A 288,358-nucleotide genomic window follows, 5' to 3' on the forward strand; every position below is an offset into this window, starting at 1 on the left:
CGAATCCCTATGTCTGCTTGGGTTTCGTCTGAGTGCCCCAGTTTCCTCCCACAGTCCAGAGATGTGTGGGTTAGATAGGTTGACTTGGCAAATGTGGAATTACACGGATAGGTTAGGGGTCTGGGCGGGGTTTTTATTTTTAAAAATATACTTTGTTCATAGAAATCCATGGTACATATACAGTTGATGATGCTATTCAGATGTTTCCGGTCTTTACATTCAGAGAACACATTGAGTCATGAGCAGGGGGAGTGTTCCCCTCGGGATTCTGGGGGGGTGAGGATAGTGACAGTGGGGTCTGTGGGGGGCATGTCAGCAGACTGCAGGTGAGTGGCGCTGGTGGGGGCGGAAGTGGTGGTTCCACCTATCCACTCCACCCTTGCCTCCCTGACCTATCACCTTCATCCCCTCCCCTACTCACCCATTGTACTCTATGCTACTTTCTCCCCACCCCCACCCTCCTCTAGCTTATCTCTCCATGCTTCAGGCTCACTGCCTTTATTCCTGATGAAGGACTTTTGCCCGAAACACGATTTCGCTGCTCCTTGGATGCTGCCTGAACTGCTGTGCTCTTCCAGCACCACTAATCCAGAATGTTATTGTAGAGCAGTTGGATCCAACTGCAGATTCCCTCCCCAAAGCCCATTTTGGAGAGGACATCTCACATGCACATTTGCGATATCCTGTCAAAAGCTTTCTCCTGATCCAGGCTGATGAGGCAAGTCTCCACGGCCGGCCACCACCCTCCTCAGCGATCTTCCTGCCCAGTACAGCACAGGTTTGGTCGGGAAGAATTACCAATTTCAGAGTACACCTGACCCGGTTGGCAGTGGCCCTCAACAAGATTTTGTAGTCCACATTTAGCAGTGAGATTGGTCTCCAATTTCTAATTTCCTCCTCCCCCTTCAGCTTGTAGTTGAGGGTGATGATAGCTTTCCTCAAGGATTCGCCCATGGTTCCTGCCAGAATCATACTGTCACACACCTCCAGCAGGTCCTGAGCAAAAAAGAACTGTACATGAAAAACGGGCACAAATATCCCTGGATGGGAGATTTGCTCGTGTATTCGAGAGGGTTTAACTAGTTTGGCAGGGAGGATGGGAATCAGAGACACATATCTGAGAGGGGGACAGTTGCAGATGGGGCAGTGACAGGATATAGTGAATCTATCGGGAAGGTTTCTCACGCGATGAAACAAAGGGATCGGTTAAAGTGTGCCTACTTTAACGCAAGGAGTGTCAGAAATAAGAACGACAAACTTAGAGCATGGATCAGTACTTGGGGCTACAATGTTGTGGCCATAACGGAAGCATGCATTTCACAGGGGCAGGAGTGGTTGCTTGATGTTCCAAGGTTTAGAACGTTTAAAAAGAACAGGGAGGGTGGAAAAAGAGGAGGGGGTGTAGCATTGCTAATCAGAGAGTGCATCACAGCTACAGAAACGAAGGTTGTTGAAGACGGTTTGTCTACTGAGTCAGTATGGGTGGAAGTTAGGAGCAGCCACTGCATTGGGGGTTTTCTACAGACCACCTAATAGCAGTAGATCGATGAAGAACTCATAGGCGGGCAGATTCTGGAAAAATGCAAATGTAGCAGGGTTGTCGCTATGGGTGATTTCAACTTTCCCAATATCGACTGGAACGTCCTAAGTGCAGATGGTTTGGATGGAACCATTTTTTTCAGGAGGGTTTCCTTAGTCACTCTGTAGACAGACCAACGAGGGGAGAGGCCATTTTGGATTTAGTGCTCGGCAATGAGCCAGGACAGGTGTCAGAACTTGCAGTGGGAGAACACTTTGGTGACAGTAATCACAATTGCCCCACATTTACCATACCCTTGGAGAGGGAATGGAGCAGTTACCGAAGGAAGATATTTAATTGGGGAAAAGGAAATTATGACACTACCAGACAGGAGTTGGGAAGTGCAGACAGGGAGAAATTGTTCCACAGAAAGGGGACAGCAGACATGTGGAGACTATTTAAGAAGCAGTTGTTGTGAGTGATGCATGAATTTGTTCCTCTGAGACTGGTAAGATTAAGGAACCTTGGATGACGAGAACAGAGGACCTTCTCATCAAAAGAAAGAAGGTAGCTTACGTAAGGTGGAGGAAGCAAGGATCTAGCACAGCTTTAAAGGATTACGCTTGCTAGAAAGAAGCTCAGAAATGGACTGAGGAGAGCCAGGAGGGGACACGAAAGGCTTAGCAAGAAAGATTAGGGAGAACCCAAAGGCATTTTACTCATATGTGAGGAATATGAGAATGATCAGGGAGAAGGTAGGGTCAATCAGGGATAGCGGAGGGAACTTGTGCGTGGAGTCTCAGCAGATAGGGGAAGCCCTAAATGAGTTTTTTGCTTCGGTTTTCACAAAGGAAAGGGAGCTGTTGTGAATGAAAACTTTGAGGAGCTGGGATACAGGCTTGACCAGCTCATGATTGATGGTTGTTGTGCTGGAAATTTTGGAAAACATTAAGATTGATAAGTCCCCAGGGCCAGACCAGATTTATCCTGGGCTGCTCTGGGAAGCGAGAAAGGAGGTTGCTAAGCTGCTGGTGAGGATCTTTGCCTCCTCATTTTCCACAGGGGTCGTACAGGAGGATTACAAGGAGGCGAATGTTATTCCTCTTTTCATGAAGGGTAATAGGGAAATCCCTGGCAATTACAGACCAGTCAGTCTTACATCTGTGGTCAGCAAAGTTTTGGAAAAAAATTCTGAGGGATAGGATTTATGACTATTTGGCAAAGCCTAGAGTGATTAAAGGCAGTCAGCATGGCTTTGTGAGGGGAGGGTCATGCCTCACAAATCTTATTGAGTTCTTTGAGGAGGTGACAAGACAGGTCGACGAAGGTTGAGCAGTGGATGTGGTGTACATGGACTTCAGCAAGGCATTTGATAAGGTTCCCCATGGCAGGCTCATTCATAAAATCAGGAAGTATGAGATACAGGAAGATTTAGCTATCTGGATTCAGAATTGGTTGGCTGACAGAAGGCAGAGAGTGGTTGTAGATGGAAAGTATTCTACCTGGAGGTCAGTGTTGAGTGAGGTCCTGCAGGGTTTTGTTCTTGGTCTCTGCTCTTTAAATGACTTGAATGAGGAGGTTGAGGGGTGGGTTAGTAAATTTACAGACGCAAAGGTTGGAGGTGCCATTGATAGTATCAAGGGCTACTGCAGGCTGCAGCGCAACATAGACAGGATGCAGAGCTGGGCTGAGAAATGGCAGATGGAGTTCAACCTAGATAAATGCGAAGTGATGCATTTTGGAAGGTCAAACTCAAATGCTGAATATAGGATTAAAGACAGGATTCTTGGCAGTGTGGAGGAACAGAGGAATCTGGGTGTGCAAGTACATATATCCTTCAAAGTTGCCACCCAAGTGGATAGCGTTGTTAAGAAAGCATATAGTGTTTTGGCTTTCATTAATAGGGGGATCGTGTTAAGAGCAGCAAGGTTTTGCTATAACTCTACAAGTCCCTGGTGAGACCACACTTGGAATATTGTGTCCAGTTATGGTCACCCTACTGTAGGAAAGATACAGAGGCTTTGGAGAGGATGCAAAGAAGGTTTACCAGGATGCTGCTTGGACAGGAGGGCATGCTTTATGAAGAAAGGTTGAACAAGCTCGGACTTTTCTCTCTGGAGAGAAGGAGGAAGAGAGGAGACCTGATTGAGGTATTTAAGATAATGAGAGGAATAGATAGAGTCACTAGCCAGAGACGTTTCCCCAAGGCAGGATTGAATGGTATGAGGAGTCATAGTTTTAAGATGTTAGGAGAAAGGTATAGAGGAGACGTCAAAGACAGGTTCTTTACGCAGAGAGTGTGAATGCATGGAATGTGTTGCCAGCGGTGGTGGTGGAAGCAGAGTCATGAGGGACATTTAAGCGACTGCTGGACATGCACATGGATAGTAGTGAGTTGAGGGATGTGTAGGGCCTGTTCTGTGCTGTACTTTTCTATGTTCTATCTGCCCATGGCCAGATGAATCTACACTGCCCTCCATCTGCAGGGGTACTGAAGACATCGTGCAGCTTGGCATCTTTGACCATTTCCATCAGAACTCTGGCCGCGGTGTCCAGTTTACTGTCCCACCCACCGAATTCTCCGTTTGCATCAATGATACAGTTGAAGCCTCTGGCTAGAATGACCAGCCTGGACATAGCCAGCAACAGTAGAAACTACTACAGGATGGCCAACTGCTTACTCTTTCCCACTAGGGTATACACGTTAATTAGTCTCAGGGGAGCATTTTTGTACGTAAAGTTAGCGATGAGGAGGCGCCCGCCCTCCACCACCTTAACCTGTGAGATGAAGTTGCCTCCTCGCAGCAGGATACCCAGGCCAGAGGAGCTGTTATCATTGCTAAATTGATGTCCCATGGGCCCACAAGCTCAGCCATCTCCCGTAGCTGCTGAGGTGTGGTATCCCACACTCCGACAGAAACGATATATTTGCTTTAACATCGGCAAGGAAAGTTAATGCTGACAATTTTAACACCCATTTAAAGTTTGAGGTTACCAGTGTCCATTCACCAATGGTCCTGTCCCTGGGGCAGCTGTCTGCATCCCTGTGATGTGGGCGAACTGTTGGACCCTCGCACGGCTGAGGTAACCAGGGGGTACCCACTGCCGGGATCATTTCCCAACTCTGATGTCATCAAAGTAAGCCCAGGGTCCGCAGAGTTCAGTTCTGTGTCTGACAGAGGGATTGTCAGAGGATTACGACTCCCAGTTACCTGGAGTTGTGGGGCAGTGGGTACCCCCTGATTCTCACCAAGTGGGGGCTGGGCTTTACCAGTCCTCTCGGGGGGTCCATTATTTTTGGCGTGGGGGGGGTACTCCTCTCCTTTTCCCCTGTGGCGTTCTGCCTCTTCTTTTGGTGATGACCGTCCTTCCGCCTCACTTTGTCATCTGAATAGCTGCTAGTTGTCATTTCCCACTTTGCTGTGAGGCTTTGGGGGCCTGGCGGGTTTTCCTCTTCCTGTGTTTACTGCTAACCACTCCCCGACCTCTTCGGTTTCCTCCTCCTCCATTGCCTCTGTCTGTACAGCTGGAGCTTGGGTCAGTTTTTGTGCCTCCACACTGGCTGCCGTCTGTTCCACTCCAGCTTGTCCTTCTTTCTGGGTGCTATTTGACTCAGTTCTGGATAGTGGTGCCTTGTTGATCTTTGGGGGTCCACGGCTGACATTGCCACCTCCAGCCAACTGACCGTACGTTATGCCCCCTCCCCCCCCCCCCCTTCCTGGGCACGCCTAATACATGTGGCCTGCCTCCCCACACAGGTTACATCTTTTGGACTCCTTGCAGTCCTTGGTCAGGTGACCTTCCTGTTTGCAGTTCCTACAGATCGTTACCTTACAGTCTGCTGCCATGTGTCTTGCCCTCCTGCAGGTTTGGCACATTCTAGGCTGCCCTGCGTACATCAGGTAGCCTCTGCTCCCTCCAGTCGTGAAGCTGTTGGGTGGGTGGAAGATGTTCCCACTGGCATCCACCTTCAGGGTCACCTTGACCTGCTGCTTACTGGTCCAGATTCTGAATGGGTCCACAACATCAGTGGTGTCTCCTTCCAGCTGCACACACCTTCCCAGGAAGGTCAAGACATCTGCTGCTGGAATGTGTGGGTTGTACATATGGATTGCAATGTAAAATGAGATAATTTGGCTCATTGTGCCAGCTCTTTGAGAAAAAGTTATTCAGTCACTTGCATTCCCTGTCACTTCCCACAGCAACAGTAGGGGGAGCACCTCTTGCACATTTCAGTATCAGATCCTCTCTTTAATATAGGCCCAATTATATTATGGAATCGCGACATTCTACATGATAATTCAGGTGCCAATCTTCCAGGATTGTCCTGAATTCTCGAAAAATAAATGAAATCTCCTGGGCACTGCGAGGCACAGACCTAGAGAATTCCTGGAGGAAGACATGTGCCGAAGAAAAAAATGTGTGTACTGTACCTTATTATGATTGTAACAAATGGTAATTAATACTGGACAAGGCATTGGGCACAAAAAGTTAACTGTTTTCTCTCCGCAGATGCTGCCAAACCTGCAATATTTCCAGCAATTTCTGTTCTTGTGCATTTCAGATCTTCAGCATCCACAATTCTTGATTTATCCCAAACTAAGGTATGGTTGACAAACTGTAAGTTTTATACTTCTTTTGTTTCCTTTGGAGTTCCGTCAGTGAACATATTCAGAGGAGGTTACCGATGTACTTATAACAACAGGGCACAAAGATTATTACACAAAATAAATGAACTATATTACATTGTAACAATGAAGTGGAAGTGCCAGTGTTGGATTGGGGTGTACAAAGTTAAAAATCACACACCAGGTTATAGTCCAACAGGTTTATTTGGAAGTACTAGCTTTCAGAGCATTACTCCTCCATCAGGTAGCTGTGGAGCTGTTATCTAGGTTTGTTCAATAGACCGTTTCAGTTGCATGACACTGTGATCTTTTTCTATAAGTTCTGTGTCTTACGATCTTGCTCCACAGTTACAATAGACAATAGGTGCAGGAGTAGGCCATTCTGCCCTTCGAGCCTGCGCCACCATTCAATATGATCATCGCTGATCAACCTTAATCAGTATCCTGTTCCTGCCTTATCTCCATAACCCTTGATTCCACTATCCTTGAGAGCTCTATTCAACTCTTTCTTAAATGAATCCAGAGACTGGGCCTGCTATTAGCCTTCTTCACTAACTGCTGTACCTGCATGCTTACCTTCATTGACTGGTGCACAAGAACACCCAGATCTCTTTGTACTGTCCCTTTACCTAAATTGATTCCATTTAGGTAGTAATCTGCATTTCTGTTCTTGCCACCAAAGTGATAACCGTACATTTATCCACCTTAAACTGCATCTGCCATGCATCTGACCACTCATCTAACCTGTCCAGGTCACCCTGTAATCTCCTAACATCCTCCTCACATTTCACCCTGCCACCCAGCTTAGTATCATCAGCAAATTTGCTAATGTTATTACTAATACCATCTTCTATATCATTAACATATATTGTAAAAAACTGCGGTCCCAGCACTGATCCCTGCGGTACCCCACTGGTCACTGCTTGCCATTCCGAAATGGAGCCGTTTATCACTACTCTTTGTTTCCTATCAGCCAACCAACTTTCAATCCAAATTAGTACTTTGCCCCAATACCATGTGCCCTAATTTGGCTCACTAACCTCCTATGTGGGACTTTATCAAAAGCTTTCTGAAAGCTTACCTGATGAAGGAGCAACTGTAAAAGCAGTTTTTACAGTCTCATTATGTATATCAGAAAGATTATTTCAATCCTTATACCCCAATCCTATTGATAGACTACCCTCATTGAGGGCCATCCCTATTTCCATGCTGAAGCTCCTTGTTCAGCTGACATGTCTTATAATTGGTTCAACCATGATCATGTTGAATGGTAGAGTATGCTTGAAGCAGGTAAAAACAATGACTGCAGATGCTGGAAAGCAAATACTGGATTAGTGGTGCTGGAAGAGCACAGCAGTTCAGGCAGCATCCAATGAGTAGCGAAATCGACGTTTCGGGCAAAAGCCCTTCATCAGGATGAAGGGCTTTTGCCCGAAACGTCGATTTTGCTGCTCGTTGGATGCTGCCTGAACTGCTATGCTTGAAGCATATTGAGTACTGTTTAATGGGATAGTCTCTCAGAGGAAAATAGAAGTGGCAGTCAGATTTTGGGTACTGAGAATGAATCTTACAGTAAACAGGATTTGTCAAGATTTAAAAGAATAATTGTCATAGGGGACCCTCCTGTCAGGAACAGAGACAGGAGATTCTGCAGCCATGAGAATGATCCTAGTATAGTATGTTGCCTTCCAGGTGCCAGGGGTAAGGATGTCTGAAAACGGTTGAAGGGGAGAGTCAGAGCTGGAAGTTGTTGTACACATTGGTAGGAATGACGTAGTTAGGAAAAGGGTTAAGGCTTTGCAGAGTGTATAAAAGATTAGGTAGAAGGCTAAAGAGCAGAATCTCAGGTAGTATTCTCTGGTTTACTCCCAGTGCCATGTTCTAATGAAAGTAGGAATAAAAAGATAGGACAGATAAATCAATGCTTGCTAAGATAAATCAATGACTGAAGAGATAGTGTAATGAGCAAAAGTTTAGATTTTAGGATACTTGGGATCTCTTCTGGGCAGAAAAAGATCTTTTCAAAAGGGATGGATTTCACCTGAACTGGAAAGGGACTAATATCCTGGCAGGGAGATATTTCGGGAGCCTTTAAACTAGTAGAGAGAGGTGGTGGAGGGTTTCCTAAGTAGCAGTAAAAATAGAAAGAAAGATGAGAACGGTTCTGAATCAGAAAAGAGTAATTTAAATAGAAAAGGCAGACAAAAGCAAGTCAGAGAGTGAGGTGACTCTGAAGAATTAGACTGCATTTATTTCCATGCAAGGGGTCTTACAGATAAGGCAGATAAACTCAGGCTGTGTATACGAACATGGGACTGGGATGTCATAGCCATTACAGAAACATGGCTAAGGAAAGAACAGGACTGGCAGTTCAATATTCTGGGTTTTAGATATGAAAGGAAGGATAGAAAGGGAGGCAAGAGAGGGGGGGCAGTGGCATTTTGATTTAGGTAAACATTACCACTGTAAGTAGAATATTTCTGAGGAATCATCCAGTAAAAATGAAATGGGTAGAAATAAGAAAAGGATGATCACTTGATGAGATTGATTTGATTTATTATTGTCACATGCCTAGGTATGGTGAAGAGTTTTGTTTTGTGTGCAGAACAGGCAGATCATTCCATATAAAAATCATAAAGTGATTGCACAGAGCAAGGAATACACAGCTACGGTTGCATAGAAGGTGCAGAAAAGCAAGATCAACATGAGAAGTCCATTCAGAAGTTAATACAGCAGGGAAGAAGGTGTTCTTGAACCTGTTGGAATATGTGTTTAAGCTTTTTTATCTTCTGCCTGATGGAAGAGGTTGGAAGAGATTATAACTGGGGTGGGAAAAATCTTGGAAGATGTTGGCTGCCTTTCTGAAGCAGCGAGAAGTGTAGATGGAGTCAATGGATGGAAGGTTGAACTGTGTAATGGACTGGGCTGTGTTCATACCTCTCTGTAGTTTCTTACAGACCTGGGCAGAGCAGTTGCTGTTTCAAGCCGTGATGCATCCATATAGAATGCTTTCTATGGTGCATCTATGAAAGTTGATGAGAGTTTTTATGGACAGGCCAAATGTCCTTAATCTCCTGAGGAAGAAGAGACATTGTTGTGCCTTCTTGACCATCACATCAACTTGGGTGGGTCCAGGACAGATTATTGATGATGGTCATTACTAGGAACTTGATGTTCTCGACTATTTCAACCTCAGTTCCATTGATGTAGATAGTGGTATGCCCTCCCCCTTGCTTCCTGAGGTTGATGATCAGCTCTTTATTTTTTTAGACAGAGTGTGGGTCGTGTGTGGAATGAACTGCCAGAGGAAGTGGTGGCTGCAGGTACAGTTATAGCATTTAAAAGACATTTGGATAAGTACCTGAATAGAAAAGGTTTGGAGGGATATGGGTCAGTTGCAGGCAAGTGGGAATAATTTAGTTTGGAACATGGTTGGCATGGATGAGTTGGACAGAAGGGATTGTTTTCATGTTGAATGACTATAAGATTGAATGGCCTACTCCTGCTCTTATTTTCAATGTCTTCTATGTTTTATTTTCAGCAAAGTTCTGTACATACACTCAGTGCTTTATTCTCAGTTGCTATTCCTTCCAGAGACCCTAAAGCAGCCTTTAACAGCCTTCTGTTTCTGGAGATTGTTCCAAGCAACTGAGGACATTCCCTTTTTTTAGAGACTACTAAAATAAGAGCACCTCTGCTGTTTGTACCTTTTCTCTTTGAATTAATCTGTGTATGGACCTCTCTCTCCCTGATTCAAACTCAAGTCAACAAACAGTTTAACAAATATCTGTCAGGATCTTGCTGCACTAGCCAGAACTGCATGTTTTTTTCTTGTAAATGCTGTCTTTAGCTCTCCGTTTAAATTGTTCTTCTAATCTTTTAAAAAACACATCAAACCTCAGTAGAATTGTAAGCTAAAATTAATTTTTCTTCTACCTTAACCTAAGATTCAAAATAATATTATACGAACTTTCTTCACAAAACTTTTTATCAACGACTATATTTATTAATTCTGAAAATATTAGGGATGTGGAAAAAGGTAGGTTGACCAGGCCGTGGTCAGAGGTAGAACATCTTACGTTTAGACTTCCAGGAGTATGGTCACTGAGAGTTGACAACCCTTGGCAATACCTTCACAAAAGTACTGTTGCCAACCATTTTGCAGCACCTTTGTGTATACATTGTTGGTCCCTTTAAAATTTAACAGTTTGTATCTATTCTGATGAATACAAGATGAAAAATGTCAAGAAGTATATAATCTTAACTTGGAATACTCAAATTCTGTACTTTCAAGTAGCTTTTCGTCGTTTCATTTTTAGACAAGAAATGATTGCAGCTGGCTAGTTTAGTTTGATTTATTGTTACCATATATATCAATATACAGTGAGAAGTTTTACTTTGCATGCTATATAGGCAGATCACACCATATAAAATGCAGAAGAGTAGCAGGATCCCTGGACAGAGGTGAGGGGAGTGGTGTGGGTGGAGGTTTTGAACTTCCTGCGGTGGCAGGGAAAGGTACCAGGAGTGGGGTGTGGGCTGGTGGGGAGGGGGTGGACCTGACGATGGAGTTGCGGAGGGAATGTTGTATATATTGCATCATCCTTCACCACTTCCACCATAAGACCATAAGACCATAAGACATAGGAGTGGAAGTAAGGCCATTCGGCCCATCGAGTCCACTCCGCCATTCAATCATGGCTGATGCGCATTTCAGCTCCACTTGCCAGCGTTCTCCCCGTAGCCCTTAATTCCTCTAGACAACAAGAACCTATCAATCTCGGCCTTGAAGACATTTAGCGTCCCGGCTTCCACTGCACTCCGTGGCAATGAATTCCACAGGCCCACCACTCTCTGGCTGAAGAAATGTCTCCGCATTTCCGTTCTGAAATGACCCCCTCTAATTCTAAGTCTGTGTCCACGGGTCCTAGTCTCCTCGCCTAACAGAAACAATTTTCTAGCATCCACCTTTTCAAAGCCATGTATTATTTTGTACGTTTCTATTAGATCTCCCCTTAATCTTCTAAACTCCAACAAATACAATCCCAGTATCCTCAGCCGTTCCTCATATGCTAGACCTGTCATTCCAGGGATCATCCGTGTGAATCTCCGCTGGACACGTTCCAGTGCCAGTATGTCCTTCCTGAGGTGTGGGGACCAAAACTGGACACAGTACTCCAAATGGGGCCTAACCAGAGCTTTATAAAGTCTTAGTAGTACATCTCTGCTTTTATATTCCAACCCTCTTGAGATAAGAGACAACATTGCATTCGCTTTCTTAATCACAGACTCAACCTGCATGTTTACCTTTAGAGAATCCTCGACTAGCACTCCCAGATCCCTTTGTGCTTTGGCTTTATTAAGTTTCTCACCATTTAGAAAGTAGTCCATTCCTATATTCTTTTTGCCAAAGTGCAAGACCTCGCACTTGCTCACGTTAAATTCCATCAGCCAGACCTCGCACTTGCTCACGTTAAATTCCATCAGCCATCTCCAAACTGACCTCACCACCAGCGTTCCGGAGAGATCATTCTCTCTGCAAAACCCTTGTCAGGTCCAACCCCACCCACCAGCCCACACCCACTCCTGGCACCTTTCCCTGCCACTGCAGGAAGCGCAAAACCGTGTCAACACCACTCCCCTCACCTCCGTCCAAGGCCCCAAGGGATCCTTCCACATCCAACAGAAATTTACCTGTACCTCTACCAATGTTATCTACTGCACCCGTTGCACCCGATATAGTCTCCTCTACATTGGGGAGACAGGATGTCTTCTTGCGGATCGTTTCAGAGAACATCTCTGGGACTCACACACCCACCAACCCCACCACGCCGTGCCTGAACACTTCAACTCCCCCTCCCACTCCATCAAGGACATGCAGGTCCTGGGCCTCCTCCACCCCAAACCATTACCACCCGTTGCCTGGAGGAAGAACGCCTCATATTCTGCCTTGCGACGCTGCAACCACATGGGATAAATGTGGATTTCAATGGCTTCCTCATTTCCCCTCCCCCTACATTATCCCAGTTCCAAGCTTCCAACTTGGTACTGCCCTGCTGACCTGTCCATCATTCTCCCCTCCGACCTATCACCTTCTCCCTCACCTTCATCTACCTATCGCTTTCTCAGCTACCTTTCCCCCCCCAACTTCATCCCCCCCTCCCATTTATCTCTCAGTCCTCGGCCCACAAGCCTCATTCCTGATGAAGGGCTTATGCCCGAAACATCGATTCTCCGGCTCCTCGGTTGCTGCCTGACCTGCTGTACTTTTCCAGCACCACACTCTCAACTCTGATCAGCATCTGCAGTCCTCACTTTCTCCTAACATTTAAAAGGCATCTGGATGGTTATATGAATAGGAAGGGTTTGGAGGGATAGGGGCCAAATGCTGGCAAATTTGACTAGATTCATTGACTCAGCATGGATGACTTGGACCAAAGGTTCTGATTCCATGCTGTACATACCAAAGACACTATAACCCAAACTTCTTTGTCAGAAAATAAATGAAATTTTCCCATAGAGCCAAATTTCACAAAATTTTAGACATGCCCATGGCACAAATACCAATATGTACACAAAAATTCAACCAACTAAAGAATTGAGGGTGAAGCGTCTAAAGGGAAGATGGTGCCACAGTAGACTCGTAAAACAACTGAAGGTTAATGTTCTGTGGACACTGGTTTAAATCCCACCATGGCAGATGATTAAGTAATTCAAATTCAGTTCGTGATTAGGGACAACAGGGTGTGATTGTAAGTGAGGCAGATAGGGGGATCCTGAGTTCAAGAATGCAGGAGACTTAGCTTTTGACCTTAACTAACAAGTTGTGTGGATGAGGAAAAGGGCTGCAGGGAGGATTAACAATGGTACCATGGTGCAGAAGGCCATTCAGGAGGAGGGAACACCAAGCCAAGTGGGTAGTTCTAGCTGGATTCTATAATTAAGGGATTGATAGTATCATTTGCAAGCCGGATCAGGAGTCCTGCATGGTGTATTGTCTGACTGGTGCCAGGGTGCAGGACATCTCTAACTGACTTGAAAGGATATTGGAGCGGTTGGAGAAGGATGTCATTGTTGTGGTCCACGTTGGGACAAACAACATAGGCAAGGCTAGGATGGGGACTATCAAAATCTAGGAATGAAATTAAGGGCCAGTTCCTCAAGAGTTATAAAATCTCCGGATTACTGCCCAAGCAAATTGGGTTCGGGATAAGAAAATAAGAAAACATGTGCCTCAGGGACTGGTATGGGGGGTGGGGGGGGGGGGGGGGGGGGGGGGGGGGGGGGGGTGGGGGTGGGTAGTGGGTTCCATTTCATGGGGCATTGGCATCAGTTTTGGAACTGGGGGGAATCTGTACCGATGGGATGGTCTCCACCTGAACCAATTTGGAACCAGTGTTCTAGCGAAAATGATAAATAGGCTGATTACTAGGACTTTAAACTAGTGAGTTGAGGATAAGGGAGAGGGAAAACAACAGGAAGTATGATGGTAAATAAAAAGGTAAGCATGTGTGCAGCAGGGTTTAAGTTCAAGGCAGACTATGACAGAAGTAAAAAGGAAGAATAACTCAGGAGATATTATTAGAGATGTTGGAAATCATATGTAAGAAAGTTAGCTGAACGCTTGTAGCATTTGTAACAAGGTTGAATATGATTTAGCAGCCATTATGAAGACATGGTTACAGGATGGTCACGACTGGGAGTTATATATCCAGCGGTATCAGACTATTCAGAAGGACAGACTGGAAGGTAAGGGAGGTGGTGTAGCTCTGATATTCAAGGATGACATCAGGGCAGTGCTGAGAAATGATATCGGTTCTGTGGAGAATAAGCTTGAATCCATCTGGGTGGAAATTAGAAATTCTAAGAAGAAAATGTCACTGATAGGCATAGGCTATAGGCCAGCAAATAACATTGGGGTGAGCAATAGACAAAGAAATAACTAATTCCTGTAAAAATGGTCTGGCAATTATCATGGGGGATTTTAATCCACGTGTCAATTGGTTGAACCAGCTTGGTCAGGGTAGCCTTGAGGAGGTGTTTGTTGATTGTATCCGTGATAGTTTTCTTGAACAGTATGTAATAGAACTAACGAGGGAGCAAGCTATCCTAGATCTGGTCCTGTGTAATGAGACACAAATAATTAATAACCTCATATTCAGGGATCCTCTTTGAAGGAGCAATCAGTTTGGTTGAATTTAGAATACAAATAGAGAGTGTGAAGATAAAATCTAATTCCAGGGTCCATTGCTTAAACAAGGGAGACCAAAATAGAATGGTTGAGGACTTCGCTAAAGCACACTGGAAACGAAGATTTTATGATGGGACAATTGATGAGCAGTGGAGGACTTTCAAAGCCATTTTTCAAAGTACTCAGCAAAATTATATTCCAGTGAAAAGAAAGGACTGTAGGAAAAGGAGTAATCTGCCATGGGTGTCTAAGGAAATAAGGGAGGCTATCAAATTGAAAGAGAAGGAATACAAAGTGGCCAAAAACAGCATGAAACTAGAAGATTGGGAAAACCCCAAAGGTCAACACAAAGCCACAAAAAAGAAAAGTAAGATAGAACATGAGAAAAAACAAGCACAGAATATACAGACAGATAGCAAAAGTTTCTATAAATATATAAAATGAAAAAGAGTGGCTAAAGTAAACATTGGTCCTTTCAAGGATGAGAAAGGGCATTTATGGGATGTGATGAAATGGCCGAGGCATTGAACAGGTGTTTTGTGTTGGTCTTCACAGTGGAGGACACTAATAACATGCCAGTAATTGTCCAAAGAGACAAAGGTAGGTGAGGACCTGGAAACAATCATTATTATGGAAGAGGTAGTGTTGGGCAAACTAATGGAGCTAAGGGTAGACAAGTCTCCTGGCCCTGATGGAATGCATCCTAGGGTACTAAAAGAGATGGCAGGAGAAATAGCAAGTGCACTGGTGATAATTTTCCAAAATTCGCTGGACTCTGGGGCAGTCCCAACAGATTTGAAAACAGCAAATGTGACGTCTCTGTTTAAAAAGTGAGGTAGACAAACGAAGGGGAATTATAGACAGGTTAGCTTAATCTCTGTAGTGGGGAAATACTTGAGTTTATTATCATGAAAGAAATAGCAAGGCATCCCGATAGATATTGTCCCATTGGGCAGACGCATCATAGGTTCATGAAGGATAGGTCATGCTTAACAAATCTTTTGGAATTCCTCGAAGGCATTATGAGCAAGGTGGACAACAGGAACCCATTGGATGTGGTGTACCTAGATTTCCAAAAGGCCTTTGACAAGGTGCTGCACAAGAGGCTGCTACATAAGAGAAGGATGCATGGCGTTATGGACAAAGTATTAGCATGCATAGAAGATTGGTTGACTAACAGGAAGCAAAGAGTGGGGATAAATGAGTGCTATTCTGGCTGGCAATCGTGGACTAGTCAAAAGTGAGGACTGCAGACGCTGGAGATTAGAGTTGAGAGTGTGGTGCTGGAAAAGCACTGCAAATCAGGCCGCATCCGAGGAGCAGGAGAATCGACATTTCGGGCAAAAACCTGATTCTTGATGAAGGGCTTTTGCCTGAAATGTCAATCAGTGACTAGTGGTGTGCCTCAGGATCGGTGTTGGGACCGCAATTATTCCCAATTTATATAGATGATTTGGAGTTGGGGACCATGAATAGCGTGTCAAAGTTTGCAGATGACACTAAGATGAGTGGCAGAGCAAAGTGTGCCAGAGGACTGTGAAACTTTGCAGAGGAACATAGACACTTGAGTGAGTGGGCAAAAGGTCTGACAGATGGAATACATGTTAATAAATGTGAAGTCATCCATATTGGTAGGAGTAACAGTAAAAAGGATTATTACTTGAATGGTAAAGAAATTGCTGTGCAGAGGGACCTGGATGTCCTTGTGCATGAATCACAGAGGGTTGGTCTGCAGGTACAACAGGTTATTAAGAAGGCAAATGGAATTTTGTCCTTCATTGCTAAAAGGATTGAGTTTAAAAGCAGGGAGGTTATGTTGCAGCTATACAGGGTGCTGGTGAGGCCACAGCTGGAATACTGCGTGCAGTTTTGGTCTCCTTATTTGAAAAGGCGGGGGGGGGGGGGGGGGGGTGTGCAAAGGAGTTTGACTAGGTTGATTCCAGAATTGAGGGGGTTGGTTTATGAAGAGAGACTGAGATTATATTCATTGGAATTCAGCAGAATGAGGGAGGATCTTATAGAAACATATAAAATTATGAAGCGAATAGGTAAGATAGACGTAGAGAGGATGTTTCCACTGGCAGGTGAAACCAGGGCTAGAGGGCATAGCCTCAAGATTAGAGGGAGCAGATTTAGGACTGAATTGAGGAGGAACTTCTTCACCCAGAGGGTTGTAATTCTATGGAATTCCTTACCCAGTGAAGTAGTTGACACTACTTCAGTAAAAGTTTTAAAAGCTAAGGTAGATTTTTTTTTGAACAATAATGGAATTAAAGGATATGCTGAGAGTGCGTGTAAGTGGTTCTGAGACAATGAAAAGATCAGCCATGAGCTTATTGATTGGCAAAGCAGACTCAAAGAGTGAGTCGGCCTACTCCTGCTCCTAGTTCTTATGGTGTAATCTGAAATCAGTTTAAAAAAAAATTAGCCTAATGATAACCATGTCATAAAATCTCATCTGGTTCACTAGTTCACTTAAAGGAGGGAAATCTGCTGTCCTTACCTGGTCTGACTAAGATGTGACTGCAGACCCACAGTAAAGTGGTCAATTTAAATTGGCCTCTGGCACTCTCGCCTATGACACCCACATCACACAAACGAATTAAAAAAATGTTCCCATTAAAGAAGCTTCCAGCACTTACCCCACATTAGTGTGACTTTTATCACCAAATCATATTTTTCTACATTCTTCTGACACCCTTCCTCTCAGAATCTTGTTCTATTCATTTTGCCTTTCACCTACAACCCTAATTGCCTACTATAAATATACCATGCTAACTTTCTTAGCGAGAGATCTGTGCTTTTCTCAGCTTCTGCATGTGTAACTGGTTTTTCATAATTGGTTAACGTCAACCTCCATCTTAACTAATCACACTCTTTACACTTTTGAGTTCACTATGTTCCTCAATCCTTTGAGTGCGACAGATTGTCACATCGGTGAATCGCCTTTAGACATGTTACTGTGTGAAAAGCATTTTGTAAATGCAGGTTGCTGTTGAGTAAGTGGTGAAGTGCACTGGCAAAAAGTGAAAAATTTGGAACGCGACTGATAATTTGATCCGCGGTAAGAACAATGACTGCAGATGCTAGGAACCAGATCCTGGATTAGTGGTGCTGGAAGAGCACAGCAGTTCAGGCAGCATCTGAGGAGCAGGAAAATCGACGTTTCGGGCAAAAGCCCTGCCTTTCTTCCTGATGAAGGGCTTTTACCCGAAACGTTGATTTTACTGCTCCTTCCAACTTCATTAATTTTCTATCAGGAACTCATCTGCCTAGTACTTAAGTTATATCTGTTCGAGAATTACGCAGATGGGTGTGAATGGGTTGCGACACCACACTTTTCATTCACAATTCAATTGGACGTGCGTCCAGCAGAAGGGTGAGCATCTGTAATGGTTTTCCAGGGAGGTTCATCATGACTACGCGATAACATATACATTCAATTTCCCCCTAGAATCCTCGACTGTGACCACTTGCTCGCTTTATAGTACGTGCATGCAGACACGATCCAATATCTTGTCAATCATTGTCTGGTCTGACCCGCCTTCGCAGCATCATATGTAGATAAGCACGTGACGCATTATGACGCAGCCTATAAATAGAGGCTGTCAGGGGTAGGAGTGGCCTACAGCAGATCTTGGTGAGAGGAGACATTAACGAAGTGGTAAGTTGTAGCGAGACATGTAGCAATTTAGAATTACAGCCATTGAGCAATTATATTTGATCAACCACTATGTTTCCGACATAGTAAATGTTGCATCCCTATTTAATACAAAATGTTATACTTGCATTACATTTAATGTTATGCACAAAGTGCTGTATCACGTCATGTATAAAATTGAATGTGTGTGTATTGGTATTGTGATACAAAGGGATACATTTTACTCTGTTACATTACTGCTAAAGTGATTGTGTCACTCTTTTAGCAGCATTCTAAGTCTTATCCAATTGCATTTGTCTATTGGTAGTGCAGCTTCTTAAAATGCTAAATTGATGTAATTATTGTGTAGAGTGTTGTTCTTGGTGAGATGGCGGAGCCGGGGCTGTCCTTTCCTGTAAATCGAAACAGCGCTGATAATCTCCACCGCAATTTGGAAGTCGCGTTGGGAGGAAGGGTTCAGAAATAGATGCGATTGAGTCCTCTCCGTGACCTTGCTGCTGACAGGCGATGGTCGCGTTTTTCTCTCGCCTCGGGTCCTGCCTTTCTTGCGCCTGGCAGCATCTGCGGAATGCGAACGCTGCCCTCTGCTGTGAAACGCGGGACACGTGCATGTTGTAAGATGCTGCGGCACATGCAGCCGAGGTGGCTTTCCTGCCTGGGTTGGATACCTACCTACCTACTGTAGTTCGAAATCATACAGTTGATGGTGAATTCCCATGTTTGAGCTCTGACGAAGAGTCATGTAGACTCGAAACATTAGGCTGCTGTCTCTCCATGGATGTTGCCTGACCCGCTGTGATGTAGATTCATACAGCACGAAAATAGATCCTTCTGTCCAACCAGTCCATGCTGAGAATAAATCTCAAACTGGACTAGTCCCACGTGCCTGCTGCTGGCCCATATCTCTCCAAGCTTTTCCTATTTATGTACTTATCAAATGTTACTTGTCCAAATGTCTTTTAAACATTATATTTGTATCCACATCCACCACTTCCTCAGGAAGTTCATTCCACGTGCAAACCACCCTCTGTTTTAAAAAAAAGCCCCTCATGTCGTTTTAAAATTTTTTGCCTCTCACCTTTAAAAATATGCCCTCTTGTCTCAAAATCCCCCATCAAGAACATCTACCATTAACTCTACCTATACCCCTCGTTACTTTATAAACTTCTGTAAGGTCTCCTCTCAACCTCCTACGCTTCAGTGGGAAAAAGTTCTAGCCTTTCTTTAAAACTCCAGTCTTCCAAGCCCAATGACATCCTTTTTGTTTTCAGTGCAGATTCTAGCATCTGCAGTAGTTTGCTCTTCCAGTGCTCAAATTTGTTTCCAAAACTGTGAATTAGCAAGTTTTGAGAAAATTTGTAGCTCAGGTTGAGGTTCTGAATGTAGGTTTTGCTCACTGAGCTGGAAGGTTTGTTTTCAAATGTTTCGTGACCATACTAGGTAGCATCATCAGTAAGCCTCTGGATGAAGCACTGGTTTTATGGCTTGCTTTCTATTTCGGTTTAGGTTTCCTTGGGTTGGTGACATTATTTCCTGTTTTTTCCGAGGGGATGGGAAATGGGATCCAAGTCAATGTGTTGACCTGATCAATGCCCAAAGAGCCCTACTCCTAATGAATTACACTGGCACTCATTTTGTAAGATTCCACAAACACAAGTGAGATGAATAAACAGCTGTACTTTATTTGGTGACACAAAACAAAATCAATAAACACATTGACTTGGATCCCATTTACCACCCCCTAAGAAAAAACAGGAAATGACACCACCAACTCAAGGAAACCTAAACACATAAATAGAAAGCAGGCCATACCATCAGTGTTTCATCCGGAGGCACGCTGCTGATGTTACCTAGTATGGTGACGAAATGTCTGAAAATGAACCTTCCAGCTCAGTGAGCAAACCTACATCCAGAACTCTGTGAAGTAATTTGATATTATCCCAGGAGACACAATGAAATGAGGAAAATGGTTTTGTGCAGTTTTGACCATTTTCAGGCAACTAATGAGGACTACAGACATCTGTCTAGATTGAATATGAGTGACTAAACATTTTTTTAAAAGCTAAGCATAACTAGCATTTACTGCTGTATCCTTATTTTCATGAGGAATTCAAAATAACTGAACTGATAGAAATCAGAAGTCTTTTACTTTGAGGAATTTAGTAGATTTTTTTGGTTTTTAACTTCCAAGGCATTAGCCTTGGTGGTGATCAAGGCAACAATTAACACACATAGTAAATTTTTATTTCTACACAATAGTGATGGTGGATTTATATTTCTGAAAACTCAGGATTAATGCAAAGTTTCCCTCAAGTGAAATGATTATGGAGTGGAATTTTGAGACAAAAGCTTGAAGCAAAAAGTGAACTTGGTTAACTACTATTATGACTTCTTTATGAATACAAACACTGCTGTCTATTGGATATTTTTTTTAACTGCCCTGTGAATCACTGACTTGAAAACTTTCCATTGTCAAATCTTGGGATTCTTCCTGCTTCTGCTTGCTGTCTCACTGGGCCTGGTTTTCAAAGTAAAAGTTTGAATCGACAATTTTATTGTATGTTTGTACTCCTAATTAAATAGAGCCAAAGTTTCTGTGATTTTCTTTTGAATAAATGAAAGCCTGCTGAGTCAAGATCTTCGGTTAGAGTTGCCCAATGGGGTCAGGTAACTCTTATGGCAAGAAAATTATATCAGAGAAAGGAACTTGTTGGCCCACTGAAGGTATTCATGCTGTAAGCTTATTTCCTTTCATTTGCATGAATTCTTTTTATATAGGCTTTGTCTTCAAATATTCATGCAATTGTATTATTTTAAGAAAAATTAAAAATACAATAGATGTCCAAAAGAAATTTAATCCAACATTTTTAAATTACATTTTCTTTTTCAATCTCATTCATTTGTCATGCTGCATGGAGCATTCTACAAAAGCAGGGTATACAAGAAAATTTAAGATATGATCAAAATTGCCTTCCTGTTTAGTTACATCAAACTGCCCTTTTAAATCTTGTTGTACACTTAAGTAAGCAAAATGTTGCAGAATCTGGAAACCTGCAATAAGTCAGTGCTGGTAATACACAGTGGATCTGCCTGCATCTTTGGAACAAGAAACAATTATTTCCAGTTGTGTATATCCAGTTTTCAAAAACCTTGTGTCACCTGTTAGTTTATTGAAGCTGTTAATTACAGCAGGATGCAAGGCTACATTTTGAGCCCTAATCATTTGCTGACGAAATAAAATTCAGGATTCTGTTGATGTGCAATTCACCCTTTAAAGTTAAGATTGGTGATAATATCAATGTAAAACTATCACAAGATTTATTACAAGGTGTTGATGAGTCACCTTCCACTGTTCTTTACAGCTTTCCCCGCCAATGTGCCAATGACAATGGCAGAATGTTAATTATTTTAAGTATAACAGTTAGATTTTAACTGGGAATTCATGTTAGTGCTTAACTTCATGTATTGCTGTCTTGGGAACAGGAAAATTGCAGAATGGACATTTAAATGAAATCTTTGATTATTCCTGGCCATCTGGTTCACTGCTTATTTCAGAAGACTGTAGGTGACACCTCAGCCAATTTATCTGTTAACTGTGTTTGCAAAAGCAATTTAGTTGAGTGAAATGGTGTTTATGCAATAATGACTGTGCTTTTTTTGGTTTTGTGTAACTGCCTGCTGAAATTTCTTCTTCCTTTCTCATTGGACTGATGTCAATTGGCAATTGTGCAATGTTACCAAATTATGTAGATTCCAGAACCACCACCCTCCAGAAATGATTCAGTTTAGCTGGCTTACATTTTTTTTTCTCACATTTCCTTCCTATTTTATCTCTCCACTCCCTCCCTTCCCTGCCATGCAAGTACAACTAACCTCGAGTTAGACATGCATCATCAAAATTTGCACTTTGCTACTGCTTATCCCATAGTTATTTTTTGAGTGAAGATAATAAAGGAGTTTTCATGAAAGTTATTGTTCATTGTATTTTTTATGATACGGTATTTCCAACAGTTTAATGGAGGTGGGCATTAACTACAGAGGTACTGTTTCTTATTTAATAATTTATATAAATCGTGAGATTCCAGAGTTTCTGAACAGTTACAACTTGTCTCTGTGTTGCAAAGTGGTTGGTTGGTTAGTTTAGTTGAATGGATGGCTGATTGACAATGTAGGGAAAAGATGAGAAGAACTAGATACCAGGTCTGGGTTGGAAGATCCGTGTGCTTGTAAAATGGTGGTTGGGTGGTTTCTTGGGTACCTAACAGTGAAGGATATGTAGGGTAGGCTGATTTTTAAAACCAAGTGGAGGGTTACAATATCCAAAATGGATGATGGATAAAAGGAGCTAAAGTGCCAGTTTTTGATACAGTTATATAATTTAAACATTAGCATTTATCAATGGAACATTAGGGAAGTTGTACCTGGAAATGGTCAAGGCATAATCATGGGGTATGGGATTGCTGGGGATAGAGATGAGAGATGGAATTGGACAGTCTTGGAAATCTGTTAATTCTGAAATTTGAAACCCAAATTGGAGCAAAATACCATTTCCACTGAGTATTGCTAAGCAGTTGGGAAGAACAATGTCACTATGGTTGGGGGTGTGGAAATGTTGGAGTGGGGAAGTAGTTTGAAGTGGTTGGCATAGTGGAAAATAATTTGACTATTGAGCTGGAGAAAGCTTTGCATCTATAAATTGATATTATTTAACGTTGCAAACCACTGAATTCAGTGTGGTGATAGAAGTACAGCTGAATATCGGCTGACATACGAAACCTGATTTTCATCCAGTGGATGGTATGTGCAAAAGCATCATAAAGAGGAGGACCGTTTTGAATTGGACTAAATATTGTAGGGCAACCAAGCTGTAGTTGTATGCTGGTTATGTTGGGTTATGAGAATAGAACTGTTACAGTGAGGGTTGGTGCATAAATGACAAGGCTCGAGTGGTCTCCCTAACTGATCCTTCAGGCATCTGGAATGTACTATTCAAAGCTGCACTTTCCCTACTGTAACCTTCATACGTACTCTGGTTCTGGAGTCTGTGGCAATTGAACAGTAATTAGAGCACAGATTTAAGATCATTGACAAAAATTTGGAGAGGAGCTAAGGAAAGAAAATGTAACTATTGCTCCCAAATAAATATAATCTACCCCATGAAGTCACAGACACCTGGAAATGATGAATTGTGAACAGCTTCAATTCGCTAAATCCATATATAACATAAAACACTGGAGATGTAAGCATGTGCAGGGTGGCTGCCAGGAACATAAAACATTCTACCCGTAATAACAGGTTTAGGCTTTGGATAGGCTGAGGTGAATGTCTGGAGTTTCAGAATGTGACGTGAGAAGCCAAAAATAAAATGGATCTAAATAGATTGGGAAAATAGTTGCAAATAATAATCAATGTGGACAAATGCAATTTAATGAGATGAGGTAAGTGGAATGAGCAGTATAATATAAATTACATTACCCTAACCTGCAGAATATCATTGGAGAGGGATTGAATGCTGTTGATGGAAAGCTTATTGAAACCAGCAGTACTGTGTAGCAGTAGCAGTGAAGGTGAGTCAGATTTTGGAATGCATTACCAGCCAGAGATAAAACGAATCTTAAGTGGCAAGTCTATAGGGGAAAAAAAACTTGTACTGCCACACCTGAACTCTGCAAATAATTTAGGTCAGTGATTGTAAAGAGATCCAGGTACTGAATAAATATCTGATTTAAGAGACCAGAGTTATAGTATAGAGAAGCTAAGAGTTATTTACTGTGAAGAAGGTTCAGAAAATATTGTTCAAGAAGTGAACAGATGGCTGGAACGCTAGTGTTTGTAGAAGCAATTGAAACCCTCCTCATAGAAATTCAAGGACAACCACCTTTGGCAAACTTTCTGTTCATTTTGGGAGCCCCTTTTCCTATTTTGGGAGCTAATAGCTTTTGACGTAATTTCAAAGCCTTGCTGAAAGTATTATTGTGAGGAATGCTGGAAAGATGAAGTGTAATTTGAGCTTGGTATTCTTTCTAAAAGCAATTTCTAAGGCAACCATATCAAGATCTATACAAATCAAATAGAGTAAATTAATTAATTGAATCATTCAGACTGTGATGTTTCAGCAAGCCAATCTGGACAGACGTACCAGAGAGTGTATCTTTTAAATTGAAGTTTTCAGCTTGTTACAAACTTGTTTTATCTAATTTGTTATATAATTAAATAAAATAATGGTGTGTTCATACACATTGCAGAGATCGTTGGACTTCAATATTTAACAATTCTCCTTCCTGATTTTATAATAGTGTGCTTCTTGGAATGTATATAAAGTGTATGTTAGACTGATGTGAATATCTTTTCTCCTTTAGCAGCAAAAATGGCATCCCTCAAGGAGAAGCTGATTGGGCATTTGGCGACAACACAGCCCAGTCAGTCACACAACAAAATAACAATAGTTGGTGTGGGTGCAGTAGGAATGGCATGTGCTATAAGCATCTTGTTAAAGGTAAGATGGATTTTGGATGTGGTAGATCATTTGGAGTTGCTAGTTTTTCTTATTTAGATGGGATTACCCTTCAGGGACTGCTCTTGGAAAGCAATGTGAGATTTCTGCAGTTCTGAGATCCTCCAAGGATGGATGATCTTGTGTGCCATGGAGTATTATCACATAGTCATACAGTATGGAAACAGACTCTTTGGATCAACCATGCTGAATATAATCCCAAAGTAAACTAATCCCCCCTGCCTGCTGTTGGCACATATCCCTCCGAACCTTTCCTATTCATTTACTTATTCAAATGCCTTTTAAACATTGTAATTGCACCCATATCTACCACTTGCTCAGGAAGTTGATTCCACATATTGAACCACTGTTTTTGTTTAAAAAAAAATCACCCCTCATGTTTTTATTAAATCTCTCTCCTCTCACCTTTAAAAAATTATGCCCCTTACTGGATGTACTCTTGAAATGGATGTATCCACTACTCTTGAAATCCCCCATACTGGGCAAAAGCCAACTAGCATGAACTCTATCTATGGCCCTCATTATTTTATAAACTTCTATAAGGTCACCTCTGTACTTCCTATGCTCCAGTGAAAAAAGTCACAACCTGTCCAGTCTTTCTTTACAACTCAAATGTGCCATACCCAACAACATCATGGTAAAGCTCTTCAGAACCCTTTCTAGCTTAATATTGTTTCTGTAACTGGCTGACTAGAACTGGACACAGTATTCCAAAAGGGGCCTCACCAATGTTCTGTACAACCTCAACATGACTTCCCAACTCTTATACTCAATGAAGGCAAGCATGCTAAGTGCCTTTAACTATCCTGTCTATATGGTTGAATGGTTTTGAGTACTTTGATTTTCCATAAATATCACCTTGTGTTGACTAAAGATGTAGTCCAGCCTCTTCCCTTGCCTCAGTGGTCATATTGAGGCCTTTGAGTATGGAGTATTTTGCTAGTTTATAGAGTCATAGAGATGAACAGCACAGAAACAGATCCTTCCGTCCAACTCATCCATGCTGATCAGATATCCTAATATAATCTAGTCCCATTTGCTAGCACTTGGCCCATTTCTCCCCCAACTCTTCCAATTCATAAATCTAAATGCCTTTTAAATGTTGTAATTGTACAAGCCTCCATCACTTCCTCTGGTAGCTCATTCCATACATGCACCACCCTTTGTATGAAAAAGTTGCCTCTTAGATCCCTTTTAAATCTTTCCCCCCTCACCCTAAATCTATGCCCTCTAGGTCTGGACTCGTCCCCCCACCTCAGGGAAAAGACCTTGTCTATTTACCCTATCCATGCTCCTCATGATTTTATAAATCTCTGTAAGGTCACCCCTCCACTTCTGATGTTCCAGGGAAAATAGCCCCAGCCTACTCAGCCTCTCCCTATAGCCCAAATCCTCTAACCCTGGCAACATCCTTGTAAATCTTTTCTGAACCCTTTCAAGTTTCACAAAATCCATCCTATAAGTGACCAGAATTGCACACACTATTTCAAAAGTGGCCTAACCAGTGTCCTGCATGGCCACAATGTGACTTCCCAACTCCTCTACTCAATGCTCTGTCCAATAACGGAAAGCATACCAAACGCCACCTTCACCATCCTGTCTACCTGTGACTCCACTTAAAAGTACTTCCCTGACCAGAAATTGAACCCAGGCCATGGCAGGGAGAGTGCCGAATCCTAACAGTGAACGTAATAATCACTACACTACAGAAACAATTGTGTAACCTCATGTTTTTGCTGAGAGAATTTGCAGAAGCATCAATTTCAGCTAACATATCCCACTTTAATTTGCAGGGAAACTGCGACATGTTGTAGTGCTTATGCTACTCCTTTGCATTTATATAGTATCTTTCACACCTCAGAGATCCCAAGTGCCTTACTGAGAACAAGTACTCTTGAAGCACAAGCACTGTAATAGTATAGGAAATTCAGTAGTCACTTTGGACACAGCTGCCAGAATATCAATATGCTAAAAGGTGCATAGTCTGTTTTTTGATGTTGACTTGAGGGATAAATATTGACTAGGACCCCCACTGTTAACTCTCTGGAGTTTCTTTGAAATGATAGCAAAGGATTTTCATGTGCATGAGAGCCGGCAGGACCTTGGTGTAATATCTCCTGTACAAGAATGAATCTCTAACAGTGAAATACTCAGAATATGGGCCCAGACTTCTGTGTTCCATTCTGTACAATAAAACTTAAATCTGCAATCTTCTGAGTTTGAGACATGGGTGTAACCTGACAGACAGCTTAAACCCCTAGCTTTCTGCAAGAGTACTAGTTGGCTAGGATTCACCTACTTGAGATCTAATCTGCCATTTTTTTCAAGAATATTAAACTTTGCAGTTTATGGAATTAGATATTGCCTTCAAGATAGCTGTAACCAATATTGTTGTTTGCTTCAGGACCTAGCAGATGAGGTGGCTCTGGTGGATGTAATGGAGGACAAATTAAAGGGTGAGATGATGGATTTGCAACATGGTAGCCTCTTCCTTCGCACTCACAAGATTGTGTCTGGCAAGGGTGAGTACAAGATCAGTGGGAAGACAAAGTACATAATTATTGAGTGCACACGGAAGTAATGGGTTAACATGTAACCAGGCTTTGCGTTGTGCCAACAATAAATAGCAGTGCATGCACAAACATCCGAGGTGGGAAGGTGGAGAAATGGGTTAGAGGAAGGAGTAATGATGCTCATTTGAAGAGCGTGTGCAGGCATGAAGGGCTGAGTGGCTACCTCTTGAGTCTTCACAATTATGATTGAGTGAGTGGTAGAAGACTCCAACTGTGAAGTATAGACTGGTCTGTTTCTTTTCTGTGGTTTGTGTAAAGGCTTTAAAGTCTGTCAGCCTTCTAATGATGAAATAGGAACTTTGTTTATGGGCCTAAGGCCTGGGGTTTAGGGCCAGAATGTTGATGCATGTGCAAATATTGTGTAATAGGGAACTCAAATATGGTGCTGTTGTTTACCTTGATAGTTTGCAACAATGAGGTGTGTAACACCACTAAATGTTAATGTAACTGTTATTAATTTGGCAGATTACAGCGTGTCCGCTGGATCCAAGCTGGTTGTGGTCACAGCTGGTGCTCGGCAGCAGGAGGGTGAGAGCCGCTTGAATCTTGTTCAACGTAATGTGAATATCTTCAAACATATAATTCCTGACATCGTCAAGAACAGCCCAGATTGCATCATACTGGTTGTATCCAATCCAGGTGAGCATTTTGTAACAGGACACAAAGTTTGACCATAATTGTGCTTAATCACAGTTAGAAAAAGGATTGCATTTTCTCCATCTTGGGGTTGGATAATTGTTTAAGTTCTACTTTGCTGTGATATAATTTCCTTTCTGAAGTTGCCTCCTATATCTTAAGGACCAATTACTTTTATGATCTACTATGAAATGGTTTGCATAAAATTGAATTTTTAAAGTTAATAACTATAAGGCATTAACAGCTTCAGTTGGAGCCATCCTTGACCCAGTAATCCTCACTATTCCAGATTTAATCTCTTTGGTTTGTTAATATTTCACTGCCAGCTAATTCCACATTTACTTTCATTGGTTTTAAAATCCTTCAGTCAGCTTTGGCTTGGTTTACATCATTGACATACTTTGTGACAAAACTACACCACTGTCTTTATTTGTCTTCCTTTATTTGTTATGACAGCCCAACTCTACTTTGACATGCCTCTAGTAGTTTTTTTAAAGTTTCACTCCTCCATGTTTTAATGTCTGCACTTCTCCTGTAATGGCTTTTCCTTGCATGGTAACTCAAAGCTTCACCCTATTAGTAATGGCATCTATTAGTAAAGTTATTATTTTTCAAGCCCAATCTAATTGACCATCTCTACACCCTTGCCATTGTTATATATGTTAGTGTTTGTTCTGATATGTAAAAAGTCCTGCCTGTCCACAATTTTGCAAGTTAGTATCGACAGACAAAGCTACCTTCATCAAAACACAAGTGTTCTATCTTTGCTTCCCTGACTACTTTGTTAGATTGAATCTGATGATTTTTGGACACTGCCTGAGTTTGAAGAGTTTCATTTCTGTCTGTAGTGTACTTGATTCAAGATTTTGTCTATAGGCGCTGCCTTGCATATACACCACCTTCAGGTTTACTTGCTACAGGTGCTTTTTCAATTTTGGCCTTTCAATTTTACTTACACTTTGACTTCAGGAGCAGTCTCTTCAGCCTGCAATATGTATTATAGCCCAACATGGACAGTACAGGGATGTCAAGCTGCTGGTTGGCAATTTGGAGACTAAGAAAATAGGGTGGCTCAATCTGGATGTGGGTATTTACTTTCATTTTTAAATGGGCTCTCACTGAGGAATCTGAATGAAGAGATTGTGAGTAAAAATGAGCTGGTGGGGTACAGGAGAAGACTGAAAAATAACTTCCCTGATGGAATGTGCAGAGCCAGCTTTTCACAGTAAAGAGCACTACCACTGGAAACTGCAAACTATTCATGGTAAAGCTGCCTCCACAACAAAAGCTACTCCAGGTTCAGCTTACTGTTCAGTCATGTGCTAAAATGAGATTAAAGGGATCAATCTCTAATGGAGGCAAATGAGCCTTTTCAGTAATCCCATGAAATAGTTCAGCTGTTAACTGTTTATGTGCTGGAATTAACAGGAAGTTTAGTGGCAGTGAGAAATGGGAGTAGTAGACCATTGGCCTTTTGAGTTGCACCATTATTGAGTCAGAGTGCTCGTATCTTGTATTTCTCCTTCAGACAACCTAGGTGAAACGAATGGGAGAATTTATCCCAATGTCATTTGCTAGCATTGTTTTATCAAAGTTATCCATTTTCTAGAGAAATGCAGACTGCTTATTTAGCTACAGACTGAGTACATGTTTCTCTGTATGGTTTGGGATAGGGCTAGGGTAAGAAGTTGCTTTTGAGGGTTATTCTATGTAATTACAAGTTTCTTTCTTTTCCACTAGTGGACATTCTGACCTATGTGGCGTGGAAGCTGAGTGGTCTTCCCATGCATCGTGTTATTGGCAGTGGCTGTAACCTGGACTCAGCTCGGTTCCGATACCTAATGGGAGAGAGATTAGGAATCCACAGCTCCAGCTGTCATGGCTGGGTTATTGGTGAACATGGAGACTCAAGTGGTATGTGTGTAAGAGGCAGTCCAATTTATACTTAAGGTTACAGTTGAAATTGAAGTAGGTCAAATGTCATTTGGCTGTTTAACATGGAAACAAATAGCTCTATCACTGATTCACTTAGTTTGTTTCCAAAAATGTCTGCAGCCTGATATGCGGTCACTTTGAATAATACTAGCAAACATTTTTGGCAGCTTTCACTAATGAGCATAACTTGTGAACAACATTTATTTGGCTGACAAACTACTTGGCTTTACTCTCAGGACAAGGGGTTGCTCTGTCCCATCCCATGAACCAGTGGACAATTCTATTGTAATTTTTTTCAACTGCAATAAGTGGAAAGGTTGAAGTAATATAATCTAGTTGTTTTATCTGGAATTTAAACTAGGAGATCTCAGCCAAGATAAAATTAGAAATCCTGTATGAGATTACAAATCTGGTAGAGGATAATCTTTTAGAAGTACAGGATTGATTGCAGTCAGTTTAAAAAAAAATATATACAATGTCTACTTTAGAACACGTTTGTAGTTCCATATTGCTGAGGGTCATCAGATCACTGTTTTAGACCACATTGTTAAATTGCTTCGGGAGCTGAAGGTTATTTTGCAGAGCTCTGTAAACCATATAACAAAAAGACCAGATCGCCTATCAAGTCAGTTCTGTTTGGTTATGTTAGCGAAGCATCATGACTCCTAGTGCTCCTCTCCTACCAGTTATGTAATCTCAAAAGTAAATGCTACAACTACTCAGTTGCTCTGGTACCATGTTGAGATAGAAAAACTCAGTTTCAGGTCAGTGATGTTTCATCAGACTCCCACAGATCCTACTAACCTGCACTTTGTTTGAGGGGGGGGGGGGGTGTTTTTTCATTGAAAATAAATTAATATCTAAGCCAATTCAAAAGGACATATTTCTTTGTTGAAACTGAACCAAATTGAATTTCAGGTGATGATGGGGATCATGAGTACTCCAACAACTCGTCTGTCCTTTCCATGCAGTAATATTTTTTATATGGTGAAATCATAATGGTACTTCAAATGCCCTTGAAAAGACTTTGGATAATGATGTAACACAGCTGGAAGAAGGAGCAGGCATGTTTGGTCATTTTATCCTTTCAAATGAGTTGAACAGTGTAAATTCCATTCCATCTCAAAAGAACAGTTTTCCAAACTTCATTTAGACTTGTCAAGAGTATTTTTTGTTGCATAACAATATGACGACTGGCAGATTATATTGGTGCTGTTACTTATTCACCTTGATGTTTTGTTTTATCACAGTGCCTGTGTGGAGTGGTATGAATGTTGCAGGTGTGAACTTGAAGGAACTCCATCCTGAGCTAGGAACTGACAAAGACAAAGAGAATTGGAAGAAGGTGCACAGGGATGTGGTGGACAGGTAAGAGTTGGAGAGATCTGACAAACTTGTATTGTGGCCATTAACTGGAATGTTAATGAAGTCTCCAAATAGCATGCGCACACACAACTTCTTAGTGCAACTTTTTTGACAGGTTCCACTTCTGCCCTGTACAGGATATTGTTGGAGAGGTTCTGGGTAAAGGCAGTTTAGGGTACACTCCAGGGAAAGTGTGTGTGGGGGGAGAGAGAGAGAGAGAGAGCGTGGGAGGTCAGTCATTTGGAGATGGTACCTGGGTTCCATCAGTCCAGGACTGTTGTTGGCAGCATTTCAGTAAGCAGAGTTCACTTTTAATCACTAAACAAAAGATGCGATCAGTGTTGGAAACATGTCATTGATGTAATGTTTCTATCGGGACCGTGAGATCTCCTTCAGATAATCTATATTCCTCACCAATATCACAAACAAAGCTCACATCCTGTGAAAGAAGAGAGAGTGAGAGGAGGATGACCTTCCAAAAATGAATTAGTTGGAATACAATTGAACTGAACTGGAAAATATTGCTGCAATGCCCTTTGCTAGATTGTTAAATGATTGGAAACTTACATTTCTCAGCAGGAAATTGCACAAACAAAACAGTCCATTTTGTGTGTACTTCAACTTGGTAAATACACTTTACAAAGGGTATTCCTCCAGCTTGGCAAATCATCTTAGTTAAAGCATCCAGCTCTGAGTTTATATACAGTATGCATATTTAAGTTGGGATATTCCTTTCATTTAAAATATACAATGTTAGTTGGGTCTGAAGCAGTACCTGTTGGATACAGGAGGAAGTGGTGGGGGGGAAGAAAACTTTCTCCTGTAACTTCCAGCTATTAATGAAAACCACTGAACTGTTTATTGGGGAGTTCACTTTTTATTGCTTTTTCCACAGTGCTTATGAGGTGATAAAATTGAAAGGATACACTTCCTGGGCTATTGGGATGTCTGTGGCAGACATGGTAGGCACTATTATGAAAAACCTGAATAAAGTGCACCCTGTATCCACAATGGTTAAGGTAAGAAGCATGCTTTGAATTTGGCGAGCAATATGACTATCAACTGAACTGTTTGTGTCAATTGTGCCTGCCTTTGTAGGAAGAAGGCATGAGATCCTGGAAGAGGAAAGTTGAAATGACCTTAACTGAGTAGCACAATATTCTGATCATCCTATTCTTTCTCTAGAATTTACATGGTATCAAAAATGAAGTTTTCCTGAGCCTTCCATGTATTCTGGGTAACCATGGAATTTCTAATATTGTGAAGATGGTGCTGAAACCAGATGAAGAAGCACAGCTGCAAAAGAGTGCTACAACCTTGTGGGATATTCAGAAAGATCTGAAATTCTGAACGTCTCCCCTCTAGCCTTCCTCGACAGCAGTAACTAAAGCAAACTTGCTGCATGTAGCCCCTTGTAGGAAATGGGCAGTATCCTTGTCTACTGTCTTGTGATCACTTCTGCCCATGAATTGCCAGACTTGCAGAGAACCTTTCATGTAATGACTGTCTTCCTCACCTCCACTGCTGTTAATGTCTTAAGTATTTATGTAGAGCAGGCAGCTATGTATTGAATAAAACCATCAGATTTAAAAAAAAGTTTGATCAACTATCTTTGTCATGAGTTTAATGCTGCAAACTTAATCCTCCCTGTTCCCTTCAAAGAATTTTATATAGATGGATGGAAGGCTTTGGCAATAGCTTGGCATAAATAAATGTTGGGACAGAGTGAAGGTCTGAATTTTTCTTTAACTCAAGATTGTGGATCCAAGATTTGGACATAAGCAAAATAATTTCAGGCCTTTGCTATAAATGCAACTGGAAAACATTTCAACTTTTCTACAACAATGGGGCCTGCCTCTGTAGAGGGATCAACAGAAAAGCTGTTGCCAATGCATAGTTCAAGCATGTATCTTGGTCCTGGAACTGTAAAAACCTGAAGGGACACTCTAGTTTTCTATTGTCTTGGATAAGCAGTTTAAAAAATGTTATTGAATCAGTTAAGTAGACCATTTCTCCAACCCATCTGTCAATAAGTTTGGAATTTAAAGCTTTATTCAAATTTAAGGTTACAGGTAAATACAAACTAAATAATTTAGTGGAATATGTTCTATGAAACTGGTTAATTGCAGACAAACTAATAAGTTGTTAGATCTGACGAGTCAAAGAAAGAATTGCTTAGTACAAGTCACTAAGACCTGCTGTTTTCCTTGCTTTCTGCATCAATGCTCGAAGCTGGAACTGTTTACGAGACAACAGCCTGACATGCTGCAGAGAGAGAACAAAACATTAACTTTTGCGGTGACCACAAAATACAAATTTACAAGCAGTACTGTTTCAAAAGCAGGGTTTTTGCTTTTTAAAAAAATTCCCAGAATAGTAACAACTCAAAATGACACTTGTGCCTGAGATGAATGTTTATCCTAGTTCCAATGCGAACTTTAATAAGATTTCACAATAGATATCATAGGCCACTCTTTCTCAACATTCCCTCTTAAGACAACCCTTGAAATCAATCTAGTTACCTTCTCTAAATGGTTTTCAATGCAAGCATATTCCTACTGAAGGCAGCAAAACAGCATCACATCAATGCCCTATATGGTTTACCAATTCCCAACAATACATATCATTTGCTTTACATTAAACAAACATTCTCTGCCTTCCTTGCATCAGACCTGGAAACATTACAGAGGGAGTTTGAGTTAGAAAGATGGCGAAGAGAAGATTGTAACAAAGCAAAATGGGGACAAATAAAGAAACAAAAGACTGGTCATCAACACCTGCTGTACAACAGTATAACTTAATGTGGAGACTAGAAGTTTGTTAAGTAACAAATGAAAAATGAGATGTGGTTCCTCGGTGGAAACCAAAGAGAGATCAGAGGGGGAAACAGGTAGCCTGAGCTCTAGGTCATACTTGCAGAATGAATGGATATGTTTAACAAAACGATTATCCAATCCAACTTTGACCTCTTCAATATGTCCACCTCTCTCTCTTCTGTGCTTGCCTAAGTTACAGCTCTAACTTGATTTCAAGTTCTGACATGCCAGCATTTTCTGTTTCATATAAATAATGAGAGTGAGTAAGAAGCTCCAATCTCAACCTCCCCCTGAAAACCAGAGGAGCAGTCTGCAATTAAGCAATCCCACAACCAACACACCAGAGTTCTGCAGTCCTGCCACACAGCTGAGATTGGTGAAGGACAGTTAAACAATTAACCAGAGGTGAAAAATCACAATCGTCCCAGAGGACTATAAGGCTCCACTCTGATTAGCGAGGGACACTGGTGTTGGTTAAACCGGAGGGTCACCATGCTTCAGAAAGGGGTAAGAGTTTGGACTTTCATGGTAACCTCATCTTGAGTGGAAATTGAACCTGCGTTGCTGGCATCGCTCCATAATCAAACCAGCCAATTGAGCTAATTGACCTTCAAAGCAGCTCAAGTGATGGGGGAACCCAACATATCAATGCAAAAGATAAGACTGGAGCATTGGTAACTATCCTTAGCCAGATTGCCAAGTTAACTATCCATCTTGGCCCCTCTGTGAGGTACCCATCACTACAGGACAGTCTTCAACCAATCTGGTTCACTTCATGTGATATCAAGACAGGTCTGAAGACATTGCATATTGCAAAAGGTTTGGACCCTGACAACAGTAGTACTGAAGACCTCTGTTCCACTGCATCTGGCATCTTTGTAACAATGTGGAAAGTTGCTCAGGAATGTCCCAAATTTTTTTTTTAAAAAAGGACAAATTCACTCCGGCTAGTAACAGCCCCAGGCTACTCTCAAATCATCAGCAAAGCCATGGAAAGTATAGTTGACAGTACCATTAAACAACATTTACACAGCAATAAACTACTCACTGATGCTCAACGAAGGTTCCACTAGGGTACTTCAACTCCTAACCTCAACAATCTTGGACCAAGAAAGGTTAAACTTTAAAACAGAGGTGAGAATGATTGCCTTTGACATCAAGACAGTATTTAACTAAATGTGGCATCAGGCCACTCTGGCAAAGCTGAAACCAATGGGAATCAGGAGAGGAGAGGAGCAGCTCCTTGCTGTTTGGAGTTGTAACGTGATGTTTGTGGTGATTGGAGGTCAATCATGCCAGACCCAGGACATTCCTCCAAGGAGCTTCTACAGCAATGTCCTCAGCCAAAGCAGCTTCAGCAGTTCAATGGCTCTCCTTCACTCAAGATTAGAAGTGGGAACATTTGCTAATGATGATTTCACACTGTTTTGTGCCTCCAGCAGCTCCTCAGATATGAACATACTCTACATCCATATGCAGCAAGATTGTACAGTATGTTTGGAGGAAGAGGGGGTTGATGAGTGGCAAATAACATGTACATTGCACAAGTGCCAGACAATGACCATTTCAAACAAGACAGAATCAAGCTATTGTCCCTTGATGTTCAATGGCATTATTATTCCTGACTTCCCTACCAACATCCTAGGGGCTTATCATTGACCAGAAGTTGAATTGGGCCAGCTGTTTCATCAGTTGCTGACACTCTTCATTCAAAACAGAATTTAATTATTTCAATCGGAAAATTGCAAAGATGTGGAGAAAGAGCAAAGAGTAGGACACATTGAATAATTCAACTAAACTGTCAATGCAGACACAATAGGCCAAATGTTATCTGCGATTAGTCGATTCAGCCAATATCATTTGCCATTCCATTTGCTTTGGAACAAATATAACTTAATAACAACTTCAACCAAATGTAGTTATATAGTTTCCCCTAATGTAATTTAAAGAAAACCTACAAAAGCTTGGTTAAAAATACAGCCAGAGAGGCAGAGGTATCTTGGGATGGAATTATAAAGCTTAGACAACGGCAGGTGAAGTTACAGTAACCCATTGTGACCCCAAATGGGTGCTCATAGGGACAATATTTGATTTATTGAATTAAAAGAGATTGCAGTAATGAAGTGATTTGAAAACAAAATAGGTATTTTAACAATTGCGTAGCATTGCCTAACCAAAATCTAAATATAGATCAGTAATGTCAGGTAGGTCATCTGTCAATTTGAAAAGAAAAAGGACAAGAGAGGTGTTGGTGAGGTAAAGCTTGATGCCAGAGTGCATGCAGAAACGGATATCACATTTAGCAGGTACTGTTAGGAGGCAGTATGCACCTGCTCTGTAGTTTCAGATTCAAGCTAAATTTATTGAGAACAACAAGAACCACATCATTTTAACAATCATGGTCAGGACTCTGCATAATTTTCTTATGTTAAACACGGTCAGATGCAGTAAAAAGATGAAGAAAAAAATAATTCCCAAGTCAGTATGGTTTTAGTTACCTTCAAAAAGACCTCCAGATCAATGACATCACGTCGCAGTGCTTCACCTAGGTAGAAAATGGTGTCCTCAATGGCATTCTCCTCAGCATAAAGATTAAGGATCTGTTTGTAGAGGGGAGCTGTTGGTACAACCACCTCATCAATGTCGTTATTTTCAGACTGGCTTTCCATTTTCTCCAGTGCAATGCTTAGCTCATCATCCTTTTTCCTCAGTACTTCAATATTCTTCTCTACATCAGCCTAGGAAAGTGACAGTTTTGAGTCACTGAAACCTCAAACGGTATAAACAGTTACAGCAATCAGACTTTTATAAAATATTGCAGAGATGACATGATAAAAACCAGGAATAAAAACTGAATCCAGGTGGCAATTTACTGAATGGATTTCAAAAATATGTGAATAAAAAGTCAGAACTGCGCTTGGACACTGTTCATGTTAGTCCAACTGAAAAAAAACTTCTTAAGACTAGGCATGTCGAATGAAAAAAAAAAGGTCATTAGACTGCCTTACACCTCTGGAAAAGGAATGAAAAGGGAAAGAAATTTGCTGGTTCTATAGTCAAGATATTTTGCTGGTGCCAGCATCAGCAAACATGTATACAAATTAGCTGAGATAATTGATATGTGCTAAATGGTAGGTCATATTGCAGCCATTAAGTATTGTACATGCTAAATCCAAGATCTATGTGGTATCTTTGTTCAAAGGAGAAGGTTCATCATTCACATTCACTGATAAAACCCAAATATTAAACTGGGCTATGTTTTACTGTGTTAGTATGAGACCTACCATATTAAATTACTGGTTTGGAAAAACAGTAATCCTCTTCTGGACTCACCATTTCTTGGTCCAAATTACTGACCATCATCTCCAGCTTCTGATGGCCTTTTTTCAAGTCTTCTTCTGTTCGTTTAAGTGCATCAAGTTCAGCCTGAGCACGATCCATTTCTTCTTTCATCCTCCAGCGCAGTTTATCACTAACTGCAGAGATCAATGATGCACGAATCATGTCTTCAGTGATGGTTCCATCTCTGGCAGGACCTGTAACAACGACATGTGGTTCCAAATACCATAGCATCTGAAAATTATTCAAGGAACTATCTATAAAAACAGACATTACTGCAAACTTAAGGATTCTGGGTAATCCTAGATGGAGGATGGGAAAATGTTGTGGCTGTAGGGGCTATTCCTTTTTTTGAGGTATTATCAGTGTTGGAGCTGATTTCCTCAAATTCTAGAATCACTAATTACGGTTTTATAAGCCATTGCATTATTTTGGAACTTTGGAGGAAAAAGGATCAAAACAACAGCACTTGAAAGAGGAGAGACACACAAAGGCAGTGACCACATGGGAAGTGAATCAAACAGAAATAAACCTGCACTACTGTCTGACCCAGCAAAGAATTTGCACACCTGACTGTTCTGTTTGATTTCAAGTGTCTCTGGACATCAGAGCTTGTTCTAAGAAAAATTAACAAACAGACACATTCACAGCTGACCTCGGAGAGGCTATGTGGGAGAGCTCACAACACGGGGCAATTAAGTGGCTTTTTAAAGTGCAATCTTATTGTTTTTAGAAATCTACAATCGTGAGTAGAGTGGGTTCCTTTTTGATTATATGTTTTATTGAGATCTGTCTCTTGATTAAACTTCAAAACCATATAAAATAGGTACTAAGTTAGCCTGGAGCAGTTTTTTTTAAAAAGAGCATAGTCATAGAAATGTACAGCATGGAAACAGACCCTTCGGTCCAACCCATCCATGCCGACCAGATATCCCAACCCAATCTAGTCCCACCTGCCAACACCCGGCCCATATCCCTCCAAACCCTTCCTATTCATATACCCATCAAAATGCCTCTTAAATGTTGCAATTGTACCAGCCTCTACCACTTCCTCTGGCAGCTCACTCTATACACATACCACCCTCTGCTTGAAAAGGTTGTCCCTTAGGTCTCTTTTATATCTTTCCCCTCTCACCCTAAACCTATGCCCTCTAGTTCTGGATTCCTTGACCCCAGGGAAAAGACTTTGCCTATTTACTCTATCCATGCCCCTCAATTTTGTAAACCTCTATAAGGCCACCCCTCAGCCTCCGACATTCTAGGGAACAGCCCGAGCCTGTTCAGCCTCTCCCAATAGCTCAAATCCACCAACCCTGGCAACATCCTTGTAAATCTTTTCTGAACCCTTTCAAGTTTCACAACATCTTTCCGATAGGAAGGAGACCAGAACTGCACACAATATTCCAACAGTGGCCTAACCAATGTCCTGTACAGCCACATGATCTCCCAACTCCTGTACTCAATACTCTGACCAATAAAGGAAAGCATACCAAACGCCACCTTCACTATCCTACCTACCTGCGACTCCACTTTCAAGGAGCTATGAACCTGGACTCCAAGGTCTCTTTGTTCAGCAACACTCCCGAGGACCTTACCATTAAGTGTATAAGTCCTGCTAAGATTTGCTTTCCCAAAATGCAGCACCTTGCATTTATCTGAAATAAACCCCATCTGCCACTTCTCAGCCCATTGGCCCATCTAGTCAAGATCCTGTTGTAATTGGAGGAAACCCTCTTTGCTGTCCACTACACATCCAATTTTGGTGTCATCTGCAAACTTACTAACTGTACCTCTTATGCTCATATCCAAATCATTTATGTAAATGACAAAGTAGAGGACCCAACGCCAATCCTTGTGACACTCCACTGGTCACAGGTCTCCAGTTTGAAAAACAACCCTCCACCACCACCCTCTTCTACCTTTGAGCCAGTTCTGTATCCAAGTGGCTAGTTCTCCCTGTATTCCGTGAGATCTAACCTTGCTAATCAGTCTCTCATAGGGAACCTTATCGAATGCCTTACTGAAGTCCATATAGATCACATCTACCACTCTGCCTTCATCAATCCTCTTTGTTACTTGTTCAAAAAACTCAATCAAGTTTGAGAGACATGATTTCCCATGTGCACAAAGCCATGTTGACTATCCCTAATCAGTCCTTGCCTTTGCAAAAACATGTACATCCAGTCCCTCAGGATTCCCTCCAACAACTTGCCCACCATCGACATCAGGCTCACTGGTCTTTAGTTCCCTGGCTTATCCTTATCGCCCTTCTTAAACAGTGGCACCACATTTGCAAACCTCCAGTCTTCCAGCACCTCACCTGTGACTATCGATGATACAAATATCTCAGCAAGAGCAGTAAGACAGTTATTTTCTGGATCCGTGGAATGTTAAGGAGCAAAGATGGCCTTTAGTAGAGCGATGTGCTGTTCCTGTAGGATGTGGGAGGTAGGGGGTTTCCATGTTACTGACTACTATTTCTGCAGGAAGTGCATTTGGTTACGAATCCTATCGGATCGCATGGATCAGTTGGAGTGGCAATTAGAGGCAATGAGGAATTTACAGGAGCTGGGGGTGCAATGGATAATAGTTGCAGAAAGGGAGATAAACTTAAGATACAATTCCAGGTAGATGGGTTACCTCCAGGAAAGGTAGGAGGGGGAGGCAGGTCGTGCAGAATCTCTTGTGGCTATCCTCATCTCAAACAATATACTACTTTGGGAAATGTAGGGAGTGATGGTTTCTCAAGGGAATGTAGCACTGGTTTCTGGTACCGAGACTAGCTGTAAATGTAATGAAGGGTCTGTCAGGTACCAAGCGATGGATTGGGATAGGGGACTCTCTTGTCGGAGGCAGAGACAGACATTTCTGCAGCCAACGAGACATAAGAATGGTGTGTTTTCTCCCTGGTGCCAGAATCAAGGTAATCTCTGAGAGGGTGTAGAATACTCTCAAAGGGGAGTGGGTCCAGGAGGACATTATACACATTGAAACTATTGACACAGGACAAGAAAACGATGAGATTCTGCAGAGAGAATATAGGGAGTTGGACAGGAATTTAAAATAGAGATCCTTGAGGGTAGTCATATCAGGAGGTGGTGGTGGTGTAGGAGGTGGAGGACGAAGGTGGTGTGTGCGCAAGAGAGGAGGGCAGTGGCATGTTTGGTTATGAATAACATTACAACTTAGGGAGGATATTCCTGAGGATTGTCCAGGGAAATTTGGCGGAACCGAGATATAGACAAAAGATTATCACCTTATTGGGATTGTACTATAAACCCATGCCAATAGTCAGTGGGAAATTGAGAAACAAGTTTGTAAGGAGATGTCAGTCATCTGTAAGAATAATAGGGTGGTTATAGCAAAAGATTTTAACTTTACAAATACAGACTGGGACTGCTAGTGTTAAGGGCTTAGATGGAGAAGGATTTGTAAAGTGCGTACAAGAAAATTTTCTGATTCAGTATGTGGATGTACCTACTAGAGAAGGTGCAAAACTTGAGCTGCGCTTGGGAAATAAAGCAGGGCAGGTGACTGAGGTGTTAATGGGGGCACACTAAGGCCAGTGACTGTAGTACTAATAGTTTTAAAATAATGATGGAAAAGGATAGATTGGGTTTAAAATTTAAAGTTCTAAATTGGAGTAAGGCCAACTTTATAGATGGTTTTAGACAAAAACTTTCAAATGTTGATTGGAGCAGATGTTTGCAGGAAAAGGGACAGCTGGAAAATGTAAGTCTTCAAACATGAAATAACAAGAGTCCAGAGACAGTATGCTCTTGTTTGGATGAGGGGCAAGACTGATAGGTTTAGGGAATGCTGGATGACTGGAGAGAGGGGTTTTGGTCAAGAAAAAGGAGGAAGCGTATGTCAGATCGAGAGAGCAGAGATCGACTAAAACCCTAGAACAGTATAAAGGCAGTAGGAATATACTTAAAGAGGGAATTCAGAAGGGCAAAAAGGTAACATGAGATAACTTTGGCAAATTTGGTTAAGGAGAATCCAAAGGAATTCTACAAATACATTAAGGACACAAGACAGAATAGGGCCCCTTAAAGATCAACAAGACTGCCTGTGTGTGGAACCACAGGAGATGGGGGGAGATACTAAATGAGTATTTTGCATCAGTGTTTACTGTGGAGAAGGACATGGAAGATATAGAAGATGGGAAAATAAATAGCGACATCTTGAAAAATGTCCATATTAGAGGTGGTGGTGCTGGACAGCTTAAGATGCACAAAGATGGATAAATCCCCAGAACTTGATCCAGCATACCCTGGAATTCTGTGGGAAACTAGGGAAGATACTGCTGGGCCCCTTGCTGAGATATCTGTATCAATGAAAGCCACAGGTGAGGGGCTAGAAGACTGAAGATTGGCTAAGGAAAAGCCAGGGTGCGAAAGACCAGTGAGCCTGACATTGGTGGTGGGCAAGTTATTGGAGGGAATCCTGAGGGACAGGATTGACATGTAGTTGGAAAGGCAAGGACTGATTAGGGATAGTCAACATGACTATGTACTTGGGAAATCATGTCTCATTAACGTGATTAAATTTTTTTGGAAGTAACAGAGGATTGATGAGGGCAGATGGACCTCAGTTAGTCATTCAAAAGTTTCCACGTGGTAGACTTGTCAGCAAGATTAGATCAGCTGGAATACAGGGAGAACCAGTGATTTGGATACAAAAGGTGGTTGAAGAGGGTTGCTGTTCAGACTGGAGGCCTGTGACCAGTGTGCCACAAAGCTTGATGCTCGATCCAGTGCTTTTTATCATTTATATAAATGATTTGGATGTGAACATAAAGTGGTATGGTTAATAAGTTTGCAGTGGACAGCGAGGGAAGTTACATCAGAGTACAACAGGATCTTGATCAGATGGGCCCATGGGCCGAGGAGTGGCAGATGGAGTTCGATTTAGATAAACATGAGGTGTTGCATTTTGGAAAGGCAAATTAGGGCAGGACTTATATACTTAATGGTAAGAACCGCAGGAGTGTTGCTCAACAAAGAGACCTTGGAGTGTAGGTTCATAGCTTCTTGAAAGTAGAACTGCAGGTAGATAGGATAGTGAAGGTTGCGTTTGGTATGCTTGCCTTTATTGGTCAATGCATTGAGTATAGGAGTTGAGAGGTCATGTTGTAGCTGTACAGGACATTCGTTAGGTGACTTTTGGAATACCGCAAGCAATTTTGGCCTCCCTGATATCAGAAGGACATTGTGAAGCTTGAAAGGGTTCAGAAAAGATTTACAAGCATGTTGCCAAGCTTGGAGGGTTTGAGCTATAGGGAAAGGCTAAATAGGCTGGGGCTATTTTCCCTGGAGAATTAGAGGCTGAGGGGTGACCTTATAAAAACCATGAGAGGCATGGATAGGATAAATAGACATTTTCCCTGGGGTGGGGAGAGACAATAGTCCAGAACTAGATGGCACAGGTTTAAGGTGAGAGGGGAAAGATTTAAAAAGGACCTCAGGGTCAACTCTTCCACGCAGAGGGTAGTGTGTTTATGGAAATGAGCTGCCAGAGAAAGTGGTGGAGGCTGGTACAATTACAACATTTAAAAGGCATCTGGATGAGTATATGAATAGGAAAGGTTTAGAGGGATATGGGCCAAATGCTAGCAAATGGGACTTGATTTAGAGTCATAGAGATGTACAGCACGGAAACAGACCCTTCGGTCCAACTTATCCGTGCTGACCAGATACCCCAATCAATCTAGTCCCACCTGCCAGCACCTGGCCCATATCCCTCCAAACCCTTCTTCTGAATTTATTTAGAATATCTCGTTGGCATGGATGAGGTAGGCCAAAGGGTCTGTTTTCATGCTGTACATATCAACTTTTCTGTGACTCTATTGTCTGTTAGAATCTGCTCCAATTCTCAAATGATCATTTGGACACCTTTTCCCTGGTCATTTCAAGAGTGAAGAGACAGGTAGATATAAAGCTCATTATTTATTCCAAATTACATTCATTCTCAATAAACACTTCAGAGAAGCAAAGAATCAAACATTTTAAGGCAAGGACTCTATGAAAAGCAATGCAGTCACTTTGAAAGACCACCTGCTGTTAAAAACAGCAGGAACTTACAACTTCAACAAATATCAATACACATTGACCAGGTTCAAGTTACAGGATAAAAATTAAAATTAAATTTAATAATAAAATTCATACTTCTCACCTTATGACTGAGGCAAGGTCATTGATAAAGCAGCTGAAGGTGGTTTGGCTGAGGAACACTACCCCAAAGGAACATCTGCAGAAACGTCCTGGAGCTGAAATTACTGACCTCTAACCACCAAAATCAATTTTTCCTAGTCAGGTATGACTGCAGTCAGTGGAGAGCTCCTCTGCCACTCAGATTTTCATTGACCCCAGTTTGGCTGGGCTTATTGATGCCACTCTGTCAAATGCAGTTTTGCACACCAAGGGCTGCTACTCACACCACACCTCTGGAATTCAGTACTTTTGTCTATTTTTGAACTGAGGCTGTAATGAGGTCTAGAGCTGAGTGGCCATGGCAGAACCCAAAATGGCCATCAATAAGCAGACTAATGCTAAGCAAATGCTGATTAATAGCATTGTTAATAACCCCTTCTACCACTTAGAATCACAGCCATAGAGATGTAAAGCACAGAAACAGACCCTTCAGTCCAACTTGTCCATGCCAACCAGATATCCCAACCTAATCCAGTCTTATTTACCAGCACTTGGCCCAGATTCCTCTAAACCCTTTCTATTCATATACCCATCCAGATGACTTTTAAATAATGTAATTTACCAGCCTCCACCATATTCTCTGCCAGCTCATTCCATACACACACCACCCTCTGCATGAAAACATTGCCCCTTAGGTCTCTTTTATATCTTTCCCCTCTCACCCTAAACCTCTAGTTCTGGACTCCCCCACCTCAAGGAAAAGACCTTGTCGATTTATCCTATCCAAGCCCCTCATGATTTTATAAACCTTTATAAGGTCACCCCCCTCAGCCTCTGACGCTCCAGGGAAAACAGCCCCAGCCTGAAGCCAGGGGCAGCACTGCCTTGTCCTCTTTAAGTAGACCCAGTTGTGAACTATTACTATAAATTTACATTGTAAGATGTATTGGTGGAACTTTCTGACTCCAAATTTGACTGCTAAACCTTCCTAGTCTATCTGGGCATATTCACACTCCACATTAGCCAATGTCCTGAATGCATACACTACTGGGTATTTCTCTCTATTGGGCCTCCTATGAACCAATTCTACCCAGATGCCATATGATCTCGCTAGGGATCACAGTGTGCCAACACCTTAGAGCACGATAGCTGTTTCTTCACTTTTCTGAAAGCTACGGCTTGGCTATGAAAGCATTTCCAAGGCTGACCACATTTAAAAAAAAAAAGAGTTGATGCAAAAGGTGCCAGGATGGAGGCTAGGGCACCTTCGACTGCCCTTGCTTTGTCTTCCAATGAGTGTAACCTGGTCTTGTCAGCTCTGTAGCCCAAGCAGGTCATTTGAGGTGCCTGGAACAAACATTTTTCCCTATAGGTGTACACTGTCTGAGAGAAACATCTATGTCCAAATTCTCTAAATGCTCCTTATTATTAGTACATCATTGAGATAAATGACAACCTAGGATAGACAGTGTACAATGTTCTCAGTCATCACCTGAAAAATCGCAAACAACAGTCTCGTATACCACTACAAACCCTTATGGGTATTAATTGTAGCATACTTCTGGGAATCCTCACTTAACTGCAATCGTATGGCTCACGTCCAGCTTTCTGAAGGACAGCCTCCCAGCCAGCTTTCTGTGTAAATCCTCATTGAGAGGGATTGAATATTTATCCAGCTGCAAAAGCAGTTTGTTTAAAATCTCTACAAAGGTGAACTGACTTATTGAGAATCCCAATAGGTACAACTGGTGCTGCCCATTCCATAAACTGGAGTAGTTTGATAAGTCCTTTGCTTTCCAGCGTTCTAATTTCTGCCTCTACTTTTGCCCATAAGGCAAGTGGTAATGGGTGGGCCTTGCACTATTGTGGAATTGCTTCCTGGTCAACATGCAAAGTGACTGTGGCTGCTTTGATAGCCCCCAGACCTTCCTGAAAAATATCTGGTTATTTAATTGGGACTTCACTCAGACAGCCATTTTCTAAGTGAAAAATGTTGAGCTAATCTAGATTAAACTTTCTCAACTAATTTCACCCCACCAAGCTTGGGCCCATACCTTTTACTAAATTCAGTGGGAACTGAACCAGCTGCTTTTCGTAAGAGACCAGAAACAAAGTTGTACCCTTAATGTGTAACGGTTCCCTGGGACAGGTTTTAGGTCTAGCCAAGATCTTGTGCAAACTTAAGGGTTGGAGTACAGTGAATTTTGTTAAAGACTTGTTCTGCGATTACTGATACAGCTACGCCAGTATTGAACTCAATCAGAACCAGGTGACCACTTCACCAGATGTTTATTTTGATTGGTTCTGATTTGGACATTGCTAAGCAATTTAATGTTCCAAACCAGCTGTAGGTGGACTTCCTAAGGTTTGCACTGTCCTGGATACAACTCTAGGAGTTCTCTTACTCAATTTAGGTCTGGTGGGAATTTTTTGCTGACTCGACACCACATACCAGCAGCAACTACAATGGCTTGCCAGCTCAGATCCAAGAAAACAACCCATTCGGCTGAGGTTTTGGGGCTTTGCTGTGGACTGACCTAGAGTCAGTCTGTTCAGGACATGCCCTGAGTGACACTATGCAATTGCCTTCCCCCAAGCTCAACTGGACTGCTGAGGGTCCATTTCCACTGGAATACACTGCAACTCATTTGCTCCACTCACCGATGATCAAGAGTAGACTGACAGAACAGTAATTGGATGGGTTGGATTTATCCTGGTTACTGTGTATATAACATACTTGGGTAATTTTCTAAATTGGTGGGTCAATGTCAGTGTTGTGGCTGTACTGGAACAGCTTGGCTAGGTGTGCAGCAAATTCTACAGCATGTCTTCAGTACTAGTGCCAGAATGTTGTCAGGGCTCAGAGCCTTTTCAGAATCTAATAGCTCCAGCTGTTTAATATGACATGGGAGTGAATTGAGTTGGATGAAGACTGCTGCAAATGCATCAGCCTCATCCCTTGCACTAGTGCTGGGCTCTCCAATCATTGAGGATGGGGTTATTTGTGAAGCCTCCTCTTCTAATGAGTTGTTTAATTGCTCTCCATCATTCATGGCTGGATGCGGCAGGACTAGGTCTGATCCAGTGGTTGTGGGATCACTTAGCTCTATCACTTGTGGCTTGTGCTAATTAGCATGCGAGTAGCCCTGTCCTGTAAATCCATCATGCTTACAGCTCATTTTTAAGTCTGCCTGGTGCTGCTCCTGACATGCTCTCTTGCATTCCTCATTGACAGAGGGTTGATCCTTGGGCTTAATGGCAATGATAGAGTGGGGGAATATGCTGGGCCATGTGGTTGCAGATTATGGAGTACAATTCAGCTACTGATGGCCCATAGTGTCTCAGATGCCCAATATCAAGTGGCTAGATCTGATTAAAGTCTTTCCCATACAGTAGGGTGATAGTGTCACATAAACAAGGGAGAGTATCCTCAATGTGAAGATGGGACTCCATCACTACAAGAACAGTATGGTGTTCAGTTTCACCCATCCTATCATGGATGATGCATTTGGAGGCAGCAGATTGGTGAGGATGAGGTCAAGTATGTTTTCCCCATATTTATTGTTTTTTCCCCAATTACCACAGACCCAGTCGAGCAGCTATGTTCTTTAGGACCCAACTAGCTTGGTCATTGGTGGTGCTGTGCCACTGTTGATGATGGACATTAAAGTCACCCACCCAGAGTATATTCTGTGCCTTTGAAATCATCACTTTCATCCACTTGGTGATCAAAGCAGAGAAATACTGATTCAGCAGCTGAGAGAGGACAGTACATGGTAATCAGCAGGTGGTTTCCTTGCCCATGTTTGGCCTGATGCAGTGAGACTTTATGGGATCCAGATTCAAAATTGAGAAATCCCAGAACACTTCCCTCCTGAATGTCTACCAGCATGCAGCCACCTCAGATGGGTCTGTCCTATCGGTGAGACAGGATGTTCCTGGAAATGACAACCGAGTTTGGAACACTGTCTGCAAGAAATTATTTCAGGGGTATGAATGGGTTAGGCTGTGACTGTTTAAAAAAAAAATCCATCACAAGATGTGGGCATCACTGGCTAGGCTTGACTAGTCCAAGACATCTCTCCATATTTTTGCATTAATTCCCAGATATTGATAAAGACGACATTGCAGGACTGACAGGGTTGTTTGTGCTGCTGTGTTTACTGGAGCTTTGATGCTGGTGGTCTGTTTGGTTTAACGTATTTTTTTGCAGTTGATATGATTAACTGGTTCAACAGAGTGCTTCAGATGACAGTTAACAGTCAATCACATTGCTTGGGTTTGAAGTCACACGTACACAAGAACAGGTAAGGATGGCAATTTTTTGTTTCCTAAAGGACCAGCTGGATGTTTGTAACGATCAACAATAGTTTCACTTGGCTTTTAGTTTCAGATATCTTTGAATTCAAATTATACATCACCCCAGAGCATGGATGGCAAAAGGAGGGTAGGAATAAGAATGTATTTATAAAATTAGTTTTTAATATAAAAAGATCTTTCCATTACTATTTTCTATTTGAAAAAATAACTCATACTAACAAATACACGCACAATAAAAAGTAATTTAGACATGCTGGTTTTATAACCCAAGAAATCTCTATTTCTTAATACAAGAATGAGAGACAGGTTTTCAATGCAGAACTGTTGCTGGTGGCTGACTGAAGTATCAAGTTGTTTTTAAAGAGTCAGCAAATTTAGAAGATTCCTCGCTGTTAAACTTAATAAGGCTTGCTGTGCAAATCTGTTAGATGCCAGAGGTCAGCTAAGGTTTCTGTTCCTGATATAGCAGAGTGACATTAAGAAGTGGTCTCAATAGTCTCATGTTCAAATGCTGCACCATATAAATCAGTACATGTGGACTCGATCCCTAGTCTGTACCGAGATGGATGAGTTTCAGTCAGTGTACTAATTAGAATATTACAATAGATCTTTGCACCTTGCACTCAGAGGGTGATTAAGTTGAATCAAACAGGGTTCTTGCTCTTGATGACTTATGTTTATTGGAAAATACATACAAGGCCATCAAGCAGTGCACAGGAACACATTTTGCTGTGATGCTTCAGTTTGGACTCATGAATGTAAAATGCCCACTTGCCAAGATACTCAAAGGTATTGTGTCAATGGACGCCCAATGAACGTGTTCAAGTGAGAAAGTTGGTGGAAAAACTGGCACCCGACAGCACGACTGTCTTGACTGTGTTCAGTGCCAGCATTTACCAAGGCAGAATGCAGCTGCAGACCCTTCCCTCTGCACAATGATCAACAGTACCAAGCCAACCTTTGCATGAGCATCTTTTTAAAAGAACTAAACCACAAACCAAAAACTAAGATTTAATCACATTTTTTGCTATGTTATAACAATTATTTTTAGGTAACTAAAATGCAAAATGAATGGTTCCCTTACCGACAGCTGCAGCAGGTGGCTGGCTGGGATATGGAGTATGTTGTGCAGTGCCTGTAGTTGGAGGATAGGAGGTTGAATGCGGATAAGGATACCCAGGAAAACCACTGGAAACAGGTAGGAGAAAAGGAAAGTATGAAGTTATCATTGCACCATATAAAACTGACAAAAGACGATGACAGTACCAGTAAAGTGCACAAGCAACACGCTGACAGTGACTATCAAAAAAAATCCAAGATTTTGTTAGAAATAAGGAAACATACTAATAGGCTGAATAATAAAACAGACTGTTTTTATTGCAGCTTCCAACTATATAATCAGAATGAGTATTTAGTAAACAGAAAATAACAGGCACAGATTTCAGTTATTATAAATAAATTTATTTGATAAGCTGGCTATCACCACAAGTAATACCCACATCTCAAACTATTAATTTAATTGCAGCAGCTACAGAACCTGCCCGCAAAAAGCATCTGTGTACCATCAAAATTAAAATGCATCAACGCATTACAGTTGCAAATTCAGTCAAACTGCAAACTTGCCCTCCTCTCAAGTCTCAACTATGGACATAATGCTTACATCTTGGTTCAGATGGTTTCCAACCAACCTGTTCAGAGATGTTATTACATACTTCTGGAGCAGGTGGGTTTTGAACCAGGCCTCTTGACTCAGAGGTAGAGACACTTGAGCCCTCAGAGTTTCACATAAGAGCCAGCAGGAAGCAATTCCTCACTAAAACAAAACAATGATCGTCATAACCATGAGCAGCATACCTTGAAATTCATTGCATTATCTTTTAGAAACTACTCAATTAAACTTCTATACTTCAAGAGACCTGTGTCACTTTTCAAGGGCATTGCTTGAGGTGAATGCAATTCTTGCTGGGCCAATCCTCATGCTTTTCAATTGTTTATTTTTACACTGTTTATTGACACTAACGATCCACTGATAATTTCTAAGTACACATACTCATCGCTAATTTATTGTGCAATAAAAAGCTGACTTAATAACTAAAACTACTTTAAAGCTTTTTAAAAATGTAGTAAAAATAATTTTATTCAATTCTTTACATGTATTTGCTAGCTTTTAATCACTTTTAGAAATATGCTTGACCCATTTTGCCTTTCACTGTCATCCTTTGAAGGAATTTTTATCTCTCCTTCCAGGCTATCATGGATAAAAAATGGACTGCTCTTTCCCCTCTTCCACCTCTGGACTTGGTGAGATTTCATATCTTTATCTTTTCAGTTCTATCAAAAAGGACACTGACCTGAAACAGTAACTGTTTCCCTCTCCACAGATACTACCAAAGTTCAGTATACCAAGTGTTTTCAGATTTAATTGGGCCTGAAGCTAAGCCTAAATGAGTTGTAATCATAACTTTTCTAGAGTCTGATTTACATAGTTCCCAATGTTACCTTATACAGCTATTCTATCAATCAACCTTCTGAAAAAATTACAAAAGCTCACAACATTTAAGTGATACAAGTCTTAAGCAATAACCATTTTTAAAAATAACGACTAAGTACGTTCCTATGACATTACCAAATCCCCAGCATCTGGAGGCTCACCTTGATTAGAAATACAACTAGGTCAGCCATAGAAGCTGCTCGACTACAACAGCAGCTCGGTGGGTATTCTGCAAATCACCTCTGACGCCCCAAAGAGTCATTCTCACATACAAGACACACCAAAGCTACATTAGAATATTTCCAGCTTGCCTTTGTTAGGCATGGTTTACACACTAAATGATTAAGAAAAATACAGTAAAATATTCAGGACAATAATATCGACATGACTGACATCTCATCTGCTAGCTGAAACATTTACTCCTTGCACAACCAGTGTCCCACAGCTTCACTGTATATCTTCACCACGATGCATGACAGAAAATCATAAAGCCTTCGTCTGCACCTCTCAACATCATCTTGAAGGACAAGAGCTACAACTATATGGAAGCAGCTTTACTCCAAGTTCCCCAAAGTTGCACACACCAACTTTACTTTGATGTACATCTGTTTCTTTGCTCTCTCTGGGTCAAAATCCTGCAGCAGTCAATGTTACAGTCTTGTTAAAGCACCTTCAGCACAGAAGATGCACAGGTAGTGGCAAGGATTAGGAGGAGTGATCACCATCCAGTTGGTGTGGAGCTGAAGCTCCGTCTTCATACAGGTCGTGGTAGTAACACTGTGCTCAAATGGTAAAGACAAACTGATTTAGTGACTTGGAAACTGAGCATCCATGATGCACTGTGGGTCATCACAGGAGCAGAACTGTGTTCAACCCTGTAACCTCATGACCATTTACATATCCCACTGTACCATTACCATCAAGTTGAGAGATCAGCCCAGCTCAAGGGCATACCAGGAGACACACCCAGTATAGCTAAAAATGAGATATCAACATGGTGAAGCCACAACTTGGAACTACTTCCACGTTAAACAGCAGAAGCAGCATGCAATAGATAGTGTTTAAAAAAATCCCACCACTAACAAATCAAATCTGAGCTCTGCAAGTCCTACCATTTCAAGTTGTGGATTTTGGTGAAAGCGAGACAATTAATAGAAGGTAGAAAGTATCACAAATATGGAGAAAGTGAGGACTGCAGATGCTGGAGATCAGAGTAGAGTGTGTGGTGCTGGAAAAACACAGCAGGTCAGGCAGCATCCAAGGAGGAGAATCGATGTTTCGGGCATAAGCCCTTCATCAGGAATGAGGTTTGTGGGCTGTGGGCTGAGAGATAAATGGCGAGGGGGGGGGGGTAGCTGAAAATATGATAGGTAGATGAAGGTGAGGGAGAATATGATAGGTCAGAGAGGAGGGTGAAGCGGATAAATGGGAAAGGTGATGGACAGGTCATGGAGGTGGTGCCGAGTTGGAGGCTTGGACTGGGATAATGTAGGGAGAGGAGAAATGAGGAAACTTTTGAAATCCACTTGAATTTCATATGGTTGCAGGGTCCCAAGACGGAATATGAAGCGTTCTTCCTCCAAGTGTCAGGTGGTAGGGTTTGGCAACGGAGGCGGCCCAGGACCTGCATGTCCTTGACAGAGTGGGAGGGGGAGTTGAAATGTACAGCTACAGGGCGGTGGGGTTGGTTGATGCGGGTGTCCCAAAGATGTCCTCTGAAACGATCCACAAATAGGCGCCCTGTCTCTCCAATGTAGAGGAGACAACATCGGGTGCAACGGATATAGATGACATTAATGGAGATACAGTTAAATTTCTGTACCACAAATGTCTCCATTTTCAATAATAGGGAAATTCAGATGTAAAAAACAAAGTTGAGTTATTTACATCCATCTTCTCCTGGAACTGTTACATAGGTGATTAACTTCAGGCTCCAACATCCTCAGCATCACAGATGCCAGTCTTCAACCAGTGTGATTCATTTCGTGTGATGCCAAGAAATGGCTGAGAGCACTGAATACTGTAAAACCTATGGGATCTGACAGCATTCTGGCCAAAATGCTGAAGACCTGCGCTCCAGACTGCTGAACCCCTAGCCAAGCTATTCCAGAACACTTAAAACATCTACCCAACAATGTGGAAATTGTCCAGGTGTATCTTGTACACAAAGTAGTAAAACAAACCTGATCAGCAAGTGTTGAAAAGGGATCGTCAACAGTGCTATCAAGCAGCACTCCCAAACTGACTCAGTTTAGATTCTGCCACGGTAGTCTACTCCTGATCTCGTTATGGCTCTGATACATACATGGAAAAAACAGCTGAATTCCATGATGAGATGAGTGTGATTGACCTTCATATCAAGGCATTATTCAACTGAATATGATATCAAGATGCCCTACCAATGACAATGATAGGGATACTCCCCACTGGTGTGATTCACACACAAAAAAAAAGAGGATATGGTTGTTGTTGGTCAATCATCCAATGACCTTCTCTCCATCATAGGGTCAGAAGTAGGGATGTTCACCAATAATTGCACAATTTTCAGCACAATTGATGACTCCTCAGATACTGAAGCAGTTTATGCTCAAATGTAAGATCTGGACAATATCCAAGCTTGAGCTGAAAAGTGGCAAGTAACATTCACACCACACAATTTGAGGCCACGATCTATCTCCAATGAATGGCAATCTAACCACCAAGCCTTGACATTCAATGAATGATTTTTATCATGTGTATTTTATAGTGAGAAAAACAGTAAAATACAGTGAAAAGCTCTTCAAGCAGAAACTGTTTCCATAGAATCCCTACAGTGTGGAAACAGTCCCTTCAGCCCACTAGTCCACAATGACCCTCCAAATAATAACCCATCCAGACTCATTCCCCTACCCTATTTACTCTAAATTTACCCCTGACTAATGCAGCTAATCTCCACATCCCTGGACACAATGGGCAATTTAACATGGCCAATTCACCTAGCCTGCATATGTTTAGACTGTGGGAGAAAACCAGAGCACCCAGAAACCCACGCAGACACAGGGAGAATGTGCAAACTCCACACAGTCACCCAAGGTTGGAATTGAACTCTGGTCCCTGGAGCTGTGAGGCAGAAGTGATAACCACTGAACCACCGTGCCACCCTTCCATTATTACCACAAACCAGTGCCATTTTGAATAGTGTTAAGAATAAGACAAAATAGAAAGAGATAGCTTTGAAAGAGTCCATCTGTCCTGAACCAGCTCATCAATTATCATCTCACCATCTACACTGGACTCAACCAAAGCCACCACGCTTTAGGCGCCATCTTTCACTGCTGGGTCAATTCTCCACTGCCACCTGCGTGGACCTGCCAATATTAGAGTCGCATTTCTTGCCAACAGGCCCACCTTGATGGTGCTGTGATGCCCGTCTGTGGATGGAGCAGCCAGCAATTCAGTTGCTCACCCTGCAAAAGTAGAGGCTCGTGCTGGGCCCACTCACCACGAGTTTATGCTGGGCTTATGGTGCTACCAGCACTAACTCCCACACTAACAACATCCTGGAGGTTACCAGTGACCAGAAACACAACTACATTATCCACATAGGCAGTGGCTACAACAGTATGCTAGGAATGCCAGAGCAAATACCATACCTCCTGACACCCCAGAGCCTGTCCATCATCTACAATACAAGTCTGAAGTTTGATGGAATACTCCCCACTTGCATGGATGGGTTCAGCTCTAATAGCACAAGAAGCTGGACATCATCGAGGACAAGTTAGCCTGCTTGATTGGGACCACATTCACAAGCATCCACTCCCTCCACCACCCACGCTCAAAAAGAGCAGTGTGTACTATCAAGAAGATGCATTGCAGAAATTTACCAAAGATCTTTAGACCGCACCTGACAAACCCACATCCATATTCAATTAAAAGGACAAGGACACATATGTGGGAACACTACCAACAGCAATTTCCCCATCAAGCTGCTCAGCAGCCTGACTTGGAAATATGTCACACTACTTCAGTGTCACTAGGTCAAAGTCCTGAAATTCTTTCCCTCAAAGCATTGAGTGTTAACCTACAGCACGTTAACTTCAGCAGCTCACCACTACCTTGTACTAACTCTTCTAGGGATGGACCACAAATCCTGGCATGCCAGTGAAGCCCATGTTCCAAGAGTGAATTAAAGGAAAAAATGTCACCATTCATGCTTGATAGTAGCAACATATATCATTGATGAGATGCACTCCAGTAGCTCACCAAGACTCCTCCAAATGAACGTTTCAAATTCCCCCTTCAAGGGCAAGGACAGCAAACGAATGTAAACACTAGAATCTGCCAGAGTTGCCCTTGAAACCACAGACTATTCTAACTACATCACTGTTGTTAGAATTTCTTTGTAGCATATGGAGGGTGTCCCTATGCAGCCTATGGACTGCAAAGGTTCGTGAATGCAACTCACCACGACCATCTCCAGAAAAGTTAGTGTTGAATATTAACTGCTGGTCTAGCCAGCAATGCCACGTCAAATAAATAAATTGAGTGGTAGCAGCAACCATGCAACTCCATCTTGGTGTTGGTCAGAGGATATAATATTTTGAATTTGTTTTCATTTATCCTGGTTTCAAAACACAACATGCTGTTAAAATTTGCTCATATAATCAGGTTGAATTATTTGAGACACAAATACTGTTTGGGTTTTACACTGGTTTATTAATCATCTTGCCCAAAGCATGGTGGATCAAGCATTCATTGGAGGATAAACTGCTTAATCCTTGATCCATCAGTGTGATGAATCTTTCATACCCACTCAATCAGGTAGAAGGGACTTCAGTTTACCAGCTAACAATGTCATAGCCTGGAGTATGCTGCTGAAGAGTATCAGCCAGAATTATGTGACCAAATATAGCATACAAATAAATATCTAAATAGCTTTTGAATGCAAATCTCTTTTGAAGCTCTTGCAAATATAAATCATACCCAGCATTGGTGTGGCCAGATGGATATGGTGTAACTCCAGCTGGCATTCCAGGCATATAAGAAGCTGAAACAAAGAAAAAGAAAAATCAGAACACATTAATACAGAATACTTCAGAACACAGTCATGCTAAAACAGCACATAATAGTTTGCATATCTATGTCTTTCCAATGGTTACTTTGTAAAAATGGCACGTGCTTTACATTAAACATTTACCCAGTGTGTATAATTCACACCATGAAATTACATCAAATTTGACCCAGTTATATAATCTACCCCATCTAATTGCAAACATAGAATGGCTACAGTGCAGATGGTCTTTCAGCTTATGGCTATACCAGTTCACAGCAAGAGCTCCTCAGCTAATCCTACATCTCTGCCTTTTCCCAACAGCCTTGTAACAAATCTGATTTGAATGATTGGACAATAATTTATTTATTTTGGACCAGCACGAAATTCAATTTGAAACAACTTCCTTTCTTATATCCTTTTGCAGGTTTCCTTCACATTACATATTTCATTACAGGTCTCCATCAGAAAAGAATAATTCCTCAGGTACACTGTTTCATTCCTACTTACGTATAGGAAATGCTTAGTTTCTGCAAATATCTTTCTGTGGATACTGAGCTACAAACATGCGCATTACTCCATAGCACACAACATTACAAACACTTGTCTAGGTGCTATCAGAAATACAGGCAACTTATTTATCTTCAAATTAAATGCCTTTAAGCATTTCTGAGTACTGTTAAAGAACCAAAAACCTGTTCCAACCAAAAAAAGCAACGTAACCAGGGCTTACAGAAATCAATAAAAGCAGGTTCAACTGGACTATTATATTGATGCTGTGATTCCGTATTTAATTGTACTATTTCTTAATTTTAAAAGGCTCTCAGAAATATTAAAACTAAACAGAACTTTTCATGGATTAAGTATGTTGCCTCGAGTACAAATTACTATAGAAACTAAAACTAAAGAGCAGCTAATGAATTAATATTTTGATTGTGACAAACTACATCCACTTAGACTAATGGAGATAAATATATACTTCAAACTCAAACAATTACCAAATGAAAACCCACTTGGTTGCAGTTGGTTTCTCTACAGTTTAAAAAAAAATCTGAGTGGGACTAAGTGACTTTAATGAGACTAACTGTACTATCCTTTTATTCACACCGAAGTCACCAGAATTCAATACACCAAAGATGCTGCTTATTAACAATCCTGACAGAACACTGCAGACAGCCATTTTGGAATTATTTTCCTTTGCAATTGGTCAATGTAGTGGAAATTGGGCAGGCATTGCTTCTGGCTTGCACACCGAATTACAATCTCACTCTTTAGAAATCAGAGAACTGCACGTTGATACAAATGGACAAATATAATAAAACAAAACATTTCATCTTCACCTAGCTGTGCCAGATCCAGAACCGAAAAGATATCCAAGGAAGGGACACTTATGAAACTAAATCATGCAAAGAGTAACTAGTATGGATTAAATATTTGTGAGGAGCAGCATTTGTTCAATACACTTGTTCGAATTTGTTTTAATATAACTAATTTATCAGGTTAAATGCCAGTTACATGGCAAGGACAGATTTATTACCTAGCCCTAATTTCTCTTGAAAAAAACTGATAATGAACTGTCTTCTTGAACTGCTACAGTCTACTTGCTGTAGCTACCACCACAGCACTTTCAGGTAAGGCGTTCCAGGATTTTGAGCCAGAGAAAATGAAGGGTTCAAGTCAGAATTGTGCGCAAGATCGTAAGGAACAGAAGTAGACCAAATGACCCCTTGAGACTATTCTGCCATTTAAATACAATCATGGGTAACTTGCTGCCTCAATTTCACTTATCCACCTGCATCAAAGCATTTCTGTTGTTGCCTTGAACATACATCCATAAGCCAAATATTTCCAAACATTTTTTGAAGAAACTTCTCAATTCAGTCCTAAATACTCAACCTCTGTGCCTTGATTCCAGACTTGCCCCCTCAGCGCACAGTAAGTCAAACCCTTCAGCACTTAAGTTTCAATTAGACCTCTTCACATTCTTCTGATCAGACAGGATAGACCCAAATTACTCAGCTGCTCATCACAGGGCACATGATGCAAGATGTGAGATTAACTTTTTTTTAAAATCAATTATTTTATTGGTCAGACTTTTGAATTTGAACTGGTGACATACAAGTTTTCTGTCTGTCTGAAGGAATTTAATGGTTAACTTGTATTTCTGTACCCATGGTGATTTACTTTAAAATGGAGTGAGAAAGAGCTCCCAGAGTGCAATGGGTTTTTGTTTACAATGGGAGAATTTTATGAACACATCAGGGAAACAGTTGCGCATTAGGCTCTAGTTTAGAATGTTAGGGATTGATTCTTTTCCACTGTTTAAGGGAAGATACCCATAGCTTGAAAAAAGTTTATGGGCTTTAATTTTTCAGGAATGCAGGAGTCAGTTGTGCCATACGAAAGCAGACCCTTCCTTCCAACTCGTCCAAGCCAACCAGAGATCAGAAATTGATCTAGCCCCATACACCTGCATTTGACCCATATCCCTCTAAACCTTTCCTATTCATGTACCTATCCAGATGTTTTTTAAATGTTGAAATTGTACCAGCCTCCACTACTTCCTCTGGCAACTTATTACATACACGCCCACCATCCTCTCTGCAAAAAAGTTGCCCCTCAGGTCCCTTTAGTATTTTTCCCCTTACACCTTAAACATAGGCCCTCTAGTTTTGGGCTCACCTGTGACAAAAAGACCTGGCTATTCACCCTACACATACCCTTCATGATTATAAAAACTAAGGTCATCCCTCTGCCTTCAACACACCAGGGAAAACAATTAGTTTGGTTTATTATATTTTATCGCATTTTAATTTGTGTAATAAACTTGCTTTTATGTTAAATTCAAATCTGCAACATTGTGTACTTACATTTCAGTAAGAGATCATGAGGTAAAACAAAAAAAAAGTCAGATTTCAATCTGAAGTCCAATAACATCAGCTGGTATCATAACAGACATTGCTGTCATTCGAAGAACAAATGTAGTGAAATTTCTACTTTCCACCTCCAAAGCAAGTATATCCTTCTTTTAATGTGAAGGCCAAAAACTGTGCATAGAACTCAAAGGTTCCAAGAAAAAGTCCAAATAATTATAGCAAGACTCCCTTAGTCTACAGTCCAGTCCCCTTGTAATAACGATCAACATACAATTACCCTTCCGAAATTTCAATCCCAAACGCCGCAGCCTAGTTATAGAATTGTAGTCTAGCTGTAAACTCACGATAAATATTGAGGAGAAAGGTCAGTAAAATGACTAAATAATCAAGGAATTGTTATCAATAGCCTACACAATTAACTGAATGCGTCTTTACTGATAATTCATTATCTATTACTCTGAATTATGCAATTTTCAAACATAATTATAAACATGCTGTAAAGAAATAAGCCACCTTTGCCCAGCCTTGAGTTATCTTGTTATTCCTGTCCTGTTATGAAGTGAATCTCATTCTTTCAATAAATTGCTCTTTTAAAAACAAAACATATAAAAGGTGCCTATTTTGGACATGAGCCAGATCATATTACAGGAAGCAGCAAACAGAAAAATTGAGGGTATTGCTAATATGGCCAATGTGTTATCCAATCCAAAGTGTACTTTGATCTGAGGCCATTTCAATGTGCAGTTAAGAATTGACAGCAAGAGTCTACAGTTTATGTAACAGGCAGATTTCCTTCCCTAAAGCTCATTACAAAACCAGATGGGAAATATAGAGCTGCAGAGCACAATGGGGACATCAAACAAAGAAGCTGACAGCAGAATCAGAGTGCAGGAGTTGCCTCATTTGAATATTACCCAGGCTTAGGGACATCAAATGCAGGTTCATAAGACCCATGCTGCCATTAACTGAAGAATGCACCCAGATTTGGGGGATCAAACATGCAAACCCCAAACTCAGTCAACGAGGACCTTCAACATTTAGCAACCATATAATTTGTGGCATGCGTGTTGTATAAACAGAAATGGTAAACCAAGAACTACAGTAAAACAGCAGCATCAAACAAATATTGCCTCGACAGGTTGGAAAGCAGGCATAACTTTGGCCAAAACAACCAAGATGTGTGTAATCTTGACAACATGACGGAAGTCACAATCTCAACTTTCACTGAAGTAGGCAGTCGAGACAGTCACTTTCACAGAAACAATCCCATCAGATTTTAACCAAAGTAGATCTTGCCACGAAGCGAGTACATTACGCAAATCAAAATCAAAAAAAGGTTAAAGAAATTTTATTCCTGTCTTTTCACCTCATCTCACCTCAAAGGCAACATTAAACAAGTCCTCAGTCAACATAAAGAAAAAAATACATCTGCCACAGTTTCAAATCATGTGGGCCTGCTCTCTGAAATAATAAGACCAACATACAATCCTTGTATTCAGAAGTGTCCTCAAAGAAAACATCCTGAAGTCTCGAAAATGGAGCCAGCACTCAGACCAAATGTTATGAATGAACATACAGGTTAGGAATAGGCTACTCATTCTCTTCAGCCTGCTTCAGCTTTCAAGGTGACCATGGCTGATCTGATTACTTCACTTACCTACCTACCCGAGTAACCTTTTCATCCCTTGCTTAGCAACAATCTACCAACTTGAAAATATTTGAAGATTCCACTTTCACTGGCTTTCAAAGAGAATGCTTTGAAACTATTTACATATTTCCATAAATATGGAGAGCAATACAGTACACAGTTCTCTAGATGTGGTCTCACCAGTGTTCTGTATAACAAATGCATAACCTCTCTACTTGCATGTTCAATTTCCTTCTCAATAACTGATAAAACATCTATTAGCTTTCCTAACTACTTGCTTTACCTTCATATAAACTCTTTACTAGGTCACCCAGATTCCTGTGCAACTCGGAGCTTTGTAAACTCTCATCATTTTTATAACATGCTTGATTTTTATTCTTCCTGCCAAATTGAACAATTTCACATTTCCCCACATTATACTCCACATGCCAGATTTTTGCTCACTCAACTTATATCCCTTTGTAGCCTCTATGTCTTCTTCACAACTTACTTTCTGACCAATTCCTGTATCATTAGCAAATTTGATAACCGTACCTTTTGCACCGAGAATACTGTATGCAGTTCTGGTCTCATCTAAGCAAAGATATTCTTGCCATAATAGGCATTGCAACAAAGGTTCACCAGACTTGCTCTGGGATGGTAGATCATACAATGAAGAAAGGTTGCGCAAACTGGGTCTGTAATCTGCAGAGCTTCAAGAAATGAACAGCAATCTCATTCAACTCAAAATTCTTAAAAGGGATAGATAGGGTAGATGGAGATAAGATGCTTCATCTGGCTTGGTAGACTAGAGCTAGGGGTTCAAGAACATTTCTGATGAAGGGCTTATGCCCGAAACGTCGACTCTCCTGCTCCTTGGATACTGCCTGACCAGCTGCGCTTTTCTCGTGCCACACTCTGACTACAACTGGGAGGGGGGGCACTATTTAAACCGAAGTGGAATGCCACTCAGATCCAAGATGGGGAGAAGGTTTTCAGAGGATTATGGACTTTAGCAATTCTCCACCACAGAGGGCTACAGAAGCGCAGTCTTTGAGACAGAGATTGATAGAAAGGGACAGAATGTTTGAATGTTTCACACTGGAGCAAGGAATCTAAAATTGTGGGGAAATTTGATCATGAAACAAACTTTAAGGATTTGTATCTTAATGCACAAAATATTTGGAAAATAGATGAACTAATGGCACAATTCAAATTTAATGGATATGATCTTATAGCCATTATGGAAACACAGTCACAAGGGGGACAAAATTGGGAACTCAACACTTGGACATTTGACCTTTTCTGAAAGACAGGAGAAATGGCAAAATTGGTGGAGTAATACTGACAGTAGGAGATAAAATGAAGACATTTGAGGCTGAGATAATGTAGTCCAATTGGAGAGAGGTAAAAAAGAAACAGCAAGGGAAAGATGATACCAGTAGCATACCAGAAGTTCAAGACTGTCATCAGGGGACAGAGGTAAGTGTAATGGCCATCTTTGAGGAAAAGGTGCTGGAGCAGCTGAGAGGTGTGAAGATGGATAAATCACATGGACCAGATGGACTACACCCAGAGTTCTGAAGGAGCTAGCTGAGAAGATTGTAGAGGCATTGGCAATGATCTTTCAGGAATCACTTAATTCAAGGAGGGTGCCAGAGGACTGGAAAATGGCTAATTTAATGCCCTTGTTGAAGAAGGAAGGCAGGCAGAAGACATGACATGACACCTAAATCGTGGATAAGATTTTAGACTCAAAGTGTGATGCTGGAAAAGCACAGCAAACAGGCAGCATCTGAGGAGCGGGAGAATCGATGTTTTGAGCATATGCTCTCCATCAGGAATTATTTTAGAGTCCATTATTAAGGATTAGATTGCAGAGTATTTGGAAGTGCATGGTAAAATTACTGAGACAGCACGGCTTTGTAAATGGGTGGTCATACCTGACAAGTCTGTTACAATTCTTTGAGGAGGTAACAAGCAAATTAAACAAAGGAGAACCAGTCGACATGATCTATTTGGATTTCCATAAGGCCTTTGACAAGTGCTGCACAGGAGGCTGCTAAATAAGATAAGAGCTCATGTTACTGGGACAAAGTACTTTGGGATTAGCTGACGGGCAAAAAGCAGAGTAGGGATGAAAGGGTCTTTTTCAGGAAGGCAGTGCAGTAACTAGTGGAGTTCGAGGTCACCCATGTTGGGACCACAACTATTCATATTATACATTCATGATATGGACGAAGGAACTGAGGGCGTTGTTGCTAAATTTGCAGATTACAAAATAAAAATCAAAAGAACTGCAGATGCTGTAAATCAGAAACAAAAACAGAAGTTTCAATGGGCGGCACGGTGGCTCAGTGGTTAGCACTGCTGCCTCACAGCACCAGGGTTCCAGGTTCAATCCCAGCCTTGGGCGACTGTCTGTGTGGAGTTTGCACATCCTCCCCGTGTCTGCGTGGATTTTCTCCGGGTGCTCCGGTTCCCTCCCACAGTCCAAAGATGTGCAGGTCAGGTGAATTGGCCATTCTAAATTGCCCATAGGGTAAGGTGCATTAGTCAGAGGGAAATGGGTCTGGGTGGGCTACTCTTTGGAGGGTCGCAAAAGGATTAGAACATGGGAAAGTGTAAAGTTATGCACTTTGGTCGGAAGAAAAGAGGAAAAACTATTTTCTCAAGAGGAAAAGGTTTTGGAAATCGGAAGTACAAAGGGACTAGGAGTCCTAGGTCTGGACTCTTAAATGTTAGGATGCAAGTTCAGTTGGCAGTTAGGAAGGCAAATACAACTTTAGCATCCATTTCAAGATGGATGGAGTACAAGAGCAGAGACGTACTATCGAGGTTGTTTAGGACTCTTGTCAGAACGCATTTGGAATACTGGGTGCAGTTTTGGGCCCTGTATCTAAGGAAAGATGTGCTTGCCTTGGAGAGGATCCACAGGAGGTTCACAGAATGATCCCTAGAATGAAGGGCTTGTTATACGAGGAACAGTTGAGGACTCCTGGTCTATACTCAAATGGAGTTGAGAAGGATGATGGGAGATCTCATTGAAACATACAGACAGAGGGGGCCTGAATAGTGTGGATGTGGAGGTGATGTTTCCATTAATAGGCCTCAAAGTGAAGGGATAACCCTTCAGAACTGAGGGGAGAAGGAATTTCTTCAGCCAGACAGTGGTGAACCTGTGAATGCATTGCCACAACTAGCTATGGAGGCCATGTCATTGAGTGTATTTAAGACTTTAAGAACTTGAATAGGTTCTTGATTAGTAAGGGGATCAAGGATTACGGGAAGACAGCAAGAATTATGAGCATGTAAACAGAATAGGGAAACATTGTGAATGACCTTGATCGTGATGGTGATAGGGTCAATCAAATTTGAAAGGGTAGCTACGACACTTCGTCTGGGATAGTTTCCTAGAACAATATGCCATAGAGCTAACCAGGAAGCAGGCTATCTTAGATCTGGTAATAGGTAATGAAGCTGATTTAAATGACTTCAGTTTAAAAGATTTCTTCGGAAGTAGTGATCAGAATATACTAGAATTTAATATTCAGTGTGAGAGAGAAACTATTTAACTTAAATAAAGGGAATTACAATGAGATGAGGATACAGTTAGCTAAAGTGAACTGGCTAGACAGTTTAGCAGGAACGACTAAGTAAACAATGGCAGACATTTAATGATACAATTCATGGCTCTCAGGAAAAACATATCTCAATGAAAAGGAAAGATTCAACGAGGGAGGGAAACTATAGCTAACCAAGGATGTTACGGAGAGTATCAAGTTCAAAGAATAAGCATATAAAAGAGGCAAAAGTCAACGATAGTCCTGAAGACTGGGAAAGATCAGAATTCAGCAAAGGAGGACTAAAAAAAATTAAAGGCAGTGAAAATAAACTCTGAAGGTTAACTACTGAGGAATATAAAAAACTGACAGTAAGAGCTTCTTTAAATACATAAAAAGGAAGAGAGAGGTCAAAGTGAACAAATGCCCCTTTGAAGGTAAATAAGACACAGTCATGGGAAAGGAGGAAATGGCAGAGGTGTTAAACAGATATCTTGCAACAGTTTTTACGGTGAAAGATACTCCGAACATCCCATCAATACTAAAGAGTACAGGAAGGAATTAAGTATCATCACCAACACTGGAGAAGTATTATTAGGTAAACTAACGGGCTAAAGGCAGATACATTGCCTGGCCCTGACTGTTGCATCTTAGGATCCAAAAAGAGGTAGCTACAGAGGTAGTGGATGCATTGGTAGTAATTTTCTAAAAATGCTTGGATTCTGGAGAAGTACCAGGGGACTGGAAAGTTGCCAATGTGACAGCTCTATTCAAAAAGGAAGGGAGACAAAACAAGAGCAACTATAGGCCAATTAGCCTAACGTCAATTGTTGAAAAAATATTGGAATAAATTATTAAGGAAGCAATAGAAGAATATTTGGAAATCCATAATCTAATCAAGTAGAGAAAACATAGCTTCATGAAAGGGAAAGAGTGTCTAATTTATTAGTTTTGAGGAAGTATCAACTAGATTGGATAGAAAGAAACCAGTAGATATATTTGAGCTTTCAGAAGGCATTCGATAATATACCTCACAAAAAGTTACATCATACAAGAGCCCACGGTGTCGGAGGTAGTGTTTTGCATAGCTAGAGAACTGACTCATTGGAAGGAAACAGCAAGTGGGGATAAGGGGTTCTTTTTCAGGTTGGTGACCCGTGACCAGTGGGGTTCCACAGGGATCATGTTGGGACTGCAACTGTTTAAAATATATAAATTAATGACTGAGAGGAAGGAAGTGAATGCAGTGTGGCCACGTTTGCAGACGACAAAAACTGCTGGAAAGGCAGGTTGCAAGAGGGATATAAACAGTTTACAGAGATATCGCTAGGTTAAGCGTGCAAAAAGTTGGTAAATGGAGCATAGTGTGAGAAAACGTGAAGTTGTGTGTTTTGGAAGGTAGAACAATTGAACACAGCATTGTTTAAATTGAGAAAAACTGCAGAAAGTTGCAGGGAAAAAGGGCCTTGGGGATTAATAGTAATGTGTTCATGAAAAATTGTGCAGTAAAAAATTACTTTCTCAAACAAACATATTGTAAGTGAGAATTACATTGATCTAAACTTTATAGATAATCAAACAGTGAACTAACTGACACTTGGTGGAAACTGACTGCAGCTTAGACACAGGTTTTCCTTTCTCTTTGCGTGCCATTAGAAACCCAGACATGACACCTCTTAGCCTCTACCTCATCCTGGTAATGTGCTGCTGGCTAGTGGCAACACAGTAACACAGATGCAGAAAAAGTGGATTGAGTATCGGACCAGAAGTCCAGTATTACCACCATCTGGGGTCATAACACTAAACAAGCAGATTTTAATTTTTTTTCAGAATGTGGGAGAAGTCCAAACACATACCAACAGGAACCATAGCACAAAATTGTGTAGAAGTAAAGTTTAATCATGAGCAATTTCACAAGGATTATCCAAAGTTAGGAAGAAATCTTGAGGAGTCAATGCAAACGGATATTGAATATACAAGGAAATTCTATCTCCTAATTCAGACTTACTAAAACTTCACTCATCTGCCTCCATGCATTCAGCTGATAAGAAGATACATTGCAAATTGTTAGTCATCAGCAGATGGCAGCTCTGTAATAAAACAGAACTGAAGCGCTTAAAGGGCAATACATGTAATCTAAGACATTCAAATAGAGATAGTCTATTTGAACTATATAAAAACTGAGAGCTAGGTTTATTACATCCATAAAGTCAGATAAAGCTATGTCTATGTCCCTTTAATCAGGTTTCTGCCCGACACTGCACTAAACCCATTCTTATCAAAGCCATGAATGCCATCTGTGTAATTGTGACAAAAGCAAACTATCCTTCAGTAATCCTGACTGATCTGAAGCCTTTCAGACAGTTGACCAAATTATAGATTTCCTACACCTCCCAAGTCTGTTAATCAGCTGGGTGGGGTTGTACTCACCTGGTTCCATTGTATTTTAAATTCACTTGTGAAACGTGGGTGACAAAGGTTGGCCAGCATTTATTGTCCTTCTCTAGTTGCCCTTGAGAAGATGGTGGTGGTTAGATTGTCTCTCACCGGAGATAATCATTGCCTGGCATTTGAGTGGCACAAATGTTACTTCCACTTGACAGCCCAAGCTTGGATATTGAGATTTTGAACATGAACGGCTTCAGTATCTGCAAATGGCACTGAACATTGTGCAATCATCAACAAACATCCCCACTGCTAACATTATGATGGAAAGGTTATTGGTGAAGCAAACAAAGATGGTTGTGCCTAAGACATCACCCTGAGGAACTCCTGCAGAGATGTTCTGGAGCTGAGATGACTGACCTTGAACAACCTCACAACAATCATCTTATTTGCCAGATATAACTCCAAACAATGGAGAATTTGCACCGTAATACCGATTGATTCGAGATTTGCTAAGACTCCTTGATGCTACATTCAGCTGAATGCAGCCTTGTTGCCAAGGGTTGTAACCTCATCTCTGCAATTCAGGTCTTTTGCCCATGCTTGAAGCAAGGCTGTGGTGAGGTCAAGAGTAGAGTAGCCCTGGTGGAACCCAAAATGGGCAGTGAGCAAGTTATTGCTGACCACGTGCTGCTTGATAACACCGCGGATGACACCTTCCATCACTTTACTGATGATTGGGAATAGACTGATGAGATAGTAATTGACTGGGTTGGATTTGCCCTGCATTTAGTGTACAGGACACATTTGGGCAATTTTCTACATTGTTGAGTAGATGCCAGTGCTGTAACCATATAGGAAGAGCTTGGCTGAGGTGTGGCAAATCTAGAGCATAAGCCTTCAGTACTACTGCCAGAATGCTGCTACTGCTCATAGCTTTTGAAATATTATCCAATGCCTCTAACCACTTCTTGATATCATGTGGAATGAACTGAATTTACTGAAGACTGGTATGTGATGCTGGGGACCCTTGGAGGAGACTGATTATCCTCTGGGCAATTCTGGTTGAAGACTGCCATAAATGTATCAGTCTTATCTCTTGCACTGATACACTGGGCCCTTCCATCATCGAGATTGGGGATATTTGTGGAGCTAAAAGGTAAAAACAATAACTGCAGATGCTGGAAACCAAATACTGGATTAGTGGTGCTGGAAGAGCACAGCAGTTCAGGCAGCATCCAACGAGCAGCGAAATCGACGTTGTGGGCAAAAGCCCTTTATATTTGTGGAGCTACCTTATCAATGGGCTGTTTAACTGCCCAGTACGTGTTCAGTGTGGTAGGAGTGCAGAGTTTAGATCTGATCATTCATTGATGGGCTCGCTTAGCTCTATCACTGTCATTTATGCAAAGTAGTCCTGCTTGGTAACTTCACTGGGGTGACACCATTTTTAGGTATACCTGCTGCTGCTCCTGGCATGCCCATTCAACCAAGGTTGGATCTTAATTCTAACCAACGTATCAACTGCAAATGGCTTCCCTTCCCACTTCTGCACCATTAATGTTTGTGTCCTCCAAAGAAATATTCTTGGCTCCCTTGTAAATCTCATTTGCATGTTGCCTCTCAGCAACATTATTTGGAAACTGTTTTCACATACAGATTGGTGTCTTCAGCAGTGTTCTCCCTCTCTGGATTCCTACACTGTTAAATTATCAAACTGGATCAGTAGAAATTTGCTCTGATTAAATATTGGGAAGACTGAATGTGTCCTTGAATCTAGTTACAAACTCTATTCCATAACCATCTCACCCCTCTCCCTTGCAACTTTGTCACAGACTACCTCAAGACGAGTTTCCAATCACATAAGACCACAAGTCATCGGAGTAGAAATTAGGCTATTCAGCCCATTGAATGGCAGAACAGACTCGAATATGGCTGATAGATTTTTTAACCCCATTTTCCCATTTTCTCCCCGTAACTTTTGATCCACTTGGCAATCAAGAACTTATCCATCTCTGTTTTAAACATACTCAATGAACTGGCCACTCAGCCTTCTGTGGTAATGAATTCCACAGATTCACCACACTCCGGGCAAAGAAATTTCTCCTTATCTCTGTTCTAAAAGGTCTTTCCTTTACTCTAAGGTTTTGCCCTTGGGTCCTTGTCTCTCCTGCCAATGGAAACATCTTCCCAATGTCCACTTTGTCCAGGCTGTTCAGTATTCTGACAGTTTCAATCCCCTCCCCACCATTTTCACTTTGCACTTAGTCACCTAAACGTGTAGGTTTTTCTAAAACACACCACCATTTCCTTTCCTTACCATCCTGCTCGACAGAGCTCCCACTCTCAGATCTTCTCACTAGCTTCCACTCACCACCCCTCACCTGAACCCTCACGCACATCAAGTAAAGACCCAGAGCAAGAATTGGTGAGTATGATACTCGATGAGTAGGGAGGGTCTGAAAGTGAAGCAGACAGTCAGAAGACAAGTGAGTTGTGACTGATAGTGAGTCAAGAAGGGGGGGGGGCGTGGAGAGTCAGAGTTATGGGAATTGGTGATCTAAATACAGAAAGCAACAGACAGGTAAAAGGTGAAAGTTAGGAGGAGTTAAGAAGAGCATTTGGGCCAGTCTGTTCAAGGGAAAGGGTTGAGAGAATTAAAAGTCAGAAACATAACACATCTGCTTTTCACATTTCTTATGGGAAACTGATTTTCATTTGGAATATTTTCATTTAGCATGCTATTTTTAAGAACACACAAGGGGATAGCTGTATTGTAATGCATTCCCATCCAGATTCCATATTGTACACTCCTCAAATTTGAGATCATTCAAAACTCTGCTGCCTATCTCTTTACTTGCAGCAAATCCTATACAGTTATTACCCCTCTGCTCACCGACCTACCCTGACTTCTGGTTAAACACTGTCTTGACTTAAAATTTTCACTCTTGTTTTCAGATCCCTCCTTGATCTTGTGCCTTTCTGATGTTTGTAATATCCTCCAGTCACACATCCCTCCAAGACCTCTGCACTGCTTTAATTCTCACCTCTTGAGAGTCCCACATTTTAATTGTGCTGCCATTAGTGGCATAATTTCATCTGCCTAGCATCCTAGTTCAGATATTTTCTCTCCAAATTTCTTTCTCTTTTAATTTAAGAGATTCTTTCAAGCCCACCTCTTGAGGTTTTACTCATCTCTCTTAATACCTGCTTCCTGTAAAGTGCCTTGGGGGAATATCTTATTAGCTTATAGGCACTTTACAGGTTCTTGTTCTTGTTAATGTAGCACTGAGTCATTATTGCAAGAGAGACAACAATCAATCAAGGTTTCTCCTGTCCATAGATTCCACTGACTATGTTGCAAGTGGCATATTGAAGTCAGCTAAAGATGAATTAGATTTAGTTACAAATATCCCTGTGAAAGTCCCTGCTGTCAAATAGTCTAATATTTACTGTCTAGGCAATACAACAAGATTTTGACAGAGTTTTGAAAGATAATTGTGGAATCACAACCGATTTTTTTTTGGGGGGGGGGGTGGTGGGGGAGGGAAGAGGAAGCGAATTAAACAAACAAGATGATGCTATCAAGGGACATAGGAGAAGGTTAAGACTGCAGATGCTGGAGATCAGAGCTGAAAAATGTGTTGCTGGAAAAGCGCAGCAGGTCAGGCAGCATCCAAGGTTTTTGAGGACTGCAGATGCTGGAGATCATTCCTGAAGAAGGGCTTATGCCCAAAACGTCGATTCTCCTGCTCCTTGGATGCTGCCTGACCTGCTGTGCTTTTCCAGCAACACATTTTATGCTATGAAGAGACAGTCTTAAGTACTCATGGCTTCAACTGAATAAAAGTTAAGGTCCCTGGTTTAATCACATTTTACTCAGAAAACAACTTACTGGTTGGAGGTCCTGTGGCTTGGTATTGTGGATACTGTGGAGTTGCAGCTGGTCTTGAAAAGACTGGAGGCTCCTCTCCAAACATGACTATCATCACCTGAATCAGCCCATACAGGTCAGAATGTGGCTAGAGGAAGGAAGAAAATGCATTGAAATAGTTTCATTAAGTTTCCATTTAAACATTTCACATTTCAACAATGGTACACAGCGTGAGCTATATTTCCATATCATTTGATTTATTATTGTCACGTACCTAGTTAGAGTGAAAGGGTTTGCTTCGCATGCAGTACAGGCAGATCATACCATATAAAATGCAACAAAGAGTAATTGAACAGAGCAAGGAATACAACGTTCCAGCTGCACAGAAGAGCTCAACACCAAATTTAAAATTTGAGAGGTCCATTCAGAAGTCTAATAACAGTGGGAAATAAACTGTTCTTGAAAGTGTCAGTAAGAGTCTTTCAGTTTTTACATCTTCTGCCTGGTGGAAGAGGTTGGAAGAGATTATAACTGGGGTGGGAGTGGTCTTTAATTATGTTGGATGCCATTCAGAGGCAGTGAGAAGTGTAGATGGAGTCATGGAAGGAAGGTTGGCCAATTTGACTGATGGATTGAGCTGTGTTCACAACTCTCTAGTCAAAGGAACAGAGAATTGCACCCTGGATTTAGGTCAATTGTGACAGTTGAAAGGAATGCTAAAAATAAGAACTGCTCATCAAGTGTAGAACATACCATAAAAGCAATGAAATTCAATTAGCAGTTCAAAGGAGTTGAAAATAATGCTCAATGTCTTATGTGGGTTTTAACCAATGAATAAATGCTTAAATATATAGTCACTACAGGGAGAAAAAGGTACCTGGCATTATTCTGGGACTGGACACCACAATATTCAAGGTATCATATTGTAGCATGGAGATCAGAACCATACATTGAAACAAAAAGCATCATTTTCATAACTGATACAGGCATAGCTTCCACACTTGCTCTTAAACAAGTCATAAGATTGCCAATAAAAATGCTAATTGGTTCCTCAAATGAGAATCAGGCAAAATTTCTGAGATCTCTTCTCCTTGATCCTCAGAACCCTGTGTTCTCAGCTGAAATGCAGCTCTGATTTCAGCCATATCACCAGGCCAGGTTCATCTATTTCCAGATGTGAGAGCCAGCTACTTCTGCTTTGTAAACCATCGTAATCTGAGACTGACAATCTGATCTTCGGAGCCTGAGCATTTTAGAGGGCTTTCATATACTCTGGATGCATTGAAATACAGCTGCACTATAGCAGAGCTGATACAGTATAGAGGTATGATTTAGTGAGTCATAAACAGGTCAGGTGGCACCTGCTTTCTCACTATGGAAAAATTGCCTTGGCTGTATTCAGCAGGCCATCCTGGTCTTGCTACTATCCAACATACTCACTCCATCCCAAAGCACATGACCTATCAGTATCTGCATATGAGCACTGACTGCCAAATGCAATCTCTTCCCAACTTTACAGGTGCCAGTATTTGCATGGAACAAGGAAGAACATACCAGTGTCTTGTTTAAAACAGCACAATACTTACATGTTTCCACTCATGCAGGTAGGGGAGATAGATCTTCCCATTAGCATCAACATGTTTTCCTGTTTTAATCATCATGGTGCTTGTGGGTTTTACAAAGCAGATAGGAGGGTTGTAAGGATAACTGTCCAATAACCAGAGGCACACAGGAATGTTATACATATTGCCTGCAAAGAAATGAAAAAAAAAATTGAAACAAAAGCAGAGTTATAAAATCACTTAAACAAATTTGTGGGGAAAGGGAATCAATCATTCCAAATACTCCCACATTTTGTAGTGAAAACTAATTAAATTAAAATCAAATCAAATTTCTTACCAATTTCAAGAAGTGGCATGCTGCTGGGTCAGAATGGTGACAATAAGCCCATGGTCAGTGAAGACAGAGACGCTGAGCTTATTTATCTCCTTTGTTGACCTCTAGGATGCATGCAGCTTTCCCCTTCAGTAGTTAGAGCCCATGAGTTTATTGGTGTTGGCAAATTATATTTTGAAAGGAACTTTAATTTGTTAGACATGCTGCAGTTACCCAATCTCTCAGTCTTTTGATTGCTTTCTTTTCCCCAGACTTTCTGAAACCCTCCCTTAAGAACATCTCTTACATAAAGCTTGCCCCTTTCATTACACATGCATCACTCACATATGCCCATCCACTTATCACTCCCAGAAGACCTTTTGCACTGCCAATCCTACCAACCTCTTCCAGAAGGACTCATATGATGCAAAATCCAACAAATTACTCTTTACATCCAATTTGACACTTGTTTTGTAGTCATTCAGTTCTTACCTCTGTAGCTGACCGGGATAGTCCCAGTGAGACTCATCAGCTCTTGAGATGAACCATTGTTAAACACTGAAATCAGACAGGGAAAACAAATCAGCAATTTAGGCATATTGAAAAAGATCTATGGAAAACTATGAACGATTCTGAAAGGGTTAAGCTTCACCAACACCTTGTAGGTTAAACACATCACCTAGTGTAGCATCTTAGAATATCATAGGATGTGATGAAAACTCAACAAATGGTTCAGCACACTCTGAGTAATGTCGAATTGTAGTTGGGTAAGGAGGTAGTGGTTATTTCAGAGCTTTGAATAAATTCTTACTCTGTAAACACATGTAAGCACTGGGAGCTGCACTGCTATCCCTCTGGTCCAACAGTCACTAATGCTCAATGCATGGATGCACTAATGTCAAAAGGTAATTTTGGAAGAGGAAGAAGATATCCTCAAGTAGCATAATTAGATTAGATTAGATTAGATTAGATTAGATTAGATTACTTACAGTGTGGAAACAGGCCCTTCGGCCCAACAAGTCCACACCGCCCCGCCGAAGCGCAACCCACCCATACCCCTACATCTACCCCTTCCCTAACACTACGGGCAATTTTAGCATGGCCAATTCACCTGACCTGCACATCTTTGGACTGTGGGAGGAAACCGGAGCACCCGGAGGAAACCCACGCAGACACGGGGAGAATGTGCAAACTCCACACAGTTAGTCGCCTGAGGCGGGAATTCCATTTCTCAGTCATAGCCTGCCACTTAGAGCATCTCTTATAAGCCCAGATGGAAGCCAAGCACAAGCAGTGGAAGGTGCATGTGAAAACCTCAGCAATCAGAGCTCTGTATTCAAACCTCAGCATTCCAACAGCACCTGCAGCAAGCTGCACAGATTGAGCACGAGACTATTTAGCCACCTCAAGACCCATAATTCCAGAGCAGAATAAAGTCTGCTTTGGTCTTATCAATCTTTTGACCCTCAGCAATTGACTCTTATTCTTTAAGTGGAGAAATATCTAGTTACTTGGCAAGTGACTAGTATTTATTACATTTCCAAGGTTCAATATATCATAATAACTGGTGGCAAGGGTAAGAAAATATTATCAGTTTTGGTCAGTGTCAGGAACAGAAATGAGACTGCTAATGAGGCAGTAAGGGGACCCAGAAGTCAATAGCCTCAGCATTTACAACAGTCCAGCAGGTTTGAGGTTCTTTCAGCTTGTCGAGATGAGGTGAGAGCTGCAGAATTTGTCAGTTAACTAACCATTGCACCGTGAAAAAGGAAATCGTTCAATAGGGGAAGACAGACTGATGTGGTGGCAGTACGGGATAATGCCAGAGTGGTTGACATTGTTCTTTTCAGCAAAGAGTAAGTGTCTAGTTGGCTATTCTGCTGAGACTCAGAACATCTGCTAGGGTTGAAGAGAACCTGCAATGGGAGGGTGAGGACCTAATCATTGTTGTCCATTTAGTTAGCCAACAACATATGGAGGTCAAAGGAGGAGGTTCTGCACGGTCAGTTTAAGCAGCTCAGCCCTTAATGCAGAACATCAAAACATCTGCATTATAAGCTGAGCCACGTGCACCCGGCACAGAAAAATCAGACGAGAGAGATGAATGCATGGCTCAGACTAGTGGGGGGTTGGTAGTACGGCTCTGGTCCTTGCGGCACTGGCACAAGTCTGGGGAAAGTGGGATCTTAGTATTAGGATGATCTCCACCTGAAATGTGCGCTCATGTTTTTGTGGACCACATAGCTAGTGAAATAGGGCGGATTTTACATCAACTAGTGAGGAAAAGGGATTAAATTCAACAAGATTTGTAAATAAAGAGTAAAGTCAAGGCCAAAAAGAAAGGTATTTGTGCAGAAAATGATAAATGTATTGTGTCAGGATGAATCCAAGAACCAACCAATACAAGATTAGAAATTACAACAAGAGTAAAATAACAAATTAAAGCTCTGTATCTGAATGTATGTAGCATTCCAAAAAAAAGATGAACTGAGCGCGCAAACAGAAATAATTAAGTACAATCTGGGAGCAATTAGAGAGATATGGCTGAAGAGGAACATAGATTGGGACCTGAATTTGAAGGACACTTAGGAAAGGTGGGAAACTAGCAAATGCTCTAGTAGTGGCTCTGCTCGTTTATGATGATATTAGCAATAAAGAGAGGCGGAAGTGACAAGTTCAGGAAATCAAATACTAAAGCAGTTTGGATAGAAATGAGAAATGATAAAGAGCCTGTACTCCAACAGCTTTCTTAATAGGAACCACACAGTAGGTGGAACATGAAGGAAGAAATAAGAGCTTTTCAGAAAGGCACAATTATATGGAAAATCTTAATCTACATGCAGACTGTAAACGTCAGATGGACAAAAAGTAGTTTAAACATGCTCATTAAATGTTTTGCAGATAGATTGTCAGAACAACAGGGTATGGAGCTGACCAGAAAGCAGGCTGTCCGAGACCTGGTATTAGTCAGAGATGTAACAGACCCTTCGGTCCAACCCGTCCATGTTGACCAAATATCTTAAATTAATCTAGTCTCATTTGTCAGCACTTATACAGACAGAGATATGCAACACAGAAACAGACCCTTCGGTCCAACCCGTCCATGCCGACCAGATATCCCAACCCAATCTAATCCCACCTGCCAGCACTGGGCCCATATCCCTCCAAACCCTTTGTATTCATATACCCATCCAGATGCCTTTTACATGTTGCAATTGTACCAGCCTCCACCACATCCTCTGGCAGCTCACTTCATACATGCACCACCCTCTGAGTGAAATTGTTGCTTCTTAGGTCTCTAATATCTTTTCCCTCTCACCCTAAACCTATGCCCTCTAGTTCTGGACTCTCCCACCCCAGGGAAAAGACTTTGTCTATTTATCCTATCCATGCCCTTCATGATTTTATAAACCTCCGATGCTCTAGGGAAAACAACCACAGCCTATTCAACCTCTCCCTCTAGCTCAAATCCTCCAACCCTGGCAACATCCTTGAAATTCTTTTCTGAACCATTTCAAGTTTCACAACATCTTTCCAATAGGAAAGGCACACAATATTCCAACAGTGGCCTAACCAATGTCCTGTACAGCCGCAACATGACCTCCCAATTCCTGTACTCAATACGCTGACCAATAAAGGAACGTATACCAAACACCTTCTTCACTATCCTATCTACCTGCAACTCTACTTTCAAGGAGCAATGAACCTGCACGCCAAGGTCTCTTTGTTCTTACGACCTTACCATTAAGTGTTTACGTCTTGCTCAGATTTGCTTTCCCAAAATGCAACACCTCACATTGACCTAAATTAAACTCCATGTGCCATTTCTCAGCCCATTGGCCCATCTGATCAAGATCCTGTTGTCATCTGAGGTAACTTTCTTCGCTATCCACTATATCTCCAATTTTGATATCATCTGCAAACTTACTAACTATACCTATGTTCACATCCAAATCATTTGTATAAATGACGAAAAGCAGTGGACCTTGAACATCGTTGTGGCACTCAATTGGTCACAAGCTTCCAGTCTGAAAAGCAACCTCTACAGCCACCCTCTGTCTTGTACCTTTAAGCCAGTTCTGTATCCAAATGGATAGTTCTCCCTGTATTCCATGAGATCTAACCTTGCTAACCCATGGGGAACTTTGTCAAACACATTACTGAAGTCCATATGGATCACGTCTACTGCTCTGCCCTCAGCAATCCTCTTTGTTGCTTCTTCAAAAAACTCAATCAAGTTGAGACATGATTTCCCATGCATGAAGCCATGCTGACTATATCTCCAATTTTGATATCATCTGCAAACTTACTAACTATACCTATGTTCACATCCAAATCATTTGTATAAATGACGAAAAGCAGTGGACCTTGAACATCGTTGTGGCACTCAATTGGTCACAAGCTTCCAGTCTGAAAAGCAACCTCTACAGCCACCCTCTGTCTTGTACCTTTAAGCCAGTTCTGTATCCAAATGGATAGTTCTCCCTGTATTCCATGAGATCTAACCTTGCTAACCCATGGGGAACTTTGTCAAACACATTACTGAAGTCCATATGGATCACGTCTACTGCTCTGCCCTCAGCAATCCTCTTTGTTGCTTCTTCAAAAAACTCAATCAAGTTGAGACATGATTTCCCATGCATGAAGCCATGCTGACTATCCCTAATCAGTCCTTGCCTTTCCAAATACATGTACATCCTATCCCTCAGGATTCCCTCCAACAACTTGGCCACCACCGACATCAGGCTCACTGGTCTATAGTTCCCTGGCTTGTCCTTCCCACTTTTCTTAAACAGTGGCACCACGTTAGCCAACCTCCAGTCTTCCAGCACCTCACTTGTGACTATCAATGATACAAATGTCTCAGCAAGAGGCCCAGCAATCACTTCCCTAGCTTCCCACAGAATTCTAGGGTACACTTGATCAGGTTTTGGGGATTTATCTACTTTTATGTGTTTCACGACATCCAGCACTTCCTCCTCTGTAATATGGACATTTTTCAAGATGTCACCATCTATTTCCCTACATTCTATATCTCCCATGTCCTTTTCTACAGTAAATACTGATGCAACATACTTGTTTAGTATCGCCCCCATCTCCTACGGCTCCACACAAAGGCCGCCTTGTTGATCCTCGAGGGGTGCAATTCTCTCCCCAATTACCCTTTTGGCCTTAGTGTATTTGTAAAACCCCTTTTGATTCTCCTTAATTCTATTTGTCAAAAGCTATGTCATGCACCCTTTTTTCCCCTCCTGATTTCCCTCTTATGTATACTCCTACTGCCTTTATAACAGACTAAGGATTCACTTAATCTGTCCTGTCTACACCTGACATATGCTTCCTTCTATTTCTTAACCAAACCCTCAATTTCTTTAGTCATCCAACGTTCCCTATACCTACCTGCCTTTCCTTTCACCCTAACAGGAATATACTATCGCTGGACTCTCGTTATCTAATTTCTGAAGGCTTCCCATTTTCCAACCTTCCCTTTACCTGCAAACATCTGCTCTCAATCAGCTTTTGAGAGTTCTTGCTTAATACCATCAAAATTAGCCTTTCTCCAATTTAGAACTTCAACTTTTAGATCTGGCATATCCTTTTCTATCACTATTTTAAAACTAATAGAATTATGGTCGCCGGCCCCAAAGTGCTCCACCATTGAGACCTCAGTCATCTGCCCTGCCTTCTTTCCCAAGAGTAGTTCCCGAGTTTCCCACAGAGCTCCAGGGTACACCTGATCAGGTCCTGCCGAATTATCCATTTTTATGCATTTTAAGACATACAGTACCATTTCCTCTGTATAGTGGAGATTTTTCAAGAAGTTACCATCTATTTCCCCACATTCTGTATCTTCCATGTCTTTCTCCACAGTAAACAGGTGATTGCAATCAATAGGATTTACTATTAATCTCATCATGATGGTATCCCTAGGTAGTAGGCACCATAACAAGACAGAATTTTACACAATAGGGAATGGGTCTGAGACGATGGTTAAAAATTTAACAAAGGGGAATTATACAGGACATGAAAGCACAGCTGACTAAATTGATTTGACAAATTGGATTGAAGGATAAGTTATTAAAGGTACTGGGCAGACATTTAATGGGATATTTGAGAATATCTAAATGAGATACATTTCAACAAGTAAGAAAGATTCCAACAAACAGACTCACTGTTTGTGGTTAACTATGGCTATTAAAGGCAGCATCAAACCACAGGGAAAAAAAAACACATAATTGGGCAAAGATAGATGACATGTCAGAAGATAAGGAAAAATATTAGTATGAGTGAAAGCTAACCAGAAATGTTAAGCTAATTAGAGTTTCTCCGAATATTTAACAAATGAAAGTTAACACAGTGACTACTGGTCCTATAAAAAATGAGACTGAAGAATTAATAATCAAAAATAAGGAAATGACATATGAACTGAAAAGCTATTTTGCCTTCGTCTTCACTATGACTGATGTTCCCCTCCAAACCATTAGCATAAATGACGAAAAGCAGTGGAACCAGCATCGACTCTTGTGGCACAATGCTCCTTACAGACCTCCAGTCTGAAAAGCAACCCTCCAACCCCACTCTCTGTCTTCTACCTTTGAGCCAGTTCTGTATCCAAATGGTGAGTTCTCCCTGAATTCCACATGAGGATACAGAAACAGTAACAAATGAAGAAATGAAATGGAGTGCAGGATTCAGGAAATTTATAATCACAAGAGAAGTAGTACTGACTAAATTTTCAGAGCTGCAGGCTGTCTAGGCCCTGATGGACATTATCCTAGACTCTTTAAACAATTGGCTCGTGAGGTAGTGATGCACTAGTTTTAATTTTCAAAATTTAAATAAAACTAAAATTTCCAAATGTCTATTCGGGCTCAATCCTATTGGACTGGAGGTTAGCAAACCCAACACATGTTCAAAAAGATGACAGACCAATATACGGAAAATGTTAGAAACAATTAGTAAAGAAATTATACAGGGCACTGGTTAGACGGTAACTGTAATGTACAGAGTTTCTGGTCACCTTATTTAAGGAAGCATGTAAATACATTGGAGGCAGTTTGGAGAATATTTAGACTAATATTTTGATTGTGGGAGTTGACTTATGAGAAAAGACAAGCTAGGCTTGCATCTGAAGTTTAGAAAAGCAGAGATGATCAGTGAAACATATAACATGCTGAGGGGTTTTGAGAGGATGCTTCCTCATATGCAAAAACCTAAAACAGAGAATCACTGTTTAAAAATTAAGCATTACCTATTTCAAGTGGAGATTAAGGGAATATTTTCTCCAAAGACCATAAATCTTTTAAACACTTTTCCTAAAAAGGTTGGATGAATTAGAGCCCTTGAATATTTTTAAAGCAGAGTGGGAGAGATTCTCATCAAGCAAGGGGTTAAAAGTTTATCGGGGTAAATCAGGGAATGCGGATTTGAGGTTACTAGCAAATCAGCCATGATTTTACTAAATGATGCAGCAAGTTGATGGGCTGAATGGCCTACTTCTGCCCTCATTCACGTTTGCATGCAGAATTTAGTTAGGTTGATGCCCAGGAACACCAGTTTTGCTTTTGGTCCCCGTTACTCTGACCAGCAAAGGAAGCCACACTGGAAGCAGAACGATTTTCAAAAACATTGGATAATGCAATGACAGACACACAATGTACATATGATCAGTCACCTTGGTCAGCTGCTACACCAAAACATTTTAGCACTAGCTTGGGAGGAACTTTCAATAATTGGCACCTCTATGGACTAGTAGATAATGCTTGTTTATGGAATATGAGTATCACTGGCAAGAACAGTATTTATTGTCCATCCTTAATTATCTTTTACTCAATGGTTTGCTGGGCCTTTCAGAGGACAGTTAAGAATCAGATTACTGTTGTTTATGGTCCTTACTGGGTAAAGATGGCAAATTACTTGCCATTGAGACATCTGTGAAGCAGATGGAGTTTTACAACCAATTAGTAGTTTTACAGTCACCAATTCTGATACCAGCTTTCTATTCTTGATATATTTATCAATACACCCCCGTTGCCATGGTGCGATTTGAATCCATCTCTGGACCAGTATTTCAGGTCTCTGGGTTTCTAACTCAGTAAGATAAGCACTGAATTATATCCCCAAAATATAAGCAGTAGCACTGACACTAAACATAATACTGACAGAGAACAAACACGCACATGGGGCGAATATCAATGCAACATTAACGATATATCCCAGCGCATCACTAACATAATTGGTGAATTGTATAAAACCACGCCATTCGAGCCGGCTGTTATCTAATATGTGGATATATTGTTCTAAAATTTGAATAGGTACAACTAGGAAAAGTGTTTCTTCCCTCTTAGCACTGATTTACTTTTTAAAAAGACCTATTACTGAAATTTTCCAAGGATCCATGGCACCAAGAGATCTCACACAAAGCAGATTGTTTATCAGAAAGTTACCCTTAGCCAATGGAATGGTGTGGGAAAGATTACTCTATTTGGTTATTTAACAAAGAGGATTTATGCAACTAGTGTTGGTCCTGTTTTATGTATATAATAAACATTCAAAAGGTGCTTTACAAAGTACCACATAATATGCTTGGCAGCTTAAACAGAAGCCTTTGGATTAAATGGACAATGGTTCCAGAAACACTCAAGGACAGAAAGCAGAGAGTAGTAACTGTGATGATACAATGACTGTAAGGTGTATTTTGTTCTTTTTCTTAAACGAAGACAGAGCAACCAAGCAGTCTGTTCCAAGCCAATAAAGTAAACAGCTTATGAGGCCTTGGTTTTTTTTTTAAGAAGAACAAAAATGTTGGAATAGAAGCAGTATGAATGTGTGCAGTAGGGTTCCCACAGGATCAGAGATTTTGTTCCGATTTCAGTAGTTATTGGGGCTTGAAGTTGGGTGTGGAAACTGTTACATCTCTCTCGACGACAGCAGAAAGCTGGAGCTCTTTCTGCTACCAAAATCGCATGGGAGATAATCTATTTTATTGAATGTGTCTATGCCAAGGGTGTGTTCATAGAATGTTACTAAATTGCAACAGTTGCTGTTTAGTAGTTAAATAAACTATTATCCTGTTAAGTTTTTCAAGAGAGTTAGAGATATCAATTCTTCTCATTTGTTTATTAACTGGGTTTAACAACAAGTGTGTTTTGCGACCAGTTGAATTACAAATCACATCCTATTTGCACAAACAATCCTCTCAGCACTGAACAAGTACCCAATTCCCCAAATTTCACATTCTCAAACTTGTATTTAAATCATCTTCTCTATAACTGCATTGCATACTGCAAATGTTATAACCGTTCCAAATCCCACATAAACTTCGGCAGTCTTCATTCCTGACCCTGCTCTATTGCATATTCACCGAACCTCACCCTATTATTGGTAGATGTCAATTAAGCTATCTGGGCCCCACAATAAGAATTCCTTCTTTAAATCACTCCCTAAGTATATCTAATCAAGACCGTAGTTACATCTCATAAGCTCTCTTTTATCAATTACAGCCTAGCATAGTGGGGTGCCTTGGGACATTTTTCAATGCAAGGTCTGCATAAGGATTGGTAGCTCGGTTGGCAGTTGCTGTAGTTGTGAATTAATTTGTCAAGCTGGGAATTGCAGACGTTTCAAGATGTCTAGGTGACATCTTCAGTGCTATGGAGCCTCATGTGAAGTGTTGCTCAACTGTGTCTTCTCGAATTTATTCAGTTCTGTTCCTGCTGGTTCCAGTTGTTCGTAGTAGTGGTCGGCATATTGGCTCGAGGTCTATGCGCTTGTTGAGAGTGTCCATGGATGAGTGTCATGCTTCTAGAAATTTTCTGGCTGTCCTGTTTAGCTTGTCCTATGATTGTTGTGTTGCTCCAGTCGAATTTGTGATCTTTGTCATCTGTGTGTATGGCTACTGGGGACAGCTGGTCGCAATATTTAGTGGCTAGTTGGTGTTCATGGATGCAGATTGCTAGTTGTCTGGCTGTTTGTCCTACAGAGTGTTTTGTGTAGTCTTTGCATGGCATCGTGTAAATTACCTTGGTCTTGCACATGATGAGTATAGGTTTTTTGTTCTGGTGAGTTGTTGGCTTAGCGTGGCTGTTGGCTGAGCGTGGCTGTCAGTTTATGGCTGTCATGAATTAGAGTGGTCACAGAGGTCTAGCTGTTAGTTTCGAGATGGCGTTCATCCACGGACTCCATCAACAAATACTTCGACCTAGACCCAATATACTGAGCACTACAACGAACAACCGGAAGCAGCAGGAAAGGAGCTGAATAAATTCCATAAGCCAGTATACCAGCGCTTCACAGGAGGCACCAAAGCACTGAGGTTTCATCTGGACAGGGGATGAAACATCTGTAAAATCAACTTTCCAGCTCAGTGAACATATCCACAATTATGACATTTCTCTGTCTTGAGAGAACATAAATGCTGCTACTTCACATTGCAGAACCTTTCTTTCCCAATCACAGTCACTACACTTCAACAGCACTTCATTGGCTATAAAGAGATTGAGACATCTTGAGGCACTATAAAAATACAAGATTAAAGTGGTACTGGAAAAGCATAGCAGGTCAGGCAGCATCCGAGGAGCAGGAAACTACAAGTCTAAGGGATTTTGGAGTGCATTGTAGTGTCTCTACCACGGAGATCGGAGGCACAGGTTCAAATTTCACCTGCTTTAGAAGTGAGTCATAACATCCCTGAACAGGTTGGTTAGAAAGTATTGAAGCTTACAAATCTTTGCTTGCAACCACGAATCTGAGGCAACATTCAACTGCAGCTGAAGAGCTCCATACCATAGGGGCACAGCATGCCAAGGGGACAGATGGATGATTAACCACAACTCAAGCCTTTGTAATGAATACACCTGAAAGTGTAGCAAATTTATACCAGCATCTTACTAGGTTGGTGACAAAGGCATTGTCACTTATGTAGTAACCAACTTTTATCGATTTCCATATTTCATCATTTAAAGTGCTGACACCTGGTTTGGGCTACAATTCCACAGGCTCTAGCTGCTCCTGGTACCCTTACCTAAGTATCAGCTCATACTGGCTATTTGATAATGTGGCATCAGTATTAAACACAACTGAGCTAAAAAAACAGTGGCTGGCCTCCAAGTACAAGATTTCTGTTGCTAACCCAGGGTAAAGGCTAGATGGATTTTAAAAATATCACATTACCAAACCTGGCTTCTTCCTCTTATTCATTGATTACTGCCATAATCAAGCAATTCATCACAGGAGTCAAAATGCCTGTTCAAGGTAACTATACACATTGGCTGTTGCATTGACTACAGCCAGACTAGTCTGAAAACACGCTCTGGAAACCAAGCAGACTTTGGCTGCATGAATAGGAGGCTGCCTGAGAATACCAGGTGCAAAACACTTTTGAAGAGCTCATGTGGCATAATGGATGTGCCTGACTTTTTGGCCAGCAGCCCAGATTCAAGTCCTGCTTGCTTCAGAGGTGTGTTTACATCTCACGATAGGCGGATTCAAAACATGTATTGGCTATTTGTATAAATTTAAATATCACTCACCAAATGCATCCAATGCAGGCTTGAGGTCTTTGTAGGTAGAGGTAACATTCAGAATTTCCCTCACTGTCAGATCCCTGTATTTATACTTTAAAGAAAGGAAGTTTAATTCTAAGCAGTTTCCTCAAAATCACACTGCCCCCTCAAAACGCTCACTTCCCACCACATTCTGACTTATTCAATCTCTCTCCATCCAATTACCCTCTTCCCTTTCACATCTCTCATTCCCCAATTCTCCCTCCCATGTTTTCTCTCTTCCCATTCCTTGAACTAGCGCAATTTCACATCAAATATTGCTGTTAAACGTACACTCATTTTTGCTCCCACCTCCTGTTTCCTCCGTCACCATCACCCAAGCAACAGTAACCCTATTCCATTGCTGAGTTCCCTCACCCACCTTCCCTGTGCCACCTTCTCATACTCCCAGTCTCATGGTCCCATCATGTGCCATTCTCTATGCTCTATTGCCGTGTGTAAGGTTCACTTTCAATCCTTGTCATACCCATGTCAATCCCCTCCCATACACTTCCCTATCTGAATCCCTCTCCCACTCACTCTCCCTCACTCTCCCTCAATTCACTACCCCTATAACCTTACATACCTCTCTCCCTCCCATCCAGCCTCCCCCAACCCTCTATCCCTTCCCAGCCCCTCTATGCTTCCCATCTCCCTCCCTTCACCCCTTTTACCACAGCCCACTCTCCACCCCAGTTAACTCCCCTCTCTGTCCCCCCATGCTAGCTTCCCTCCCCGCTCACTCTCTAATATTCCCTCAATCACTCCCCCAACTCCCACCATTCCCCAACTCATACCCCTCCCATTCCTACCCTCTCCCAACTCCCAATCCTCCCTGTAATTATCTCTTCTCTACCTTTGATACCATTTTCTTCAGTATTCCTTCAGATACCGCCATTGTTTCAGCCTCTCCCCTCCCTTGCTCACTGTTTACTCTTCTCTGCTTCTAATCGACATCAACTTCCCCCTTCCGCCTGGCCTCAGCTGGACCGGAAACCATTCAGCATCAGTCTGAGCATGCGCACACCGCTCAATTGGTTCCGGAAACCAGGTTCAGTGGGCGGGGCCTTGCCCGTGAGCGGGGCGGTGCCATGGGAGGGGCCTTGGCTGTGCTCGGTGCAGTGTGTCGGGGACACCAGCGGTGAGCTCGTTGCTGCGGACGGGCTGAGACGATGAGGTAAAAACAATAACTGCAGATGCTGGAAACCAGATTCTGGAAGAGCACAGCAGTTCAGGCAGCATCCAATGAGCAGCGAAATCGACGTTTCGGGCAAAAGCCCTTCATCAGGAATAAAGGCAGTGAGTCTGAAGCGTGGAGAGATAAGCTAGAGGAGGGTGGGGGTGGGGAGAGAGTAGCATAGAGTACAATGGGTGAGTGGGGGAGGGGATGAAGGTGATAGGTCAAGGAGGAGAGGGTGGAGTGGAGAGGTGAAAAAGAAGATAGGCAGGTAGGACAAGTCCGGACAAGTCAAGGAGACAGTTACTGAGCTGGAAGTTTAGAACTAGGGTGAGGTGGGGGAAGGGGAAATGAGGAAACTGTTGAAGTCCATGAGGGGTCAATTGTTAGGTCACAGTAGTGGGCGGAGCTGTGACTATGGGCTGGGTTATGGTTGCAGGCGGGGCCAATACAACAGGTGGGACGATGGTAGTGAGCAGCCCTGATTCTCCCTCTCACTGAAACACTGATTTGGAGATGCTGGTGTTGGACTGGGATGAACAAAGTTAAAGATCACGCAACACCAGCTTATAGTGCAACAGGTTTATTTGGCAGCACTAGCTTTATAACACTGCACCATGTTGTATTCTCCACCTCCTTCACAGCTTATAAACATATCAGTGCACAACCTGTTGGCTGGAGGATTCAAAACTGAGCCCTTCCTTTTCGGATCTACACCTCTCGAAGTGAGACAATTTGGTCCTGAAATTAAGGTTGGGGGTGTCTATCTCAACCAGACTCCACGCAAAACTTGCCCTGCTCCAACGACCTTCTGAATACATTTATATTAAACCGCAGACCGTTTCAGGTTGAAGGAAAAATCGAACTAACGGTGAAAGGCTAACCCCCACTTTAGCAAAATGAGTCCAACAAGTTTCTGGATTCATGTATTGGGTGCTTGTCCCAGCTTTCAAAAACTCCCCACCGATCCTCGCGGGGAGTAGACGTCGTTGATTTGCCAGTATTTGTTGCTGAACCCTAGTTGCCCTTGACTTTTAAATTGCAACATAATCTGTTCCGTCATATATCAAATTATAATGACAAGTGCAGTTAATGAACTAGTAATCTATAGCTGTAAATTCATAATCCCACAAAGCATCAGGGTGATTTTAAATTCAGAGAACCAAGTTAAGCTGAATTTTCTTTTAAATCGGTAGTAGTGCCTATCAAATTATTAGTCATAGAAATCCCTCTGATTCACAGATTATATCGATATAGTCTGTATATAGTTATCATTAGCATATTTACGCTATATTGGGCACTAACATTTCTATTTTTGTCTGGCGATACCAGAGAGGTTTAATAGATTCATCTATTTTCACTTTACCTGACTAGCAGTGTGTGTTCAACCAATTTTTATGTTACATTAATTCCCTACAGTACGGAAACCGGTCCTTCGGCCCAACACGTCCAAAAGAGTAACCCATCCAGATCTACTTCCTTCTGACTAACGCACCTAATACTATGGGCAATTTACCATGGTCAATTCACCTAACCTGCATCTTTGGACTGTGGGAGGAAACCCACGCAGACACGGAGAGAATGTGCAAACTCCGCACATTCGCCCGAGGCTGGAATCAAACCTGAGTCGCTGGTGCTGTGAGGCTGCAGTGCTCACCACTGACCCACCATGCTGCCCATTGGTTCACTGAATTTGAAATCACTCTGATGCTTTGTGGGATTATGAATTTACAGCTATAGATTACTAATTCGTTAATTGCACTTGTCATTATGCACCGCATTGATTTTCAGTATTTACACTGTCCAGCCTCGGTGAAGCCAGGGTAGGAATTCTACACCAGCTTGCTGTCATAGAGTCACAGAATTGTATCAGCTTCACATCCACAGTAATAATTATCATTAAAGATACTGTATTTGCTGTGCAATTAGTTCCATGCATGACCTATGTTTTCTGACTCTCTCAAATATTCTCTTTTGTTGAGAAAATAATTGCTGATGTGGATGGTGGTCACAGTATATACGTGAAGTCTTCAAGTATCAGTCAATTAATCTCTTCCTGGTGCATAACTAAACTGTATATCTTATGGAATCTCAAAATATTTCTCCACCTTTTGTGATTAAATGTAATACATTTACATGCATTTCTAAATTAAAGTAACACGTCAGAAACAAATAGATATTTTCATTTTATAAATAATAACATTGCAAGCTAATACATTAATTTCAAACATTGTTTGAATATCATCACAGTCTGAGAAATTAATATTTCCTACAACTATATTATTGAAACAAAATGCATTATAAAGTATTATAAATCTTGGTTATAAAATTATACTGTTGTTTTCACTTATTACGGTTCTTGGAAGTCACTGTGGCTGCGAGAGGTGGGTGGTTCTACTCTGTTCTCTTCTATAGCTTCAGCTGTGGCATTACATATCAGTGACTTGTAACTTGAAACTGCAGAGATCTATCTGGATCACTCCGCTACACTTTGAGCCAGCAATATACATGACGTACAACTTTGGGATGGAAATTTTCATGCATTTACACTTCATTATAAAAGTAGTGAATGACTGTGTTAATTGGTAATTGCATTGGTCTGGACATTTTTGATTCATTAAGATACCACAAAGAGCCATGGTTTGCACATACCAGTTATTCTGTGTAGTGTGATAGCACTGTTAGTAATGCAGAATGCTCTGAGAACTTCTTTCTATAGAACTTCCTTTTTTTAAAATTTAACATACACCTGAACAGGCAGTGCTACTACAAAGCCAAGCTCATACATTTATGTTGAGCTAGTTGGTTTATATACAGAACATGACTACATATAAATCAAGGTGTGCAGCTGCCAGTCACAGGACGTGGGCGTTCTGGATAGAAACAGGGTAATGTTAAATGCTGGAAGTTGATTGCAGGTTCCTCAGCTTTGCCAGCTGTCACTTACAATTGTTCCAATCAGCAGCTTAAATTTTTAGCTGCTGAAGTAAGCTTTGAAGGGTTGCTGCACTGCTCCGCAGCTTTGCTTTCTCATCCTCAGATAGCATTGGTGTAGTTACATTCACCACTCCAGCCATGGTCAATATGCATGGTAGGCTGAGGAATACGTCAGCACTGATTTCATAACTGTCCTGTAGGGAAAACATAAATTGGGTTAGTCCTCACAGAATAGGAGCACGGCTAGGCTAAACGATGATAGAAAGGAAACTATCTTTTTCTCTTGGATTCACATATTCTTACTCATAACTCCCACATTTTAAAACTAGGTCAGCCTGAAACAATTCACCAGTCTCGAGGAGATATTGGTTTCAAACAACTTCAACTATAGAACCAGAATACATTTAAGTTAGCTGTTGCACCATTGACTTGTTTGTTCTGCAGGATAAATTTGCTTACATTGAAACCTGGAATGAGATTCACCCGACAGATGTTCTCATACATTAGCTCACCTAGTCCAGGATTTGACTGCTTCTTAAATATCTTTGACTTTACCATATTATTTGCTGCAATGTTCCAAACATCAAATGAAAACATACTTTCTAATAATGAAACATGGGAACAGCCATTTAACCCCTCCAGACTATTCCACCATTGAACATTTAGATTAAGTCAGGAGAGATATATTTATCTATCTCTATTCCATAACATTTATTACCCTTGGGTAACAAAAGATCTATCAATCCCAAATGAATTTAATTTTTAAATTTGGCTGAATTAAGGGAAGAGCTCCAAATTTACATACCAATGACAAAGTTTTTCCCGTTATCAACATTCAGCAACCTAACGTTAATTTTAAGTTGCAGCCCCTTGTTTTGGATTTATCCATTCTACAGGAAACTGTACAATTCTATTTATCTAGAATCACACCATTATCTTCCATACTCAACAAGCCTAGGCAAACCATCCACATCATTCAACTTACATAGCCTTGAAACTATTCAGATGAATCTGTATTGTAGCCCCTGGCAAGGACAACATACCCTTGTTAGGAGAGAGTGAGGGCAATGAGCTTCCTGTTTATGTCTTCTAACGAACAAGAATTGGCTTCAACCCTAATTTTGGATTACCTCCATCTCAAGTCTGTTGCTAAACAAATTTCTAGATTATATAGCTAGACATGTTATAATTATTCCTTATACCTCATTCCTTTCACACTGTCACTGGTTCTCCGAACCCCTTCCAACAAATTTGGGGCATGTATATTTCATGTGACTTGATGAGCAACATGCCTTCGTATTGTTACCACTCCATTCTCCTTGTTTTATTTGCCAACATTCAATAGTTTTAATTATTTCTCAACATGGTTCACTATTTTCAATGAGTAGACAATCATTAATTCAAGTTCTTTTTATCTGTTCTGAGTATTTTTCAACTGGCATGTTGCACTTTACATTTCTAAACATTATGATCAAGCAGAATTTTTGCAGATCGAGTCAGAGGAAAGGATTTAACTTCAGTGATAGTGCACATCGTCAACACTCATAGGTTCATTGATGAAAAAGACACCCGAGGGCACCTAAACTATAACAAAACACCCACACATAATCAATCAATCAATCTATTAAGAAGATAAAATTAAATTCAAACATTATTTTCTTTTCATAATAAATGCAAAGTCCATCAGCCAGCTCAAGCATTACTTTTGCACATTGCTTGGTTGCTCTCCTAGCCTCCTGGATGTGCACATAGACCACAGCAGGAAGTCAGAGCCATCTTGACTGAAGAAATGCTGCAGTCATCCAGATACATTGTCATTTCACTGTGGGCCTGGAAATTAATGGAAACTCACCTTCATTAGGGTGGAGACGGAATGTGAACGTCCCAGATTTCTCAGGATCGTCTCAGTTATATCAGCCACAGATAGACCAACTGACCATGACCTCTGACCTCTCTCCTTTAACCCTTTAAAAACCCTGAAATAATAAACAAAAATGAATCTGAATCTACAAACACAGGTGAATTGCTTTTGACAGTCTTCTTCCAAACTGTTCAAAAGGATAATTTCCAGACTAGTCTGAATACCACGAAACCTCACAGGACATTTATGCTGGTGAAACTGAACTATGCAAACTAGAAAGTTCAAGTCTTAGATAGTTAGTTTTTGCTGAGCTATCTGATTCAGCCAATGCTGCAGTCCAAGCACAAGTCTGCTTCAGTTTTCTCAATTACAACAATGACTACACTTTAAAGCCACAGTATGACTGTGAAGTGATGAGACATCTTAAAGGCATAAAAGACACCATATAAAGGGAAGACCATTTTCATTTCTCAGTTTATGGAGGGAAAGGTTCCTTGAATTCCCACTCATGATCTTCCAGTAGTTATCATGATTATCAGTGAAATTATCACGAGGTCTAGATCAGACTCAGCTGCATTTTGTTTCCATTGCAATTCCCAATGGCTAGACTGATAAATGGAGAATAAAAACATTACGTATTCAATTAATATCCCATGGAAACTTTTTATTCTTTTGTGAGATGTGGGTATCACTGACTAGCCAGCATTTATTACTCATCCCAAATTGCCCTTGAGAAAATGGTAGTGAATTGCTTCCTCCAACCACTACAGTCCATGTGCTGTAGGTTGAACCACAGTGCCCTTAGGGAGGAAATTCCAGAATTTTGACCTGGTGGTACTGAAGGAACGGCGATTTATTTCCAAGTCAGGATGCTGAATGTTTTAGATTAGATTAGATTACTTACAGTGTGGAAACAGGCCCTTCGGCCCAACAAGTCCACACCGACCCGCCGAAGCGCAACCCACCAATTCCCCTACATTTACCCCTTTACCTAACACTACAGGCAATTTAGCATGGCCAATTCACCTGACCTGCACATCTTTGGACTGTGGGAGGAAACCGGAGCACCCAGAGAAAACCCTTTTGGATGGAAACATGCATGTAGTGGTTGTCCTATGGATCTGTTGCCCATGTCCTTCTAAATTGAAGTGGCCATGGAGTCATATAGCTCAGAAACCGATCTTTCAGTCCAACCAGTCCAAGCTGACAATAATCCCAAAATAAATTCGTCCCATCTTAGCCCATATCCCTCCAAACATTTCTTATTCATGGATTTATGTAAATATCTTTTACAAATTGTAACTGTACCCACATCCATCAATTCCTCTGGAAGTTCGTTCCACATACAAACCACTCTGTGAAAAAGAAAATTGTCTTCATGTCATTTTTGCATCTTTCTCCTCTCACCTTAAAAATGTGAACGCCTGTCTTGAACTCCCCCACCCTAGGGAAAGGACAGCTACCATTCACCTTATCTATAATCCTCATCCTCCTGGATTGTAACTCTCTTTGGACAGATTTTCAGAGACTCTGTTTTTATCTCCATCAGTGAGATGTGGACTGAAGGAGGGATAGTGCTGCTCAGTGAATGTCCCACTGAAAGTGTAGATTTGTGTCTTGTTCTCTGACTTATAAAGGGACACCTCCAACCCTCATAGTCCAGACAGATTCGACCTTTCCTCGGATTCACCCTCAGCTCTAAGTGTTTTGATGATTTCTCAGGAGCCCAGTATGTATTCCCCTTTCTCAGATTTGCAGAGATTTTCCCCTGCCTGTCAATGGACTCCTCAGCCACACACACCTCCTAGGAATGTTTCCTAGATGTGAATCCCACTGAGCCCAGGATACAGGGACAGCGATCAAATCTCTCTGGATTGTCGGGAAGTTGCTGCCATTCCTCAGTGTTCCTCAGAGTGCTCAGGTCCTCTGACAGAAGGGCAGGATGGGGTGTGTTGGGGTGCAAGCTGACTGGAGCTTCACATCCACAAATTCTCTTTCACTCTGATACAATAAGAGGTCCTGGGTTTTAAAGGTGCTGCCTTTGGTGAATAATCCAGTGCATTTTGTAGATTGTACAAACTGGTGCTACTGAACATCAGTGGTGGAGGGAGTGGTTATGGTAAAAACAATGACTGCAGATGCTGAAAATCAAATACTGGATTAGTGGTGCTGGAAGAGCACAGCAGTTCAGGCAGCATCCAACGAGCAGCGAAATCAACGTTTCGGGCAAAAGCCCTTCATCAGGAATAAAGGCAGTGAGCCTGAAGCATGGAGAGATAAGCTAGAGGAGGGTGGGGGTGGGGAGAGAGTAGCATAGAGTACAATGGGTGAGTGGGGGAGGAGATGAAGGTGATAGGTCAAGGAGGAGAGGGTGGAGTGGATAGGTGGAAAAGAAGATAGGCAGGTCGGACAAGTCAAGGAGGCAGAAACTAGGATGAGGTGGGGGAAGGGGAAATGAGGAAGCTGTTGAAGTCCACATTGATGCCCTGGGGTTGAAGTGTTCCGAGGCGGAAGATGAGGCGTTCTTCCTCCAGGCGTCTGGTGGTGAGGGAGCGGCGGTGAAGGAGGCCCAGGACCTCCATGTCCTCGGCAGAGTGGTGCCAATCAAGTGGCCTGCTTTGTCCTGTATGGTGTCAAAGCATCTAGAGTGTTGTTGGAGCTGCATTCATCTAAGCAAGGGAGTGTTTCTTGTACCTTGTAGTTGGTGGACAGGCTTTACAGAGTCAGGAAGCGAGTTACTCAATACAGTATTCCTAGCCTGTGACTTGCTCTTGTAGCTACCATATTTAAATGGCAAGTGCCATTGAATGTCTGGTCAATGGTAACCCCAGTATGTTCATGGGGGGGGGGGGGGGGGGCTTTCCATGATAGTAATATCATTGAATGTCATGGGGCAGTGGTTAGATTAACTGTGGTGATAGTCATAGCCAGGCATTTGTGTGGCACAAATGTTATTTTCCACATGTCCACCCAAGCCTGGATATTGCTGCGTTTGAACATGGACTGCCTCAGTATCTGAGTAATTGCAAAAGGTGCTGAACATGGTGCAATCATTGGTGAATATCTCCACTTCTAACCTTATGGAACAATACAGCACAGGATCAGGCCCTTTGGCCTCCAAGAATGCACGGACACATTTTGCCCTTCCATACCAAAACTGTCTTCACTTAAAGGATCTGTATTCCCCTATTCCCTTCTTATTCAGGTATTTGTCCAAGTGTTTCCATGAATGCTACTATTGCGTTTGCTTTCACAATCTCCTCTGGCAGTGTTTCCAGTTACTCAGCACCCTTGGCATGAAAGATTTGCCTCGCACATCTCTTAAACCTCCCCCATTGCACCTTGAACCTGTGTTCCCTAGTAATTGACCCCTCCACCCTGGGAAAAAGTCTCAATTTCCACTCTATCCATACCATTCACAAACTTCTATCAGGTCACCCCTCAACCTCCTGCGTTCCAGTGAAAACAAACCCAGTCTATTCAGCTTTGAAACGTCAGCTCTCTTCTCTCCTTACAGATGCTGCCAGACCTGCTGAGACTTTCCAGCATTTTCTCTTTTGGTTTCAGATTCCAGCATCCGCAGTAATTTGCTTTTATCCAGTGTTTAACCCACTGCCACCTATCTTCCAGGAGTACCTACCCTGAAGAAGTACTGCTCTTCTCTCCGACAGGAATTTTGTTTGTCTCTCTCCCCCTGTCCACCTTCACTGCTTTCCTTTTCTCTCACAGTGTTAGACAAGGTATTTACTAAGACTCGCTTCCACAGCCATATTTCCTTCCTCAGTGACTGTCTTCGCCTCCGACTTACTCCACGTGGATTTCAACTCAAATTCCACCCTGTATGAAGCCTCCAGGATTGCAGGTACTTGCATGATATACAATACTTTTCCAACTGCTGTTCTCGCCGCATTCTAAAAGCCGCACTCAGGGTCATACGCCGCCACACGAAAGCACTCGACACCTCTCTCCAGCGTCACCGACTTACTCTCTCTCAAAGCTGTCCTGGTCCAGAGTTTCATTTCATCCTTCATATTATTCGACGCCTTAACTCCAAACTTTTCCCGTTTCTTTCAGATGTTAAGGAATGCAAGCTTCAACTTCTCATCCACACCCCTGCCCACCCTCCACCTTCCAACAGTCCCAATCCCTCAAACTCCATCTCTTCCAACCCCAGCCCTTGCCATGTGTTCACCATACCCTCTGACCTTCCCCTCTCGGAGGCTGAGCGTGCTGTTCTCAGCAAAGGACTCAGCCTTGTATCCTTACGTCCCCACCTCAATGAATTCCGGGCCCAACATGATGCTGAGCTCTTCTTCCATTGCCTTCGCCTTCGTGCTCACTTCTTTACGCAAGAGTCCTCCTCCTGCTCCACAGATCCTTTCACATCCCTCCAACATTCCACCTCTAATTGGACACCCCGCCAGGACAATTTCCTGCCCTTGATCTTTTCATTCACAATTGTCGACGGGACATTGGCCACCTTAATTTCTCTGCCTCTCTTATCCATTCCAACCTCTCTCCATCCTAACTTTCTGCCCTTCGCTCCCTTAGGTCCAACTCCAACCTTGTCATCAAAACTGCTGACAAAGGGGGTGCTGTTGTCGTCTGGCGTACTGATCTCTACCTCGCAGAGGCTGAGCGCCAAATCTCAGATTCCTCCTCCTATCTCCCCCTGGAGCATGACCACACCACTGGGCATCAAGCCATTGTCTCCAACACCGTGACTGACCTCATTTCCTCTGGATGCCTCCCCCCACAGCTTCCAACCTCAGTCTCCCAACCCCGGGCAGCCCGTTTCTACCTACTCCCCAAAATCCACAAGGAGGACTGTCCCGACAGGCCCATTGTGTCAGCATCCTCCTGCCCCACTGAACTTATTTCCTCCTACCTTGACTCCATCCTTACTCCTCTGGTTCACTCCCTCCCCACCTACATCCGGGATCCCTCTGATGCCCTGCGACACATTGACAGCTTTCAATTCGCAGGCCCTAACCACCTTCTATTCACCATGGATGTGCAATCTCTTTACACCTCCTCTTTACACCAAGACAGCTTGAAAGCTCTTCGCTTCTTTCTTGAAAAGAGGCCCGAACAATTTCCATCCAACACCACTCTCCTCCGCCTGGCTGAACTTGTTCTCTCTCTCAACAACTTCTCCTTCAACTCATCGCAGCTTTGACAAAGGGTCAGTTAGACTCGGAACGTCAGCTCTTTTCTCTTCTTACAGATGCTGCCAGACCTGCTGAGAGTTTCCAGCATTTTCTCTTTTGGTTTCAGTCTTTTCAACCTTTCTTCATCGGTCATGTTGCAGTTGTACAGGACATTGGTTTGGCCACTTTTAGAATATTGCGTGCAATTTTCGCCTCCATCCCTTATAAACCAATGCCCTCTCTAGAGTTCTGGACTCCCCCACCCCAGGGAAAAGACTTTCTATTTATCCTATCCATCCCCCTCAAGATTTTTTAAATCTCTATAAAGTCACCCCTCAGCCTCTGACACTCCAGGGAAAACAGCCCTAGCCTATTCAACCTCTTCCTATAGCTCAAATCCACCAACCCTGGCAACATCCTTGTAAATCTTTTCTGAACCCTTTCAAGATTCACAACATCCTTCCGATAGGAAGGACTCCAGAACTGCACACAATATTCCAAAAGTGGCCTAACCAAAGTCCTGTATAGCCGCAACGTGACCACCCAATTCCTATACTCAATACTCCAACCAATAAAGGAAAGCATACGAAATGCCTTCTTCACTGTCCCATCTACCTGCGACTCCACTTTCAAGGAGCTTTGAACCTGCACTCCAAGGTCTCTTAGTTCAGCAATACTCCAGAGGACCTTATCACTAAGTGTATAACATGGAGGCGTACTGATTCATCAGCAGGAGGGAGGAGTGAGAGGAGGGAATGAAATTGAAAGGAGGAGTTAAAGGAGACAAATATTTCCCTGAAATAGTCTGAATTTCTACAAAGCTTCTGAATTACTTAGTCTTCCTACCTGTATGCCAACTGCTTATGGCTGTCATGGTCTGTGATTATGTCGGGGCTCCTAATTCGCCCACCACCCACCTCAGGGCCCTGCCACACGGCCACTGAAAAACAAATTTAAAAATCCAAAGCGTTAGCACAGTGTTAAGGATTTTTAAAAATTCACTAACAGGATGTGGGACTCACTGAGTAGATTAGCAACTATTATCCATCTTAATTGCTCTTCTCCAATTAGCTATAAGATTAGGTCACTTCTGGATCTGTTATTGAATATTCAAGTATTTTGCATCTTATCAAATCAAACATTTCAATGTATAATAAAAGCCCAGCAGGTCTGGCAGCATTTCACAGATGCTACAAGATCGGATGAGTTTCTCCAGCATTCTCAGTTGAAATATGGGACACATGCTCAAGTGGGCCTAAAAATCAAAGTAATTGCTGCCCCTTTAATTTTCACACAGATGGTTCAACACTTTTGACAGAGGGAGAGAAAGGCAGCATCTGGAACTGAATTCTCAAGGAACATCAGAGCAAAAAATTCACTGGAAGCACAACGAGTGATACTTTGCATTATTAGTATCAACAATTGTGACAAGATCACCTGCCATTCTGTTTAAGACATATAAATTCATCTGGGTATACAATATCAATCTGGGTCAATTCTAATCCAGATTTCAAAAGGAGACTGGACAGTGCCAAAACCAAGGTAAAAGTCCAACTTTCATATTTCTACAGCTGCCCCAACAGGTGCAGTCATAGTTTGGCTTACTTATGAACAGTAACATTTTATTCTACTTCAATTATAAAACTACATGGTTTGTAGCAATACTTATTTTGTCTGGTCATGAAGTACTACTAGGCACAGTCTTTCTTAGATATTCTGAACAAATAATTAGCAGCTCGAGCACCTCTTCTCTATTAATAACACACTATCAAGCAATAAGTTCACCCACATTACTTAAAGCATCAACCATACAATTTTTTGGATTGTACATTTGGAGGAACCAGTCTGCTATTTTTATCAGATTCTGATCAGAACTTACTTGTTCTTTCATTCCACGTCATTGACAGCAATTCATTGCAATGCAGAGAATGCAAAGCAACAGCAGAAGGATTGGACGCAGTGATCAAAGTAGCATTTTAGTTCATCTTGCTACATCAGATCAAGGTGTACAGAGAGAATTAAATTGATTTGCAACATAATACCTTCATTGTCTCCATGTTCACCAATGATCCAGGCCTCCTTCTCAACGGATGATTTCAAGTATTTTCCCAGGATGGACTGGAAACGTTGAGTATTCAAGTTACAGCCAGTCCCAATCACGCGGTGTGAAGGAAACCCGCTGAGCTTCCAGCCTATGTACGTCATCACATCAACTACCAGATCAGAGAGCAAACATTATACACTGACGCATACTAACATACTGTAACAAAATGACCTATAGTCACTTGGAGTGTTCGTAACCAGCAAGCAGCAGGTAATTTGAAATATTTTGCCTTCTGTTGGGCACTTTGGATTTGTACTCCCAATGCTGTTAAATTTTCCAAGCAACGACCACTCTTTGGAACTAATAAACAGCTTATATCTCATTCTCTATCAGAGACCTTCTTCAAGACCCAGGAAAATACTAGAGGCTTTTAAATCTTTGTGACCAGCATCCTTTCTCTAACAATCTCCTTAAATCTATACCTCTATATGAAAGCTCTAACTAGCACTCCTGAAGTATATCCTACACTGAAAAACATTCCTACTGCTAATAAACCCATGTTGTATTTCCCAGTGAATAATCTATTACATTGATGGGCTGCGTACCTGGCTGGGAAGCAATGATGAGTACACAGTTGGGACTGTATCGCACTGTATTGGGAATGATCTTCCTGAACAGATCCACGTTGCTTTGTAATGCTTTCAAATAGGACTCCTCACCACCCCAGGTATTCGCCGTAACAATTACCACATTTGAACCTGCTGAATTTGAAAAATCTAGAATAAAAGAGAAGATAAAATGCAGACAGGTCAGAGAACAGTTATTTATTCAAAGGTTTGCAAAAGGGCAAAAGCCAAAAATAACAAACAATGACTTTCTAATCTACAACCCAAGCATATTTTTGATCTAAATCATGCTGTTGGGCTGGTGTGAAGACTCTGATACTATTGCTTTTGTTATTGAGACCCTAAAAATAAGAATCAAAGATCATCGATTAATGCTGCCAGTTATGTCCAGCCAGACTCCACCTATGCTGCCTTTAGAATATTACATAACGCAAATGAACCCTCAAAAATAATGAATGTTCATAAAGCTCATTGCTGTGCTTTTCATCTTTCATGGTATGTTGGCATCGTGAGCCAGGCCTTGGGCTCTGGTTTATTAGTTCAATGGCATTGCCATGAAGCTCGAGCCTCTCCTATTGCCATTGGCAACCTGTTTATTCACAGAAGGTTGAGTTTAGATACATGAGATTTTGTTTCAACTTCTTCTTTGAAGTAGAGATAAACCTCTGGTTGTCAGTCACGTTTAGACAAATGCATTGTTTATATTTGATTTTTTAAAAAGAGTTGAAGTTTATGTGCTGTATTTGTTCAGTCAGATGACACAAACCACTGCTGATTTCGACTGTAGGCAGACTGAAAATCTCCATGTCCAGTGATCCACCTTTCATAGCATTTTCTGTGGTTGAAATGAGTGCCAATTTTTCTGCAGCTCCCTAGAGATAAATAAAAATACACATTATTTTATCTAATATTCTTTTTCCCTCCAAATTCTTGCCTCTTCTAAATACAACTATTGAGTCTGATAACCCTAGAGAATTGTTCGAGTTGATGGTTAAGTTTAGATACTGAGTTTAAGCTAACCATTTGGCTTCCATGTTGGCGGAGACTGACATTTTACAGCCTTAACCCAGTAGCCAGTTAAGGTGAAACTGAGTTTATTTAATCCACTTCAAAATCAAAGTTACAATACAATTGTAACAACTGAATGAGACTTAAAATCATGAAGGGTTTTGATAGATATAAAAGCTCCCAATTCTGGGGAATCCAAAACACAGTCCTGAAGATTGGTTACACTTGAAATGTTGACTTCTCCACCTCCTGACGTTGCCTGGCTTGCTGTGTTCTTGTAGCCTCCTGCCTGTCTATTCTCGATTCCAGCATCTGTAGTTTTTTTGGTCTCAAATCCAAAACTAAAGCCCATAAGAATAAAATAGTCACCAATAAATGAAAAATTTAATTCAGGAGGAATTTGTTTACCCAAAGAGTGGGTTAAAATGTGTCATTTGCAAACATATGGTGTAATTGAGGAAAATAGCATAAAACACAGTTAATAGGAAACTGAGGAAGAAAGGAACAAAAGACAACACGAAGTATCTGATGAAGCTAAATGACAAAAAAAAAGATAGATTCTTCACTATTAAGGGTACTAGGGATTTATGAAGAAGGTGGAGTTCAGACAATAATCAGATAAGCCATGAAATTACTGAAAAGTAGAGCAGGCTTAAGGAGCTGAATAGTCTGCACTGATTCTAATTTGTATGCTCACATAAGTAATGTAGGGATGTTCATGGGGAACATAAATCCTAGATGACTCTACACTTGTATGTAACTTTATTTCACGACTTTATAACTGCCTCAAGACATTTGTGACAAAAATATTCAAAGAATGGCATTTACCAATTTTTCACCAGAGAGATTTTTGAAATTAATGCCAATTTGGACAGTACTAAAATCAGCCAATAAGGTATTTGCTAACCATTTCTTAACATAATCAGGTACTTCATGGTATTGCCACCAGCATTTTAACAGGTTACCTTCTCAACGGATGTTTCAGACTTGGTCTTGGTTATGCTTGTTGAGGTAGGGCTTGGTCTCATTCCTCCTGCTGTCTGCAGGCTTCCCCTAGTCTCACTCACTCTTATCACACATTGATTTCAGCCATGATCTTATTAATTTCAGAACTTTAAGGCTGATTTTCAAAAATGATGGACAAAATCACATTTTGTTTGTTTTTGTGTTTTGAGTTGATACAAGAGTTAATCATGATTTTAATAAACTGAAGAGGAAGGTGGATGCATCAAATAGAAACAACACAGCTCAGTTAGTCTAACTAATTTAGTTATTTGGTGACTTAAAGGCAAGTTATCTTGGCATTTCCCATCTCTGAAATCCCTGCAAACTTTCAATGTCTGTTGTGCTTTAGTTCTGGCACATTGCACATATCTGACTTTAATCACTCCACCACTGGTAGCAGTAATTCCAGCTGTTGGTCCCATGCACTGGAATGCCCCCTTAAACCCCTATGTTTTTCTATCATACTTTAAAATTTTCCTAAAAACCTACTTCTCTACCAAATTTTTATAAGAACTTAAGAACTAGGAGCAGGAGTAGGCCATCTGGCCCTTCAAACCATCTCTGCCATTCAATAAGATCATGGCTGATCTTTTCATGGCCTCAGCTCCACTTAGCCAACTTCTCACTATAACCCTTATCTCCTTTACTGTTCAAAAAATCATCTATTTTAGCTTTGAAAGCATTTACTGAGGAAACCTCAACCCCTATACTGGGCAGGGAATTCCACAGATTCACAACCCTCTATGTGAAGAAGTTCCTCCTCAATTCAGATCGAAATCTGCTCCCCGTAATTTTGAGGCTATGCCTTCTTGTCCTAGCTTCATCTGCCAGTGGAAACATCCTCTCTACTTCTATCTGATCTATTCCCTTCATAATTTTATATACTGCTATAAGATCCCCCCTCATTCTTCTAAATTCCAATGAATACAATCCCAGTCTACTCAGTCTCTCCTCATACGCCAAAACCCTCAACTCTGGCATCAACCTAGTGAATCTTCTCTGCACCCCTTCCAGTGTCAGTACATCCTTTCTCCAGTAAGGAGACCTACATTGCACTCAATCCTCCAGGTGTGGCCTCACCAGCACCCTGTACAGCTCAAACATAACCTCCTTGCTTTTAAACTCAATCCCTTTAGCAATGCAGGACAAAATTCCATTTGCCTTCTTAATTACCTGTTGCACCTGCAGACCAACCATCTTGATTCATGCACTAGGACACAGAGATCTCGCTGCACAGCAGCATTCTGCAAGTTTTTACCATTCAAATAATCGTCCTTTTTACTGTTATTCCAACAAAATGGATGACTCCACATTTATTAACATTGTGCTCCATCTGCCAGACCTTTGCCCACTCACTTAAGCAAGCTATGTCCCTTTGCAAAGTTTCACAGTCCTCTGCACACTTTGCTGTACCAGACATCTTAGTATCATTCACAAACTTGGTCCTCAACTCCAACTCATCTATGGAAATTGTGAATAATTGCGGTCCCAACACTGATCCCTGAGGCACAGCACTAGCTACTGATTAGGTAAAAACAAGGTAAAAACAATGACTGCAGATGCTGAAAATCAATTACTGGATTAGTGGTGCTGGAAGAGCACAGCAGTTCAGGCAGCATCCAATGAGCAGCGAAATCAACGTTTCGGGCAAAAGCCCTTCATCCTGATGAATGGCTTTTGCCCGAAACGTTGATTTCGCTGCTCGTTGGATGCTGCCTGAACTGCTGTGCTCTTCCAGCACCACTAATCCAGTACTAGCTACTGATTGCCAACCAGAAAAGAGCTGATTTTTTTCCCACTCTTTGCTTCCTATTTGTTAACCAATCCTCTATCCATGTTAATACATTTACTCATCTGTCCGAATGTCTCTTTCAGTGGCTTGGCATCAAATTTGCACTGTTAATACCCATGAAGCAACTACTAACTGATTTGCATAATTGTACTTCCAAATTCCTCTGCTTCTCTATTGCACTTGGACACTAATTTCTGAGAAGTACATGGCACCCTTGTTCTTAAAACAAAAAAACGTAATCGCTTCACATTTATCCAGATTGAGATCAGAAATTTGCAAATCACATTGCCACAATGCAAGTCTATTAACATGTCCCTGTATTTTGTTGCACTCTCCTTCTGTATTAACTACGAAGTACACTGCACTCCATTTGTTGTTGTGTGCATAGTTTTAAATTGTACTTCCAGTTCCCAAGTCCAAACTGTTTACGTAAATGCTGATTAGAACGAACCCTAATGGAAAGCCATTTTCCAATTTTTGACAGACTGAGTAAACACCTTTAAATTTCTAACCCCCTGTTTTCTGCTTTATGGTCAGCTTGCTATCCATCTGATACTAATTGTCTGATACTACAAGTGCAGTTATGAGTTTACTATGCAGTTCCTGATCAAAGGCCTTTTGGAAATTTTCATTTTTCACTATTTATTTTCCATTTCTTCAGAGAATTCAATAAAATTGATCTTTCTTCTTAAATTGATGCTGACCATTCCATTATATGTTAAGTTCTAGATTTCTAAGATTATATCTTTAAGTGAAGTTTCTATTATCTTTCCCAGGACTAAATTCAAGGTAATTAGACTTGTTCTATCCTCCTTTTTAAACATAAGGAATAAACTCACAAGCTATCAGTCCTCTGGCAGTATTAAACAAATTCATATGAAAAGTAGAGTTATAAGATATTGTTTCAATTTATTTTCTAACCTTACTTTATTAGGAATAGCTGTAATTCTTCTGGATCTTCTCTAAGTTGGTTAGTTCATCAATTCTCTGCTCCCCTGCTATCTTTCTACCATTAGTACCTTTCTAACATTCGATTTCTTCTCTCGTCCCATTTTCACATTGTTTTGACATGAACCTGGAGGGTTACAAAGTAGTTATAATATTTTTTCAAACTTTCTTCATTAGTGCCTCCAATTTAGCCTTCAGTGGCCCTATCTCTACTCTCTTTTTTTAAAAATAATATTTCACTGTTTATTTTTATCTGCCCTTTATTGTTTCTCTTTGCCTTCCTTTTCACTTTATCAAAATTCATTCCTACAACATTTTATATTCAGACCATAAATGTTTCAATGCTGTTAGTATTATACAGTAAGAAAGACAGCTTAAATTCAATCTTGGGCAAACAATGTCGAGACATGGATATATTACGTTAACTGCTTTACCTTTGCTAAGATGCTCATAGCACATGCCATTCCCAAATCACCATCACCAAGCACAGTAACTTTGCTGAAATGTTGGTCTCCAGCCTCCAGCTTTGACTGAAGACTGATGTCAGACAGACCTGTACATGAAGATTAAAACCACATCACAGTCTCATTCTCACATTATGGTTTCTTAAAAACAGCAATTTTAAACATTTGCTCATTTTCTCTATTTAGTTCCTTCTTTGTTGAAAATACTGAATTCCACTGAGATAAAAGTTTTGCAACTACTAGTAACTTTTTGAAAACTTAACCAAGTAACCATTTCTCATGTCAAAGCAGATGATACTGAAGTAGATCTGATGAGCCATGTTGGCCAGCCTGGAGCTTCGCTGTTGGTTAGGGATTACACCTGTATCGGTAAATCAAAACTACGATTCAGAAGTCCTATTTCCATACTTGTGACCTGGACCTTTGTCATACAAAATCACCACCTGTGTTTTATTTAATACTGGGAGCTATTAAAGATGGTCTGGTCCTTCATAGCATTATATTCTATGCTCATATCATGGATTGTTATATTCATTCCTGAATTTAAAAAAGGAGGATGGAACAAGTTCAGGGAACTATAGACCAATTGTGGTAGAGCTGGTAACATCTTCATACTATCCAGCCAGTCTGCTTATCGATCCCATACATTCCCTTTAATCAATCATTCACACTGCAAAATTTTCACTTGCAAGGTCCTTATCACCTTTGGCCTCAGCTCTCTGGTTGTCTTCTTGCAGTCCTTACGCAGTCTCTTTATTCAGTGATTCTTTATCTTTAGTGACTTCAACAACATTGAACCATTTCCCTATGCCATTAACTTTTCCAAACCATATCCTTACACAACCTCTTAACAAATATAAACTTTCTTAAACACACCATGCATCTTTATTTCATTATCCCACTTTTAAAGCCAGGATTTCTTATAGGGTACTTTTTGACTAGATCATCTTTACCATTCATAGCTCCTTATGAAGTTCTACACATTTATTCCTAAAATAAAGTACCATCCAGCCCCTCAATAAAAATGTTTGTAAATCTCAAAATCCTTGCCTTTGGTCCATTATAGAGACTTTCAAGCCATGAAAGTTTCTCCAGATATTTCTGACTGGCCAGTTGTCTGTCTTTGGGGAAAGCCTCAGTTCTTCTATTGAGCCACATCCATGACTTGCATGTCTTGTTAATCAGAAATGAACACAAAGGCATGTGGTCCAAACTAAACTTTGTATGCTTGGGACTGTCCCAATTTGTAGTCACTAACTCAGCATTCTATTAGCTTTATAAACTGCAGTTTTACAGCAAATGGGCATTATAATTCCATAAATTGCATTCAGTTAAACCTCAGTAGTTCAGGGAACATTCATATCAGCAACTTGTTTTCCCTTTGTTCAGTAATTCACACTTGTCCAAGTTAAATGTCATCTGCTCGCATAATTTCATATCTTGAAGCCTGCATTGTCTGACAGCATCTCCATTTTGTTTCTAAATCCAAAGCTATTAATACAAATTAGAAACAGTAAAGGTCCAAAAACTAATCCCTGGGGCAATTCCACATAGTTCTGCTAAGAAGCATGTGCCACCTCCTACTTTTCTTAACCAACGCTGAGGGCCAAAAGGTCTGTACTGTGCTGTACTATTCTATGTCTATTCTCAGTTTTTCACTGAATGGCCTCAGCTTTAAGTTTTAATTGTTTTTCATCCTTTATTTTATCAATGTTTCCTATACATCAGGATGCAACACATCATTTTTTGTTCATAGTCCACTTACAAGGCATTTCCTCAAAAAATAAATCAAGGATGTTGGATACTGGGGTTCACATTGACTATTGCTTATTGGGTTATCATTCAGGTAATCCTGATAAGGACACAGGTAAACCTTATGCGGTGTATCTTGATGTGTAGAAAACTAACACTCTTTCATCCTCTACTATGTAAAATTAAGGTTAAAGCTGTGAGAACTCAGGTTAAATAACAGGAATAGATAAAAAATTGACTCAAGAATATTAAGTGGAAGGATTAATGAAGTGACAAGTAATACCCCATGATTAGCTCTGTGTTTGGACCCATACAGTTTAGGGAAGGCATCTGGCTCATATCCTTCCTAGTGAACAATTGTCAGGAAGCAAATTAGCTATCTTACATTGATCTTCATTTTCAACTGAGTTCACACCTTTTAGACTTTGCCACTCCTCTCTGGCTGTCTTCTTACTGTTAGAATAATGAAAGAAATTCTACTGGTTATAACTCTGGTGCGTGTAGGTGAAAGTAGGAACTAGATCCAGTCTTTACTTGGAGTGAAAGATACCTCCTAACTCGGCTCACATCCTAGGTCGTTAAATGTCTCTTTATGTTTGCTCAGGTAACCAATGTCCTTCTATAAAAATGCAACATCAATTAATAGATAACACCACTGTTAGCTCTGTTCTTTTCCAAATCTCTTTGTCACTCTGAACATTTAAAAAGATGCCTGGAAGACAACAGAATGAAAATATCCACAAATTTGAAAGGAGACTGCATAAATTTATTTTTGAAAGAAATGACTGAACATTGTAAGTGTTGTGACTGGGCCAATAATATACATGGTTATATCATTTGGTTCTAAATACTTTAATGCCAGAGTAAAATAAAATTCACAAACCTGAAGAAATATCAGCCAAGTAGCTATTGAGCTCTGTCAGGGACATTCCGTCAGTAGAAGGCTTTGCATATAAAGGTGGCACTTCCTCGAATTTTGTGATCATTTCATGTAACAAACCAACTACATTTGTTTTTGGCTATAGAGTTTTTAAAAAAATCAATAAAAACATATTTTTAGAGAAAAGTTGCCTAACTTATGTCTCTTCTTCACATTATATCATGTATTTAATACAGTGGAAGCAACTGAAACATCCTGGTCACTGAGAAAACAGGACCAATCTGTTTGCTACCAACTAATTTTCAGTCTGACGTTGGTAGGTGGGAGCTATGATAGGGTTGCATGATTTACAATCTCATGTTCTACCTTAATGGGTAAAATCTTGAACAGGACAGTTAGGTTCAGGTTCTTCTCACTGTGAAGCTACAGTATCAAACAGGACCTTGCCTAATCCAAGGCACTGCTTAGGTTCTCCTCGGAGGGCAAGCCTTCAGAATGTGCGCATAAGTACAACTGCTGATGATTAGCTTGTACAAATTTCCCAGAGCCTACAATCAACACTAAATGCCATGAGTACAGTCCTGCACCTGTCTCTCAAACCAAATGTCTCACAAACCAAATGTACTCCTGCATCATGGGTCTCTGTATGCTCAACTGTTCCCCACACTAAGCCACATGGAATACTATATTGCCAGACTGAAGACTAGTGCTATATATCCTTGCCAATACAGCCCTTTGACTGACACTGTTCATGTGCCAAAGTTTCCCAGTTTTATTTCATTATAATGTTGCCACTGTCTCAGATTTCTTACATGACTCCAGTGTTGTAGGTATGGTAAATAAATGCGTCCTTGCAAATCTACATGTTTGCCCTCACGAATAATCATGTTTGAGGTTGGTCGCAGGAAGCACAAAGGTGGACCAAAAGGATGAGAGTCAAGAATCCATATTCGAATAGGAATATTATAGGATGATCCTGGATAATATAGCAAAGAAAAACACATTTTAAGTTACTTCAGTACATAAAGTGTCCATAGATTTAAAAAGTTTGTTTGTATTTGTTCAAAGGATTTTCTTAACAGTCAAAACAATGCTGAGGAATGGAAACCAAACTAGAAATCAATAAAGCTAGATTCTGCCATTTCTAATACAGGCAAACATCACAATTACAGGAAGCTGTAACAAGTTGAGACACAGAATCTGTCAGTAATCCAAAGTCAATTTAAGATAAATAACATTTATAGATCATTCTACTTCAAAAGCACATGAAGAAAGGTTGCAGCTGAAACACGCAGTTTAACAGAAAGATCTACCAATTCAGGTCAGAATCTAATAACTACTTTTTAAAAAAAAAGTGAGGAGTCAGATTTTATTCAACTTCCAGAGATAAACATTTGGCCACTTTTGTGGGTCTGAAGATGGGGAATGGAAGTTTTCCATCTGGAAATCCTCCTGGCCTAATTCCCTTCTCTACAATTTTTAAGGGAGAGGAGAAAGTTTTAAAAAGAACATGAAGGGCAACATTTTTTTTTGGTAACAGAGTGTGATTCATGTGTGGAATGATCTGCCAGAAGAAGTGGTAGATGCAGGTACAATTACAATATTTAAAAAAGACATTTGGAAAAGTACATGAATAGGAAAGGTTTGGAGGGATATGGACTAAAAGCAGGCAGTTGGGACTAGTTTAGTTTGGGAATATGGTTGGCATGGACTAGTTGGATCAAAGGGTCTGTTTCTATGCCTTATAAATGTCAAATTGTTTGTAGATCCTGTACAATCCAGAGTATAGGCTGGAATGCTGATGTTGTTACTCACGAACCCCTAGTAACTGAACTAAACCAGTCAGATTCATGTCTACAAGACTAATAGCATATCTTTTGTTAACAAAGTCCTGCAATCAAACAGGTGGCCTCCTTTAACTTACTTGAGAAGATCATCTACATAATCAGTTCCACATAAGACGATAATTGTCATCATGTGAAATTATATTGTACCTAAATGCCTACAACAGAGGGCATGATTTGGAGATGCCGGTGTTGGACTGGGGTGTACAAAGTTAAAAATCACCAGGTAAATTGCTCATTCAAAGACACAGCCCTGGCACAATTGGTAAAGTGGCCTCCTTTTCTGCTGTAACCATTCTGTGAACTCCAGCCAAGTAAATTTCAGATGATTTTGTGTCTATATAATGTAGACATGGCATCACAAGCAATCAGCATTTCTGCACAAAATGTGGCATAATCCAAATTCTCACTGACTGGAAAAAGACTTCTCACAGTGAACTTAGCTAAGGAAGTGAACCCTTAAATAAAATTCTGAAAAAAAGATGTGATACATCACATAATCATCTCTCACATTGTAATAGTGAAACATTTTATGGTAGGTGGATGTACTGGCAAGGTTGGCATTTATCATCCATTCCTAACTACACCGAGTGGCTTGCTAAGTTGCTTCAGACTGCAATTAAGAGTGACTGTGGTGGGTGACTTACTGGTGCTGGTTAATAAATAGAGAAAATACCACAGGTGATTTGGTGATGGAAACAAAATGCCCAGTTGTGTATAACAGCACTTCCTAACACACAAAAAAAACTTGAAAAGTGACTGTGGGTCTGAAATAAGTCATTCACCAGATCCAGTAAGGATGGCAGATTTTCTCCCTTAAAAGTCATTGGTAAACCAAATGGGCTTTTATATCAATATTACACAAACAAAAAGGACACAGACCCACTTTAGGCTGCAGGGTAAACCCAAATCACACAACAATGCTTTGGCTTTGTGATAAAATGGTTACAATCTCAATTCAAAATATTATCATTAAATATTTGTTCTTCACGAACATGTGATGTACCTCTACCTTTTGAAATTTCTTCTGAATGTAATTTTTGCGAGGTTTGGTTCATGGGATCAGAAGTCTAACACTGCTACCATCAACTCACTCTCACAGCACCTTGCCCATGTGGTTACTGTGTTAGGACTTCAATAATACTATGACAGCAATGTGAAATGTTCATTCTGAATCTATATATGGAAGATCAGCTCGTTGTAAATATTACCTTAATCCAAATTTGGGCTTTGAAGAGAACATTTTAAGCAGTAGAATACTGGATCAATCCAAGTTTGTCACCAAAGATCGGAGAAATATAATGAATGGAATTAGAATGTTAAAAATCATTGCTAATGAACCGCTTAAAGTATATCTGTTTGAAGTACATTCTTATTTTTCAGCACATAGCACTATAAATCTAGGAACAATACTGGATTCTTCAACTGATAGGATAAGGCTTACCTTCATAGCAAAAAGAATTATCCTGCACTGACAGGCTGAGACTTACTTTGATATCTAATAGGAATTGTTTTCACCTCTAACAGGAGGAGAAGAGTTTACCTTGATATCTAACAGGAATGGTACCAATTAAGTTCAGCAGATCTTTCTGGGAGCCATCGCTGAAAGCTGTAATTAAATAGAAAACATTTTTAGTCTATTCAGCTGATGGAATCTAATGGGATTGGTGTATTGAGTGAAGAGTTGTTTGCACTTCTATGGCTACTTGTTCACAAACTATATTAAAGAGACTCAATGACTTGACCACAGCCTTCTGTGGAAATGAGTTCCACAGATTTACCACCTTCTGCCTGAAGAAAATCCTCATCTCAGTTCTAAAGGGTCACTCCTTCACTCATGCCCCCAGGTCAGAGTCTGTAATACTAGTGGAAACACCTTCTCTACATCCACTCTATCCAGATCTCTCAGCATTCTATAAATTTTAGTGAGGTACTCCCTATCCTTCTAAACTCCATTGAATACAAACCCAGAGTTCTCAACCACTCCTGGTATGACAAGCTCTCATCCCTGGGATAATTCTTGTAAACCTTGTCTGCACCCTCTCCAACACCAGGACATCTTTCCTTAAATATAGGGCTTAAAATTGTTCACAATATTCCAAACGTAGTCTGACCACATCATTATACAGCCTCAGAAATACACCTCTGCTCTTGTATTCTACCCCTCTTGAAATGAATGCCAACATTGCATATGCTTTTCTAACTGCCAATGAACCTGCATGTTAACCTTAAGAGAATCCTGAACTAAGACTCTCAAGTCCCTTCTGCTTCAGATTTCCAAAGCCTTTCCCCATTTATAAAATAGTCTCCGCCTCTATTCTTTCGACCTACTGTTCCTGTACTTTCACACATTGTAACCCATCTGCTACTTCTTTGCTCACTCTCTTAGTCTGTCCAGGTCCTTTTGCAGCCTTACCATTTGCTCAATTCTACCTGTCCCTCCACTTATCTTTGTTGCTAAGTTTGCAGATCAGACCATGTCCTCAGTTTCTTCATTCAGATGGGTAATGTATAACGTGAATAACTGTGGTCCCAACACTGAGCCCTGCAGAATTCCACCAATCATCAGTGCCAACCTGAAAAGACACCTTTATCCTTATTCTCTGCCAGTCAGCCAATTCTCTATCCATGCCAGTTTCTTCTCCTAATGCTATGAGCTCTTATCTTACTTTGCAGTTTCCTTTTCAAATGCCTTCCAGAAATCTAAATAGATCACGTCCATTGGCTCTCGTTTGTCTAATTTGCTCATTTCCACCTCAAAAACGTCTAATAGATTTGTCAGACATAACTGCCCCTTGATGAAGGTGTACTGCTCAACCCTATTTTACCATGCAATTCCAAGTGTTTCTCAATCTCACCCTTAATAACGGACTCTAGAATCTAACGAAAGACCGGTGTCAGGCTAACCAACCTATAATTTCCTGTCTTTTGTCTCCCTTCCTTCTTATAAAGGAGTGTTACAGGAGGCATTTTTCAGTTCCCATGGACCCTCCCCGACTCGTGATTCCTGAAAGATCACTACCAATGCCTCCAAACTCTCCTCAGACATCTCCTTCAGAACTGTTGCATTTAATTCATCTGGTCTGGGTGACTTAGCCACCTTCAGACTTTTTAGTCTCCCATTCTCTGGACCTTCTCCTTAGTGATGGCCACTACACTCATCTCTGTCCCCTGACTTTCTTCTGATGTGCCACTGGTGTCTTCTACCGTGAAGTCTGATACAATGGGGAAGATGATGGCCTAGTAGTATTATTGTTAGACTAATAATCCAGAGACATGGATAATTCCCAAGGATCCAGGTTTGAACTCCTGAGCTTTTCCACACTCTCTGTCCTATAACCTGTTCAGGAAACTTTAATAACCTCTGCTAAGGCCTCCCGGCAGCCTTTGACTTTTTCCATAATTTTCCATGTAATTGAACTCACCCCCTACTATTTAGTTTAAAGCCCTATCCACAGTTAAGCCTTTTGCCAAGGCTCTGGTCTCAGCATGATTTAGGCAGATCCCATCCCATCAGAACAGTTCCCTCCTTCCTCAGAATTGATGCTAATGTCCCATGAATTTGAACCTGTTTTTCCCACACCAATCTTTGAGCCACACATTTACCTCTAAAATCTTGTTAACCCTGAGCCAATTAGCTTGTGGTTCAGGTACTAATCCAAAGATTATTACTTTTTAATGACTTATTACATCTGTCTTTTAATTGAGCCCCTAGCTGCTCATATTCTCTCAGCAGAATCCCTCACCCCAAACCTGAATGCCTCCCTCTAGTATGACGCTATGGTCAGTTTGCTCATCCTTCCTACAACCCTGCTCTCATCTACACAGGGAGCAAAATCTCAAAGCTGCCAGATAGCTCAAGGGCTGAGGCTCCTTCAGCACTACCTCCTGGATTTCTCTACCTGCCCTGCTGGTAGTCACACCCTCCTATCCCTGACCACTGACTGAATTTGAGGCTAAGGAGTGTGATTGCCTCCTGAAACACAGGTCCAGGTAACTCTCCCCTTTCTGATGTGTTGCAGTGTTCAAAGCTTAGACTCCCGCTCATCTGAGCACGAGTTCCTTAAGCAATCAACACTTACCACAGATGGGGTCACTACAAATCAAAATGGGGTTCACCAGCTTCCACATCATGACAATACAACACATCGCCTACTGTGGCATCTTCTTCCCCACATCTCACCTAGTTTCTATAACTCAGAATAACTTGAGCTGCCAGTCCTGTCTCTGCTTCAACCACATCTCCATATCAGCAATGATGTCACACCCTTTGACTTAAATCAACAGACTCAACTCTTAGGCCTTATTCAGAAAACCTCTTACATTAAAATAAATACCATCCAACCTTGCCATGCCCCTGTACCTTAACTGATTACATTCACACTGCCTTCCAGATTGACTCAATTCTTCTTCTATATTCATTTGTGCCTCATTGTTTGTGTGCCTCCACTTCATATCTGATTCCACTGCCAAATTAGTTAAAACCCCCACACACCCACAGTTGAGAAAACACCAAAGTGAAATGCAAGTCTTATTCTTACTGGACATCCACACACACGTTATTTTTTCCAGCAGAGATCAGAAGAGAAGAACCTAATCTAATTTTTTCTCTTTTCTTTACTAGTGGCATGGGCCTCAGCACTTACCAGCTAACTCCCCATAAACTGATCCACAGGCATAAAATATAATTTGCTTCCATTTCATTCTCCTAATTCTCATCCACATTGTCCCTCAGCAACACTACCTGAAAGTACAGATTTAATTTTCACATGGACACTATTGACACACATCTCCACCTCACCTTCATTGTTGCCAAATTATCGAACATGCGCTACTGAAATTTCTTCCAATTACATATTGCATAGTCTGGAGACATTGCTTTGGGTCCCTTCTCAAAACTCCATTCCCCAAATATTGATTCCATCTATCTTCCCAGGCAACTTGGGTTTGTTCATAAACTTGATGTCACATTTGATCTCAGGAGGAGCTTCCAAAATCATTTGGGCCATCATTAAGACTGCTTATCTCCACCTCCGTAGCATCACCCAACTTTGTCCATCCATGAAATCACTTGCTGCTGAAATCCTCATTCATGAGTTTGGTAACTTGACTATTTCAATGCATTACTGGTTGGTCTTCTATCTTCTGTAAATTTTACATTGTTCAAACCTCTGGTGCAGTTTTAGCTCAAATATCCTGTTCCCTCTGTACAACTGTGATTGCTGAATCACAATGGTTCCCAAACAAATAACATACTGACTTTAAAAATTCTTGTCTTTTCTGACAAATTGCTTCATAACTTTGCTCCTCCTGATCTCTAACCTCCTCCAGACCATAATCCTCAAAGAGAGCCTGGGAGGGTAGCAGAAATAGGCAACTTCTTTAAAAATTTTAAAAATGTATGTGGATGAGCATTTGAAATGTCATAGCATTCAAAGTTATGGGTCAAGTGCTGGAAAGTAGGGTCAGTGTAGGTAAGTTGTTGCAGACTCGATAAGCCGAAGGACCTCTTCAACGTTCAACAAAAACTGAAAGAACTGCGGATGCTGGAAATCAGAAATAAAACAGACATTTCTGGCAAAAGCTCAGCAGTTCTGGCAGCATCTGTGGAGAGAAATCAGAGTTAATGTTTCGGGCCCAGTAATCCTTCTGCAGAACAACTGACCCAAAACATTAACTTTGATTTGTCTCTACAGATGCTGCTGGACCTGCTGAGCTTTCCCAGCAAATTCTATTTTGTTTCTGACCTCTTCAGTGCTGTACGATTCTATAACTCTCAGCTAGCTAGACGGCTGGTTTGCAGTGCAGAGTAACATCAACAACATGTTCAATTTGCACACTGGCTGGGGTTGCCATGAAAGACTCTCCTTCTCAAACTCCCCCCTCTTGAGTTGTGGTAACCCTCACATTAAATCACACCTTTTGTCTCTCACTAATGAAAGAAGAGTCCTATCGTCCAGCAGGACAAAGCAACTCTTTAAAAAATGACAATATCTGTTCTCAGATTCTAGCTATTTGGAATCCCTCATTTAAAATACTGCACAACTGGTATCTATGCCCAAAGCTCTAGAAATCCTCCCACTTCACCCCAACCCCATGTTGGATTTGTTCTTTAGACCACTTAAAATTGACCTCTTTACAGAGTCATAGAGATGTACAGCACAGAAACAGACCCTTCAGTCCAACTTGTCTATGCTGACCAGATATCCCAACCCAATCGAGTCACACCTGCCAGCACCCAGTCCATATCCCTCCAAACCCTTCCTATTCATATACCGATCCAGATGCCTTTTAAATGTTGCAATTGTACCAGCCTTCACCACGTACTCTGGCAGCTCATTCCATACATGTACCACACTTTGATCAAGCTTATGATCTGATCTAACATCTAATCTGTGGCTGTCATTTTGTGTCACACGTTTCAGTGTCACACTCCTGTGAAGTGCTTTGGGTGTTAAAACCATTATATGGCTAATGATATGTACACCACTACTGGTTTGTTACTCTCTGACCTACTGCTTGGAGTTATTGTTGGGCTGCCCTGCTAATATTACCTCCCAATCACACTGATCACATCCTTCAAATTCGTCACACAGGCCCAATACTGTCATGTTTAATTATAGATGGCTCTGCAATCCACCTTTTTTGAAGAATTTGATTTGAAAAGCTTACTATATGTGTCCATTGACGATTTAAGTTCAGGAAATATTTTATGCACATTCTTCAGATCTTCTATGGTTAGGTCCCGAAATTTATACTGAAAAGAAAACACAAGATGAAACCAGTAAAGATGAAATTTAATCTACCCAATATTCTTCCCCCCCCCAATCGTATTTCAATTTCTTTAATAGGTACCTCCTATTTTCCTTCGCCCCTCGATAGTTATCACCTCTCCCCCCCACCCCCACGTATCTCACCTTGCTTAGCTGTTTTATCAGCGCTTTTTCATTAAACTCCATTTCTTAACAGAGTATTTCAATCTTTCGCTTCCACTGTTCCCACTTCCGCTTCCAACTCCTCAAACAAATAATGTGAGCGGGGACTGGAATCTTGCGTAAGGCGTGCCTGGTGGAGATGGGCGGCTCTATCAGTGTCAGAGTGAAACGAAATGTTTCCTTCAGCTTGTGCTTATGAGTCAGCAGCATTGCCCCGTTACGGGTCTGGTAACAGAAAGCAGGGAGAACATTATAAAGTGAATATTGTCAATAACATTGACCGACTTTAGTAAACATCATAATATTTCTACCTTCGCACTGAGACGGTTAGTGTCACGAACACCCTGTAAATAAGTGAATATAAAAAAGACGTTATCTCTTCATTCTTGTGAATGAAGCTGAACAGTGTGATTTAATCACTAAATAATTCCGCTCTCCTGTTCGTAGGGATGGATGCAAGCAGCAAGAAAAGATTGGGCCAAGGGCACGTGATGACTTTCCGCCAGCAAATGTTTTCCATAGTGTCAGTTTCAACTCCATTATTTGGAGAGTATCCTTTTGACCGCCGATTAAGTTCAATTTTGGTTTCCAAGTTAGTCAAATGTTGCTTTAATATCATGCAGTAGTTAACTTCAGAGGGTGGGACTGAGCTTGCCCCTCCCCTTCAGGCGCAGAGACCTACTGCTAACAGACCCCTATTTTCTAAGTTTGCATTGTTTGTTCTTATTCACCCCTATTTCTAATAGGGGTGAATAAGAACAAACAATGCAAACTTTCCAGGACAGTTTTAATTGTTTCTTCTGTTAAGATTTGCTAACTCAGCACAGACAGGGGAATTAAAGCTGGTACATTCGAGCCGATGGAGGTCAGTTACACGGGCGACCTCGTATCCACAGAATTGTTTTCCGCGGTCCAAACATATTATAGGGAACATCCCAGGAGGTTGCAGGGAAGGTACATTTCCCATTGAAATGAATGGGTTCGCTCCAATCATTGGGCTTCTGCTTCAGGTCCTGGAACGTATTCCCCGCGGGAGGAGAGGGGTTACTGTATAACAAACACTGTTTCATACTTTCTGTGGATGTGGTCATCACTGCTAATGCCAGCATTCATTGCTCATCCGTAAATGCCCTTTGAAATATGGCGATCCCTCCAATCCATGAAGTCAAATTACTCTCGCACTGTTCTTAGGGTATTCCAAGAATTTCAAGGATTCAGGTCAATGAAGGAACATTGGTAGGATGGGGTGGGGAGACAACAGGTATGCAACTCGCAGACAAAGTTGGAAGTGATGAAGTTCCTATGACATTGACTAAGAAAAAAATAATTAAAAGGCAAAATATTTTTATTTTTCATTTTTACAAATTGGAAAGAGCAATGCAATGACTCAACATAAAATATTTAACACACATATATACCATAAGTACATATACTTCAAACAAATATATTAGACACTTCAACATACCACACATAGATAAAATGGTCAGACATGTCTTCGTAAACAACTTAAATGTTTTATATAAGACTGTAAATATTTTGTTTTTCCAAAATTCATTTTATGCACCTGAGACAGTAATATAATAAAATAACATAACCATAAAAACTTATAATGCAGAATCAGATGAAAAAGACTTTGTTCAATCAAAACAACTTTTTCACATTAGCAATTGATGTAGAAGCTTGAAGACGACCTTCCATTCGGGAAGATGGAGTCAATGAGCGAAACAGCATTGATGGTTGACCTGTCAGCTTGTTAGTGCCTTCCTATTGGGATTAGAACAAACATAAATGTACAGCATACAGTCATATAGTCACACTGTGTTTTAGTTTATCCAATGCAACAAAAAGAATTTTAAAGTAAATATCTCCTAAAAATATTTGTTTAATCTGGACTGATACTTAAGTGCTGAGGCATCTGCTCCTTCATAGCCAGTCTTTGGATGAGATGTTAAATCAAGGCCTGATCTGACTGTTCAGATGCGTTTAAAGTTCCCATAGTAATAAACAAATTTGAGCATGGAATTCTCCTAGGAGCTTAGTCAACATCAACTGACACCGGAAAAACAAATCAACCAGTTATTTGAAGAAAGTCATCAACCTGAAACATTAACTCTGTTTTCCTCTTTCCACCAACAGTGTGTTCTGACACAGTGGTGAACCCCTCTGTTAATTAAACCAGAAAAACTATCCTCGCCTCATACTCTGTTAAAATATGGGTGACAGAGATCTGCCAAATTCTGCTATTTAAAGAAAATAACATCAATTTATTCCTTAACTCTAAAAGTGAATATTAAACAACAGCTATTCACAACTCTAAGCTCCCTTTCTCTTAAGTTCTTATTATCTGCCTCCAACTGTATAACAATATACTGTTACAATAAAAACACTTACTAAAACTACATCAACTTAATTTCAAAACCATACAATGGCTGTCGTCATCAGTGCCTCTCATTTGGCTGAAGATCTCCTTGGGTCTTCTTTCTTTTACAGCAAATATTTTTATATCAAAAGGTACCTTTGATAGAGAGTGTTTTTGAATGGCAGTCTTACTTGAAGATAGTTAATTTTTCTAACTTTCAAACTGCCTGTTTTTAATACCTCCAGCATTGGATCATTTCATTGGTTTGATGTTGGCAAAATAATAAATTTAAACTCAATTGGGTTTTAGTATCCTGGGGCATAGTTTAAACTGATTGGCTAAATTGACTTGTTGTCAGAACAGCAACCAAATCAGGTATCTATTTCACAGCCAAATGTTACATATTTTCGATTTTCCAGTTCGTTCTGAGACTGCGAGTTAGTCATATGACAAATGCTTATAAGCTCACAATGTAAAATAACATTCACTCTCTCTTAAACGTACAGTACACAACTTCAACTTTGTAACACTTCCCCCCCAAGAAAAAATGAACCATCAAAATGAAAATATAGCTTTATGTGTTTTTCCCAATTCTTAATCCCATTACAATGAAATAAATAGGAGATCTAAGTTCTTATTAATTTCTGTACACACGTTTATAACATTGGTACCTGTTCAATCTTATCTATACTTTATTCTTTAAATCTGTGATAATGCATTTGCTATCACATTTTTATGACCCGCAACATATACAATTTGTAAATTAAAAGTCTGTAATATCAGATTCCAATGAAATAGTCTCATATTCTTAAACCGTTCCAAGAATGTAACAGCATTGTGATCTGCGTACACAACTGTCTCCGACACATTGTTTGTCACATAAATATTAAAATGTTGTAAGGCCAGAACCAAATTCAATAATTCCTTTTCAATCGTAGAGTATTTTCTCTGGTGGGTGTTGAGGTTCTAACTAACCTATCCCACTCCTCAAGGACTTCCTCATTGTTTAACATATTTTGAGGCATATCAAACTCCACGACATCTGGTTTTGATTCCTCACTCTGCGGGGCAGTAACTAAAACCTGTTTCTCCAGTTCCCTGTCTCTTGCTAACTGAAAAACCCACACTGCTAACTGACACAGCAGTGAACCTGCATTGTTACTGCCTTTGTTGTTTGAATTCATGTATCGCTGGACATCCGAGTGCAACTGGGGAAATTAACAAACAGTGAAATTCACAACTAATCTGAGAGGAACATGTTTGGGAGAGGTCACAGCATGGAAACAGGCAAGTGAATATTTTAAGTGTGGCCTATAAGTCTGCAATAGTGAGTAGAGTCATTTTTTTCTTAATTATATGTTACATTGAGTTATGTCTCTTGATTAAACTTAAAAATATAGCCTAGGAGTTAGCCTGGAGCAGTGTTTTGTACAGGAATACAACTGTGCTATTTTCTGCATCTGTAGTCTGAGAGAAGCAAAAATGGCCTTTCTAGTAGATTGATATGCTCTTCTTGTCAGATGTGAGAGTTTCGGGAGAGTTTACGTGTGACTGAGAATTGTATCTGTAACAAATGCCATTGGTTGTGAATCCTATGAGATCGAATGGATGGGTTGGAAAGACAGTTAGAGGCAATGAGGAATTTACAAGAACAAGGGGATGTGATGTACGGCAGTTATAGGGAGAGAGAAAAGTTGCAGATACAGTCATATTGATGGGTTAATTCCAGGAAAGGTAAGCGAAGTAGGCAGGTACTGCAGGAGTCTTCTGTGGCTATCCCCATTTCAAACCAGTATGCTGTTTTGGAAAATGTAGGGGGTGATGATTCTCAGGGGAATGTATCACAAACAACCAAGTTTCTGGTATCACGACTGGTTCTAACGCAATGAGGGGTACGTTGGGTTCCAAGAGATCAATTGTGTTAGGGAACTCTCTAGTCCGAAGGCACAGACAGACGTTTCTGTGGCCAGCAGCGAAAGATCAGAATGGTGTGTTGCCTCCCTGGTGCCAGGATCAAGGATGTCTCAGAGAGGGTGCAGAATGATCTCAAGGGGGAGAGGGACCAGCAGGAGGTCATTGTACACATTGGAACCAGTGACATAGGAAGGGAAGAGGTTGAGATTCTGAAGGGAGATTACAGAGAGTTAGGCCGGAAATTAAAAAGGAGGTCTTCAAGAGTAATAATATCTGGATTACTCCCAGTGCTGTGAGCTAGTGAGGCTAGGAATAGGAGGATAGAGCAGATAAACACATTGCAGAAGAGCTGGTGTATGGGAGAAGGATTCACATTTTTAGATCATTGGAATCTCTTCTGGGGTAGAAGTGACCTGAATTGCACCTGAATTGGAAGGGGACTAATATACTGGCTGGGAGATTTGCTAGAGCTGCTCAGGAGGATTTAAACTAGTAAAATGGGTGGGTGGGTGAGGGGGTGCGGGGTGTGGTGTTGGTGGTGGGACCCAGGGGTTTAGTGAGGAAAGAGATCAATCTGAGACTCGTACAGTTGAGTATAAAAACGAGTCAAACAGTCAGGGCAGGCAGGGACAAAACAGAGAACAAGGTAGGACTGATTAATTAAATTGCATTTATATCAATGCAAGAGGCCTAACAGGGAAGGCAGATGAATGCAGGGCATGGCTAGGAACATGGGACTGGGATATCAGGGCAATTATGGAAATGTGGCTCAGGGATAGACAGGACTGGCAGCTTAATGATCCAGGATACAAATGCTGCAGGAAGGACAGAAAGGGAGGCAAAAGAGGAGGGAGAGTGGCGTTTTTGAAAAGAGATAACATTACAGCTGCACTGAGGGAGGATATTCCCGGAATTACATCCAGGGAAGTTATTTGGGGGGGATCTGAGAAATAAGAAAGGGATGATCACCTTATTGGGATTGTATTATAGACTCCCTAATAGTCAGAGAGAAATTGAGAGACAAATTTGTAAGGAGATCTCAGTTATCTGTAAGAATAATAGGGTGGTTATGATAGGGGATTTTAACTTTCCAAACATAGACTGGGACTGCCATAGTGTTAAGGGTTTAGATGGAGACGAATTTGTTAAGTGTGTACAAGAAAATTTTCTGATTCAATATGTGCTTGTACCTACTAGAGAAGGTGCAAACCTTGACCTACTCTTGGGAAATAAGGCAGGGCAGGTAACTGAGGTGTCAGTGGGGGAGCACTTTGGGGCCAGCGACCATAATTCTATTAGTTTTAAAGTAGTGGTGGAAAAGGATAGTCCAGATCTAAAAGTTGAAGTTCTAAATTGGATGAAGGCTAATTTTGATGGTATTAGGCAAGAACTTTCAAAAGCAGATGTTGGAGATCAGAGCTGAAAATGTGTTGCTGGAAAAGCGCAGCAGGTCAGGCAGCATCCAAGGAGCAGGAGAATCAACGTTTCGGGCATGAGCCCTTCTTCAGGAATGAGGAGAGTGTGCCAAGCAGGCTAAGATAAAAGGTAGGTCATCTCCTCTGACCTATCGCATTTCCAACACTCCTCCCCCAAGTCCCTCCTCCCTACCTTTTATCTTAGCCTACTTGGCACACTCTCCTCATTCCTGAAGAAGGGCTCATGCCCGAAACGTCGATTCTCCTGCTCCTTGGATGCTGCCTGACCTGCTGCACTTTTCCAGCAACACATTTTCAGCTGGGGGTAGATGTTCACAGGTAAAGGGACGGCTAGAAAATTGGAAGCCTTCAGAAATGAGGTAATGAGAGTCTAGACAAAGTATATTCCTGTTAGGGTGAAAGAGAAGGCTGGTAGGTGAAGGGAAGGCTGGATAACTGAAGAAATTGAGGATTTGGAAGAAGGAAGCACATGTCAGGTATAGACAAGATAGATAGAGTGAATCCTTGGAAGAGTATGAAGGCAGTAGTATAGTTAAGAGGGAAATCAGGAGGGCAAAAAGGGGACAAGAGATAACTTTGGCAAATAGATTTAAGGAGAATCCAAAGGGTTTTTATAAATATATTAAGGGCAAAAGGGTAACTAAGGAGAGTATAGGGCCCCTTAAAGATCAACAAGGTGGCCTTTGTGCGGAGCCACAGGAGATGGGGGAGATACTAAATGAGTATTTAGCATCAATGTTTATCGTGGAAAAAGACATGGAAGATATAGAATGTGGGAAATACATAGTGACATCTTGAAAAAATGTCCATATTACAGAGGAGGAAGTACTGGACATCTTGAAACACATAAATGTGGATAAATCCCCAGAACCTGATCAGGTGTACCCTAGAACTCTGTGGGAAGATAGGGAAGTGATTGCTGGGCCTCTTACTGAGATATTTGTATCATCGATAGTCACAGGTGAGGTGCTGGAAGACTGGAGGTTGGCTAATGTGGTGCCACTGTTTAAGAAGTGTGGTAAGGACAAGCCAGGGAACTATAGACCAGTGAGCCTGACGTCAGTGGTGGGCAAGTTGTTGGAGGGAATCCTGATGGACAGGATGTACATATATTTGGAAAGGCAAGGACTGATTAGGGATAGTCAACATGGCTTTGTGCATGGGAAATCATGTCTCTCAAACTTGATTGAGTTTTCTGAACAAGTAACAAAAGGGATTGATGAAGGCAGAGTGTGATTTATATGGATTTCAGTAAGGCATTCAACAAGGTTCCCCATGGGAGACTGGTTGGCAAGGTTAGATCTCACGGAAAAAAGGGAGAACTAGCCATTTGGATACAGAACTGGCTCAAAGGTAGAAGACAGAGGATGGTGGTGAGGGTTGCTTTTCAGATTGGAGGCCTGTGACCAGTGGAGTGCCACAAGGATTGGTGCTGGGTATTCTACGTTTTATCATTTCCATAAATGATTTGGATGCGAGCATAAGAGGTACAGTTAGTAAGTTTGCAGATGACACCAAAATTGGAGGTATAGTGGACAGTGAAGAAGGTTACCTCAGATTACAACAGGATCTTGATCAGATGGGCCAAAGGGCTGATAAGTGGCAGATGGCGTTTAATTCAGATAAATGCGAGGTACTGCATTTTGGGAAAGCAAATATTAGCGGACACTATACATTTAATGATAAGGTCCAAAGGAAGGTTGCTGAACAAAGAGATCTTGGAGTGCAGGTTCATAGCTCCTTCAAAGTAGAGTCGCAGGTAGATAAGATAGTGAAGGAGGCATTTGGTATGCTTTCCTTTATTGGTCAGAGTATTGAGTACAGGAATTGGGAGGCTATGTACAGGACATTGGTTTGGCAACTTTTGGAATATTGTGTGCAATTGTCATCTCCTTCCTATTGGAAAGATGTTGTGAAACTTGAAAGGATTCAGAAAAGATTTATAAGGATGTTGCCATGGTTGGAGGTTTTCAGCTATCGGGAGTGGTTGAATAGGCTGGGGCTGTTTTCCTGGAGTGTCTGAGGCTGAGGGGTGACCTTTTCGAGGTTTATAAAATCATGAGGGACATGGATAGCATCAGCTTTACCAGCACCACTCTAATCTAAATAGACAAAGTCTCTTCCCTGGGGTGGGGCAGTCCAGAACTAGAAGGTATAGGTTTAGGGTGAGAGGGGAAAGAAATAAAAGAGACCTAAGGACAAATTTTTCACGCAGAGGGTGGTATGTGTATAGAATGAGCTGCCAGAGGATGTGGTGGAGGCTAGTACAATTGCAAAATTTAAAAGGGATCTGGATGGGTATATGAGTAGGAAGAATATGGAGGGATATGGGCTGGGTGCTGGCAGGTGGGATTAGATTGGGTTGGGACATCTGGTTGGCATGGACAAGTTGGACTGAAGGGTCTGTTTCTGTGCTGTACATCTCTATGACTCTATACTCACATGACATTCCCGATACAGTTTCTTCCTACCCGGCATCTTTACCAGATAGTTTACCTGACTCAACTATTTCTCAATTTGAAAGGGAGCATTACATCTGGCTTTGAAGGGATATCCTATCACTAATAACAATACTAATAATGTCATCCCCATGGGAAATGTCCCAGTCTCAGAGTTTTTATCTACCACCTGTTTCATTCTATGCTGTGCCCTTTTCAGGTGCTGTTTAGCTAACTCACCTACCCGATTTAATCTCTCCGTCACCTTAGATACATAATCCAAGTGTGAGATTTCCGACTTTGGTCCTGTCAATTTCTCTTTAATTAATTTCAAAGGTCCTCTCATGTAATTTCCAAATATTAACTCAAAGGGAGTAAACTGAGTAGATTCATTTGGGGCATCTCTAACGGCAAACAATATGAGTGATACATGTATTCCAATCATTCAGGTAATCCTGACAGTACACTCTTAAAATGGTCTTCAGGGTCTGATGCCACCTTTCTAAAGCTCCCTGGAATTCAGGATGATACGCACTGGATTTAAAGTGCTGTATGCCTAAGCTATCCATGACTTCCTTAAACAGTCTAGCAGTAAAATTAGACACTTAGTCTGATTGAATCTCTGTGGGTAGCCCATACCACATGAAGAAAGCTACTAACTCCTCTACCAGGAGAAAGTGAGGACAGCAGATGCTGGAGATCAGAGCTGAAAATGTGTTGCTGGAAAAGCGCAGCAGGTCAGGCAGCATCCAAGGAACAGGAGAATCGATGTTTCGGGCATCAGCCCTTCTTCAGGAAAATAGAAGGGCTGAAGAAGGGCTGAAGCCCGAAACATCGATTCTCCTGTTCCTTGGATGCTGCCTGACCTGCTGCGCTTTTCCAGCAACACATTTTCAGCTCTAACTCCTCTACCACCCTTTATTCTTTAATACGTCGTAAGGAATTGCCTCCAGAAATCTGGTGGACACATCCATTATGGTTAGCAAGTACTGGTTCCCACTTTTAGTTTTAGGAAGGGGACCTACACAGTCAATCATAACCTGTGTGAAAGGTTCTTCAAATGTGGGAATTGGCAGCCAAGGTGCTGGTTAGCCTATGGCTAACCTACCCATTTGGCACATATGACATGTACGGCAAAAGTTAACCATATCCTTTTGCATTCCTGGACAATGGAAATGCTTTTGTAAGTTAGCCTGAGTCTTCCTTAACCTAGGTGACCTCCTCTGGTAGTTCATGTGCTACCCATAACACTTCCTGTCTGTATGCCACCAGCAACACAATCTGGTACACTTCTGCCCATTTCTCCTCTGCACTAACCTGCTGTGATCTCTGTTTTCGTTTTAGGATTCTATCTTTAAGATAATAAAGGAATTATATTCCTCAGGAATATATACTGACTCCTTTTCTGAGTATGCATCTATATTTCTGTTATTGTCTCGTCTTTCTGTTGTAGGTCCATTCACCTTTCAGGACTAAACATTTCTACCTGACCCATAGCTGTTCAAGCTTTTCCTGCACCATTAAACCAAACAGGGTGTTTGCTAACTGAACCTCAACTCCTTCAACTTTTTCTTTAGTTTTTGCTTCATACTGTGACTTACGATTGTGGGATCGTGTTATTACACAGTCTGGAAAAATTCCAGGGTACTTTTCTTTTCACTCCTCAGTTCCCTGGTCTTCCTTTGGCTTCTCCACAAAAGAGGTGTCACTCCCACGTGGATCCTGCTAAGTCGTTCCCAAAAACAAACCAGATTCCTGGAACTGACTCTGTGAATCACTCTCACTATTTTTTCCCCAGTCTTGAGTTGGCACTCCAACTTGATCTTACATAGGGGAATGCTAAATTTCTGTCCATCTTTCCCAAAAATTATTACTCTCTCAGGTAACAGGTCAGAAAGCGTGTACATACGTTCATCTCTTAATATTAGAGGCTCATTAGATCCTGTATCTCTCAAAATTATAACTTCTTTCCCTTCTCTCCATATTCTTTGAGTAAACTTTACCCACAAAGATCAGGCACTAATTCCATACCCAGCCCCTGCCTAGCCCATGCATTCGATAAAAGCAAATTATTGCGGATGCTGGAATCTGAAACCAAAAGAAAAAATGCTGGAAAATCTCAGCAGATCTGGCAGCATCTGTAAGGAGAGAAAAGAGCCGACGTTTCGAATCTAACTGACCCTTTGTCAAAGCCTGTGCATTCTCCTGCAGCTCCTCAACTTTTCTTCACTACTTTCACTAATGCCACTGTCTTATTCTCCTTTAACACATCTTTTCCTATAGTGCCTTTCTTTAATGACCAACACTGTGACTTTACATGTCGCACTTTACCAGAGTGGAAACACCTGAGGCTTTCATCTCCATTTCACCATCTTGGGCTTCTTTTTATCCTGTGGTAAACAATTACCAGTGTGCTATATTCTGTTTTGAATTTAGGATCTCCACATCTCCCAATTTCTATCCCTCACAGGAAGAAATTCTTGCCAGAAGCTAAATTCTGCCTTATGCAGCAATACATAATCATCTGCCATCTCAGCTGCTCCCCTTACTTCTTGAGTTTTCTGTTCATCCATGTGAATTGCTATCTCTGGAAGTGAGTTTTTAAACTCCTCCAGCATAATAATCTCTCTTCGAGCCTCATAAGTCTTTTCTAATTTTAAGGCCTGTACCCATCTATCAAAATTAATATGTTTAAATCTTTTGAACTCAACTTAGGTCTGACCTGGTTCCTTCTTTGTGTTTCTGAACCACTGCCTATATGTTTCTGGTACCAATTCATAAGCACTCAAAATAGCCTGTTTGACCTCTGCATAATCTCTGGATCCCTCATCTGATAGCACTGCTAATACCTCACCAGCTCTGTCTACCAGCTTAGTCTGAACTGGCATTGCCCACAAGTTCTCTGACCACTCCAACTGTCTAACTAATTTTTCAAATGGAATAAAGAAGGCTTCGACATCTTTCTCATCAAAATATGGCAATGTTTAACATATTTGTACATATCATGTAATGATATGGGGTAAACACCACCCCCCCCCCCCACTAATTTAAACCTGCAACATAGAAATGATTTAAACTGTGCTGCAATCTATTAAAATTCGAGAGGCAAAGAACTATCCCAAAAGTCACTATTTAAAGTAAACTTTAACAACTTTAATTTTTTTAAAAGTCAAACAGAGAATAATTAACTAACAACTATTTACAACTCATTAATTTAAACCTATCTTTTACTTTAACCACTGCAATACTGGTCCGATAAAACCCCCCGATTAAGATTTACTGAAAAATTCAAATTTCAAAACCAGCCAACTGTCGAATCTTCACTGGGTATCTTCCTCTGTAGATCTGCTCTCCCAGAAAAGGGGTGTTGTTTCATCGGAGCAGTAGTCCCTCCATCTACCTCATATACAATAGCATTAGTCCTCCCCATCTGATTCTTACATATGTCCTTATACTGCAGTCACAAATCTTTCAACTGCGTTCTATGCTTATGAGACAGACAGCTTACTAACCTAAACCACTCCTCAAGGACTTCTTCATTTTTAAATCTATTTTGAGGCACATCAAAATCCACATCATCTGGATTTGATTCCTCATTCTGAGGAGCAGTAACTAACACCCATTTCTCCAGTTCTTTCTCTCTAGTATAATATGGTTTCAACATGTTCACATGACATACCTGATACCTTTTTTTCTATCTGGCATCTTTACTAGATAGTTCACCTGACTCAACTTCTTCTCAATTTGATAGGGACCACTAAACCTGGCTTTGAAAGGATCTGCTATCACTGTTAACAGTACTAGCACGTCATCCACTTGGGAAAACGTCCCAGTCTCAGAGCTTTTATCTGCCTTCATTCTATACTGTGCCCTCTTTAGGTGTTGTTTAGCTAACCTACTGACTCAATTTAGTCTCTCCCTCACCTCCAACACATAATCTAAGTGTGAGATCTCTGACTTTGGTCCTGTCAATTTTTCTGTAATTAATTTCGAAGGGCCTCTCACTTCATGCCTGAATATTAATTCAAAGGGAGTAAACTGAGTAGATTCATTTGGGGCATCTCTACTGGCAAGCAATACAAATGGGATAGCTTTATCCAAATCATTGAGGTAATTCTGACAGTATGCTGTCAACATGGTCTTCAAGGTTTGATGCCACCTTTCTCAAGCTGTATATCTCAGCTATCCATAACGTCCTTAAACAATCTGGCAGTAAAATTTGACCATTGGTCCGAGTGAATCTCTCTGGGTAGCCCATACCATGTGAAGAAAGCTCCTAACTCCTCTACTACCCTTTTTTGCCTTGATACTCCATAATTGAATTGCCTCCAGAAATCTGGTAAACACATCCATTATAGTTAACAAGTACTGGTTCCCAATTTTAGGTCTCAGGAGGGGAGCTACATAATCAATTATAACACATGTGAAAGGTTCTTCAAATGTGGAAATTGGCAACAAAGGTGCTGGTTTTATTACCGCCTGTGGCTAACCCACCATTTGACGTGTGTGACACGTAAGGCAAAGGTTAACCACGTCCTTGTGCATTCCAGGCCAATAAAAATGTTTTTGTCCCTTAGTCTTGAGTCTTTTGTACCCCTAGGTGACCTCCTACAGGTAGTTCATGTGCTACCTATAACACCTCCTGTCAGTATGCTACCGGCAACACAATCTGGTAAACTTCAGTCCATTTCATCTTTGCATTAGCCTGCCATGGTCTCCATTTACATCTTAGGATTCCATCTTTCAGATAATAACCCTCCGGAATATTCTCTGTCTCCTTTTCAGATTGCGCATCCACATACATATCTTTTATCGTTTTGTCTTGCTGTTGCAAGACCCTTAGCCTTTCAGCACTAAACACTTCTGTCTGACCCTCTGCCTGTTCAGGCTTTATTGCACTATTACGTCAAACAGGGTGTCTGCTAACTGAACCTCAACTCCTTCATCTTTCTCTTTAATTTTTACTTCGTGCTGTGAATTATGTTGGTGGGATCTGGTCACTGCACAGTCTGGGAAAATACTAGGATATTTCTGTTTTAATTCCTCAGTTTCTTGGTCTTCCTTGGGCGTCTCCACAACAAGGGGTGCCACTCCCACCTTGGACCCTGCTAAATCATTCCCAAGAACAAACTGAATTCCTGGAACTGACACTCTGTCAATCATTCCCGCTGTTACTTCCCCAGTCCCCAGGCACTCCAACCTGATCTTACATAGAAGAACGCTAAATTTCTGTCCATCTATCCCATAAATTACCACACTCTTGGTTAAGAGATCAGAAAGAGTGCATATTTGCTCATTTCTTACTCTTAGCGACTGGTTAGATCCTGTATCTCTCAAAATTATAACTTCTTGTCCTTCTTCCCCTGTTCTTACTGAGTAAACTTTATGCGCAGAGGCAAATTCTTTGTAGAGATCAGATACTAACTCCAGACCCAGCTGCTGCCTAGACTGTGTAGTCTCCTGCAGCTCCTCACCTCTTCTTGGGGTCTCCTTTAGTACCTTCACTAATGCCACTGGCTTAGCTTCTTTTACCACATCTTTTACCACAGTGCCTTTCTTTAATGACCAGCACTGTGACTTTACGTGTCCCACTTTACTACAGTGGAAACGCTTGAGATCTTTCACCTCCTTTCCTCTCTCTTGGGCATCTTTTTTAATCTGTGGTAAACTCTTACCACTGTTCTCTACTCTTGGTTTGGGAGTGGAGGATCTCCTCTCTTTCCAAATCCTATCCCTCACAGGACGAAATTCTGGCCGGAAGCTTGTCTTATGTACCAACATGTATTCATCTGCTAGTTCTGCTGCCTTTCTCACTTCCTGAGCTTTCTGTTCCTCCACGTGAATTCTTACCAACTCTGGAAGTGAGTTTTTAAACTCCTCCAGCAAAATAATCTCTTGTACAGTCTCAAAGGTCCTACCTATTTTTAAAGCACACACCCAGCTATCAAAATGACTATGTTTAATCCTTTCAAACTCAACATAAGTCTGACCTGGTTCCTTCTTTATGTTTCTGAACTGCTGTTTATATGCTTCTGGTACTAATTCATAATCACATAAAATAGCTTGTTTAACCTCTTCATAATCTTTTGACCCCTCATCTGACAGTGTGGCAAATACCTCACTAGCTCTGCCTACGTTTAATCTGAACTAGCATTAACCATAAATCCTCAGACCATTCCATTTACCCAGCCAATTTTTCATATGAAATAAAGAAGGCTTCTACATCTTCCTCATCAAAATGTGGCAGAATTTTGACATATTTCCATATGTCAATACCTTCTCTTTTAATCTCCATCCTGTTAACTTGACTTTGCTAAGTCGCAACTTCTCAAGTTCAAGTTCTCTTTTTGTCTCTCCCTTTCTTCTCTTTTTCTCTCTTCCTTTCTTCTCTCTCTGTTTCTCTCTCTTTTTCTTCTCTCTCTCTTTACTCTTCTCTCTCTCTCCTCTCTCGCTCTCTTTGTTTATCTTTCCAAGCGAAGATGAAGTTTTGCTCCTTCTCTAATATATATGTCTACATATTGATTAGGAAAATTTTCTTGAACAAACTCCTCACTATCTAAGCTCTTAACACTATGGCAGTTCCAGTCTATGTTTGTGAAGTTAAAATCCTGTACTATTACAATCCTATTATTCTTACATGTACTTGAAATCTCTTTCCATATTTGTTCCTCAATTTCCTTCTCATTACTGGGGGGCCTATAGCACAATCCCATCAAGGTAATCATCCCCTTATTTGAGTTCCACCCATGCAGCTTCACTGGACGATCAATCAGAAATATCTGAAGTACAGTATTAATGTTTTCCTTAATCAAAAACACCATTCCTCCTCCTCCTCTCTTGCCTCCGTCTATCCTTCCTAGGGCATCTACACTCAGGAACTTTGAGTTGCCAGTCCCTCCGTCAGCCATGTTTCCATAACAGCTGTGATGTCCCAATTCCATGTTCCCATACATGCCCTGAGTTCATCTGCTTTATCTGTAAGACCCCTTGCATTGAAATAATTCTTCAGAGTTACCTCCTTCTCTGACTTGCTCTTGCCAGACTTTTGTAATTAACTTGCTGTTTTTTTAAAAATTCAGAACCATGCTCATCTGTCTTTCTATTTTCACTGCTACTCAGGTTTGGTATGTCAAACCTCTGGGTACCTTCCCCTGCAAAAGATGCTAAACCTGCTGGTACACCACCCGTCCTCACCTCCATCCAGGGCCCCAAACAGTCCTTCTGGATGAAACAGAGGTTCACCAGCCTCTTCTCTAACCTAGTTTACTGCACCCAGTGCTCCCAATGTGGTTTTCTCTACATCGGTGAGACCAAACTTAAACTCAAGGAATGTTTTGCCGAGCATCTTGGCCAGGCCTGTAAGGGCTAGCCTGACCTTCCAGTTACCACCTATTTCAATTTCCCTTTCCTCTGCCTCTCTGACATTTTTATCCTTGGCCTCCTCCATTGCCACAGTGAATCAGATTGCAAATTGGAAGAATAACACCTGACCTTCCACCTGGGCAGCCTCCTGCCTGGTGGACTTAATATTGAGTTCTCCAACTTCAAATAACCTTCTCACACATCCTTCGACTCCCTTTGCAGCCAAGACTCCTCCATTCCATTCCACCTACCGACTCTTCCTTCCATCGACCAACCAGGCCATACCCACGACTTGTGCTCACCTGTCACAACCTCACCATTCCACCCCCTCCCCATCCAAATCCCTCCTCCTATTCTTTATCTGAAAATCCCACTACGCCCACCTCCTTTCCTGAAGAAGGGTTAACCTGAGGAGTCAAGACAGCAACTTAGCTGCTGCAAAGACAGCACGGCTGTAAACTGGATGCCCATACGAACATATGAATTAAGAGCAGAACTAGGCCTTTTGGCTTTTCAATGCTGCTCCACTGTTCAATAAGATCATGGCTTTTTGTGTTTCAAATTTTACATTCCCAATCTACTTCTGATAACCTTTGATTTCCTTGTCTAAACAAAACTATCTACCTCCAGCTTTAAAATATTCAATGTTCCACCTGCAAAGCCTACTGTGGTAGAAAACTATAAAGTTGTACAATTGTCTGAAAGGTGTTAACTTTGCTACTTCAGTCTGATCGAAATTTTCCAGAACTTAGCGAATTTTGGAAAATTAATGTATCTAACTACGTCATTAGCTACTTCTTTTAAGACCCTAGAATAAAGTCCATCAGGACACAGGGACTTTGTCAGCCTGTGTTTGCTCAGTATCATTTCCCTCTTTTCCCTTTACCTCTTGATCTACAGCTATTACTGGAATTTTTAAAAATCATTTATTTATTCATCTTATCTGCCATTTTCTTATTTTTCATTATTAACTTCAATTCTCAGTCTATGGAGGACCAAAACGCACTTAATTTACTTTTCTTGTTTTATGATATATATAGACATGCCTGCTATCCATTTTCACATTTCTATCTAACTTACTCTGATACTCCAATTTCTTTCTCACAAAGAACCTTTCCATCATTCTCTGCAATACGATTTATTGTCACCAATCATCTGATTTGTCACTCATCTTTGTGCTTTTTCCTTAAGTTTGATGCTTACATTAGCTTCTTTAGTTAATGACAAATGGTGGGTTGTCCTCTTGAAAATTTCATTTATTAGGAATGTATTTATTTTAGATTACTTTACAGTGTGGAAACAGGCCCTTCGGCCCAACAAGTCCACACCGACCCGCCAAAGCGCAACCCACCCATAACCCTACATTTACCCCTTACCTAACACTATGGGCAATTTAGCATGGCCAATTCACCTGACCTGCACATCTTTGGACTGTGGGAGGAAACCGGAGCACCCGGAGGAAACCCACGCAGACACAGGGAGAATAATCTGAAGTGTCTCCATAAATGTCTGTCACTGCTTCTCTACTCCAGATTCATCACCTAGTGTACCAGTTCACTTCACATTGCTCAGTTTTCATGCCCAGATAGTTGTCCTTAATTACATATAAAATAGAAATCTTAGCTCCAATCTTCTAATGGAATGTAGGAACACAGGAACAGGAGTAGGCCATTCAGCCCCTTCAGCTTATTCTGTTATTTAATGAGATCATGGCTAATCTCTGGCCAAACTCCATATACTTGCTAAGTCCCATATCTCTTAATATCTTTGTTTAACAGAAAATTATCTGTCTTAGATTTAAAGCTAACAACTGATTTAGCATCAATTGCCATTTGTGAAAGATAGTTCCTTACCTCTCCCACCCTTTAATTGGTTCCTAAATCTCTACCGGATGGTCTGGCCCTAATTTTTAGACTATGCCCCCTAATTCTATCATCAGCAGAAACAGTTTATTGTTGTCTACCCTGTCTTTTCCAGTTAATACCTTGAGGTCTTTGATCAGATTACCCCTTAATCTTTTAAATTCTAGAGAAAACAGGCCTAAAATATAAAATATCTCCTCATAACTTAATCCCTGAAGTCCAGGTGTCATTCTTGTAAACCTACATTGCACTCCTTCCTAAGGCATGGTGCACAGAGCTGCTCTCAGTTCAGGCATTCCATACACTTAATTTTTTAACTTCTCTGACTCTGTCTCTCATATTAATATTAAGGGAGATAATATTAAGGTCCACGTGACCAGCATGACTCATAATGTAAAGTTGCTGTTAGGTTCATATAATAAAGCCTGGAACTGGGATTTTCACTTCTCACCTTGGCCAACCCATGATTTTCCTGTCCATTGAAACCAATGGAAGGAAGATTATGGATTGTAAAGCCAAGTCACGTCAAGTAAAGCTAAACTCTACTTCACAAATAAAGTTTAGATTTGCATTTGACACTGTACCATATTGTAGAGTTCTACTTGACTGGGACTGTAGGTTTCTAAACGACTTCCCTTTATCCCTGAAACACAATTAAAGAAAAAAAATTAAAATACCATCAATCCCTTAAGAACATGCTTCCATATAGATACGTATAGTTATTAGAACATTTCAAAACAAAACTGCACTAAAGTTATTACTCTAAATTTAAATATTGCTGAAAAGTTGAACATGTCCACATTTGGAATATTGCGTTCAATTTTGGGCAGTTTCTTTATGGAAAGATGTTAAAGTCTGAGATAGAGTGCAAAGAAAATTTATGTGAATGATACCAGATTTGAAGGGTTATAGATACAAGGGAAGATTAGAGAAATTAGGTTTATTCTCCTTGGAGGAGAGAAAATTAAGAGGTGATCTGATTAAGATGTTCAAAATTATGAACAATTTTGACAGGGTAAAGAAGGATATTCTGTTCCCACTAGTTAGTCAGTAGCTTGGGGCCACAATTTCAAGACTGTCAGCAAGAGAGTTCAGAGTGAGTCAAGGAGAAACCTTTTTACTCAGAGCTGGCAGGATTTGGAATGCACTGTCTGGTGAAGGCAGATTCCATAGGAGGTTTCAAAAGAGAGGTGGACATTTCTTTGAAAGTGATGAATTTGAAGGCCTACAGAGATAGGGCTAGAGAATAGGACTAGCTGGTAGCTCCTTCAGAAACTGGTACCAACATGATGAGCAGAATACTCTCCTTCTTCACTGTAAAATTCTATGATTCTGTTTTGTCAAAAGCTATTCATCTTTCATCAATCAGGGCAAGTGTGAAAATACCAAATTTCAAATGATCATGTCAATTTATAAGCAATGGAGAATAACCGGCTCTCTAATCTCCCAGCTGACTCATTAAAGGACAAAGGTCAAACATATTTCTTTTCTTTCAGAGAAAAAGTCCATACATATGAAAATAAGTCACGTTTAGCAAGTGTATATGAACCAAGCTACGAGTTTAACTAAAAATAAAAAGGCCTCAAGGAACTTAGCAAGTCTGGCAGCATTTGTAGAGAGAGAAACAGAGTTAATGTTTCAAGTCCAATAGCATGACTTAGAGGCATAGAGATTTACAGCACAGAAACAGACCCTACGGTCCAACCCGTCCATACCGACCAGTTATACTAACCTAATTTAGTCCCATTTGTCAGCACTTGGCCCATATCCCCTCTAAACCCTTCCCATTCATATACCCATCCAGATGCCTTTTAAATGTTGTAATTGTACCAACCTCTGCCACATGCTCTGGCAGCTCATTCCATACACGCACCACCCTCTGCATGAAAAAAGTTGCCCCTTAAGTCCTTTTTATATCTTTCCCGTCTCAGCCTGAACCTATGCCTTCTAGTTCTGGACTCACCCACTCCAGGGAAAATAACTTGTGTATTTACCCTATCCATGCTCCTCATGATTTTATAAACCTCTATAAGGTCACCCCTCAGCCTACGACACTCCAGGGAAAATGGCCCCAGCCTATTCAGCCTCTCCCTATAGGTTGAACCCTTCAACTCTGGCAACATCCTTGTAAATCTTTTCTGAACCCTTTCAAGTTTCATAACAACCTTACGATAGGAAGGAGACCAGAACTACACACAATATTCCATAAGTGGCCATTATATGAATCAATGCACTGTACAACCGCAACATGACCTCCCAGCTCCTGTACTCAATACTCTGACCAATAAAGGAATGCATACCAAACGCCTTCTTCACTATCCTATCTACCTGCAACTCTATTTTCAAGGAACTATAAACCTGCACTCCAAGGTCTCTTTGTTCAGCAACACTCCCTTACTATTAAGTTATAAGTCCTGCTAAGATTTGCTTTCCCAAAATGCAGCACCTCTCGTTTAGCTGAATTAAACTCCGTCTGCCACTTTCGGCCGATTGGCCCATTTGATCAAGATCCTGTTGTAATCTGAGGTAACCTTCTTCGCTGTCCACTATACCTCTAATTTTGGTGTCATCTGCAAACTGACTAACTACATCTCCTATGTTCACATCCAAATCATTTATATAAATGACAAAAAATTGTGGACACAGCGCCGACCCTTGTGGCACACCACTGGTCACAGGCCTCCAATCTGAAATGCAACCCTCCATCACCACCCTCCATCTTCTACCTTCGAGCCAATTCTGTATCAAAGTGGCTAGTTCTCCCAGGTATTCCATGAGATCTAACCTTGCTAACCAGTTGTTGTGGTTTTGTTCGCCAAGCTGGGAATTTGTGTTGCAAACGTTTCATCCCCTGTCTAGGTGACATCCTCAGTGCTTGGGAGCCTCCTGTGAAGCGCTTCTGTGATGTTTCCTCCGACATTTATAGTGGCTTATCTCTGCCGCTTCCGGTTGTCAGTTCCAGCTGTCCGCTGCAGTGGCCGGTATATTGGGTCCAGGTCGATGTGTTTGTTGATAGAATCTGTGGATGAGTGCCATCCACAGATTCTATCAACAAACACATCAACCTGGACCCAATATACCGGCCACTGCAGCGGACAGCTGGAACTGACAACCGGAAGCGGCAGAGACAAGCCACTATAAATGTCGGAGGAAACATCACAGAAGCGCTTCACAGGAGGCTCCCAAGCACTGAGGATGTCACCTAGACAGGGGACGAAACGTCTGCAACACAAATTCCCAGCTCGGCGAACAGAACCACAACAACAAGCACCCAAGCTACAAATCTTCTCCCAAACTTTGAATTTGCTAACCAGTCTCCCATAAGGAACCTTGTTGAATGCCTTACTGAAGTCCATATCGATCATGTCTCCCGCTCTGCCCTCATCAATTTACTTTGTTACTTATTCAAAAAACTCAATCAAGTTCTCTTCAGAACTTGACTGATTATCTTAAATTATTTGCTAGTATAACTGTTTGCATATTCAGAATTGGTAACAAAGTTGCTGTCTCCATGGCAGTTCCTCAGCTAATAAGAGGCAAATTACTAACCAATCAGCACTATTTTTTCCTGCAGAATAAATTATGATAATCTGAAATTTGACACTGAGTGCAAGACAAATAGCTTCACAACATGCCTCTCTTTTCAACAGTATTCAATTTCTGTACCACTCAATAAATATTTTAAGCTTTCAATACTAAAACACATTAATGATAATCCAAATAAACATCAGCATATTCCAGTTGAATAATCAGAACATTAGCACAGTGGTAATGTTACTGAACAAAGAATACAGAAATCTAGTTTAATGCTCTAGAACATAAATACAAATTCCACTATGGCAAAGAAATATATGGACGTTTTAAAAAAAGCTGGCATCACTAATGATGACCATGAAGACACGGGATTGTGAATATGGATATGAATGATTTTATTGTCATGAATATTTTACACTGAGAACATCAGTAACATACAGAGAAAAGATTTCCATTGTCACCATTTTGAATGGTTTAAGAATAAGAAATAAATAAAAGATATAGCTTAGGGAGAGTTCATCAGTCCTGAGTCAGCTCATCATCAATGACATTGCACTGTCATCCCTCCTCTACTGCCTCGCCACCATCAATACTGACATTGAAATCGCCACCCTTCAGGTGCCATCTTTCATTGCTGGGCCAATTCTCCTCCACCACCACCTTGCCACTGCCTGCACTATACCTCCCAACATCAGAGTCACATCTCTCACCACTGAACCCACCTTGATGTCACCGTGATGCCCTTCTGCGACCATGTCACCACTGCCAGCACAGAACCAACTGACAAAGTCACCTATCCTCAGGTGCCATCTTTAGCCCCTGGGCCGACATTGCCTCTACTGATAGAGCAGCCGCTGATTACAATACCATGTCCTGTGCTTGTCCTGGAGAAGTTATTAAGGGCTCATTCGAATCTGCTCTAGGCTCACTCGCTGTTGCCACCGCAAGGTCCGCAGTGGGATCCCTCACCACCATCGATAGCATCAAGTTCAGAACAAGAAGCAAGTAAAGCAAAGGAGAAGAAAAAGAATAGGAGGAAATAAAAAGAAAAGGAAGTGGTTGGAGTGGATGAGCCCTGGCAGGAGCCCTTGTCTGCTGCCAGCTTAATTGTTATTAAAACCCAACTGTTCCACTAATTTTCTTTAGGGAATAACTTTGCTGTCTTTATTTGGTTTGGCCCAAACGAGATTCCAAACCCATAGCAATATGCTCTACTTCTAAATTCTCACTGAAACCAGTGAAACTGATCAAACCACTTACCAAATCTAACTTATATAAAAAAGTAGAATAATAGTAAAACTGCAAGGATCATCTAAGTCCAAGAAGCTGCAAAAGGCTTAACAAGTTCACTCAGCCCAACAGTCATCCAGACTAATATCTTGAGACTTGTGCCAAAAATAATAGTGTAGTCCAACAGACCAGTCAAGTAACAGACTGATGTAGTTATACTCATTGAATAAAACTTTTCAGTAAAGTCCTAAATGCCTCCAACGCCAGCTCTGGTTATGTCCTGCACCACCATCATCATCCCTGGATATGTCCTGTAAATGTGACGACCAGTGGTATAGTCATTGAACTGATATTGTTCTGGCAGGTGGTAATGTTCAGTAGTGGCACTTGAATTCAATAAAAATCTGGAATTAAAAATCAAGTTGTTGGAACAAAATCCCATCTGGTTCACTAATCTCCTTTAGAGAAGGAAACTGCCATCCTTACCTGGTCTGCCTGACATGTGACTCCAGACCAACAGCAATGTATTGACTTTTACCTACCCTCTGAAATGGCCTAGCTAACCATCCAGTTGTATCAACTGTGAAAAAGTAACAAAGGAATGAAACTGGACAAACACCATTTGGCATCAACTAAGACACCAAAGACAATGGCAAAACCCTATTGACCTAAAAAGTCCTCCTTACTAATTTTTAGTGGCTGGTGCCAAAACGGGTAAGAGCTGTCTCAGAGATTAGCCAAGCAACAGCCTGATATATTCATACTCATCTTACACATGTTCCAGAGAGTGGCATCACTATACCTGGGACCTCCTGCACCACCAGTAGGACAGACACTGCAGAGATAGCAGCACAGTTAAGGATACAGTAGGTTCTGCAATAACATGTGTTTTCACGATGCGAATTGGCATTAACGTGATTGAAGAATTTAGATCTTGTAGAATTGTAGAATGTCAACTTTCCTAACCTTTATTGGCTATAATGCGATATCGGCCCCTTTATTTTAAGCAGCATGGCCATTGTGTGATTTTCTTATAACATGAGATCGCATAAGAACGGAACTATCATATTATATCAGATACAACTGTACTGTCAGGAGGGAGCTGCACTAGGAGTCCTCAAAATTAGCTCTAGACCCTGTGAATTCTCATGGCATCAGGTTAATAATGGGAAAGAAAACATTCTGCTGATTACCTTGCACTTCCCCCTTTAGTTGATGATCAATTTTCATCCATGTTGCCCAGCACTTGGAAGATTACTGAGCATGGCAAAAGTGAAGTATGTTGGGAACTTCAACGACAAAGAGCGTTTAGCAGCAGCACGACTGATCAAGCTGGTTGAGTCTTAAACGACATAGCCACTGGGTTTGTGACAGGTGGTGAGAGAACCAACAAGAAGGAAAAACTTGTTTTCATTCTTGCTAATCCACCTGCCACAGATGCATTGTAGAAGGATAGGTAGAAGACACCGTTGCAGAGTCCTCCTGGAGAGAAAGTCCCACCCTCATATGAAGAATATTTTTCATTGTCTTGTGTGGCACCATGCTAAGTGGGATACACTTAAAACAGATCCAGCAGCTCAAGATTGGGCACCTGTGAAGCGCTGACGGCCATAAGCAGCAACCAAATTGTACTTTAACATAATCTATAATCACATGGCATGGCACATTCCCCACTCCATCATTGCCATCAAGCCAAGGTATCAACCCTAGTTCAATGAAAAGTTGTGGGAGGGCATATCAGGAGCAGCTGTAGTTAAAAATGAAAGTGGGAAAACAGTAGACATTATAATATTCCTGAAGAAGGGCTTATGCCCGAAACGTCGATTCTCCTGTTCCTTTGATGCTGCCTGGCCTGCTGTGCTTTTCCAGCAACATATTTTTAGGCTCTGATCTCCAGCATCTGCAGACCTCACTTTCTCCCATTATAATATTTGTGTTGTAATTATTTGTACAAAATGTGGGTGTTTGTAAGCCCACTAGAGTTAGTTTTACACTTCACAGTGATAAGACTGACTCTCCCTCTATGCAAGAAATTAATAGTTATTGACCAGATTTCTGGAAGCTCTTATCAATTTGTCCAATAACACTGAACAAAATAGAAAAGTTAATTAAGGAAGACACAAAAGCATTTATCAGGAATATACTGAGGTGAAGTTGAAGAACGGGAAGACCCAATGAAGATGGGGCTACCTGTACCTATGAGGAACACTAGCACTCATGCAGAGGAAAAATACATCTGTCTCTGCACAACTCAAGTGACCATCGAGCAGGTCTGACAGCGATTGATCATACAATTCAGATCTACAGACCTCTACACCGCTGAAGAGAAAGGCCAACTCGAGGACACCTCTTCCTACTGCTCCCTCGACCATGACCCCACCCCCCATCACCAAACCATCATCTCCCAGACCATACAGAACCTCAAGACCTCAGGAGATCTCCCACCCACAGCTTCCAACCTCATAGTCCGGGAACCCCACACTGCCTGGTTCTACCTCCTTCCCAAGATCCATAAGCCTGACCACCCTGGCCGACCCATTGTCTCAGCATGCTCCTGCCCCACTGAACTCATCTCTACCTACCTTGACACTGTCCTATCCCCCCTAGTCCAGGAACTCCCCACATACGTTCGAGACACCACCCACGCCCTCCACCTCCTCCAAGACTTCTGTTTCCCCGGCCCCCAATGCCTTATCTTCACCATAGATATCCAATCCCTCTACACCTCCATTCGCTAGGACCAGGGCCTCCAAGCCCTCCGTTTTTTCCTCTCCAGACGTCCCCAACAGTACCCTTCCACTGACACTCTCATTCGTTTGGCCGAACTGGTCCTCACCCTTAACAATTTCTCCTTTGAATCCTCCCACTTCCTCCAGACCAAAGGCGTAGCCATGGGCACACGTATGGGCCCCAGCTATGCCTGTCTCTTTGTTGGCTATGTAGAACAGTTGATCTTCCGTAATTACACCGGCACCACTCCCCACCTCTTCCTCCGCTACATTGATGACTGCATTGGCGCCACCTCGTGCTCCCGCGAGGAGGTTGAGCAATTCATCAACTTCACCAACACACTCCACCCTGACCTTAAATTTACCTGGACTATCTCTGACACCTCGCTCCCCTTCCTGGACCTCTCCATCTCCATTAGTGACGACCGACTTGACACTGACATTTTTTACAAACCCACTGACTCCTATAGCTACCTGGATTACATTTCTTCCCACCCTATCTCTTGCAAAAATGCCACCCCGTATTCCCAATTTCTCCGCCTCCGCCGTATCTGCTCCCAGGAGGACCAGTTCCACCATAGGACACACCAGATGGCCTCCTTCTTTAGAGACCGCAATTTCCCTTCCCACGTGGTTAAAGATGCCCTCCAACGCATCTCGTCCACATCCCGCACCTCCGCCCTCAGACCCCACCCCTCCAACCGTAACAAGGACAGAACGCCCCTGGTGCTCACCTTCCACCCTACAAACCTTCGCATCAACCAAATCATCCACCGACATTTCCGCCACCTCCAAAAAGACCCCACCACCAGGGATATATTTCCCTCCCCACCCCTTTCCGCCTTCCGCAAAGACCATTCTCTCCGTGACTACCTGGTCAGGTCCACACCCCCCTAGGACCCACCCTCCCATTCTGGCACTTTCCCCTGCCACCGCAGGAACTGTAAAACCTGTGCCCACACCTCCTCCCTCACCTCTATCCAAGGCCCTAAAGGAGCCTTCCACATCCATCAAAGTTTCACCTGCACATCCACCAATATCATTTATTGTATCCGTTGCTCCCGATGTGGTCTCCTCTACATTGGGGAGACTGGGCGCCTCCTAGCAGAGCGCTTAAGGGAACATCTCCGAGACACCCGCACCAATCAACCAAACCGCCCCGAGGCCCAACATTTCAACTCCCCCTCCCACTCTGCCGAGGACATGGAGGTCCTGGGCCTCCTTCACCGCTGCTCCCTCACCACCAGACGCCTGGAGGAAGAACGCCTCATCTTCCGCCTCGGAACACTTCAACCCCAGGGCATCAATGTGGACTTCAACAGCTTCCTCATTTCCCCTTCCCCCACCTCATCCTAGTTTCAAACTTCCAGCTCAGTTACTGTCTCCTTGACTTGTCCGACCTGCCTATCTTCTTTTCCACCTATCCACTCCACCCTCTCCTCCTTGACCTATCACTTTCATCTCCTTCCCCACTCACCCATTGTACTCTATGCTACTCTCTCCCCACCCCCACCTTCCTCTAGCTTATCTCTCCATGCTTCAGGCTCACTGCCTTTATTCCTGATGAAGGGCTTTTGCCCGAAACGTCGATTTCGCTGCTCGTTGGATGCTGCCTGAACTGCTGTGCTCTTCCAGCACCACTAATCCCATACAATTCAGATGCCTAGATAGATCTTGTGGAACAATACATTATGTTCAAATAAATACTTTCAAATTATTTTAATGTGCTGTGCTCTAGTCAGCCAGTCAATCCATAGTGGACAGTAACTGAACAATGAAGATATTGGCTCTTCTGCTGATAAGGCAATTGAGGAAAATTGATGATAAGGCAAAAGATGTTGCAGAGCATCAGGACAACATGCTATATGCTCAAAGGTGTGCGCATTCATATACAAACAGTTCTAAAATGACTGATCCTTGCATTCAAGATTCAGCACTCGCCAGCTTTCACGGCCTCCCTTTTATTAACCTGACCACTTAACTGGTTACAGTAAGAATGGCTACATTAACTTGGGAGATGTGTTGACCTCAAGGATTGTGGTCACACTTATTAAACTGGAGAATGCAAAGTGAACTCCTGGTTTGCCATATCAGAAATTTAGTAGCATTACAAAAAAAAGTAATCTCTGGACGTCTGCATACTGTGTTGTTCTCAAATCCATTGTATGTACCCTACACTTTCAGCTGAGGTGAAGGTAGGTGGTTGATCTTGCAACCTCTCCCTCCCTCCCCTCAACACACACTCTCTTGGCTTGGGATGACCTTGGCCATGATGCACAAGTAGAGGGGTTTCCTTGGTTGTTGCAATTGATTGAAGTGTTGATGTGTTTCTGTGTGCTTCAGGCAGCTGCCTTTCCACCCTTTCAGGCAGACCGATACTTTCCACCTAACTCAAGTGTCCAAGAAGAGGTGCACACTTTAAAAAAACTGTTGTTTTGTGAATCTAACAGAGGTGGGTTATGATGTGTAGCTCCACACGTATATTTAATATTCACATAATGATCTGCACAAATAGTTGTCCACACAAGAAACAGAAAGTCATTACTGAGTGTACTGCCTAGGCCACCATGCAGTGTGAAAGATATGGGGGATCAAATATGTTGTTAAGTTGCAGAGAGAAGAAGAACTATACAAGGGATATGGTGGGGGCATTTAATTATGCTAATGTAAACTGAGAAGAATGTAAAAGGGGCAGAGAGGAGGAAAAGTTTATCATTCAGAAGAATTTTCTTGATCAGTATGTTTCTAAGCCATCAAGGAAGGAGGCGCTACTGATCTTAGAGCATGAGATGGACAACTAGAACAACTGTCAGTTGGGGAATATATAGGGAAGGTTATTATAGCATCTTAATAGTTCGACTAGAGATGGAAAATGAACAAGTTGAGAAACAGAGTAAAAATAATTGTTTGGGGGATAGCAACTTGAGTGTGGTGAGAACAAATCTGGCAAGTTGGAATCAAAGCTTTCGCAGGCATAACTTTTGTAGCAGTTGTCTTCAAATAAGCGACTGTTTGGGTGGCACAGTGGCTAGCACTGCTGCCTCACAGCGCCAGAGACCCGGGTTCAATTCCCGCCTCAGGCGACTGACTGTGTGGAGTTTGCACATTCTCCACATGTCTGTGTGGGTTTCCTCCCACAGTCCAAAAATGTGCAGGTGAAGTGAATTGGCTGTGCTAAAATGCCCGTAGTGTTAGGTGAAGAGGTAAATGTAGGGGAATGGGTCTGGGTGGGTGACGGGTCGGTGTGGACTTGTTGGGCCGAAGGGCCTGTTTCCACACTGTAAGTAATTTAATCTACATTTGACTTGATAAGAGGATTAACAGGACATTAATCACGGGCGGCACGGTGGTGCAGTGGTTAGCACTGCTGCCTCACAGCACCAGAGACCTGGGTTCAATTCCCGCCTTGGGCAACTGTCTGTGTGGAGTTTGCACATTCTCCCCGTGTCTGCGTGGGTGTGCTCCGGTTTCCTCCCAAAGTCCAAAGATGTGCAGGTTAGGTGAATTGGCCATGCTAAATTGCCCGTAGTGTTAGGTGAAGGGGTAAATGTAGGGGAATGGGTCTGGGTGGGTTGCTCTTCGGAGGGTCGGTATGGACTTGTTGGGCCGAAGGACCTGTTTCCACACTGTAAGTAATCTAATCTAAGTAGAGTACATCCTTACAGGAGGAAAGATAGGACAAACAAGTCCAGAGCTCCCTAGACGATGAAAATAGTAAGCTTAATATGAAGCATAGGAACGAAATGATTGTCGTTGGTAAGGCTAGTATTTGTTGTTCATCCCTAAAAAGATGGCACTGAGTTGCCTTCAATCAGCACAGTACATTTAGAGTAGATAGTGTTGTTAGCTAGGTAATTCCAGGATTGGATAAAGTGACAGTGAAGGAAGTGGCTTGGAGAGAAACTTGTCGATGGTGTTTGCCACCCACCTGCTACGATTGTACTTCTAGGCAATAGAAGTTGCAGGTTTGGAAAATGTTGAAGGAGGTTTAGTGCATTGTTACAATATATTTATTATATGGTACACGTTGCAGGCACTTTGTATCAGTGGTGGAGGGAGAGAATGTTTAAGGTGGTTAATGGTGAGCTGATCAAATTGTCTTCTTTATCCTGATAATATCTTTCCACACATTTATATGATATGGCCTTCATTACCTGCATCAGCATTTATTACCCTTCTCTAAATGCCCTTGAGAAGGTGGAAATGAGCTACATTCTTGAAACTTACAGTCCTTTTGGTACAGACACACAATGCTGTAAAGGGGAGTCCCTTCCACTGAAGGTACAGCAATATGTTTCCATAGTGAGTATCTCAAAGGGAACTTGCAGGTTCTTTAGATGGTAATGGGTTTGGGTCTGGAAAGTTCCACCTAAGGAATCTTGATGAATTACTGCAGTATATCTTGTAGATCATATACTGCTACTGTGCACTGGTGGTGAGGGAGTGAATGTTTCTGGATGTGGTACCAATTATGTGAGCTGCTCTGTCCGCGATGCTGTCAAGCTTCTTTAGTATTATTGTAACTCATCTAGGCAAATGTTGAATGTTGCATCCCACTGCTGATTTGTGTCTTGTCGATAGTGGACAGGTTTGGGAAATCAGGAGGTGAATTACTTGCTGCAGAATTCCTGGCCTCTGACCTGCTCTTGCAGCAACAGTACTTATATGGAAGCCTTGTTCCGTTTCTTGTCAATAGTAACACTCAAGCTGTTGATAGGGGTATAATTTAATGTATTTGAACATTATGGGCAATGGTTAGATTTTCTCTTATTGAAGATGGTTATTGTTTGGTACTTATTTGCATTGATGTTGCTTGTTGTTTGTCAGCCCAAATCTGGATACAATCCTTGTCTTGCTACATCTGGACATGAATTTATTCCATATTTAAGGAGTTAAAAATGGTGCTAAATATTGTGCAAGACCAGCAAACATCCATGTTTTTGGTCTTATGTCAGAGAGATAGTCATTGATGATGAAGCTGAAAAGACTGGGCTCTGCGACAGCCCGAAGGATCAGTGGTCTCAATTGTCACAGCCCCCATTTGCTTCTCATGTGTCTGTGTTGTGTTCACTGGACTATGATTCCAGACCTACTTATGAATACCACCACTAATCTGAGAGTATCTGCCCTGTGAAAGTTGTGTGGGAATGATGTGTGATGTGTCGTCTGTAGTTCCCTGCTCCTCCTCAGAAGTGGATGGCTGACCAACAGTCTGTGTAGCCATCTTCTCACCTTTGACCTGAGTGAGAAAGAAGAGTAATTAGAAGATGACAAGTGTGTCATCCTGTCCTTCAGTGCACTCCTAGCTTGCAGCTCAACCTGACAGATGGTAGAAAATTGAGTATTATCCCTCATACTTGCCAGGGCAGTGGTTAGCTCAGTTGGCTTGAGAGCAGGTTTACAATGCAGAGTAACACCAGAATTACCATGAAGGATTCTCCTTCTCAACCTTTCCGCTGACCTGAGGCATGGCCATCAGCAGTCATCTCTCTCTCTCTCTCTCTAATGAGAGCAGCCCTAGTTCAGTTAAGAGTATGGAAAAATGACGACTTTCGGGACCAAAGGGAAGAAGTGGAGATGTAGGACTGGTTGAGCTGCCCTTGAAGAGAGCTGGCATGGACATAATGAGTTGAATGGTTTCCTTTGATGCTGTAACCATGAGCCAAATGGCCCATTGAGTCTGCCCGACCACTTGATCATTCCTGATATGTTTCTCAACTCCATTTTCATGCCTTTAACCGTTGATCTCCTTAATAATCAAGGACCTCTGTCTCTGTCTTAAATAGACTTAATGTTTTCGCCTCCACAGCCTTCTGAGGCAATGAGTTCCACAGATTCACTACCCTCTGACTGAAGAAATTCCTCATCTCAATTCTAAAATGTTGTCTCTTTACTCTAAAGCTTTGCCTTCAGGTCCTAGTCTCTTCTACTAGTAGAAACATTGTCTCCATGGGCACTCTATCTAGGCCTCACAGTACTCTACGTTTTAATTACAGCACCCTAAATTCCACTGAGCACAGACCAGAGTCCTCAAATGCTCAGATGAAAAGCCCTTCAGTCCTGGAATCATTCTTGTGAACCTTCTGTGGACTCCTCCAAGGTCAGCATATCCTTCCTTAATACAGGGCCCAAAACTGCTCACAATATTCCAAATGTGGTCTGGCCAGAGCCTTATACAGCCTCATCAGTACATGCCTGCTCATGTATTCTAATCCTCTCAAAATGAATGCCACCATTGCAATTGCCTTCCTAAATGCTAACTAAACCTATATTTAACCTTAAGAGAATCCCAAAAGAGGACTCCCACGTTCCTTTGTGCTTCAGATTTCAAAAGCCTTTCCCCATTTATAAAATAGTCTACACCTCTGTTGTTCTTACCGAAGTGCATAACCTTACATTTCCCACACTAGATTCCATCTGCCACTTCTTTGCCTACTCTCCCAGCCTGGCCAGGTCCTTCTGGAGCCTTCCTATGTGTTCAACACAACCTATCTCTCCACTTATCTTTGTTATCTGCAAACTTAGCCACAATTCCCTCAGTTCTTTTGTCCAGATCGTTAACGTATAACGTAAATGGCCCCAATACTGATCCCTGCAGACCTCCACTAATGACTGGCTCCCATCCTGAAAAATACTCTTGAACCATTCTCTCTGCCTTCTGCCAGTTAGCCAATCCTCTCTCTAAGCCAGTACCTTACCCCTAACACCATGGGTTCTTATCCTATTTAGCAGTACCCTGGATAGCACCTTGTCAAAGGCTTTCTGGAAATCCAAATAGATCACATCCAATGCCTCTTGTTTGTCTAATCATTCTATGATTCTATGATAATTGAAATAATATGCAACATGGTTTGGTATTTGGCTAGGAGTTAGGGATAAAGGATATTTGCTCTATTTGGCAAGCTGTGACAACTGATATTCATCTGTAAATCTGTACTGGGGCATTAGACTGTCATATATAGATTAATGACTTAGATACATAATTAGATTTGTTTATCCATGTTTGTTGGAAGGTCAATTGTATCATTGGGACCATCGAATTGACTGGACAATATTATGGCAGATGCAGTTGAAATATGAAACTGTAAAGTCATCCACTGTGGAACCAAGGAAAATGTATTAGAATATTTTCTAAATATTGAAACCTTTACAGAAATAAAGAGCAATGGAGGGAAAGGAATTAAGAATCCATGCATGCAGGTACAAAAAGTAATAGTTCAGAGAGATGGATGGGTTCAAAGCTTATCCTATCTTTGGATCAAAATCCAGACTCAGCTGTTTGGTTATTCTCAACTGTGGAGAGAAATGATCATTTAGAATGATTAAGGTTTCTTAGAAAGGACATCAGGATTTATACCAACTGATAGACAGATTTAACTCCGATTACAAGCAGTGAATCAGTTGCTTACCAGATTTCCGGGACTGTGGATGCCGAAGGCATGGACCACCATTGCATTCTTCTAAATGTTTTATGTTAGGACCAACAATCAGTATTTTATTTATATTAGATAATCCCAATACCTAAAATATTGTAGAGAACAAAATGTGTTAATCACTGCGAAAGAAGGCCTCTTCAGAGAAATTCTGAACTGAAATATACAAACTACAAATAGAGAGAAAAAAATTTGCATTTCTTTCAATTTTGACCAAACATATTTTGAGACTGTATATAGTGAACAGTGATCCAAGATAACTGAATTAGTTACAAAAATAAATTTACTGCTGGTGATTCATTCCTGTTTGTCTACAGGTGGACAGGTTGGTTCACTGAATGAGTTGTAGAAGGTCACTTAAATGTATCTGTTCATGAGTTTTCCTTGATTCACAAGTTCCTGCAATTCTTATTTTACTAGCAACAATGAAGTTCCAACACACACAGCAGTGGAGTGGCTTCATGGGGTAGGTTAAAAGATGGGAGAACAATGTTTTTAAAGTTGTCAAATTGACTACCGCCAACGCAGGCAGTATGTGTATCTTTGATGGGTGAGTAACAAAGAAAATTTATGTGTTTGCAGAGAGAGCTTACAGTTAGAGAAAAAGCTCAAGTATTGGAGGTGGCATCATTCATTCTCATGTCAATGGAAGAAAAGACTTCACAGTTAATAAAGTATGGAGGGTGAGCAGACAATTGCTGATGATGAGACAAGTATGATGTATGAGAAAGTGAGTGGCCCTTTGGATGGGCAAAATAGATCCTCTGATGAGCACAAAGTATAATCTACTATTGGTTATGTACAGGTGCAGATAATAGGTAATCAGAGGGATGTGCCCCTCATCACTCTTTTCTCTTTTGCAGGTTTCCAGCATCTGCAGTCCTCATTTTTGCCTAGTTGATTTTAACTTTACTGCGAATCGTCTTGCAAGGAAGCCTTGAAGGACTTTTTCCTGAAACGTCGATTTTCCTGCTCCTCGGATGCTGCCTTCCAGCACCACTCTAATTTAGACTGTGAGAGTAACAAAACCATCTTTGCTTTGGGACAAACAGTAAAAACAAATCAGAATAGCATACCACTGTGCAAGAAATAGATGCTAATGAAAAACCAAGTGTATTTTTTTCTGACAGATGTCACAGCTTCTCAGTGACTTCTGGTATGCTGATGCTTCTGATAATAGCAAGAACTTGTTTTAAATTAGATACCAGGGTCGGTGGGTCATTCTTTCTGATATTGTAGAGTGGCTTAAGCTTCCCCTTTTCAACACTCTACTGTCCAACTGCAAGGTGCAGGATGTATTTCAATAACAATCAATTACAGCTGCGTGCCACATAGCACTGTAACAGACATGAGTTTGTAGAAATTCTGCATATCATTTCTAATCAACATCATTCCTCACTGAATAGAGAAGTTTGTCTTGTCTTTTTTCAGCAGCAGATAAGTATGATCTATCCTTTTTTGTAGCTCCACTCCCTTTTTAGGTCAGGCTCAATGCAGCAGAACATGAGTGTGTCATACATGAAAGCGACCAGACAGAGGAGGCCAGGTTTCACTTACACTTGATCTCTGATCACAGAATCATTGGTTCCCTGGTTGAAGGAGACCATTTGGTCTATCAAGTCCAACTGATTCTCTGAACAGCATTCCACCCAGACCCATCTCCCTACCCTACCCCTGCAACCCTATATTTCCCATGACTAATCCACCTAGCCTGCACATCCCTGGGTTTAGGCAAATTGGCGTTACCAATACACCTAACCTGCGTATCTTTGTGTCCAGAGGGAGGAAACTCATGCAGACATGGGGAGAATGTGTAAACTCTCTACAAACAGTCGTCAGGGCCTGCAATTGACCCTGGATCCCTGGCGCTGTGAGGCAGCAGTGCTAACCACTGATAGAGTTCTCAAGAAAGAAGCTCTTGCCATTGCTGATGATTTGATGGAGGATCTAGTGCTGGATCCAGCCATGCTCTTTGAGCACACTCCAGAAATCAATAATTCTTGGACAGCTTCTGTCCATGCAGTATCTGTTATCTGTTCTGACCAGCATCAGACCTGCACTGACTACACTGATGCAGCTGTGCCTTTGTCTCACAGTTCCACTGAGCATTTCATTGACAGATCTTAGCAGCCACAGTTGGAAGCTTCACTCCTTTCACCTCAAGTGACACTGCAGTTCAATATCCTTCAGCAGCCAGAATGGCCCATGTGGCAGCAATTTTTCCTGATAATGTAGGGGTGCTCACTATGGATGTCCTTCCCACCATCCTGTCTGCCTGATGTAGAGTGTAGAGCGGAGTGATCTGGCTTTTCCATTATGTCTTCAAGTCAGTATAGCCAGTACTTTTCTCCAATGAGACACTACTGAATTCTCAAATTCTACAAGTTAGCCTACAGAACTGTAGTGACTGTTTTTTGAAAACAAAGGACTTATTTTTACCTGAAACCTTCTTTATCTTCAGGTTTGTAAGCATATCAGTTTGTTTTAGAGTCTCTTTGTGCAGATGACATGTTACATTGTCATGTTGAGTGTTTGGAATTCTTTGATGGAGCACCTGAAGAGCTTCATCATTCTAATTTACCTTGACCTCCTTTGACTTCGAGCAAGCCTACACCTCAAAATCAGATGCTTCATAATAATGCTCTTAAATCCTCAGTGCTTTTACCTTAACTTTTAACTTGGAGTACAGTACAAATCCCCTACTTAGATAATACTCCTGTTTAGGAATTCACAGAAGACCCATCTTCTTCAGATTTTTATTTTAATAATATATTTTTCTTAAGAAAAAATAGATTTTTAAATATTACAACAAATACAAAACAATGCAATTCAAAACAGTACAAAAATAGTACAAAACTATACCCAAATAATAAAAAAAATTCCCCAACGCACCCTTCTGTACGAATGTATAAACATATATAGAGAAGTATAAAATTAAAAAAATACCTAAATTAGCTATTTAACTAAACAAATAAATAGTAATAACTCAGCCCAGCCAAAGAAATCACCCATACATTCACAGTTCCTCCTCCCTGGATTTTGGACCCATGAAACACAATCATTACAGCTATATAAAAGCCCTTGTTAGTGTGGCAGATAAATCTGTGTCCAGGTATTTCAAAAGGGTTGCCATGTCTTGTAAAAATTCTCGGTTTTGTGGTGTACCATACTTGAGAAAATCCAGGGGATTATGCTCCGTAACAATCTTCTGCCAACCCGACAGGCCTGGGGGGGTTTTCTGATATCCAACCTAGCAAGATATTCTTTCTTGCACAGAATGTAAGAATATTGAAAAGTTTGCCTTATACGAGTCTGCAGGAAATACAATGGGTAGGCCCAAAAGAAGTGAAATAGGGTTCTTCTCCACCCCTACATCTAAAATCCTCTCCATTGCACCCACCTCAGCGCTCCAATATGTTTGAAGCCTGTCACAAGACCAAAGACAAAGGGTAAAAGTACCCGTACAGACCTTGCACTTGGGACATGCTGAAGATACCTCTGGTTTAAGTTTTGACAAACGGTCTGGGGCTAAGTGGACCCTGTGGAGAATCTTCAACTGTAAAGCATGGGTCCTATTGCAAATTGATATCTTCCTTGCATTCTCCCAAATATCATCCCATTGCCTCAGAAGAAACTTCAACACCCAGCTCTCTTTCCCACATCCTGCAGAGTCGATTAGACTCATCTGAGGTGGCACCCCCCCACTTGGTGATATAAAGTACTGACAGAGAGTGTACTCTTAGCCCTTAGTACCCCTCTTTCTATGACAGATTTATAAGGATCAGTCAAAAGTGTGGTCTTTTTTTGAATAAAATCCCTAACTTGAAAAAAACAAAAGAGGTCTCTATTAGGTAACTCGTACTTCCGTACTAACTGATCGAAGGACATCATTACATCTCCCTCAAATAAATCACCCATGCAAGATATACCCCTAGCTGCCCAACATTTAAATCCTGAATCTATCATACCTGGTTGAAAACTCGGCATACCCACTAAAGGTGTAAACAAAGATGTTTTGCCGATATTACCTTCCCTCTGCCGAATTGCCCTCCATGCTTAACAGTTTTGATGACTATTGGGTTATGGCAATATTCCCTAAATGTCCTCACCTTGTCCAAAAACAGCAAACTGGTAAGGGGATATCTTGCCTGGGAGACTTCGATATCTAGCCATATTGAAAGAGTGTCCCCACAAACCCAATCACTTACCCAGGTCAAGAGCGAGCTTAATTGATAATTTTTAACGTCCGGAAGGTCTACTCCCCCCAATCTGTGAGGCAATTGCAGTTTGGCTAATTTAATGAGAGGCCGTTTACGGTGCCAGATAAAGGAGCTGAACCAACTGTTCAGTCTCCTAAGTGTTTGTTTATTGAAAATCAGGGGGAGCATCCTTATAGGGTATAGCAAATGAGGGAGAATATTCATCTTAATAAGCGCTATTCAACCCAACCATGAGACTGGAAGTGCCTCCCATCTTTGGAGATCTTGTTTAATTTTTTCAAATAATTGAGTAAAATTGGCTTTGAACAGCCAATCCAAAACTGGAGTAATGAATATGCCCAAATACACAAAACCCCCCTGTGACCACCTAAATGGAAATCTATAGTCACTCTCAAGGGCCAACTCTTTCGTAAGAACACCCATAGGCATAGCCTCTGATTTAGCAAAATTAATCTTATACCCTGAAAAAGCGCCAAACGCGTGAATGCATTGTATCAGGCAAGGCACTGAGACTGCTGGATTTGTCAAGAAAATTAGAACATCATCTGCATACAGCGAGATCTTATGTAATTTTGACCCCACTTCTGGAGGTGATATACTGAGATCCCCACGAATGGCCTCTGCCAACGGTTCAATCACCAACGTAAATAGTAATGGTGAAAGGGGACAGCCCTGCCGGCTGCCCCTAGAAATATTAAAATTGCTTGATCGTACCCCGTTGGTAATGACTGCAGCGAGAGGTACACTGTAGAGAACCTTCACCCATCTTATGAAAACTTCACCCAGACCAAACCGGGCTGGAGTATAGAAAAGGTACGGCCACTCAACTCAGTCAAATGCCTTCTCTGCATCTAAAGAAATCACCAATCCCTGTATTGACTGCTGTTGGCATGCTTGAATTACGTTAAGCAGCCTCCTTACGTTATTGGAGGATCTGCGACGCTTTATGAACCCGTCTGATCCTCTTTAATAATAGAGGAGTCTCCAGCCTTAACGCAAGAGCCTTAGAGAGGATCTTAAAGTCCACATTCAAGAGCGAGATGGGCCTGTATGAAGCACAGTCTTCCGGATCCTTCCCTTTTTTAAGGATAAGAGAAATATTGGCCTCTCTCAGAGATGGTGGGAGACAAACATGACTGTATGAATCATTAAACATATTCAGCATCGAGCCTGACAGTATACTTCTAAATTCTTTATAGAATTCACTGGGAAGTCCATCAGGACCAGGTGCCTTTCCACTCTGAAGCTGCCTTACAGCTTCCTGCACAGCTTACTCTGATAATGGGGTATTGAGAAAGGACTGAAAATGTGTTGCTGGAAAAGCGCAGCAGGTCAGGCAGCATCCAAGGAACAGGAGAATCGACATTTCGGGCATAAGCCCTTCTTCAGGAATGAGGAAAGTGTGTCCAGCAGGCTAAGATAAAAGGTAGGGAGGAGGGACTTGGGGGAGGGGCGTTGGCAATGCGATAGGTGGAGGGAGGTCAAGGTGAGGGTGATAGGCTGGAGTGGGGTGGGGGCAGAGAGGTCAGGAAGAAGATTGCAGGTTAGGAAGGCGGTGCTGAGTTCGAGGGATTTGACTGAGATAAGGTGGGGGGAGGGGAAATGAGGAAACTGGAGAAATCTGAGTTCATCCCTTGTGGTTGGAGGGTTCCCAGGCGGAAGATGAGGCGCTCTTCCTCCAACCGTCGTGTTGCCATGGTCTGGCGATGGAGGAGTCCAAGGACTTGCATGTCCTTGGTGGAGTGGGAGGGGGAGTTGAAGAGATGTGGTCGAGGGCATCGTCGACTACGTCTGGGGGGAAATTGCGGTCCTTGAAGAAGGAGGCCATCTGGGTGGTATGGTTTTGGAACTGGTCCTTCTTCAAGGACCGCAATTTCCCCCCATCGCATCTCTTCCACTTCCCGCTCCTCCGCCCTTGAGCCCTGCCCCTCCAACCGCCAACCAGGACAGAACCCCAATGGTCCTCACCTACCACCCCACCAACCTCCATGTCCAGCGTATCATCCGCCGTCATTTCCGCCACCTCCAAACAAACCCCACCACCACGGACATATTTCCCTCCCCTCCCCTATCAGCATTCCAAAAACACCACTCCCTCTGTGACTCCCTCATCAGGTCCACACCCCCCACCAACCCAACCTCCACTCCCGGCACCTTCCCTGCAACCGCAAGAAATGCAAAACTTGCGCCCACACCTCCCCCCTTACTTCCCTCCAAGGCCCCAAGGGACACTTCCATATCCACCACAAATTCACCTGCACCTCCACACACATCATCTATTGCATCCGCTGCACCCAATGTGGCCTCCTCTATATTGGGGAGACAGGCTGTCTACTTGCGGAACGTTTCAGAGAACACTTCTGGGACACCCGGACCAACCAACCCAACCACTCTGTAGCCCAACACTTCAACTCCCTCTCCCACTCCACCAAGGATACGCAGGTCCTTGGACTCCTCCATTGCCAGACCATGGCAACACGACGGTTGGAGAAAGAGCGCCTCATCTTCTGCCTGGGAACCCTCCAACCACAAGGGATGAACTCAGATTTCTCCAGTTTCCTCATTTCCCCTCCCCCACCTTGTCTCAGTCAAATCCCTCGAACTCAGCACCGCCTTCCTAACCTGCAATCTTCTTCCTGACCTCTCCGCCCCCACCCCACTCCAGCCTATCACCCTCACCTTGACCTCCATCCACCTATCGCATTCCCAACGCCCCTCCCCCAAGTCCCTCCTCCCTACCTTTTATCTTAGCCTGCTGGACACACTTTCCTCATTCCTGAAGAAGGGCTTATGCCCGAAACGTTGATTCTCCTGTTCCTTGGATGCTGCCTGACCTGCTGCGCTTTTCCAGCAACACATTTTCAGCTCTGATCTCCAGCATCTGCAGTCCTCACTTTCTCCATTGAGAAAGGACTGTTGTTCGGCAGTCACACCCGGGAGCTTCAGGTCTCTAAAAAAGGATTCCATTTTGGCCTGCCCCTCCTCACAATTCTCAGACTAATATAATTTAGAGTAGAATCTCTGGAACGCCAGATTAATCTTTTTAGAATCACATGTTAGGTTCCCAGACCCTTCCCTAATCGCTGTAATGGTTTGTGGGGCACTTCTCTTTCTGGCAAGGTATGCTCAGTATTTGCCTGGCTTGTCACCATGCTCATATAACCTTTGCTTTGCAAAAGCTAGCTCCTTCTTTGCCGTCTGCATGAGCACGGAATTTAGTGCAGACCGCAGTGCCGTAATCCTCTGTAGTTTGACCAATGAGGGTCTGTCAAAATAGGCCTTCTCAGCTGCCTTCAACCGTGCTTCAAGGAGACGTTGCTGCTCACCCTTCTGCCGCTTCCTACTTGTGGAATATGAAATACCTAACCCTCTGGCATAAGCTTTGGCAGTTTCCCAGAGAACAAATGAGCTATCAACCAAGCCTATGTTGATGTCGAGGAATGCCCGAAATTCCCGAGAGAAATACTCCACAAACTTGCTGTCCATGAGAATAAAGGGTTCCATTCGCCAGCACCTTGAATCCACTGTAACATCCTTAATTTTAACCATGAGGTACATGGAGCATGATCAGAGATGGCAATATTGCCAATCGTACAGGATGCCACCAGATCCAGGGTTACCGCAGGGGTCAGAAAAAAATCAATCCTCGTGTGACATCTGTGTGGATTGGAGAAAAACATGAAATCCCTACCTGTCGGGTGGAGACACCTCCAGACGTCCACCAATCCTAATTCCCCACACAAACCCAATAACTGTTTAGTTTGTGCAGAGGGTATCGAGGGATCTTTAGGCAACCTGTCTACTGTGGGGTCCATGAGGCAGTTAAAATCTCCCCCTATAATGATGTGCCGAGACTTGAGACTTATCAGTTTAGAAAAAGCATCTACCAAGAATTTAAGAGGATGAGCTGGTGGACAATAAACATTTAAAATGCCATATTCTTCCCCATTTATCACGGCTTTAAGAATTACAAACCTCCCGTATGTGTCTTTAACACATTCCAACAATTTAAATGAGAGATTTTTCCTTACCAATATAGCCACTCCCCTACTTCTGGTATTAAATGATGAAAAATAAACTCGGTCAAAGCCATTCTGCTGTAATTTCAGATGCTCCTTGTCATCCAAATGTGTCTCCTGTAACAAAGCAATATCCACCTTCTCCTTTCTAAGACTCCAGAGTACCTTCTTCCTATTAATTGGTGAGTGACTTCCCTTGATATTCCAGGTACACCATTTAATCAAATCATTAGCCATAATCTTCTGCAATTACATTTAAATTCCAGAGAGGAGGAACCCAAACCACAAATTGCTGAGCCTTAGTGTTGCATGGTCCACCAAATATAAAAACTACATAAACTAAAACCACTACATTTAACAAACCTACAAAATTACTAAAAATAAAAAACAACAAAAACCAGAAAACAAACCAACACATAAAGCACCAATAGCGCTGAGTAGGGGAACTCACCCCCTGCCCGGAGGGGGAACCTACCGTCCCGAACTGCCCAAAAAAAGGCATCTAACCATCTCAACCACCTTCACTTCTCCCAGCTAGAGCCGCATCGCAAGCACAAGCTAAAAAGAATAAACACCCCATAGAATATCAATATGAATAAAAAAACATTATTTTATAAGAAAAAGATAACATTTGGTATGTCCTAACTTAGAAATTTAAAATGTACATCTTAACCACCGCCAGACATAGTTTGAACCAAATTATTATCAATAGAGGGGAAAAAAAGGGGAAAAACAAAGCTCCAACCGGATTTCCTCCATTTCTTTTACAGAATGACAGACGCATACCCAAGCAACAATATTTATACATACTACAATTGTTTAAATTAGGTTAGTTTGTCCACAAAGTCTCTTGCCTTCTTCGATGTGTCAAAGAGATGCATGGATCCATCTAAAGTGACCTGAAGCACTGCCAGATATCTCAGGGAGTACTGAATCCCAAGCTCCTTCAATCTTCTCTTGACACCATCATACGATTTTCGTTTCTGGATCACCGCCGCTGAAAAGTCCTGAAAAAACATGATCTTAGACCCCTCGTAAATTAGGGCCTTTGGATCCTTCCCCTGGAGTCTGGAAGCCTCCATGACTCTCTCCTTATCCCGGTAATGATGGAACCGCACCAGGAAAGGACGAGGGCGTTGACCCAGTGAGCCCTATCTTCAATCCTCTCATGCCAGTCTCCAAGTCAAGGAATTTCGGAAGCCAATCTTCAACAAATTCCGCAGGCTGCTCACCTTCCTTACCCTCAGGCAGACCGATGATCCGAATGTTTTTTCTCCTGCCCCTGTTTTCAAGATCATCCACTTGGTCACGCAAATTATGAACCTGTGTCTTCATGGCTTGGATCTCTTCCTTGAATGAACTGGCATCAGCTTCCACCCCTGTGACCCTGTGCTCCACCTCATCCGTCCTCTTCTCCAGGTCTCCCAGCTGCTGCTCATGCTTCTGCAGCATGAGAGAGACTGGAGCCAGCTTCTCTTCGATCTGTTTCCCCAACATCTTGCGAGATTTCGAAAGCTGGTTCACCAGGTCCTGGAGAGTGATCGGCTCCGAGGCTACTGCAGGCTGAGCACTGCCAGATATCTCAGGGAGTACTGAATCCCAAGCTCCTTCAAACTTCTCTTGATCTCAGATGCTCCTCCTCCTTTTTTTTTGGCATTCCTGGACAGCTGAAAATACAGGTAAGTCAATTTTTAAATGTTTATTGGGGCTCCACAATCTTTCCAACGCCCCAAGAAATCCTGATGACCTGGGTTGGGTGGGTTAAAGGACCGTCCTGCTCCTGCTACGATGCGAAGCTCTGCAGTGTGATCTTCTCAGATCGCCGTCATCTTAGATGCCCCTTCTTCAGATTTTAATGATGAAAAAGACAATTGCTGGGATCTTGCACAGTTTCCTACTTTCCATAATCTAGAAATTTTGTCTTTTCAAGATATAACCAGAGATTCAAGAGTGGCAGCCCTCACACCATCTGCTGACCAGCCAATCCTTCCTAAGGATTCAGTCTTGCTTTTGTCCATAGCACTCCAAAGACAATGTTGCCATTGTCAAGGCAAGGAGAAACCTCTGTTTGGGAATCAAAAGGACTATAGAACAGTCCAAGATTCCTGAATATTAACAAGCTATCCTAGTACTGACAAAAACTGACATATTCACCCTAACAGTCCCATGGAATGGCCCAAAGGAGAGTCTTATTTTGCTTGCCTCGTGTTCTTCTTTGTTTCTGGAGGTGGAGTTCAGTTAATCCTCCATAATCAATCACATGAGTTAGACAGCTGGAGTGGTAGGTGCTACATTTCCCAGGTGCTGGAGATTCTCCCAGAGGTTCAGAACAGAGCATGGACAACAAATCGAACAAAACACTTGGGGAAGATGTAGGATTATGAATTAGATTCTATTGTGCTAATGAATGGTATAAGGCATCAGTGATGCTGATATGAGATAAACTTGGAAAAAGTGTCACTCCAGCATGGTTCCAGAAATGCTCTATCATACCTATTTATGTGTATACACTAAATAGTTAATAAAGGTTCTTGTTCGGTAATATGAAAATAGGCTTGCCTATCTTTACATCCTCAGTATCATCTCATAACTCCAAAGTATGCACCAAGGAATGGTGTCACCCTGACAAAGCCCCATCCAGTTTTCTCCAATCCACAATATATTCCCCTCTCCTGGCATAAACAGTATCATTTACGTATCTTATGCAGCAACAGGTAGTGAACTGCAGTTATACATGGATTTGAACCAGCCTGGAGAAGCCCAATGTAAAGGGATGACTGGAAGTTCATAACCATAAGCAATGTTTTCCATGCCCTGCTTTGACCCTACAGGTCTGACTGCAAAAGCTTGCAGAACACCATGAATACCTCCTCCATAAAATTGAGATGACATCCAGAGGTCAGAGAATTGCTCCCAGAAAACTGAGGTGAACAACATCTCCTGCTGAGGACTTTCCCACCCCTTCTCCCTGTGTGTTCTTTTGTGCAGCTTCTGCTCAATTTTCCTATCATGTTACAGGTCAACAAGGTTGGTAACTGCAGCATTCACATCTAGAAGCAAGTGTTATGTACAGAACCCAAAGAAAAACCAGTAAAATTATGAATGACACATGCTTATTTCAAACAGTTTTATTCCGACAGTATGTTCAATTCCAAGTATTACTGTTTTTTTAACCTCCCAGATCAGAATCAAGCCCTTCAACATTTATGGCATCACTTCCAATTGACTTTCTCAACTTAAAGCAACTCTGGAAACCACCAAGCACCACTACAGATACACACAGAGATAGGAGAACTTAATCAGCAATTAACTTCAGAGTGGCTTAGGATCCATTTAAATAGCATTGATGGGTTACTTCTGCCATTGAACATGTGCTTAGTTGTGTGTTTAAGAAAGGGCAGTAAATGAATTGATGAGATTGAAACCAGTAGCACTGGGTCAAATCAGTTTGACACAATGACTGACACCATGATCTTGCATACTTTGTACTTTTTAATCAATCTGTTCAGAGATGTTATGATTGGTCTCTGAAGTGGGACTTGAACTTGGGTCTGCTGGCCCAGATGTATGAACCTTACTACTGCATCACAAGATGCTTCTCTAATATATTTTGTAAATTTAAAAAATATCAGCCTATTTTTCTAATCAAACTTTCAGAGATGTTATTACACACCCCTGGAGACTTTAACCCGGGCCTCCTGCTCCAGGGCTAAGGGGCTCTATCACTGTGCCACAAGAAGGCCCTTTGTGTACTTTGTATAATTATGGCAAAGCTGAAAATGTGTTGCTGGAAAAGCGCAGCAGGTCAGGCAGCATCCAAGGAACAGGAGAATTGATGTTTCAGGCATCAGCCCTTCTTCAGGAATCTCCTCGATAATTATGGCAAACACTTGTACCGCCTGTACTATGACCTTATCAATTAAGTCACACTTGAGTCTGTATTCACAGTGTGGCCAATAATGTGGAGCCATAAATGGCAGCCATACAATATTATGAGGCTGAATTTTGCAACCAAAATGTCTTACTTAGCAATAGTAATTGTTACAAAAAGGAAGAATCATCAGGAGTGTCTAGATTGTGCTCCTCCTTGTCACTCTCTGATTAATATATGAAAGTGAGGCATTAAAATTAAAGATTCTTCTTATGCATTTTCAAAAATATAATATATATATGCACTGTATTTTTATAACTGATTTATTAACTATTTGAAGATAGATTTCATACCTGGTGTGTAGTTTTTGAAATATAACAAGGAGCATCATATTGTCGCTGTGACTGTACATCCTCAGCACTTCCATAAACAAGAAACGCATCCTCTACAGTCCCATCATAAAGATCAAATCTGTTGTTTTTTTCTATATCCACCACATAAGACCGAGCCAGATAAGCACAGATGCTATTATATGACCAGCCCTAGAATAAAATTAGTCATTAGATTCAGGAAGAAGTAGATGAATAATTTTGTACAGTTTTCATTTTTTTTCAAATTAAACCATCCTACATTTAAAGAATAACCATCAGTCGGGAAATTCAAGCTGTCAACATACAAATGACATAGAATAAATATTGAAACACAGAAAGATTTATAGCACAGAAGGAAAGCATTCAGCTAACAGCGTCCATCCCAGAAGAAAAAGAATAATCCCGTTCAAACTCATCTTTCATCTTTTGGTCCGTAGCCCTGTATGTTATGGCATCTCAAATGTATATCCAAGTGTTTTTAAGATGTAATTAGGGGTTCTGCCTGTTATGCTTCAATCTTCCCTCTAAATCGTTTGACAGTTTTGTTATTAAAATGGCACATGTTTTCTGCTTATGCAGTACACTAAATTCAATTAATTAGATTTTGATATTTCGTGATAAGGGAATTTAGAATGAGGGAGCATAATCTTAAAATGAACACTCAGCTATTTAAGTGAGAAATCAGGCAGCACTTTTCAGACAAAGGGTAGCAGATATCAAGAATTCTCTCCCTAACACTGATAGAAAATAGCTTTTAAATAAAAATTAACAAAAACTAAAGAGGGAAAAAGTCTCAGAAGACAGTTGTAAAACAGTGCAACAGTAAGTAATTCCGTAGATCAGTATCAGAGGCATTATCTAAAACCTGTGGCTGCAGGAGCAAAGACAAAAATTCAATTTTTCTAACATAATGGGTGAAATAGGATGCTATATCATTGGCACTTACTTGTAGTACATAAAGTATTGTTTTCATGAGATTCCTTTACTTGCTTATGGATGCCCATTATGTTTATTTTGCAATTTTTAGCACCACACCTCCGTAGGTATGTGGATGTCTGGGACAACCTACCACCAGTTCTGGTGCAAGTAGTCAGTCTTGGATTTAACTCAGCACCTGCGTTACATATAGCAAACTTTATAGAATAATAATGGAGAATAATCATATATAATAATGAAATAAAGAATGATATTAACAAACAAGATATCATGGTAAAAGGTGTAAGTCAGGAGGTGGAAGGGAGAGAGGAACATAGCGAGATTCCAATCATTCGGGAAGCATTATTAAGCAAACTGATGGAGCTGCAGACGTACAAGACTCTAGATCTAGATGGACTTCATCTTAAAATAGTTGCTATTGAGATGTTTCAAGAGGAGATTAAACTGATTTATACTTTGGACTGACTGAGTTGTCTTATAATGATAGATTGGACAGACTTGGCTAGTTTCCATTTGAGTTTAGAATAATAAGTAGTGATTTAAAAAAGTGACTTAAATAACAATGCTGAATAGTCTTAATAAAGTAGATGTCAAAAGAATATTTCCTCGAATGGATGAGACCAGATTTAGGAGGCATTGTTTTAAAATTAGCAGTCACCCTTTTAGCACAGAAATTAGGAAAAATATTTTTCTCTTGTAAGATCGTGTGACTTTGGAATTCTGCCTCAGAAAGTTTTGGAAATGTGATAATTGAATATTTTTAAGGCACATAGGTTTTTGTTGGCCAAGGAAATCAAAGGTTATCAAAGGTAGATGGGAATGTAGAATTTGGAACACAACAAATCAGCCAGAATCCTATTGAATGGCTGAGTAGATTAAGAGGCTGTGATACCTATGTCTGCTCCTATTTTGTATGTTCATTTGTAAAAGTTCTCTTAGCAGAAGGCATTGACCTACTCTTTGCAATTCTCCTGAATATTTAGACTGTTGTTATAAAGGTTTTGAGCTATGATGTTGTGTAGTAACATTGCAATAAATTCCAGCAATAATAGACCTTCAAGTTCAGATATTCCACGAGTCTACAAAACTCCCTTTAAGGATCACTAATAACTTTGAGTCTTGTGACTTCACAAGAACTTGTTCAATCCTTCTTTAAACTGTTCCTTGTAAGTGATAACTTTATTGGTTCCCAGTTGCCAAGTATAAAAGCAGAGAGAAAACAGTAGGGAGCTGCATCATGATGGTTTCCTGTTGCAGCAGGTTGCTGGGGAAGTATCCCAGAGGCATACAAGAGGCTGGCTACAATGTAGATTGGCAGGAGAAAATTTCCAAAGTTGATTAATGAGGCTCCAGGTGCAGTTAGGAGGCAACAAGTACAAAAGGAAGTGCTGAGACCCCAACAATCTCTCCAATGAAGGTTCATTTTTGTCATGTGATGCCTACACCTGCAGCCCTTTAAATTTTGAGTTTCAAATATCTTCTGTTTGGGTACATCTCCATTTTTAGGTAATGACCTGCCTCACAGGACAAGCCAAACAGAGACACGCATGAGAATTCCTAGAAGCATGGCATTCCAAACAGAACTCTATCAACAAACACACTGACTTGAATCCCATTTGCCACCCCCTGAGAAAAAGAACAGGACATGATATCACTGCAGAAAATGACATCACCAACCCAAGGAAACCTAACACATAAATAGAAAGCAGGCCATGCCACCAGTGCTTCATTCGGAGGCTCACTGATATTACCTAGTATGGTGATGAAACATCTGAAAAACGAACCTTACAGCTCAGCGAGCAAAGCTATGTCCAACTGTTATGAAGACTGGCTGCCACAGTTTCTTTATATTACTTATGAGGAGAGGGTGTGGTTATTTGATTCCTCAGAACAAGTGAAAAATTTCTTGGACAGTTTAAAATAATTTGGATAGATTTATAGACATGGATGTTATGAAGACGTGAGTTTACTTTAAGAAAGTTAAAAGCAGCAGAACTACTGGATATAGCACCAAGTGTACTCAAAAAGGTAACAATGTAACAATGGGTCGAAGACTTGATTTCATTGCTTAGAGACAAAAACAAATTGGAATCCAGCCAGTTTAAATTATATCCGAAACATATCAAATTCCAATCAAGTTTGAATTAACTATATTGTCAATCTTGAGGGGCAATGACTTAAGCCGATGCTCTGGAGCATAAGACTGGGTAAAATTGAACAGTTGAGAGGAGAACTACCACAACGTAGCATGTATAAAGATTGCCTGAAAAATAGCTCTCTTAAAAAGGCACCTTTTCAATCAATAACCTGTAAAGCAGAAATTCCTAACCAGAAGAAAAGAAGACACAGGAGGATCTGAAGTCAAGAACTGAAGGCTGTCTGGTTTTGAGATAAGAAGTGCTGTTTTCTAAATGTTAATTGGGAGTTTTATCAGACTTGTATTTTAGAAAGGAAGGTAAAAGATAAGTTAAAGAAAGAAATTGTAAATAGTGCTTAGTTAATTATACTCTGTTATACTTTTAAGAAATAAAGGAGTTAAATTTTACTTTAAATAGTTCTTGTCCACTCGATTTTGACATATTACCGCACAGGAAAAATCTTTTCTGTGTTGCTGGTTTTAAATTAAGCAGGAGAGTTTACCTTATGTCGTAACAGTTTGGGGGCTTGGGTCTGTGATTTAAACTGGTTGAGACAGATTTGAATAGATTTGAGGGTACAAAAAATCCCAGAAAATGAAACACTTGCAGATTAGATCTTTAAATAAAATGCAGATGAGACAATTGTTTAATTTTGGTGACTTGTGGTTGATTACATTAAAAGTCAGAGAAATGGCTCTTAAAATTGCTAAAGAGGTTCTGAGATTGGAAGATGATTCTCAAATTTGCCAAGAAAGTTTCGAAGGAAAGAAAAAGGCCATACTTTTAGAATGAGCAAATAAGTTAGATTTGGGTTTAACCAAGGACAAAAGTAAAACTGAAATTGAATAGTTTAGTGTTTTGGTTTTTCATAAATAGACTCCACGAGTCTTCTTTTGTATATGGCCAGCATTCAGTAAGTCAAATTCTTCCTCTCGGCAGGTGGTTGTAAAGGATCATGGCTAGCTGTGTTCTTCAATGATGCACCTGGAATATTAGAGGGATCCGTTCACCAATTAAAAGGAAAAAGGTGTTGTCGAGCCTTAAAAAGGAGAAGGTGGATATTGCCCTGTTGCAGGAGACTCACCTTAACGACAAGGAACACTTGTTACAGCAGGACAGGTTTCATTGGGTGTTTTACTCATCCTTTAACACTAAGAGCAGGAGGGTGGCCATACTTGTCCAAAAGAATCTTCTGTTTAATTTAGCAGATTGTGTGAAAGATGAATATGGTCGGTTTGTTATCCTTAAGGCCCTATACATGGTGAGGAATATGGTATTTTGAATGTCTGTTGTCCTCCAGCCTGATCCCTTAATCTTGACTGATACACCTATTTAGGCTGATGGCCTTTGTGTCGCGGGATATTATTATAGAGGGAACTTTAATCGCCTTATGGATTCTGTGCTGGATAGAATGCCCAAAGACCCCCAAAGCTTTTTTTTTAAAGATTAGATTACTTACAGTGTGGAGACAGACCCTTCAGCCCAACAAATCCACACCAATCCTCTGAAGAGCAACACTTCCAGATGTATTCCTCTACATTTACCCCTTCATCTATCGCTATGGGCAATTTAGCATCGCCAATTCACCTAACCTGCACATTTTTGGACTGTGGGAGGAAACCCACGCAGACACGGGAGAACGTGCAAACTTCACACAGACAGTTGCCTGAGGCAGGAATTGAACCCAGGTCTCTGGCACTGTGAGGCAGCAGTGCTAACCACTGTGCCACCAATCTCCACAATCTAAACAGTTGGGACTTTACATCTTTTCCAATCCTCATAAGTGCCATACAAGGATTGATTTTTTCCTAATTCCTGCGGCTCGTCTAGATTCGGTGGTATCTTGTTCAAATGGGAATTTAGTGGTTGAAATTAAGGGTAATGCAATGAGCTCACAGTACTGTTGAATGGATCCCTTCATCCTCAAGGATAGCATGTTCATTGAATACTTTTCTCGGGAATTTGAAGCATTCTTGGCCACCAACTCAGGCACAGCTAGTATTCCGTCCATTCTTTGGGAGACTGCTAAGGCCTGCGTTAGAGGGATGATTATCTCATACTCAGCTACGGAAGGGAGAGCAGCAGCGTCTGCTCGAGACACAACTGAAGGCAGCTGAGACGGCATATTACAGTAGACCATCAGTGGCTAAACTGCAGCGGATCACAGCCCTTCGATTCACCTTAAACTCCATGCTTACGCATACAATCTGGAAGGATAGTGATAGGCTGGGTAAATATTTGGCATGAGCTGAAAATGTGTTGCTGGAAAAGCGCAGGTCAGGTAGCATCCAAGGAGCAGGAGAATCGACGTTTCGGGCATGAGCCCTTCTTCAAGAATGATTCCTAAAGAAGGGCTCATGCCCGAAACGTCGATTCTCCTGATCCTTGGATGCTGCCTGACCTGCTGTGCTTTTCCAGCAACACATTTTCAGCTCTGATCTCCAGCATTTGCAGTCCTCATTTTCTCCCAAATATTTGGCATATCTGGTTAGCAGGAAGAATGCCTCCCAATCTTTGCTTCTATTAAGGAAGGGAATGGGGACCCTTACTTGTAATGCTAAAAAGATCACTGTGGCGTTTCAGAGGTTCTATTCTGAACTGTATCAGTTTGAATGTTGTGAGGATAGACAGGATAAAATGGAGTCATTTTTTTAGGAACTTGGATCTTCCAGAGATGCATGCTGAGCAGGCATCTCTCCTTAGTGCTCTTTTAAAAGCACAAGAGATACAGGAGGCAGTGAGGCAACTTCAAAGTGGAAAAGCGCCTGGTCTTCTCAGTGAGTTTTATAAAGAATTTGTAAAGGTACTGTCAGGACTGACGCTAGACATGTATAACTATTTATATAGTCGCGACTGCCTTCTGCCATCCTTGAGAGAGGCTAATATCTCTCTTATCCTCAAGAAAGGGAGGCCCCAGAGGAGTATGCTTCTTACAGACCCATCTCGCTTTTAAACTCTGACTCTAAAATTTTGACAAAGCCTTTGGCATTGAGGTTGGAAGGCGTGTTGCCCTCTATTGTTACAGAAGATCAGACAGGCATTATAAAGGGTCGCAGATCCTCTATTAATGTTAGGAAGTTTCTTAACATAATTCAAGTATGCCAGCAGCGATCGGTTCAAAGATTGATGGTCTTTCTGGATGCGGAGAAGGTAACTGATCGGGTGGAATGGTGTATCTTTTTTATATCCTGCAGCGGTTTGGTCTGGGTAAAATGTTTACTAGATGGATAAGGGACCTTTAAAGTGATCTTCTGGTGGCGGTTCTCACCAATGTTATAAGGTCTGATAATTTTAGCAGCGGTAGGGGCAGTCAGCAAGGCTGTCTCCTTTCAACTTTGCTTTTCACTTTGGTGGTTGAGGTGTTAGCAGAGGCCATTCATGGAGACTGTAATATAGCTGCCCCAAAGGTAGGGTCAAAAGTACATAAGATTACGTGACATGTGGACGATGTTCTTATTTTTCATATGAACCCGCAGTCTCTGTGCCTTGTTTAATCCCGTGTATTAATTCATTAGGTTCTTAGGTTGCAACTTCAATTTTTCAAAATTGGAGGTTATGGCTATGGGTGGGTCTTACCTGATATGGAAGGTGGGTTCCCTTTAAGTGGGCACAGGGAGTTTTTTTCAACTTGGGCCTCTCTGTCAGCCCCACCTTTGATCAGTTATTCAAGGCTAATTTTGTTCATTTGTTTGACAAGATTAAATAAGACCTTTGAAGATGGGGGGCCCTTCCAATATCATGGTTGGGTCGAGTTGCTCTTATCAAAATGAATGTTCTTCCTTGCTTATTGTACACTTTGCTGATGCTCCCTTTACTCTTTCCTTGGCAAACATTTTGGAAATTGAATGACTGGTTTAATTCTTTTATTTGGTGCTATAAGTGGCCCCTTGTTAAGCTTGGAAAATTGCAATTGGACCAAGGATTGGGGGAGTGGTCCTCCCAGATATTAGATGATATCAACTGAGCTCCTTTCTATCTTTTGTAAGTGACTGGGCCTGTGGGGACTTGGTGTCAACATGGTTAGACATTGTCAAGACGAAGTGTCCTCTTATCAACCTGTTGTTTTTAGACAAAATGAGGAGAGTTGCAGAATATTGCAGTAATCTAATAGTTACTAACATGGTCAAAGCATGGAGGGCAATGAGACAGATGGAGGGTAATATATCCAGAACATCTTTTCTTACTCCCATAGTTGCAGGGTTTCCGGCCAGGGACAATAGATCACAGGTTTAAACTTTGGTTGGACAGGGGAGTCTCTTGTTTGGGTGATCTGTTTGAGGGTGAAATGTTAATGTCATTTGATCAAATAACTCGGAAATATGGATTGTTGAGTAGGGACCTCTTCTGTTTTTCTCAGATTAGAGATTTTATCCAAAAGGAGACCACAGTCTTGACTGAGTGTTATAGATCTGATACGGAAAAGAGAATGCTACAGGCTAACAGCATTCTCTCAGTGAGTATTCTCTATCATTTGTTGGAGGTGAGGTTCCTTGAGTGACATCGAGCTTCTACGTGAGGCCTGGGAGAGAGAGTTACGAGTTGAGATCACTCAGAAATATGGGAGGACATTTGTGAGAATGCGAGGAGGATTTCAATATATAACAGGACCCAGGCTATGCAGTTAAAGATTCTTCATAGGGCTTATCTGGCCTCAGGTTATCTTACAAAATTTAAGCAGGGAGCATCTTCAATGTGTCCCAAAAGTAAAGTAAATGTGGGTACCCTCACTCATTGTCTGCGGTCCTACCACAGGCTGCGTGCATATCGGAGTGCTTTTCAGGAGTAATAGAGAGGGTCTTGATAGGGAACGAGATCAGGGTAGGGCTGGTCTATTTGCTCCTGGGTTTCCTGAATTTACCTCCCTTACATGTATATGGAAAAAAGCTTTTCAACATTCTCACTTTTTGTGTGAGGAAGAATATTCTGATATGCTGGGTGTCTGTAAACTCCATCCTTCCCCCAAACCACTACCCCCCCAAACCACCCCCCCCCCCCCCCCCGACCAGCTGGGTCTGTCAGAGTGGCATAAATTCATTATGGAACACATTCTGTTAAACTTTCTTATAAATATGGTGCACCAGAAAACAGACAATGTTTATAAAACATGGCAGCTCCTTTTGAATTCTTTGGAAACAGATCTGACCGCCATTTTGATTAGGGCTTTTGTTTAGCCATGATGGTTTGGTCCGATAAATTTAATACCATGACAGGAAGAATTTCGAACAAATGTGGGTTTAATAATTGATGTTCTGGAAAGTTGACAGCTATGGGCTTGTTGTGGTGAGCAGCGTTATTTATTTATTTATTGGTTTGTTATAAGTGTTGTTTTTTTTGTTGAATAGTATAGTAGTTGGTTTATTGTTGTTTTTGCTGTTATGATGCTATATTTTCATATTTTTGGAACTTTCTAATTTTGTAAAGAAAAATTTTTCAAGTATTTTTTAAAAATCAATTTCAATGTCTTTTTTCGTTTTGAAACAGCTAAAGGCTAATATTTCAAATAAAGATGGAGGATGGGAAACATTTCTGGCTGTAACAGCTGCTCCTTTTTTGAGGTATTTTAGGTATTGGAGGTGATTTCTTCAAATTCCAGCAGTAGCAATTACTGTTTTACATGCTGTTGCATTGTTTTAGAACTTTGGAAAAAAAAGTTATAACAACAGCACTTTTAAAAGGGAGAAGAACAGACAAAGGAAGCACATGGGGTGTATCAGTGCAGGAGAGAGAGAGAGACAGAGAAAGAAACCTACACTGCTAATTGACACAGCAGTGAACCTGCACGGTTACTGCCTTTGCTGTTTGAATTCATGTATTGCTGGACATTGGAGTGCGTGTGGGAAAATTAAGAAACAGTGAAATTCACATCTGATCTTGGAGGAACCTGTTTGGGAGAGGTCACATCATAGAAACAGAGAAGTGGATATTTTAAGCATGGCCTTACAGTATGTCAGCAGTAGTGTGTAGAGTGGGTTCTTCCTTGATTACATGTTTTACTGAGATATGTCTCTTGATTAAACTTAAAATATAAGCCATAAGTAGTAATTTAACCTGGAGCAGTGTTTTGTGAAGGAATAAGACAGTGCTATTTTCTGGGTCTGGAGATTGAAAGAAGCAAAAGTGACCTTTAGTAGAGTGATATGCTTTTCTTGTCCGAAGTGGGAGTTTAGGGAGAGTTTACGGGTTACTGAGAATTATATCTGCAATAAATGCCTTTGGTTGTGAATCCTATCAGATCGAATGGATTGTTGGAGAGACGGTTAGAGGCAATGAAGAATTTACAAGTGCAAGGGGAGGTGATGGATGGCAGTTATAGGAAGAGGGAAAAGTCGCAGATACAGTCACATAGATTGGTTAACTCCAGGAAAGGTAAGAGAGGTAGGCAGTTAGTGCAGGAGTCTTCTGTGGCTATCCTCATTTCAAACAACTATGCTATTTTGGAAAATGTAGGGGGTGATGGATTCTCAGGGGAACGTAGCATGAACAGCCAAGTTTTTGGTATTGAGACTAGCTCTAACACAATGAGGGGTATGTCGGGTTTCAAGAGATCGATTATGTAGGGGACTCTCTGGTCCGAGGTACAGGCAGATGTTTTTGTGGCCAGCAGCGAAAAATCAGAATGTTGTGTTACTTCCCTGGTGCCAGTCTCAAGGATCTCAAAGAAGGTGCAGAATGTTCTCAAGGGGGAGATGGACAGCAGGAGGTCATTGTATACATTGGAATCAACGACATAGAAAGGGAAAAGGTTGAGATTCTGAAGGGAGATTACAGAGAGTTAAGTAGGAATTCAAAAAGGAGATCCTCGAGAGTAGTAATATCTGGATTACTCCCGGTGCTACGAGGGCAGGAATAGGAGGATAGAGCAGACGAATGCATGGCTGAGGAGCTGGTGAACGGGAGAAGGATTCACATTTTTGGATCATTGGAAGCTCTTTTGGGGTAGAAGTGACCTGTACAAGAAGGACGGATTGCACCTAAATTGAAAGGGGACTAATATACTGGCAGGGAGCTTTGCTAGAGCTGCTAGTGAGGATTTAAACCAGTAAGGTCGGGGAGGAGCCCAGGGAGAAAAGAGATCAATCTGAGACTGGTACAGTTGAGAACGAAGTGAGCCAAACAGTCAGGACAGGCAGGGACAAAGCAGAGAACAAGGTAAGACTGATAAATTAAACTGCATTTATTTCAATGCAAGAGGCCTAACAGGGAAGGCAGATGAACTCAGGGCATGGTTAGGAACTGCGACTGGGATATCATAGCAATTATAGAAACATGGCTCAGGATGGACAGGACAGGCAGCTTAATGTTCCAGGATACAAATGCTACAGGAAGGACTGAAAGGGAGGCAAGAGAGGAGAGGGAGTGGCGTTTTTGATAAGGGATAGCATTACAGCTGTATTGAAGGAGGATATTCCAAGAAATATATCTAGGGAAGTTATTTGGGTGGAACTGCGAAATAAGAAAGGGATGATCACCTTACTGGGATTGTATTATAGACTCCATAGTAGTCAGAGGGAAATTGAGAAACAAATTTGTAAGGAGATCTCAGTTACCTGTAAGAATAATAGGGTGGTTATGGTACGAGATCTTAATTTTCCAAACATAAACAGGGAATGCCATAGCATTAAGGGTTTAGATGGAGAGGAATTTGTTAAGTGTGTACAAGAAAAGTTTCTGATTCAGTATGTGGATGTACCCACTAGAGAAGGTGCAAAACCTGATCTACTCTTGGGAAATAAGGCAGGGCAGGTGACTGAGGTATCAGTGGGGGAGCCCTTTGGGGCGAGAGACCATAATTCTATTAGTTTTAAAATAGTGATGGAAAAGGATAGACCAGATCTAAAAGTTGAAGTTCTAAATTGGAGAAAGGCCAATTTTGACGGTATTAGGCAAGAACTTTCAAAAAGGCAAAAGTGAGGATTGCAGTTGCTGGAGATCAGAGTCAAGATTAGAGTGGTGCTGGAAAAGCACAGCAAGTCAGGCAGCATCCGAGGAGCAGGAAAATCGATATTTCGGGCAAATGCCCTTCATCAGGAATGAAGGCAAGGAGCCTCTGGGGTGGAGAGATAAATGGGAGGGGGGTGGGGCTGGTGTGAAGGTAGCCAAGAGTACAATAGGTGGATGGAGGTTGGGATGAAGGTGATAGGTCAGAGAGGAGGGTGGAGCGGATGGGTGGGGGGAAGAAAGATTGGCAGATAGGACAAGTCATGAGGATGGTGCTGAGCTGGAAGTTTGGAACTGGGGTAAGGTGGGGGGAGGGGAAATGAGGAAACTGGTGAAGTCCACATTGATGCCCTGGGGTTGAAGTGTTCCGAGGCAGAAGAGGAGGTGTTCTTGCTCCAGGTGTCAGGTGGTGAAGGAGTGGCGGTGGAGGAGGCCAGGACCTGCATGTCCTTGGCAGAGTGGGAGGAGGATTTGAAACGTTGGGCCACGGGGTGGTGGGGTTGATTGATGCAGGTGTCCCAGATATGCTCCCTAAAGCGCTCTGCGAGAAGGCGTCCAGTCTCCCAAATGTAAAGGAGACCACATTAGGAGCAACGGGTACAATAAATGACATTGGTGGAGGTGCAGGTGAAACTTTGATGGATGTGGAAGGCTCATTTGGAGCCCTGGATGGAGTTGGTGGGGGGAGGTGTGGGCACAGGTTTTACAATTCCTGCGGTGGCAGAAGAAGGTGCAAGGAGGGGAGGGTGGGTTGTTGGGGTGTGTGGACCTGACCAGGTAGTCACGGAGGGAACAGTCTTTGCGGAATGCGGAAAGGGGTGGGGAGGGAAATATATCCCTGGTGGTGGGGCCTGTTTGGAGGTGGCGGAAATGTCAGCGGATGATGCGGTTTATGCAAAGGTTGGTAGGGTGGAAAGTGCGGACCAGGGAATTCTTCCCTTGTTGCGGTTGGAGGGGTGGACGTTGAGGGTGGAGATGTGGGACGTAGATGAGATGCGTTGGAGGGCATCTTCAACAATGTGGGAAGGGAAATTGCGGCCTTTAAAGAAGAACACACCAGATGGCCTCCTTCTTTTGCTGTTGTTATTGAACCAATGACCTACAGGGTGAGAGATTAACATGCTACTAGCTGAGCCAAGCTGACAGTAATGTACGATAGGGAAGTCTTGTAAAGTATTTAGAGTCATAGAGATGTACAGCACAGAAACAGACCCTTCGGTCCAACCTGTCACGCTGACCAGATATCCCAACCCAATCTTGTCACGGATATAGGTGGGAAGTGCCTGAACTAAGAGGGAGAAGCTGGAGTTGAGGTGGGACTAGATGAGTTCGGTGGGGTGGGAGCATGCCGAGACAATGGGTTGGCCAGGGTAACTGGGCTTGTGGATCTTGGTGAGCAGGTGGAACCAACAGTTTGGTGGACTGTACATTTGGAGGCAGTGGAGGGGAGATCACCAAAGGCAATAAGGACATTGACGGTGTCTTGGATTTGGGCATTAGGTCCTGGTGAGATTGTGGCAAGGGGGAGGTAGGACGTGGTAGCGGAGAGTTGGTGTTGGGCCTCTGTGACATAGAGGTCCGTCCTCCAGATTGCCACCGCCCCGCCTTTATCAGCGGGTTTGCCTCTGCATTGCCGAACCGGTTCCCACCCTCAATAACTTTTCCTTCAACACCTCCCATTTCTTCCAAATCAAGGGGGTGGCCATGGATACCCGGATGGGCCCCAGCTACGCCTGCTTCTTTGAAGGCCATATCTTCAGCACCTACACAGGTACTGTACCCCAATTTTTCTGCTATTACATCGATGACTGCATTGGTGCAGCATCCTACACCTAGGGGAAATGGAGCAGTTCATCGACACTGCCCACAATTTCCACCCTGCCCTCAAATTCACTTATACCATCTTGGACACCTCCCTCCCCTTTCTCGACCTCACTATTTCCATCTCCGGTGACAGTCTCCAGACGGATGTCTATTAAAAAACCTACAGACTTCCATAACTACATGGACTACACCTCCTCCCACCCAGTAACCTGCAAAAACTCCATCCCTTTCTCCCAACTCCTCCACCTCTGCCGCATCTGTTTGGATGAGGAGACATTCCACTCGTGAACATCCCAGATGTCCATCAATTTTGAGCAACGTGTTTTTCCTCCCTCCGTCATCCAGATAGCCCTCCACCACACCACCCTTATTCCCCGTTCCACCACTCCAAACCCTCCACCGCCAACACAATAAGGACAGAGACTCCCTCATCCTCACCTACCACCCCACTAGTCTCCACATCCAATGCATCATCTTCAAACATTTCCACAAACATTGTCACCTCCCCACCCCTCTCAGCCTTCTGCAAGGACCATTCCCTCTGACAGTCCTTGGTTCACACCACCCTCTCCAATGAACCCCCAGGTACCTTCCCTTGCACCAGAAAAATGCAAAACCTGCCAGTACACCAACTCCCCATACCTCCCTCCAGGACCCCAAACAGTCCTTCCAGGTGAGACCCAGAGGTTCACCTGCCTCTCTTCCAACCTAGTTTATTGCATCAGGTGCTCCCGATGTGGTCTTCTCTACATCTGGCAGACTGTACATAAACTTGGGGAACGACTCACTAAGCATCGCAGCTGGATCCATAGGGGCCGACCGGACGTCCCAGTTAGTACCCATTTCAATTCCCCCAGCCACTGCCTTTCCAACATGGTCATCCTTGGCCTCCTCCATTGCAAACCCAAACCATCACGTCTATTGGAGGAACAACATCTCATCTTCTGCCTGGACACCCTACAGCCTCGAGTTCTCCAGTTTCAAACCTTCCTCCCCATCCCCTGACTCCCTTCCCAGCCCCTCCCCCTCACTGCCACTGCTCCCTGCCACCAACCAGATCCATTCCTCCCACTGACCAACCAGGTTGTATCCTCTACCTGTTTTCTTCTATCCCCACTTCACCACCCTGCCCCTGCCTCCCCCCTTATCTGCAGCTCCCCCCATACCCACCCCCAGTCTTGAAGAAGGGTTACACCCTTCTACACTAACTTTCTTCCAGCATCCTGCCTGTCTACTTTGGATTCCAGCATTTGCAGATTTTTGTCTCTTTTCATGTAAGGCAGCCAGATGAGAGAATGAATGCTAATTTCATTGCTCCAGCTCTCATTTTCCTTTTAAGGGAAGTTCCTTGCCGAAGATGCAGTATCTGAAAATTTACCTTACAATACCAGCAACAAGAACATAATTACCTGATATGTTATATCTTCCATCATGATTGTAATAGCAATGCGAATCCCTAGTGCTAGCCAGATTTTATACTCAAGAGAAGGAAATTCAGAAAAGACATCAAAAGCTTCAAAGAGATCATCAATTGAGATGTAACAAGTCTGAAAAGGGGCAAAAAAAGACATAACATGACCCAAGTATTGGAACAAGAAAAATTTTCTGTTGTTTTTCTGAGAACTAGGTCTACTACTAGAACAAAGTGAATAGTATACAATCTTAACTGTCAATTTCATTGTTATCTTTTCAATTTTGTGTCGAATAATAAATCAAAGGAATTGAGACCACCGAAAACGGTTCTTTAATTCCAACATTTTAATACGACAGATTGCATAGATTTTAATCAACACCAATTCTATTTCTGTCTGTTTTATCTTTTTGTAAATACAATACCTGATTTGCTCAAGAACATGGCAGAAGTCGCAAGAAGAAATACTCTGCACTAGCTATAATTAAATCATAAATTTTTAAAAATATATGTACACAAAGGACTATATAAAAGTATCTGTATGACATATTTGCTGATCACCAATTTTGGTGTCTACATGACTGTAATAGGGATGGCATTAGGGATGGGCTGTTGGTTTGGTGCAATAATACAGGAGATCCTGATTTACAAATGTCTGACTTACGAATGCTTGACCTAATGAATGAGATCCAATATTAATACAAATTTTGAAGATCTGATAGGCAAACATTGGTGCATACTTATGAGCGGTTTTCTTTTGCTACTGAATTGTATCATATTGTGACCTGACTTACGTATAAACTGACTTATGAACATACTCAAGAACAGAACCCATTTGTAACCCGGGACTGCCTGTATTCAGAATTAAATTTGTTGATTAAAATGCTCTTTTTCTGTTCCTTTTCTATTCACACTTCCATTAATTTTATATCAGAACAGGCAACAATGTTTAGGGATGTAGTCAGTGCAGTGTTTGTATGACTTCAATTCTATGAGCTAAGTCAAAATGACAAATTAATTAGAACATACAGCAACACTATTGCTGAATCAAATTCCCGGAGCTCATTATCTCACAGAATTGTGGGAATACTAGCATCAAATGGATAGTAGCAAATTAAGAAAATTTGCGGTTACTTCTTCTGTGGCAAACCTTCCTGGGGGACACAAATGGACTGCTTTAGAAACTGACTATAGATTGTATGAGTCAAAAGTGTGGCGCTGGAAAAGCATAGCAGGTCAGGCAGCTGAACAGCAGGAGAGTTGACATTTTGAGCATAATCCCTTCATCAGGGATGTGGGGTGGGGTAAGGGGGCTGAAAGATAAATAGGAGGGGTGTGAGCCTGGGAGGAAGGTAGCTAGGAAGGTGAAAGGTAGATAAAGGTGGAGGGTGATGCTGATAGATCAGAGGGGAGGGTGGAGAAGATAGGTGGGAAGGAAGATGGACAGGTAGGACAAGAGGGCCGTGCCAATTCGGAGGGTTAGATCTGGGAAAAGGTGGGGAAAGGGCAGAATGGAGGAAGAACACCTCATCTTTCGCCTTGGGAGTTCACCTGGGCGAATGCGGAGAAATGATGGGTTGAATCCCACTAGAAATTGGCTAAGTGACAATTTTGTTGAGTTTCATGGTTTCCCTCTGTAAGCTTTTGTGAGCTTTCTCATGCTAGCTTTCCAAATTCATCTCATTATCAAATATCAATTTCCTATGGCGCTCCACTGGTTATATTCTCCATCCACTACAGGCAGAAGTAATGGCCATTGCCAGAACTTTCAGAAATTCCTGGTGTTGATAACATTTTTAAAACCAAGTCATGCATTCAGTCAAGCTCTGGCAGTCTGCAGTTACCCAGCGCAGTTTGTTTTATTTAACCCAGACATGCAAGACAGAGAGCTATCAGCACCCTGCTTTGCTGGCAGGGACGTGGAAGTCCTGCTGGAGGTCACTGTATGTGGTCACTGCCGATGGAGCATATCCTGTTGGTGACTAATTGAGGTTGGAGGAGCGAGTGGTGGCTATAGACAGCAGGTCACCATTCTGACTTTCATGTTTGGAATTGTAGCCATCTAGTTTCTATCCAACAAGTGGAAGAATGGGAAAGTGCATTACAATGAGAGGAGATTCACGATGACCATGCTAATACATTCACAAAGGCCTCTCATGCTCAATAGTGAGAATCCTGTGTCACCACTTAGCGCTTGGCTGGAAATGGAACATCCTGCTTTCAATAGTAGAAAGCTGCTCATTGCCAATTTAATGCAATTCTGACAGGTTTATCACCTATGCCTGCATCGTTCAGTGCCTGTCAAGATTCTGACCAATATTTCCTCTGATGAGTCTAACATCTGCTGGCACTTTGGTATTGCTTGCAACTTCGCATGCACACAATTCCAGGAACACTGTGTCATTACATAGAATTCTGATGGTGTCACATGTAAAGAACTGTGCATGTGCAAAAAAAAACTCACTACTGAAATGGAGTTCAGCAGGGGATATGAGGGTGAGGGAGGTGGGGTAAAGAGAAAAGTGGGTGAGGAGAGTGAGGTCAGTGGTGGTGAGTGAAGATGATGGTGGGGCATAAGGATGGTGGGGGAGTGAGGATGGTGGGAGGGGAAGTGTGAGAACAGTGCAGGGGGAAGTGAGGATGCAGTCAGAATGCAGGGTGTGTGGTTGTGAAGATAGTGAGTGAGGGAGGTAATGAGAAGAGGTTAGGGAAGAGTGAGGGAGAGGAGGCAAGTGGGGGAACTGGGAGGCCTTCTCCTCTCACTTTCCTCTCCATTCATAATCCCCTTCTTATCACCCCTGTCCCTCACCCCATTCATAGCCAGAATTACTCTATTTACAGCCATACCAAGTTTAAAGGCAAAGTTGCTTCAATGCACATGCACAAATTTGCGCTGTGAATAGCACACATGGGTGTGGTGTCAATATAATTAAGGATTGCCTTTTTAGTACAGAAATGATAATTTTTTCCCCTCACAGGGTTGAGTGACTTTGGAATTTTCTACCAAAGAAGACAAAGGCGACAGGATCACTGAATATTATTAGGAAGAGATATATTCCTGTTAGTTAATGGAGTCAAAAGGTTATTGGGGCTAGAGGGGAATATGGAAAATGAAGTGCAAACAAATCAGTCATGGAAAGTAGGCTCGAGAGGTCAAACGGTTTACGTCTACTTTAGGTTCATTTGTATGTACTGTATCTGGGAAAATCTATTGCTAAAATATCCAACACTCAGAGTGAGTGTTCTGACCAGACAATCCAGGGTATTTTAGAAGTAGACAAAGTATGGTGTTTTTAAAACTTAAATTAACTCACTCTCTCAGGATGATCAAAAGCTATTAGGAGGTCCCAATTTGATGGATGTTGAGAGATATGGACTGCAATTTAATTTTCTCCCTTTTGAAGCAGGTGGTTTGCCAGTGAGGCAGAAGGCTCGATTTGGGATATTTACTGACTGGACAAATGGTTTAAAAGGTCCAGTTAAGAGCAATCATGATTCTGGGATGGTGGTTTGGGAGACACAGTCAGATTAGCCGACCCTGGGGAAGTAGATGTTAGACAGTAATAAGGTGGGTGAGTGCCAAGGTGGGCTAGTTAAAATGCTTGCCTTTGATCTTTCAAACCTCATCCGGATTACATTTAAAGCATTTTGTCTCTCTTGCCAACACCCCCTTGACCTCCTCTCCCTCCCCTGCCATACACTCTCTTCAACTCCTACCCACTCCCAATGCCTTAAGGGCTCCATGCCCATTTACTCAGGAAGCACAGAATCAATCTGCCATACAGACCATATTATAACAACGCAATCATTGAAATTATGATGAAAATAATACCCATTCAGAATTCTACTCGGAATAAAAACTGCTCTATAACCCTCCAAAAAGTTCATTCAGAGAGACCCATTAGAATCACTAACAGTAGTTTTACCCAATTGACACCTCTTAATCTGATCCAGATAAACATACAGATATTGATAAAACAAATCATAGAAAGAATAATTTATTTTATCCTCAAAAAGATGATAATTAAAGAAAGTAAACACTACACTTTGTATAAACATAACCCCTAGCTAATCTATTTGTAATTCTTGGAGTTTAGCCAAACATGCATAACAGAGGAAGATGGAATACCAGATGTCTGGTCATCCGTTTGTACTGATACAGTTCGTATCTGAATTCATTTGTTGCCTATCCGTAAGTGTCCTTATGAAGGTAATGCTGAGCTTCCTTCACAGTCCTGTTAGAAATTCCATGATACTTTAACCAACTCTTTGTCTTGATGGTGCAGAGTTCACTGAGTGATGCTGAAACTGCACTCATTCAGTTAAGTAAAGAGTATTCCATCATGCTTCAGATATGCATGTAGATGGTGGACAGACATTCTGAGGAGATAGCATGTTTGCTGCAGAATTCCTAGCCTCTAACCTGCACTTGCAGGCAATGTATTTACGGGAACAATATAAATGTATACAACTTTGGTAATAAGAGAACATGAGCATTGTGCAGAGATTTGTTCTCCATATCTAAAAAATAATATATCTGTCATGGAGGCAATATAAGGAAAGTTCACTAGTTTGGTTCCTGTGTTCAAGGGATTGTTTTGTGATGAGAGGCTGAGTAAATTACTCTTCTACACATAGGAGTTTAGAAGAAAGAAAGATGATTTCATCAAAGAATATAAGATTCCAAAGGGTCTTGGCAGGATAGACACCAAGAGGTTTCTTCCAATGTGGGAATCTAAAATATAAAATGTGGTATCAGGATAAGACATCAATCATTTTGACTGAGATGAAGAGAGATTTGTTCATGCAGAGTATTATGAATCTTTGAGAATTCTCTACCCTAGAGCTTTGTGGATGCTCCATTATTGAGGACATAAATAGATTTTTGGACACTAAGGAAATCAAGAGATCTGGGGATAAGGAGGGAAAGTATAGTTGATATTAATCAGCCATGATCATATTAAAGATGGAGCAAGTTTGAGGGGCCATAATGCTGTTCCTATTTCTTATTTTCCAATACCTGGAATTCTGTGGGACCATAGATGTCAAACAAAGAATATAAACTTATCATTCTATTGTAACTAATAAAATGGTTTCCTTTGAACATTAGATATTGAGACCTGAGCAAGATTTCTCACTTCTGTACTTGCCCACCTGCGAGCTTTTATTTATTTACTTAAATTTAAGGTTTGCGGAAAGATTTGTAGCTCGGGTGCCAGTTGCCGTAGTTGTAGATATGTTCGCAAGCTGGGATGGTGACATTCTCAGTGCTTTGGAGCCTCCTGTGAAGCGCTGCTACACTGTGTCTTCTGGAATTTATTTGGTTTTGTTCCTGCTACTTCCGTTTGCTGGTTCCAGTTGTTTATTGCAGTAATTGGTATACTAGGTCTAGGTCAATGTGTTTATTGATGGAGTCCGTGGATGACTGCCATGCCTCTAGAAATTTGCTGGTTGTCCTCCGTTTAGGCTTGTCCTATTATCGTGTTGTCTAGTCAAATTGGTGGTCCTTGTCATCTGTGTGTATGGCTACCAGGGACAGTTGGTTGTGGCATTTAGTGACTAGTTGATGTTCATGGATGTGGATTGCTAATTGTCAGCCTGTTTATCCTATATAGTGTTTCATGCAGTTTTTGCATGGAATCTTGTAAACTATGTCTGTCTTGCACATGATGGATATTGTGTCTTTTGTTCTGGTGAGATGTTGTCTGAGTGTGGCTGTCAGTTTATGGGCTATCATGAATCCTAGTGGTTGGAGAAATCTGGCTGTCAGTTCCAAGATGTTTTTTTATATATGGTAGTGTGGCTAGTGTGTTGGGTCCTGGCATGTCCTCGTTGTGTTGTTTATCTGCTAGGCATCTGTGGATGAAGTTGCGGAGATATCTGTTCTTGGCAAAGACTTTGTTGGGGTGTTCTCTTTCTCTTCACGGGTCAGGAGTGCTGCAGTGTGTTGGAGCCCTTTTAAACAGAGTCCTAATGCAGCTTCTCTTGTGTGTGTTTACGTGGTTGATGTTGTAGTTCAGGATCTGATCTGTGTGTGGCTTTTCTATATACGTTTATTGTGCATTCACCGTTCTGTGCTCTTTCTACTACCACATCCAGGAATGGTTTGTTAGTTTCCTCCTCTCTCATAAATTTGGCCCCTGTGAGCATGGCATTGATAAAGTGGTGTGTATTCTCAATCTCTGTCCTCTTAATGATAACAAAAGTGTCGTTCACGTATCTGATCCAGAGTTTGGGTCAGATTTGGGGAAGACTGTTTGTTTCAGACTTTGCATCACTGCTTCTGCTGTGAGCCCAGAGATGGGTAAGCCCATAGGCTGTTGAATATGAAGTGTGTTGTCAAGCACAGGTCTAGTCGTTTGAGTATGCAGTCCTTGTTGGTTGCTTCATTGTCATGTCATCAGTTCTGTTTGTCCAGGAATTTGGCTATTGTCTCTTTGGCTAAGGTTTATGTCAATTGAAGTAAACAGCACCATTACATCTCATTCGATGCAACATCCAGATATATGAAAAGATCGATAGGACACCTATGGCTCACCCATCTCAGGACTCACACCAGAAGCATGATGCAATCACGTAAATAAACAGCTCTCCCACAAATCCAAACCAAACTGGATCAGATTCGTGAATGACACTTTTGTTATAATTAAAAGAACAGAGGTCGAGAACACACAGCACATTATCAACACCATGCTCACAGGGACTAAATTTACGAGAGGAGGAAACTAACAACCAACTCCCATTCTTGGATGTGACGGTAGAAAGAATACAGAATGGTGAATGCACAACAAAAGTATATAGAAAAGCTACACACGGGGACCAGATCCTGAACCACAACAGCAACCACCCAAACGCACACAAGAGAAGCCGCATTAGGATTCTGTTCAAAAGGACAACACACTGCAGCACTCCTGACCTGCGAAGCAAAGAAGAAGAACACCTTCACAAAGTCAAGGACATGCCATGACCTAGTTCACTAGCCAAGCTACCTTATCGAGGAACTAACAGCCAGACTTTTCATGATAGCCCATAAACTGACAGCCACGCTCAGACAATAACTCATCAGAACAAAAGACCCCATACCCATTATGTGCAAGACATACTTATTGTACAAGATTCCATAAAGACTGCATGAAACATTATATGGAACAAACAGGTAGACAACTAGCAATCCACATCCATGAACACCAACTAGCCACTAAACGCTGTCCCTGGTAGCCATACACACAGATGACAAGGACCACAATTTGACTGGGACAACACAATGATAATAAGGCAAGCTAAACAGAGGACAGACGGAGGATTTCCAGAGGCGTGGCACTCATCCACGGACTCCATTAATAAACACATTCACCCAGGCCTAGTATACTGACTACAGCAAAGAACAACTAGGACTGACAACCAGAACCAGCAGAAATGAAACTAAATAAATTCCAGAAGGCACAGTACAGCAGCGCTTCACAGGACACGCCAAAGCACTGAGGATGTTACCTAGAAAGGAGAAAAAACATCTGCAAATCAACTTACCAGCTCAGAGAACATGCCCACAACTACGGTATTTACTTAAATGGATGGAAAACCATGCAGCAAACTGCTGAAGCTGAAAATCTCACTCATGGTCAACATTGTGAAGTCTTCCTAGGACTCTTATTTCTTCTGAAGATTAAGAAACAATGTATTTATTATGTTTCTAGAAACAACTGATCTAGAAAATCTTACTGGCAGATCTAGAAAACCTTGCTTGCATTTAAGATGTCAGGAAAGACTGGAGGAAAGTAGTTTCATTTCCTGTAAAGGTACTAACTTCAAGATCACCTAATTTTCAAATGAAGATACCTAAAATGTTTTACAGTAAATTTCTCTGACAACTTCACTTTTACTTGATGTGAGCATCAAAAATTATGTTACTGAAGAGAATATTGTGCAAGTTTTTGAATAAAATAACTCCAAAAACACCTTTTGGGTTGCCATTTGCTCAAGAGTGTGTTCACTCAAATTGAAAATCTTTGTTAGTTTAAATATTTAAAATTGGCAATATAAATAAATGTTATCATTAACAGTGAAAGAAGTTTGTCCTGACCTGTGCTACAGTTTCACAGGTAACTGTTACTTCCATTCTTTGCTGAGTTAGGCAATTTAGTTCTCCAATAATCGCACCACTGCTCCTGTAATCAGTGAAGGTGGGTCTGATTTTGTCTGATGGTAATTCATCATCTTCATCTATATCCATGCCTTTACTGCTGATTCCAAGTAATGGTTTGACACCATGTAGCTATTAAACATAGGGAAGATGATCATATTTATAATTTTTTGACAGTAAGAACAAACTAAACCAAGAACAAGCAAAACTTCTGAAAATCCACGAAATATCTGAATGCTCTGCTAAAACTAATTTGACATAAGGTGCAAATCCCAATGTTTCATGACACAGTAACACACTTCATTAGTTGTGTAAAATATCAATTCAGACACCATTAGATGCACAATACTCGTCTCCCTGGAACAGCACAAGCTTCAGAATCACTTGCTTCTGCTTTAAAGAACACTGAAAGGTGGTCAGATAAATTGAAGTCAGTATATTCAAAAAAAATCAGAGTAGAATTAATTATAGGTGGTCACAATTAAAAATGAAATATTCCTATCTTAGATTTACTGGCAATGTTTACCATATGAAATAACCTAATTTCTCACCACAATGAGAAATATTCATCTTTTAAAAAGCTGGATCAAACTGGGTTTCAAACATTTCTCTTTGATAATGGCTTTAATTTTAAAAACAGTCTCTTGATAGTGCAGAACTTGAAATATTGCTGAAAAGGGATAAGGGTAATTGCAATACCAAATTTGAAACACACAATTTATACTACACGATTAATTCTCAGGCTGTGGATGTTGCTGGTAATGTTATAATAGTGCCCATCTCTGGATGATGTAAGATGGTCGAGTAGAATTACTTCTTGAAATAGTGCTTACAGAAATTGATGTTACAGTTTCCCAAGTAACTGTTACTTCCATCCTTTGCTGAGGTAGGCAGTTTAGGTCTCCAAAAATTGTGCCACTGCTCAATTAATCAATGAAGGAGGGCCTGAGTGTCTTGCTGGGCCACTTCTAATGGGACTTAAGGGTTAACCAATTGGAGTGAGGTTGGACTCACATACAGCCCAGACTAAGGAAAGACAGCAGCTTTCATTTTCCAAAGGGCATGAGAAACAAACTGATAATAATTGAGAGACATACTGTAAGAAACTGTGTCCTATAGCTTGTGGGAAATTCAGACATATGTTCAGTGCTTCTAGTCAGTAGCTTTTCAATTCAGACACGCCATTATCATTTAATTAAGGAGACACTATTCAAAAAATGGCAGTAAGTGTGATAAAGAAAAATTCAATATTTAAAAGGGCCAATTCACAGATGCAATTTCAAACAGTTGGAATTGGGAAGGATTAATGGGGTTTAAAATGTATTCATGATGGCAAAGGCAGCTTCCTGTGATGTCCTGTGAAGGGCTTTAAGAAGCTAATAGGAGTAGGAAACTTGCAGCGGAAAGATTGCCTGGAGGGACAGCAAGCTGGAGCCCAGTGCCATGGTCCTGGATGCAGCACACTAACTGTTTTAGAAATGGTGGGAACAGTGGCAGAATTACCTACATCTTGCAGCTAGTATTGTCCAAACCCCTCACTCTGCTTTTTCAAGACGATGTCATCACATCACTTCTCATGCTCATTTAACTTGCAGGTGCACTCATCCTTCTCTCTCAATGCAGTTCTTTGTACCCCACCTATCTATCCACCAATGACCCATCACTGCTATTCACAATCATGCTTATACAATTTCATTTCTCTCACAAATACTCACCCTTACCATATGAACATCAACCATTGGTTCAACAGATGCCTTTACTTTCAGCCATAGGTTTTATCTTTTCCTCATCCAGAGAATAGCCTGGAGTGAGAGATAACTGAAGATCCCCCTCTAGCCACCTCACATCTAATAAGTGCAAAGGAGGAAGTCAGAGTGTTTCGGAATTGCCGCGTGTCAGAGAAAGGGAGATGAGAAACATCAAGATATTTGGTGACACAATTCAATTATTGCCACCTCCATTGTTTATGGCAATTAGTCACATTGGGTAGAATCTTACAGGGGTCTGAGCAAGATGGACGATGCCAAGATGTATGGCAGAATTAGGCAACAAGCATGGTGAAGACCATCTTGATGTTTGGAGAAGCTCGTACCATCTTTCATGCTTTTCCAAAATGACATGGTGAGATCTCAACAGGCAGTGGTGAATTGCCAACTGATGGGATGACTGATTGTTAAACACTTTGCATATTGACGAGGTGAGTTGGGCTGTTAACAGTCTCCCACCTTAGCAAATCTGTCAAACAAGTTCGATGTTGTGAAAGCTAAACAAGGAAACCTAGGTTGGGACCTGGCTACTTCAGCTTGCTGCTTTCTCTGAACAACCTCCTTGTTGGACACCAGGCACCAACATTTCAGTGCATGTTCAATGTACTATGAAGGGCATTTTACATGTACATCTCTTGCAGGGTGCTTTTGCACTTCAATACTGCACCATAGGCTACTTTGGAAATTGGTATTATCATGCTGTAGCAACCATACATTGCACTTAAGGACATGGACTAGCCCAGGCTGTATCTCTGGGCTCTTCACTTGGTCTCATAGACACACAGTGAGTGGGCTCTATCTGCATGCTGACAGCAACCCTGCCTTGTCTTGCATTGCTATGCAGTTGTGCAGACATATAAACTAGGCACCTTGCCTTGCTGCATAGCAGTCGTCAGACAAAGCGGTGAACATCTTGTTGAAGGCAAGTGTATTGCACCAAGTTCACACATGCTCCATGGACCAGCAGCTAGGCAGCAAACATATTGAAGATGCAGTATGCAAGCAGCATGTTTCAAAATCTTCGAGAAGTAGACCTCACCACAGCCAGAGGGACCCACCAGTTCAGGAATACCTGTACAGTAAGTCAGGACTTTAGGATGTGGAATGAGGTCAGTGGATCTGATAGAATATGAGTTCCCTGATTGGACCAGGTTAACAGCCTCAATCAAGGAGTCCTGGCTCACAGATATGAAGAGGGATGTCAGAGGACATTCAGTCTAGGAACCAGCTCGGGGCTAGCTGGGTCAGTGTCAGGTACTATACACATGTAAATAAAGGGTGACTCAGTTACAGGATACTGGCCTTTGTGGAGTTATTTCAGTGGCAATGAGAGAAAAACATGCCATTGAAGAGGTTTGCTCGCAACAATCATCTTTGAATTGGGGTAAGCATTTCTGGCATCATGCTGCTAGTTAGGAGGGTTGACTCATTCAATCCTGCTGAAGATTGGGCCCAGCACGTGGAAGGAATGCATTATTTTTTCAGACAAATTACATTGGAGCAGATGAAAAGCAAGGAGTTATTCTCCTGACAGATTTTAGGCCCACAGCTTTATCAGTTATTAGAAACTTAACTTTTACTGAGGCACCAGATACTAAAACTTTAAGAATTGACAGATTGAGCCAAGTCTCTTCTAATTCTGAGACGCTATTGATTTTACTTGGCAGTTCGTGAACTAGGGGAATCCATATTGGGATTTTTGACAAGGTTAAAACAAATGGCAGTGGCACATAATTTTGGTTTTACCCTAAGTGAGATGCTGAGAGAACGTGTGGTATGTGGGATTAATGATGTGATCATGCAAAAGCGCCAATTAGCTGAAGCCCAACTGGATTTCAAACAGGCAGTACAACTGGCTTTTTATTAGAAAACGGGGCAGGTAGAGCATATGAGTTACAGGGTATGCCAATGGAAGTGGACACCCTCACCAGGCTGACTGAGTTGAGTGAAGGCAATTGCATAGCCTCACTCAGGACATATTTTGAACAGAGGGACTCTAGGTCAGCCCACAGCAAAACAAAGACAAGCCTCAACAAAACAGTTAAAACTTTCTCAAGAATATGGGCCATCAGGCCATTGTAGTTGATACCAGGATTCAATCCGAGACAGGAAAAGAGTCCCACTGGGCCTGAATTCAGCAAGAGAACTCATAGGCCGGTATCCAGGACAGTGCACACCCCAGAAAGTCCACTTGAAACTTGTTTGAAACGGTTAAATTTCTTACCAACATCCAATCAGAACCAGTCAAAATAAATGTCTGGTTAAATGGTCACCCAGTTCTAATGCAGGTTGATACAGCATGGCTGTATCAGAGATTGCGGAACCAGTCTTTACCAAAATTTGCTCTGGTCTTCAACCCTTAAGTTTGCATTAGACCTCAGCCAGGCTGAGAATCTTTCAGGGGGAACCCCTACAGATTAAGGTACAACTTTAGTCATAGTCTCTTATGAGAAGCAGCAGGTTCAGTTATCACTGATTGTAGTAAAAGACTTAGGCCCAAGCCTGATGGAGTGAAATTTGTTGAAAAAGATTCAACTTGACTGGCTCAACAGTTTTTAATTCGAAAATTGCTGCCTGAGTGAAGTCTTCATTGAATACCCACAGGTTTTTCAGGAAGATCTAGGGACTATCAAAGGGGCAAAGGCCACCTTACATGTTGACCCAGAAACAATTCCACAATTCTGCAAAGCCTGCCCAGTGCCATTTGCCTTACAAGCAACAGAGGCAGAAATCAGAAGGTTCGTAAATGAAGGAATTATCATATCAGTCCAGTTTACAGAATAAGCAGCACCAGTTGTGTAGATTGTGAAACCCAATTTGTCAGCTTGCCTTTGTAGGGGATTTTAAACAAACGACAAACTGCGTTTTGCAGCTGGATAAATACCCAATTCCTTGCACGCAAGGATTTAAACGCAAAGCTGGCTGGCATGTCGACCTTCACAAAGCTGGACATGAGCATATGTTCTCATAATTGCATTTAGATGCTACAATTAATACCCATAAGGGTTTGTACCAATATACGAGACTGCCATTTGGGGTACTGTCAGCCTGTGCAATTATTCTAACGGACGATGGAGAACATTTTACACAGTCTACCCTGGTCGCCAAATATCTAGATGACATGCTAACAACAGGAAAGACCAATAAGGAGCCCAAAAAGAAACACTTAGAGAACTTGGACATAGTCCTTAGATATTTCTCACAGGTGGGCATATGCATTAGAAGGGAAAAATGTGTGTTCCAGACTCCCCAAGTGACCTGATGTGCTAGAGTCAACAAGGTCATGTTACACCTGTTGGAAGACAAAGTGAGGGAGATCAAAGTTGCCCATGTCTGTATCGGAGCATAGATCTTTCCTTGGTCTGGTGAACTACAAGGGAAAGTTCGTACATAATCTGGCCTTCAACCTTCAACTCTGCATCAAAAAATGGTCGGCCTTAGAAATGGTTGCATAGCCAAGTCAGAGCCTGCAGGCAAGTGAGAAACAGCTATCATTCTCTAAAATGATCCCAAGCGAGATCTAATGTTGATATGCAATGCCTCTCCATACGGTAAAGCATTAGGTCATAGGTGGTCCAAGCAGAGGAACACCAATAGTGCATACATCCAGCACTTTGACTCATGCAGAGCATAAATATGCCCAGATAGAGAAGAAAGACTTAGTGGTCAGACTTGGAGTCAGGAAGTTCATAGAACATAGAACAATACAGTGCAGAACAGGCCCTTCGGCCCTCTATGTTGCGCCGACCTGTGAACTATTCTCAGCTTGTCCCCCTACACTATCCCATTATCATCCACGTGCTTATCTAAGGATTGTTTAAATCTCTCTAATGTGGCTGAGTTGACCACATTAACAGGTAGGGCATTAGCAGGTAGAGCACACCCTTACCACTCTCTGCATAAAGAACCTGCCTCTGACATCTGTCTTAAATCTATCACCCCTCAATTTGTAGTTATGCCCCCTCGTACAAGCTGACGTCATCATCTTAGGAAAAAGACTTTCACTGTCTACCCTATCTAATCCACTGATCATCTTGTATGTCTCTATCAAATCCCCTCTTAGCCTTCTTGTTTCCAATGAGAACAGACCCAAGTGTCTCAGCCTTTTCTCATAAGATCTTCCCTCATGACCAGGCAACATCCTAGTAAATCTCCTCTGCACCTTTTCCAATGCTTCCACATCCTTCCCAAAATATTGAGACCAGAACTGTACACAATATTCCAAGTGTGGTCGCACTAGCGTTTTGATCCACCAATTCCTTTACAGATATAAATTTGTAATATCAATGGATCATAAATCCCTGCTAGGTCTAGTTAAAGAGGACAAGACAGTGCTGCCCATAGCTTCAGGCCAAATTCAGCAGTGGACTCTAACACTAGGTGAGTATAATTACAAGTTGGAACACCATCCAGGAGGCCAAGTGGCAATTGTGGATGCATTGAGACAGCTCCTGCTTTCAGCTACAAGTAGTTCTCCTATAACACCATTGTTCCATTCCAGCGTAATCTCACTTAATAGAAAATCACGTAATTAAAATAACGAAGCCTATGGGAAATGTGCGGTTGGGTAGACCAGCAAAAAATAATACTCATGATTGCTCAAAAATTACCCAAAAACCTAACACAAAATATAGCATAGCCTGAACGAAGGTTTAAATCATATTTATGAACAAAATGTAAATTTAACACATTACATTGAAAAAATATTATTAATGCAGGGACAGAGGGCCATCATCATCACCACCTTCAAGTGCAGTTGGAATTTCAGAAGTGGATGGCTGTGGTTGATTGTCTTCTGATTGTTTCTTGGGGATTGATTTAGATTGTGTGAAATGCAGGTCCAAGAACAAATTAGAAAGGCAAATGGTATGTATAAGAGCAATGCAGTCCTGCAGGAATTATACAGTGCTTACACAGGAATTATTCAAGAATATCCTTGTCTCAGGGGGAAAGCAATGAATATTCATTAGTTTAATTTTGGAGATGAAGCTGCTCAATATTTAGTACTGTACCTCTCACATGCTCTGATGGCAGCTGACATTGGTGCATGTGCAGAATGGTGCAGAGACTTCAGTGCCTCCGTAGAAAGGCACGGAGACTTTAGCGGATGAGCAGAATGGTGCAGAAACTTCAGCGCACGTGCAAAACAGTGTGGAGACTTCAGCGCTGGCAATGGTGCATGTGCAGAACAAAGCGTGCAAAACAACTGCTGCTAGAATTGCGCTATTGTGAACAGAGGTAAGCATTCTCGAAAATAATGTTATAGCCAAATACGCTTTATACAAAAACTATCTGTACACCACTGGAAATGTACCACCACTGGAAGAGTTTGTAATGGTTTTAAATTTTCTTGGCGCACTTCCAGTCACAGCTGACAATATTAGACTTTGGATGTAGAAACATCCGCTTCTGGCAAAACTAAACAGCTGGTGGTGATGGGGGAAACCAAAGGGCTGTCACAACGAGAACTGAAACCTATTTGGATCTGGAGAAACCCAATCACAGTAGAGGATGGAATCCTATTATAGGCAGCAAGAGTGATTGTCCGAAACAAAACTCACTCCAGATACCCCTCATCACGGTCATCCAAAATGAAGTCGTTGGTGACAAGTTATGTCTGGTGGCCAGGATTGAATGGAGACTTAGCTGCGTTGGTGGGGCAGTTGTGAAACCCAGAGTGCCAACAAGGACAAAAATTATCGCCAGCAGCCCCCCCACATTTGTGCGAATGGACAAGTAAATACTGGACTCAATTACACATGCAATATGCAGGTCCTTTCATGGGTTCAATGTTTTATTCAATGTGGACGCCCACTCAAAATGGCTGGACGTGCAAAGAGTTCGGTCATCAAACATGATGACGACGAAAGAAAAATTGCATCTTTTACAATACACCGACTCCCAGAAATGTTGGTTACAGATAATGGGCAATCATTTACCAGCAGAGAATTTGAGTCCTTCCTAAAGTTGAATAGTATTTGACATATAAGGACAGCTCCATACCATGTATCATCCAATGGTGTGGCAGAAAGAGCAATCCAAACTTTGAAGGCAGGCTTAAAGAAACAGCCTACAGCTTCACCAGATACCAAATATTTGATAAGAGAATCACCCCCTCATGCAACTACAGGGATAGCTCCAGCAAAATTGCTAATGGGGAGAAGACGACATACCACGTTAAATCTGATCTTTACAGACTTTGAGGGATGGTTGTGTATGAAACAGCATCAGGAATGTCAATGCCAGACATAAGACTCCGCTAAGTGAGGGAGACGGTTTACTTCAGGGAACAAAGTTTGATGTAAGAGCCAAGGGTAGGTAACAGGTCGTGTCGATACGAGGTCAGGTCCAGGGATGGCCCTGAACAAGCACATGGACCATATGAAAGCTGTGAACTTGCAAACGGTGCACAAGTAAAACGTGCCCAGCTCCATGACTGCCTTTCTGACTGTTTCAGAATCTGTGGATTTTCCCTTTCTGTCAAGCACTAAAGATGCCTCGGAGGCTGAGGAGGACACTGCCCCCTTGATGCTTTTGCTGCCTGAAGAGGAGAATGTATTTCTTCCAGAACACTTTGGGTGCAAGAGGCTAGCTACTGCACATTACACTCTGCCCATGTAAGAGACAGAGTGGAGGAACCAGACCCGGTGCTAAAATGTCCCAAAAAATAACTGAACTATCTTCTTGGACACAAGGCGAGGGGGGGGGGGGGGCGGTTCGGTAGGGGCAAGGTAGTGACTATAACAAGCTCATAGAATATGGGTTCCCTGAATACAGCTGTTATTTTGGTCCAATCAGGGAGTCCTGGCTGATGTAAACAGATGTGTCAGAGGTTATATTCACTTTAAGAGCTGGCTCAAGGAAGCTGGATCAATGTCAAGGATTCTCCATGTGTAAATAAAGGATGACTTGGTGATGGGATACCAGTTTCTGTGGAATTATTTCACTCCTGATTCAAAATTATGCAACGTATCATGAAACTTAATTGAATCTCTTTGATCTGCATTGCCCCCAATTTCAACATATCCTTTCAGAGAACTGAGGAAAGTACTCCAGGTAGAATCCAACTGATGCCATATATAGCAGAAACATAACTTACTTGTCTTTATATGTCTGCCCTTTAAAGATAATAGGTAACATTTCATTAACCATTTTTGATTTCCTTTGTATCTGTTCACTAGCTTTTAGTGAGTTGAATACATGGGCAGTTTAATTTCTTTACTTCTCCATAGTTCCTATGTTCTCACCATTGGCTGACCAAGATAAAAAGGTTCTAGCATTGCCTTTTTAGTGACATAGCAGGCCTGGAGGAACTTTTCATCTCCACAATATTGAGTAAAAAGATAGCTGAGTTCGATTTTGTTACGCAATAAATCCACATTGGGAAATGTTTGTGCCTACTCAGCTCTCTAAACTCTTTTTCTTTACCTTTTACAGCAGCTTTTAGTATGGACTAAAACCCTTTGTGTCACCAATAGCATTCAAAACCATTCTGATGATTTTATAATTCCACACAATAAAAATCTTTCATTTAATCTATATACATTGTATTCCAGCTCCCATATGTACTATTGACGATGTCATTTGACTTAGAATCATCTGCAAACTTTGATGCATAACTTTCCCTGCAGCTGAGTCATTGAGAAAAAGAGCATCTTTCAATGAAAAGTACAATCACAACAAGATGAATAGGGTAGCTAAAAAAATCAATACAGTCTCACCTGTGTACCATTTCTGACAGCAGCCTAGGAAAACATTTAGTGGTCTCTGAGGAGTAACCAAAGTAATAACATTCACACTTTAAAATAAAAAAAACAGAAAATGATGGAAATATTCAGTGGGTCTGGCTGCATCTGTGGAGAGAGAAACAGAGTTATGATCCAGGTTGATGACCTTTCATCAGGAATGGGAACTGAAACAGATTTTGAGTAAGTGGGAAGATGGGAAGTCCATGATTGGGAGAACTACAAAAGAGATTAAATAATGACAGAATAGTTAGCTGTGCAGCGTCAAAGACAGTGATACTGGGCCAATAAAAGGAACAAGGAGACAAAGGTGTGCCTAGAGCAAATGTGCTGCTGTTAAAAGCAAACACAGTATAAAAACTGAATATGCAATGTGAGTAAACCAGATGGGTGCAAAGGTTATTGAAACTATTGAACTCAAAATTTAAAGATGATGTTCAGTTCCTCAAGCTTTGAGCTTCATTGTGGAAAATTAAAATGTCAAGCATCCAGTTGGTCAGGTCATGTTTGTGGTCTGAATAAAGATGTTTTATAAAGTTGTCACCCAATCTGTGTTTGATTTCCCCAATGTAAAGCAGAGAGTATCGTAAGCAGTGATTACAGTTTACCAAATTGAAAGAAATGCATATTTCAACTTAATATACTTCATTTAGTATTCACATTACAGCCTGCTTTACACCAGGGAGACCAAAGAATGATTTGTGCAACACCTCTGCAAGCATGACCCAAGTTACAGGTTACCTGCCCTTTTAATTATCCATCTTGTTTTCACATTGGCCATTCTGTACTCAACCTACTGCAGTGCTTCAATGAAACTCAATGGAGGAACTGTACTCAACTGTTGAGTGGTACTTTCCAGACTTCTGGACTCAACATTGAGTTTAATAATTTTAAACTATAATTTTTGTCTCCATTTTGTTTCCTTTTTTTTGCATTTTTTTTTCTCCTTGCTTTTGCTTCTCTGGGTACACCTCTAGTTTCTTCCAATCACCACTAACTTTAGCCTGCACAATGAACTCTTCTGTCATGTCCCTTGCCTACAATATTATAGAACATAAACCTGCCCTTTAGTTCATTTTCCCATTTACCCCTGCTCAGAAACTATTACATACCTGACTTTTCAGAGTTCTGCTGAAAGGCCACAGAACTAATTAACAATCTTGTAAAAGAACATCTAGAAGCGAGTGACCAGAATATGATAGAATTTTATATAAAAGCAAAATACTGTGGGTTCTGGAAATCTGAAATAAGAAGTTCTGAAGAAGAGTCATACTGGACTTGAAAAGTTAACTTTGTTTTTCTCTCTCTCCACAGATTCTGCTGAAGCTGCTGAGTTTCTCCAGCATTCTCTGTGTTTGTTTCTAGTTAGCTTTTTGGTGGGTTGGATTAAGCGAAATGGTAGGCACTGGATTTTTTTGTGTCTAAGATAATGGAGGGAATTAGGGAGGTGGTAGATCTGAAGCCTCACTTTAAATTTTAGCTGATATGTTTGATTTTCAATCTTCATCTTTAACCACTTATTTCTTGTTACAGAGGTATGTGACCCAGAAACATTACACAAAAGATTGTCTTGCAGTGTAAGCACTGTTTGGCTATGGTCAAATGCAACATAATGTCAGGGGCACTCACTTTGCCTCTTTAAGTCAGTATTTTATCCATATTTATCCATAGTGAGGACTAGAATGTGTGCCTCTGATAAAATCCAAACTGAGCACTGGTGAATACATTTTGCTGACTGTTACTTGACAGCCCTGTCATCAATCAAAATGCATCATTCTGCTGATGTTTTAGAGTAGACTAATGGGTTGGTACTTAGTCAGAGTGAATGTATTTTACTTTGTGTGGAGTAAATATACTGTTGAAATTTTCAATATTCTCAGATTGTTGTCAATATTGTAGCTACATGGGAGAAGTTCGACAAGAGTTGGTTAATTCTGGAGCTCAAGTCTTGAGTAATGTAGCCATAATTCAGCTGAAGTCAAAGTCTTTGCTGAATCCAGTGCTTTCAACTGTTCCTTGACATCATATGAATTTAATCAAATGAACTGAAGAATGGCCTGCATGAAACTAAGACCCACAGGAGAACTTGCTGGGGATGATTTCAAATATTTTAGCCTTATCTTTTTCTATGATGCACTGGGGTCTTCCATAATTGAGAACGTAGATGCTTTTGGAGCTTCCACTTTAGTTGTTTCATTACACACTATCCATGACTGTACAGCTTTGATCTGATTTATTAGTGTGGGATCATTTTGCTCTGTCGATCACATGCTGTTTCTGCTATTTAACATTCAGTTAGACTCATGTCGTCGTATATCAAGTTGGCATGAACTTTTTTAAAGTATGCTTGGGTAAATAAAGAAGAACCAGGAGAGGTAATATTCTTGTATTTTCCAAGGACATTCAATAAAGTGCCACATAAAAAGTTAACATGCGAGAGCACATAAAGCATTATCAAATATATTAGCTTGCATCAGGAGTGGTTGATGGACAGAAGGAAAATAGTGAGAATAAATAAGTCGTTTTTAATTTGACAGGGAATAACTAGAGAGCTTCAAGGATCAGTTCTGAGATTTCAGCTATTTATAATCCACATCAATAGCATTAAAAAATAAGAAATGGCTCCAATTTTTGTTGTTGTTACAAAGCTAGATGGGAACATAAGCTGTGAAAGACAGAAGTGCTGCAAGAAGATATCAACAGATTAAATGAGTGAGCAATAAGGTAACAAATACAGTATAATATAATGAGTATTCACTTTGGTGATAAGAATATAAGAACCCACCTATGATGCAGAGCTAAAATCCCTACCCCTGGACCAGAAGGCCAGGGTTCAAGTCCCACCTACCCCAGGGATGTGTAATAACATGTCTAAACACATTAATTAGAAGAAATAGCAGTTTTGTTTTCAAAAAATGTGGAACTTCAGGTCCACAGTTCCCTAAAAGTGGCAACACAAGAGTGTAAGATGGTCAAGAAGGCATAGACCATGCTTGTCTTCATCAGCTGGGGCAGAGAATATAAAAATTGGCAAATCATGTTGCAGCTGTTTAGAACTTTAGTTAGGTTACATTTGAAATATTGCATACAATCCTGGTGCCACACATGAGCCCTTAACAAAGGGATACTATCTTGGGATAAGGGGTTAATAATTTAGGAATGTGGTTAAGTGTGGTAATCATCAGATAATTTGTTTTTGTGATATGATTAGGAAATAGATATTGGCGAGGATACTAAGAATAACTCCCCTCTTCTTCAGTAGTGTCCAGTTAAGACAGTACCTCAATTTCATGAGTCACCTGAAAGGCTGAAAGTGCAGTGTTCACTCAGTACTGCACTAGAGTGCCAGACTTGGTTTTTATGTCCATGAGCCCTGAAATGTGTTGTGACCATATAACTTTATAGTTCAGAGGCTAGAGTGCTACCAACCAAATAACAGCTACACAGGTCTTGGTGCAAGTTAGAATACATGGAAGCAAAGTTTTGATATGCTAAGGTTCACAGAGAGTGAAAAATGGAATGCCAGCTAGGACAGCACACAAGTAGTCAAGTTCATAAGAAACCAAAGCTTCAGCAACAGATACGCTGAGGCAGGGATGGAGACATGTAATGTTACACAGCTATAATTAAATGGCACAGAAGTGAATATGCAATTGAGAGGCAAGGTGGCTCAGTGGTTAGCACTGCTGCCTCACAGCACCAGGGACTTTGGTTTGATTCCAGCTTTGGGTGACTGTCTGTGTGGAATTTGCACATTCTCCCCATGTCTGCATGGGTTTGCTCTGGTTTCCTCCCACAATCCAAAGAAGCGCAGGTTGGGTGAATTGGCCATGCTAAATTGCCCCATAGTATTCAGGGATATGTAGGTTAAGTGCATTAGTCAGGGGAAATGTAGAGGGAATGGGTCTGGTAGGATACTCTTCGGAGGATCAGTGTGGATTTGTTGGGCTGAAGGGCCTGTTTCCATACTGTAAGGATTCTATTCCATTTTAAAAAATCAAATAAAACACAATGGTGTGAATTTCTGATTCATTCTCAGACAGTGAGCAAGCAGAAGGATTCAGCTGAGGGTCTGGAAGTGGATTTTATGATAGCTTCCTAATGATTTCTGCAGTAAAACCATGTTATTGCAGAGACCTAATTGCATCTTTGTACAAAGCCAACCCCAAACAAATAAGGAGGTGATTTATTAGGGTTCAAGTTGATGAGACCACAGCAGTCATTCATTAAAATGACTTTGCCTTTATATAGCATCTTTGATGACCTCAGAATATCCTAAAAGAAATTATAGCCTCTTAATGTGACAATGAGATGGGTGCATCTTTCATCCAATTTACACCCATTTAAATAGGTAGCCTGAAATTAAGCTTTCTCAGTCCTTTTTAAAGTATTCACACCATATGGTAGCCATGATGTGGAGGTGCTGGCGTTGGACAAAGTCAAAAATCACACAATGCTGGGTTATAGTCCAACAGATTTATTTGAAATTGCAAGCTTTCAGAGCTCGCTCCTTCCTCAGGTAGCTAGACCATGGCTCAGAAAGCTTGTGGTTTCAAATGAACTTGTTGGACCTGGTGTTGTGTGATTTTTGACTTTGTACACACTAGATGGCAGCAGAGCTCCATTACTGGATAATTAAACTTCAGCACAAAAATGAGGGAACTTAAGGAGTCCTCTCAGGAAACTTTTTCCGAGAGAGCATTTCAGATAACAAAGACAAAACAACACAAAAAAATGAATTACATATAACATCTTAGGTCCACCTGCAGTCTCCATTATTGATCCTGACAAAGTTTGAAAGCTGGGACATTTAGGTCTGGGACAGATTGTAGTTTTTCTAAAGAGAACTCATTTTAAAGAAGCTAGAAATACAGTCTCAGCGTGATAGATCAAAATTGTGGAAAATATGATAGCCTTCTCTGGACAGTAAGTAAGCTCACAGGTCACCCTGCTTGGGTGTTGGGCACAAAGCCAATTCCATTCCTGGCCCCTGTTTGAGATTGAGTATTCAGACAACCATCCCCGAAAACTGTCTTCTCTCAAAAATGCCTGGGCTCTTGGGTGTTCCTTCCCTATCTATCCTTCAAGTCATGACCTTTAAACTCTGACTACTTGGGGTTCAGAGACTCCAGTACTTTGACTCCAAAGACTGGTTGTAGTCCCAGAAGTGACCAACCACTCTCTGGCAGACATCAACAAAAGGGACAGAAGGTCTATCCATACTCAATTTATACTGATTGAGGAGGGAAGGTGATAATGGAGAGAATGAAACCTGCCATCAGAAAAGTTTCATTAACCATTAAAAGCTTTCAGAAAAAAATAAGCTGCAAATCATTATTTTTATTGGATATCAATAAAATGGTTCAATTTACATCACAGAATTTATATGCCATAGAGCAGCCATTTGACTCATTGCACTTGCATCACATTTTCCACGCACCTGAACAGCTTTTCCAAAAATCACAAAATCTTAAATAGCTAATTTCAGCTGGAGTATCACTTGTAATGGCACTATTATTGCTGGTGACTCCCCCTGCTCCCCCCACCCCGGCCCTCCCCAAGGGATCTGTCTTTATTCACCCTCCTACTTTTCATTAACAAATAAACCATTGGCAACATCATCCAAACATATGGTGTAAGTTTTTCACAACAGCAGATTTACCTCAGCACGACCACTCTCAACTCTTCCACTGTTGCTAAATTATTTGACTGGTTATCTAATGTTCAGTATAGTGAAGTAGAAATTTCCTCCAATTAAATAGAATCATAGAATCCCTACAGTGTGGAAACAGGCCATTAGGCCCAACAAGTCCACACTGACCCTCCAAAGAGTAACCCACCCAGACCTGTTCCCCAACCCTATTATTCTATATTTACCCCTAACTAATTCCTGATGAAGGGCTTATGCCCAAAACATGGATTCTCCTGCACCTCGGATGCTGCCTGACTGGCTATGCTTTTCCACCACCACACTCTCAACTTTGATCTCCAGCATCTACAGTCCTCACTTTCCCCTAACTAATGCATCTAACTTACACATCCTTGAAGGGAATTCTAGAATTTAGGGTTTAAGTGGCTTGCCATCATTGATAAGGCAATTAAAATCAGGAATGCTTAATAATTGGAATAGTTCAGAAGTCTTGAAGGTTTCTGGGACTGGAGTCGATTACAGTGAAAGGGAGGGGTGAAGACACAGGAGCATTGAAAACAACATGAACATTTAAAAATGAACATGCTGCTTGATCATAAATTATTAACTTAGGTGGCAAGAATGAAATCAGTAGCTCGGGAATGGAGTTTGGTGCAGATAGTGAAAACAATCTATGGGAATTTAGCATGGGCAATTCAACTAACCTGCACATGTTTGGATTGTGGGAGGAAACTCACACAGACATGGGAAGAATGTGCAAACTCTACACATACAGTCACCTGAGGCTAGAACTGAACCCGGGTTTCTAGCGCTGTGAGACTGCAGTGCTAACCACTGAGCCACTTGTGGGAAAGACTAATGTCATTGTTTTCACTATCTGCACCAAACTCCATTCCCGAGCTACTGATTCCATTCTTGCCACCTAAGTTAATAATTTATGATCAAGCAGCATGTTCATTTTTAAATGTTCATGTTGTTTTCAATGCTCCTGTGTCTTCACCCCTCCCTTTCACTGTAATCGACTCCAGTCCCAGAAACCTTCAAGACTTCTGAACTATTCCAATTATTAAGCATTCCTGATTTTAATTGCCTTATCAATGATGGCAAGCCACTTAAACCCTAAATTCTAGAATTCCCTTCTGACACCTCTCGGTTTCTCAATCTTATTTCCATCTTTTAAGACACCCTACTGCTTTGATTAAGCTTTTCATAATCTGATCTAATATCAATTTATATGGCTTTATATCTTTTTTTTGATAATGCTTCTGTGTAACACCTTAGAACATTATATTAAAGGTGCTATATAAATACAAGTTACTGTTACATTAATACATTTTATTTCACTGACGAGCCTATATAAGTTATTATTGTTTACAGCTTTGAAAGTACTTTCACATTAGGGCATTCTTTATCCATACCCCAACAATTTTAATTTATTTCTATATATTGAATTGAAAAATTAATATCAAATCAACTGCTAATACCCTTTCAGGCAGCGCATTCAAGATCATAAAAATTCAGCTTGAAAACAATTTTCAAATCCTGTTGGGTTCTTCAGCCAATTATCTTAATGTGTGCCCACTGCTTACCAAGCCATCTGCTAGTGGAATTATAATTTCAATGACTTGTACGCTGGACCACACTGCCTCAACTGCAACTGTGGTGCTGCAAGCGAAAACCCGAGTGGGGCTTAAGTCCATTCCCATTATTGCTGGGATTCTATTTTTTCCTTTGGGCAAAAATAAGGTGGAATCTATGATTCGTCCAACAAGGAAGGAAATTCTTTTGGTCCTGTTTCCCTTTGACTTCAAAGGGCTTTTGTGGGACAGACCCTTTTGCTTTAATCTCAGTGGTGGTCAGATGCCAATCCTCTTCTGATCAAGATTCTGAGATTTAGATGATATTCTTTTCCTCCACTATGATCCATGTTGCCAGTACTGTGCCCCAGAACTCCAGGTATCCTGAGTGATTTATCACACTAATTAAAATTGAGTAGTTATAACTTTCAAAGTATGTCTATCCAAAGGTCACAGGAAATTTACAAAGATATGCAAGTCAGGTGGATTGGCCATGCTAAATTACCCAGAGTGTTCAATGATGTGTAGGTTAGATGCTTTAGCCATGGAAAATGCAGCCTATAGGATAGGGGGATGGGTCTGGGTGGGATGCTCTTCAGAGGATTGGTTTGGGCTTGCTGGGCTGAATGGCCTGTTTCCACACTGTGGGGTTTCTGTATAAAAAAATAGAAAATGGAGTCACAGATAAACTGGTGATGAAGAAGGCATATATCATGTTTGCCTTAAATGGTCAGCGCATTGAGTATAGGAGTTGGGACAGCATGTTGGGGCTTCACAGGACATTAATGAGGCCAATTTTAAAATACTGCATTTATTTCTGGTCTCGCTGCCATAGGAAAGGTTTTATTAAACTTGAAAGGGTTCAGAAAAGATTCATAGGGATGTTGCTGGGATTGGAGAGCTTGAGCCATAGGGAGAGGCTGAATAGGCTGGGTTTCTTTTCCCTGGAGCATCAGAGGCTGAGGGGTGACCTTATCGAGATTTATAAAATTATGAGGGTGAAAGATCAGGCAAAGAGCAAGGGTTCTTTCCCTAGGAAGAAGGAGTTCAAAACTAGGGGTTTTTTTTTTAAGGTGAGAGAAGAAACTTTTAAAAGGATATCAGAGGCTACTTTTGTTTGTACATAGTGTGGTTCATGTGTGGAATGAACTGCCAGAGGATGTGGTAGGTTGTTGTGGTTCTGTTCGCCGAGCTGGGAATTTGTGTTGCAAACATTTCGTCCCCTGTCTAGGTGACATCCTCAGTGTTTGGGAGCCTCCTCTGAAGCGCTTCTATGATGTTTCCTCTGGCATTTATAGTGGCTTGTCTCTGCCGCTTCCGGTTGTCAGTTCCAGCTGTCCGCTGCAGTGGCCGGTATATTGGGTCCAGGTCGATGTGTTTGTTGAGAGAATCTGTGGATGAGTGCCATGCCTCTAGAAATTCCCTGGCTGTTCTCTGTTTGGCTTGCCCTATAATAGGAGTGTTGTCCCAGTCGAATTCATGTTGCTTGTCATCTGCGTGTGTGGCTACTAAGGATAGCTGGTCGTGTCGTTAAGTGACTAGTTGGTGTTCATGGATGCGGATCGTTAGCTGTCTTCCTGTTTGTCCTATGTAGTGTTTTGTGCAGTCCTTGCATGGGATTTTGTACACTACATTGCTTTTGCTCATGCTGGGTATCGGGTCCTTCGTTCTGGTGAGTTGTTGTCTGAGAGTGGCTGTTGGTTTGTGTGCTGTTATGAGTCCTAGTGGTCGCAGTAGTCTGGCTGTCAGTTCGGAAATGCTCCTGATGTATGGTAGTGTGGCTAGTCCTTTGGGTTGCGGCATGTCCTCGTTCCGTTGTCTTTCCCTTAGGCATCTGTTGATGAAATTGCGCGAGTATCTGTTTTTGGCGAATACATTGTATAGATGTTCTTCTTCCTCTTTTTGTAGTTCTGGTGTGCTGCAGTGTGTTGTGGCCCTTTTGAATAGTGTCTTGATGCAACTTCGTTTGTGTGTGTTGGGTGGTTGCTTTCATAGTTCAGGACTTGGTCTGAGTGTGTGGCTTTCCTGTATACACGTCTAAGAATGGGAGTTGGTTATCCTTTTCTTCCTCTCTCGTGAATCGGATTTCTGTGAGTGTGGCGTTGATGATCCGGTGTGTGTTCTCTATTTCTGTGTTTTTAATGATTACAAAGGTGTCATCCACATATCTGACCCAGAGTTTGGGTTAAATTTGTGGTAAGACTGTTTATTCTAACGTTTGCATTACTGCTTCTGCTATGAGTCCAGAGATCGGTGAGCCCATGGGTGTTCCGTTGATTTGTTCGTATATCTGGTTGTTGAATGTGAACTGTGTTATGAGGCACAGGTCCAGTAGTTTAAGTATGCCGTCTTTGTTGATAAGTTCAACGTCCTGTTGTCTGTTCTGTATGTCCAGCAGGTTGGCTATTGTTTCTCTGGCTACACAGAGGTTATACAGGAAAGCCACACACACAGACCAAGTCCTGAACTATGAAAGCAACCACCCCAACACACACAAACGAGGTTGCATCAAGACACTATTCAAAAGGGCCACAACACACTGCAGCACACCAGAACTACAAAAAGAGGAAGAAGAACACCTATACAATGTATTCGACAAAAACGGATACTCGCGCAATTTCATCAACAGATGCCTAAGGGAAAGACAACGGAACGAGGACATGCCGCAACCCAAAGGACTAGCCACACTACCATATATCAGGAGCATTTCCAAACTGACAGCCAGACTACTGCGACCACTAGGACTCATAACAGCACACAAACCAACAGCCACTCTCAGACAACAACTCACCAGAACGAAGGACCCGATACCCAGCATGAGCAAAAGCAATGTAGTGTACAAAATCCCATGCAAGGACTGCACAAAACACTACATAGGACAAACAGGAAGACAGCTAACGATCACATCCATGAACACCAACTAGCCACGAAACGACACGACCAGCTATCCTTAGTAGCCACACACGCAGATGACAAGCAACATGAATTCGACTGGGACAACACTCCTATTATAGGGCAAGCCAAACAGAGAACAGCCAGGGAATTCCTAGAGGCATGGCACTCATCCACAGATTCTATCAACAAACACATCGGCCTGGACCCAATATACCAGCCACTGCAGCGGATAGCTGGAACTGACAACCGGAAGCGGCAGAGACAAGCCACTATAAATGCCAGAGGAAACATCACAGAAGCGCTTCAGAGGAGGCTCCCAAACACTGAGGATGTCACCTAGACAGGGGACGAAACGTTTGCAACACAAATTCCCAGCTCGGCGAACAGAACCACAACAACGAGCACCCGAGCTACAAATCTTCTCCCAAACTTTGATGTGGTAGGTGCAAGTACAGTTCCAACATTTTGGATAAGTACATGAATAGGGAAGGTATGGAGAGATATGGACCAAACGCAGGAAGGTGGGACTAGTTTAGTTTGGGAACATGGTTGGTGTGGACTATGTGAACCGAAGGGTCTGTTTCGGTGTTGTGTGATAATGATTCTATGAAATGGAACGAGATCAGATTAGGATATCTGGTCAGCATAGATGAGTTGGATTGAAAGGTCTGTGACTCAAAGCTTTATCATTGGAAAGATATTCCCATACATTAAAAAAGAACACATTGTTCCAGTAAAACGAAACTCTTGCTTTGCTGAAGAGATATGGCCAAAACATGAATCCGTCAATTCTGTTAACAGTTGTTACATCAGTGTTTCCAGCATTTTCACCTGATGTTATTCCAGTGTAAGAATTCTTAACTCAAGACAATGACTTACAACGATATGAAATAATTAGGATGTAGCACAGAATACGAGCACACTGTTCCTTTCAAAACAACTCATCCTGACAGCAGCACCTGAAAGCAGTCTTGGTAGTACACGACATAGTTGCTAATGTTTTGATGACTAACAATAACTAAACTGTTTTAGTCAATTAGCCTTATTATCTCAAACAATGCAAGCACAGAATGAGATACACATAACTAAAAACAGCTGGTTTATATGATCAAACCAGCTGCAGTTTTGGGGCCCTCTTGTGGTACAGTGGTAGTTTCCTTACCCTTTCACAGGGATCCTTGGTTCAAGTCCTACCTGCTCTAGGGGTGTGTAATAACATCTGTGAACAGGTCAATAAGAAAAATAGGTTAAATTTAGGACTCTCCTGGGATGCGGTAGTAGTGTCCCTAAGCCTTTCACAGGTAGGCCTGGGTTCAAATCCCTCCTGGTTCAGAGGTGTGTAATAACTTGCCTGATCAGGTTAATTAGAAAAAAATAGGTTAAATAAAAAAAAACTAATACACTACTGGCAAAAAATCTGGATTAGTAATGGTTACTGTTCGGTGTCAAAACAGTATTTTTGTTGAACTATAGAAGTGCTGGACACTACTGAATCCAGTCAGTTGCATTCCCTTGCTCTATCCACATAGAGCAGAGTCCTTCAAATTTACTTTGCTCAAATATCTAACTAACTTCCTTTTGAAATTATTAATCATCTCTGGACAGGAATCCCCAGGTGCCTCCGTATCTGACAGTTTTTAGAATACTGGCATTATAGTTTATATTGCCTCTTCCTATTCTTTCCGCCAAAATGAATCACATCATACTTCTCTGCATTACATTTCATCTGCTATTCATCTGCCTATACTGCTCGTCCAAGTTCTATTCACCTGATTTGTATGACCCTCAATGTTTGCTGCACACCTAAGTTTGTTTAAATCTAAAGCAAGCAAAGTAAGGTGCTGCCATGGGGCAAGTTACATATGAGGATATTGTCTTCTTTCATAGTTGCAGGTTCACTACTGGCCATAGTAAAGACCATCCAAATAACTGTTTGGAGCATATTAATGAGCCTGTTCCCCTCAGGTTAGCTATTACTGCCTCCAGATAGGTCACACATTTTCCTGCAAGAGAGTAGTAAATATGCCACGTAATCTGCTTTGCTAACTTAATATGTTTGAATATCTGGACGCTGTAGCAAACTTTTGAGATATAAGTGTGAGGCTTGAAACACTGTTACGTGCTGGAGAGTGTATTTTACGAACATGAATGGATATGGATGTCAGAAAAGAGCCGTGATTGATAAAGACAGTTGGTAATCAAGGACAATGTTAGCATTCTGGCAATAGTACTGATGTTCTACAACCAGAAGCATCCTCAGTCAATGTGTTCCATTGCGGCTACAACATTTGGATCCATCTAACAATGCCAAAAATTGGACAGGAGACCGTCCACAAAAAGCAGGACAAATCCAACCCCGTCACTTAAAATCCCATCAACACACTCTCGAGCATTGGCAAAGTGATACAAGGTAACAATGTTATCAAGAATCACTAAGCAATAATGTAGTCACTGAAGCTCAGTTGGGATTCTGTAAGGACTATTCAGCTCCTGACCTCACTACAGTCTTCAACCAAACATGGACAAAAGAACTGAACTCAAGAGGTGAGATCAGAGTGACTGCACTTGGCATTCAAGCAGCATTTGACTGAATTTTGCACCTAGGGACTCTTGCAAAATTCAAGTAATTGGGAATCAGCAGGAAAACTCTCCACAGACCAGGTTCATTCCCAGCAAAAAGGAAGGTGGTTGGGGTTGTTGGAGGTCAATTATCTTGAGAGTTGTGCCCGGAGACTGAAAATCTTCAGCTGTTTCTTCAATGTGCAATTTCAACCTCCTGGCATCACAAAGTAAGAAATGGTGATGTTTACGAATTATTGCACAATGTTCAGTACATTTTGTGACTCCTCAAATACTTAAGTAGTCCATATGTAATGCAATATGACATGGATAACATTAAGACTTAGGCTGATAACTTTCAAGTTAGATTCGTGCTACGTACACCTAGCAATGACTATCTCCAACAAGAGAGAATGTAAATGTCTTTCCTTGAACTCTCATCCATAAGCACATAAACATGAACTTCATGCCTTCTCAAGCTAATTAGGGATTGGGAACAAATGCTGGCCTAAAAAGCAATAAAAGCATTCCTCGAACAAATACATATTTAAAAAAAGGCTCAAATACAGTTGGCAAGATATGCCAAGAAAACATGTATTCGCCGACCTTGATTGCTCGTGTGAGATAATTAAATTTCTCACGTCACCGCATCCTGGTCCCAGGTCTGGACTTCCTCCTTTGCTTGTTGAATAGCGCATTCTATGTATTACTATTTTTCAATGTTTTCAAAATTACATTCAATTCAACAAAGACTCCTTGCACCTGTTCTGGACAATGCACTTGTCCTTTACCAGTTGCACGATGGCTTTAGTCAGAGCAGGCTCGATGTAACTGACACCAATCACTCAGGAAATTTAGCCTTGCAATGGTATCTGGCTCGTCAACAGAGTGATCAGTACTTGCTGTATGCTGAAACCATTTAAAGAAGAGTGTTGCAGTCAACAGACATGAATTAATTCCATATTATGCCCTCATGCCTGCTTTCAGTGGTTATCAAAATTAGTCCCAAATACATTTACAGAAAAAAGATATCCACTGTTCCAGTAATATTTTAAGCAATTATTTACATCCATCATTTTCAAAGGTATTTCGGAAGTATAATGAATCATATTGCAGGCAAAACATGATCACCTCTATTACGTTTGAAGTTTTATGTTTTGGAATGCTTAATTGTAATTGCTAACTCTTTCTTTTCCCAATATTTACAGCCTTTGGTCAGCTTTAGTGCTTAACAATACCTATTGGAATATGTGTCACTCTCCGAATTAACATGTTTGAGGGAAATTAATTAAAATAATTCCCAAAGCAGTATCTCATTCCCAATATTCTGCCATTTATGAATCCAATTTGCACTCTCTTACAAAGTACAGAAAGCTATTGTGCAATTAGATTAGAAGAGAACATGTTCATTCTGGTTGCAAACTGACACCAATGTTAAATGATATTGCTGAAGTACAGTGCAATGAAAAGACTGAAGATCTGGAGTTTTGTCAAAGTTTTTATTGACCCAAAACAAGACTCAGACAAATGATTTCATTGTCCAAAACCAAGTTTTTATTAATCATGCAAGGGGCAAGTCCTTAAAATATAGGAAGCATCCTTGAATAGTTATTCAATTTACAGTCTTTTATAACAAAATCCGCGGGAAAGTCTACACATGACGTATTCATTTTAGTAACAAGTACAGTTATGATAAAATGCCATGCTGATAACAAATGAATGCAGCTACAGTTTTATAGTTTCAGTTAGTATAGTATAGGTCACAGCTTGTTCATGTCACAGAAACATGTGTTCCTTCCCAGGGATTCTAGCCAAAAAGGCCTATACTCGCTAAGGGTCTTGAATTATGACCATAAGATGTCTGCTTGACTAACAAGCTGCCTGCTTTAAAATGATTACTGCTTTATACTTATGGCTAAATGTCTTTGTTGTTAGTAATAATATTGTTATGAAGGTGTAGGTGTACTGTACCTTAAAGAGAGTGAGGAAGCTGGCAAGGACTGAAAGCACTGAGTATGCTGAACAATTTAAAAATGTAACATTTGATTGACACAAATAGCTTCTGTGTTGCCATGGTCCAAAAACAAGTTCAAATTTGGCTAATCAATTTAAATTATGCCCCAGATACCAAAATCCAATCAAATTTGAATTTAATGTTTTGATGTCATCAAACCAATGAAATGATCTAATGTTTTGAGGTCTAAAACTGGGCATTTTGAACAGTTAGGGAGAACAGGAAAGAGTTGCCAAGCAAGCACCAATATAAGGCCAGCCAGATAACTCTCTGAAAGATACCTGTCCATGATAAATTTGTGGAGCAGAACATGGAAGCTGAACTAGAGACACCTACAGAGAAAGTTTGACATCTGAAGACGACAATTGGGTTTGAAATTGATTTGCCGTAAATTTAAGAGAAAATTTATTGGATCAGTATTGTAGAGTGGGAGGTAGAAATAGGTTTAAGAGAAAGGAGTTATAAATAATTGTTGTTTAATGTTCTCTTTTGGACTTATAGACTAAAGTTAAGTAATGATATTTGGAATAGTTCTCTGCCATTCTCAATTTAACAGATTACAGCGCGAGGTGAGCTTTTCTGTGTGTCTGGTATAAATTAGCAGAGGGGTTTACTCCATGTCACAATATATTTTAATCCCTAAACTACTTTGTCTTTTATATAATCATTAAGCTATTCTACCTTTCATGTTGGTCTAGTAAGCAGTTTTATTCTTCCACAGTTCCAGATCATAGATGGCAAGCAAAAAACATTCTTCTCAGCTGCAACAAGTCTACAGGTTGGAGTGGTAACTGTCAACTTGCTAAAATAGATTTGTAAGATGTCACTGTGCACTAAACCACTCAGTGAAGAACAGATCCTAAAGGTATACAATGATGCTTTTGCAAGTTTGGCAAATCTTCATGGAGAACATGTCTTGAAATAGGTGAGAGGTTAGGATCAATTCTGCATCTGCCAAGAAAAGGCCAGTCTGAAAGGCAAGAGCTGGAAAAAAAAGGGAGTAATCTATAAAGTGACAGTTCCTACAGAATGGATTAGTAGTATAGTTGTAGACTAATAACCTGGAAAACGGTGGATACGTACTGACCTGAATATCTAAATAAAGTTCTATATAGACCTCATTGCATCAAGCCAACCATTGAAGGAACTTATCCACAACTTGCAAGTGCAAAAATATTCACTTCTCTACATGTGAAGGATGGGCAGTGGCAAGTGAAGCTGGATGAAAACAACAGTTTTCTAATCTCCTCAAGAGATAGATGGTTGGACATGCTGTTTGGTATTTCCACAGTTGAGAAGTATCAACACAAGCAGTTAGTAACCTTCCTGAGATAGTTAGTAACCTTCCTGGAGTAGAAGTTATAGTGTATGATCTGCTAGTATATTGATGTACAGACACAATGGAAGAAGCCATTTCTGTTCACAATCAACATCTAAGGTAAGTGCTAGTTAGAACTTGTCAAGTGAGCCTGAACTGAACAAGAAAAATTTATATTAAAGATGTCCAAAGTTAAATATTGTACAAGGCTTGAAGTCATTCACCTGGATCCCAAAATGTTGACAGTTGTAGTAATGATGTGGCAACCAACAGAGGTAATGATTTGTTGGAATCGTCTACAACTTAACAAATTCATTGCTCATCAGAGGTTGAACTATTATGCCAACACACTGCCAAGGATGTGGAGTGGTATTAGGGCACAGAATACAAGGCAGCGTTCAATAAAATCAAACAACTATTGTGAGTAACGACAGCTGAAAACCTATGAGATAAATGATGAAATCACCCTTAAGTGTGACACCACTGAGACAGGATTTGGAATTACCCTAATATGGCAGGGGCAACTTGTAAGATTTGCATCCAAGGCAGCAACAGATAGATGCTATGTTTAAATTGAGGAAGAGTGCCTGCAATGTGAACAATTACATCAATACCTATTTGGAAGAGACAAATTTACAGTTGAATTTGACAATAAGGTATTTCAAAGCATTTTCCTACAGCAATTAGTTTCTGCTCCAAAGCATCTGCAAATAAGGTTACTCCATTTGCAAGGATATCATCTGGATGTGACATAACACAAGTATAGGAAACAGACGTTCATTGACGATACGTTGTCATGAGGAACATGTCATGTGAAGAAAGTAAAGATCCTACAACAGACTGTGAAATCTTGCAGACCTGATATGAAGGAGCAGTTTGACGAGCTCTGGAACTGATCTACCAAGCAGAGATATTACACCTATCAGACAGAGGCCTTACTCAAATCAAATGAATTCCCTAACAAAACACAATTTTTCAACCTTTGCAGATAATGAAAGGATGACCTGAAAGCATCCATGACAGTCCTATGGTCACAAGAGAATATTATTCACACTGAGATGAACTGACAGCCCAAGATGGTACACTGTAGAAGGTAAATAGTGTAATTATCCTTAAGGAGATGAAAGGAGAGATGCTAAAGTCTATCCTTGCAAGCCACTAATAAATTCAGTCAAGTCTGGGAAAGCATGAGAAATGAATGTCCACATCGGCAAACATATAAAATGAAATCAAGGACCACATCCACCAGTGAAGTGTTTGAAATGAGCATCCAGTTAAGTAAACTAAATTCAACATCCTAGATCATCTTCACACTATTCCCAGTCAAATGGAAAAGCTGAGGCAGCATGGTCAAATGGTGAAAGGAATCATAAAGAAATTAAGCAAATCCAAGTGAGGTAAATTCAAGAAATCCAAAACAAGTAATCCTTGAGTGGAGAAACATGCTTACTGAAAGGATGGGAAGTCGTGCAGTACAAAGACTAATGCTATACTGCATCCAAACTATCTTTCTAATAGCTAAAAATAAAATAAATGAAACCAGAAGTAATAACAGGTCTGAGTGACAAAATCAATGTAAAACAGCTGACAGGCAAATTTCACTTTGACATGTGAAAAGAGATATTAAGGATAGAAATGCAGTGCTCTATTAACCAAAAAAGAGAAAATGCTGGAAAATCTCAGCAAGTCTGGCAGCATCTGTAAGGAGAGAAAAGAGCAGACGTTTCGAGTCTAACTGACCCTTTGACAGAGGGTCAGTTAGACTCGAAACGTCTGCTCTTTTCTCTCCTTACAGATGCTGCCAGACTTGCTGAGATTTTCCAGCATTTTCTCTTTTTTGGTTTCAATTTCCAGCATCTGCAGTAAGTTGCTTTTATCCAGTACTCTATTAATGTGGCTTCTGCCTTGCCATACTCATGAAACATAAACTGCAGGCATCAAACCTACAGGTGATTCAATAAAGATACAGTGCAAGCCAGACTGTAGTCCTGTGCTCTTGTAACACTACTGAATGTACCTTGTTAATAGAATTCAAAAATTTGATTTTGCTCAAAAGATTGAATGAAGAGAATGTTATTGAAAAGAATCCTGTAAGAATCTTCTTGATGGATCAGGGAATACAGAAAGCTAGAAGGAGCTTGGGAATTTTAAACAGAAGACAACATTTTTGCTGAAGGTGATATAATATAGAAACATGGTGTTTTAATTTGGGTTTTCAGTTGTGTTAAGTAAACAGGCAATCCTTTCTGTATGAAGAAAGTGAGGGCTGCAGATACTGGAGATCAGAGTCAAAAAGTGTGGTGCTGGAAAAGCACAGCAGGTCAGGCAGCATCCAAGGAGCAGGCAAATTGACGTTTTGGGCATAAGCTCTTCATCAGGAATGTTAAGTAAACAGACAATCCTTTCTGTATGGTGCAAGTGAGGACTGCAGATACTGGAGATCAGAGTCAAAAAGTGTGGTGCTGGAAAAGCACAGCAGGTCAGGCAGCATCCAAGGAGCAGGCAAGTTGACATTTTGGGCACAAGCCCTTCATCAGGAATGTGGGGGGAGGGGCGGTTAGCTGAGAGATAAATAAGAAGCGTGTGGGGCTGGAGGTTGGGGGGAAGGTAGCTAGGAAGGTGATAAGTGAATGCAAGTGAGGGGTAATGGTGATAGGTCGGAGCGGACAGGTGGGAGAAGTTAATAGGGTGGTGCCAAGTTGGAGGTTTGATCTGTGATAAGGTGGGGGGAGGAGAGATGACGAAACTGGTGAAATTGATGTTGATGCTGTGGTTGGAGGGTCCCTAGGCGGAAGATGAGGCATTCTTCCTCCAGGCGTCGGGTGGCTAGGAATTGGCAGTGGAAGTGGCCCAGGACTTGCATGTCCTTGGCAGAGTGGGAGGGATAGTTGAAGTGGTTGGCCACAGGTTGGTAGAATTGTTTAGTGAGTGAGTCCCGGAGATGTTCTCTGAAACATTCTGCAAGTTGGCATCCTGTCTCTCCAGTGTAGAGGAGATCACATCGAAAGCAACTGACACAGTAGATGAGGTGTTTGAATGTGCAGGAAAATCTCTGCTGGATGTGGGAGGATCTTTTGGGGCCTTAGATGGAGGTGAGGGGGAAGGTGTGGGAGCGGTTTTACACCTCTTACGGTGGCAAAGCAACATGCCAGGAGTGGAGGGTGGATTGGTGGGTGGCGTGAACCTAACGTGGGAATGGTCTCTGCGGAATGCTGATAGGTGTGGGGAGGGAAATACATCTCTGGTGGTGGGGTCCGACTGTAGGTGGCGGAATTGGTGGCAGATGATGCATTGCATCTGGAGATTGGTGGGTGGAAAATGAGTTGAAGCGCCACCACACTCTTTGATTCTGATCACCAATATCTGCAGTCCTCGCTTTCTCTGGGGTGGAAGGTGAAGGCCAGGGGGGTCCTATCCTTCTTGCAATTAGAGGAGTGGGATTCAATGATGGAGATGCAGGAAGTGGAGAAGATGTGCTGGAGGGCAGTGTTGACCATGTGGGAGGGGAAATTGCAAACCTTGAAGTAGGAGGCCATCTGGGCAGTTCTGGAGTAGAATTGCTCCTCCTGGGAGCAGATGCCGTGGAGATGGAGAAATTGGGAGTAAGCGATAGCATTTTTACAGGAGGTGGGGGTGTGGGGGGTAGGAGAAGTAGTAGTCCAGGTAGCTGTGGGAGTCGAAAGGTTTGAAGTAGATGTCCGTGTTGAGTCGGTTACCAGAAGTGGAGATGGAGTGGTCCAGGAAGGAGAGGGAGGTGTCCGAGATTGTCCAGGTGAAGTTGGGGTCAGGATGGAAGGTGTTCATGAAGTTGATAAACTGTTCAACCTCCTCGTGGGAGCATGAGGTGGTGCCAATACAGTGCCCGTGTAACTGCGGAAGACTGGACTTTTTTATGTACGCGACAAAGAAGCAAGTATAGCTAGGGCCCATGTAGGTGCCCATGGCTACTTGTTTGGTCTGAAGGAAGCGGGAGGATTCAAAGGAGAAATTGTTGAGGGTGAGGACCAGCTCAGCTAATCAAATGAGTGTGTTGGTGGAGGGGTACTGGTTGGGTTGGCGGGAAAATAAGAAACAGAGGGCTTGGAGGCCTTCGTCATGGCAGACCCTTTATGTATTACTAACCTACTCATTAATGTTTAGTCGATAGCATTATTGGTATGTTTGTTACAGTAGAAGACATTAAACTGAAATCTTGTGCAATTCTTTGCATAGGATACTGGGAAATTCCTATCTCTTTTTAACATTAGAACATAAGAAATAAAAGCAGAAGATTATACTGTCTGCTCTACCATTCAATATAGCCATTCCTGGGCTTCAACTCCACTTTTCTGCCTGCTGTCTCTATATCATGGCTCCCCAAGAGATCAAAAATCTATCTCAAAGCTAAATATATTCAATGATAACAATTCCAGAACCCTCCAGGGTTAGAGAATTCCAAAGTTTCAAAACCCTTGAAAAACATTTCTCATTTCAGTCCTAAATGATTGGCACCTTATCCTAAATCTGTGATTCATTGTTCAAGATTCATCAACTGCGGGAAGCAAGATCCCAGTGTCTATCCTATTGAGCCGCTTCATAATTTTAAATTATATCACTTCTAACTCTTAATTTCTGATCAACCTTTTTCAGAGATGTTGTCGCACACCTCTGGAGCTGATGAGATTTGGACCTAGGCCTCCCCGTCCAAGGGTAGAGACACTTCGATTGTATTGTGAGGGGATCTTTAATTCTTCTAAATGCCAGAGTATAAACACAATTTACTCAGCCTCCAACTGTAGCAAAACCCTCTCTTTCCAAGGATTAATCTAGAGAATTTTCATTGTACTATCACAAATGCAAGTATATATTCATCTTTAAATTTGGACTCCAAAATTGTACAAAATATTCCAAGTATGGTCTCACCAAAACCCCATGCTATAAGACATCTTAAGTTGTGTCCACTAATCCCTTTGTAATACGGCCAATGTGTCACTGCTTTCCAAATTGCTAACTGTACTGCCACTTTACCTTGTGGGAGGAAATTGAGCACTAAGCAGAAACCCACATAGACAAGGGATGAACATACATATTCCACACAATCACTCAAGATCGAACCCAGGTCCTTAGCATTGTGAGGTTCCAATATCGAACCCGGGTTCCGAGCATTGTGAGGTAGCAGTGCTAGCCACTGAGACACCACGCTGTTCCAATATATAAAGGATTATGCTGACAACCAATTTAACTTGCTCGTCAGGCTCTCAATGTGGTGCACCTGCTTGTACTGGAAGCTACAAATATTAATACACAAGGTATTGGTCTTTGAAATTACTCCCCTTGGATTTCCCGCTTGAATGTCCTAATGGATGTATAATTAAAAGTTTCAACAAAACTATTCAACAACATTCAATTACTGTAATCAAAAACTGAAACAAATCTGCAGATGCTGTAAATCAGAAACAAAAACAGAAATTGCTGGAAAAGCTCAGTAGATCTGGCAGCACCTGTGGAAACAACTGAGAAAGGGTCACTTGACCTGAAATGTTAACTCTGATTTCTCTCCACAAATGCTTCCTGACCTGCTGAGCTTTTCCAACAAATTCTGTTTTTGATTGAAATAATGTTTTTATGTTCTTGCAACCAAGGCAAATAACTTCATAATTCCTCTCATTATAAACCATCTGTCAACTTTTTGAATACTCACTTAACCTGTCTATATCTCTTCACATTCCCATCTACCTTTGTATCAGACTCAATGGGGATAATAACTGTGAGAAACTATCCTAAATATCTCATGCTGTATTATTGAATGTTTGAAACCATGCAAAAGTATAAAAATATGGTTTGTATCTGCTAGAAGGACATGAAACCAGTCATTTTACTGAGTTTGATAGACTCTGGGCAGTTAGAAGAATCCAAATGGACATTTCTACAATACCAAAAGAGGCAAGAGATCTTAAAGGTCATCAGATATGTGACTGGTCTGACTTAGAGCGAGAGAAAATCACTGTGAACTCTTCTCCCTCCATGAGAAACCACAAATGCAATTTTAAGTTGTGTAGTGCCAAGGAGGCCTGCAGAATGTGCTGCTCCCTACACAATCCATTTGGTGTTGTTGTATTAGAATGACACTCACAGGCATCGACATGAACTCAAAGACCTTCAATGCATGCTCAATTAGCATCAGTCAGCTTAGCAGACTGATATTAGTGCAGGATACCAAATTTGGTCAAAAAGTGCAGGCAGTGTCTTTGGTAGTTGATCCTTGATCAAGTGTCATGAAGCATGATGGGCCCAATACTGGAGCTCATAAAGGACCACTTAATAAGCTGTAGGTGAAGAGTTTTTGAGGTGTGGTGACCTTCAAGTTAAACCACTTCCAATTGAGCTCTCTCTAATGAGAGTGCAGGACGATAGTGACTGCACCTTAGGGTCTCTCTTGTGGTGCAGTGGTATATCTCTACCCTGGACAAGGAGGGTGGAGGGTTCAAGTCCCACTGATCCAGAGGTATGCAATAACATCTCTAAACAGGTTGATTAGTAAAATAGGTTAAGTTTTAAAAAAGTGTCTTTGAATTTTTTTATGCTGAGACAAATTGTGTAGAAACATCGTTTTAGTTGTTGAAGGATTTGAGCTATCGGGAGAGGTTGAAAAGTCTAGGGCTGTTTTCCCTGGTGCGTCGGAGGCTGAGGGTGACCTTATAGAGGTTTATAAAATCATGAGGGGCATGGATAGGATAAATAGAGAAAGTCTCTTCCCTGGAGTGGGGGAGTCCAAAACTAGTGGGCATAGGTTTAGGGTGAGAGGGGAAAGATATAAAAGAGACCTAAGGGTCAACTTTTTCATGCAGAGGATGGTACGTGTATGGAATGAGCTGCCAGAGGAAGTGGTGGAAGCTAGTACAATTGCAACATTTAAAAGGCATCTGGATGGGTATATGAATAGGAAGAGTTTGGAGGGATATGGTTCAGGTTCTGGCAGGTCGGACTAGATTGGATTGGGATAGCTGGTCGGTATGGACGAGTTGGACTGAAGGGTCTGTTTCCGTGCTGTACATCTCTAGGATTCTATAAGTTATTTATAGACATTTGCCAGTCAATGCAAAGGAGGAATCTACCATGCACAAGTATAGAAGAAGTTATTGCAGTACTACTTGGCTTACTACATAACAAAGGAATATAGGTAAGGATTGCACAAGTGGAGGGGAAAATAAAGGGCTCTTCAGATAACTCTACTCACAAATTATGTTTCAGGAGTAAAACGCCTAATTAGCCAAGAGTCAGGTAAGGGTCCAGGAAAATTACACTTCACCAAGGAGGTAATCGTACAGTTGCAAAAGCTCCTCTATATTGACCTTACATTTATAACAGACTCTATATCACGAAGACTCATTGGCCGATCCAGGAATAAAAGCCAACAGCAAAATCCTTCACTTAACAATTTCTTTCAGAAATTTCCTTCAGAAACAATTTCTTTCATTGGAATCTGGAGCAGGAGTAGGCAATTCAGCCCTTCAAACCTGTTCTGCCATTTAACATGATCATGGCTACTCTTATCCCAGTCTCAACTCCATTTTCCTGCCTGCTCCCAAAAGACCTTTATCCCACTTTTCATCAGAAACATCTATTTCTTTCTTGAATCATTGATTGATCATCATGTATCTCCAATACATGGTAGGACAGTGAGTTTCACAGATTCACAACCCTGTGAGAGAAATAGTTTCTCCTCATCTCAGTTTTGAACTTACTTCTTCTCACTCTCTATCTATGATCTCTTGTTTCAGACTGACCCACAAGGGGGAACATCTGTTCAACGTCCACCTCAACAATCCCCTGTAGTATTTTATACATCTCTGTCAAACACCCCTTCATTCTTCTGAATTCCAGCCCTGAGTACAATCCCAAGTTATTACAGTGCCCTCATATGACAGCCCTTTCACCCCAGAATCAATCTGGTGAGTCTCGACAGACTCCAGTGCCATCGTATTCTTCCTCAAGTAAGGAGACCAAAACTGGACACAATACTACAGCTATGCTCTCGCCAGCACCTTATATAGTTGTAACAACAGCTCTCTGTTTTTATAATCCAGCCTTTGCAATGAATGCCAAGATTCCATTTGCCTTTCTTATAGATTGCACCTACATACGCACTCTGATTCATGCACAAGGACTCCCAGATACCTCTGCACTGACTCATTTTGAACCTGCTTCACAATTAATGAATAATTTTCCCTTTTATTTTAAAATGGATAACCTCGCACTTATCCATGTATCCAGCTCTGTCTGCCAGATTCCGACCCATTCTCCTCGCCTATCAACATTCACCTGTAAACTCTATTTCCTCATCAGCCTGCTTTCCCACCTATTTCAGTATCATAAGAACATACAATGCCAACCACTGTCAACATGTGATTAGATTCTGTGCCATTATCCCCTGATCCTGACTGGTTTTAGAGGGTCTACATGATCTAAAGTAGCAGGGGAGAATCACTACATAGCTTAATGAGAAGAGGCTCCTGTCTTAAACATATGCAGTTTATTACATGATAGCAATCCAGTACGAGTTACCCAAGGTAAGATAGAAGTTTTTACAAAAACTATGAGGAGAACTAGATGATAGGTCTGTTTAGTTCAGGATCTAGAGCTATTCTGCTTTTCTTCATCAAAGTACTTATTTACATCAGTAGATTGGGTGGAGCTTAATGCAGAGGCAAGAGTGTGGTGCTAGAAAAGCACAGCAGGTCAGGCCATATCCTAGGAGCAGGAGAATCGATGTTCAGGAATGACGGAGCTTAATGCAGTCTTCATCAATGATCCTTTCAGAACCATTATCTTAAAAAAAAACCTCCCAAGGATTTTTCCTATAACGTGTGTAGATTAGCATGTATAATTACATTTACCATGATCCCATCTCTCCTCAAGTTTCTGACTTCACAATACAGGCAGTCTGAAGGTTTCACAATTCTTCCAGAACATATTCTCTGAGAGTTAGAAAATTGCTCAATCGTTAGCTAAAGGACTGTTGACCTTGGTTCTGGTCTGTAAATTCTTTTTCATTGGAGGGCCTTGTATCTCTTGGACATCTTTGAAGAGGCCTTTAGCCCTGCTGAATCAAGGAATCAGTCCATTACCCCATCTGGAGGACTCTTAATCTTCTGAATCTCCTTCATAGATGAACTGCTTCCCGCTGAAACATGCAACTGCTCCCTAACATCATCTGAAGGACCTTCAATCTGATGAATATTCTTCAAGGAAGACAGAAGCCCTGCTGAAAGAGGCATTTCCTTTTTTGCAGTATGCTGAATTTTTGAACAAGGCAATTTCTTCTTGACTGTGTTCTGAATCTGTAGATGTCAGTTAACACACCTCAGTAGTGACTTCCTTCGAATCTTATGCAGGTGATCTTCAATTTGTATAAAGAAATCTTAATTCTCAATCCTCTGGCCAATTTGTGCTGAATTAGGTAAACATTGCACTTCAACTTGTTGACTAGGTTGGATGCTTGTTCTCACCGCCTTGGTTGCATTAGGATTTACCTCCTCAGTCATGCTACTTGAGAACTGTTGCTTAATTATGTAGGCGTACAGCTGGAAGTCTCTAACTGTTACAATTTTGTATTTTGAATCTTATTTCTGCTTCACTTTTTTAAAAAATCTATTTGTAAAACTGAACTGAATTCTTCCTTTGTAAGCACTGATTTAATCCTAAGAATGACTGTACTCTGATAAAGCTAGCATTAATGTAATCAATAGCAATTTGTTTTTAACCAGAGATTTTGGCCCTTTTCCCAAGGATATCATATCTACAGTTGATGTTTTGACTGGATACTGTCTTCTCAGAGCTGTTTTACTGTTGCTTAGAGTAACTGACCCAAATGAACCTTGAACTATGCATTGGAATAAAGATTATCCATACATGGGTCATCAATTAAATTAATTGCAACTGATGGACAGTATACATTTGATAGACATTATCAAGGACAGTCAACAATCTGAGATTGAGAGAGATAGGACTCATGCTTTGTTTAGATCTTTTGAGAAATTCTAGATGGAGGGTTTGAAAAAATTGGAATGGAACCTGAAACTTGCACTGCTCCAAGAACATGTTGCATCTGCCAGTGGTCAACCACTGAAGGCTACTGATGGAAGGTACATCAAAAGAGTCACTACTTGGAAGTTTACCCCTGCGTAAAGCCAAATCCAATGTAATTTTGACTCTTTGTGGGCTGTCCTGAGTTTATTGGAGGGATTATCACTGAGAGGTCTGGCAAAATTTCTCAACATAGCTGATAAAATGGGCCTTACTAACTACCTACCCAGCCCCCATGGCATCTCTTATATACAATTCTACCACATGCCATTCCCAGAACAACTGGCCATTCAGTGGAAATCCACCCAGTAACAATTCTGTCTCTTGTACATTCTGATTTCAAAGCCCATGGTCACATTTTTCACTAATCTAGAGAGATCATTCGTGAAATTATCAATGGATTCCCGTGAAATGCTCTGGTATATCTTACTTGTTCAATAACTTTATTTGTTCTCATATTGAGGTAATTGTCAAAAGCTTGTAGATTTCATCAAGATTATCTGCACCTTGAATACAAAAGTGGCTTCACTTGGTCAGGTTCTGATTTAGTATCCTGCTTGGAAACAATGCTGTCTTAAGATCAGTTATATTCCAAGTCATCCAATTCTGTGTTCTATGTGGTCCATCTCTGAAGTTAAACCTTCCTGGTAATATTAGTTTTCTTGCCATTACTTCCTAATTTATGTATTTATTCTTCGCATTTTAAAGCTTTTTAATTTGCAGATCCAGAAATGTTCAGCCTTTCCATATTTAAGTCATGATGACAGCATCAGATTGGGTACAGCTTAATGTAATCTTCAGCAATAATTCTTTCACAACCATTATTTTATACAATATAAAATACAAAAATTATGCTCTTGTGCATCCTCCAAGTAAGATATTAGGAGACTTTTGTTTGTGCTGTAGAAGAAGCTCAGACGTTAATTGGGTTGACAACTGGTAGGTTTATGTTATTTAAATACCAACCACGGTGGGAGGAGGTCCTGAACACGCTTAATTGATCCATGTGCAGAAGGACCCTTGACTCTTCCTCAATGCTGATAAAAATGCAGTGGAGCATGGGCTGGTGGGTAAATGCTGGCAACACACCCAATTTTACAGGCTCCCACTGGCAGGACAACTGTTACCAGAGGGCTACACGATTCTCAGATATAATGATAAATAGCACACAACCACTGTGCGGAAAAGAGGAGAAGACATCAATTGTGTAGCTCTGATTCTCCAACTTATTGTCACTTTCAATAGGTTTTCCTACTCCTGGGAGCACAAGGTCTCTAAATTTACCCATTAATTTGCTTTTTGCTTATACTGTTTTCTATGTACAAATTTTGTCTTCAAGTCATTGATATCATCAGGTTTATTAATCACAGAAATATTCTTAAAGTCACTCCATGTGATTTTTTTGAGTGACACAAATACCACAGTATGAAAGCAAAACAATTTCAGTGATTCATGATATGGGATAATTTTCCAATTTCTCATTTCCAGTAAATAATTTCACTGTCCAAGAGTTCAAATTGAAAACCATCACTATAATGTATTTAATGGCCATGTTTTGTTACTTGCCAGGCATAGGCATATTTATTAATATAGAAGACATGTAACTCAGACATTTAGCCTCCATAACTAAGTGAACATTATTAAACAGCAAAGGCTCCAGTTCTTCTGGAGCTTATGTCAGTCAAATTTATCATGAAGTCTCATCAGATTAAGTATTCAGTATTTGTAAATTTTCAACAAATAAACTCCAGCTATAAGCACAATAGGGAAAAAGCTGTGCCCAGTGTTGCTACTTGAGCAGCATTTCTCAATAATACCACTGAGGAAAGCTGCTACGGCCAACAACTAAAGGTTTGATCAATTGGTCTGAGACTTTTAGAACTCCTTTCTGCCAGAATCAATGTAAGAAAGCAGAATTCCTCTCTGCCCAAAAACACATCACAAACTTCTGGGACAAGAATATTCTTTTATGGCAATTTCAGTACAGTGATTCTGACATGTATAATGATTATCTGAAAATCCATGATATCAACCAATGGGTTATGGCAGAACTGTCAGCACTGGGTAAATGTTAAGCATGCATTTTGGCATCATAGCCTGTATGACATTTAAACATATGGGGCTGAAATTTTTCCCTTTATAGTTGTGTCATTTTCAGGGAGATTCATGGAGGTTTTTCCCGCAATATTCCATTTTCTTACACAATCTTCTAAGGTACACTTTACTAATTATCCTCTGGGATCCATGGTGCCCTTCTCATTCAGTTGTATGGTCACAGAAGCAGAAGTGTTTGCCACTTCCGCGACTTTAAAGCGTTCCACCAAAGTGCTTTATTTAGCTTCTATCTCCGGATGTTCTACAAACAAGGAACTGGCCATCACACTCTGCTGCACCAATGTCATTTACTGAGAACATGGCTAATAAAGATAAGCTGGTACCCTGCTTTGCTAACAGGAACCTGAAGGTCCTGGTGGATGGGGTGGGTGGTGGAGATGAAGTCTGTCATCTTTTCTACCAGCTGCCAGAAAAGGCCTTGGGACTTGACACTAGCTGCTTGGATGGAGATAGCCACCTGGGTCCAATTTAAAAAGTAATGCCCAGCAATGCAGAAAAAAATCAATGACCTCCTTCACTCCAACTTCTCTTTGTTATCTCCCACTTATTCTTACTCTGCCACCGTGGACACTATCAACCAAGACCAAGTATGTACTACTACTGCTATTGCATAAAGCATCTCCACTCAATGCATTTTACCCACCTGATCCTTCCAAGGACTAACCCTTCCTGCACTTTGTAGTCACCCACTGGGGACACCGCACCGCCTGTACTGCTGTTGCATCGCCACACACTGCTCTTCTTTTAACTCACTAAGTTCCTCACTTTGTTTTATTGTAGGAAAATATGGCATATCAGGGTGGAGAGGGCAGAGGGAGGTGATGACGTAGCCAACATTTGTGTCCTCATCCTTATGAGGAGAAGATTCTCAAAATGCTGGAGTGAATCAAGATCGCCCTTGAGAGGCCACCATGTACCCTGCTTTCCGACCACTGTCAATGTATTTTTAACAAACTCAAGCTTCCACAACTGATGTGCAACTAATGTCCTCTCTGCTCTTATGCAGACACCAGCAGCACCCACACACTTCTGCCACAAAGGGGCCACCAAAGCTAGTTCTCTTTCTTGATAGCGGCATTGGCATAGTGACAATGCCAGTGGACTAGAAATTCAGAACCTCAGGCTAATGGTCTGGGGACACAGATTCCAATCCCACCATGGCAGGTGTTGAAATGAATTCAGGAAAAATCTGGAATTAAAAGCTAGTCGAATGGCACCATGTAGCCATCGCTGATTGTTAAAAAAAAATATCTAGTTCACTGACATTCTTTAGAGTAGGAAATCTGTCATCGTTTCCTGGTTGGGTCTACCTGAGACACGAGATCCATGGAATGTTGTTGACACTTAACTGTCTCCTAAAATGGCCCTAGCAAGCTACTCCGACCAAAGGGTAGTTAGGGACGGGCAATAAAGTTGAGCCAGTTAGCGATGTTCACATCCCATGAGTTTAAAAAAAATGGGATCATAATCTGGTGAGCAAATCACCATAATGACTCCAGAGCTATTTAAGGAAGAAATGCCCAAGGTGATGGCACTCAGTAAAATGCTGGAGATCAGGCCTCTCATCAGGTTCAGGAGATGATGATCCCAAGAAATAGGCCATTAATGATTCAGTGCAAATGCATAATTAGTCACAGAAGCAACAGTCAGACCTGTTAGAGAGATTCAGTAGACTTAGATTGAAGCCTGAAGGAGTCCATCAAGTTCATTTGTACTATACTGGCTCTGGGTTGCATGCATTCGGCTGTCTCCATCAACAAGTTGGTGGGCCAGTTCCAGCAAAACACTTACTGGCTACCAAAATGCATATCACTTTAGTCATAGGTACTCAGCGTCAGCAGTAACGCGAGAGACGATTGAGATACTCAGCCTCACTCAAGGTGCCCCTTCCTCTCAGTGAGACAGGTGCCTCTTCCTGTTCCTGTCAGGATACTCTATAAGTGCCAAGCCATTCCATCTCTCCCCTTATTGTGAACCACAATCCTGTGGAAGCAAAATCTACATTTGGGCAGGACCTTCTCATGCTCCCAAAACATCCAGGCCAAAAGGCTCTGCTCCAGCACAGGTTTCCTTCACACAAAATGTGGAACCCAGCACTATATCCAGACAGAGTGGGAGGGCAAGGAAAAATAAATGCTCTGAGGGCACATAACTGGCATGGGTACACTTCATTATAAATACTCTTACATGTATAAATGTATATGCAATTTATATTGATTGCCATTTCAACTGCAGCACCTGGGTATGCGGATATCATAAGCAGCCTTGACCTAAGGAGTACAGAAGTTATAGCACACTCATCGTTATGAAGCATCTTGGATAACAACAGATTTCAGACAACTTTCAATACTTATTTTTATTAGTGCCAAGATTTAGCGCTTTCATGAGAATATCATGGAGTCCAATGCGAGTGTGAACACCATGTCTTTGCCTCCACTTATGTTCCACATTTACAGTTTCTTTGTGTATGACTTTATGATCTCTCATGACTGTAAACTTCCCTAGGGACAAAGGTCCATTCTACCTGTGTGGCTTACAGTGGAAGATAAATTTATTTAAGGTTGGCTGAACTGCAATACTCAACGAACATTCAAATTATGCCTCAAAGTATAAACATGTCAACCCTGTCTCTGCAGACAAAATAAATTATTTTGTTAACTGTAAATGCGCTGGCAGCCATTTTTCAAAATTTATTGCACACTTGAGATTTGGTGGAATTTGGCATGCTAACCAGTTTGCACTCTGAGAGCAGGTTCCAGTCTCTGACAGATAGTTAAGACACGCAGCCACCTGTGTGGCCCCTTATGTGTAGCTATCCATGTTCTCTTTAAAGTCAAAAAGTGTGGTGTTGGAAAGGCATAGCCGATTAGGCAGCATCCGAGGAGCAGGAGAGTCGACGTTTCAAGCATATGTTCTCTTCCAAACTCATTATTTGATGTTCACAATCCCCAATGCTCCCCATGCTTACTGCATTGCTATGCTCACTATTGTTATCTGCTATCCCCAGTTGAAGCCAGAGTGATGGTCTTTCAGCAAACTCCCTTCCATAGTACTCCATGACTTCCTATTTGTTATCAACTTATATTTGGATTTATTTTCTCCCCATTCAAGCATAATGGCATCAATCCCCACATGAGTTTTCCATTTTCCCCAACACAGCATCACTGTCCCCTGACAGTACTCCTTGAATATTTACTGCCCCAGGATTGAGATGAGGAGGAATTTCTTCAGCCACAGCATAGTTAACCTGTGGAGGCCAAGTCATTCAGTATATTTAGCATATTGATAGGTTCCTGATTAGTGAGAGGATCAAGGGTTACAGGGCAAAGGCTGGAGAATGGGGTTCAGAAACATATCAGGCATGATCAAATGGCGGAGCAGATTAGGTGGGTCAAATGCCCTAATTCTGCTCCTCGATTTTATGGTCTTATGGACTATACGTAGGCTACCCCTCAACTGAGATTAGGTGATGCCTTTGGCTGGATCACACACCGTAACTGACCTTAGGCATCCTACACTCAATTCAGCACTACTCCCCTGAGACTTCAGACATGGACTTTTGGTTGAAGCACATGTTTAACATGTAAGCTGCTGGCTCATGCTATAGATAAGAAATTGGCATTGCGTGGAGCCAAACTAACACGTTCACACCCTTCAATTTTCAGTGCTGGAAAGCATGACAAGGTTTCCATTTGCCCTATGAAACAAGGCAAGGCAGAGATGCCGTGAGACTGTTAAGTTCTGACTGAAGCAGAAACGTGCTAAAAGTCAAGGCAAACATGCTGTGAACCTATAAGTTCTAAACAAAGCAGCAAAGTGCAAGATAGCAATGCTATGAATGTCCAAGCAAGCATAAAGTAAGTAAGGGCTAAGAGCCTTGAATGATTAGATTAGATTACAGATTAGATTAGATTACTTACAGTGTGGAAACAGGCCCTTCGGCCCAAAAAGTCCACACCGCCCCGCCGAAGCACAACCCACCCATACATCTACCCCTACCTAACACTACGGGTAATTTAGTATGGCCAATTCACCTGACCTGCACATCTTTGGACTGTGGGAGGAAACCCACGCAGATATGGGGAGAACGTGCAAACTCCACACAGTTAGTCGCCTGAGGCGGGAATTGAACCTGGATCTCTGGCGCTGTGAGGCAGCAGTGCTAACCACTGTGCCACCGTGCCGCCCACTCTGAATGCATTCTCTTCAGATGCATTCGATGATTCTGTCTCCATGCACAGAGAGCGACCTGGTCAGAGCATTATGACATAAGGTTGAAATGCTGAAATGTCTTCTCAGTTAGTCCAAGACTGGCCATGATGATGTGGTGTCGCTGATGTTTCGGCGATGACGACTTCCATTGATGAGAGGTGGAAGTGGTTGCTGTCCATGAAGTTAACCATGAGATATTGGGAAATGGAGGTGAACGTGGAGGCTCAAAGAAGCAACTGACAAAGTTTATCCACGAGGTAACTGCTCTGATTTTTCAACTTGTGAATTGGCGCCAAACAGTTTCTCAACAGTGCCTGAGAGAATTGCAAACTGGATTAAAAAATTAGTTGAGATTAGGTAATAATGAGACATAAATACATGGAAATAAATACCTTGCTGCTAACAAATCTGATTCTCATCTAGCTTTTAAAACCTTTAGGGGAAAATCACACTTATTTTTCTTGATATCAACTATCTGATTTTTTTCATTCTTGTCATATTAGTTATCATCTAATATGGTCTGAAAGGAAATCCAAGTTGGAATGAAACATTGGAACAGGTGATAGATATGTTGATTCATGGTTAATTGGGTGTTGATATATAAAGTTGTGAGCAATAAATCAGTGAGTTTTGTTGAGTAAAGTTAGCTGAAATAAAGCGTTCCGTAGAAGTTCCTGGAATGTTGTTCAAAAAAGTTGTCTTCTTTCTATAATGTTGGTACCAGAAAACGGTTGAGTCAAAATTTAAAGTTTTAGATTCTGATTTCCCAACCTTGTTTTCTGAAAGAGAGCCTTATAACCAAGGGAAGAATGAAGTAACCATGTGGATCTAAGCTACTTCTTTAGCAAAGGGAAAACAAGGAATGGCCTTGGAACTTTGTTACCATACAGCAGCAGTATAAGAAACATACTTTTCAGAATTGGACAATGATGATTTGAACACAAATGAAAGTTTGGAATAATTGATAACTGATGATTAAAATTTATCAAAAAGATTATTTATTGACTACTTATGTTTATGACTGTCAGATTTGACAAATTTAGAAAGACAGGATAATACCTGTAAAGATACATAGTGCAATTTAATAGACTGAATGCAAGACTGCAGAAGTCTTAACTGTATATGCCAAAGTCTGCACTGTTACTTATCGGGATGTGCCAGTGTGTGGATAAACATACACAGAGAGCAGATGTCAGAAGCACAAAAAATTCTGAGGCAAGTATTCCTTTCCAACAGTGTTTGTAGCACTAGAGGGGCAATTGACAGAAAAGGAGGACATAATGTTAACAAATTGGTGAAATGATTTTGATGCAGGTCATAGGTGACAGTATGAAATAAGAAACATAACTAAGAAGTGAGGACAGAAATGGTATTGATGATTTTGAGAACTGAGGAAAGTTGGGGATTTTCAACAAGAGAACAAACTCTAGGAATGCTCTGTGTAGTCAATTATGTTTCATTTTGGTGACAGTGATCACTACTCCTTGACCTTTACTGTACTCATGGAGAGGGATAGGACCAGACGGTATGGAAAAAATTTAATTCAGGGAGGGGGAATTACAATGCTATTAGACAGAAACTAGGACACCTAAATTGGGAACAGATGTTCTCAGGGAAATGCACAACAGAAACGTTGAAGTTGTTTAGGAAGCACCTGGTGATAGTGCTGGACAGGCTTGTCCCACTGAGGCAAAGAAGACTTGGTAGGTTGAAAGAACCTTGGGTGACAAGGGATGTGGAACATCTAGTTAAGAGGAAGAAGGAAGCTAACTTAAGTTTATGGAGGTAAGGATCAGGCAGGGTGATAGAGGGTTACAAGGTAACCAGGAAGGAACTGAAGAATGGGCATAGGAGAGCTAGAAGGGGGCATGAAAAAGCTTTAGCGGTAGGATTAAAGAAAGCCCTAAGGCATTCTACACATATTTGAGGAACAAGAGGATGGCTAGAGTGAGAGTAGGGCCGATCAGGAATGGTAGAGGGAACTTGCGCCTGGAGTCAGAGGAAGTAGAGGAGGTCCTTAATGAATACTTTGCTTCAGTATTCATTACTGAGAGGCACCTTGACATTTCTGAGAACAGCGTGAAACAGACTGATATGCTAGAACAGCTTGATGTCAGGAAGGAGGAAAATTTTGGAAAACATAAAAGATAAATCCCTGGGCCAGATGGGATATACCTTAGGTTACTACAGGAAGTGAGGCGAGAGATTGCTGCGCCTTTGGCAATGATCTTTGCGTCCTCACTGTCCACTGGAGTAGTGCCGGATAATTGGAGGATGGCAATTATTCCCTCGTTCAAGAAAGGGAATAGGGATAATCCTGGGAATTACAGACCAGCCAGGCTTATGCAGTGGTGGGCAAAGTATTGGAGATGTTTTGAAAAACCATACTTGGATAGGAAATAGTCAGCATGGTTTTGTGAGTGTCAGGTCATGCCTCATAAACCTTCCTGAATTCTTTGAGGATGTGACAAAACACACAGGTGAAGGTAGAGCAGTGATTTTAGCAAGGCATTTGATAAGGTTCCCCATGGTAGACTCATTCAGAAAGTAAGGAGGCATGGGATGGAGGGAAATCTGGCTGTCTGGATACAGAATTGGCTGGCCCACAGAAGACAGAGGGTTGTGGTAGATGCAATGTATTCAGCCTGGAGCTCGGTGACCAGTGGTGTTCCACAGGGATTGGTTCTGGGCCCTCTACTCTTTGCGATTTTTAGAAATGACTTGGATAAGGAAGTGGAAGGGTGGCTTAGTAAGTTTGCCAATGACACCAAGGTTGGTGCAAAGGGACATTGACAGGATGCAGAACTGGGCTGATAAGTGGCAGATGGAGTTCAACCTTAAAAAGTATGAAGTCATTCATTGTGGAAGGTCAAATTTGAATGCAGAATACAGGGTAAAAGGCAGGATTCTTGGCAGTGTGAAGGAGCAGAGGGATCTTGAGGTCCATGTCCGTAGATCCCTCAAAGTTGCCACCAGGTTTATAGGTTGTTAAGAAGGCATATAGTGTGTTGGCTTTCATTAGTGGGGGATTGAGTTTAAGATCCGCGAGCTCATGCTGCAGCTCTACAGAGTACTGGTTAGACCACACTTGGAATATCACGTTCAGTTCTGGTTGCCTCATTTTAGGAAAAATGTGGAAGCTTTAGAGAGGGCGCGGCGAAGATTTACCAGGATACTGCCTGGACTGGACGACATGTCTTATGAAGAAACGGTGAGGGAGCTAGGGCTTTACTCATTAGAGCGAAGGATGCGAGGTGACTTGATAGAGGTTTACAGATGTTGAGAGGCATAGACAGAGTGGATAGACAGAGTATTTTTCCCATGGCGGAGATATCTATCATGAGAGAGCATAATTTTAAGGCGATTGGCAGAAGGTTTAGGGGAGATATTAGAATAGATTCTTTACACAGAGAGTGGTGGGTGAATGGAATGCACTGCCAGCAATGGAAGTAGAGTCAGACACATTAGGGACATTTAAGCAACTCCTGGATGGCACATGGAAGTTAGTACAATGAAGGGTACGCAGGTTTGTCTGATCTTAGAATAGGATAAAAGGCTGGCATAACATTGAGGGCCAAAGGGCCTGTACTATGCTGTTCTCTTCTTTGTTTTGTGTTTCTGCTGATTCAAAGTAGCATTTCACCATAGACTGTCCCAAATGATGTAACAGAGTATTTGAAACTAAACATGAAAGAAAAATTTTGGAGGAAGAAAATAGATGTACAGATTAAAGAGAGAACATTGTATTGGTCACAAGATATTGCAGCCCAGTTACAAAAGTGTTGGCGGCAGCTTTCAACTGTGCATTTTAGACAGTGTGTGGAAGAGATGGGTAAAAATGTTACCTAATTTGAGTAATAAGGATCAGGACAAGGTTAAGTAATTTGTGATTTCACCAGTGTTAGATTTTTGAGTGATAACACACTAAAATCTTAAGAAGTGGTCATTCTTTGCAAAATATCTGGAATTAATCATTTTATTAGCATGGATGTAGTGTATAGTAAAATACTGCTGTAATTAAATAGGCTATCATTGAAGAAAGCTCAGATAAAACTCAACACGGAAAATGACAAAGCTACTATATTTGGGGACATCTGTGAATTTGCAATTTACACAATTGGGGTGCTATTCTCTTCCTTTCATGAAACATAACCTCTCCACTAAAGAAATTACAGAAGTGTTATTGATGTGTGGATAGAAATTTAGAAGAAAACTTCAATTGTGTTAAAATTACGTAGGCAATTTGCCCACTCATCTTCCAAAGGGTTAAACATTTTGGTGAATGATGCAGGAATAAGGGATGGGAAGTAAAATAAGCTCATGGATGTGTTAGAGGTGAGGTTTGGAAGAAATACAGAAGGACAGTCATGGCCGATAGATTGTTTGCCCCCTTAGCAAGATGTTTCAACACTACAGATTTAAAGATAAATGAGATAAACACAGTTTTGCTTTTGCATTTTGCAGATTTGGCAACCAGATTTAGCTAGGCAACAATAACACATCATACAAGATGAGAAAATAATTGCGAATAAGATCATTAGGGTCAGAACAATGAGGGAGAATTTGCTTATGTTGAAATTACAGATGTGTGTAAATGAACATAATAGCTATTAACACAGCACAGAAATCCCTTTTTAGCAATGTGGTATGTGAGGAGAAACACACAGTAATACACAAAATGTTTCAGAATATTTTGGCAGATCAGCCAGACAGTAAGCTATCACCTACAGTAGTGTGGGCTGTCCATGCTAAGGATTTATTGCAGATGGCAGGAGAATGTAGTCCACAGGTTTTATACAGGAATCCTGAAGTTCCATCAGTATTTATGGCCCTAACTTGGGAAGGGGAAACAATTACTCTTACATTCTTTAATGGAACATTTGAATGCATTAAAGGCAGAAAGGCTCTAATTCGACCGAAGTCTCAAAAATATGGTGAGCCTTAAGATATAAGTTACAAGTTTCAATCAGGAACTTTCTTTTATAGTAGACTGAGGGGCATAAATAATGGAAAGGTCTGGGGGATGGTTGAAAAATAATAATTGTACAACATTGGAACCAAATTATTGGTACTGTCTTTCAAGGTTCTTTTGGTATGGATTATTGATTATTGATTATGGATTATAGAAAATAAGCAAGAGCCAAGAATTTCTCCCACTGCAAATGGTGTACACCGATGAGATGCAAAGTTCCACAAATAACAGTTTGATGGATGCCTCAGGTTCATTGGTCAATATGAAGCAATTAGTCCCAATTGGCTGCTCATAGTAGTTACTAAAGTTTACCAGAAGAGAAAGTCAATGGAGAAATGCAACTACTTGTATTAGTAAGATGACTTAATTAAACTATGGGTTTTCTGTGTGACTGAAGTTAATTAACTTGTAACACAGTGAATGGGTTTTATGCACCTCTAATGGATTTCTGTTCATTTTAGTTTGCCTGGAGACCCAGAAAGATAAATAATAGGGCCTCAAGGTTTGTTAGAGACTAATCGAACTTGTTTTTTTAAGCTTAAGGGAAAAACCCACAGCTCACAGTAGAGGACTTTCCTGGGTTGTATTTTCTGCTTTATGCTTTTGGGTAGTCCTTGGAATAGGATGGCTGTATAGAAAAGGGAATGATATAAAACAAATGACGTTACTCTTAAAGTGAAGAGTTAGTGTTCACCTAGATAGGTTGTGTTAGGATAAAAACCTGAAGCTGAGCACACTTTAAACAGGCGTATAATAGCTCCAGGGAAACATCCACATTCCCAGTCTAAACGCTGAGTCACAAGTGATTTAAACCTACCAAATTATTAGATATAGAGACTCAAATGTGAGTATTGTATGAGTAGTGTTCTGGGTGTTATACCAAAGCTGTTCTGTCTACTGTACAAAAGTAATTTTGTTTCTTTTCAATTTCAGTGGGAGAGTTTTTAAATTAATGGGATTATACTTTTACTGTGTTTAAAAATCTTTGAATTGTATCATAAAACAGAATAAACCAAAACTTCTACTTCATTTCTTTTGGTAAGAAACTTCTGTTTTACTGTTAGGGCAAAACTTATATCATTTTCTGCTTATGTTTCAGAGAGATCCCACTTTGTTAGGCCAAATTTTGATTTGTTTCTGTTCTATCAAGCCAGGTTCCTGACTGAGACCTCCGTAACCAGCGCAACAAATTTTTACCTACACACCACCATAACCAGCGCTCCTCAAAAATTCCAGAAGATTCCCCCGGCCTCTGGAACTGCTCAGACGCCATTAGCCATGTGGCTGGTGCAGCTGCCACTCCGACGCTGATTGATGATGTCACTTCCGCCCCCATCATGGCCACTCCCACAGCCACTTCCGCCCCTCACAATTCCTCATGCATCACATGTGACATCACTTCCGCCCCTCACATCATCGCTGATGTCACACGCTCAGTGAGTTCCACCACCCCCTACTGCCGTGTCTGCCACCACATCCACCCCCACCAATGCCACTCACCTGCATTCTGCTGACACGCCCCCCACAGATCCAATGTCACCATTCCCAGACCCCAGAACCCTGAGGGGAACACCACCCCTGTCATGACTCCACTCCCATTCCCCCCCACCATCACACCCACTCCAGTTACCAGCTCCGCCCCCACTCCCAGCTCCACGACCACACCAGATCCCAGCTCCCAGCCCTGCCGAGTTTTCATCATCCCTCCAGATCTCTCCCTCACTGAGGACGAACGATCAGTCCTCAGCAAAGGACTCACCTTCATCCCCCTCCGTCCACGCATCAATGAATTTAATATACGCTGTGACGTCAAAGACTTCTTCCGCCACCACTGCCTCCAAGCTTACTTTCACAATCAGGACTTCCAAGGACCCCTTCGCCCACCTCCAACACACTGCATCCACCTGGACACCCCGCGCTGGCCTATTACCTGCCCCCGACCTCTTCATTTCCAACTGCCGCCAGGACATTAACCGCCTCAACCTGTCTACCTCCCTCCCCCACTCCAACCTCTCACCCTCACAACGCGCAGCCCTCCAATCCCTCTGCTCCAATTTCAATCACACCATCAAGCCAGCAGATGAAGGGGGCACAGTGGTAGTCTGGCGCACTGACCTCTACACTGCTGAAGCCAAACACCAATTCGAGGACACCTCTTCCTACTGCCCCCTCGACCATGACCCCACCCCCCATCACCAAACCATCATCTCCCAGACCATACAGAACCTCATCACCTCAGGAGATCGCCCACCCACAGCTTCCAACCTCATAGTCTGGGAACCCCGCACTGCCCGGTTCTCCCTCCTTCCCAAGATCCACAAGCCTGACCACCCTGGCTAACCCATTGTCTCAGCATGCTCCTGCCCCACTGAACTCATTTCTACCTACCTCGACACTGTCCTATCCCCCCGAGTCCAGGAACTCCCCACATACGTTCGAGACACCACCCACGCCCTCCACCTCCTCCAAGACTTCCGTTTCCCTGGCCCCCAACTCCTCATCTTCACTATGGATATCCAATCCCTCTACACCTCCATCCACCATGACCAGGGCCTCCAAGCCCTCCGTTTTATCCTCTCCCGACGTCCCCAGCAGCACCCTTCCACCGACACTCTCATTCGCTTGGCCGAACTGGTCCTCACCCTTAACAATTTCTCCTTCGAATCCTCCGACTTCCTCCAGACTAAAAGGGTAGCCATGGGCACATGTATGGGCCCCAGCTATGCCTATCTCTTTGTTGGCTATGTAGAACAATTGATCTTTCGTAATTACACCGGCACCACTCCCCACCTCTTCCTCCGCTACATTGATGACTGCATTGGCGCCACCTCGTGCTCACGCGAGAAGGTTGAGCAATTCATCAACTTCACCAACACATTCCTCCCTGACCTTAAATTTACCTGGACCATCTCTGACACCTCCCTCCCCTTCCTGGACCTCTCCATCTCCATTAATGACGACCGACTTGACACTGACATTTTTTACAAACTCACCGACTCCCACAGCTACCTGGATTACACCTCTTCCCACCCTACCTCTTGCAAAAATGCCATCCCGTATTCCCAATTCCTCTGCCTCCGCCATATCTGTTCCCAGGAGGACCAGTTCCACCACAGAACACACCAGATGGCCTCCTTCTTTAGAGACCGCAATTTCCCTTCCTACGTGGTTAAAGATGCCCTCCAACGCATCTCGTCCACATCCCGCACCTCCGCCCTCAGACCCCACCCCTACAACCGTAACAAGAACAGAACACTCCTGGTGCTCACCTTCCACCCTACCAACCTTCGCATAAACCAAATCATCCGCCGACATTTCCGCCACCTCCAAAAAGACCCCACCACCAGGGATATATTTCCCTCCCCACCCCTTTCCGCCTTCCGCAAAGACCGTTCCCTCCGTGACTACCTGGTCAGGTCCACGTCCCCCTACAACCCACCCTCCCATCCTGGCACCTTCCCCTGCCACCGCAGGAATTGCAAAACCTGCGCCCACACCTCCTCCCTCACCTCCATCCAAGGGCCTTAAAAGAGCCTTCCACATCCATCAAAGTTTCACCTGCACATCCACCAATATCATTTATTATATCCGTTGCTCCCGATGCGGTCTCCTCTACGTTGGGGAGACTGGACGCCTCCTAGCAGAGCACTTTAGGGAACATCTCCGGGACACCCGCACCAATCAACCACACTGCCCTGTGGCCCAACATTCCAACTCCCCCTCCTACTCTGCCGAGGGCATGGAGGTCCTGGGCCTCCTTCACCACCGCGTTCTCACCACCAGATGCCTGGAGGAAGAACGCTTCATCTTCCGCCTCGGAACACTTCAACCCCAGGGCATCAATGTGGACTTCAACAGTTTCCTCATTTCCCCTGCCCCCCCCTCACCCTAGTTCCAAACTTCCAGCCCAGCACTGTCCCCTGCCTATCTTCTTTTCACCTATCCATTCCACCCTCCCCCCGCCCCCGACCTATCACCTTCATCCCCTCCGCCACTCAACTATTGTACTCTATGCTACTTTCTCCCCACCCCCACCCTCCTCTAGCTTATCTCTCCACCCTTCAGGCTCTCTGCCTTTATTCCTGATGAAGGGCTTTTGCCCTAAACGTCGATTTTACTGCTTCTCGGATGCTGCCTGAACTGCTGTGCTCTTCCAGCACCACTAATCCAGAATCTGGTTTCCAGCATCTGCAGTCATTGTTTTTACCTAACATAATCTAGGATCACAACAAAGTTCAAATAGTGCGTCTGGGAATGAACATATTCCTCGAATGAGATCGCAAATAATTGAATACTCTACAAACTAGGAATAATACCAGGGGCTAAAGTCCATGTGGCTGGGAAGTCTTAGTGGCCATGAACAAATCAGACAAGTTAACCAAAGATGGCAAACAACAAGAACTACAAAGCTGGTGGGAATTGAGTGTGCACATATGTGTGAGATAGAGGACAGCCAGCCTTATCACAGTGGAGGTTATTCACGGAAATTGTGTTTCCTGATACAACGTAAGGCTAAAATGGTTTTGAAGATCTTGAGATATCTTTGCTTTTCAGCATCTGTTTTAAAATTGTTGAGGAAGAGATCTCAATTTGAATGAGTGGATAGTACCAGTCAGTTTTCTGTTTTTTTTAAACAAAGAAAGCTTTAAGAAAATGTGCAAAGAAATCAAGGAATATATCATTTTGTATATTGCTTGTTTTATCGTTCTCATGATATTTTGATTTATTTCAAATGTAAGAAGAGAAACTGTTATATCTGCAGGGATACCTGAGACCTGATGGAATGAGGGAATAGATTATAGATATATTAAAGAAGAGTAATTGGGTCTGAATTACTTGCTTAAGTATGTGGAGCTAGTAATCATATTCTGTTTTATGGAATATGGTTAGCTGAAATAAAGCTCTCTCTGAGTGAGGACTCTGTTCAGAAACCAGTTATCTTATGAATAATATCATCCCAAATTTCTCACCATTGTATGTGCCAATCAGGGCTGAGAAAGTTCTGCTATGAGTGCTAAACCTCTTCAGCATTTCTGCCTTAAGTCTGCCTGAAGTGTGACAGAACAATGTAAATTACGTTAGAATTCCAACATACTAGATCCTTGCCTGTAGTCAAGTTTAGAAAGGTTCCATTTAATATAGAAAAAAATTAATCCACCCTACACATGGTCTTTCACAGTTGTAACATTACAAAGGACAGCCAGTGCTTAAGCTGAGATGTTTACTTGGAACCAATTTTGATTATGCTAGATAACTAGTATGACAAGAAATTCCTGATGGATGGAACCAACGGCTTATAGATTTCAGGCTATGACAAAAATCGATTTTGTTTGTTCTTAAATTCATAAACAACTTCTGACAGTCTTCAAACTAGAAAATAGATAAATGCAGAAAAATAGGAGCTACAAGCATATTTGGTCAAGAGTATGATCAAGACAAAAAAAAACAGAAGTGACACTGAAAACGTAGTAACTCATGAAGTAAAAATAACCACATGTTCTATATTACTGCTTATACTACTGTCACTGGCTCAAAATCCAGAATGTACTGGATTTGCATTGCGTGCTTAAACCCTACACTCTGCAGACGGAAGTGGTTCAAGAAGGTAGCTCACCAGCACCTTATCAATGAATACTGACCTTGCCAGTAGGTCAGCTATAGCTGAACTACATTTGTTAAATGATTGAAAATTGCCCATATAACCTGGTTTCTTTGCAAACATAGGAGGAAATAGTCTTCCAGCCAAAAACAGTGAGAATAAATATTATTTAAAGTTATTGTTAAAATATGAAGTGAAAGAAAGTACAAATCATTTCTATCCTCTGCATTCGAAGTAATACTTGTGTCAATACATATTTTATCTCCAGCAGAAATAGATGCAGTGTAAATTAATGAGAATTGAAAAACTGAATATAATATCACTGAGGGTAGGTTTTAATATTGAGGTACTGCACTTACGTATGCAATTTTAAAACATTATAAAACTTGCAACTGTCGTCTGAATTTCAGATTTTAAAAGCCACCAAACATAGTTCCTTCGCGCCAAGCTTTTTGGCACTCCAAGTGCAGTTTTGTCTCCAAAATGGAGTCATTTTGGTGCTGGTTGCCATTCTAATAAGGATATATGCACACATCGATGTTCAGAAAAACTGTGCAAAGTGAGCAGATTATCATGGTAGTCAATTTTCAGTGCTGATTTGACACCAATGTTGCCATTTCAGAGTTCAACACAACAGCTAGAACTGTCTACTCAAAATGGACAACTGGACACATATTTAACAACACAAGACTGCTCACTACTACTATTTAAAGGTTATCAACTAGTTCCAGTGTAATGGCAGACTACAAGTAGAAGTATTTGGTAATTTCTGAGGTTGTTTATTTTGAAACATATTATGCATTCCATTCAAACTGCAGTGTGACCAGGAGACTGAAAAGTGACATCGACCTGGTCAAATTGATGGAAGCAGGAGAAGGAGGACCACGAGGAGAAGGGCTCTCAGCAGTAGGTCATAATCAGTTTAGGTGTTCAGGGAGCAACTATTTCTAACTGAGCCATAGTGACAAACAGTGTGACATACATCTGGATGTCCTCAATGAAATCGATCACCTGCTGCAGCACAATTGAAATCTCAGGATGGTGAGGATAACAATATCAGTGGCTATAAAGGTGATGTTTTTCAGGTTGTTTTTAGACTGCAGCATGCATCATTCTCATGTCCCAATTTATTGCCCACAAGGGAAATCATTGATATTCTGCATTCCAGTTCGCTTTTTTTCATGCCTGGCAGAGCGAACACATAGTTTCAAGAGAAGTACAAATTGTCATCGATTTGATGCATATCACTTTGCATTGCATGTCAACTGAAATGTACCACAACCAAAAAGGGATCTCAACATCCAACTGAAGGTGCCATTCAGCAGAGCTTGCAAACCAATAGCAAGTACCCTGGCAGCAGTCACAATGCCTTAATTTTGTGGCACTTTGCTGTTATCTGTATTTGGTTCACAGACAAGTCAGAATGTATCCATAAGGCAACAAGGATCACACTTTGAAATGGCTCATGACTTTGATGTACATACTGGGCAAACATAGACAGGGTGTATGCTGTAAAAAGACGAGTTGCCGTACAAAATGTGATTGACCACTGGGTGCTAAAACAACACTTGTTCTATATGGACTTCTGTGGAGGAATTCTACAGTACTCTGTGCTGCACAACTTCATCAACAAGGAGGTGGGGGGGGGGGGCGGTGGGAAGACCTTGCCAGGGTCCATACGCAACCTGTTGAGGAGGAACAGTCAACACAACCACTTTCTGGAGAGACTACCTGAGAATAATTCATTCACCTGCAATATAAGTGACACTACTTATATAGAACAAACCCTACAGATTGCATATAAATGGTAACTATTAACACTTGTACATTCTCATAACATCTGTCTTATGGGCATTGTCATCTTTCCTGATGCTCTGACCCAGTGGTGTCCTTGAAGCAGCAACATTGCTGGTAGAAAACTGAATTGTCAGTGGGAAAGATTGCAGATAGCCTTGTAAGCTGATACCAAACAGCTCCAGTCCTTGATCCTACTTTCAGATTGCATAGATAGCAGCAATCTGGAGGCTGGCTGACAGGTCACAGCAAGCGTAATGCTGGCAATAGGACAAATTCTTTGTTCCTTTAAAGCAAAACAGGCTTGTATTCTATGGTGACATTACCATTCCTCAAGGTTGGGACCTCATTAATACTAATTTTCAGTTGCAGCACCTGCAAGCATCTAGAATACAGGTATCTGCAGCCATGAGTACAGCAGTCTGATGAACTGTAAGATGAACTTGCACGAAAGCAGTTTGCTTTCACAGGTAGGTTCACAAGTGTTTTCTCAGAGGTGTGCATGACTTCCACATAGAAAGGAGTGGGCTCCAAACTCTAGGCAAGGACTTGTACCAAGTTAGTGTTGCAATATTTTTTGAAAACACTTTTGTCAAACAACCTCCACTCTTGAACCCCACCCCTTCAACTGCAACAAGGATAGAACCCATCCCCATGTCTTCACCTTCCACCCCAGCAATCTCCGGATACAATGCATCATCCTCTGCCATTTCCACCACCTACAGTCAGGCCCCACTACCAGAGATATATTTCCTTCCCCACTCTTATCAGCCTTCCATAGAGACCATTCCCTACGCAACTCCCTAGTTAGGTCCACACCCACCAACCCATCTTCCACTCCCAGCACATTCCCTTACCACCACGAGAGGTGCAAAATTTGCAACCACACCTCCCCCTCACCTCCATTCAAGGCTCCAAAGAATCCTTCCGCATCTGGCAGAGATTTTCCTGAACATCCAAACATCTCATCTACTGTGTCCATTGCTCTCCATGTGGTCTCCTCTACATTGGGGAGACGGATCCAACCTGAGACCACTTCAGAGAGTATTTCTGGGATGCACGCAACAAACAACCCTACCACCTTGTGGCCAACCACTTCAACTTCCCCTCTGGTAAGGACATGCAGGTCTTGGGCCTCCTCCACCACCAAATCTTAGCCATCTTACGCCTGGAGGAAGAACACCTCATCTTCCACCTAGGGACCCTCCAACCACATGGCAACAATGTCAATGTCAGTTTCCTCATCTCCCCTTCCCCCACCTTATCCCAGATTCAACGCTCAAACTCGGCACTGCCTTCTTGAACTTCTCCCACCTGTCCATCTTCCTTCCCACCATCCACTCCATCCATCCGGTCCAACCTATCACCCAACACCCCTCATCTGCATCCACCTATTGTCTTCCTAGTTACCTACCCCAGCCCCACCCCCTCCTATTTATCGCTCAGTCCCCTTTGGTCCTGCCCTCAACCCCACCCCCACATTCCTGATGAAGGGCTTACATGTCTGATGCAGCCTGACCTGCTGTGCTTTTCCATCACCACACTTTTTTAACTCATTTGTACGTACTTTCTTTCGTGAGACACCAGAAGTAGGAAAGTAAGAAACTAGTGAGTGAAAAGCATTAAGTTAATTATGTAATTACTTTATTAAACTAAGACACAAAGAAGACAGGGTCAGCTGATGTGTTGCAAATGTGGGGTTTACTGGATGCTGTTGTGATCCACTAAGTGTCTCCGTCTTGAAGAGCTTTAACTCTGTATATGAACTGGAAGCTGAGCTGCAAATACTGACACAAAAAGAAGGGGGAAAGTTACCCAGACACATTGTTCCAGAAGTGATTATACCTTTTAAGAGAGGGTCTTCTGATTTGGTCAGTAGTTGGCAACTGGAGAATGTGGCTGCAAGCCAGGCATGTACAAAGGGAGAAGCCTTAGCCTTTGCAATTGTCAAACAGGTTCAAGGTTGGTGAATGCCACTGGCAAGGCTAAAACCAGTGGCTATGGGATGAATGAGCAGATTACAGGACCATGGTACAAGAAGTCTTGGGGATATGGTAGTCATCAAAGAGAATAGTCAGGAGAATGAACACTGTTCTCTGCAGCCAACAGCAATAATCCAAATGATTGTGTTGCCTGTCTGATGTAAAAATTCACAACATCACTGGTAACTGAGAAGACAGCCAACCAGTGTTGATACCAATGACATGGATAAAACTAGGAAAGAAGTAGTGTTAAAGGAGTCTGAGTCACAAGGACCTAATTTAAAAGCAGATCATTAAAGATAGTCTCAAGATTACTACCTGAGCATTAGGAAATTGCATAAGGTAAATAAGATGAACAATAAATGTTACTGAAAGATTGGTGTGGGAGAAATGGTTTTAATTCATGGGATACTGTATCGATACCAGGGAAAGTGGGGCTTGTATTTCTGAGGTGCTCGCCATCGGAACTCAGATGGGACAAATGTTCTGGTGAGCCATATATCTAGGTCAGTGGAGAGAACTTTAAACTAAATAGTGTCAGTCACAGAAGTTTGGGAAGGTGGGATCAACTGATTAGAGAAGACACAACAGGATAGTGATGTTGCAATAAATAATGATGTAGCAGGAAGAGGCAGCATAAAAACCGAAATGTACTAGCAGATAAGACTAGAAATTACAAAAATAATGAACGACAGAACTAATGGATCTGTTTCTGAATGCACACAGGATGCATAACAGATGATCCTATAGCACAAACAGAAATAAATATTTTTATCTGGCAGCCATTACACAGACATGGTTGCAAAGTGACAAAGACCGAGGTCTGAATACTCAAAGGTACATGATGCTTAGGAAGTATAATAAGCTATGGTGTTAATGCGGAATGCTGTTGTATAGCAGAAAGAGATGATCTTGGTACTTGAGACCAACTATGGAATCGGTTTGGGTTGAAATAGAAACAAAGTTAAAATGTGGCTTGCAGCATATGACCTCCTGGGCAATAATAAGGTCATGTGAGAAAGGCATAGTGATAATCCTGGGTGATTTAATATCTGTATAAACTAATCTCCATTGGTAATTTGATATCACAGATTGATCAGGAGACCTGAAAGTGGGTTGAGTTATGGCTGAGCACAGCCAAGGCAAAGCTCACTACAGCAATAATAGCTTTCAACATGCTGCCAGACCTCTGTTGAGAGTGTATAAACACTTTTTAATAAGCAAAAACCAATGCTACTTACTAGTGGCATATATGATACAAACCTAACAATGGTAGGTTGGAACTGAGCAAGGCTTATATTTAATTAAGGAATTCAAATGAAATAAAACCAATAGTGCAAATACATTAGATTCAATCTCCTGCATTTATAATTTTTAATAACCTGCCTCATTCAAGAAAATGAAACAGTACTATTTTCTAATAATAGAACTAAAATATACAATGAGTGAAGACCGAGAAATTGTTGTGACATTATCACTGCAGAAGTGAAGTTTAGGATTATAAAGAGTCATGCATTATAAAAAGCTTTATTTTGTACAATTTTTACCATAAACGTTTGAGGCATAAAACTTGCTGTCATATTTAAGTATCATAATATTTCTTACATGCAAATATAATTTATTAGTGGAGTACTTAAATTCAGAATTTGTAAAATGTTGACAAATCAGATCCCTGACACTGACCAGTAGCTAATATTAAAGCTAAGAACACCAAAAAAAGTCATTCAAAATCCTTCCAATTCATCCTTTGTCCTTTCTCACTGATTCAAAATTAAAGTTTCAAATTAAAATTCCTCTAGTCAAGTTCTGCAACAAGGATAGAACCCCCCCTGGTCCTCACCTTCCACCCCGCCTATCTCCAAATACAGTGTTTTAACCTCTGCCATTCCCGCCACCTACAATCAGATTCCACCACCAGATATATATATTTCCCTCCCCACCCCTATTGGCATACTGCAGACACCATTCCCTCTGTGACTCTCTTGTTAGATCTACGCCCCCCCCCCCCGCCCCCCCAACAACCCACTCTCACCAATGCAAGAGGGGTAAAACCTGCGCTCAGTCCTCACCGTCAAATCCAAGCCACCTGAGAAGTGGAGGAATAACACCTCATCTTCTGCCTTGGGACCCTCCAACCACATGGCATCAACGTCAACTTCACCAGTTTCCTCATCTCCCCTCCCCCATCTCATTCCAGATCCAATTCTCCAACTCAGCACCGCCCTCTTGAATTGTCCTACCTGTCCATCCTCCTTCCCATCTATCCCCTCCACCCTCCACTCCAACCTATCACCATCAAACCCCACCTGCATCTACTTATGGCATTCCCAGCTACCTCACCCCCACCCTCCTATTTATCACCCAGCCCCCTTCCCTCCCCAGACATTTCTGATGAAGGGCTTATGCCTGAAACGTTGATTCTCCCACTCCTTGGATGCTGCCTGACCCTGCTGTGCTTTTCCATTGCCACAATTTCGATTATTGCTCACAGGCCTAAGCCCAGAATATAACAGATATTTTCACAGAACTTTCTTTCTGTTACCAAGTTGCCTACAATTCTCAGAATGCTGAAGTTGAAACATTTGCAACATGGAGAAACATCCACTTGAGGACGAGTAATGACTATTTCATTTTAACAAATAGAACAGTGAAGAACTGATGCTTTTGTTTAACAAAGTTTTGGTCTGACTCCATATGGAGTATTTTATTCAACTTTGAGCACCATATGTCAGGATAGATGACATAGCCTTAGAAGGTAGTGCACAGACTCACCAGAGTTATACCAAGGTTAAAAGAACTAAATTATGAGGACAAATTGCAAAATTCTGCTTGTATTCCACTGACTTTAAAAAGTTCCAGAGCAATCTCAAAGATGTACATTTTAGGGTCAATACAGAGAAACTATTTCCTCTGGATTATGCAGAACAAGGTGGCATGATTTTTAAATTAGAGGTCTATGATGAGCAGAAAAGCGCTTTCCCACATACAGCATAAAGGAAGTCAAGACACGTAAAATGATAAGGACACCATTTGACTTACAATTTTCAAAACTGAGAATGATAGATTGGTTTGGTAAGGGTATTAAAAGTATGGAGTAAAGATGGGTATTTTAACTGTTAAAGGGAAATGGAAACATAGGAGCAAGAGTAAGGCATTCAGATGCTCATGCCTGCTCTGCCACTCCAGGTCATGGCTGACATTTTCCTCATTTCTATATTCCTGCACCATCTCTATGTCCTTTTCATACATTTTTAAACACTAATGACAAGCTGTCCATTGGGTACATTTTGGACTGGGTTTGCACAGCCCTCTGGGATCGAAAATTCCAAAGATTGATGAGTGATGAAATTCCTTCTCTCAGGCCTAAATGGCTTGTTAGACAGCAGGGATTATAGCTTGTTAAATGTCGTATTAATGCCACAACTCACGTCATTAATATTTATTTCCCTGAGCTACCAAATGCACTGTACAGCTAGATGTCAAGAAATCTCGATGTGGAAATCAGAACAGGTACCTGGTGACTTCAGCTCACAGCTAGCTGAGAGGAGCTTACATTTTTCTCAGCACCAAATAGTATCTGAGGGCATGATCAGCACTTTCCAGCCCCACACAATGTTCATCAACAAACATGAGCATCTGATATTTGCTGTTCCCTCATGACCATCATGGCATTCTCTAATCCACTTGCAGGTTGTTTAGGAAGTATAGACTTTTACTGCAGGGTGCACTGGCAAGTAGTGTTAAAAGACTGCAGCAGGGACGCTATGCACACAAGGGCAGGCATCGGATCTGTTCACTTGCTGCCTTAGCATTGTTCTATCTGCCTTCTATCTGCATGCTTGTAGCATCCTTGTCTTGCCATGTCATACCTGTTAGCATGTTGCCACTTTAGCCAGAGTCAAAGGCAATCTGCACTAACAGTTTTGCTGTTTGAGCAGACACATAGGCTGTTTGCCAGTAGGGAAACTATTTGGGGGGAGGGGAACATTTTGCTGCATAGCACACTGAAATGTCAGTTTACACCATAGCATGTGCCAGCTGCCTGCAGAGTGAGCACACTACAAGTGTATTAAACCAAATACGGTGTTAGATTTTGATAGGGTTTGTCCAGCCAAAGGAGGGCTGTTATCAGCCTGGAAATCTGTAAGGGCACAGTCCATGGGTTTGGCCCCTTTATCTGTATCATTTGCAGCCATACTCCCCTGTGCCTGACCAGTGACCAAATCAGAAGATCTTATCCAAAGGGGAGTGGTCGCCTCCTGGAATAGCGTCTGGTAATTTGATGTATCTCTCCATGATATGACAGAGTTTGCAGGTCAACCTGCAACTCAATTATTCGGAGTTGATGTACCAGCAGGGGCAAATAGTTGCTGCAGGTATGTTTCCCCTTGATCTCACAGGCATCTAAAGCTGTCATATTCCGTAATCACAGCACATCACTTTCTCTGCCATCTTTAATGTATGTTAATTAATAGTTAATTTATAATGAATACAGCCGATACCTCCAATTAAGTTTCAACACTGCCAGTAAACGTTTTTTACAACAATGATAAACCTTACAGTTTCTAATAACATCAAATATTGATTTTTATCTGCTCCATCTGTTACACAGAATTGGACATCAAATACCAAAGTCTGAAAAATGAGCAGAAGAAAAATGCACTTGTCCCTCCCTTCACCAAACTCCTCATTCAGGACAGTTTATTTCTTGCAGTAAACCCTACTTAAAGTTTATCTTTCTCCTATGCACTAAATTCCCACTTTGAAACAAATTCCCAAATATACTTGCTTGGCCTCTGTCTCACTCACACTAAATATGTGCCCTTAGTCCTGACAATCTATGTGGCCTTCACAAATGTAAACTATCCCTTCCCATTCTCCCTAACGTTTAATAACACAATGGATCACCCCATCTTCCTCCAAATCTCTCCACCATTATCCACCTATGTGGGACTTCATTCAGCTGGCTTCATTGTTATCTATTTAATCCCAGGAGAAAGTGAGGACTGCAGATCCTGGAGAGGCAGTGTCAAAAAATGAGGCAGTGGAAAAGCGCAGCAGGTCAGGCAGCATCCAAGAAGCAGGAGAGTTGAAATTTCAGGCATAAACCCTTCATAAGAATTGTAGAGGTGGAAGGGGACTGAGAGATAATAGGGATTGGTGGTGGGCTGGGGGGAAGGTAGGTGGGAGGTGATAGGTGGAAGTAGGTGGGAGGTAATTGTAATAGGTTGATAGGGAGAGTGGAGTGGATAGGTGGGAAGGAAGATGGTCAGGTAAGACAGGTCAAGAAGTCAGTGCTGAGTTGGAGGGTTGAATCTGGGATAAGATGGGAAGAGTGGAGATTTGGAAACTAGGTACGGTCAATGTTGATGCCATGTGGTTGGACAGTCCCTAGGTAGAAGATGTGGCGTTCTTCCTGCTGTTGTCGGGCAGCTTTGATTTGGCAGTGAAGGAGGCCCAGGACTTGCATGTCCTTGGTTGATTGGGAGGGTGAGGTGAAGTGGTTGTCCACAGGGCGGTGGGGTTGTTTGGTGCATGCATCTCAGAGATGTTCCTTGAAATATTCCATGGGTTGGCGTTCTGTCTTCCCAATGTAGAGGATACCACATCGAGAACAACGGACACAGTAGATGAGGTAGGTGGATATGCAGGAAAATCTCTGTCAGATTTGAAATGATCCTTTAGTGCCTTGGTCAGAGATGAGAGGTCAGGTGTGCACTGAGGTCCTTTTACACCTCATGCAGTGGCAAGGGAAGATACTGGGTATGGAGGATGGGGTGGTGGGGGACATAGACTTAACGAGGGAGTCACGGAGGGAATGGCCTCTGTGGAACGCAGATAGGAGTGGGGAGGGAAATATATATTTGGTGGTGGGTGGTGAAAATGGCAGAGGATAATGCACTGTATCCGGAGATTCGTGGTGTGGAAGGTGAGGACCAGAGGGGTTCTATCCTTGTTGTGGTTGGGATTTAAGGACAGAGGTGAGGGAAGTGGAGGAGATGTGCTAATGGGCATTGTTGATCACATGGGTGGGAAATTGCAGTCCTTGAAATAGGAGGACATCTGGGATGCCCTTGAGTGGAACTGCTCATCCTTGGCGGAGGCAGAGGAGTTGGGAATAAGGGATCACATTTTTACAGTATGGGGATTGGGAGGAGGTGTAATCAAGGTATCTGTGGGAGTCGGCAGGTTTGAAATTGATGTCCGTGTTGAGTCGGTCACCAGAGACAGAGACGGAGAGGTTCAGGAAGTGGAGAGAGGTGTCGGAGATGGTCCATGTGAACTTGAGATCAGCTTGGAAGGTGTTGGTGAAGTTGATGAACTGTTCAACTTCCTTGTGGGAGCATGAGGTAGCACTGATACAGTAACCAATGTAGCTGAGGAAAAGGTGGGGGACAGTGCAGGTGTAACTGTGGAAGAGGGACTGTTCCATGTATCCAACAAAGAGTCAGGCATAACTAGGGTTCATGTGGGTGCCCATGTCTACCCCTCTGGTAGTACAAAGTGGAAAAATTCAAAGGAAAATTTATTGAGGTTAAGGACCAATTCTGCCAACTGAATGACTGTGTCGGTGGAGATGGACTGTTATGTTGGCAGGAGAGGAAGAAACTGAGTGCTTGTAGGCCTTTGTCATGTGGGAGGGACATGTATAGGGACTGGATGTCCATGGTGAAGATGAGGTGTTGGAGGCCGGGGAAGTGGAGGGTGTGGGTGGTGTCCCAAACATATGTGGAGAGTTCGTGGAGTAAGGGGGACAGGAGGAGTCAAGATATGAGGAGATGAGTTCAGTAAGGCAGCAGCAGGCAGAGACAGTCGGTCAACCAGGCAGTTAGGTTTGTGGATTTTGAGTAAGAGGTAGAATTAGGAGGTTAGGGAACTATAAGATGGCGTACTTCGGTTCCTTAATGTCTGAGAAGCCGGAGAAAAATCATTGGTTAAGAGTGTGGATCCTTCTGAGGATGAAGAACAGCAGCATACTTACGTTCCTTAATGGCTGATAAGCCAGAGAAAAAGCATTGGTTAAGGATGTGGATCTTTCTGAGGATGAAGAACAGCAGTATATATACGTTCCTTAATAGCTGATAAGCCAGAGAAAAGCATTAATTGATTCTTGCCAAAGAATCACAATAATGGTTCCTCTTCCTTTCATGGACAAGTATTTCTGGGGTCCCCTTAGGTTCTGTCCTTCATACCTCCTCTTTCTCATCTACCTACTTCCCCTCAGTGACATCCAAATACACGTCAGTTTCCAAAATGCGTCACTTCACATTTCTCTGCACTGAGCTTCATCTGGCATCTATCCATCCACTCCAATATTACTATGTCCTTTTGAAGTTCTACATTGTCCTCCTCACAATTTATAATTCTCCCAAGTTGTGTGTCATCCACAAACTTTGAAATTGCTCTCCGTACACCAGCATTTAGGTCATATATAATTTGGGGAACCTCATTATCAACATTCCTTCAGCCATAATATGCCCATTTGCCACAACTCTGGCTTTCTATCTCTCAGCCAATTTTCCTTTCATGTTGAAAGTTTACATTTTATTCCATGACCTATAATTTTCTTCTCTGATTCTGCTGTACGACTCTGTATTGAATGCCTCCTGGAAGTTCATCTACACCACATCAACAGTCTTTCCCACGTCAATCCTGTCTGTTACCACTTCAAAAATCTCCAGCAAATTAGTTGTGAAGCCAAATTTGGAAAGCAGGCTCACTACTACATTGTATTATATATTTACTCAATGAACAATATGGAGAAAGGAAGGGATAGGCTGATTATTCCTTTTTTTTGATGAGGTTCACAACATCATACCTATATTAAGGAAAAGAAGTATTGCCAATCCAAGTTTATTAGGCAATAAGCCAAACAATAAGCAAGTGAGTTATAAATTAATTGTTTCAATTGGGATGAAAATATTCTTATTAGTCTGGATGATTGTTTTCATATAAGACTCACCCGAACCATTCCTGATACAATGAGATGAATTCCTCGTGGCTGTTCACCCTGGTGCACAACGATGTCACCATAGTCAAAATAAAGTAGCTTTGCTTTATACTGAAACAAAAAAGTTAACTTCAAATGAATGAGTGTGCCAAAAAAGTAAGAACAAGTCAAATACACCATCTAGGCTACATTATGAGTCCCAAAAGTAATAAACCTCAATATAGCATGAAATATAAATGCATTTAAGCATAGCATAGAAATAATTTGGCCTTTAATATTGATTGCATCAACCTTATTGAGAGTCATATGAAGCAAAGTCATGGAACTTGGAACACTTGAGGCCAATCCGATGACTGGTAAAGCCTATAAGTGATTTCAATTTTGAGTATTATTAGGAAAAGAGGTGAGCCTGAGCCCATAACTAAAGAAACATATCCAGTTCTGCTCCAAAAACTTAACCTACTGCTTTATCTTATAATCCAACTGCAGAAGAAGACTCTCAATTAAAAACTGTTAGCATCTGTTAAAGATAACATAAAACTTGTTTTGTAAATTTACCCTTGGTGAATACTGCATGAATACTCACGTGGCTGGGTTTACAATTCTAGGCCCCGACTCCATGCCTCTTCAATGTCACTGATCAGTTATGTGCAAAGAGAATTGAGTTTGGGTTGATGACCACTGTGGAATATCAACAGCAGCTTGGAGGGAGGACAAAGTCTTTGAGAGACCTTTTAAAAGAGCAGCAACTGACATGACAGGGCCTGTCACTCACTGTAGAGCTGGCTGGCCGGCGAGGTGAATAAGATTGGGCAGAAATTACCTGCAGCAATAGGGCACAGTCTTTCCAGATTTTCTGATGACTACCTGAAGTTGTGGCTGAGAGGCTATTGGTTTCCTCTCCAAAATTTGGTCCAGGAGACAAAAGCTGGAAGGAGATGAGGAGTTATGAAGACACCATGAGGACATGAGTCCGATACCACAAGTGCTTCAAAACCCTTATGAGATCTGGGAAGATGAATAACAAGTGGCACTCAACTGCCAGACCTCCAACTCTGTATACAGCAGCACGCACATTGTGCTCCCTAATATCATTACAGGTGTCCAGTTGTATCACTTGAATGTCAGTCCACCTTCACATGGGGCCAAAATGAGAAGGGGACATAATTACAGCAACACAACAGTTTTAGTAGGTGTCATAATCTGAGTGTTGAAGGCTGGTAACCTACTCATGCATCATTTTCCCTTCTTCCTGCAGGCAAAGTGCATACTAATAGTTAGGAGATGATACAGAAAAAGATGGGATGCCATCCCTGCACCAACTGATGGCCATTAAGGAAATGGCACTGTATATTGTGCAGTGCTGTTATGGTAGAACATCAATGCTGGCAAGGCTGAAAACCAGCAAAAGCAGGATCATTTGATATTCTGTCCTCAGATGAAGGGCATAGGGGAGATTCCTGGCAAATATATACTGTAGCTCCTTGACATCTTTGGCCTATGGAGTTGGTCGTGCTGAAAAATCTGTTCAGTTGTCTCAGTTCTCTTCAACATTTTCCTCTCCTTGTTTCGCCTACAAAGCCTGCAACATGGGTTGCACAAAAGAACCGAACATGAACAGTGTCTGTTTCCTCAGTAGAGGAAGATTCCAGCACCATACAATCCTATCTCCAACACAGACATAGCCACTGCCCACTGCAGTGGAGTATGAACCTACTTTTCTTTTTGGGGTTGGGCCACTGAGTAAGCATCACATTACAAGTGAGGAAGAAGAACAAAGTGAAGTTGCCAGTTGTGGGAAGTCACCTTCTGAGGGCTGACAGCGAAGACTTATGTGGCAAAGATGTTCAGCGTCAGGTATCACAGAAAAGGAAGGTCTTCTTGGGCAATGAATTTCTAAAATTTTCGGAGGCATTGCCTGAGGCAGACAGTAGAGGAGCCCAAGAAGTTGTTGTTTACAATCTGGCAATAATCTGGTACTTAAACATGAGCTTCTCTTTGAAAGAATACCCACCTTCTTAGACAGCCAATTATAGCACCACTTTAAGTGGGAGCAGGAGCAATGCACTGACATACAAAAGAAAATGAGATTCAGTCTTATGGAACACTCACTGTTGTTAATGGCATAGAGATGTAAGATACGGATGCCAATTGTGACCTGGGGACGACCTCAACCAGCTACCAATGGTACCGTTAACGGATTGAAACAGGTGAAAAGGCTCAGAAGGGGAAGAGAGCACTTCTCGGTGAACTGTTGTCATCTTCTGTCCTCAGACTCTCCAACAAGAACCATTCATGCTCTAAGATCCTCTGAAAAGGCTGGCCCTGCAGTGATGCAAGCACGAAGACTGTGGAAGAGCCCCCATGAACATTTCCATGGTGAGGATGAGAGCCAGGAGCAACTCAGCCAGATGTAGATATAATGAAGCAGCTTGTATTCAACTCATCCTCAACTTAAACGGAGCACAGTATGGACGTGGCCACTATCACAGGCCCCATAAATTTCACACCATAGGTAAGCTGTGTGATGTTTACTGTGTTTCTGTTTTCATTTATTTATACAGTTATAAAAATGGAAAAGGGTTCAGAAAAGATTTACAAGGATGTTGCCAGGGTTGGACGATTTGAGCTATAGGGAGAGGCTGAACAGGCTGGAGCTGTGCCCCTTATAATTTTGTAAACCTCTATAAGGTCACACCTCAGCCTCCAACGCTCCAGGGAAAACAGCTCCAGCCTGTTCAGCCTCTCCCTATAGCTCAAATCCTCCAACCCTGGCAACACCCTTGTAAATCTTTTCTGAACCCTTTCAAGTTTCACAACATCTTTCCAATAGGAAGGAGACCAGAATTGCACGCAATATTCCAACAGTAGCCTAACCAATGTCCTATACAGCCGCAACATGACCTCCCAACTCCTGTATTCAATATTCTGACCAATAAAGGAAAGTATACCAAACGCCTTCTTCACTATCCTATCTACCTGCGACTCCACTTTCAAGGAACTATGAAGCTGCACTCCAAAGTCTCTTTGTTCAGCAATACTCCCTAGGACTTGACCATTAACTACATAAGTCCTGCTAAAATTTGCTTTCCCAGAATGCAGCATCTCATATTTATCTGAATTAAACTCCTGCCACTTCTCAGGCCATTGGCCCATCTGATCAAGATCCTGTTGTAATCTGAGGTAACCTTCTTCGCTGTCCACTACACCTCCAATTTTGGTGTCATCTGCAAACTTACGAACTATAACTCTTATGTTCGCACCCAAATCATTTATGTAAATGACAAAAAGTAGAGGACCCAGCACCGATCCTTGTGGCATTCCACTGGTCACAGGCCTCCAGTCTGAAAAACAGCTCTCTACCACCATCCTCTGTCTTCTACCTTTGAGCCAGTTCTGTATCTGGCTAGTTCTCCCTGTATTCTGTGAGATCTAACTTTGCTAACCAGTCTCCCATGGGGAACCTTGTCGAACGCCTTACTGAAGTCCATGTACATCATATCTACCGCTCTGCCCTCATCCATCCTCTTTGTTACTTCTTCAAAATACTCAGTCAGGTTTGGGAGACATGATTTCCCACGGACAAAGGCATGTTGACTATCCCTAATCAGTCCTTGCCTTTCCAAATACATGTACATCCTGTCCCTCAAGATTCCCTCCAACAAATTGCCCACCACCGACGTCAGGCTCACTGGTCAATAGTTCCCTGGCTTGTCCTTACCGCCCTTATTAAACAGTTAGCCACGTTAGCCAACTCCTTGTCCTTACCGCCCTTATTAAACAGTTAGCCACGTTAGCCAAGTCCCAGTCTTCCGGCACCTTACCTGTGACCAACAATGATACAAATATCTCAGCAAGAGGCCCCGCAATCACTTCCCTAGCTTCCCACAGAGTTCTAGGGTACACCTGATCAGGTCCTGGGGATTTATCCACCTTTATGCGTTTCAAGACATCCAGCACTTCCTCCTCTGTAATGTGGACATTTTTCAAGGTGTCATCATTTATTTCCCTACATTCTTTATCTTCCATGTCCCTTTCCATCGTAAATACTGATGCAAAATACTTGTTTAGTATCTCCCTCATCTCCTGCGGCTCTACACAAAGGCCGCCTTGCTGATCTTTGAGGGGCCTTATTCTCTCCCTCGTTACCCTTTTGTCCTTAATGTATTTGTAAAAACCCTTTGGATTCTCCTTAACTCTGTTTGCCAAAGCTATCTTATGTCCCCTTTTTGCCCTCATGATTTCCCTCTTAAGTATACCCCTACTGCCTTTATACTCTTCTAAGGATTCACTCGATCTATCCTGTCTGTACCTTACCAAGAAACCACTATGTGGGATCTCACCTGTATGGGATTGCTCTGTCCTCAACACACAAAATGAATTAATTTTAATACCAATACAAGCTGCACCAGATCACACCACTTACATCTCGTTTTCCCAAGACAAGGTCAATGCTATAGTTTCTGCAGTTGGCTTTAGCAACATAGTTGACTTCCCATGTGCAGGTATAATCGATTCTACATCAGGGTTGTGGAGAGGGCTATATCATAACCCAAATGAGTTAATTAATAAAAAATAATTCCATTCAGTCAATATGCAAACAGTCTGTGACCATCAGCACCACATCTTAAAATCTCCAGCAGGTACCCTAGGAGCTGCCAAGATGCCTATATCCTTGAGAACTCTTTTGTTCCTGCTGCATTTCAGGGGGCAGACATCTTTTGAGGATGATTACTGTTGGCAAATAGGCCTCCTGAAAATAAGGTTCTACTTCATGGATTGGTCTAGGTGGGTCTTGCAGTATACACCTAACAGTGTGTTGCTTAATCCCTTGCATGTTGTGCTGGAAGCTGAAGAGTTGGAAGAGCAGGAGTAGTCTTCCAAGGAAGAAAATGAGCACATTGAACAAGAGGGGCATCGTTGTGGGTCTGGAACCACATGTAGACCATACAAGGCAAGGATTCCTTCCCTAAGGAATGTATGAAATGAACTAGATAGATTTTTGTGACAATCAATAGTGATTTACTAACAACATTACTGAGATTAGTTTTAAATTGCCGATTTAATAATCGAATCGGCTACTGTGGTGGATATGAACCCATGTATGCAGAACAATAGTCCAAACCTCTGGGTTACTAATTCTGTGACATTGCCACCACAACATAATCTCCTGGTAAATTAAGACTATTAAAAATCAAAAGGCTAACAACACTATTTTGGTTTGACCTTTTTTTTTGAAAATCAAGATTTATTAACTAATCTATCCCATTAATATAGTGTGCTGATTACACCCAGGCTGATGTAAATATTGGATTCACTCCAACAATTTAATGTCTACCAGGCATTTATATTCTGGTATATGTGTAAAGAACTGTTCACAATGCATATTTCGGACAATACTCCACATATATATTTTCATATTTCGCAGAGTTTTGCTATGTTTGATACCCTTCTTGGTATTAACAAATAATCAATAAAAAAAATACCTTGATGAATTCAATTTGTTTCTCTGAATTTTGCAGCCATGGTAAATTTTTTAACAATTCTTCTGCAGTTGGAGGTTGTATGGAAGGGGGGAATTTCAGAAGACGCTTCATCTTTACTTCAATCATCTATTTCCAAAAATAAGGAATAAAAGTTTGGTCAAACTTCATGCAGAATGACAACTATATAAGTTTATTGCTTTTCACATTGTATACTGGCTGGGGAATAAAAATGCGATGACAGTGTTAATTCTTCAAGGGTAGTAGCTATTCAATAAGTTAAGCCAGTATCAAAATTACATTTGTGACTAGTTAACATAGCGAAGACTTTTATAGATGGATAAACTGCTACCCTGGGTGTGTATGGGTAATGAGCTATGCAGCAATTAATAGTTTTCATAAACCTCTAAAATTAATTGTCATGATACTGCAGTTACAACTTACAATCAAATATCATCAGACATTCTGACATCTCATTCATATTCAAAGGGTGTCATGAATGACAAATATAAGTACTGGAAAAATTATAGAAATAAATGATGACACAGTAAGATTTATGAATGACTTTGAAAATGAAGACAGATAAAATAGCAAAATGTTAAGGCAGAAAACTCCAGAATAGAGATTCAGTGGATGAAGACTGATACCAGAAAAGAGACAAAAGTTGCTGAATGGGACAGGCATAACTACTCTTCTTTATTTCATACAGAAAATTACAAATATCTAGGTTTCAAATGCAATCTGTTCCATCTTTAATAAATTTCAACATGGAACCAAAGTTGATATAACCCTGACTGATTTAATGGCATTTTTATAATTGGCTCAACTGAGATTAACTTTGTGATACATTGACATAAATATAGTTTATTTAACACTTTAAAGATTACCAATTAACTGCTGCATTTAGATACTGAGCAATGAGCAATTGTAAATTCATATTGATTTACCGACGCACAGGAAGACATCATTCTTGCACTAGTCTCTCTATGTATACAGCAACACATGTCTGCTGAGAGATTATTGCTAAACATGGGCAAAGGTCACTTCTGTGCTGTCTTTTTGCAGTTACATTTCTAAAACTGACACTCTTACCCAATACATTAGTTGTTACTTAAAACTATTGTCATGTTCCTGAAAATTGTGACTTTAAGTGAAACTTGGGTTCCTACATGAATCAATGTTAAATTGCAGTTAAGTTCTGTATGATCTTACTTATCAGAAAGGTATTAAAATATTATACACTGCAAGTTGAGGTATTTTAAATTTCTACATTGTGAAATGAAATAACGTATAAAACAAATGTGAAAAATATATTAATATATTTTTTAAAAATCAGAAATCTGAGCTTCAGGGCAAAAACTAACGAAATTTAAAAGTGCTTTTCACACCTCAGCACCTCCATTCCTATACAAGTTCTAGTTGTGAAAGTGCAAGTCCTGATCCGGTAGAAACATTGGGCTGTTCTCTGCTTATTTCTTCTTTCTGGAATCAAATTGCTTCAAATAATTTTCTATCTTAAAGTATCTTACTCACACTAAATCTCAGAAGATGGAAGATAATCTGACACCTACTCTATTCTTAAACAAGAACAGCAGTTTCTGACGTCATCTCAAATGCATTGTTTCACTGGTGACATAGCAACTTTTTCCAATTTCAGTTTAGTCAGCATTGGAATAATGCAACTACTGACACTAACAGGAACACCAGCCACATGGTGGGAACTTCACTGCCATTAGGCTATTGTAAAATACTGCATCTAGTTGCAACCTGACAGGTTTATCCATTGAAGAAAAATTCCAAAGAAGGGTAAAGGTTCCTGATTCACAAGTGTTTGTTTCAAAGTTCAATTAATACTGAAACTGAACAACTTCTGGGATTGTGGCTTTGTAGAGATACATGTCAAAAAAATGGGCAAGAGGAGGGTCATGCAGAAAATAATGTAAAATGAATTTCACTGTGTTCATCATGATTACAGAACCTATTAACTTAGTCCTGTTTGATAGCACTGTTGATGACATCTTATGTCACATTACTGATTCAAGTCCACACCAACCCTCAGAAGAGCATCTCACCCAGACTTATCCCCCAATCCCTGCATTTCTCATAGATAATCCACCTAACCAGCACATCCCTAGACACGATGGGCAAGTTAGCATGGCCAATCCACCTAGCCTGCACATCCTTGGACCGTGGGATACTGGAGCACCCGGCAGAAATGCACACAGACATGAGAAGAATGTGAAAACTCCACACTGATAGTTGCTTGAGACTGGAATCGAACCAGGTCCCTGATGCTGTGAGCCAGCAGTGCGAGCCACTGCGACACTCCAGGTCAGTCAGCTCAGTTCCAGAGCATTTCAGTAGGAGTTCCTTCGGGTAGTGTCCTTAGCTTAACCATCATCACCTGCTTCATCAATGACTTTCCCTCCAAAATGTAAAAAGTGGGGATGTTTGCTGATGACTGTGCAATGTTCAGAACAATACATGACATGTGGAGACTATTTAAGGAGCAGTTGTTGCGATTGATGCATGAATTTGTTCCTCTGAGACAGGTAAGAAGGGGTAAGAGTAAGGAACCTTGGATGACGACAACAGATGAACTTCTCATCATAAGGAAGAAGGCAGCTTACGTAAGGTGGGGGAAGCAAGGATCCAGCACAACTTTAGAGGATTACAGGCTTGCTCGAAAGGAGCTCAGAAATGTACCGAGGAGAGCCAGGAGGGGGTACAAAAAAGGTTTGGAAAGAAGGATTAGGCAGAACCCAAAGGCATTGTACTCATACGTGAGGAATTAAAGGATGATCAGGGAGAAGATAGGGCCGATCAGGGATAGCGAAGGGAACTTATGCGTGGAGTCTGAGCAGATAGGAGAAGCCCTAAATGTTTCGGTTTTCACCAAGGAAAGGGGACTTGTTGGAAATGAAAATTTTGAGGAGCTGGGATACAGGCTTGACCAGATCAAGATTGATGAAGTTGATGTGCTGGAAATTTTGGAAAATATTAAGATTGATAAGTCCCCAGGGCCAGACCAGATTTATCCTAGGCTGCTCTGGGAAGTGTGAAAGGAGGTTGCTAAGCCACTGGCGAGGATATTTGCCTCCTCACTCCATGCGAGTCGTACCGGAGGATTGGAAGGAGGATAATGTTATTCCTCTTTCCAAGAAGGGTAATAGGGAAATCCCTGGCAATTACAGACCAGTCAGTCTTATGTCTGTGGTCAGCAAAGTTTTGGAAATAATTCTGAGGGATAGGATTTATGACTATTTGGCAAAGCATAGTGTGATTAAAGGCAGTCAATATGGCTTTGTGAGGGGCAGGTCATACCTCATAAATCTTACTGAGGTCTTTGAGGAGGTGTCAAGACAGGTTGACAAAGGTTAAACAGTGGATGTGGTGTATATGGACTTCAGCATGGCATTTAATAAGGTTACGCATGGTAGGCTCATTCATAAAGTCAGGAAGTATGGGATACAGGGAGATTTGGCTATCTGGATTCAGAATTGGCTGGCTGACAGAAGGCAGAGAGTGGCTGTAGATGGAAAGTATTCTGTCTGGAGGACAGTGCTGAGTGGGCTCCTACAGGACTCTATTCTTGGGCTTCTGCTCTTTTTAGTTTTTATAAATGACTTGGATGAGGAGGTTGACGGGTGGGTTAGTAAATTTGCAGATGACACAAAGGTTGGATGTGTCGTCGATAGTATAGAGGGCTACTGCAGGCTGCAGCGCGACATAGACAGGATGCAGAGCTGGGCTGAGAAATGGCAGATGGAGTTCAACCTGGATAAATGCGAAGTGATGCATTTTGGAAGATCGAACTCGAATGCTGAATATAGGATTAAAGACAGGATTCTTGGCAGTATGGAGGAACAGTGGGATCTGGGTGTGCAAGTACATAGATCCCTCAAAGTTGCCACCCAAGTGGATAGAGTTGTGAAGAAAGCATACGGTGTTTTGGCTTTCATTAACAGGGGGATCGAGTTTAGGAGTGGCGAGGTTTTGCTGCAGCTCTACAAGTCCCTGGTGAGACCACATTTGGAATATTGTGTCCAGTTCTGGTCGCCCTACTATAGGAAAGATAGAGAGGCTTTGGAGAGGATGCAAAGAAGGTTTACCAGGATGCTGCCTGGACTGGAGGGCTTGCCTTATGAAGAAAGGTTGAATAAGCTCGGACTTTTCTCTCTGGAGAGAAGGAGGAAGAGAGGAGACCTGATTGAGGTATACAAAATAATGAGAGGAATAGATAGAGTCAATAGACAGAGACTTCTCCCCAGGACAGGACTGATTGGTACTAGGAATCATAGTTTGAATTATTATGAGAAAGGTAGAAAGGAGACGTCAGAGGTAGATTCTTGTGGAGAGAGTTGTGAATGCATGGAATGTGACGCCAGTTGTGGTGGTGGAAGCAGAGTCATTGGGGACACTTAGGTGACTGCTGGACATGCACATGGATAGCAGTGAGTTGAGGGGTGCGTAGGTTAAGTTACTATATTTTACATTAGGATTAAACCTTGGCACAACATCGTGGGCCAAAGGGCCTGTCCTGTGCTGTACTTTTCTATGTTCTTTGTTCTATGAATCCTCAGACAATGAGTCACTTCATGTCCAAATGCAGCAGGACCTGGACTGTATGCAGGATTGGGCTGACAAGTGGCAAGTAACATTTGCACCACACAAGAGCTGAGCAATGGCCATCTCTAACAAGACAGAATCTAAGCATCGTCCTTTGATATTCACTGGCATTATCATCATTGAATACTATCCAATCAACATCCTGAAGGTTACCGAACTGGACTAGTTAGCTAAGTACTGAAGTTATAAGAGAAGGTCATAGGCTAGGAATCTTTTTTCAGCTGCTGGCTCCCTAAAGCCTCTTCACAATTTACAAGAACACAAGTCAGGAGTGTGGAGTGTGATGGAATACTTGTCTGCATGAGTATAGTTCCCACAACACTCAAGAAACTTGACACACACCAGAATAAAGCAATCCTCTTGATTGGCATCACTTCCACAAATATTCAATCTCTCCACCACTGACACTCCGTAGCAAGGGTATGTACTATCTACAAGATGTACTGCAGAATTTCATCAAGGCCTGTTAGACAGTTGTTTTAGTGGGCGGCACGGTGGCACAGTGGTTAGCACTGCTGCCTCACAGCGCCAGAGACCTGGGTTCAGTTCCCACCTCAGGCGACTGACTGTGTGGAGTTTGCACATTCTCCCCGTGTCTGCGTGGGTTTCCTCCGGGTGCTCCGGTTTCCTCCCACAGTCCAAAAATGAGCAGGTTAGGTGAATTGGCCATGCTAAATTGCCTATAGTGTTAGGTGCAGGGTAAATGTAGGGGAATGGGTGTGGGTGGGTGCGCTTCGGTGGGTCGGTGTGGAAGGGCCTGTTTCCACGCTGTAAGTAATCTAATCTAGTACCTTCCAAATCCTTGAAAACTACCATTTAGGACATGAGAACACCATACCTGCAAGTTTTCCTCTAAACCACCAACTTGGAAATAAACTCCTGTTCCTTGAGAGTCACTAGTCAAAATTCTATAATTTCCTCCCTATTCACATTTTGGATGTTGTTACACCAAATGGAATGCAGCAATTCAAGAATGTTGCTAACCACCATCTTCTCACAGCCAACTAATCTGCGCCATATAAAAACAATTCTCAAATCTATCTAAAGAGCATTGAACTCCTTTCCTCTTGCAAGATGGAGCGGAGTAGGACACTCCAGCCAGAGCTCGTCCTCTTCGTGCTCTTCTCCTTTTCTTCTTTGTCTTCTCTTTTCCTTCCTCCTAGAGATTTCTTTCATCGTTTCCTCCTTCATCCCTTCCATTCCTAGCCTTCAACAATGATCCGCAGTCTCTGGCGAGCTATGATTCTCAGCCTATCCAAGAGTCGCTTAACTGTCCCTAACGTATCTGACTGTACTACCACTGCTGGCAGTGCATTCCATGTACCCACCACTCTCTGTGTAAAGAACCTACTTCTGACATCGCCCAAACCTTCCTCTAATCATCTTTAAATTATGCCCCCTCACGATAGACATTTTCGCCATGGGAAAAGGTCTCTGTCTATCCACTCTATCTATGCCTCTCATCATCTTGCACACCTCTATCAAGTCACCTTTCATTCTTCTTCACTCCAATGAGAAAAACCCCAGCTCCCTCTATCTTTCTTCATAAGACATGCCCTCCAGTACAGGACAGCATCCTGTTTAATCTCCTCTGCACTCTCTGTGAAGCTTCCACATCCTTCCTATAATGATGCAACCAGAACTGAACACAATATTTTCAGCGTGGTCTACAAGCACTCTACAGAGCTGCAGCATAACCTCCCGGCTCTTACACTCAATTCCTCTGTTAATGAAAGCCAACACCTCATACAACCTCTTAACAACTATATCAACGTTGGTAGCAACTTTGAGGAATCTATGGACATGGACTCCAAGATCCCTCTGTTTCTCCACACTGCCAAGAATCCTGCCTTTAACCCTGTATTCTGCATTCAAATTTGACCTTCCAAAGTCAATCTCTTCACACTTTTCCAGGTTGAACTCCATCTGCCACTTATCAGCTCAGTTCTGCTTCCTGTCAATGTCATGTTGCAACCTAGAACAGCCCTCCAAACTATCCACAATTCCACGAACCTTTGTGTCATTGGCAAACTTATGAAGCCACCCTTCCACTTCCTCATCCAAGTCATTTATAAAAATCACAAAGAGCAGAGATCCCAGAACTCATCTCTGTGGAACACCACTGGTCACCGAGCTCCAGGCTGAATACCCTGTTTTCAGTGGGTCAGCTAATTTTGTATCCAGACAGCCAGGTTTCCCTGTATCCTATGCCTTCTTGCTTTCTGAAGTGAGCTACAAGTACAAAAGCATCCTGTAAGTGAATCAGAGATGTGCCATGGAAGTTCTGAGAAATGTCAAATCTCAGATGTCAATGTTTGAAAATGTGGGGTGCATGCAGCTAATTTCCTGAAATGTAGGTGCCAGGAGTCCAAGACAGAGGTGCAGAGGAGCAAACAGCGAGCTGGAGTCACAGGGTACCTGCTCAGACTTCCATGCCATGAATTTTTGGTGTCTATTTTCCTTGCAGTGTGTGGTGAATTAAGAGTTCCACACCAATGATGTTAGATCTGCAGTTAATGAGGATGAAAATACACCCTAATCCCTGTTAGTAGGCATCTTGCCACTATTTAACGAGAATCTTTTCTCAATTGGAACTCTGCTGGAAAATGCAACTAGTTGGTCCTGATGTCGAAAAAGGCATCAATGGACTTCATATGTGATTCTCCCAGATTTCTTGTCCACCACACACATCACTCACACCCCTGTAAGTTTCCGCCCAGAGCAATTGAAATAGCGGATCGGAATAAGAACAGATCTATGATGGGATATAAGGCAAAAGAGATTAAATAGCAAAATGTTTTATACCGAAATGCCAAATGGCAGTAACAAATCGTGTGATGATCACTGTGTTTTAGAGGTAAGCTTACATTTACATGGGAAACAACATGTATGCTTTTCACCATGTATATTTGTTGTATCAACTATTTAATGCCAGATCTATCTTGTTATCTGAATTAGCGTTCACCTTATAATTCTATTTAAATTACTTCAATTTTAATTGGATTGTTGCAGAAGAAGTTTAAAATGTAAAATTTTGTCCATCAGCTTTCTTTCTGTAGGTGTCATGCAAATCCCTCTCCTAAGATTTCATCAGCCTCTCTGAGTATTGTTTACATTGGAGAGTAAATAAAAGAAAATCTGTGTCTAGAGGAGGCTGGAATGGGAGAACTATGAACACCTGCCATCTGAAAGCCAAAGAGAAAATGGAAAGAAAGATTAAAAATGACGAGAAAAAAATTAAACCCAGCAAAATAAAAAGAAGTGAAAGGAGACAGAGGATTTGCTCTAAAATTATTGAATATAATGTTAAGTATGGAAGGGTAAAATGTACTATTCTGGACATGAGGCACTCTTCTTTTGAGTTTATCTTGAGCTGACTTGGAACAGTATAGGAGGCTGAGATCAATGGACACACTCACAACAAGGTAGCAAATTAAAATGGCAGTGACTGGAAGCTAGGGTGCACTTTCAGACTAAATATAAGTATTCCTCAAAGTAGACCCTAACCTGTGTTTGCATCCCCAAAGCAGATGAGACTGCATTGTGATTAGTGAATATCTTATATTAAATTGAAAAAAGTAAAAATTATAACTTTGGAACTGGGAAGGAAGTTTTTGGCATTGGACAGTAATAAGGGAAAATAGGAGTTGCAACTTCTGCATTTGCATTTGGGATGACTGAACAGTGAACTAACGTGTCACAAAATGATCGGCCATTTCAAAATTATGCAAGGGGAATGTGTATTTGGTGGTGAAATCATCCAGCAGTTGGTGCAAATGGTTGAGGATGATCAATTGAATATTGTGTGATGGAAGTTTGTAATGCATTGTTGTTTGGAACCTTGCATTCCAAAGTGGAGAAAGCAATAGATTTTAATTTTCAGTTCTGTAAAGTTTTGTGATTTGTTGTTTAACAAAAGTCAGAATGTCGGTGAAGCAGTGAACTAAAGACAGCTTTTCTAAGAAAGCACACACCTTAAGATAATGCCTAAAATGGCTACCTGTGAAGTTAATTACTAAATGTTTACAAAATTGACTTTATAATATAGAAACAAATTGTCAGTCACTAGGACGTTGAATTCAGAAGAAGTTTCCAAGCAAAAGAACAGCTTTTAGAATCCAGTTTGAATCTTTTGGCTGTGAAAAGTTTGTTTGTAAATGTCTCTAATGTGAGAGTTGGCAGAAAATCTCCAAACTTTTATAGTTGGAAAGGAGTAGCCATTTGTCAGAGCTGGAAAGAAGTCTTCAGATCATCACAGTGGTACAAGGAAAGGGGCTGGAAAGAGTCATTTGAGCAAGAACATAAAGTTAGGAGAGGAGTAATGCTTCTCTGGAATTGTGCGACTGTAAAACACATTGCTGGGAAAAGGGTTGGATGTTTTTTTTGCTGTTTATATTGAGATCTTTCTAAATTGTCAGGTAAGTTCTTTTTTTTCCTTTCATATAATAAACTTGTGTGAGCTTGTTTAAAGAACACTACCAGACACATGATTATGTTCAGTGATCACCATGGTAACCAAAATGTTAAAATGAAATTTATGATCCATCAAACCAGGTTTCAATCTGAGATCTGATTTGCCTAGCATTACAATCAGCCAGGATCATAACGATGGAGCTTAAATGGCAAAAAAAAAATCATTTCTTGATGAAAAGCCAAGAGGTATAATTCTGGGTCAGGTAAAGGTATGATGGAAGGTAATGCTAAGGGAAACAAAGTTCGGGAAAGATGGAAAACAGTGAAAGCAAAATGTGTGAATTAGGATGGACCCAATCAAAGAACCCTACCAAACATACTGGAGGCAAATTCTTGATTGAAGAAAATAAAGACATCTTGGAAACACCAGTGTTTTGAGGATTACCTCAAAGGAACCATTATGTCATAATAATGGATCATTTCCTCGCTTCCCATTTCAGCATTCTAAAGTGCCTCTATGCAATATATTCATCATTTTACTGTTCACACACATTTGCTAGACTCAATTTCTGCTTCTTTAACTTTCCCAATATTACTTCCTTTGACTTTTCATCATGTATCAATAGCTTTACCACTTAATCTCCCATACTTCTTACCGATCAGATCTTTTTTTTTCTCATTTCTCTCTCCTAAATTATTTAAAACATATTATATTTCTCAAGATCTGAAGAAAAGTTACTGTTTAGCTTTTGACAGTTTCAGCTAGATTTACTGAGTATTTCCAGCATTTCTGTCTATGTTCCAGGTTTCCAGAAATTACATTATGCTTCGATAGAGGACGTACTTTAGCCAGTTTATTCTAAAAAAATTAGCTTATGATCTACCATTTTATATCAGTAAGCAATCAGTACCGTTTCTAATTTTAATGCTTCTGCATCATCAAGAAGACCTCCAGCCATTAAAGCATGAATTGTGTCCCGGGCACTGTTAAGCACAGTTCGGACTGCCTGTCTGGTCTTTACTGATATTGCTATCTCTGGGTGGTCACGTTGCAGAAGACCTAAACAAATAACAAAACTATTATTTGCACACAGTTTTACAAAACCTGTAGCCATTAGGAAGGATGATTTGTACTTATACTGTGTCTTTCATTGTCTCAAGAATGTCACAAAGCACTTAACAGAACAAAGTACATTTTTATGTAACGTAATGTAGGAAACATGGCAGCCTGTTGGCACAAATCAAACTTACAAGAGCAGCAAATTGATGTCTAGGTGATCTTTTCTTTAATGATGTTGGTTGACAGTTAAATATTGGCCAGACCAAGAGAAATAAATGTGTTGTTCAAATAGTCTGAAATAAAATTCTGTCATTGAATCTTCTACATCTACCAGAAAGACAGGTCTCAGCTTAATATCTTATCCAAAAACAGCATCTGCCTCAATAGTGCACTATAGTCTCCACTTAGGTTTGTATATTCAAGTTTTTGTAGTAAAACTTGCATTCAAAAACCTCCTCCCTCAGAGACAGAAGAGCTGACAATTGAGACATAGCTTACATCATCACATTGGTACATTTTATCTTTCACATTTGGAATGCTATACAGGGAAACTGACAATTCTGCAGCAAAAGAAACCCTTATTAGAGTTCATAAAATGCGCTGAAGAACAATAATTTGAAAATTGAATTAGATCAAACTAGAACTGTGATATTTGAAGAGATGGGGTGAAAAAACAAATGGTTTCATTTTCTGAAGACAGTGCATGGAAAGGCATTTGCTTTTCGAGAAAACAAACAGAGAATGATGATTTCAGTCTGAAAGCATCGGTGGAGAGTGAAACAGAGTTAAAATTTCAAGTGTGGTGTGAATCTTCTTCAGGCTCTGAAGACGTCATACTGGCCCCTGAAATGTTAACTCTGTTTCTCTTTCCACAGATTATGCTTAACCTGTTGAGTTGGTCCAGCATTCTCCATATTCATTTTAGATTTCTAGCATCCATAGTATTTTGATTTTATATAAACTTCTACTTAGTTACATGAAATGTAGATTAATTATGTAGATTTGATGCATACTTTTTATTAAACTCTCAGTACACTCTTAAAATGTTAAGTTTATTTTTAATGTGATGTGACATCTTTATAAGATCACCATAGGAAGTTAATTAGTATCCTTGACTTCCATTGTTTTCACATTAGAAATAAATGGATAATTAACACTACAACTTATAGGCCTTGAAAGATTCAAGGCCTATTCATGATAAACTCAGAGAATCCTGCCATTCTATTCATGTACAAATACCTTGTACTTTCTCCCCAGTAAAACTACCAAACCTTCCTTTTACTTCTCACAATAAAATCAGCCAGACTTACTGTCTAACAGACTGCAGAAACAGTCACATGGCTCCTTTCACTTATCCTAAATTTAATTACAGTTCCAAATATATCTCGCATGGGATCACAGTATGTCTACATCTTAGAGGATGATAGCTGTTTCTTCACTTGCCTGAAAGCTATGTCTTGGCTACACAACCATTTCCAAGGCTGAATCTTTTTTTTAAAACAGTTGATACAAAGGTGCCAGGATGGAGGTCAGGTTATGTTTGACTTTCCAAAGTAATTCATCAGCCCAAGGCAAAACCTTCGGTACAGATGGGGGAGCTGAGGGTACCTTTGATCACTCATTTTATTTTCCAATGGGTGTAACCCTGTCTTGTCACCTCTGTAGCACAACTAGGTCACTTGGGATGCCTGGAAGACATATCTTTCCTTTCTAAGGCATACACCTGACTGGGAGAAATGTCTAAGCACTATGTCCAAGTTTTCTAAGTGCTCCTTATTTGTCTTCCCTGTTATTAGCATGTAATCTAAATGGCGATCTGGGGTAGACCTTTTAAAATGTTCTCCATCTTCCACTAAAAAATTGCACTCGCTTACAATACTCAAAATGGCAGTCTCATAAATTGGTACAAATTGTAACATACTTCAAGGAATCCTCATCTAACCGCCATTACAAGTGTGCATGGCTCACGACCAGTTTCATGAAGGACAGCAAACACCCCTCCGCTAACAGCTGTACATACAAATTCCCTATGTGAGTGATTGGGTATTTATCCAGCTGCGAATGGCAAACCGACCAGTCAGATTTCACAATTGGTACGACTGGTGCTGCACATTCTGTAAACTGGACTGGTTTGATGATTACTTTGTTTTCCAGCCTCCTGATTTCAGCTGTAATTAAATGGCGTTGGCAGGCCTTGCAGAATTGTCGAAATGCTTCCTGGTCAACATGCAAGGTACCTTAGATAGTCCTTAGATCTTACTGATAGACTTATGGACATTTAATTAGGACTCCACTCTGGCAGCCATTTTCTAATTGAGAAATGTTGAGCCAATCTAGGTGAATCTTTCTCAACTAATTTTGCCCCATCAAGCTTAGACCTGAGCTTTTTACTTCAATCTGCAGTAACAGAACCAGCTGCTTCTCATGAGACCAGAACTGAAGTTGTTTCATTAATCTGTAAATGTTCTTGTATAGGTTTTGAGTCGAGCCAAGGTCTTGCACAAACATAAGGTTGGAGTCCAGTGTAAATTTTGTAAAGACTGATTCTGCAATCACTGAAATGGTCACGCCAGTATCGACCTCCGTTAGAAATGGGTGACCATTTAATCAGACATTTATTTTATCTGTTTCTGATCTGGATGTTGCCAAAAAATTTAACTGCTTTAAATCAGCTGTATGTAGACTTTTCAGGGTGTGCACTCTCCTGGATACCAGATTCCACAAACTGACAGCAACTACAATGGCTTGCCAGCCCGGATCCTGAAGAACAATTTGACTGTTTAGCTGAGGCTTGGTTTTGTTTTGGGGTTTTGCTGTGGGTTCACCTAGAGTCCCTCTGTTCAGGAGATGTCCTGAGTGAGGCTATGCAATTGCCTTCACTCAAGTGATGTTCCCCAAGGTCAATCTGGTGAGGGTGTCCACTTCCTTCAGAATACCCTGCAACTCATATACTCCATTTGCTCAGTATCCAATGATGAAACCAGCTGTAATGCCCGGTTGAGCTAGTTGGCACTTTTGCATGGTTAAATTATTAATCCCACATAGCAAATAGTCTCTCAGCATCTCACTAAGGGTTAAAACAAAGTCACATGCCTCTGCTAGTCATTTTAACCTTGTCAAAAATCCCAATATGGATTCCCCTGGTCCTTGAATTGCCAAGTAAAACCCATAACATCTCAGTATTAGAGGAGACTTTGGGTCATAACATTCCATAATTAAATCTGTCAAGTCTTGGAAGGTTTTGATATCTGGTGCTGAATGGAAAGCTAGGGTCCTAATAACCGAAAAGGTGGGCTCACAATCTGTCGGGAGAATTACTCATTGCTTCTCATCTGCCCCAATCTAATTTGCGCAGACAAAAAAAAAATTCTTTTCACTTTCTGGGCCCAGTCTTCGATGGCAAGATCAAACAATTCAAGCTTCCCAAATAACAACGCTATCTCAGAAATACCTACTCCGATTCAAAGGTGACTGCTGTGAGCAAACTACTTCAGGAGCATGCTTTTATTTCATCGTCACTGAAATTTCTCCAAAGAGGCCAGTTTCTTGTCACCAAATCACTCTTTATTTACACATGGAGAGTCCTTGACACTGATTCAGCTCCCTCAGAATCAGCCCTCGGAGTGAACAGGATGTCTGACATTCCTGTTCTCATATGTCAGCTAGGGTTCCCCGAATGGACCAGATTAATAGCTCCCATCAGGGAACTCAAATTCTATGAGGTTCACCTAGCTGACTTTGTGAAAATCACTACAAATTTAATTTCTTTTCATACATCCCCAAGTCATTATAATTCCATAATTACGGGGGGGGGGGGGGGGCATTTAGAATCCAATGCAAGCCGGATCAGGAGTCCTGGATAGCATGTTGCCTGCTCAATGACAGTCTGCAGAACATCTCCAACCAGCTTAAAAGGATATTGGAGCAGGAGGGGGTGGATCCAGTTGTTGTGGTCCACATTGGAACTAACAACATGGCCAAAGTGAGGGTGGAGGACATGTTTGAGGATTATCAAGCACTAGGAATGAAATTGAAGTACAGGTCCTCCAGATTTCTACTTGAGCCATGTGCCAATTGGCATAGGAATAAGAAAATTAGGGAAATAAACACGTAACGAAGGCATTGGTGGGGAAAGAGGGATTCCATTTCATGGGACACTGGCATCAGTTTTGGAAGCGGAGGGGATCTGTACCAATGGGATGGTCCCCACCTGAACCGATCTGAAACCAGTGTTCTAGCAAAGACAATAAATAGGGTGGTCAGTAGGACTTTAAACTTCTGAGTCAGGAGAAGGAAAAGCGAAAGTGACCAGGAGTATGGGAGTTAAATGGAAAGATAAGCAGCAGGATGTCACATGTGCAGGTGGGTTTAAGCTCGAGGCAAATTAGGAATAAAGCAAAAAAAGGATAACTTAGGACATCTTACGATTTCAAACATCTCTAATAAGAAAGTTAGCATTAAGGCACTTTACCAAAATGTTCTTAGTATTTGTAACAAAATAGATGAATTAATGGCACAGACCATGGTGAATGGTTATGATGTGGTAGGCATCACAGAGACATGGTTTCAGGAGTTCAGGACAGGCAGTTAAACATCCAAGGATTTACAACTTTTTGAAAAGACAGGGAGGTGGGCAGAGGGGGCAGGGTTGCTTTATTAGTTAAGAATAAAATTAAATCTATGGCAGTAAATGACATAGGGTCAGATGATATGGAGTCTGTGTCGGTGAAGTTGAGGAACCACAAAGGCAAAAAAACCATAATGGAAGTAATGTACAGACCTCCTAACAGGGGTGCATGATGTACAGAGAAATAGATAGGGCATGTCAATATGGCACGGTCATGGTGATCACTGGAGACTTCAATATGTAGGTGGAGTGGGTGAATAATGTTGCTGGTGGATCCAAAGAAAGAGAATCGTGGAATGCTTACAGGATGGCGTTTTGGAACAGCTTGTGATGGAGCCCACAGGGAGCAGACTGTTCTGGACTTAGTGCTATGTGATGAGCCATAGTGTATAAAAGATCTTAAAGTAACGGAATACTTAGGAGGCAGCAATCTTAATATGGTAGAGTTCAATCTGTAGTTTGAAAGAGAGAAGGCAATATCAGATGTAATGGAGTTACAGTTAAATGAAGGTAATTACAGGGGCATGAGGGAGGAACTGACAAAAACCGACTGGAAGCAGAGCCTAGCAGGGAAGACAGTAGAGCAACAATGGCAGGAGTTTCTGGGTGTAATTGAGGACACTGTACAGAGGTTCATCCCAAAGAAAAGAAAGATTATCTGAAAGGGGAATCAGACAGCCAGAGCAGACAAAGGAAGTCAGGTAATGTATCAAAGAAAAAGAGTCTATAAAGTGGCCAAGAGCTCTGGGAAGGCTACAAAACAAACAGAGGAGACAAAGAGAGAAATAAGGAAGGAGAGGATCAAGTTGGAATATTGCGTGCAATTCTGGTCTCCTTTCTATCAAAAAGATGTTGTGAAACTTGAAAGGGTTCAGAAAACATTTACAAGGATGTTGCCAAGGTTGGAGGATTTGAGCTACAGGGAGAGGCTGAACAGGCTGGGGCTGTTTTCCCTGGAGCGTCGGAGGCTGAGGGGTGACCTTATAGAGGTTTACAAAATTATGAGGGGCATGGATAAGATAAATAGACAAAGTCTTTTCCCTGGGATTGGGGAGTCCAGATCTAGAGGGCATAGGTTTAGGGTGAGATGGGAGAGATATAAAAGAGACCTAAGGGGCAACTTTTTCACACAGAGGGTGGTACGTGTATGGAATGAGCTGCCAGAGGATGTGGTAGAGGCTGGTACAATTGCAACATTTAAGAGGCATTTGGATGGGTATATGAATAGGAAGGGTTTGGAGGGATATGGGCTGGGTGTTGGCAGGTGGGACTAGATTGGGTTGGGATATCTGGTCGGCATGGACAGGTTGGAGCGAAGGGTCTGCTTCCATGCTGTACATCTCTATGACTCTAAGTATGAAGGTAGGCTAGCCAATAATATTAGAAATGATAATAAGAGTTTCTTTCAATACATAAGAAACAAACAAGAGGCAAAAGTAGACATTGGGCTGCTCCAAATTGATGCTGGAAGGCTAGTGATGGGAGATAAGGAAATAGCTGAAGAACTTAATAAATACTTTGCGTCAGTCTTCACAGTGGAAGACATGAGTAATATCCCAACAATTAAGGAGAGTCAGAGGGCAGAGTTGAGTATGGTAACCATTACAAAAGAGAAAGTGTGAGAAAAGCTAAAAGGTTTAAAAATTGATAATTCTCCTGGCCCTGATGGGCTGCATCCTAGAGTTCTGAGGGAGGTGGCTGAGGAAATAGCGGAGGCATTGGTTGTGATCTTTCAGAAGTTACTGAAGCCAGGAGAAGTCCCAGATGATTGGAAAATCACTGTTGTAAAACCCTTGTTCAAGAAAGGATCAAGACAAATGATGTAAAATTACAGGTCTATCAGCCTCACCTCAGTTTTTGTTAAAATTCTAGAATCCATCGTTAAGGATAAGATTTCTAAATTCTTGGAAGTGCAGGGTCAGATCAGAACAAGTCAGCCTGGATTTAGTAAGGGTAGGTTGTGCCTGACAAACCTGTTAGAATTGTTTGAAGAGGTAACAAGTAGGTTAGACCAGGGAAACCTAGTGGATGTATCTATACTTCCAAAAGGCCTTTGATAAGGTGCCTCACAGGAGGCTGCTGAGTAAGGTGAGAGCCTTTGGTGTTCGAGGTGAGCTACTGGCATGGATTGAGGATTGGCTGTCTGACAGAAGGCAGAGAGTTGGGATAATAAGTTCTTTTTTGGAATGGCAATCAATGGCAACAGGATTTCGTCTTGGGGCCGCAGCTGTTCACTGTATATATTAATGATCCGGATGAAGGGACTGGGGGCATTCTGGTGAAGTATGAAGTGGATAAGCACGTAGTACTGAGGAGGTGGGAAGGCTGCAGAAAGATTTAGACAATTTAGGGGAATGGTCCAGGAAATGCTTGATGAAATTCAACGTGAGCAAATGCAAGGTCTTGCACTTTGGAAAAAAGAATACAGGCATGGATTATTTTCTAAATGGCAAGAAAATTCATAAAGCCAAAGTACAAAGAGATCTGGAAGTGCTAGTCGAGGATTCTCTAGAGGTTAACTTGCAGGTTGAGTCTGCGATTAAGAAAGCGAATGTAATGTTGTCACTTATCTCAAGAGGGTTGGAATATAAAAGCAGCAATGTGTTTCTGAAACTTTATAAAGCTCTGGTTAGGCCCTATTTGGAATACTGTGTCCAATTTTGTGTCCCACACCTCAGAAAGGACATACTGGCACTGGAGCATGCCCAGCGGAGAATCATACAGATGATCCCTGGAATGGCTGAGGATCCTGGGTTTGTATTCATTAGAGTTTAGAAGGTTGAGGAGAAATCTAATAAACTTACAAGATAATGCATGGTTTAGAAAGGATGGACACTGAGAAATTGTTTCCTTTAGGCAGGGAGACTAGGACCCATGGGAACAACCTTAAAGTTAGAGGGGGTCAATTTAGAACGGAAATGAGGAGACATTTCCTCAGCCAGAGAGTAGTGGGCCTGTGGAATTCATTGCCACAGAGCACAGTGGAGGCTGGAGTGTTAAATGTCTTCAAGGCAGAGATTCAAGGAATTAAGGGCTATGGGGAGAGTGCGGGTAAGTAGAATTGAAATGCCCATCCGCCATGATTAAATGGCAGAGTGGATCAATGGGCCAAATGGCCTTACTTCCACTCCTATGCCTTATGGTCTTATTACATTCTTCATACTTACATGCTTAACATCAACTTTGAAAGTTGCAGACTTCAGTGTTGGTGGTGCATGAGTGTTTATGAATTCAGTACTCATCCCTTTAACACTGTAAGTATTGCTTTTCTGAATGGTTGCCGATCCTTATTATTCCTCTTCTCAGAAAGTTCCAAATTTCTACTGGTTTCTTATTTAATAGTTTCAAATCTTTATTATTTCTCACTGTAATCCTACAGTCTGTTCCAACTATATATAATCTTGTTTGTGGTGTTTTTGCTGTAACCATTGTTTCTCTTTGTTGATCTCTTAGCCATATTCTTCCTCTTGTCTGTAGTTTTGACATTCATGTTCTCTATCTTTTACTGAAGTTGTCCCTTTGCTTCTCCTCACATTGTTTCAATGGCTGTAACTTCTGACACAGAGATGGAAGTTATGATCTCAATCTCCTGACCATCAGTAATTCTGATGGCAATAATCCATTACGTAGTGTTGGAAATTGATAACTTAATTAGGTTTAAATTCTATTCTTCATGGGTGGCACAGTGGTTAGCACTGCTGCGTCACAGCACCAGGGACCCAGGTTCAATTCCCGGCTCAGGCGACTGACTGTGTGGAGTTTGCACATGTCTGCGTGGGTTTCCTCCAGGTGCTCCGGTTTCCTCCCACTGTCCAAAGATGTGCAGGTCAGGTGAATTGGCCATGCTAAATTGCCCGTAGTGTTAGGTAAAGGGGTAAATTTAGGGGAATGGGTGGGTTGCACTTCGGCGGGTTGGTGTGGACTTGCTGGGCCGAAGGGCCTGTTTCGACACTGTAAGTAATCTAATCTAATTCTTCTATTGCTTGCACTTAATGGGCAGCTTCCCAATTTGCTTGAAAAGAGATGAATTCGTAACATGAATGAAATCATATCCATGTGTGAAACACTGACTCTGCTGATTTGCAAACTATCGACCATAGTCTAAAACTTCAATCTCTAGATTCTGTAGTTCCTGTATTACTGCCTTTGCTGCAATTCTACAAGGCCTTGATGAGATCTGGAGTACTGTGTGCAATTTTGGTCCCCTTATGTGAAGATGTTCTAGCAATGGAATGCAATGAAGGCTTACTGGACTGATTCTTGGGATGGTAGCTCTGCGTAAGAAGACAGACTAGATCATGGATTATAATCAGTAAACTTCAGAAGAATGGATGGAGGTGGAGAACCAAGGATCACAGTTTAAGGTTAGACAATAAGCCATTTAGAACTGAGATGAGGTGCAATTTCTTCACTCAGACTGCTGAACCTGTTGAATTTTCTGCCACAGAGAGTGGTTGAAGCCAAAACATTGAATATTTTCAAGGAGTTAGATGTAGCTTTTCGGGCTATAGGGATCAAAGGATTGGATGTCAGCATGAACATAGTGAATGGCAAAGCATGCTCAAAGGGTCAAAAGGCCCACTCCTGCTATGTTTTATACTGTGCAGCTGGTTGACTTCAATCTACCTTGATGAATGGTTTGTAAAGGTGAAGAAAGTCTTCCCTTTGAATGTGAATAAATCCGTACACAAGTGGTCTCATGTCCTTGGTGGAAAAGATGAAAGTAATTTTACTGAATATGGGATGTAATTCAGTATAAAGTGATAGGGACCAAAATATTGCTTTTCGTGCCCTCACATGACACTTCATACATCCTTTTGGAAAAATCTGAAGTTCACCAGTTCTTGTTATCACTAATATTTCATTGAAGATGAGCAAGTTGTCAATGAATGAGGTGTTTGCACTGTTCGAAGTATTTTGACAAGGTTGCACATGGGAAACTGATAAAGAAGCTAAAAGCATATGGGATTTAGGGTAACTTACCAAGTTGAATCAAATTTTGGCTTACTGGCATGAGACAGAAGGTGGCGGTGGAAGGCTTTTTGTGTGACTGGAGTCCAATAATGCAGTGATGTACTACAGGAATCAGTGTTGGGACTCTTATTGCTTGTGATATACATAAACAATGTAGATCAGAATGTGAGTTGGGGGGAGGGGGCTGACACTGAGAAGCAAAGTCTTAGGTTACAGGAGGATATAAATGAATTGGTCAGATTGGTCGATCAGTGACACATGGTATGCAACATTGTGAAATGTGAAATGATGCACTTTGGAAGATGTATCAAGACAAAGATGTAACGGTGAAGTTGCCCATAGTCTTACCAGACCACAGGGCCACTCTCTTATTACTAACTGGTGGTTTAACCTGAGGGTCACCACGTCTCAGACATGGGAACAGATTGAGCAACAAAAGTCCTCAATGTTAGGTTCCCAGACCCTTCCCTAATCACTGTAATGGTTTGTGGGGCACTTCTCTTTCTGGCAAGGTATGCTAAGTATTTGCCTGGCTTGTCACTATGCTCATATAATCTTTGCTTTGCAAAAGCTAGCTCCTTCTTTGCCATCTGCGTGAGCACGGAATTTAGTGTAGACCACAGTGCTGTAATCCTCTGTAGTTTGACCAACGAGGGTCTGTCAAAATAGGCCTTCTCAGCTGCCTTCAACCGTCCTTCAAGGAAACGTTGCTGCTCACTCTTCTGCCGCTTCCTACTTGTGGGATATGAAATAACTAACCCTCTGGCATAAGCTTTGGCAGTTTCCCAGAGAACAGATGAGCTATCAACCAAGCCTATGTTGATGTCTAGAAATGCCCGAAATTCCTGAGAGAAATACTCCACAAACTTGCTGTCCATGAGAATAAAGGGGTCCATTCACCAGTACCTTGAATCAACTGTAACATCCTTAATTTTAACCACGAGGTACATGGAACATGATCAGAGATGGTAATAGTACAGGATGCCACCAGATCCAGGGTTACCGCAGGGGTCATAAAAAAAATCAATCCTCGTGTGACATCTATGCGGATTGGAGAAAAACGTGAAATCGCTACCTGTAGGATGGAGAAATCTCCAGACGAACACCAACCCTAATTCCCCACACAAACCCAATAATTGTTTAGTTCGTGCAGAGGGTATCAAGGGACCTTTAGGCAACCCGTCTACTGTGGGATCCATGAGGCAGTTAAAATCTCCCCCTACAATGATGTGCCGAGACTTGAGACTTATCAGTTTAGAAAAAGCACCTACCAAGAATTTAAGAGGATGAGCTGGGGGACAATAAACATTAAAATGCCATATTCTTCCACATTTATCAAGGCTTTAAGAATTACAAACCTCCTGTATGTGTCTTTAACACATTCCAACAATTTAAATGAGAGATTTTTCCTTACCAATATAGCCACTCCCCTACTTCTGGTATGAAATGATGAAAAATAAACTCGGTCAAAGCCATTCTGCTGTAATTTCAGATGCTCATCCAAATGTGTCTCCTGTAACAAAGCAATATCCACCTTCTCCTTTCTAAGACTGAAGAGTACCTTCTTCCTCTTAATTGGTGAGTGACTTCCCTTGATATTCCAGGTACACCATTTAATCAAATCATTAGCCATAATCTTCTACAATTACATTTAAATTCCAGAGAGGAGGAACCTGAACCACAAGTTGCTCAGCTTTAGTGTTGCATGGTCCACCAAATATAAAAACTATACAAACTAAAACCACTACATTTAACAAACATACAAAATTATTAAAAATAAAAAACAACAAAAACCAGAAAACAAACCAACATATAAAGCACCAATAGCGCTGAGTAGGGGAACTCACCCCCTGCCCGGAGGGGGCAACTACCCGTCCCAAACTGCCCATAAATAGGCATCTAACCATCTTCACTTCTCCCAGCTGCAGCCACATCGCAAGCACAAGCTAAAAAGAATAAACACCCCATAGAATATCAATATGAATAAAAAAACATTCTTTTATAAAAAAAGGGAATAAATATCCCACCCATCCTTTGGCATGTCCTAACTTAGAAATTTAAAATGTACATCTTAACCACCGCCAGACATAGTTTGAACCAAATTATTATCAATAGAGGAAAAAAAAGGGGGAAAACAAAGCTTCAACCGGATTTCCTCCATTTCTTTTACAGAATGACAAACGCATACCCAAGCACCAATATTTATACATACTATAATTGTTTAAATTAGGTTAGTTTGTCCACAAAGTCTCTTGCCTTCTCTGATGTGTCAAAGAGATGCATGGATCCATCTCAGGTGATCCGAAGCACTGCCAGATATCTCAGGGAGTACTGAATCCCAAGCTCCTTCAATCTTCTCTTGACACCATCATATGATTTTTGTTTCTGGATCACCGCCACTGAAAAGTCCTGAAAAAAACATGATCTTAGACCCCTCGTAAATTAGGGCCTTTGGATCCTTCCCCTGGAGTCTGGAAGCCTCCATGACTCTCTCCTTATCCCGGTAATGATGGAACCGCACCAGGAAAGGACGAGGGCGCTGACCAAGACCCGACCTCCGTGCTGCGATCCGGTGAGCCCTCTCTATCTTCAATCCTCTCATGCCAGTCTCCAAGTCAAGGAATTTCGGAAGCCAATCTTCAACAAATTCCGCAGGCCGCTCACCTTCCTTACCCTCAGGCAGACCGATGATCCGAATGCTTTTTCTCCTGCCCCTGTTTTCAAGATCATCCACTTGATCACGCAAATTACGAACCTGTGTCTTCAGGGCTTGGATCTCTTCCTTGAATGAACTGGCATCAGCTTCCACCCCTGTGACCCTATCTCATCTGTGCTTCACCTCATCCGTCCTCTTCTCCAGGTCTCCCAGCTGCTGCTCATGCTTCTGCAGCATGAGAGAAACTGGAGCCAGCTTCTCTTCAATCTGTTTCCCCAACATCTTGCGAGATTTCGAGAGCTGGTTCACCAGGTCCTGGAGAGCAATCGGCTCAGAGGCTGCTGCAGGCTGAGCTGCAGGCCCGGCCTCAGATGCTTCTCCTCCCTTTTTTGGCATTCCTGGACAGCTGAAAATACAGGTTAGTCAATTTTTAAATGTTTCTTGGGGCTCCACAATCTTTCCAACGCCCCAAGAAATCCTGATGAGCTGGGTTGGGTGGGTTAAAGGACCGTCCTGCTCCTGCTGCAATGGGAAGCTCTGCAGTTTGATCTTCTCAGATCGCCACCATCTTAGATCCCCCCGATATGTGATTATTAACTTTGACCAATTTTGGTGTCGATTGCAAACTTACTAACCATGCCTCTGGGTTTTGCATCCAAGTTGTTTATATAAATGACAAATAAAAGAGGACCCTATGCCAATCCCTCAGGTACACCACTGGTCACAGGCCTCCAGTCACTCTGCATTACAAAACATGCATCCAACCAACTGCACTAACCAATCCCACATTACTAAGGAGTATTCAATCAATGGAAGAACACTAGGAATTTCAGAGGAACAGAAGGATCTTGTGGTGGTTGTCCATAGATCCCTTAATGTGGCTGGACAGGTTAATAGAGTACTGAAGGAGGAATATGGGATGCTTGCCTTTATCAGTCAAGGGATAAATATAAGAGCAAGGATGCAGTGTTAGAGCTGTATAAACTTTTATTAGGCTGCAGCTTGACTACTGTGCAGAGTTCTGGCCATCACACTATAAGAAATTTGTGATTATACTGGAGACGATGGACAGAAGATGTTGCTTGAGATTAAGCATTTCAGCTTTGAAGAGAGGCTAGATAAGTTTGGATTGTCTTCTTTGGAGCAGAGAAGGTTGAGGGAGGATTCTGATAGATTATGCGGTGCATGGATAGAATAGATAGAAAACAGCTGTTCTCCTTAGTTGAAGGGTCAAGACTAAGTGGGCACACTTTTAGGTGGTTTAGAGGGGAATTGAGGAAAGGCTTTTTCACACAGAGGGTGGTGAGAGTCTGAAATGCATTGCCTTAAAAGGTGATTCAGGCATGTAACTTTATAATCTTTAAACACTACTGAAAGAACGTTTGAATTGTCATAACATTCAAGGCTATGGGTCTAGTATAGGTAATAGTGTAATCTTGGCATACAGACTGGATGGGACAAAGAGTCTCTTCTGTACTCTATGATTCTACTTGTACAGTATTGGATTGTTAGACATATAGTCTGGCTATGCTTCCAGCAATATTCCCAAATTTGGTTACATTTTTCATTCCATTCTTGTGCCTCTTGCTTTCTCATTTTAGTAATTGGTAAGTGTTTGGGAACTTCTGCTGAGTCAGCTTCAATCTCTTCAATATAGGCAGAATCTTTTTGTTCTGGTCTTTTCAATGCTTTCTTTGAGGGTGTGCTTACTGTTCATTCGATATTTCCATTGTATATATTTAGTAGTTGAGGTATACATACTAATAGCCAATGTGAACTTTGGATGGCATTTTGGCAATTTGTTTTATTTTGTTAAGAGCAGTGATCATTGACCTGTAATAGGTTTTGATGTTGATGTATAACCCCATCACATAAATTGAAGTATTTTCACATGCCCTCATTACTGGTGAAGATTCTACATCAATTGTTCTGTTCTATCCCTATTAGTGATGTAGTTGCAAAATGGGTTGCTCTACACTTTGTCTTCTTGCGCCTAAAAGGGTATTGCACTCCAAACCTTTTTGAAAGCACATCAGCTGCTATGATAGTCGGTAAACGTGAATCAAAGTATGCTAAAATTTCTGAAGTAATCCAGTGTTGGTTAATATTGCTGAAAGCTTTTACCTGGTTGATGTTCGAATATAATTGTGGACCCACAATAAATTAGAAACTTATCCACTTGTTTCACCATCCTATGAAGTCTTTGAAGTTCTATGATGTTCTTAGATAGTGGGGGATTTTCTGACCTTTTTTTTGATCAACTGTAATTTCAGTAGTTTTGAAAACATAGACTTGTCATTCAGAGTTAGATCTGAATTCTGAAGGACTTGCATCACTGTTCTAACTGTTTGGACATGTTGTTCTCTTGTAAATTTACAGATTTGTACATCTTGCACCATCAGTATCTTTTATTGTGTTTGACCTTGTTCTCAAACATTTCCGGGGTTAAATATGATTCAAAAGGATAAAATAATTAAACAATAATGCCAAAAAGTATTTAAATTTCTAATGTCTTCATGCCAAAATCAGTTAGCATCCAGTTTTGTGAAAAGGGTACACTTCGCTAGTTTTGGTAAATTTTCATCAAAAGGGTGAACCTCACGGTCCTTTGCATTATTTGATTGAATTAAACCACAAAGATTCTTATACAACTATTTGGTTTCAGCACTGTAACCAAACCTGACATCATTTTGTTGACATTGTAGCTGATGAAATCATTCTTTGCAGTGAGAGAGTCTCTATTTCTCAACTTTATCCAGGACTAGGTGAGCCATTTTTCTCAGCTTGTAGAAGATTGGTTTGGCATCACCTTGCAAGTAATGCAATACCCTGACTTATCATTTCCAATCTAGAGAACAAATTTGACAACTCACTTTGAAATTTATTTACTTGCTCTGTATTTGCAAGCTTATCAATATTACAGGTTAATCACAGCAATAAGCTAGACTTTCTATCTAACAGAGATTCCAATACTTCTCTTCCCTTATACGAGAGCTTTGCCAGTGAATTAACCTTTTACTTTTAATTATATCCATCCAGACTTTTCACTTTTGTAAAGGATGGTCACAATTTATTTTTAAATCATTTAAGTTAATCAGATAACACCAGTCCTGTACTGAATTTAAACTTGATGGGATATCCATTCCATCCCAGTTTGACATGTTTTGATTTTTTTTCAGAATTGTTGATGTCTCCCAAAAAAGATTTTTTTCTGGTGTTGCGGTTTTTCATACAAATGTGAGATGCCATATTAATGGTTAATAAACTTTCAGGTTCTTGTCTTAAATGTATCTAACTCTGTTTGGCAAGTATTATAAGACCATAAGACATAGGAGTGGAAGTAAGGCCATTTGGCCCATCGAGTCCACTCCGCCATTCAATCATGGCTGATGTGCATTTCAGCTCCACTTACCAGTGTTCTCCCCGTAGCCCTTAATTCCTCTAGACAACAAGAATCTATCAATCTCGGCCTTGAAGACATTTAGCGTCCCGGCTTCCACTGCACTCCGTGGCAATGAATTCCACAGGCCCACCACTCTCTGGCTGAAGAAATGTCTCTGCATTTCTGTTCTGAAATGACCCCCTCTAATTCTAAGGCTGTGTCCACGGGTCCTAGTCTCCTCGTCTAACGGAAACAATTTCCTAGCATCCACCTTTTCCAAGCCATGCATTATTTTGTACGTCTCTATTAAGTCTCCCCTTAATCTTCTAAACTCCAACGAATACAGTCCCAGTATCCTCAGCCGTTCCTCATATGCTAGACCTGTCATTCCAGGGATCATCCGTGTGAATCTCCGCTGGACACGTTCCAGTGCCAGTATGTCCTTCCTGAGGTGTGGGGACCAAAACTGGACACAGTACTCCAAATGGGGCCTAACCAGAGCTTTATAAAGTCTTAGTAGTACATCTCTGCTTTTATATTCCAACCCTCTTGAGATAAGAGACAACATTGCATTCGCTTTCTTAATCACGGACTCAACCTGCATGTTTACCTTTAGAGAATCCTCGACTAGCACTCCCAGATCCCTTTGTGCTTTGGCTTTATTAATTTTCTCACCATTTAGAAAGTAGTCCATGCTTTTATTCTTTTTGCCGAAATGCAAGACCTCGCACTTGCTCGCGTTAAATTCCATCAGCCATTTCCTGGACCACTCTCCCAACCTGTCTAGATCCTTCTGTAGCCTCCCCATGTGGGCTAACATATAGAAAATCACAAACAGATGAGCTCTATACCTGATAAGCCTTTTCCTCCAATTTTCCCTAGATCTAAAATGGTTCATTGATTGCCTGGAACTCTTCTAGGTGTGGTAGTTTAAATTCTACGCTTCCCTTGAGAGTAGGAGCTGTTCCTGCATTTACTGCAGGATCTGTCACACTGTTGATTGCTTCTGGACTTTCATCATTGCTGCCTGATCTCTGGGTTCATTTTCCAACTTTCTGCTGTTCCTGCATGCCAGTGACATCCTGGTAAGTTTAAACAAAATCTATTTTTATGTAGACCATGATATCCGGAGAAACATATAGAATAAGAGCAGGAATAGGCCATTCAACATTTGAGCATGCTCTATTATTCAATTTGATCACGGTTGATCACCCAACCCAGTACCCTGTTCCTGCTTTCTCAACTGTTGGCATGGGTAATTCTTTTTCTCTTTTCAGAGTCCTTATGTTTTGTTGTATGTTTGCTGTTGAGCTAGAAATGCTGCTAGAACTCGCGAAACTTGAGTTATGTGTGCAATGTCAGACAAAGTGCCATCGTATGTCCTGAGGAAAGGGAGAAACATCCATTTAAAGACAGATGGGGTTTTCTTGCATGATTATATTCTTTAAAGTTCATTAAATATGTTTGCACAGGTAAAATTCCAAATTTTATTGTCAGATAGCAAGTTCAGGCTCCTGCCAGGACCATCCATACTCCAACTTCTGGGTGGAGTACTGGATGCTGGACAGCATTTCACTCACTGCAACTGAGGACCATCAGTGGAGTTTGTACTTGGTCCCCAGTCAAACTTGGAGATGACAAAGAGGCAGGAGATATCTCCAAACTTTAGTAACCAACATTCCTTATAAGCAGCATGGCTGCTTCAAAATTCTGCACATGATATTTGGGGCACTCCGTTCCAGATCCCAAAGTTTGCTGCTACTTGTGGCAACTAAGTTGTGTGCACAAGCACTCAAAGGGAGTAAGTGTTTTCTGCACAGCTCATGAGAGTCCTTATTTTCTTTCAGATCAACATGTTCAGAGGTGTTATTACACACCTCTGCAGTAGGCTGGACTTGAACCTGGGCCTCCTTGCTCAGCAATAGGGACACCATCACTGTCATAAGTGCCCCATGAAGAATCTTTATTAATTATACTTGGTGAATTAATGTAAGCATTTCTATGATGCAATAAATTACCTTGTTATCTAAGACATATGTCTCTTCTGTTTCGTCTCATCAGTGGTCTATCATATACCACTGATACCTAGACAGGCCCGAGATTCAACATTGTGGAAGAAAGAATGACAGTGAAGTACCCAAACCAGAACACCATCCATTGGCAGTAAAAGTAGCATTTGATAATGTAAAAAGATAAATCCCCAACTCATGACAAAGAAGTCAAGGAATAAGAGAAACTGGACCCAGATACCTGTTGACAGCAGCAAGATTATCACTAACTTCTTCCAAATCAGGACTATTCCATATGGGATAAAACACTTCCCTCAAACAATATTCAGCTAATCTGTACAACTTAAAAATATTCTTCCTGTTTGACATCCAGTGGGAATTTTAGAGGAAAACTGTTTCTCATTTTTGTTTTTCCCAAACATCTGCTGCAAGGTGATAATGTAGAACAAGCATAATCTTAAGTTAAAACTCCATCCATTCAAGGTTAGATTAATTGTAAACATGCATAGATATATTCATCTTTCATTGCTAGTTTAGGGCAAACCCCCTTAGATCAATCAGGAGTTATTAACACACTAGCATTTAGTACACTTAGTGTACTCACTATATTCCAATCAGTGAACATTTGAAATAATGGAATTTAATCTCCATCACAATGAAAAAAACTAAGTAAATGTGGCTACTTTAATCACAGGACCATTAGATATAAGATTAATGATAGAAACCTTGTTTTGAGAAAAGACAACAAAATTTCCTATAATTAAAAGTAAAAATTATATTGGTGAAGTTTATATTAGTAAAATTTTGGAAAACTATATATTTATAGGTTTTTTGTAAAATTCTGATTATGACAGCCATGATTGTTGTTCAGAATTCATTATTAGCCAATTCGTACCACTCACCATGAGGGATCATGCTGTATAGCTGCTACTAGTTATAATGTTGACAGCAGTTTGGCAGGTCTGATTACATTTGGTGTTTCACATATGTTCTGAGCGCAAATGGTCTCTGACCTGCTTGGAGGAAAATGTGCTCAAAGAGTCCCATTTTATCTATGTAACCAGCTCACTTGTCCAGCTTTAATGGACAAAAATAGCTCAATTACGAAACTAGGCCTTATTACTGCGGTATGTGCCACATCTGTGCTTCGTAGTCATAGTACAATAGCACAGTTCCATTTAGTGTTATTATCTAACTTCAATCTCAGTTCCCTCAGATCTAATTGTTAGCTTTTAGCAATCAGTACCCTACTTTCTATGTTAGGTGGTTAGAGATTATTATTTTAAAAGCTGCAAAATGCACTTTTTTTAACATTGCTGAACTAGCTACTGAAGTAATAGATGAACTAAGTGAATAAAAATATGTTTCAAATTGAGCAATAATCTAACAGTCTGACAGTTAAATTGTGGTCTGAAAATCGAATCCTACATGTACTTTTATCTTATTAGAGAAATCAAAGCAACAAGGTTTCAAAAGCCGAAAGCCTCTAACACCAACAAAATAATTAAGCCTCCATGTTGGTTGTAGTTGTTGAATTGGGCTCTTTTATGAAGTATTTCTATCCATGTGTGATGTTCACTTTATTAAAAGCCAATATTTATCACCTAATTTCTTAATGTACTAATGACATAAATAAAGAAAAAAGATTGTGTTCAAATAGTTTTCGTTATTTTCCCTTTGTAAATACACCATTCAAACAAACACAAGTTACAAAAGAATTTTAAAACGTCATAAAAAGTTTATTTGCATCAAGATACAACTTGAGCCTAGAACCCTTTGCCCTTTGCCCAGTTTAAGTCCCACCTAACCCAGAGGTGTGTTAATAACATGTCCAAGCAGGTTTTAAAAATAACTACAAAGATTTAAATTATTCAGATTGGATGTACCAATTGGAAGAAGGTGCTGGAAAACTGGGTAAATGGGATTGTTTCTACTAAATTTGTAAAAACCTGCAATGTCTTGGTGGCAAAAATGTTTGTGACACCAAGGTTGTCATGCAAATTCATGTAACTATGATTTGCCATATTTTCTAATTGTACACACTGTACATGAATTGTACATGAAATGTACATGAAACTGATCAGTGGAGGTAAAGCACATTCTTATACGAAGCAATCAAACCACTGAACCTTTAAAAATGATATTTAATAGGTTCTACCAGGTGACACAAATCTGCACAACTGGATTCCATACTTGGAACTTCCGGGCCATTCTACTCTCTGGAATCTGGTGTTAGTATACCAAACAAACTCTGCTGTTCTTTTTCATGCGAGTTGAGGCACTAATGACCCGGATTGTAGCCTTTGCAGTAGATAGGAACTTGCTCATACACAAGGAAGTTACCGTTAAACAAAGATATCCTGTCACTATTGTTGGCTGAAGAGAACAGGAACAGAGGAAAAGTAGAAGGTCATTTAGTCATAGTCTATTTCACCAGAAAATGTCAAGGCTGGCCTGCAACCTAACTCCACATACTCACCTTTGTTCCATATACCTTAATACCTTTGGTTAACAGAATTTATTCATCTCAGATTTAAAGTTAATAATGGATGTAGAATCAATTCTCATTTGAAGAAGATAGTTTCAAACTTCTAACATCCATTAAATATTTTGTAAATTCACTTCTCAAAGATTGGTTGCATTTTTTTGACAATACCCCAAACCCTAGACCTCAGTTCCTCTCTATCTCCTTACAACAATAAAATTATGATCAAAGTTAGCCTTTTACCTTCTAAGTTGCAGGCAGCAAATTTTAGTCCGTGCAATATCTCTTCATATTTTGACCCTTGGAGTCAAGGCATCATGCTATGAAATCATTGTTGCTCTCTATCCCCAGATAATATTCTGTTTCTATGGTGTAGGGTTTAGAACTGCTCATAGTCCTCAGAGTATGATCAAACCAAGATTTTCGACAGCTGAGACATGTTCACTAACTCTCTACCTATAAAGGTCACTCTTACATTTGAGTGTTTTCTGTACCTGCTCATTGCATTCCAATGCTCTATCAATCTGGACACCTAAGTCTATTGTTTCTACTGTTTCCATCTTTCCACAAATTAGAAAGTCCTTTCTCCTTTTTATATTCAAAGTGCATAATCTCACATTTGTTTATATTAAAATGGAATTGCTATAGCTCTGTCCATTCACTTACTTGATCAATGCCTCTTTCGAGTGTAATATTACCGTCAACACTGCTGAGAATAACACCTGTGTCACTGGCAAAGTTGGACATGTAGTTGTCTATTCCATTATAGTCATAGAGATGTACAGCATGGAAACAGACCTTTCGGTCCAACCCGTCCATGCCGACCAGATATCCCAACCCAATCTAATCCCATTTACCAGCACTGGCCCATATCCCTCCAAACCCTTCCTATTCATATACCCACCCAAATGCCTCTTAAATGTTGCATTAATAATTACAAACAATACTTACGACCCCAATATTGATCCTAGTAGGGCAATATACTAATTACAGTAAATGCCAATCGGCCATTCTGTCTTGCCTTTTTCAAATATCCTTGACTTCATCAAATGCCTTCTGGTACCCCAAATAAATAACTTTCATATAAGTCCTCGATCTATTTATTCAAATATGGATGATGTAACAATGGAAATTAATAATGAGTTACAACCAGAAGGCCTACTCTCTTTTGTATTTATCTACAAAGATCAATGTAAATGTAGTCCGAATCACTCACCCGATGCATTCGTCCAGCAGATGTCATGGCTACCATTGTCATCCATCTTAACTCATCCAGGAACCTTTCCCATCTGCTTTATACTTTATTCTTTTCAATATAAAAAAAAGAGTTTTTTTGGACGACGTTAAAATAATGTGATTCTCCATGCAGTGCTCAGAAAAGGCAGCAGGAATTACATTTTCTGAAATTGCAGAACCATTCTATTTCACATCTCAACATAAATTCCCAGGTCAAATTCCCTTCTGAAGTAGTGAATTATGACTTCTCTCTAAAATAGCATAGTTTAATTTTGCAAGGTTTGTGAAGGTTTGTAGCTCAGGTTGAGATTTAGGGTGTAGGTTTGCTCACTGAGCTGTAGGTTTGATATCCAGACATTTCATTACCTGGCTAGGTAACATCATCCAGTGGCGACCTCCAAGTGAAGCGAAGCTGTTGTCTCTTGCTTTCCACTTATATCTTTCTCCTGAGTGGGGTTCCTGGGGTTTTTTTGGAGTTTTACTTTCTGACAAGTAGGTTGCGTATATGCCAATGACCTCCTCACCCCAATGCTTTATTTTGGAGACATATATGTGAAATAGGCTTCTTTATCCAATTCACAATCAGCATGTCTAATCAAAACTAGTTAAGCCTTTTATCATGATATCTTTACTTATTATGGTTTTTATAATTCTTCAGTAGTATCCATTTTGTTATTATGATAAGATCAAAAAATACATATGCTACAACCTAAAGCAGGGTTCTTCTAAGTGCTTCTACAGCAGATAGAACAAGATTAATGACTCTGAGACCTTTTTGAGCTAGTCTACGAAATTATCTACTTACACAACACCTGAATTTATATGCACCAAAAGAATCAAAACTTTAAAACAAATTAAATCAAAGACCTTTATTCTGTGCAAAACATCGCATTATGACACATCTTTCTCTAACTTAGGCAGTCTGGTGGAATGTGCGCATTTATGGCATATAAAATCCATGCTGAGTTTAAGAAATTATACATTTTAGGAAGAAAATTTGCAATATTCAAAAAAGGGCAGAATTCTGCGGGGCTTCCAGGAGTATAGGGACCTGAATAAATGTGGACAAGTTGTTGAAACTGAAGAAAGCATTTAGTATCCTGGGCTTTATAAGTAAAAGCAACAAGTACAAAAAACGTTATGCTGACCCTTTTCATGACATTAGGCTTCTATTATTAATATGTCCTGTTCTTCATTTTCAGAAAGATGTGTAGACTTTGGAGAAAATGCAGAGAAGATTTAAGAGAATGATTTTGGGAATGAGAAATCTCAGTTATAAAAATAGATTAGCAACGCCAGGGCTATTCTTTATAACATAGTGAAGAGGAGATTTGATAGAGTTACTCAAAATCCTAAAGAAATGAACAGACTTGAACAGAAAAACTTCTCCCAGCATGGTAGAGTTTAGAACCAGAGGACACTGATTTAAGGTGGTGAATGGCAAAACAATCAGACGCAATATGAGCAAAAATCCTTTTTTGAATATCAACATGTGTTTGAATTCTGAAATGCACTGTCTGAGAGTGTATGGAGCCAGATTCAATTCTTGCTTTCAAAAAAAAAGTTGAATGATTATCTAAAGAGAACAACTTTGCACGGTCACAGAGAATAGTTGTAGCATGATACAAGCTCAGTTGCTCTTGCAAGAGCCAGTAAGAACAGGATAAGCCAAATAGATTCTTTTTTGTAAGTGCTCTGTGATTTAATGACAGACAGTAGGATTCTGAACAATGTATAACAAGACGAACTTGCAGTATATGTCTACAGATCCATGAAGGTAGCATGACATAGATAAATAAAGAAGCCAAGAAGGAATACTTAATATCTTCCTTTAGTGGCAGATGATTCATGTATAAGAGCAGGGAGGTTATGTTAAAACCGAACAAAGTACTGATTAGCTGTTGTTCGTGTTACAGAAAGGTTGTGATTGGACTGAAAATAGTACAGAGAAGATTTACAAAGCTTTTATCATAGGTGGATACAGTTATGAGGGTTGATTAGATGGTTTGGGTTTTGATTCTTTGGAAGAGAACAAGCTGAGGGAGAATTAAATCATGTGATTTTATTTTAAATTATGAGGTGGCAGTATTAAAGATGAGTTGAGGAAGGATTCTATCAGGAGGTCATGGTAATCTGGAGCTCACAGGAATAGGAAAAACTCTCATCACATTAAAAATTACCTAGATATGCATTTGGAGTGTAGTAACATGCAGGACTGGAAGGTGATTTTTGATTGAATGCTTCGTAATTACGTAGGCAAACACCAGGGTCAAATTGCCACCTTCTAGGCTCTAAATCCTTATTAGATTTATTTCTAAAAAAAATGCTAGTTCCTCAGCAGTGAATTAGAACATATAACATAGAACTATACAGCACAGGAACGGGCTCTTCAACCCACGATGTTGTGCCTAATATGACACCAAATTAAACTGATCCCTTCTGCCTGCCCTTGGTCTATATCCCTCCATTCCTTGCATATTCCTGTGCTTATCTAAAAGGCTCTTAAATGCCCCTACCCTATCTGCCTTCCACCACCACCCCCGGCAGAGTGTTCTGCCACTTTCTGTATAAAAACAAAATGGCCCTTATATCTCCTTTGAACTTTCCCCCTCTCACCTTAAGTGCATGTCCCCTAGTTTTAGACATTTCAACTCTGGGGAAAAGATTCTAACCATCAACCCTATCTATGCATCTCATAATTTTATAGACACCTATCAAGTCTCCCCTCAGTGTCCACTGTTTTAGAGAAAATAATGAGTTTTTCTAGCCACTCCTTATAGTTCATACCGTCTAATCCAGGCAGCAACCTGGTAAACCTCTTCTGCACCCTCTCCAAAACATCCACATCCTTCCTGTAATGTGGTGACCAGAATTAAACACAGTATTCTAAGTGTGGCCTAACCGAAGTCTTATAGATCTGCAACAAGACATCCTGACTCTTGCATTCAACTCACTGACCAATAAAGGCAAACATGACATATACCTTCTTTACCATCCTATCTACTTGCATGGCCACTTTCAGAGAGCTATGGACATGAACTCCAAGATCCCTCTGTGTATCAATGCTGTCAGTGTCCTGCCATTACAGGATTCTAGTGCCCAAACATTTTATGTGAGATTCTACGGGCATTTGGAAGTAGGATGTACAGTGAATGTTATGTGAACTTTACGAAAAATGTAAGTAAGAGAAGTTACAGATTGACCTTTATGGCTTGAGAGAACAGAAACCTCAAACTACCTGGGTGATTACATTGGAAGTTTTAAAACAAAATAACAAAATCATTCACCAGTGGGAGAGGTTTTCTGATCAAGTCTGTCCAGATCCTTTAGGAATTTCAGCAACTCTATCAAATCTCCATCCAACTATATTTTAAAGAACAGCCCCAGTTTTGCTAATCTATCTTTATAGATGAAGTTTCTCATTCCGAAAACCATCCTCTTAAATTTTCTCTGCATCCTCTCCAATACCTTTACATCCCTCTGTAAGTGTGGTGTCTAGAATAGGACATATCAGTTGAAGAAGTCGAATATCTTGAAAAGGGTCACCGTAACTTCCCTAGTTTTATATTTCATGCTTTTTCTTTTAAAGTCAAGGGTCCCCAATGCCTTCTTCATGTTTAACAATTTGACAACATTTACATTCAATTGTCTATGCTCTTCGAATTGCACCCTATTTTTGTACAGCAAATCCTCATACCAAAATATATAATTTGACTGCATGGCCAAATTTTGTCCTAACTCAATTGACAAGTTTGCTGATGACACCACCATTGTAGGCTGAATCTCAAACAATGACGAGACAGATTACAAGAAAGAGGTAGAGTGCTTCATGGCGTGGTGTAAAGATAACAATTTCTCCCTCAACATCAGCAAAGCAAAAGTGTTGGTCACTGACTTCAGAATGCAAGGTGGAGGGTACACCCCTGACTACATCAATTGTGCTGAGGTGAAGATGGTCGAGAGGAACAACTTCCAAGGAGTGGTGATCACAATCTGCCCTGGCCCACCCATGCTAATGCAGTAGTCAAGATGGCACAACACCTCTACTTCCTCAGAAGACTAAGGAAATTCCTCATTTCTGGAAAGAGACTTACCAATTTTTATAGATGCACCATTGAATCATAGAATCATACAGCACAGCAACAGACCCTATGGTCCCACCAGTCCATGCTAAATATAATTCCAAACTAAACTAGTCCTACTACCTGCTCCTGGCCCATATCCCTCCAAATCTTCCCTATTCATGTATCAATCCAAATGTCTTTTAAACGTAACTATACCACATCCACTACTTCCTCAGCCAGTTCATTCCACACGGGAACCACTCTGAGTAAAATATTTGCCCCTCATGTCTTTTTAAAATCCTTCTCCTCTCACCTTAAAAATGTGCCCTTTAGTCTTGAAATTCCCAATCTTAGGGAAAAGACAACTACCATTAACTTGATCTCTACCCCTCATTAGTTTATAAACATCTGTAAGGTTGCCTCTCAACCTCCTATGCTCCAGTGAAAAAAGTCCCAGCCTATCCAGCCTTTCTTTATAACTCAAACCTTCCATCCTAGTAATTTTCTTCTGAACCTTCTTCCCTTAATATCCTTACCACAAATGGGAGACCAGAACTGGACACACAATCCCAAAGAGGCCACATCAATGCCCTGTACAATCTCAACATGAATTCCCAGCTTCTACATTCAAAGGACTGAGCAATGAAGACAAGTGTGCCAAACACCTTTTTAACCACCCTGTCTATATGTGACACAAACTTCAAAGAATTATATACCTGTATGCCTAGGTTCCTCTGTTTTACAACACTACCCAAGGCCCTATCATTAACTGTATAAGTCCTAACATTGTTTGTTGTACCAAAATGCAATACCTCACTTTTATCGAGACTGAACTCCATCTGCCATTTTTCAGCCCATTGACCCATTTGACCAAGATCCCTTTGTAATCTTAGAAAACTTTCTTCACTGACTACTAAGCCACCAATTTTAGTGTCATGCACACACTTACTGACCATGCCTTCTATCTTCTCATCCAAATCATTTATATAAATGACAAACAAAAGAGGACCCACAACTATTGACAGAGACTACAGAGTCACAGAAAGCACAAAGAGGTATGAACACAGCCCGGTCCATCACTCAATACAATCTTCCATCAACTAACTTCATCTACACTTCTCGCTGCCTTGGAAAGGCAGCTAACATAATCAAAGACCTCTCCCACTTCAGTTGTAATCTCTTCCAACCTCTTCCGTCGGGCAGAGCATATAAAAGTTTAAACACACACACACCAACAGATTCAAGAACAGATTCTTACCCATTGTTATTAGATTTTTGAACAGGCCTTTCAAATTTTAAACTTAACGTTGATCTCACTTTTTGTGCATATTCTCTACAGCCATAACATTGTATTCCTCGCTTTGTTCTATTACCTTTATAATTTTGTACACAGAGGGACCTCTATTAATTGAAGGCCATGGGCGGGGAGTATTTCATTCAGTTAATCGAATGCCAGATAACATAGTATAGCATGCATTGGAACCATGCATTCTTGTTCGGATAATCAAATGCTGAATAATCAAGGTTCCTCTGTATGTATTGCTTGTATGATCTGCCTGTACTGTATGCAAAGCAAAACTTTTCACTGTACTAGGTACTTGTGATAATCATAAATCATATCAAAAATACTTTTTAAATTTCTCAAGTCTCAAAATCAATTTCATTTGCCATATAACGGCACACTCCACCAGATTGCCTAAGTCACGTTAGAATTTATGATTAACCTACTCTCAGTTCACAATACCAGTAAAATTTGTATTATCTGCAAACAGAAGTGCAAATCATTAACATAGATCAAGAAAAGCTGAAGTTCTAATACCGATCTTAGGGGAGCCTTACTTTAGTGCAAAAAACAACTACTCAGTTTTCTGTTAATCAGTGAACTTGCATCCATATTGCTTGTTACTGTGATTATTTTAATCAATTGGACACATTATAATACACTTGTCGGGCAGGTAAAACTTGAATCCCAGACCTTTTGGCCTGGAGGCAGGAATACTATCATTGCACCACCAGAGTCCTTGTGTGCCATTGTATCTTGTATTCAATTGGCTTCAACTTTAACAACAAGCTAATTTTGTAGCACTTCATCAAATGCTTTTGCAAATGTATGTACATCACATAACTGCTCTACCCTTGACCACATTCATTGTTAACTTATCAAAAAGCTCCAACAAATCATTTAAACATAATATATCTTCAATAAATCCATGCTGGCTTTATTTAATTAATTCACATTCATCTATTGATGACTCCACATAACTATTGACTTTATTCTGGTTTATCTTTTTGAACAGCTTTCTCACCACCAAGGTGAAAGTGACTGATCTGTTGCTGGATATAACCTCACTGCATTGTTTTTCTTAACAGGGGTTTAATGTTTTGCTGTCTAAGAAAGACTGAAAGACAATAGCTTGTTTGGTAATTGTTTCCATCTCTACTTGCCTCAGTATCCCATGATGCATTTGATCAGTTTCCAGTGACTTTGCAAATTTCAACCAAATTTTAAAGGTCTCCAAATCATCAGATTTTAGTTTGGGTGTTTCAGCTGCCTTTTCTTTGACTATGACTTTGGCAGCATCTTCTTTCTTAGTAAAAATAAGTGCAAAGTATTCATTTGGTT

The 288,358-nt window shown here is 41.3% G+C and overlaps 3 protein-coding genes and 2 long non-coding RNA genes across 7 annotated transcripts; 3 read left to right on the forward strand and 2 right to left on the reverse strand.

Moving 5' to 3' along the window:
- The first annotated feature begins 17,872 nt into the window (after window positions 1-17,872).
- ldha (lactate dehydrogenase A4) lies at window positions 17,873-32,618 on the forward strand. The gene is made up of 8 exons (XM_072592092.1): window positions 17,873-18,002; window positions 24,359-24,495; window positions 26,918-27,035; window positions 27,552-27,725; window positions 29,463-29,636; window positions 30,908-31,025; window positions 31,918-32,041; window positions 32,208-32,618. Exons 2-8 carry the CDS (start codon window positions 24,367-24,369, stop codon window positions 32,370-32,372), a joined length of 1,002 nt encoding a protein of 333 aa, XP_072448193.1. The 5' UTR covers window positions 17,873-18,002; window positions 24,359-24,366; the 3' UTR covers window positions 32,373-32,618.
- Window positions 32,619-33,052: 434 nt separating this feature from the next.
- On the reverse strand, window positions 33,053-83,939 carry tsg101a (tumor susceptibility 101a). 2 transcript variants are annotated; one of them, XM_072592090.1, is made up of 10 exons: window positions 83,772-83,939; window positions 82,904-82,988; window positions 71,865-71,930; window positions 71,084-71,247; window positions 69,519-69,645; window positions 55,106-55,169; window positions 48,737-48,840; window positions 37,172-37,374; window positions 36,337-36,576; window positions 33,053-33,287 (listed from the first exon to the last, which is right to left on the reverse strand). In XM_072592090.1, the coding sequence occupies exons 1-10, from the start codon at window positions 83,811-83,813 to the stop codon at window positions 33,198-33,200; spliced, it is 1,185 nt and encodes a 394-aa protein (XP_072448191.1). In that variant the 5' UTR covers window positions 83,814-83,939; the 3' UTR covers window positions 33,053-33,197. The 2 variants fall into 2 exon arrangements, with proteins under 2 accessions (XP_072448191.1, XP_072448192.1); XM_072592091.1 differs by having other exon boundaries at window positions 83,843-83,911.
- A 42-nt stretch (window positions 83,940-83,981) lies between these two features.
- LOC140493544 (uncharacterized) lies at window positions 83,982-86,265 on the forward strand. The gene is made up of 2 exons (XR_011963704.1): window positions 83,982-84,092; window positions 85,512-86,265. It is a non-coding gene; the product is annotated as an uncharacterized lncRNA (long non-coding RNA).
- A 60-nt stretch (window positions 86,266-86,325) lies between these two features.
- On the reverse strand, window positions 86,326-113,759 carry uevld (UEV and lactate/malate dehyrogenase domains). Its single transcript, XM_072592089.1, has 13 exons — window positions 113,650-113,759; window positions 113,321-113,563; window positions 113,076-113,160; window positions 107,947-108,012; window positions 105,372-105,535; window positions 104,563-104,698; window positions 101,898-102,016; window positions 97,477-97,582; window positions 96,690-96,860; window positions 96,083-96,253; window positions 94,887-94,980; window positions 88,882-89,005; window positions 86,326-87,223 (listed from the first exon to the last, which is right to left on the reverse strand). Exons 2-13 carry the CDS (start codon window positions 113,360-113,362, stop codon window positions 87,059-87,061), a joined length of 1,443 nt encoding a protein of 480 aa, XP_072448190.1. The 5' UTR covers window positions 113,363-113,563; window positions 113,650-113,759; the 3' UTR covers window positions 86,326-87,058.
- Window positions 91,833-146,708, forward strand: LOC140493545 (uncharacterized). Of its 2 annotated transcripts, XR_011963706.1 has the most exons (6): window positions 91,833-92,752; window positions 95,338-95,582; window positions 113,786-113,888; window positions 146,032-146,101; window positions 146,218-146,318; window positions 146,499-146,708. It is a non-coding gene; the product is annotated as an uncharacterized lncRNA (long non-coding RNA). The 2 variants fall into 2 exon arrangements; XR_011963705.1 differs by lacking the exons at window positions 91,833-92,752; window positions 95,338-95,582 and adding an exon at window positions 113,461-113,664.
- The last annotated feature ends 141,650 nt before the right edge of the window (window positions 146,709-288,358 follow it).

The sequence above is a fragment of the Chiloscyllium punctatum genome, chromosome 22, assembly GCF_047496795.1.
Source record: "Chiloscyllium punctatum isolate Juve2018m chromosome 22, sChiPun1.3, whole genome shotgun sequence".
Classification (NCBI taxonomy): domain Eukaryota; kingdom Metazoa; phylum Chordata; class Chondrichthyes; order Orectolobiformes; family Hemiscylliidae; genus Chiloscyllium; species Chiloscyllium punctatum.

Coding starts and splice junctions, on each gene's coding strand:
- ldha (XM_072592092.1), top strand. CDS start 24,367: ATGGCATCCCTCAAGGAGAAGCTGATTGGGCATTTGGCGACAACACAG. Junction 31,026..31,917: donor CACAGGGATGTGGTGGACAG/GTAAGAGTTGGA, acceptor CTTTTTCCACAG/TGCTTATGAGGTGATAAAAT. Junction 32,042..32,207: donor CTGTATCCACAATGGTTAAG/GTAAGAAGCATG, acceptor TTCTTTCTCTAG/AATTTACATGGTATCAAAAA.
- tsg101a (XM_072592090.1), bottom strand. CDS start 83,813: ATGGCGGTATCTGAAGGAATACTGAAGAAAATGGTATCAAAG. Junction 71,931..82,903: donor GCCTGCATTGGATGCATTTG/GTGAGTGATATT, acceptor GTCTGATTTCAG/TGTTTAACAATGGTTCATCT. Junction 71,248..71,864: donor TATCCCGGTCAGCTACAGAG/GTAAGAACTGAA, acceptor ATTTCTTTGCAG/GCAATATGTATAACATTCCT.
- uevld (XM_072592089.1), bottom strand. CDS start 113,362: ATGGAGTTTAATGAAAAAGCGCTGATAAAACAGCTAAGCAAG. Junction 113,161..113,320: donor TGATAAAACAGCTAAGCAAG/GTGAGATACGTG, acceptor TTTTCTTTTCAG/TATAAATTTCGGGACCTAAC. Junction 89,006..94,886: donor CATAAGCAGTTGGCATACAG/GTAGGAAGACTA, acceptor TTATTATTTCAG/GGTTTTTAAAGGGTTAAAGG.